Below are 221,695 nucleotides of genomic sequence, written 5' to 3'. Positions count from 1 at the left end.
CCTGCTCCAGGAGCCTGGCCCGGCCTCTCCGTGGGCCGGAATGGGCGGGCGGCCACAGTGTCGTCTAACTGCCCCGCACAGACTCGAATGACGCCCATCTGCTCCACCCCGTGTGGTAAGTGCCCTTCGTCTGCACGCTGTCCTAGGGCTGGGCTTGGGTGCTCCTGTGCCCCCCTCTAGCAGGTGCCCCCCGGGGAGGCCCTGGGCACCTTGGAGCTGGGAGCCTTGAGGGCCAGGGTCTTGCCCCAGGGTGTTGGACAGATGGTGCTGATGGCGAGGGCCACTCCCAGCCGGGAGGGGGTAAACTTAGCAACAAAGCCCGAGATGCCCGTCCCCGGGACATGCTCACACTTAACGTGTGTGCACCGTCACTGAGACACGAATGCACGACATTCACACTCACATTCACCACACTCCCGGGCATGTGGCAGCCCCAGGACCGTGTACTGTGGGTGTTTGGGAGCAGTGAGGGCGGAGGGCCTCTCAGGCCTTGGCAAGTTCAAGGCAGGGCTGAGCAGGCCTCCCGGGTGGAGTTGGACTCCCACACCCACATTCTCCTTCCCAGGGTGTGTTGGGGTGGTGGCTGCACCCTGAACCTCTGAGCTGCTCCCTGGGCCCACAACTGGCGGAATGATGGGTGTCCGTGGGACTGGGAACCACAGGAGCGATCGGCTATTTAAGACCCATGGCCAAGTCCACTGCTGATTGCTGGGCCTGGTCCGGGCCCTGGCCTCGCCCACCGGGACCCAGCCCGGACCTCCTGGGCTGGCTGGGTGTGGGAGCCACGGGGGATGGGAGGGAGTTGTCTGAGGTGCCAGCCCTGCTCCTCCCAGCACAGCCCCACACTGTCCTCTGGGTCTTGCTGCAACTGGCTTACGTGTGCCAGCCGTGGACCCCTGCCTGGGGGCCTGGAGAATTGGGGGGTTGAGGGACTCTCTTTTGCCTCCCACATGCCCAAACCCTCTGCGGAGTGCACTGTGGGGGACACTGGGCCCCTAGTGGTCCCACTCCCCGAGCAGGCCCCCGCCAGCACTGGGCACAGCCTCCAGGGAGTGAATGAGTGAGCCCAGCGGGGCTCGAGGGCACAGTGGGCCAGTGTGAGTGTCCCCTGCGGAGAGCAGGCTCTGACAGCACAGGGCAAAGAGGTGCCACAGGGTCTGGGGAACACCAGGAACAGGAGGGTCCTCTAGGCCCACCCTTGGTCCTGGGAGGGCAGAGCCACATCTTCCTAATGAGCCACAGGAGGGGCCCCTGGTAGCCCAGGACAGTGACCAAGATGACCTCCAGGGAGCACACCTGGGTGGTGTGCTTACCTGGGGAAGGGGAGCCAAGCAACCAGTAGGCAAGGGCCTAGAGGGGCGTGGCCAGGTGGCCAGGGCTCTAACACCCTCCTTCCTACCGTGAGTGCCCCTAGGACTGTGCTGAGCCCCCACCAGGGCTGGCCCTGCTGGCCCTGCTGTCCCTGGGCCTTGCGTGGCAGCCTGGCCTCGGGCCTCCCTGCTGCCTCCAGTTGTCATAGTGATGCCGGTCCAGGACAGTCCCCTGGACCAGAGATGCTGAGCTTGAGAAGTTTGTCACCAGCGGGATCAGATGGTGACAGTGGAGTCTGCAGGGTCTGGGGTTCGGAAGAGTTGAGGGTGTAGCGTGGGACGTTGGATGGGACGTTTTGGATGGGACGTTGCTGAGCACCCACTGTATACCAGGCCCTGTGCTGGGTGCCAGGAGCCCAGTGCTAGGCAAGGGCTGGCCTTGCTATCAGGCAGAAAGGGCGTGCATGGCAAATGGGGGGCATCCTGGGGAGACACCCTGGGGATGGGCAGAGGACACAAAGGACCTCTGGGACTCAGAGTCGGAGTGGACTGGCCGTTTAATCTAACATTGCCACCCACCCTTAAGCTGCAGAACCTTCTTCATGGATGCCCAGGGAGAACCCAGGGGAGGCTGGGAGGAGCTGCAGCCCCTGGGTCAGCCTCCCCTCCTGCAGCCCCCCGGGAGGAGATGGGCCCAGAGACAGGACCAGCCCAGCCGCCAACCCCTTGGTTTTGATGGACCTCCATAGAAACCCCAGGCTGTCGAGGGTGCGCTGGGTCCCTCAGAACAGAAGCCCTAACCCGAGGTGCCCCAGTTATGAGGTGGCACTGCCCCCTGCTGGTGATGCTGGAGCAGAGCCCACCCTGACCCCGTCCTGTCCCTGTCCCTTCCCATCTTCCAGTGTCTCCTGCAGCCCTACTGCAGGGGGTCCCGACGTTGGAATCACTGGGGCTTTAGGGGACCTGACACCCAGGCCATCCTCCAGGATGATTAAATCAGAAGGTCTGGGGGGCAGCCGGCACCGTGCTTCATGAAGATGCTGTGAGTGGGCCCTGCAGCCCTACTGTGTGCTCAGCCTGAGGCAGGTCCTGGCCTCTCTGGGCCTCAGTTTCTTCGTTCCCCCAGACCCACCCTGGTGTAGCCACGAGAAACACACCAGACAAATTCCAATTAAGGACATTCTATAAAACACTGGCCTGGCCAGTCCTCAAAACTGTCAAAAAAGCCACATCCTGAGACTGGCAGGAGGGGCGGAGACGCAGCTGGTCCCACACCCATGTGTGGTGGGTAAAAATTGGGGGGGATATCTTGGCTGCAGAAGTCCCCCTTGAGGATCGAGGGGTCCCAGCCACACACCAAGCCCCCAGCCCAGGGTTCCAGTGCCGGGAAGAGAAGTTCCCTTAACTCCTGGCTGTAAAAACCGGCGGGGACTGCAGCTCAGTGAGACAGCGGCCGCCGAGTCCCAGGTGCCCCTCTTGAAGGGCCGGCACACGGGCTTACCCGGACCCGCTCCCTCTAGCTCCAGCGCTGGGCAGCACCTTAAAAGGTGCCAGGGGTATATATGGAGGAACTAAATTGGCATCACGGGGAGGCCTGGAGGGGCAGCTTTCTCCCAGACAGAAGTGCTGGCACAAGCCATTGTTTCTGAGTCTTCCCCCAATAGAGCTGGCAGGCGGGCGCCACATCAACCTGGCTGTCCCTGTGCCCCCTTCCCCGTGATTCCCCGAGACCCGACCCCACCAACTTGCAGGCCCACCCAAGCTGTTTGCAGTGGCTTTTCCATACAAACGACCTGACTTGGCTCGTGCTGCAGACTTTCCTAAAATCTCTCAAGTAAGCAGCACCTGGCCTCGGCGTGCCCCGTGCCTCACACTAAGTGGCCCCAGGCTCCACACTAGCAACAGCTGGCCTTGGCGCGCAGCTTGGCCTCTCCTCTGGGCACCTCCAAGCCCAGCACAAGGAAAAAAACACGTCAAAAAATACGAAAAGTAAGCAACTGTCCCAGTCCAGAGGAGCCCGAAGAGACAAATAAGTGTCATATGGGTCCTGGATGCGGCCCGGGGACAGGAACAGGGCATCAGGTAAAAACCAAAGAAAATCCTAATGACGTGGATAACAACACACAGACACTGGTGCATTAGTTCATTATAACCTAAGATGCCAGCGCTGGGAGAACAGGGTGGGGCCTTTGGGGACTCGCGGGACTCTGGGCTGTTCTTGCAACTCTGGTAGATCTAAAATGATTCTAAAATGAAAACATTTACTTAGAAAATTAATGCAGCATCCATACATAAAAAATGTCACATACTGACGCCGAAGTGCGTGCTTATGGGAACCAACTGTTTACCGTGAGCTAGGGCAGCTTCTGTGAGCAAGGACTCGGCCTTTCCAAAGAGCGTCCACAGGGAGCCTTCAAAACCCCACGTTCAGGAGGCAGAGGGAAGGGAAGGGGGAGCGGGAGGGGAGGGAGAGGAGGCGATTGGCAGGACTGGGGTCTGGTGCTGGGGGGGGCTCATAGGGGTCCTGCTGGGCTGACCGGCTCTCCTCCATCTCTCCCTCCCTCTAAGGTTAGCATCACTAACTAGGTACCTGTTGCTTGTGCCCGAGCCTCAGTTTCCCCAGGCGTGAAAGCCGTTTGAGAATGGGAATGACCCCAATCACAGAACCACTCGTGGCAGGTTCGCGCTCCATAGCTCAGCCCCAAAGGCCCCCAAGGTCAGCCGTGCGCGAGCAGCCTGGACAGAAAAACAGGCGCGCAGGCGGCCAGGGCCAGGCTGTCAGCACCCCACTTTGGCACCAGAGGGCAGCATCGCCCCGCCGAGCGCATTCCGCCGCGGAGCCCGTGGCCCCTGCTGATTGGCTAAGCCCTGCCGTCTCCCTGGCAACCGCCTCCAGCCCTCCCTCCCGGCGCCCCGCCCGCCTCCAGAGCCCAGTGTGATGCGCGGGAGCCGCCCAGCGGCTGGTCCCCGGGCCTGGGCCGAGGACCCCGCGGGGCCGTGGCAGCAGCGGGGCCCCATTCCAGCCTCTGATTTCACCTTGGCTGAGGGGGTCCTTCCAACGCTTGTCTTTCCTGCTCAAAACACAGAGCGGAGAAGAGAGGAAGCCCAGGTGCCACCGCAGAGATGCCCCGGGACCTGCCTGGGCCCCGCAGAGCCCCTGCGTCCCCTCCCAGCTGGTCACCGCACACCCCGTGGTGGGGAGTGGGCAGGAGGGTGCACCTGCTGCCTCGGGGTGAGGGGGATGCAGAATGCAGGGGATGGGGTGCCTGGGGCATCCACCCAGGCTGGTCCTTGGGGGGGTCCCTTGGGCATACCTCTGTGGCCAGAACTTGTCAGGTGTGAAGAGATTGTGTATTTTGGCTACTTTGGACCCCAATGTGACACCCTTAGCTGTCCCCAGAACCTGCAGAAAGCCGTAGGAGGGCCCCTTCCCAGTTCAGAGTGAGACAGAAGAGAAGGGCAGTTGGGGACTTTCGGGGAGCCTGCACAGAGCGTCTCGCCCGCGTCTGGGACCAGGGCTGTGGTCCCAGCTGAGCGATGTGGGGCAGCTGGGGAGAGTGAGGGGCAGGTTGGGGGACAGCTTATAACACAGTCAGGGCCACCAAAGGTACAGGGAAGGACATCCCAGCAGGAACGGAGCGGGAGGGCTCGGGAGGAGAGGGGCGGGCGGTGAGATGGGGCCGCGAGGCAGGCTAAGTGAGCGTGTGAGCGTCCACACCGCAGCGTGTCCACACACCCGGCGGTCGGGTCGGGCTGCCTCCTCCCAGCCCCGCTCCAAATGCCTCTCAGCTTCCTTCATGAACATTCCCGCCTGCCCCTGGTCAAGAGCCTGCTGGGAACCTCTGTAGCTGCTCACTCACTGGAGCTCCCCGTCTTCTCCTTGGGGTCCCCTGAGACCCCAGCTCAGGGCCTGGTGCCCAGTGGGGCTGGTCACATGCATGTGGTTTGGATGTGGACCCCAGAGTAGGGAGCTGTGGTTCAGTAAGTGTCACCCATTGTCTATTTTGACAGGACAGTCATGCTGGGAAGAGTCAGAGGCGTGGGGCAAGGTGATGGTGTTGGGCCCCGAGCACCCATTCATTCATTCATTCATTCATTCATTCATTCATTCATTCATCAAACACTGCAGGGAAACCCACATGGGCCATGCCCTGTGCTGGCTCTGAGAGAGCAGAGTTGGCCCCATAGAAATATAATCTGGGTCGTATATGTGATTAAAGTTTTCCTGGTAGCCACATTAAGAGCCGTGTGAATTTTAATAATCTATTTTATTTAACCCAATATATCAAATTATTATTATTTCAACATTAAGCAATATAAAAATTATTAATATAAAATTGCTATTTTACACATTCATGTTTTGGGTACCAAGTCTTTGAGATTGGGTATATATTTTACACTTACAGCCTCTCTCTACTTGTGCATGCCAGGTTTCAAACTCTCAAAAGCCACATGTGGCATTCTGTACAGTGAAAGTCTAGAACATTCTTATGCGGCTGCCTGCAGGCTGATCTGTGCCAGGAGGAGGCTTGTTCAAGGTGCTTTGGGAGCACACAGGAGGAGCAGCCAAAGAGGAGGGGGCTGGAAGGCTTCTTAGAGGAAGTGGCACTTGAACTGGGCACTGAAGGATGAATAGGAGTTCTTTAGGTACAAGATAGGGAAAAGAAAATCTAATTTCAGTCTCGGAACCCCAGGTAGGGCTCATGAGGATCCAGGACAGTCTGAAGAAATCAAGGACCTTCAGTGACCTCCCCCAGGTGCTGAGGAACCGCTGGTTTAAATTCTCTTCTTCCTGCCCCGGGTCAGGGCTGATGTTTTCCATCTTCCAGTTACAAGCCCTCAGTCTCAACACTGAGCTACAACAGGCGGGCTATATATCCTGAGCTGTATCACCCAGACCCCTGGACAGTATTACCTGGTCCTACCACTGTTTTATAAGGCCATCATGCCCCACCTTCCAGAACTTTCTAATGTGTTACAGGGAGGAAGTGCAGGTGGGAGTCCTGAAACGTGTCTGTATGCAGGTACCGTCCCCTGGCTTCTGCTTGTGTAGTCTTCCTTGGGTCTAACTGAGCTCTCTCTTGCTGCTGCTGGGACGGCAGGCGAGGCTACTCAGAGGTCGCCTGCACTGAAGGCCATCCCCAGGGACCAGCCTGGAAAGCCGCTGTGTTCCTAAAAACCTTTAAGCATGAGCCTTCTGGAATGTTCCCACAAAGAAGCAAAGGTCAAATCCACATTAGGAGCAGCTGGAAAGGCCACCAGTGAGGGGGTGGCCAAGGCGGTGATGGCTGAGTGAGGCTCCTCCCACACTTGGGGTGCCAGGTGTCCCTTCTATAGAAAGAGGGCGCTGTTCTGTGGTTCTAGGTGGTGGGGCAGCAAGAAGGCCTCCCCCCAAACCTCCCTCCTCCATTGTCTGGAATCTGAGCATCAGGCCTTAACCAGCCCTCAAGCACCGCCCTACCCCCCCCATGACAGACGCTTGCTGCACATGGTCTCCTCCTATTCTTCGGGGGGGGGGGCATGGGAGGAGCTGAGCAGGGCCCAGCAGTGTGGCCACCGTGAAGGGCACTGGTGTCAAAGTTCAAAATCCACCTGGAGTTGAGGGGAGAAACCCCGTGGTGACTGGGAGGAAGCTGCGCCACAGCACCCTCCCTGGGCCCCGAATTTCAGAGTAGCCCAGGGTGTGGCCCCGCTGGCTCTCCCGCGGGAGAGGGGAGCCGCTGCAGCCTGAGACCACGGGGTTTGGATTCGAGCTCCTTCCGTGACCCCCATGCAGCCTCCATCCCATCACCTGTAAGGGGAGGGAAGGCAGAGCCATCCCTGCCCCGTGTTTTCTTCCCTCGCTCCCCGACCCGGGCTCATTCTGGCAACAGCCTCCTAACTGGGTCCCCAGCTGGTGGGAGTAAAGGGTTAACTCAGCAGACCGGGACGTCCACACCCGGCGCGCCCAGGAAAGGTCCGGCCCTGGCCCAGCTCCTGGGAGGGAACCTCTGGGCCCTGGGGATGCCCTGCTTGATACAGCGTCTTTGTCACCTGGCGCCTTGGGCCACGCCAGAGAGTCTCTGCTAATGACAGACTCACAGGGGGCCTTGGACCACACGATCAGCCCCACCTCCGAGGGCCAGAGACTCAGACCCACGTGGGCCGTCAGCGGGGTCTACGTGATGGATTCCCAGGGGGAACCTGGACACTGAAGCTTGGGTGGGTTCCCCTGGTTGGCAACACCCCACGCAAGTTGTCACACATGGTTCTGGAGAACTGTCACCCACACAAGTCCACTGGGACAGGAGAACCAGCGGCTCGAGCCTGGCCTCTCCTGGACCCTGCCCCATGCCTGTGCCCTGCGCCATTTCACCCCTGCCCTCTCACTGAGATAAACCATGACCGGAGGATGATGCCTCCCAAGCTCTGAGAGTCCCTCCAGCCAGTCACTGAACCCGAGGGTGGCCTTAGGGACCCTTGACCTGCAGTGCCAGTGTGACTGAAGTTGGGCGAGGGGGAAGGTGTCAGTCCCGTTCCTGTCACAGTGCACAGCAGACACCCTTCTTTCCAGGAGGCCCCTGCGGTACATTTCAGGCCCTTTTGACACTGCTGAGGCGTCTGGGGCCTTTGCCATCCCACGGCACCTGTCTGCCCCCCCCATTCTCCCGGGAGCCCTCTGGCACCTGCCCTCCCTGTTCCGCTCCGCGCCCGCTCCAGGCGAGCGGGTCTATGAGGCGCCCCCGATGCCCGCCTGGAGAGAGGCTGCTGAGTGGAAGCTCCATGTGGAGGCCCGGCTTCCCCACGGCCACATGTGTGATCAGTGGAGCTGGGAGTCGCATCCAGGTCCGTCCGAGCCCCAGGCCTGGTCAGATGCTCTGCGCTGGCCTTTCCCAGCCAGGGCCTCAGCTCTGCTCGCAGCTCGGGCCAGGGCCGCAGCGTCCAGGGAGATGGGCTGTGGCCTTGTGGCCGTGTCCTCCGGGTGTCCAGACCAGGGCATGGGGGTGGCCGAACACTTGGATCTGGTCGGAGCCCGCCGCCTCCCCGGTCTGCAGACGTGGCCGGCCACCCCCGCCCTGCCACGTTGCCTTCTCCACCCCAGCAGTCAGGAAGCTGCAAGCTCTCGCTCTCTTTTTGTGAATTTTTGGAGGGTTGTTGGTGAAGGAAACATCTGGCAGAGGTCCAAGGAACATAATAAAAAAAAGAGACAGGGAGAGAGGAGGAGGCAGGGGTGGGGGAGGTTTGGAAAAACCATCTGATTTCACTTTGCAAAGACAACTACAATTAGGCCTCTGAGGGTTTCGCAGTCACTTCAGATTCAAACCATGCTGGTGACGTCAGTGGGAAACTATGAAACTCGGGGTGGTTTTGTGGCACACACAACTCGAAATGGGTCCCAGGCCACTCCTGGCCCTGGGACCAGGACAGCTGAGGAGCTGTGGGGTCTTTTCCAGAAGGAGGCAAGCGGATGTGTGCAGAAGGGGGTCCCTCGCTGTGCACTTACTGGGCTGTCTGGTCTCAAACAGCAGGCCTGGCTCCGTGGCGGGAGGGGAGCGCCCCCTGGCTCCTCCTGAAAAGTTCAGCTTCTATCAGCCCCACAGTGCGCCCCAGGGCCAGGGAGTGGAGTGCTCCAGCTGTCCCCAGCCTGTTCCTCTCTGCATTCTCTGCCTTTGTCATGGCGGGGGTGGGGTCCCAGGTCTGGGAGGGTCCCCTGGGCCTGCTGGGGGTGGCTCAGCCCTCAGGGCTCCCTGCTTTCAGCATGCCCTAGCCCCAGCCCCAGCCCTCTCCTCAGTCTGCCCTGTAGATCGAGGCCAAGTATATGTCCCTCATGGTGTTCCTGGCTCCTGGCTCCTGTGGGAGTGAGGATGGCAGTCCATCTCTGTCCCTTTTGCTCTGAGACAATTCTGGTCCCTGGGTCAGGACCCTGCTCATCTGGTGCCTCCTGCCGGGGTCTCTGAAGGGTGTATCCCTGAGCCAGGGTCCTAGCACCTGTGGACCTCCTCTGACCCCTCCAGGGGCCACCAGGGCAGGAAGACCCTTGCCTGCCACTTGTAAATCTGTCACAGCCTGCCATCTCCAAGGATGTCACAGCTAGGGGTCTGCGTAGGTGGCCTAGCCTGGCGTCGTCTCCATGTTTCATCTTAGAAAGGAGTGAGTCCCAGAGGACAAGTGACTTGCAGTAGGGCCTGGGCCGTTGGGGTGCAGGACAGAGGGCTGGGGGCCTGCTAGGGGTCTTGGCGCCTGGAGGTGGGGCTCAGCCTGGAGTGGGCCCCCACTGTGATAGGTCCTGCGGGCAGGGCACAGCCTAGCCCAAGACGGAGGCTGTCTGCCTGGGAAGCGTCAGCGTCAGCAGCAGAGCCTTGAGTCATGGGCTGGGGCCTCCTGGCCTCTGGGGGGTCTGAAGACATTTTTTCCGTGCAAAGTAGCCTCTGGCTGCCTGCTTAGCAGGGAGCTCTTGCCCACTCCCGCCTGTGGGGGCCTTGGCCATGGCTGCCCTCTGGCTGGTTCTCTGAGCCTGACTCCGCGGCTGGGGAAGGGTGGGAGCATCAGGCAGAGGTCAGCTCTCGGCCCCCACCTGTCCTGGGAGCCTGTGCTTGGCCTGCTCCCCACTGAGATGGGACCAAGAATGTCCGGGGTCTGGCTCTAAGGGGACAAACCTGAGTCCTTCAAGGGGAAGTTGGGGTGGGGGACCCGAAGTCAGGGGTGGGGGTGGGGCCATCTCCTGGGGACTGTAGAGAGAGGAGGGATGAGAGTGGCAGGCCCCTGGGTGCTTGCTGATGCCGCAGACCTTAGGAGCAGCCGCCTTGCACCCCCTGGTGTGGCACCCCTGGGCCAGTTCTCTGCTGGGGACCCGGGCCAGAAATGGGTTGGTCAGAGGCCTCCCTGGAGCCCCTTGAATGCCTCATCCCTCACAGGAGATGAAAGGCAGGCACCCCAGGGGCCCCAGAACCTGCGCTGATACAGGGACTAGAGCTGAGGGGCAGTGGGTCTGTGTGATGATTGTGGCTCAATGTCACCTGGGAGAGTGGCGGTCTGTGGCTATAGCATCATGGGAGGGGCTCAGCGGGCAGGCCAGCCTCAGACAGCGGGTCTCCAGCCTGGACCGGGCCTCTTGGCTGGGTGCAGGTGAGGAAAGACCCAATATGGATGATCCCCAAGTGGTCTTAGCAACATGGCCCTGGGGCTTCTACAGGGGGAGCTCTGTGACCACCCCTGACCCTACCTCCTTCTCCAGGAAGCCTTCCTGAACCACCCCTGCCTGCCTAAGTTTGTTTCTCCTTTGAATTCTACTGGTTTCGGCATGTGGACCGCACAGTGTGACCTTCATGTCTTCTCTCTGGAGAGCCAGGGGGAGGGCCAGGCCCAAGGCTTGGCTCACGGAGGGCTTTCCATAAGTGCTGGTTGTACTGACTGATGTGGGAGCAGGGACCAGGCATGTGGCCCGGAGAGGGCGCCTGGCTTTACAGGTAGACGGGCCTGGGTGTGACTCCTAGCTCACCCACCTGCAGCCTACATGGCCTTGGGCAAGTTGCCCATCGCTCCGTGCCTCAGTTTCCCCTTCTGTGAAATGGGATCATAGCAGACAGGAAGGATTTAAAGAGGAGATGCGTGCAAGTGCCAGACCCAGCCCATAGAGGATGGATTTTCAGAAGTACAATTATCGGGTCAAGCAGCAGGCACCTCCACACCTTGAAGTCCACTGGGACCCTGATGGGCATTTCAGAGTCATGTCAGAAGAGACATGACTTATTTACCTGAAGTGGTAACAGTGACTTGGGGCCAAGGACGCTGCTCCTTCCAGAAGGCTCAGTCATCAAATCCCAGCTCAGCCAGGCCCCAGCCGTGGCCCTTCCCTAGGACGGCTCTGTGGCCCTGTCCTGGGGTCCATGCTCTCACATGCCTGGCTCCTCCCCCCAACAGGATCCTAGTGTCCGATGCAGGACAGGTTCAGGGGTGTTGGAGGTGAACTGGGCCCCAGGCTTCGCAGCGTGCCTTCAGCCAGGGCTGCAGGCGAATCGAGCCCTCCCTGCAGGGCCTGCGTGGGCGGTTTGGTAGTTTGGGGGTTGGTGCTACAATGTGGTGGTGCCCAGCTAGAGGGCTGTGCATTCCAGCCCTGGCTGTACGGCCCTGGGCACATCACTGAGCTCCCTGGGTTTCGGTTTCCTCACCTGTAAAATGGGGGTAAAAAAGAGCCCCCCCTCCTCTGGCAATTGGGAAGCTGCACAAAGGTGTCAGCGCAGCAGCTGGCTTGTTGCTACAACAGCAGCTTGGTCCAGGCCAGGCTCAGACTGTCTGTGCTCTTGGCCTCTGCCTTTGGATGCCCCACTGGGCCATGGGGCTGTAGGGAGGGCTGCAGAGGAGCAAGGGCGGGGGGCAGGGGCAGAGAGGGGCACTCATTCCCCAGCCGCGGGCTGTGGTCAGTGGCTGTGCTGGGAGGTCCATTGTCCCGATGCCCAGGTACCGAGCTGCTTGGCTGGGGGGGGGGGGGGGGGGGCACGTCTGTGCCTGGAGGGAGGGCGAGTGGCCAGCTGGGCACCCGAGGCCGCGTGGTGGGTGAGCGCAGGGCCCATCCAGGGTCTGGGGTTCCCTTTGCGCTTTCTGCCTCTTTATTACGGGCAAACTCCTGCTGCCTCCTCTCACGGAGACGAGCCAGACACCTACAGGGCTCCCCTGTTCCACTTTTCTGCCTGAAGACAAACGACGGTCCATCAATTTTGTTGGAGCAAAGGAAAAAATAAACCTCAGAACAGCTCAGCAGGAAAGCGGCCGCCAGCAGACCGCCCAGCCCGGCAGCTGTGGGTCCCGGGGAAACGCGCGGCGCTGGGGCCGCAGCAGGGCGGCCTCTGGTCCTCCTGGGCCATCTGGCCTCAGTGCCTGGGTGTGTTACCTCCGCCTGCCCCACGTTCCAGAACGTTCCATATTTGTGCAGGTCACTGGTCAGGAGTCGGGCCCAAACATCCCCATAGCAATAGCCTCCTTCCTGGTTAGTCAATGCTTCTTTTTATTAAAAATGAATACAAAAGTTTTAAAAGGACACGTGGGCACCCAAGGCCCATGTGGCGTCTGAGCTCCAGGGGGGAAGGTGCAGGTGCCCCCGAGCCTCCAGGCTCTCTGTGGAGGGCTCTGGGGAGCTTGTTCTGTTCTGCTCTGCCCTCCCCGAGCTTCTACCTGGAGCTCCCTGCCCTCTCTTCACCTGGCCCCCCTTCCTCGTCTTTCAGTGCCCTGCTGAGACCCAGAGATAGCTGGCTGGGTTGGGCCCCTCTGCACGCCTCTGTCCCCTGTGCCCCGCTGGGAGCTGCCCTTGGATTGTGTCCCCAGGCCTGGACAGCACAGGTGTCCAGTGGATGTCTCAGCGGATGCTGGGTCCACAGCTCAGGTGCATATCGGGCCGTGATGGAGGAGTTGGGGTGGGGGAGGGGAGCGGCTCTGGACACGTGAGTCGGCGGCCAGTGGGCCAGGTGAGGACAGGTGAGACTGGCATCCACAGCTGCGGCCTATGGGGAGTTAATGCCCTTGGTGGAGTCAGTCTGAGGTCTCGGCCCAGCCAACTTGGGGCCGAGGTGGCCAGTTATTTCCAGGCTGGCTGCCTGGCCCCCAGCGACCTCTGCAGGCAGTGCTCCCGTCTGCATTGGAAATGTGAGTCCTAGGATGGCCCGTGACCCTCTGCATCCCAGGGTAGAGGCAGGTAGGCAACATGGGGCCCGAGATATCGTGGGGCTCCCAGCTACGTCTTATGCTGGTGAGGACCTTACACCCACAGGCCAGCCTGTGGGGAGAGTACTAGTGCCTGGGACCCTGACAGCCACCTGGGAGCTTCCTGCGCATGAAGGGAGTCCAGGGGCCTCTTGGGGATAGAGCTGGAATGCCAGAGCCATGGCCTCGCTCCTGTCCCCTCTGCTTCCCCTGCTGCTCTGCTCTGCCCATGTGGCTGGCCTGACCATTGGCTCCGCTCCCACCCCTGACCTGTGTCCCTGACTTCAGGCCCAATGGGCCTGCTGGCCTTGGCTCACGTGCCCGCTCCAGGTCTGGACCTGGCGGGTGTGGTCACCTGATGCTGGCCATCCTGAGGCCAGATGCTGGCCCGGGCCCTGCAGGGGGCTGAGCTGGAGGCAGGAAGTGGAGTGGAGATCTGGGGTCCTTGGAGCCCTTGCTGGGTTTTGCTGCCCTCCGTGAATCAGGCTCTTGGCCAGGCGGTTCAGGCACAATGAAGCCCCAGCGTCTAGAACCATCCTGTCATTTACAGGTGGGGAAGGTGAGGCGTAGAGACCCCGGGCCGAAAGAGCCAGCACCTGAGGCCACCCGTTAGAGACAACACCGGCGACCTGCCCCAGCTCGGCCCCTTGCTCTGAGGTCCGGGCAAGCTACTTCGCTTCTCTGGGCCTCAGTTTCTCCCTGTTCACCATGAGGGTTTACATAGTTGACTTGAGCCCCTTCCTGGCTGGGGAGGTCTGCCTGGGGTATTTGGCAGAAACCAACTTGCGAGGAGGTGTGTTTTGGCCCTAAAAAGAGGTCATCTGAAGAGGGCAGGCTGGCCTCCCAGCCCAGTGTGTGCGGTGTGCCCAGCGGCTGGGAGGGCAATGTGGGCTGGGGCACTGATGAGCTGAGAGCTGGGAGCCAGGCTGGCCGGAGGGCGGGCGAGGGGCCTGGGCCAGACGCTGGCCCGGCTTGTTTCATGTCAGGATGACTCTGGCCGAGGAGGAGCCGCCGTGCTGCCAAAACAATGTTGAAAACATTTTGGAAAATGTGTAGCCGCTTCTTTTCCACAGGATTCGTGCCGAGTCCTCCCCACTCCTTGGGTGAGGGTGGGGCACCGGGCAAGGAGGGGGGGAAGGAGGGAGACCCACTCAGAGAAGGGAGAGACTGCGGACCTAGCCGGGCCCATCTTTGCCCGAGGCTTGGATTATTCCCTGCCCCTGTGCCTCCCCCCCCCCGCCCCCATCCCTGCTTTACTCCCTCCCCTTTTCCCTCCCCCTGCCCCCCACTCCATGTTCTCTCTGTTTTCTGCACCCCCGCACCCTCACTGCCCTGGGAACTGGGCATCAACCCACTTCACAGATGGCAGCCAAGGCCATGCGGGGCGTGGCTGATGGTGACCTCGTAGTGAGAGAGCTGGGAGCTGGACCGGCTCCGCCTTCAAACATTAGCAGGCATTACAAGAGGGCATCACCCAGGCTCGGCCTCCTGAGCTGGGACCTGTGGAACCGTGGCTGGCACGCCCGTGGGCCTTACCGTCCACCCCGCTCCTCAGCTCCTCAGCGGCTGCTCAGACCCCACTGCATGGCTGCCGGGTGAGCACGGGGCTGTGGGAGTCGCAAGCCCTGTGAGGGCTCCTCCTGGGAGCTCTCCCAGAAGCCGGGGCCTCCTGCTGCCTGGCTGACCCCCATGGATGGGGGCAACTGCCCGTGGCCCTGAAGTTGCTGACACTAGAGGGCAGAGGAGGCCTCCTAAGCAGAGGCCTGGCCATGAGCAGCCCAGGGGGTGAGGGGGTCTGGCTGGATTGGGGTAGGCTGGGCCTCAGGTTTGGAGGGGCTGTTCGGAGGCTCACGGCTGAGCCTAAGGCTCTTGGAGACAGAAGGGCCAGCCTGGCCCTACATCTTTGGAGCCCAGTTCCCCGGGCAGGTTGCGGGGTTCCTCCCTGGTTCCCAGCTGACCAAGCGAAGTCGCAGCCCCTGCCTCGCAGGATGTTTCTGAGGGTCCGTCTCTGCATAGACCCCTCATCCCCACCCCCCCCATGCCAGGCTCTGTCCTTCCGTGTCTGAGTGTCACATGATTTCTGGAGGGGTCCCCTCTCCAGCCAGGCCACAGAGCTGCCATGCTGTGTGGCTGAGGAACGTGGGGCCCTCTTAGACCCTCGGGTCCACCCTGCTGTCAGGTTGGGGAGGGGCCTTGGTTTCCCCAGGGCCACTGTCAGCTTTTCGCCAGGAAAAGGCCAGTGGTCTGAGTCGGGCCTCCCCTGGCCTTCCCCCTTTGAGAGAGCGAGCAGCTTCTGGTCATGGCTGGGCCAGGCTCACTGCAGGCTCTGGTCCTACATTAATGGAACACCTGCTGTATACGTGCCTGGTCCTGGGCTTCTAGTGGCCCAGGAGGGTGAGCCAAGGCCTGGGACCAGGCATCACGCTGTTCTCATGGGATGTGTGAGTGAACCCTGACCCAGGCAGGAGATAACCAGACCTTGTGCTTCAGGGGGAGCCCCAGGAGGAAGTGGTCCCACAGCCCAGGCTGAGCTCAGTCCTGTCTTCAGGTCCAGTTGCCTCTGGGTGGATGGGCCGAGTCCCTCCCTTTCTCCTGCTATGGCTGCCGCCGCTATGGGCCCCACGAGCCCCCCACGTCGCCCAGGTGTTTATCTCAAGGACACTGTGGATCCAGCCTGCCGCACTGTGATGCCCGGTTCTGTGCTGGTTAGGTCTGGACTTGAGCAATTTGTTCTCTGGGAACCCGCACGCCTGCCCTCACAGGTCCTGGAGCAGTCCCAGTGGGACCTGGGCTCCCTCAGCTGGACCGGCCCCTGGGGAAGGAAGAGTCCTGGCTGGGTGGTCTTGAGGCTTGCAGGGTGGGCGACAGTCATCTGGACGTAGGAGAGGCCCATACCTCAGCGGGAGCGAGGGAAGCTGCTCAGCTTTCCTTCCCTGTCTCTTCTTCCTCTCCCAACCGGGCACGTCACACCTGCCCCAGGAAGCCCGCCCTGATCCCCCCATGGTGAGCCTCTGCTCTCCCTGCTGTCCCGGGGAGGCTGAGGGGGGCTGGGATGGGGCCACCTTTGGGGAGAAGCTCCAAGTCCTCTGATGTGGGCTGACTTGCTTTTGTCGTGGGAAAATCAGGAGCTGGCTTGGCTCGCTTAGTGCAGAGCGAGCCCGCCTTTGCAGTTGGGGACCCAGCAGAGCTGGGATGGTAACTCCCCATGGGGTGGCTCCGTCCCTCCCTCCCTCCTTCCCTCCCTCCCTGCCTCCCTCCCTCCCACAGGGCCTCTTGGCCTCCCTGTGCTGCAGTCACAGTCGGGAGCACACTCCTGCCCAGGGGCCTTTGCACTTGCCACACCCTCTGGCTGGGGCACTTCCATCCTCGCTGTGGTGCCCACTCTGGGCAGGGCCTCCTCCGCTGGTCCATGGTCCGTCCAGGAGGCCCCCCTCTCCTGCTCTCACATCTCCTTCCTGGGTCTTCCTTCCTTAGCCCAGGAGGCATCCCCTGTGTGCTGGTTCACTGCTCACCCTCTTCACTGCACCCCACACCAGAGATACGGGTTTTGTTTTCAGCCTGTGTCCCGGTGGGTGCCTGGGGCAGGCTAGCGCACAGAGGTGACAGGGAGAGCCTGGCCCAGGGTGTGGGGGGGAGCAGGGGAGCCTGCTGCTGCTGTGGGAGAGCTCTGCGGGCCCCCCACCCTGACGGGCTCCTCAGGGCCTTTTCCCCTCCCTGGGAGGGAAGGAGATTCCGGAGGCGGCAGAGGGACAGGGAGGGCAGGACTGCGAGGGGCCCCCAGCGAGAAGGGAGCCCCTGGGGTGAGGCGGCAGTGGCTGCAGGCCCTGGGGACTGCCACGTGGACACTGCCCCAGGCTCGCCTTTCCCGGGCTTGTTCAGGAAATGAACTTTCCCTCCTCCTCTGGGCAGCTTCCCAGGAAGGCAGGCTGTGGGAGGGGAGGCGGGCCAAGGCCGGAGCTGCTCCTGAGTGCCCCCGCCTGTGGAGCTGGGGCTGAGTTCGGAGCCCTTGATGCCCTTTCTGCCCACCAGTCCCCAGCATAGGTTGCACCCCAATTCTGCCCACCCTAGAGCCCCAAAGCCCAGGGCATGTGTGGGTTTGCTGGGAGCCTGGGTTCGGGGATGCAGCCAGGGTCAGCTGCCCCTCCAGCCCCCACATATTGAGGGTGGCATCCCTGGAAACCTTGAGAGCCCCTGAAGCTTCTTCAACGTAGCCTGTGCTGAGAGCCGGCCAGGACTCCCCTGCGCCAGCACTGCCTGGCGGCGTCCCCTCCAGGCCTCAGTTTGCCCATCTGTGTGATGGGAAGTTGCACCTGATGGCTGCTGAGGTAGATGAGACGTGTGGGTTAAGACACAGGCTTTGGTGGTTACAGGCTCTGGTCCGGGTCCCAGCTTGGCCACGTCTCAGCTGCAGCCCTGAGCTTCAGTTCCCCTGCCTGGGAAATGGGCGCTTAGTAAATGTTCCGTCACGGGAGGACCGGCTGCGGCTGCTCCTGCCCACCCGGAGCCTGGTGTGCTGGCCGGGCCCTGGTGGGACAGAGCTTGGCGCCGGGCTGCAGGAATCTGTGGGCACCCAGTGGGGCCAGAACTCTGGCAGGAGGAGGCGCGGGGGGCACCACATCCCACCGCCTCCCGCCCCACTTCTCGGGAGTCAACCCGAGCGAGACAGGCTGTGCTCAGCAAGTCTAGGATGAGCTGTGGCCGGGAAGCCACCGGTCCTCTTGCGCCACGACTGACTCAGCCCGCGGGAGTCGAGGGCTGGGGTGTGTGCGGCGGGCTTCAGGGCCCGGACCGGGGCCAGCCTGGGTGCCCGCTGTTCTTGGCAAACTTGGCCTGCGCCCAGAAGCCAGGAGCCTGGGGCGCTGATGAAATCAGATTAGAGTTTGGGCTGCTTTCCGACTCTTGGAATTAGACACACGTTCTCATTGTCTCTCTCCCTCTTCCCTCCCCCTTCCCATCTCTCCCTCCCACCCTCCTTCTCCCCCCCCCCCCCCCCGGCACACTTGGACCCCCCCCACCCTTGTAAATGGGCTCTTGAGCACACTTTGGAATGGGGAAAAGTTTTAGGCCTTTGTGAAATTTTGTTTAGGAAATATAGAAACCAGGTGGACAAAATTAGCGGCCTTTAGGTTTTACAGCAGCTGTGACCTGGATTGAAAGTGCTTCAGGCGCAGTGTCTGGGAGTCTGTCGGGTGGCAGCACTGCTCTCTGCTCAGCAGCGGAGAAGTCAGGCGGCCCGAGGCTCCGCTCCCTGAGCTGACCGGTCAGCAGGGGAGCTGGGCGGCTCCTCGGCTCTGCCTCCTCAGGGCTCGGGTGGGGCAGCCGGGAGGGGCAGGGCTGCCTCCTGTGCCCGAGGCCGGGCCCCCTGAGGCCGTGGTGAACTTGCTGTCCCTCAAACCCAGCTGACACCCCTGCACCTGGCTGGGGTTCCCTCCCCCTCCTCCTTCAGCTGGTCATGTGGGGCCCCCAGACAGATGGCCGTGGGAAGGGGGCTGTGCCACAGCAGAGGGTGCCAGGGGGCTGGGCACGCGTAGCCTGGATTGCTCACTCGGATGGAGAGCACCACTGCCCAGGATTGGCCCAGGGCATATGGCCCTGCCATCGGAGGGTCTGTCCTGTGGTTCGCCCTCAGCCTGTGCCAGGGCCCCAGTGTGCTAGAGTGGCCTTTATGAGGACACAGGCTTCTCCCCGCAGGCAGCCCCCCTGCAGCCCGTGGTCCCCCCTTGTTTCTCCCAGTGGGCGCTACCAACCTGCCCCTCCCTAGGGCCGGCCTCTTCCTGGGTGATGCTGTGACTGGGCCCCTGGCTCCAGCCTCCTCGCACTTGAGTCCACATGTACCCCGTCTCTCCTGGCACCCGCTGCTGGTCTCTTCACTCCTTGGGCACTGTCCCCTCTGCGAAATCAGGCTATGCCGTGACTCAGCCTGGGTATAGGCCCAGCGCCCGGCGGGGAGCTGGTGGCAGCCCGTGCTGTCCCTCCCAGGGAGGTGGGAGGCTGGGTGGGCGCCGACTCCCAGCTCAAACCTCGGAGGATGGGGGTGAGTGTCTCCAGACAGGCCATCCCAGGTGTGAGGCCTCAGGTTCTCCTAACCTGGCCCCTGATCCTGGCCCAGCAGGCCTGCCTTGTGGGACGTCAGGCTGCCTGTGGGGTCAGCCACTGTAACCATCTAGGACCTTGGGCTTAGTCCCAGGAGCCTCCACCCCCACCTCCCTGCAGGCCTCCGGGCTTTCACACCCGGTTTGACTGTCCGCTCCTGGCCCTCAGGTCATCAGCAGGCTTCAAGGTGACCATCCAGTCCCTTGGTTCCCAAAGCCACCATTTGGTTCCTTCTGGCAGCACCCCTCCCAGTTCTGCCCGGCAAAGTTGAAACAACTGAACGGCCACTGAGGGTGCTTTTCTGTCTATGCTCAGAGGCCATTTCTTAATTTTAGCCCAGTCTGCCATTTAGAGAAGCTTAGCACTTTCAAATCATCAAGTTCTGTACCTTTTATTTACAGTTATTCTCCCAGTTTCCCTCTTTTCCTCTGCCTTTTGTTGTGCGCAACAGGAAGAAACAAAGCCCTTACCAGACTCGGAGGCCCCTCCAGCCAGCCAGCCAGCCAAACGCATCATCTGCAGGTCCTGCTCCCACGGAGCCGCCACTGCCAGGGCCAATTTCGCGGAACTCCCCGCTGCTCCACAAGGGTCCCCTTCCTCTGCGTCCCAGTAACCTTTCCCTCGCTTCCTTCCAAGTCCTCACTGACAGCAATCCTAACATTCAATTTCTGCTCACAGTCTGTTCGGAGCAATGCAGTCATTCTCTGCAAAACCCTCCCAGCCTCTGCCCACTGCCCAGTTCCAAAGCTCCCGCCTCCGTTCAAGGCGTTTCTATGACAGCCCCCACTTCCAGGCAGCAAACTCGACTGCTTAGCGCGAGGTGCGTGGCAAGGTGACCACACTCCTAGTCACCCAGAACAGCACACTTGTGATCCCACAGTTTCTGTGGGTTGGGAGTCTGGTCATGTCCAAGCTGGGTCCTCTGCTCGGCATCTCAAAGGCTGCCACCCAGGTGTTGTCCGAGTCTGGGTCTCATCTGTAGGCCCAACTGGGGAAGGAGCCCCTTCCCCACTTACATGGTTGTTGGGAATATTTGGCTACTTGTGGTTGTGACTGAAGACCTTCATTTCTCAGCCCACTGTCAGTTCACACGTTGAAGAGGGCAGAGCCTCTGTCAGCTGGGTCCCCCCACAGCCACTTGACCTGGAATATCAGGCCACAGCCCCCATCACCATCAAGAAGTGAACTTTTACTTTCTTAAAGGCCCTGAGATCTGGGCTTGTGTATGACAGCCGGGATCAGCAAACCAGGGCCTGGGAGCTGCGTCTGGTCCTCTGCCTGCATTGGTGTAGACCTGACCTAAGAAGGGTTTTACATTTCTCAAGGACTACATTTTATTCGGTAACATACATATGTGCATAATATCTTCACTGTTGCCTCTTGGCTCATACAGCTTAAAATATTTACTATCTGTCTCATTAAGAAAAAGTGTGTGGCATCTAGTGTGACCATCCCAGGTGGAACCCCTCAGAAGCAGTCCCTGAGACTCGGATTTGAGGGTGAGTGGTGTATTTGGGGGTGATCCCAGGAAGTACTGATCAAGAAGTGGGGAAATGAGGCAGGAAAAACAAGGGAGCTAATGCAGGGTACCACTGTGAGAAATTGGGGTGCTGGCCACTGAGGACCTCGGGTGACAGAGGCTTAGGAGGCCTAGGGCACAGGATGAGGGACAACCGGCTGATCGCAGACCCTGGCTCCTGGCCCACGCGCTCTCCTCCTCGCCGGGGCTCCCCTGCTCTGAGGGGCCCTCTGAGGTGTACTTGCATCTTCTGCACCAGAGATCAAATCGGGGGCTGGCCCAGTTCCTGGGCTCCCTCAAAGCAGGGATGCATGTCATCGCTTCAGGCATAAATTCACTGGCCTAAGACTTCATTAAACTCCACTCAGACCTGGGGCCTGAGCCTAACAAGTCCCAGATGCCCGGCAGCCTTTGGATGGGATTTTCCGTGTCAGGCCCGGTGATTTCAGCGCTGCAGCCAGGCGGGGTTGGCATGAGGTGTGTGAGCGTCACATCCCCACACAATTCCTTGGTGCTGGAGAGAGCTCCTCAGCTCGTGGGCTGTGGACTGGAGAGTTTATCCCAGGATAATAACCATGGGCCCATGAAATCATAGGATTCCTGGGGCTGGGTGGGACCTCAAGCCCTCTGCTCCATCTCCACGTGGGACAGAGAGAGTGGCCCAGGGAGGGCAGGCTGTGCTCAGTCTCAAAGCAGCTTTGGAGTGGAATTGAGACTTACTAGCAATGGGGTGCCCTGCCCGAGCCTCCCCCTCCCCAGGTCACAGTCTAGGGAAGGACCCATGGCAGCCCTATGCTTGGGTGGTCTGGGACAGTGCAGGGAGGGGCTGGGGCTGGGTGAGTGTTCTTGGAGGGACTGGGGGAACCAGTGTGGTGGCCCTATCCTGTCTCAGAGGACATGTCTTATAGACCCTGGCCAGGTTCTGTTGAGGGTCTTCCTCTCCCGGTGCCCACCTTGTCTCTGCCACCTTCTAGGACGTGCCCTCAGTGATCACCTCTCCGCCAATTCTACAGAGAGTGCTTCCTGCAGACAACTCACACATTAAAGCCAGGTCACACCAGGGACAGCAGGGCCCCAAATCTGACCACCAGGCAGCCCCACCTGAACCCCAGGCCTGGAACTAGCCGGGTGGATGGCCTCCTTGGGGCTGGGCAGGCAGAGCCGGTGTTCCTGCCCAGGCTGTTCTCCGGGCACTTCCCTGGAAACCCAGGCTCCCTGGCATCCTGCATGGAGAGAGAGCAGGGTTGCCCAGGGTGCTCAGTCTCAAAGCCTACACTTCTCTTACCTTCCAGTGCTGAGAACTTGTCACCTGGCTCTACCCAGCTGCAAGGGAGTCTGGGAAATGTCCTGGTGGGCAGTGGCTTCCCAGCAATGACTCTACACCTTGGAAAGGGAGTCAGATGCTCGCTGGTCAGCTGGCCACTTCGGCTGCAGGCTCAGTCCTTTGCATCTTGGCCGGCAGCCCTTCCTTGGGGGGATTTAACCATCTATGATCTCATCCATTTTGTGTGGATTTATGGCTAAACAATTATAATGTGGGGACATCTATAGTGTGCAGTCTGGACTTCTGTGTCTTATATTTCATTCTAGTGGCAGCTGAGGGGACAGTGGAAAACTTGGCCAAATGCTGGGTTGAACTCTTGGCTAGACTTTGTGGGTGAGCAAGCTCCCCGTCTCCCCCACCAGCCTGCCCCTCCTGCCTTTCCTTAGCACTGGGACCAGGGGAGTGGGAGGTGGCCCGTCTCTGGCTGAAGCTGGAGGAAGTGCTCTAAGGGGACAGATGCTGAGCGTCTCTGCCATTGCCCATGGGCTGTGGCCACCGCACACATTGCTAGTTGACCCCGGAGCTCAGAAGGAGCCTTGGCTTTTCTTAGCATAGTGACCTGGGTGAAAATTAAGGAAGACCAACCTAGTGAGAAAAGCAGAGGCTATTTGTTCAGGTGTCATTTCTGTCACTTGGGAAGAGACTCAGAGGCAGGCAGAGGAGTGGGAAAGTTTTATAGCAGAAAAAAGGTCTGGGTCTCTCTTCCACGTGAGTGGTCCTAAAAGAGCAGTCCTGGGGTCGGTTGGCCTGTGTTCAAATCCTGATTCCACCACCTGGGACCCTGGGCAAGTTTTTGACCCTTCAGAACCCCTGTTTGCAAAGCTGGGGTGACAGTGGTCCCTGCCCCGTTGGGTTGTTGGAGAATCCACAAGAGAACGGGTGAAAGTCACCTAGCCCTGGACCTGCCAGAGTGACGGCTCTATAAGGACACCCAAGGATCGTGACAGGAGGTGAGAGTGCTCTTGGTTACCGTGTCCCCTGGGTGCCACGCTGCCCGAGCCTGGCCGCTGCGCACCCGGAGGCTGGGGCTCTGCGTCTGCATCTCGCTCAGGAACTCACTGGAAGAACATTCAGAGAGCGTTTGTCTCCTTGGGCCTCTAACACGCTCTGATAAATAGTGGCTGCCTGTTGCCGGGTGCCTGTCGCTGGGAGTGGCTTTGCCCCCACGCCGGGTCCAGCCTGTCTTCCTTTCCTCATTTGCATGCTTGTCATCCTGGGTCTCTGTTCTTTCCACAGATGAAAAAGGAGATTCATTATAATCTGGGCCAAAACCAGAGTCCTCTGTGGCCAGAAATGTGGCCCCGGGATTGGGATCATCACAAGGGCCACCGTTGAGCCGGTGCCTGGTATACAGTAGGCACGTGACAAAGCCATTCATAAACATTGAGTGCCTAATACGTGCCTGGCACAGTGTAAATGCTTGTTAACTCTATGGAAGAATTTCCCCCTATTTTATAGATGAGGGAACTGGGGAGTTGTGATAAAGTGACCTGCTGTAGGTCACAGAGAGACAGAGTGGAGAGCCAGGACTTGAACCCACACCCAGCTCCAGGAACTCCCACTTTACTGCTCCAGCACCCTGACCTCCTCTGTGTCCCCTCTTGCCCCCAGCCCCTCCAAGTAAGTACAGGGCTAGTATTTGCCATATGATGGGCTGGACAGCATGTCATTGCTAACATGTGTGAAATTCTGTGCGAGCCCTCGGAGTCAGGGAAATGGGTGTCACGGAAGGTGCCAGAGAAGGTGAGGCTTGGGTGTTCTCAGAGCTTGGGCCTGTCTGAGATGCTCCGGGGGGTTCTGGCTCGTGAGGCTGACAGCCTGGAGGAGAAATGGACCCCAGCCAAAGTGCCAGGCGGTGAGAGGGAAGGGGCTGCCCCCAGTCCTCCGGCGAGGCCTGGGCCTCCAGCGAGCCCAGACAGGCCTCTGAGGATGTCAGCACGAGCCCGAAGAAGCAGCCCGCATGTTCCCGAGAAGCCGCTCATGCCCGGCCGGCATCTGCTGCGGATTAAGGCCCAGCGTTGCTGGTTTGCACGCTGTCCAAGCGGACGGTCGGGAGGAAGCGGGGCCAGCTGTGCGCAGTCCTCCGGGTGAGGCGTCCAGTCGGGGCTTGGAGAAGAATTCCTTGTGCTGCTGCAGCATTCCTGAGAGTCCAGAGTGACAGCAAAGCCTCACCGCTGGCCGCGGCCCGTGGGGAGCAAGGAGCCCACCAGGAGAGCAACCCTCCCACTCACCCATTCACTCATTCATTCATTCATATTCATTCATTCATTCATTCATTCATTCATTCATTCATTCATTCATTCATTCACCTATTACATAGCTATGAGTTCCTGCTCAGTACAATGGTGAGAAAGGAAAAAACCACCCAGATCCCGCCCCAAAGAAGCTGACCATGCAGAGGTGAGACATTAGGCCAAGTAACCGGAGACCCAAGTGTAATCACCATAGTGAGAGGTGCCAAGAGGGCGGGGCGGGGGAAACGTCCCGTTAGGAGACTGAGCCGCGTGGGGGACAGAGGCCTGCGCTCCTGCCGTGGTGTGATGTCCACTGGGCTTAACTACTCTGTGGTTTTGTCATTTACTGAATGGTGCTAACCCTCAGCTATTTTTTTATTGTTTGGTGATGCTTTAAAGATTTTGCAATAGACCCATTCAGCAGCAGGGGGCAGAGAAAAGGAAAGTCCTTAGTGAAAGTAAATTTCTATTTCCTTCTCTCAAGAGAGTCGATGATGAGCCTCTAACTTGTATAAAATGGTGTTGACACTGGCATCCAACATGGGTAGCAGTGACAGAGCCAAGGGCACGAGGACCAGGGGTAAGACCACAGGGCGGCACCAGCCCACGTGAAACATCTGACCTGTGGCCAGTGTGGCTGTGAATTCAGTTTGAGAGAAAGGAACCTTCAACAAGGACATTTTGTTTGTTTTGATGGTAATTAGAAGAAGACAAGTTTTAGCCCAGCCGGGTGTGGCTCAGCGGTTGCGCATCGACCGAGGATCCAGGAGATCAAGGTTTGATTCCCAGTCAGGGCACCGGAATGTGGGCTCCATCCCCAGCAGGGGGCGTGCAGGAGGCAGCTGATCAATGACTCTCATCATTGACATTTCTCTCTCTCCCTCTCCCTTCCTCTCTCTGAAATCAATAAAGACATTTTAAAAAAATCATGACATGATTTAAAAAAGAAAAAAGTTTTGGAGGATCACAGCAGTGTGATAAAAAAGACGATATTCCTGGCCAGTGTGGGCCAGTGGTTAGAGCACCGGCCCATGCACCCAAGGGTCTTGGATTGCAGGTGCAGGTTTAATCCCCAGTCCTAGTTGGGGTGAGTTCAGGGGGCAACCAGTCAATGTGTCTCTCCCACAGCGATGTTTCTCTCCACCCCCCTTGCACTCTCTCTAAAAAATCAATGGAAAAAATATCCCCATGTGAGGCTTAACAACAACAACAAAACCCCAAGGCCAATATTTTGACTAAATGACGAAACTATTAGTACTGGGAACTGGATGTAGTCCGCACAAAATTCCTAATTGCATTTATTTAATTTATTTATTTTTATCTTTTGTTATTTAAAAAAAATTTATCTTTATTATTTTAAGTATTACAGGTGTCCCATTTTTTTCCCCCCAATTACCCTCTCCACCTCGCTCCCACTCCCTCCCCAGGCCTTCACCCCGTCATTGTCTGTGTCCATGGGTTATGCATATATGCATATAACTTCTTTGGTTAATCTCTTCCCACCCTCCACCCCCTTCCCTCTTTCCTCTGAAATATGATCTTCTGTTGCCTGTGTCAATGTCTCTGGATCTATTTAGTTCATCAGATTCTTTTGTTCATTAGCTTCTTCTTAAAGAAGACCCTTCAACTTTTCCCATAGTGCTGGTCTGGTGGTGATGAACTCCTTTAGCTTTTCCTTGTCTGAGAAGCTCTTTATCTGACCTTCAATACTAAATGATAGCTTTGCTGGGTAATCTTGGTTGTAGTTTCATGTTTTTCATCACTTTGAATATTTCTTGCCACTCCCTTCTGGCCTGCAAGGTTTCTGTTGAGAAATCAGCTGATAGTTGTATGGGTGCTCCCTTGTATGTAATTAACTGCTTTTCTCTTGCTGCTTTTAAGATTCTCGCTTTGTCTTTAACCTTTGGCATTTTAATTATGATGTGTCTTGCTATGGGCCTCTTTGGGTTCCTCTTGTTTGGGACCCTCTGTGCTTCCTGAACTTGTAAGTCTATTTCTTTCCCCAGGTAGGAGAAGTTTTCTGTAATTATTTTTTTCAAATAGGTTTTCAATTTCTTGCTCTCTTTCTTCCCCTTCTGTCACCACAATAATACGAATGTTGGGCCTCTTAAGTTGTCCCAGAGGCTCCTTATGCTATCTTCATATTTCTGGATTCTTTTTTCTTTTTGCTCTTCTGGTTGGGTGTTTTTCTGTTTCTTCATGTTCCAAATTGCTGATTTGATTCTCAGCATCCTCTACTCTACTGTTGATTCCCTGTAAATTATTCTTCATTTCAGTTCCTGTAGCCTTCATTTCAAATTGGTACTTTATTATGTCATCGATTTTCTCAATTATTTTCGTCATACTCTTACTAAGATCCTTGAGCATCCTTATAACCATTATTCTGAACTCTGTATCTGTTAGCTTGCTTGGATCTGTTTCATTTAGTTCCTCTTCTAGAGATTTCTTCTGTTCTTTCCTTTGTGACATCTTTCTTTGCCTCCACATTTTGGCTGCTTCCAGGTGTTTGTTTCTGTGTATTAGGTAGAGCTGCTATGTCTCCTGGAATATGTAGAGTGGCTTTGTGTAGTAGGTGTCCTGTAGGGTCCAGTCGCTCAGCCTCCCCAGTCACCTGAGCTGCGCCTTCTAGGTGCTCCCCTGTGTGGGCTGTGTGCACTGTCCTGTTGTAGTTGAGCCTTGGTTGCTGTTGGCATCACTGGGAGAAACTGATCTCCTGGCCAATCAGCTGTGAGGACCAGCTGCAACTACAGCCAGAGAGCTGCTGTGCTGGAGACACCCTTATGGATCAGGATTTACTTCAGTGGAGCTTTGGTGTTCACCAAGTACGCCCCTTGAGTGTCACTCGTGGATGTGGTAGGGTTGTAATCCAGTGTGGTCGAGTCTGACCACCAGGTGCACTGTCTCTGGGGCCTCCTAGGAGGTGCAAAGTCAGCCTGTGCCAGTGCCTTGCCCAGGGCCACCCAGCATGAGCTACACAGCAAACCGTAGTTGGCTGCTCCTTGTGCTGGGCTTGGAGGAGCCCAGGATAGGCCAAGCTATGAGCCAGTGCAGCTGCCGCTAGTGCCAGGCCTGGGGCCACTTATCAAGCTGTATGGGGCCGCAGCTGCTTGTTTGAGAGATTTTAGGAAAGGCCTCTTGCACAGACAAGCCCCTGGAAATGGCCCGGATGAGCTGCAGGTGGGAGGGGCGGGGCCTCCGGGAATCACGGGGCGGGGCCAAAGGTGTGCGTCAGGTGCTGGCGACTCAAACATGGCGCCTGCCTGCCGGCTGTGCGGGGAGGACTTGCCAGAGGAGCCATGGCCTCCGCCAGCCCTTCTGCCTGGGAGGAAGCCGCCCTCCGCCTCTCGCCCGGATCTCAGGCAGGTTAGTTCCTCCCCGAGTGTCCTGGGTCCTTTCAGGCTGCTCCTGGCGCTGGGCGCAGAGGGAGCGTCTGAGTGAGTCCGTGCCGGGCCCTTTAGAGGAGCTGCTGGGGCTCCCGCAGCCACAGTCCCCGCTGGTTTCACAGCCGGGAGTTGTGGGGACGTCTCTTCCCAGCCCTGGAGCCCTGGGCTGGGGGCCTGCTGTGGGGCCGGGACCCCTCCCTCCTCCGGGAAACCTCCGCCGCCGAGATTCCCTCCTGGGTTTCAACTGCGGCACCGGGTATGGGCCCGCGGCCCGGTCTCTGGGATTCAGCCCCTATCCGCGTGCATCTCCGCCCTCCTCCCGCTCTCGGTACTCCTTCAGCTCCCTGGTTGTGGGGCTTCTGTTCAGCCGGATTTCAGGAGGCTCTGAGTGAGGGTGGTTCTACATTTTATCTGTACTTTTGATGTGGTTGCGGGAGGCCGTGGGCACCACGGTTACCTGCGCCCCCATCTTGTTTTCTCCTCCCCTAATTGCATTTAAATCAGCCGCACAGCAGCCTGCAGATAGATACGGGAGGTGTAGCTATCAAAAGGCACAAGTCTTTTCATTTACACACAGAGTAACAAGAGGGAGAGTGTGAGTTAAGTCGCAAACACTGAGTCAGATCTGGAAACACCTCCCCAGGGCTCCGACTACCTTCTACCCGAAGCCTGTTTGGAACCCGGAGGCCACTGAGTTGTCTGCCCCCCCAGTCCTCTTGTCTCAGCTGTGGGGAGGCCTCCTGGGTGGGGAGCGGGGGTGTGGGAAGGGACGTCTGAGATCGGGGGCTGGGCTCTGACTGGGGAGTGTGAGGTGTGGGGATCCTGTAGCCCTTGAAGGACTAGGGACTCTAAATGCCCTGGTCAGGCCTAAAGGTCACGTAGCCCACAGTTCCCATCAGATGGAAACGTCTGCCAGGTGCTGGGAGCAGAAGATTCCAGAGGCTGCCTCCAATAGGCAGGAAGGAGCACCACTGAGTGCGGGGTATGTGCATGCACATGTGTGTGCATGTGTGTGCATGTGTGTGTGTATGTGTGTAGCACTGGCTTACAGCCAGGCACTTGTACCAGGCTGGACTGCAGCTCTCAGGAGAGACAGCAATGTCTACACTCAGAAAACTCTGGATTCTGGTCCCAGTAACTTTGGGATTGTGGGTCTGTTACTTAAGTCCTGTGAATCTCAGTTTCCCCACCACAGGCTGTTGTATCAGGAGGGACCCTAAATGTTCTCCAGCTGTGCAGCCCCAACTAGGGAGGCCAACCTTCCCATGTGCCCAAGACTCTCCTGGCTTTAGCACCAAAGGGCTCATGTCCCTGGAAACTCTTCAGTGTCCCAGGCAGTGGAATGGCCATGCCCACGCTGGCCGCCCCCCTCCCCCCAGCCTTCAGCCTGAGACGGCCTTTCCCAGGGAGGTCAGCAGGCAGGAATGTCACTGTGAGTAACCCTCTCCTTCCATCCCCTCCCCAGTTTGCAATAACACAGGGAGATCCCCAAGGCTCTGTGAACAGCTGGGCCCCTTTCTGCTCGGCTCCCGATGAGTCAGCCCCGTAGGCCTCCCACGGACCACGCCAACAGGGCTGCAGATGCCACGTCCCCACCTCCCGCCCTCCATCAGGCAGGTCTGCACCTCCTGAGGGCCCTGGCCCTGAGATGGCCTCCACAGGTCTCCTGGCCCTGAGATTGCCTTCCCAGGTTGGGCCCGCCACCTGCAGCAGGAGCAGGAGCCTGGGCAAGCTGTGGGGTCTAAAAGGAGGAGAGAGCCCTGCTGGGCCCAGGCCCACAGCCATGCCTGCTGACCACAGTGCTCACCCATCCTCTCAGGGGTCTGGTGGGCCAGCCAGTGTCTGTTTCTATGCCAGTACCGTGCTGTTTTGATTACCACAGCTTTGGAATCTAGTTTGAAATCAGGAGAGTGACATCTTCAGCTTTGTTCTTTCTCAAGGTTGCTTTGGCTACTTGTGGTGTTTTGTGGTTCTGTATACATTTTAGGATTGTTTTTTCTAGTTCTGTGAAAAACACTATTGGAATTTTGATGGGGATGCATTGAATCTGTAGATTGCTTTGGGTAGTATGGGCATTTCAACAATATTAATTCTTCCTGTCCATGAGCATGGAATACCTTTCCATTTATTCATGTCTTCTTCAATTTCTTTCATTAATGTCAAGAAAAAGTATTTAAAGCTTGAAAATAAGGGGGGGAAAAATCCCCCTGTTCTTTCTAAGTCATACTGGGGCGTTGTTTAACAGGCTCAGGTGAGCTTGCCTAGAGAAGTGTCCCTGTGTTGGACCTTGCTGTTTAACACTGATGAAGGATTCAGACTTCGTGAAGTTATATTAACGTGGAGCTGAGTGTCTGGTAGAAAAGGCGATGCCTGTGGGACACGGCCTCATTTTGCCTCTAGCTCAGGGAGCCGTTTTCAGAATATCTTCCCTGGTCCTCCAACAGCTCCACGAACTGCCTTTACCCTGTTATTGGTGCCTGCGTTGTGAGCTCATAAACTGTTGATACATAGTCATTTAAATTGGTATGACGGCCATGCTGTTAACTTTTGAAAATTATACTCTGACCACCTCAGAGGCCAGGGAGCAAACCCTCAGCTGTTGGCAGTGCCAGGCCATGTGCTGGCATTCAGTCTGATGTCACCCCAGATGCCCGGACCAGCTGTCAGCTGTGGGTCCTGGGGCAGCCTACCCGGCCCCTCCGTGCCCTGGCTCCCCTTACACATGGGCCCCTCGTACCCCGAGTCTAAGCTTATGAGGACTAAGTGGGATCTAATTAAGCTCTGCAGTGACAATGATGATAATAACAGTCTGTTGTGGTCTCTGTAACTCTCCACTGCCAACAGGGAGGGCCCCACTTAAAACTAGGAGGCCAGACACCCCACCCCACCACCTGCTGGACCCTTACAAATGGGGGTCCTCAGAGCTGCTCCCTAGGTGCCACTGGCCCAGCTCGGGCTTACCTGCAGCTGCCTTTGGTTGTAGGTGGGATGGACCTCACACCTGCAGCCCACCCATTAGGTTGGATGGCTTTAGTGTACTTACAGGCATGTGCCACCATCACTACCATCCATTTCAAAACATTTCTCCTCCCAGAGACCCCCGCCCCAGCCCCTGCTCATCTGCTCCTGTCGCTATGGACTTGCGTCTCTGGACATTTCATGCGAAAGGGATCATCTGTCAATCGTATGGTTTGGAGGCTGCTGGGAGGCCATGAGTGGCACCACCAGGAGACGCAGTAGTGGCCCCCCCCGACAGGGGACTGCAGGCTCCCTCCCCGTGCTTGGGGACAGTCTGGTGGCCTTTATTTGCCTGGTTGGTGTTTCCTGAGCACCAATCATGCCTTTGCACCAGAGACCCCAGTGAACAGGTGCTTGGGGTGCCCACACTCATGCCTGAGCCCAGGGAGCCAGCAGTAGATGGCTGGTGCAGCTGAGTGGGGCAGGGACCACGATGGGGCAGCTGTCCTGTCCCCTTGGGCCCACGGGGTGGTGGGCTGCTCTCACGGTGCTTCCTGAGGCAGGTTCTAGTCCAGGTGCCTTCTGTTTCCACTCAGCTGCCTTCTAGGGCCTCAGTGATGTCACCATAGCTCTTGGCCTGGAGGGTGCTGGCGGCCAGCCACAATGCCAGCTCAACTGTGGGCTCCAGCCGGTGACAAGGAGCTGTGGGTGCTCAGGCCTGGTGGGGCTGCCACCTTCAATCCCAGAGCCAGGCCTGGTCCCCAGGTTCCTGGCCTTATCAGGAAAGGGGGGGGCAGGGCCAGCTGCAGTGTGGGGCCGGTGGGGCATGAATTTGAGGCCAAGAAGCTGCCCCGGAGGCAGTGGGCCTGGCTAGGGCCTGGCTGCTCTCCCTGCTGCTCTGTGGTTGCTCGAGGTGCTGCCAGCAGGCCAGGCTGGAGCCGAGGCCCAGGCCTGAGAGTGGGGCCTCATCTGGGCCAGGTGTGCAGCTGCCCAGGGGCTTTGGCAGGGCCGTACCGTGTCCTGCACAGGGGTGGCGAGGCCCACAAGGGACAGAACCCACAGTGAGGATGCAGAGGCCTTGGGGAGAGGAGCAGTTGTGTCAGCGTGGCCTTGGGTCGGGTCATGAGCTGATGATGATCACTCAGCTCTGCCTGGTGTCGGGGTCGGCCAGGAAAGCACGTTGTCACAGCCATTCTCTCAGCTTCATCAGCATTTTACAAGTGAGGAAACTGAGGCTCAGGGACACCAGAACCTTGGCTTGACTTACATCCAGCTGACCCCAGAGCCGCGCTCTTGGACTCTGCCTGCTCCCTGGTTAGTTTGGGACAAGGGCCCTGGACACACCGTGTGGACTTGGGGACAGACACCCTCTGCGCCACAGTCTTTCTCCTCAGACACACAGCCGAGGCTCCAGCGCCGGGCAGCAGCCTTACACTGTTCTCGCCCCTCAGACCCTGTGCCCCTTTTCTACCAAGTACCTTCAACCATCCTTTCGCTGTCCTACCGTGAAACTCGTGGGTGATGTCGCTACTCTCACGTGTAATTCCAGGTGCAATGGGTTGAATAGGGTCCCCCCGGAACCTCAGAGCGAGGCCTTATTTGGAAATAGGTCTTTGCAGCTGTAATTAGTTAAGGATCTCGAGATGGAATATTCCTGGATTAGGGTGGCCCTAACTCCAGTGACTGGTGTCCTTGTAAGAAGAGACACCAGTCACAAAGAGGGTTGTGTGAGGACAAAGGCAGAGAATGAAGCGATGCAGCCACGAGCCAAGGAATACTGGGGCCCGCAGGAGCAGGTCGAGGCGGGAAGAGCCCCGCCAGAGTGTCCAGAGGGTGCACGGCCCTGTGACACCTTCATCTTGGACTTCTGGCCTCCAGGACTGGGAGTGAACAATGGCTGTTGTTTGAAGCCACCCACTTGTCATCTGTCACAGCAGCCCCAGGGCCTGAACACAGCAATCCATCAGCTCATGGTGGGAGAAGCTGCTTTGCCACCTCCTCACTCACGTGCTGCTCCCCACGGGCCTCTGTCGTAGGTGATCTTAGCCCATTTTATAGAGCAGCAAACAGAGGCTCAGAAATGCTGGGTGACCTGCCCAGGGCACACAGCCCGGTAGAGGGGTGCTGGGTTCCAACCCAGGTCTGTCTGGCCCCCGGGCAATGCTCTCGGCCCTCCTGCCCTTGGATTTCAGCTGAGGTACAGGGTGGGCGATGCGGGTCCCTCCTGCTCTCCGAGTCTCTGTTTCCTCTTTACATTTGGGGGTACCTCCTGGTGCCTCCCACTGGCTTGCCCCTCAGCCCCTCCTGTCCTTGCACTTGGCTTCCCCAGGACTGGAGCCCTGTCTTCTTTCTGTGCTGGTGAGGTAACGGCTCCTGGCGCTAAGCAACCAAGACACAAACCTGAGCCTCCAGCCTGCTGCTGAGGGCTGGGCCATGTGGGCTTGCCTGGATGGCGGGTCTCCAGGCCCTCGGGACCTCAGGGCTGCCGGTGGCTCTGGGGAGGCTCCAGCTCCTTTCTGGGCCCCCAGTTGGCTGGTCCTTATATTCGTGTGACAGCCGCAGGGCTGATCCCTGACCTCTGGGGACCCTGTCTGAGCTGATCAGAGAGTTTGCCCAATTTCCTGAGCTCTGCTTGGTGCTGTCGGTGAGGGTCTAGCAGGGTCTGCTTTACTGGCCAGGCCCTGAAACTCCCCCACACCCACGGAATTCCGAATAACATTAGCCCTAAGCCGTAAAATAAGTAGGAGCATGTCTAATGGAATTTGGTTTTGCCCAAAATGCCCTTTTTCCCCCCTATTACTCACATTTTACCCAGTTATTTTCTGGTGACCAGGCGCATGCCTGCTCTGCTCTGGTGGCCACAGGGACTCGCCTCTTTCTGAGCTGAAGCCTGTACCCCTGCCCAGGCTGAGATGTCGTCCTTCACCCCTCTTGTTTCTGGATTTCCATTCTCCCTGCCCGTTTTTTTTATTATGAAAGTTTTCAAATACTCAACATTTCAAACAAAAATTCAAATAAAATAGAACCACAGTCGCCCATGGGGCCACCACCCAGACTTAAAAATGTGCTTAAGGCAGCTTCAGCGGTCCCCCCTTGTGGGTGGGTGGGGCACAGGCTGTGCCTCCCTGAAGGTGGCAGCCCCTTTCCATATGGCCACCCCTTCAGAGCCCGACCCTGCTCCCTGCCCTGCAGACCTGGGGACCTGGTAGAGACTCCCACAGGCTAGCACCCCCACGCCCTGGCCTGTCTGTAATGAGTCCTTTCACCAATGTCACCTCCCCAGCCCAACTGTGCCTTCTGTCTAGATCCTGACTGATAGCTGTGCCTATGTCCTGGCCCTGCTCCCCCTCCCCCTGCTCTCCTCCCCCTCCCCTCTCACTCCTCCCTCCCCCCTCCCTCCTTCCTCCCCCTCCCTCCCCCTCCCCTCCTCCCCCTCCTCCCTTTCCCTCCCCCCTCCTCCCTCTCCCCCCTTTCCCTTTCCCCTCTCCCTCCTCCCTCCCCCTCCCCTTCTCCCCCTCCCCCTCCCCCCTCCTCCCTCTCCCCCCTCTCCCTTTCCCCTCTCCGTCCTCCCTCCCCCTCCCCCTCCCCCTCCCTCCTCCCTCCTCCCTCTCCCCTCTCCCTCCTTCCTGGCCTAATAACTGCTGGAAAGAAAGTTGCAGACACCATGACATGTCCCCTCCAAACCTGCTGGCATTCTGTCCTAAGAAGGAGGACATTTCTCCACTTTATAGCACTTTTCTGACACTCTGGAAACCTGGCAGTTCCTCACATGATCTGTCATCCAGTCCATATTTCATTTCCTCAATTGTCCAAAAATGTGCCCGTGGCTTTTGGATTTGAGGCATAGGTTGAAATGCCTCACACCCTGTTTGGCCTAGAACCTGACTGATTTCACTGGAGAGCCCACCTGCCCCTTCATGTTTCCCCATCACGGTGACTTCTGGAGACCACGTGGGTCACCCAGAGCGTCCCAGCCTGGATTTCCGTGGTGTCGCTTTCTGTGTTCCCTGGTGCCAAAGTCTGGATTAAGTTCAAATGAAGGGTTTTGCTGATAGTCACCTTCTGTTTGACCAGGCGCTCCATACCGCATCCTGGCGCGGGCTCGCGGGGCTCCTTTAAAGCTGGCGGGGTCCTTCTACAAATGCCTGCCACGCCTGGCTGCCAGGCCAGGAGCAAGCTGGACGGCCGGGCCTGTGAGAATGTGGGCAAAGTGTGGACTGTCCCCTTGCACAAGCCAGACACGAGCTGCTCATGTCCCAGCTCACGTGTGAGGGGCCCCAGGGTTTAGAGAATGAAGCTCTCACTCCCGTCACCCATCCAATCAGGGCCCAAGCTGCCCCATCCCAGCTCTGCGGGCACAGCCAGCACCCTGAGTGTGGTTGGTGGCCCGTGAGCCAGGTGGTTGCAGAGGGATCCCGCCACCTTCCCCATCCCCCTAGTGGTGGAGGGGATGGACGCTGTCCTTCAGCCTAGAGAGGCCGGGCTGGGCCTGGGGGCAGGGGGCAGGGGGCAGGGGGCAGGGGGCAGGGGGCAGGGGGCAGGGGTTCCCGTTCTGTGTCGTGCTTCCCGCAGCCTCAAGGGCACTCCCGAGTGGACAGGCATGCGGCTGTAATGATCAGGTCACAGGTAAAATGAAGTTGGAGGGCCGAAAGGCCGGGAGCCATCTCCATCTCCAAGGCCCCTCCTGTTTCACTCCCCCCTCCCCCTCCAGCCTGGATCCAGACGGGCGACAGAGCAGGCAGAGCTGGGCCTCGCTTCTCTCCACAAAGCCGCAGAGAAGGGCGGCTGAGATGCGCCGACCAGAAGGCAACCCTGAGCTGCTCACCAGGACAAAATCATGTTCAAATCCCAGCCTTGACTCGCGGCCAGAGCGTCTCAGATGTTTCCACTCAGCGTCTGGCAAAGACACCGAGGGGGAACAACAGCAGAGAGGCGACTGTGACAACGAGACCGAGACCGGGAGTGGGGCTGTTGCCCCTTAGGCGGCCGCGTCCACTGGGGGGCGGGGGGTGGGGGTCTCCTCTCCGCAACCCCTGGCCCACGACAGCGGGCAGCCGGGCACCGGGCTGCAGCGAGCCCTCAGGCCTCCCCAGGATGCCGGCAGTGGCCTCTCCTCTTGGCGGCGGTCAGTTTGTATTACACAGAGCTCGTGTGCAGAGCCAAGGGGACAAAACTTTTGTGTGTAACCCAGGGAAACGGAAAGTGTATGGTCTGCGGGAGCTCCTGAGGAGCTGGCCCTGGTGAGGGCCAGGAGCACAGGAGCTGGAGCCGGTGGTGTCCATGGAAAGAGACCCCGAGTTGCCAAAATCCAGAAAGAGTTGCGCGGCCGGACCGAGGCTGCCCAGAAAACCTCCACTCATTCATCAATCGTGCGTCTTCAAGAGTGTCACAAGTTTGAAGGAGCCCAAACTTAGTCCTTTCAATCCAGGTATTTTCTTAATGGAAATCTTGCCTCACGCCACGCGGACCTGAGCCAGCTCACAGGAAACACAGAGAGCAAAACATTCAAGTGCGAATCCACCAAAACACCCAGGGCCATGTGTCCCGGAACCAGGCGGCGACGGTTGCTCAACATCGTGAATCAGCTGAGTGCCCCTGAACTGTACACTTTAGAGGGGCCAAAATGGTAACTGTTATGTGTGTTTTGCCACAATAAAAAAAAAGTTAAAACAAAACAAAAGTCAGGGCCAGGGAAACTCTGATTGGAAGGGGCAGACATGGAAGCTCCGCATCTGCCGGCCTCGCCGGCGGGTGAGCTGGCGCAGGGCTGCGTCCCGCCCCTCGGTGAGCAGCCGGAGGGGAAGGACGCCACGCTCGTCTGCATTCTGCGGGCATCACCCGCGTCTCCACTGTGTGTCGGCCCTGCGTGGGGGACACACGCTGGTGAGGAGACCAAAATGGTCCCTGCCCTTGGGGGATCTGTCCCACGGCCAGAGGATGCCACTTACACGGTCATCCCTGGCCGCAAGGATGGCCACGTGGGTTTCACGGGGAGGGGGGGGTGAGGGCTTTGTTTTTGGGGAGTGGACTTTCCAAGAAATTTCACACAGAGGGGTCTGGGAGCTATCGGACTGTCTATGGCCCAGAACCGGCCACCATGCTCTGTGGACGAGTCAAGAAACTCAACTGAGATCTTGATGACGACACAATGCACGAAAACGCGACGGCCTGAAAGAGGGCAAGGAGCCCGAAGGGGGAAATCAAGAGGCTGCAGGGGTTCCAGAAACTTCCTGGAGAAGAGAGAATGGAGGATGGTCTGTGTGTGCGGGGAGCTGTTGTGCAGATACAGAGGCCGAGGCGGAGGGATTGAGTCGCTGTGGTCGCCCAGGGGCCGGCTGCTGTCCAGTGTCAGGGTCTCCGTCCTTGCGTGTTCTTTGGTAAGGGTCCAGTGGGGAACTCCGTGGTGGATGCCAACCTGAGACCCCTCCCCACCCCACAACACTTAGAACTTCTGGATCAGTTGCAACAAATATCCCTTCAAATGCATGAATGAACACAGGAGAAAATGAAGAGAAGTCGGGCATTTCCGAGTGGGGGCAGGGGAAGCATGTAGCTGCACTGAGAACGTAGCTGAGCCTGCTCCGCGGCCCTCAGGCCTCCTTGGGATGGGCCAGACCCGCTGTGGGATTAGAGGCTGGGTGAGGCCTTGGCCGGCCGCGAGAGGAGAGTTGGGTCTCAGTCCTGTGGAGGATGCTGGGGCTCTGGAAGTTACACCCCAGTGACGGCGCGAGCCAGTGTCTTGAATGGTTTTGCCATGACCCACTGACGCTGTCCCAGTTAGTGGTTTTGAGTGCACTCACAGGACGGTGCGACCTTCACCGCTGTGTGATTTTAGAACATCTTCATCGCCCCGAAGGAAACCCCGTTCATGTCACTCCCCTCCCGCTCTTTCCTTGTCCTCAGTGACCACTGACGTACATTCCGAGGATCCACTGACGTGGTAGGAGGACTGATGCAGGTGGTCTGTGGGGTCTCCAGTCCTTTCGTCACGGGCTGCTCCGCGGGGGTGCATGGGTGTCCTCACAGCAGCCTGTGATGTAGAGCTGGTGGCCTGGTGGCCAGCTCCCTGGAGAGAGATCCCAGAGGGCAGGGCCGGCCGTACTGACCTCTCAGGGGCTGGCCACCACCGAGGAGATGGAGAAGATGGAAGAGGGGCCATCATCAAAAACATAACAGCTGAAAAGCATCTGAAAGTGACAAAGGACAGGCAGCTCAGTAAAGGCAGGCTAGGGAGTTAAAAGTGAGTCACTGAGACATGATGCAAATCAGTGCTGAGAGCAAAGGGAAGTCCTGTCCGCAGCCGGACAGGAGAGAGCGGCTCCCCATCAGAGAACAACTTTGCTGACGACAAACTGTCAAAGATCTCGGAAAGGATAGGACTCGGGATGAAGGAGAAGGAGAGGCCAGAGGACTGGTTGGCAAGGTGGCATGGAGCATGGCGGGTACTCATGTGTCTACTGAACACGTACTGAGGTGTGGGGCGGGGAGGAAGGTGCGCTCTCGGCACAGCCACCCAGGGGATTCAGCCTCACTCCGTTACCCCATCCGGCAGGCGTGGTGGGCTCCCGCCCAAGGGCATTACACACTCAGACACACAGATACACACACAGACAGACAGACACACACATAGTCACACAGACACAGACACACACACACATGGTCACACACACAGACACAGACAGACAGACATGAATACACAGACATACACAGATAGTCACACAGACAGACATACAGACAGACACACAGATATACACAGACACACACACACACAGATACAGACACACAGCCTGGAACATGGCAGGGCTCAGTAGGTATTTTTTGGAGAAGTGAATGATTTCACTATTTAAATGAGGTCCCAGGTCGTCTAGGTGCATCAGAGACTTTGAGCCCCGGGACTGGGCTGAGGACGGAAAGACTGGCTTCCCTCTTGGGGGTCCCCTACCTTAAAAGGAACCAAACTGACAGTCCCACGAAGAAGTGGACACTTGTTGGGCAGAAGAGCAGAAGGCCCTGCGATCGGAGAACAAGCTCGAGGCTCCACCCACCTTGCTCTTACCTGGGCAGGTGACTTCACCCCTCTAAGTTCCGGCCCCTCACCTGTAAAACGGGGACATTATTAACCTCGCTGTGATGACTATGTGGAAGATGATGGAAAGAGGGGTGTGCTTTGCCCGGCACATATTGGGGAGGCCCAGAGCAGCCTCTGAGATGACATCATAGCTCACAGCTGTACAATACGACATGCCAGTACCAAGTGCGGGCCTGAAAACGCTCCTGGTCATGGGCGGTGCGTGTCTGCTAAACACAACCTTCCTCTTGTCTTGGAGGCAGGGGCACGGATGCCAAGAACGCTGGTTCCAACCATCTGTCAGTCACGCCTCACCTGCCCACGCACGCGGGAGGGCCCAGCTCCCGTTGAAAGAGGCGAGCAGAGCAGGTTTGTTGGGGGAGTTGTGGGGTGCTGGTGGGGATGGAGGAGAAGGAGCTTCCTTCTCATGGGGGACCGGGGCAAGGACACCAGGGAAAGGGCTGACTGGGTCCCTGGGTGCGGGTGGTGAGCCCGCTGTAACACAGCACACAGCTGCTCCAGGAGTACTCGCTGAATAAATAAATACCAGAACACGAGTCCAGAGAAACTCTTGTTTATAAAACAGGAAAGACAGGAGAGATTGTTTATGAGTGTTGTTTATAGTACCAGGGCCTGGAAATAGCGTGGATGCCCCTCCGCAGGTGCCTGGGCAAATGGACTGTGGTGGACCCACGTGGCAGAATCTGAGAGCAGGGAAAGGGTGAGCAGCGGCCACGTGGCTCAGCAGGATGGAGGTCGAACAATCGGGAGAGAAGGGCCAGCGAAGAAGATGGACGACCAGTGCTCGTTCCATCAACACCGTTCCTGCTGCTGCTGAAGTGTCGCCACGACTCAGTGTTATCACAGCGCTCGTTTGTGCTTTCATGGTGCTGGAGGTCAGAAGTCCTAAATCTGTCCCACAGGAGGGAAGTCAGTGTGTCAGCCAGGCTGGTCCCCTCTGGAGGCTGGTCCCCTCTGGAGGCTGGTCCCTTCTGGAGGCTGGTACCTCTGGAGGCTGGTCCCCTCTGGAGGCTGGTCCCCTCTGGAGGCTGGTCCCCTCTGGAGGCTGGTCCCCTCTGGAGGCTGGTTCTCTCTGGAGGCTGGTCCCCTCTGGAGGCTGGTCCCTTCTGGAGGCTCGACCCCTCTGGAGGCTGGTCCCCTCTGGAGGCTCGACCCCTCTGGAGGCTGGTTCCCTCTGGGTGGCGTCACCTCCATGCTTTCCCCAGGTCTAGAGCCTCACACTCCTGGGCTCGGGCCCCTCCCTCCATCTTCAAGGCAGCAGCATCTTCTCTCCTCCGACCTCTGCTCCGTCCTCACGCCTTCTCTCTGGCTCTGACCCGCCTCTCTCTGTAAGGGCCCCTGTGATGGCATTGGGCCCACCCGCATCGTCCAGGGCCACCTCCCATCTCAGAACCCTTAACTCCATCCCATCTGCAAAGTCCCTGTGGCCTTGTAAAGTCATGTAGTCACAGGTTCTGGGGATTAGGACACGGTCTCTTTGGGGGGCTGTAACTCTCTACCACTCAGGTGGGTGATAAATGTGGCCTTCAGGAGACAGGTGGTCTCGGGGAGGGGATGGGATCCGGGAGGTGTGCAGCGGGGCATTCACCTGTCTGGGCTGTTTTGTTTATTACTATTATTTTGAGAACCTGGAGCACAGTGTCTGCGCCCAGCTACAACCCCTGGGCCCCTGCTTGAGTGTCTTCCTCCAGAGAGCTCAGCCCCATGGCCGCATCTCTGGGCCATGTAGATGCCTTGCCATCATGACTGGCCAGCTCCGACCCCTCGGTGGGCGGATCCTGGATATTTTTCCCGGAGTCCCCCGCGGCATTGCACCCACAGTCACCCTCTGCGGGAACGGGCTTCACACCCATTTTTTTGTTGAGGTGAGCATCTCATCATGTGAAATTAACTCTTTAAAGTGGACAATTCCGTGGCATTTGGCACATTCACAGTGTCATGCAAACAGGACGCCTGTCTAGTTCCAATACGTTTCCACCATCCCAAATAAAACCCATGCCCATGAGCCCCCACGCTCCCTTCCTCCCCTCCCCGAAGCCCCTGCAACCATGAACTCTCCGTCTGCCGGTTCGCTCGCGCTGGTCGTTTCACGCAGGCGGAATCGCACACTGCATGGCCTTTTGCGTCTGGCTGCTCACACTGAGCGTACTGTTCGGAGGTTCCTCGCATGGCCCCGAGTGCCAGAGCGCCGTTCCTTTTTCCCGGCCGAGTGCTATTCCACTGCGCGGATGGACTGCACTGCTCGGCCACCGTCGGCCGATGGGCACCAGGGCCAGTTCCACCCCTTGGCCGATGCGAATGGTGCTGCTGTGAATGTGGGTGAACCTGGGCTTGTTTGAATCCTGCCTTCACTTCTGTTGGGTGTACACCCGGGCGCGCAGGGGACACGCTCCTAACTGGTGGCCTTCCCTTCCCTGCGCCCCTCCCCCCGCATTCTCTCCATTCTCCAAACAAACTCGCTCTCTAATCCCTGTCTTAGGGTCTGTTTCTGGGAAAAGCAAAACTTCACAGAGGTTGAGATCTGCGAGGTCTGAGTCATCCCCGGACCTGAGCTGTTCCGTATGGCAGCCCCGTCCCATCTGGCCGCGTACACGTGTGTGAATTAAGATGGAGTTAGACTTCAAATGCAGGTCCTGGGGCGCATTTCCAGGGCCCCGTGGCCACCAAACCGCCCGGGGCAGACGTACAACAGCCATCATCACAGAACCTTCTACCGGACCCTGCTGCTGTCTGCTTTTTGGTGTGAGATCATTTTTACACTTAAAAAAACGCTCTATAGCGCAGCCTCCGCTCTCTCGTCGCTTCTTCTGTGCTAAGCACGTTCTTGTTTTAATAAATGTTCCCTCATAGTCAAAACAAACAAAAACAAGCAAAAAAAAAAAAAAGCCCTAAAATGCCTCAAAACCAACAACACAAGCAAGGAGTGGCTGGGGGGTGCCGTTGGCCCTGGTGTGGGCTGAGCTGACTCGGAGCCCCTGAACTTGGGACTCAGCCTCTCCGCTTGGCCCGGGGCCGGCCGAGCTGGGCGCGTCTGGAGACGTGGACGGGGCCGTCTGGGTGGGGTCGGTACACAAGCTGCTTTAACACCCTGCCTGTTGGATCGGGGACCTCGTCTGAGATCAGAGCTGGGAAGTCACTGGGCCATTGGTGAAGCTCCACAGATGTCCTTGGCTGGGGAGGGGCAGGCGGAGCAGAGCTGTGACCCTGGGGAGGGCACTGGTGCTGGCCAAGCCGCTGTCCCTTCCACAGAGGGCTCCGGCCCCAGGTGGCTTCTTAACACACTCCTGCCCACCAGCTGGGTGGACGGGCAGGCCCTGGAGGCCGGGGTCTCCCGTCCCTGGATCCCTGTCTGTCAGCAAAGCAGCGCCCCTGGCCTCCTGCGGGCCGGGCTCTCCTCTCTGTGCATTTCCTCCGTGTAACCCGCGCTCTGAAGAACCTGCCTTGTGCCTCCACCTCTTTAAACTGCAAACTTTAGCTCATTGAATACGTGATGCTCCCATGAGACAGGCGCTCTTATGAATCTCACTTCACAGGCAAGGACGCTGAGGCAAACACGGTGACAGGGCACCCGGCTCGTGGGGGGCCCTGGCTCAGAGTCCACGCGGTGCTGCTAGGCCGCATGATCGGCATCTTTTAATATTTTTAACCTGCTGGAGGCAGTGACCTGGCCCCGCGTGGACCACGTATGGACCATCTGTACGTCTGCTGGAGGCAGCACCCGAAGGTGAGAAAGGGCTGGTGGCCTCAGCTCTGCCGCCGCTGGGGCCCCGGCTGCACGTGCGGGGCTCACGCAGGCGGCCCTGGGCGGCAGCCGCCTTGCCTGGGATCCCAGCAGCCCCGGCGCATGACTTCACCCTGCCCACGCCCGGCCTCACACTGAGTATGACCCCTGCTCGTCTATCCTTTATTTGCTGTTTTACGGGAGCCTGGAGAAAACAGAGATTCCCAGCACTTGAGTGTCCATCCAAAAAGCACTTTTCTTGCACACCTTATGATTCTGCCCCCCTGGCCTCATGGACCGTGGTGGTCCTGGCCCTGGGGTGGACATTTTGGGGATGCTCGAAGTGCATTCCAGAGACATGACGTGACTTCCACCCCTCGGAAGGTCCTCACTGTCCTTTGTGGGGTGTGCACGTCCCCCGAGAAAGTGATCACGACTTTTTCATCCGCTTGCGCCTGTCCTCTGGAGCCAGAACTGCAGGCTGGTGATGGTCACACAAATCACGCGGTGACAAGTACCAACAAGGTGCCAGGTCCTGCAGGGGGGCCAGCACTGCGCTTGGCCCCCCGACCCAGCTCTCCCGGGACCCGTCACGTGGAAATTAAAACACCGTCTTCCAGGAAATTAATGAAAACCGCCTTTCAGAGGCAGCTGTTCCCGGGTGTGAACTTCGTTAAGAGACCAGCGTCCCAGGGCGAGCTGGAGGGACCCCCCCACCCGCCGCCCCTTGTAAATGAACTCCGGCACGTGCTGCTGGAGGCTCAGGCCTGCCCTCAGGTGCCGCGGCAGCCACGTGGTTAACTCTCAGGAGACGGATTCCCGAAGAGGCTGGCCTTTTACTAGCTTTGGGGCGTGAGGGCTGGCACGGCGCAGGGCTTGCTTGGGGGTCGGCAGGCACCCTTCTGACGTGTCCGCAGCCCCGACACCCAGCAGCCCCTCCTTCAGTCAGTAGCTAACCGCACGTTTTGGGCACCGCTTTCCCATCCGCAAGCTGATGTTAAGGCTAAACTTGGGCAGTTCCTTGTTCCTAGCTGCTGCTATTGCAACCGCCTGAGGAGCGGGCTAAGCATTTTATAAGCCTCACTTTATTCAGTGCTGGCAACAATCTGTGGAGCGGGCTCCGTTCTTACCTCCCGTTTATAGAAGGGGAAGCAAGGATCAGAGAGGGGAAGTAACCTCCCTAAGGTCACCCAGCTGGGAAGTGGGTGCCCGGGTGCACGCTGGTGACCATTGTGCTCCACGGGGTGGAGGGTTTTGAGAGCCCGGTGCCCACCCTGGGCCAGACGGGATTGAAACAAAAGCCGGTATGTGGCTCCTGCTTCCAACCCTGATGATGTCATCCCCGAGAAGGGGAGCCAATTCCTGCGGTTTATCACGCTCCAGATGAAGGAGGGGCCTTGCCAGCAGCCTGCCCTCTGGCTGCACAGCCAGCTCATCCTCTAGACGCCGGGCTGAGCTGAGGGGCAGAGGTATTTTCCATGTTGTGTTACAGTCATCTGTGTGGGAGCCTCACAGATGGAAATACAATATTTACCATTTGGAACGAAATTCCAACTGGAGCAAAAAGCACTTGAAGCAAAGGATGTGGGGGGGGGGGGGGCGAGGAGCTTTCAGGAGAAAACAGCTGCTACCCAGCTGTGGCCGTGGGAGAAGGGACCCGGGCCGGGGCTGCCGCGTCTTCCTCCGGCCGAGCTGGCTTCTTGGGCCTCACCCCGGGGGCACGGAGTGGGGGTGGGCGGGGGTGGAGGTGGTGTCCCGCCTTGGCCCAGGCCTCGCCCCTCGCCCTCGCTCATTGCTGCTGCCAGTGTGGGGCCTGCTGAAGCCTGGTCCTTGGTTGCCGTCCAAGCCCCTTCATGGGCGTTGCCCTGCTCCCTCCTCCCCTCCCAGCCCATGGCTGCCCTTTAATCTGCCTCTTGTCCCTCCGCGGCCCTGTCACCAGCTGTCCTCTCTCCCTCACATGCCCCGCCACTCCGTGGAGATGCCCAAGGAGCCCCTGGGGGCCTTAAGGTCCAGCTGAAAGAGCCCCTGTGAACCCTGATGCAGGCAACCCCTCATTGGGGAAAACTGAGGACTGAGTGGGAAGGGAGTTGCCAAAGTCACTTCTGGAGTGAATGGCGTGTCAGGCCCCACCGCAAGGCCCTCTGTTCCCATCCCACCACCCCTCACTGTCCTTGACTTTGTGTTTCTGAAGGGCGTCGATGTGGCTGCACGAGGGGGTCACCCCGAACCACACGTGACCCTAGACGATTATTTCCTCACCGGCGGGGCAGTGCCTTGGAATCTGCTCCCTGTCCCCCAGCTGGGCGGTGCACCCCACCTACCTGGAACGCACAGCCTGGCTGCCAGAGCTGGGCGCCGGGTCTCCCTCCTGGGAGGAGGTTCCCGACTTGGGAGCACGCCCTCGACTCCTGGGACTAGAGGGTCATGTGCAGTGGGATGGGTAGACCCGTTGTCTGGAGAGTGAGCCTGGGGCTCTCTGCCATTGAGCCAAGCCATTCCCTCAGGGCCCCTAAAGTGGTCTCCGGTGGCCTCGCCTGCCCACTCCTGAGGACCCTGGGGATGGTCTGGGGGTGGCCCCAGAGAATGGTCCTGGAACCTTCCTGGGTGGAAGGACCCAAGATGTGGGGATGTGTGAGGCATTTGTTAATGTCTTGTTCCCAGCTGGGCCGTGACCTCCTCAGGCCCTGCTCCCCACAGTACCTCCACACTGGCCTTCAGTGACTCAGAGACCCACCAGCTCGTCTGCAGGACAAACCCCCCATTGATTCTCTGATTCAACGAGAGGGAACAACCCCCCTGAATCTCTGCCAAGGGTGTGGGGCGCATTGGAAGAGCTCCAGAGCCGGAACCCGGAGGAGAGGGACTACTCCTGAAGTTATAACTTGCTCCAGATAACTTCCTGCGGATGGCCGAGTGCGACTGACGGCCCCAGGGTTCTGTTTGGGGAGCAGGGCTCCAGAGAAGGGTCACTCTTGGCTGTGGGCTGCGGGACAGATGTGCAGGGTCTATAAACCCCCAGGGCTCTGACTCAAGGCTCCTCTCAGGACCCTGGGACCTTCCCGTGGTCTTCAGAATGGTGATGATCTGCCTGGACACATCAGAGTCACCAGATCTGCCTGCTTGATGGTACTGCTCACCCGTGTCATGTCCACCCTACAATTTGCTGTTAGTCAGAGTGCTTAGGTAAGCAGAATTGGCCTCAGACTTTTTGGAAGGATGGTATAAATCATTCCAGTAAATAAACCACTCACCAGAACACTCCACGCCCACCGTAGTCGGACCATCGCTGGCTGCTGGGACACCCCTGCCAAGCGCCAGGTTCTGTGGCACTTCCTGCTGTGTGACCTTGGACAGTTACCAAGCCTCTCTGTGCCATCCTCATGTGTAGCATGAGGCTGATGAGGGTGCCTGCCTATCAGGGCCGCTGTTTGCCTTCCCAGAGCACCTAGAGCAGCGCCCGTGGTCAGTGCCCTGGGTGTTGGGCCAATATCTCCATCGTTCGTAGATTTTGCCTTCACAAGCAAGGGGCTCCAGGTATTGACCTGCCTGTATATGGGCCACTTCTCTAAACATATGCAGATGCACTGTGGAATTTTAAACGTCAATATTTATGACCAGATTGCCCTGTCAACAGGCACACCAAGTGACACCCTGCCATGGCACCAGGGTTGCCTCTTCCCTCCCCACGCCCATACCCTCGCCAACACCAGCTATTGAAAACTGTAAATTTTTGCCAACATAATAGGTTGAAAATAATACGAGTTGGGCTGCGAACCTTTTGATATAATTGTAGGCCATTTGTTTTGTTTTTCTGTGTGCATGGTCTGTGTGTGTCATTGCTTTGGACAAGTTCTTGGTTTACTAAGGAATTGAGCCTTGGTCTATCCTGTAGCAAGTATTTTTTTTTTGGCCAGGTTACCTTTGTATTTGAATATATATGTGATGTATTTGCATATATATGCATATCTGTATACACACATGCATGCATATAGTGTCTGAGCATCGATGTGTTACACAGCTATATGTGCCTGTACATATGTGTGTATATGTTATGCAGAAATTTCAAATTTTATGTATTAAAATCAGTATTTTCTGATACAACTTTGTTGGCACTTCTAGAATGGTCTCTCCTCCTCCAAGACTCTATTATAAACCCACATGTAGTTTTCCCTACTTTTTAAATTTCTCATGGTTAAACTCTCCTCCTGGAATGTGTTTCGGTGGAAGGGGGGAGGTAGGAATTCAGTTCTTCCTTCGGCTTCTTGCCTCGAGTGACTAGTCATTCGCCCCACCACAGCTACGGGACACCCCGTCCTCTCCCTCCGATGAATCACGTTAGAAGGTCCCGCATGTCTCCCTGGGGTAGTTTCTGGACCCGCTCGGCTCCATTGATGGGTCTCAATGTCCGGCGCCGGGCTCTGTGAAGTGTGGTGGCTTCGATGTCAGAGAGGGCTACCGAGGTGATGTCATCGCTGCGGCAGGCTTTTCTGGTCTGGTCCCATGAGTGAGTTATTTTATCTGAGTAGGGTTCAGCTGAGTTTACAGATGATTTTAGAGGAAATGAAGTCTTTCTATTTAATATGCTTCCTGTCCATGAGGAAGTTCCTCTCTTTCTTCCCGCTTGTCTGATTTTATGTAACTTAGTTTTCACGTTTTCTTCCCGTTGGTCCTGTGCGGTCCTTGTTGTCTACCTTGTGTTTTGGGAATTTATAGTCTTCTGTAAACAGGATCCATTGGTTCTTTGCGTGCCCTTTGCATGTCCTTTGTGTGTCCCTTGTGTGTCCTTGCAAGCGAGCGGCTGACGATTGCGCGCTGATTCTTCGAGTGGCCCGGGGCGGCAGGCCCAGCCCTCCCAGCGGCCCGGGCACCCCGACCCTGTGCAGGGTCCCCCGCCCTCTCTGAGAGGATGGCGCGTGGGTGGGGGTGTCCGTGCGCTTGGTGAAAGGAGAGTGTTGAAGGGGGGACACAGGGACTGCTTATCTTTGGCACCTAGCCCAGCCTCTCCCCCGCATCTTTGAAAGAAGCGCAGGAAATGGACCAAGTGAAAGGAAGCTCGCTCCTGTCGCGTGGTTCCCACTTGGAACAGCGGCAGGAGGCGCTTGTCACTGGCGCAGCCTTTAGAACCGGGTCCCTCCCCCCTCGCTGGAGGCCCAGAGCATGCCAGCGGCCTGAGTCACACACACATGGGTGGCGGACGGGGTGAGGGAGCACTCGGAGGCCATCCCGCCCCGGAGGGCCGCCCCCCGTTTCACCTTCAAAAACGAGCCGATGTTTTCCTTTCTTTCTGTGAAAGGCCTCGGCGTGAGTGGACGCCGATGGGAGTGAATGAGCATGAGGCACACGCGTGGAGGAGCCTCACGCGTGAAGGGGCTCACGCGTGTTGGACAAAAGAAAGGAGCCATACCAGGGTCACCTACTGTACGATTTCTGTTACTCCAGGTTGCATAGTAGAGGTCGCCTTGGGGACAGGTGAAGGGACAGCGATGGGAGCGGCTCCCAGGAGGTGGTCCCGCCACCTGGGCACATGCTGTGCCGTCGTTCATTGACTGACACATGGACTTGCGCAGTTTTCATAATGCGCGTCCCATTAAAAAAAAAGTTAAAAAAAATTCCAATGTGCATTTTACTTTGATTCATTTTCTGAGTTGCCGAGTCTAAAGGGGAAAACATCTGGATTTTCAGGTTGCAGGAAATTACAGGCTGCGTTCGGAACACCAAGGACAGGACCGCCGCATCCATCAAAGACGGAAACCGAGAATGAAAACGCTCCTCCAAAGCTCGGCCCCGGGGCGGGCGGGTCATCTCTTTCCCTTAAAATGTCCCAGGAGATTATTTTTAGCATCTGAAACTCATCTTTCCCCTCCTAAGTTTGAACTCTGTGTTGCAAGAGCTCGAGTGTGAGTGTGTGTGTGTGTGTGTGTGTGTCTTCCCCCAGAGAACCAGAGCCCAGCTGAAGTCACAAAGAAACGCTTGTGGCTTCACCCGGCAAGACGAGAATCTCTCCTCAGGCTTCAGTCGGGGTTGAAATTTCATTCTGACCAATGAGTGCCGGGCTGGTTTGGCCCGATGACAGCCCCAGACCCACGGCTGGCCCCGCCGAATGCCCCTTCTGTCTCAAGGAGGGCTTCAGGCGGCAGGACCCCAGGCCTTGATCTGCAGGGACGTCCTCCGGGCAGGGCCCCTGGCCAGGCAGGTTAGCAGCAGCCCATCCATCACCTCCCCCAGGGCGAGAAGGGATCTGGTGGACTGTGAGGAGTGCAGCGCTGCTCCTGGTGGGTTCTGCATTCTTTCCTAGTGAAGTATTGTGCATGGAAAACCAGAATATATGGTCAGCATTCTTCCTGTAAACAGAGCGATTGTACATTGTGGAAGAATTACTTAGCGATGACTGGAGGGAGGTCGCCATGGTTACCCTCCCCCCCAACCCATGTGGTCCCAGAGTGCTGCCTACGTGGAACTGGGCAGTCCGGCACCCACTTGACATGTGGCTGCAGAGGCACCTCTGTCTTGCTCCTCTGTTTCCACCCGGGACCTTGCTGTCACTTACGTGAGAGTGTGCCTCTGTGTTTTTAACCACAGGGTCCTTTTGTCCAATGAAGTCATATGTGGGAGCCCAGGATGGGAAATAGACTGAGATGGGGTGCCAGAGGCGATGCCTGGGGAGCAGGGCCCCCACCATTCGGCCTGTGTGCCTCCCTCCCCAGGGCAGCCTCCGAGGGCTCAGTGGACCCCCTTAGGGCTCCAGGAACACGGTTTAGAGAACTACCAAACTCTTCAGTGTCTCGCCCAGAGGACCTGCCTCTCACTCCCTCAAAGCTGCACGTCGGGAAATTTATCTGCACCTGGATCAGCCCGGGCAGCCTGACTTTACATACGAGAGTCGTTCCAGCAGCGGGGTTGCCTGATGTGAGTACATGGAATTATTTTGCACCGGTTTTCCGTACAATCTCAGATGTTTTCCTAGAGGAATAAACGTTGGCTCCGGACCCTACTGAAAATCCCAGGCAAGGTTTCCATATGCACTCGGAGGAGCACTCTGCCTTTTTCCACGGCTGCTTTACGTGCAGTTTAGCCTCCCACCGTCCCCTCAAAAGGGAGTCACTGAACAGTCAATCCCCAGCACTTTTTGGTACAACTAATTAAAAGCACACTCGCCGTACATCAAAGTAGGCCTTGCAGACAAGCCTCCTTCAGTCGGAGTTACCTGGGGCTCCGTGGGAGTGGGGACGACAGTGGCCCTGCCCCCAGGACAAGGCTCTGGATGTTCCCCTGCTCTATCTGCTGGAGGAGGGGTCCCGAGGACAACCAAAGGTGGCTGACTTGGCAAATGCAGGGGTGCTTGGAGGGGGCTTCAGAGCCTCTCTAGCCACCACTGCTCCCTCCCAGTGCGGGCACAGACCAGGGCACAGACGGCCCCCAGGTCCCCGAAGCTTGTCTCCTCTCCTTTATATCTCCTCTGGGCATTGGCACTGCTGGGTTGGGGTCAAGGTGGATTCTGTGGAAGCTTCGGAAATGGAGAATTATATGCAGATAGTTTGGGGGGAATGAGGAACATGGGGCCGGGCAGTGGGAGAGCTTGTGCTGGATGCAGTCATGACAGGGGCCGTAGCTCCAGGGGGCTCTGGAGCCCAGATGTCACCCCAGCCCTTGGCAATGTCCCTCGAGCAGGACAGTGACCCTGCTGGTGGATTATCTCCCTCTTGACCTCTTGGCCTCTTGGCTGGAGGAGCCTAAAGTTATATGGATAGGAAAGTGGGCTCCTAGGACCACAGGCTCCCCAGTTAATTGCTGGGACTGCTGGTGGCCGGGCCACCCCTTCCTCCCAGCCCTGGATGTAGACCATATCCTGGAGGAGGGCCCATCCTCACCCTCACAGGGTGTCACCTGCATGCCCGCACATCAGCTGCATCTTCAGAAGATGCTCCGAGGCTCCATCAGGCCACAGCTTCTGGGCTGTGTGGCTGTGACGGGGCCATGCGCTGATGTTTGCTAGAGCAGGGCGTGCTGGTCTGTCAGATGTCATGCTGGGGCCATGAACTCCAAAAGGGTGGGAATATTTACACTATGGAAATTGGCAAATGCTACAAGGTAGGGCTGTGCCCCCCAATCGCCCCAGATGGCTGTTAACCTTCCTGTGCTAAACAGTGTGTCACAATCATACATGTTCCCGTATCTCACCCTCCCTACAGTCCACAACACAGGCATAGTCTCTGCTTTACTGATGAACAGAGTCAGGTGCAGAGAGGTCAGGCACCTCTCAGAGTCCCATGTGTCAGCCGTGGTGGCTCAGGTGTGTCTGACTCTAGACCCCCTTTCTGACCCTCACTGCCCATCTGTGTGTATTGATGGTTCCCTCCTGTGCTGGCACCCAAGCCATTTCTGACCACGGATGTCAGTAGAAGCCACTCTCCCAGAAGTCCTTCCTCTGTTGGACAACTTTTTGCCTCTCGAAGGGTGGGCACTGGGCAGTGGAGAGCACCGGGACATCTTGGGCTCTTGCTGACTTTCCCGGCAGCCTGGGCCCCTGAAACGCCCATGTGTCACAGGCCAGCCTCTCAGGAAAGAGCCCTGGCCAGGGGATGCCACTCCATGCCAGCCTGGGGCTGGGTTGCGGGTGGAGAGGAGGGAATGGGTGCTGGTCCCTTGGAGGAGTTGGGTGGCTCCCCACAGTACCATTGCGACCAGAGCCTGGGGATGGTTTGTGGAAGAACGCCAGCCACCAGCCCCATGCTGGGCGGAAATAAATGGAAATACACAGTATACACACTTAGCTAGCCAGGGATCCAGCAGAAGCCACCACATCCTATGGCAGGGGAGCCGCCTGCTGCCTGGATGGGGCGGGCGGGGCCCCCTCCAGGCCGGGTTGCATCAGCCTGGGCCCCTGCCCCGGGAGCTGCCTTGCACCCAGTGAACGCCTGTGCGGCCCTCTGTCCTTAAACAGGGGGAGCCTGGTCTGCCAGCCACTCGCCACTCCGGCCCTGCTCTACAGCCTCGGATGGGACACACCCACTGCCATTTAGATCCAGAATGTGGACAAAAAAGAGACCTCGTACTAAACCCGACAAGCTCAGGGGAGGCCTGTGGGGGCCTTACAAACTCAGGGGCCCAAAGCAACCACCTAGGATGGTCTGAAATGCAAACTCCCTAACTAAAAGCCTTGGTGGCGGCAGTCATGCCCCAGGCTAGAATCTTCTAGACAAAGGTCAGTCTTTACCTCAGCTGAGTTAACAGCTTCGATCATAAGCTCCCTTAGGAATGTCAGGTCATTTCCCTTTTTCCAGACCCCTCACTGCACCAGAGCAGAGACCACGGGTCCCCTCAGTGCCACTGTTATCGTGTTAATTGTTAATGTTAACTACCCTGCACCCACCTGTGTAAAAGACGTAGGTGTCTATCATTTTCCTTTTCATCTAATCCCAGAGGCCCCCCCCTTTGCTTTCTCCCGCCTCCCTCATCTATCACCATCGGGTTCATGTAACCCCCTTACGTCTGCCCCTTTGATTCTGACGTATAAAGTAAGTGATGAAACTGCCATTCTCTGGAGCATTCTCTCAATCCGTTGAGATTTTGCTTCCCGGCAATTGTCATCCATTTGGCTCAAATAAACTCAAAAAATTCTTATAGGTTTAAGCGTTTCTTACGTCGACAGGAAGTCTCTTTTTGACACATGTTGCCTTTTCTGCTTTGTCTGAATCACCCCTCCACCCCCAGGAGGCTTGGCGCAGCCTGGGGACCCAGAATAACAGCTTCTATGAGTGTTTGGTTTCTGTTGTAACAAGGAGTTGAAGTGAGAGGGACACTAGCCCAGGTCAGAGCCAATAGCGTCTCTAACGTGGTGTCTTGGTTGACGGGACAATCAAGTCCGTCCTGCCCTTCATCTCGGGGACCCAGACTCCTTGTGGAGACGGACCCACAGGCCTGACGGCTCTCTCACGCCGTGCACCCCTGTCTGGATGTCTCCCTTGCCCCGTGGGCCCCTTCCCTCCCACCCAAGCTCCTTTCGGAGCCCCTCCCTCCCTACGAGTCCGCCTTCCTTCTGGGTGATTAAACAAATCGCTGTTAACAGTTGACTCACAGTCTAAAAATGTGCTCATGGCATAGCTGTGGCCACTGAGCCTGGTGCAGCGGAACCAGCCGCGGCCTCGCTCAGCCGGGCTCTCTGCAGAGCACTGCCCTGCCCTCCCCAGTGGCATGCAGATGCCAGCGCCCGGCCGCCCGCCCTGTTCCTCCCCGGGCTTCAGCCGAGGCTTTGGCTGAGACCCTGGTGGAGGGGGACAGAGGGAAGAAGCATCTGCAGAGGGATCAGTGTCCAGACGAGAAAGGAAATTGCCCTGAGATGATTGACAAGGCCAATAGCCAAGTTAGAGAGGGAACAGGGGCAGGGAGGGGTCACAACCCAGCAGGGCTCGAGGCCCCCAGCCCTGACCATGCAATGCCCTGCTCTGCTGATCTTGGATGCCGGTGGACAGGGCTTGAGGGGGCACCCAGAGCCTGGCCAGTGGGCATCCGGGGTCAGCCAGGCTGGGCAGGCATGGACAGGAACCCAAACATGTGGAGGTCCTTCAAGAGCAGGTGGGGAGGTCAAGGTGAAGTGACCAGGGCACTCTTGTATGTGACTGGCTTGTGACGACCTAGGCCAGTGCACGTTGCCACAGGTGGGTTAATTCACCCACTTGGGGTGCTCAGAGAAGACTGGCAGGCGGTGGGTCCTCAGGGAGATGCAGAGGGAGCTGAGGCCTGGCAGAGAGCCAGGTGCGGGAGGTGGGCAGGGGCCCCAGGTGGCTCAGGTGAGCAGATGCACTGTGGGCTGGAGGGGGTGGGGGGCTCAGGTGAGCAGACAGAGATGGGCAATGGTGGGAGGTGAACGTTAGAGGTCAAGGAGGCAAGATGAGGTGTGAGAACCAAGGGGTGGCCTAAGCGCAGCCCCGACGAGGCAGGGGGAGGGGAGGCTGGAGGATGGGCTGGGTCCCCCCTCCTTGGGCCTGAGAGATTTGAGTTGGAGCTTGCCTTGACTGTAACTAGCCCCTGGGGTTCAGTTCTCAGTGAAAAATGGGGCTGATCCCTCCTGCTCTGCTCCTTAGCCTACGGTGAGGGGTGAAAGGGACAGTCTGGGTCACAATAGTTCAGCAGTGTCCCATCTGCACAGGGCGGAAGCAGCTCCCAAGGGTGTGGGGTCTGTTTGGGGAGCCGTCCACACACGAGGAGCATCGCCCAGGTGAGTCCTAGAGGGAACAAGGCAAGGACCCTGCCCCATGGCAGCCAAACTCCAGAGGGGGCAAATGCCCCCGCAGAGCCGGGTGTCGCCTCGGCCAGGTACAGGTGAGCCTGGCCCTCACTGTGCAGACAGCACCTTCCTGCGCAGGGGGAGGCCGACCTCGCCCTGCCCTCCTCTCAGCTCCGTGGGGCCACCCCGGCAGCATACAAGGCGACATCCACTGGCCACCCGGGCCGGTCACAGGCTCCAGCAGGCAGCACAGATGCGTGACGTGCAACCTTTGTTTTCTGAGGACAAACGGAGGAATGCGTGCTCCGGGGCAGGATCAGAACATCGCCTGAGAAGCAGAGGGCAGCGGGGATGGGGCATCTGGAGAGCAGACGTGAGGGCTGAGCTCATCCCCACGCTGTCCAGCAGCTCCCCCCAGGCCTCGGAAGCTGGCCTGAGCCGGGCTGTGGAGCAGGGTGGGGTCCAAGTTTTCCAGAGAAGCCCAGGGGTCAGTGGTCCACAGGCGATGTGTTCAACCATGGGAGTGTGTCCAGTGGCTGACGGGCTTGTGTCCATCTCACTCATCGGATTGTGCTGTGGGGCCTGGGTCAGGTCGCTTGCTTTCTCTGGGCCACTGAGTCCCTGTTATGCATTTGTGTGTTCTCTCAAGTCCTCCCTACATGTACCCACTGGCCGTGCTCTTGGTCTTGTTTCGTGGCTGAGGAAACCGAGGCCCAGAGCCGTTAAAGCCACTGGCCCCAGTAGCGCATCTGGTAAGCGGCGGAGCCAGGGTTCTCACCCAGCCGGCCTGGCTCCTGTGTTTACCCTGCACTGTGCCAGCTGGGCCCCTGGCTGGGGAGCACAAGGGGACCTGGCTCGTGGGGAATTTTAGATACTTTTTGTTCTTTTTTGTTTGCTGAGAGATAAGTGGTGTTCATTTCCCCCCCATCTGGGTGGCCACGTTTGGCAGCAGCAACTGTTGAAAAGCCTGTACTTCCTTCATTGAACTGTCTTCACCTCATTGTCAAAAATCAGTTAAACGGCACTAAAAAACAATGAGTTACTTAAGTATAAATCCAACAAAATGTGCGCAGGACCTGTAGGTGGAAAAGTACAAAACGTTGGCGAAAGGACTCAAAGGTGATCTAATTATAGGGAGGAAAAAGACAAGCCACAAACCAAGGAAATGTTCACAAATCTTACATACGATAAAGGACTTGTATCTAGAGTGTGTTAAGAGCTCTTACAACTCAACAAATAGAAAACAACCCCATTAACGTGAGCAAAAGGTCTGAACAAACACTTCACCAAAGAAGATACGTGGCAAAGGAGGGAATGAAAAGGTGCTCACCAGCTCTAGTCAGTAGCGAAATGCAGACGGAGGCCTCGAGGCCCCACTGCTCACCTGTTAGGATGAAACTCTGACGTCACCAAGTGCTGGAGAGCTTGTGGAGCAGCAGGAGCCCCATTCGCTGCGGGTGGGAACACACAATGGTACAGCCACGTGGGGAGACAGTTTGACGGTTCCTTTTAAAGTAAACACAGACCTACCATTCGACCCAGAATCACACGCCTATGTAGTTACCTGAGTGAACTGAAAACTCTTGTCTACACAAAAGCTTGCGTGTGAATGTTTATAGTAGCACTTTTCAGAATCATCAGAAACTAGAAGCAGCCACAATGTCCTTCAGTAGGAGAATAAAGCTGTGGTATGCCTAGGCAATGGAATATTACTGAGCAAAGAAAAGGAGTGCGATGTTAACCCATTGTGACATTGTGGATGAGTCTTAAATGCATTTTGCTCAGGGGAAGAAGCCAGACCAGAAAGACTATATCCTGTAGGATCTCCACGTGTGTGACATCTTGGAAAAGGCAACGCTATAAAGATAGAAATCAGATCAGTGGTGGCCTGGGGTTGGGTGTGGGGGAAGCAGTAGATTGCAAAGGAGAGGGGACTCTTAAGGTGGTGGGTACATGACACTGTGTGTTTGTCAAAACCCATACAACATTACAGCCCAAGGAGTAAATCTCAATGTATGAAAATTTAAAAAGCCAACCAAAAGGTGAGGGGATCTTAGGGTGGAGCACAGACTGTGACCAAAGGCTCTAATTGTTTTACCTATGTGTGACATCTCATCGCTGGAGGGAATGGGGAAAACAGACATGGATCCACGTAACTGTAGGGAATGGTGTTTTTATTGGAAACAGTAAGACTGAAGATAAAAGGAACTGGATATAAGTTCTGGGTATAAGCGCTGTGCTAGTTGGTAAGGTCGTTCCTCGTGGGGGGATGGGTGCACAATGCTGAAGCTATGTGCGTCCAGAATGGACAGCTAAGTACACAGGGGTGAGTGGTGGAATCCAGACTTCTCACCGTCCGAGGGGAGGGAACAGACAAGCACGGGAAACCCTCTGGCCCTGGGTTAAAGCTGGAGACCTTCGCTTAACCTGGAAAGAGATGGGCAGATTCGGAACGATTATGTGTGTGACCATAGATTAGTTTACAAACATCTATTTCCTGGTTCTGTCAGCTGAGAATCTGGAAGCAATGACACCCCCAGAGCCATGAGCACACCCGGCACCCAGACCTTGGTCTCTAACATCATCTCCAGTGAAAGGAACCAGGCTCCTTGGAGAAATGGCTGGTTCTAAGTCTGGGACAGGAAATATATGTGCCGAGTTTAGAGCATCTTATAGAGCCAGAATGTAAGAGTGTGTTAAGAAAAACAAAACACAGATGAGGGCATGTCAAAGGGACCCAGGAACCAACCTGAAACATCTCCCAATGGCCAATGGCCAAAGCCAGAAATAAGTAAGGTAGCACTGGAGTGTAAACCAAGGTAAACAAGAGATACAAATGATGGACTGAGTGAATAAATGGGGAGAAGACACCAGTTTCCAGCGTAGGGTTCCAAGTGACTTATGTGGATACATACTTCTCTCTCCCAACCCCCCCTAGAGTGTGGGAGGCACTTAGTGACTTCCTTCCACGGAGCACAGAATGGAAAAGGAAAGGGTCACTCCACAGAGGAGAAACCTGGCAAACACGACCTCAGCCAGGTGACCGAGGTCAACACCAGTGGTGGTAAGTCATGGAGACAACATGGACCCTTGATACGATGTGATGAGAAGGGCCCCTTCCATCCACAGCCTTCCCCCCAAAACCCACCACCCCGGTCTAACCATGAGACACACCAGACAAATCTCGGCTCAGGGGAATTCTCTAAGATCCCAGACCAGCCGTCTTCAAAACGGCCAAGTTCATCAAACGCAAGGAAAGTCTGAGGAACTGTCGCGGCCCAGAGGAAGTTGAGGAGACGTGGCGACTGAATGTCAAGTGGCGTCCTGGGTGGGGTCCAGGAGCGGAGGAAGGACATTAGGGAAAAACTGTTGCACTCAGGACAAGGTGTGGCGTTTGCTCAGCAGCACCAGCGCCAGCCAATCAATCATGTCCCATTGCCACCCCCGAGTTCTGACCATGGAAGGTATTAGGAGTGGGGGACACTGGGGGCCGGGTCTACGGAAACCCTCTGCACTGTCTTTGCTACTTTTCCATAGAATCAAAACGATTCTAAAATTTAAAGTGCATTTTACAGAGCAGATGGGACTACTCTATTCACGTGGCTCTATTTCTGGGCTCTCCATCTCCTTCCGTAGTCCTCTGAGTGGGTCCTTTTGCAATCACATGGTCTGTAGCTGTGTCTAGTGTGTCCTGAAATTGGCAGTGTGAGTCCTTCAGGAGGGTGGGGACTGGGATGGTGTCTGGGTCCCGAGAGCACATGATGCTTGGAGAGCCACAGCCCTCGCTTGGGTTTGATCGCTAGTTCTGCCATCTGTGAGCTGTGTGATCTTGGGTAACTTACTTAACCTCTCTGTGCCCTGGTGATTTTGCCTGTCAAATGGGAAAATTGTTGTACCTCCCTTGAGGTGTTGCCTAAGGATTAAATGCGCTAGTGCTGTGATGTTTAGGACGGTGCCTGGCACACAGCAGGGATAACTGCTCCAGAATGCTCAGTGTCGTTTATTTTGCAATTGGCACGTGATAAAGGATGTTGAAGGAGGGAAGGAGTGCGTGGATGGCAGTGTCTGACACCTGTTTCATTGCAACCACTTACCAAAGGACGCAGCCACAGGGTGGAGAGCTCAGGGAGCATGCCAGCCAGGTGCAAGTGAACGGTGGCTTTCGTCCTGGCCCACATTTGTGGACAGTGTGGCCACGTTCACCCGAGGCAGCCCACGGGACTGTGGAAGGCAGGGGGCAGAGGTCAAAGGCTCGGGCGTCGAGATTCGATGCGCCCAGGGCGAACTCACAGCCATCCCCGAGCTCGGCAACCTTGTCATAAGAGAAAAACAGATGTTACTACCTTCCAGCACTGCCATGATCATTAAAAGTAATAGGAATAAAAATAGAACAGGTTGGGGGCGGAGCCCTGGAACCGCTGTGCTTCTAGAGGCAAGAGGGACCATTGCTTGGTGCTGTTTACTCAGACATCGCGCCCTTGGAAACTGGTTTTAAAATGCGGCAAACAGAAAACCACGAGGCGCGGTGTCACTATGTACCTAGCGATGGACAGAGATGGAAATGCCCGTCGGCCTCAGGTGTTGGCAAGAATGCAAAGCGTCGGGGACACTCGGCCTCTGCCAGTGCGAGCGGGGCTGGGGACACGGCTGGTGTCGTCCGGCCACACTGGAGACCCCCTGGCTGCGAGCAGGGATCCCGTTCGCAGAGGGAGAGCCCGGCTCGTGTGCCCCGGGAGGCCGGTCCCAGAGGGTCAGAGCGGCTCCGCCGGAGCGCAAGTGCCCGCCAAGGGCAAACGCGGGACAGCGTGCGGCGAACGAGACCCCGAGCCACACCTATACACATGTGAACGAATGAGCTCCGAAACAGCACAGATAAGCCCCAAAAGTAATCCTGAGGCGGGGGAGGGGGCCTAGACATAAAAGAATACTTACCGTATGATTCCACTGTGTAACATGAAAACGCAGACCAGACTGAACTATATTGTTAGGGCCGCATAATTAGACAGTAAAACTAAAGAGGAAAGAAGGAAGCAATTATCGTAAAAGTCAGGGTGGTGGTTATCGCCCGGGGTCAGCAGGGGGGCAGCTAGGGTGCTGTGTCACGCGTGGCCTGGGTGGTGGATACATGGGTGTCCTCCTCGTAATAATTTATATACTCTTTTGTATGTCATACTGAAGAATTAGAATAATTTACGCATTTCAGATAATGGGAGAGCTGAGGCAGTGTGAGTGCCCTTGAACACTGTCCTAGAAAATAGGGAAGGGAGGCCCTGGTGCTGCTACTTATTAGATACAAGGCCTCAGGCAAGACACCGGACCTCCCGGAATTTCAGTTTACCAATCCATGAAATGGGGACAAAAGCATGTACCTCAAAGGGCCATTGCCCAGCGCCTGGCACAGATTCGACCCTAACAGATGACACCCGTTACTATAGATGTCGACATCGTGACACATCTGGGGACGGCCACCATCAGTGCCTTCATTCCTGGCCGCTGATGCCACCTCCCTGTGGAGGGGTGCAGTTAACTTCCCCTCCCCTTGGACCTGGGTGTATCCCGTGCGTACCTGGAGCAATTACACAGGTGGAAGTGCTGTCTGGGAACTTCTGAGTCCCTGCTGGAGGCGAGGAGGGAGGGCTTCCCGGGACTCAGGTTGTCCCTGTGGCTGCGAAGCCAGGTCCCAGGGAAAAGGACACCTACTTCACGGGGTGCCCAGGTCCTCAGGTGCCTCTGGGAGCCTGGAGGAGGTGCAGTGAGGACCACATCAGGGCACGTCTGGCTAATGGGAGTCTGGAAGCTTCCGCCAAATGTGAAATCTGAGAGATGACGCCCTCAGTGGCTGTGAGACGGCTGAGTGTTTCCTGAGCCACGACTGTCGCCGGGGTGCGGCCTGCAGGGTTACGCCCTGGAAGAGCTCACCTGCGCTCCACAGCCAGGGGCTGAAGGGGGACCACCTCCAGGTCTGTGGGGAAAGGGGGGAGAGCCGCACCCCCAGCCGCCAGCCTCAGGGCCTGTCCAGGAGGGCAGAGGGGCCTGTGCTGCTTGCTCCCTGAACTCGCAGCGGGTGCCTCCTCCTTGGCCAGCCTGTGACTGGGGTCAGGGTGGACCCCAGCCCCGTGGCCTGAGCCAGCCCACCGCTCACCCGTGTAGCTGAGTCCCTCTCTGTGTGACTGAACGCTCCTCAGTGGGGACTAAATGACTGATCTGTGGGGAGAAAGGAAGGAGGACATGTCCCCGGCTCAGGGGTAGGACACTCAGTGTCCTGAATTGTCACATGCCCCCACTTAACCTGTGCATTCAATAGCATAAACCCTGTCCCGGGATCGGTGGGGGGGGGGACCCAGCCCAGTTCTACTTCACGTCTAGGAAGTGACTGAATGTGGGACAAGCACCAGAAACTTGGTGGCCTGGGAAGCCAGTTTCCAAAATGAGGTATTTTCTTATATTTGTGACACTGTTAGAACCCCAAGGGGGTCACCCCAGCTAATCTTAAGACCAAGGATCAGATTTAGCCTATTTGATTGAAATTTAAAGAAATAAACATAAACACACACTCTCCAAAATTCTTGTTTGTGAGTGCCGATCCCAAATATTGGATCTTTTGCTATTTTTCTTTTGTGGTACCTTAAGTAGAGGTCAAACTAGGAAATCAAAGCTGGCTCACCTCAGGCTGATACGTCACAGGTTTGCCCCGCGCTGCGCCGGGGGTGTGTGACCCGCCCAGGCCTGCACTTGGGCAAGTGCTCCACCGGAGTCGGGGGCGCCGGCCTCTGGGCCTGGAGCTCTGCTTACAGTGACCCCGACCACACCCCAGTCTCCCCGAACACCTGTCACAGCCTGTTGGAAGGTGTAACAGAGGGCTGTGTGCTTTTAAAGAGAAAAGGTTACTTTGGAAACATTGGCGTGTAGGAAATTCATCAAGTATTTTGGCAAAAGACAAAGCAAAAAACAATCTGAAGGATGTTATTAATTGAAGGAAAATACATGATTAAAGGGCAAAGAAGACTGAGGAACAAAAGCACCGCTCGGAGAAATGTCAGAGGAAGGACACTTTGAGTGACACACCCCCATGTTTCTGGGTTACATGGGGAGCGACAGACAGGGGACATGCTCACCGAGAGTGAAACATGCCAGTCCACATTCTCCGCAAAGAAAAGCCTTGTTGGAAGTGATAAACTGCATTTTCTAAAAGGAAGACAGGCCGGAAATTGGCCATTAATCACAGAGGAAACACAAACGAATGCCTGCGGCAACGTCGCAAGCTGCAGCCAACGGGGCCTCCGGGACCGACCCGGATGGCCAGCGTGTGATCCCGCACTCAGGGCCCTGCCCAGGTGTCCCCTCAGCGGCGTGTTTATGCAGCGGTTGTCATCTGCAGCGAGGAGAGACACTCGGAAGAGCAGGCTGCCATCGTTTGGTCCTCAGAGAGCGTCTGAGATCGGGAGATGGACCGGGAGACCCGTCAGTGAAAGCAGCCTGACCCTGGATTACCTATGACTCAGCGTCAGCAGCCGTCATGCCCTTAGAGCCACCCAGCCTGTGTGTCCCAGATGTGGGGTGACGTTTCCCCAGGTCCACGGTGAAATAAACCAGTCAAGGACGACAGGCCCCGGGTTTCATAAAACTCCATTTATTCTGTGTTTGGCAGGGCCCTTTAACCTGAGATTCCGCCCTCCCGACGGTCCTGAGATAGAAGTGGTATTAGATGGTTTCTAAAAGCTGGCAACCCTTAGGCTGCCTTCTGATTTTAAAAAGAATTTGCTGATTGCTAACACCCCCAAACCTGGCAGCCCCTGCGCTAACCCACTCCCCTCCCTGGTGCAAGGGGAGCACCGTGAGGCCGGGAGAAGGGGCAGGGACTCGGCTGAGGACAGGTGGACACTTCGGCAGGATGTGGGGCGTCTTGGCTCTTCCCTGACTCCTCCTTCCGACCTGGGGGTGAGATCCGGGAGGGTGCAGGGCGGCTCTCAGGTGACCGCACCTATCCCTTCGGGGCGACCAGCACTGTTAGCAGGTGCAGGGCCCCGGGAGGAGCCGGGCCGGTGGCAGGCCAGTGCCTGCCTCGGGGAGCCGGCTTCTTGGCTGCTCTCACTGCCGTGGCTGAGCCCTGTGGCCTCGCCCCGGCCTCTCCGACACCTAGGACGGTGCCAGCGCCCGGAGGGGGTGGCCTGTCTGCAGTTCGGAGAGGTCTGAGTAGCTTGGCCTGGCAGGTACGGTTTTCTGGCTTGGAGCGCATGCTGGACCCTGGGACGGTGTGCCAGGAATTGGGAATGGTCTCCTGGAGCTCCTTCAAGGGACAGGCCAGCTACACAGGGCAGGTCTGTCTCCTGCTTCTGTGCAAACGGTCAGGAGGGGTCTGAGAGTGTCAGTGTCCCGCAGACTTTCCGGAGGCTGTCTTGGTGGGACGTGAATCGCCCACGAGGAAACGGTTTGTTAAGAAAAGGCCCCAGGTTTTCAAAAACAGAATTCGTGCTGCCCAAACTAGCGAGTGTTTACAGTTTTGTTTTGTTTAAATTAAAAGAATAGAGCGCCCCCTCCAGGTGGCTCAGTTGGTTGGACCGTCGCCCCTTACACCAAAAAAGTTGTGGGTTCGATTCCCAGTCAGGGCGCATACCCAGGTTGCAGGTTCAATCCCCGGTTGGGGTGCACGTGGGAGGCACCGACTGATGTTTCTCTCACATCAATGTTTCTCTCTCTCTCTCTCGGTCTCTCTCTTCCTCTCTTTCTAAAATCAATAAACATATCCTCAGTGAGGATTAAAAAATAAATAGAATAGGATAGAGTGCCTAGGGGAGTAGAATGACACTAAAGCATCGGGGTTAAAAGCATTGGCTTTGGGATCAGAAATACATCCTCTATGTGACCTTGAGGGACTCACCTGAGAAATGGAGCAGCCGCACCCCAAGGCGGCTGTGAGCCCGCGTGGTGCTTGTGCCTGCGTGGCGCCCGTGAGTGGGAGCTGTCATCCCGGCACCGCTGTGGTCCTTCTTTTACACATGAGCTGGTGGCAGCTCCTAAGTCCCAGGCTCCTGAGCAGCCGTTCACCTGGGTTGGAGCCTGGGAGCAGGGTTGCCCATCAGGTAGACTCACTTTAGACATCCTGCCACTCGGGATCAACGTGGAAGGATCCTTGTGAGCCCATGTGAGGTCGTCGTGTTTGCTGTTTTCACAGCGTCTGGCTGGCGCTCTCACTTTGTGTCTCCCCAGGGGCTGTGAGGATGCCCCTCCCGAAGCCCGAGGCCCGCTCTCCGGGGCACCCCCTCAGCCCTCCAGCTCCTGCCCCGTCTCCCTCCCCCCGTAGGAGTTCCCCGTGGCTGCTGGAACGACAGCCAGAAACCCGGGGGCTCAAAACACACACATTTTCCTCCCCCAGTCCTGGTGGCTGGAAGTGCAATATCTCGATGGTCCAGGAGGACTGGTTCCTCTGGAGGCTCAAGAGAACTCACTTCCTGGCCCTTTCCAGCTTCTAGAGAGCCCTGCAGTCCTTGGCTCATGGTCCCTCCTCTGCCTTCAAAGCATGCCATTCCAACCTCTGCTCTGACCCCCTCCCTCCCCGTTACAAGGACTCTGTGGTGGCACTGGGCCCACCTGGGTCATCCAGGGTAAACCCCATCTCAAAATCCTTGACCATATCTGCAGGGTTCCTAAGACAACATTCGCAGGACAAGCACTCTTGGGCGTTGCCATCTCTGGGTCGCTGTTGGGAGGTCTGCCCAGCAGTCCCCTCCCTCACTCAAGCCCGCGGCCACACTGGTCTCGCGCGTGCAGACCCGTTTCCACGCTGGGCCTCCCCCCTTTCCCAGGTCTGGGCTGGGCTGGCCTCTCGGGCAGCGCGGGCAGACAGCATCTGTGTCCAGCTGGAGCACTGCCTGGTGCTACCCGGGGGACTCCACATTCTGCTTCTGGACTGTGGCCACTCTTGGCCCCAGAGGCTCCTTCCTGATCTCTAGGAAGAAAGTAATGGGGCCAGGCAGACGGGCGGTGGCTTTTACTAGTGTTCTGAGCAGGACCCTGGCCTGGCACAGTCATTTAGGCACCAGGGAACTGTCCCACCCGGTCACTGCTAAGGAGAAGGAGCTCTGAGGGGCCTGCGTGGAGATGCTGCCCTGGGGCTCTAGAAAGATGGCCCTGGGTCTAGGCTAGAGGAAGGTCTGAAGATGGTCATGCCTGGAGCTGGGGAGGCAGCAGGGCCAAGCAGCAGGGTGAGAGCCACTGCTGGAATCCACGACTGCCTGGACGTGAGGGGCAGGGGGGCTATGAATGGGCTGGATAGTGTGGACAGGGCGTGGCAGAGAGGAGGACAACCCTGGGCTCTGGCTTGGGCCATGGAGAGGACAGAGGGTCTGTCCACTGAGACAGAAACCACAGGGAAAAAACAACGTGGAAGAAGAGATTTAGGGCATGGGCAAGGTCAGAGAAGGGTGGACAGGTGGATGTCCAGGTGAGGAGCTCAGGCTGGGCCAGGAGGAGGTGCAGATGGGGCCCCTGCAGTCTGGGCATGACCCCAGGAGCTCACCCAGGCACAGCAGCGAAGACCACCCAAGACCAGGGCCTGAGGAATGTTCAAGGAGGAGACCCCAGGAGAGGAAGGAACCCTGGAGCCCAGTGGAGGTGACATCGAGGACCAGTGAGTGGCCAGCTGTGTTGACCACTCTGGAGGAGATCAAAGCGCCAGGCCAGAGAAGAGTCCATCTGCCTGTATTAATCACCTTCTTTATTTTCTGTATCTTATGATACCTTGACATCTTGGGGATCTTGCTGGCTGGGAAGAGACTGTCCTTCCCAAGATTGGGGCTAATTCCTAGAGACAGTAAACAACTTACTTTCAAACATGCGGTTTATGTACAGACCAACCTACCCAGTGCTCCAGCTCCAGCCACCTCCCTATCTAACTCTCACACAAACCAATACTACCCTCACCGAAATCCGCAGGAGCCAGGAACCGGACAACCGGAGACAGAGCTCACCAGAACTATTCGAGCTCACCAACGCTAAGCTTGCTGTGACTTGCCTCCCCTGCCTCGCCAGGTCCTCAGAAAACACAGTCAAGAGTCCCACCGGGTCCTCCCCTCCCTCCCCCTGCCTCCTGCCCCACCCTGGTACTTCCCCGTGTGGCTCTGCATGGTGTGGCCCCTTCTCTTGAGAACTGGAAGCAGTAAACTGCTTTAACGTCATTGATCTCCCCGTGTCGTCACTCCACCTGCTCTGTAAGTTAAATGCCAGATACAGTTATGAAACACGGCCCCTCCTGGGCGTCTGAGCACCTGCCCTCCCAGCTCAGTTCTCACGGATGCGCAGCCCGGGACTTCCCAGCCTAGTGAGCAGGCCGTGCTTGACCCACCCACGGATTCCGTCCTTGGCGAGAACACGCTGCTCCCTCCAACCTCCTGCGGCCCCTCTGGGGGCCTGCTGGGAGCCCAGACACTGACTGACTCTTTCCTGGGTTTATTCCCTTAGTCTTTTGGCCAAAAAATGCCCCAGGATAATGAAGAGCTCTATTTACAGTAGCAATATTCAGTCTGGTGCCTTCTGGAATGAATCAGCCACAGGAGGGTTTCTGAGCGTTTTCTCCTGTTGGTGAAACAGCGCAGCCGACGTGGGAGCGAGCTGCGACAGGGCCTGCAGGCGTCCCCGGCGCTCTCGACCCACTGTCTTAACCCGGAGGCCCCGAGAGGCCTGCCCGCCCGCCGGCTGAACAAGCTCGGTGCTTGTAGTGACCACAAAGGCGCCCGATGACCCCAAGATCGCAGAGTGCCAGCCCTTTAATTGTGTCCCTCCTCCTTCTGAACAATCCTGTTCTGAAACGAGTTATTTATGCCTGCTGCTGGCAGGCCCAGCGAGATGCCAGGATGGCGGCACCCTCCGCTGTGAGCTGTGGCTGACTCTGAACATACTTGGGTTTTTAGAACAAGACATAATTTTCTTCATTTCAGATGTTCGCTAATCCACACTGGCCCTCGGCCATGGGCTGTGTGTTTCCGAGGACTTAGTGGCCGGCCCTCCCTGCGCCCCCCCGGGGCCCCACCCTGGTGGGAGGGGCAGAGGCGCGGTGGGTCGTGAGGCCTGGTCTCCAGCCCAGTGGACAGGTGTGTAACGGGAGCTCCACATTTGCTGTGACTCACCGTGCAAACATCCCCCCAGCCTCGCTGTCCCCCTCCCGTCTGGCCACAAGGCCCCTTTGGGCTCTCAACCCCAGGCCACGCATGTGCAACTCAGGATGCGGGATCCTGGATGGGGCCGCCCCGCGTAGACAGGGCTGAGCCAGGCGCAGGGCCAGCTGGCCCGTCTGGTTCTGGAGGATCCTCCCGGACAGCCTGAAGTCCACCCACGGCCGCCTCTGTTGGGGCCCGGGGCTTCTCCTAAAAGAAGTGGCTCACTTGAGTCCCTTTACATCTGCACTCGGGCCAGGACAGCCTGGCTGCGGTGGACATCCATGTTCAAGTTGGCGGGGAAGTGGGCTCTCCCTGAGAACCACCTATGCTGGCATCTTGATGGCGGACTGTCAGCCTTCAGCATCGTGAGAAATAAATGTGTGCTGTTTAACTGGCCCAGGCCATGGTGTTTTGTTCCACAGCCCAGATGGTCATGGGTGGCCCCTGAGGGGCCCACTTATGGCCTCAACCTCAGTGACCGACTGAAAGCTGCACACTTGTGCTAAGATTGAAGGGGAAAGTCCTAGGCTAACAGAACCGGAGCCTTGCACAAGTCATTACTCACGTGCGCCTCTGTTTCCATATCTGTAAAATGGGACTAGATGGTCATCTGTGGTCTCTCTTGCTGCTGAAGCGCCATGGCTGAGACCTCGGAGTGGAGAGTGAGCCTCGGCTTGCTGCCAGAGAGGATTTCGCTGTCTGCCTCTTCCCGGATGTGCCTGCCACTCAGCCTCTCAGCTCGGGGTATCTCTGGGGACAGACCCTCCCTGACGTGTCCTGAGAGGACTCAGCCTGGCTTTCCCCCAGCGTGCGAGGGGAGAGGAATCCTGCATTTTATGTATTTGTGTCTGTGCAAAAGCTGGAATGATCCCCCCCCCCATCTTCAAATTTTCCTGCCTTAGAAACCTATTCAAACAAAACTGAGATCAAAAGGAATCTGCATTTTTCTGGTCTCCAATCCCGTCTCATTCCCTCCTCCCAGAGCTGCCTTCTTACAGCCAGTGAGCCCTGCCCCCCGCGTCTAAGTCCCCAGCGCTGGTGGTGGCCCTCACCACGGTGGGGCTCTGACAAACTGCTGGTTAGGAAAAGCCACGTTCAGGGTGGAAACTTGCCTTGGGCACGGCTCTGCCCTAACAACACGTGCTTCCTGCCTCTCCGTGCAGGATCGACCCACCGATGTGCTCGGTAGCCATGGGATCCAGGGCACGGCCGCTCTGAGTCACAGCCCTCGAGGGAGGTGACGACCCACCACTTGTCTCCCCCGGCGGAGCAGAGAACAGGGGTGCAGACAGGGGGACCTGGAAGGGGGAGGCTGCCCCGTGAGCACCCAGCCTAGCGGGTCCAGGCGAGGCTGCGAGGCTCATCAGCTCTGTCTCCTGCAGACTCTGCCAGCCTGTTAGCGGGGGTCCCTGGACGGGGGAGGCCGGCCGCCTCCGAAAGCCCTTCTTTCTCGAGCAAGGTCTCCGGGCTCCCAGGGATGCCCAGCTGGTGATTTCAGGGTCTGGGTCCTCTGTTCCAGGGAGACAGTGCATCCCAGACGGGGCTGCTTCTCTCCTATTCCCGTGAGAAAGAGGGGGGCAGTTCTTTCCTAAAACACCTAAACCCGAGGATTCTTCAGACTTACAAGCTGGCTGCTTGGGCTTCAAGTTACATCATACTGTTGTTGTCTGGCTTAGACAGGGAGGGGGAGGGAGGAGGGAGGGAGGGACGGGGCAGAGAGAGGCACATACGGAGGTAGAGATAGGGGCACAGAGAGAAGCAGAGAGCGAAACAGAGCTAGAGAGACACAGAGAGACACAGAAAGACAAAAACAGAAACAGGGATGGAGAGACACAGAGAGAGACAGAGAGGCAGGGACCACGAAGGTGACGCTCCAGCCGCCTTAGACAGCTTAGCTGAGACGCTCACCTCATTCCCTGGGATTTTTCCCTGGACACCAAAGTCCCCAACCTGAGTCCTATCATATTTTGAGCTTCATATAAAAGCAAATTGTTTTTTAAAGGTCCAAAGGAACCGGGGATTTAGGAACCCAGGCGATCCCATTTTCCCCAGGTTGTAACATCTTTCCTTTGTAAAGCAGTGTCCGTGGTGACCCCCGAGCCGAGTGAGGTCCCTGGTGCACATGGAGCAGAGGGAGGCGAGGAGACATTCGCTCAGGCAGCTGGGGAGTCAGCGGAAGGCCTGCCGCCCCGCCAGCCACCTGCCCTTCCCCCTGGACACGCTCAGGCACTGTCACTCCCGTGCCCTGTCTGGGGCTCCCACAGCGAGGAGAGACCCATCACTCGGCTTCTGGCTGTCCCAGCCTCCCACCAAAGTTATGCCGGGACGGACTCTGCAGGCAACCCTTGTGGCTGTCTCCCTGCTCCTCCCGCCACCCTGGGCAGCGGATAGCACTTCCGCCCCCTTGACGTGGAGGGTGGCCTGTGACTTGCTCTAGCAGGTAAAACACGGGTGGAAGAGACACGTCTCACTTCTGAGCAGAGGCATTGAGCGAGAGGGCCGGTCGTTTCCCTGCCGTGGAGAGAGTCACGCGCAGCGGCCTAGATGACTGAGTGCAGGTGTCAGGACGTACACGGCCTTGTTCTAGACCATGAAGACGTGGGGATGTTTGTTTCTCAGCATGACTGAGCCCATGCTAACAGATTCAGAAAGGAAGTCTTCCCTTCTTGCTCTAGAGGGGTGACATGTGCCTTACAAAGGCAAAGTGACTCCCCAAGGTCACCATCCAATTAGTGACGAAGTTGAGATGGTTGGACCCACACCTGGTTCTTGACCCAAAGCAGGACCCTGGGAGCTGGGGGGGGGGGGGGGGCAGTGTCTGGGCTGATTTTCTCTTTGTTTCTCGTGGGAAAATCAAGCCCCCTGCTCAGGTTTGGTTCTCATGGGAGGGAGAAAACATCTATCAACAAAGGAGCAGAAATCAAGTTGGTCTCAAGATTTCTCCTTCACAGGAAATGCCCAGGGGAGCCACATCCTAGTGACCTTGAAAGATAAAGGTTGTGGCCCTAAATTGCATACCCAGCCAGCCATTAACCTGGTGTGATGGGAACAGGAAGGCGCCCTCCTGCAGGTAGTTTGTGCTTTTAGAAAAATATTCCTGAGGGGTGCACTCCAGCTGCGCGGGACAGTGAGGGGCCGCGGTGCCCGGTCCAGTCCATGGCAGTCCTCGCGCATTTGGTTATAAAACTGAAAAGGGCATGTATGTCTTCATGAGTCCCGAAGGAGTGAACCTAATGGTGGAAATTTCTGGAGTAGATGAATGTCACGTGGCTTGTGCTGTGGGATACTCTGGGACCCGCTGGGGTGGGGGTGGGGGGGTCCTTTCCCCTGCTTGGGCCTCAGTTTCTCTATTTCTAGAAGGAAGAAGCAGCCTTCCATCTCTAGTGGGCTGTGCTGACCCACAGCTAGGTTCCTGGGCCCCTATTAGACTATTTGGTGAAAAGTCTCTCCCGTCCCCCTCCTAGTCTCCCTGCAACATTCCGAATGCTTTGTGTGGTCGGTCACTGCAGGAGTTTTGTGTGCTTGCTTAAGGAACAGTTTTGTTCTGGGAATTTCAGGGCAGCCCTGGAAATTGTCTGAGACTCCTCAGAGAATTGCCGAATTGTGGGCAGCAGCGGCCCTGCTTGTGGTTTGAGACGGTGAGCTGGGTGAGTCCACGTTTCTGGGAAAGCTGGCCTGTGACTAAGTCCTCTCAGTAGCCTGACGGCCCTGCCCCCACCCCCAGGTCAGATAGGCCCGGCTGGCTTCCAGAACAGCCCCCCGCGCCTACCACCACGTCCGGGTGGCCCCAGCCCGTCGGCTTTGATTCTGCCACGTTTTCCAAACCCGAAGCATGATTCACATCCCAGACCAACGTGCGGAATTTGTGAAAACTGAGAGCCGAGGGAGCCATCTGTGCTCCTGAGAGGTCCCCCAGCTCCCACCTTAGGGGGCAGCCTGAAAAGGACGCTGGGGTCAGGCACCACGTCCTTCCTGGACGGAGCCCGCCCGCCCGGGAGGAGCGATGCCCGAGTAACTCCGGCGTCTCAGCTGGCTCCCTGGACGCGCTCGCACTGATGCCCTTTGACAGGCTCTGTGGTTATCTGCGCTCACAGGACAGCTCACGGTCCCTGATATTGTCATTTGTGACAAAGACCGTGGATCATCGCTCCTTTCCGTCACTGCTGCTTTTCTTCTTAGGGAAAGGGAACTCCGGCCAGAGCGTAGATGAGACGGCGCCGCTTGTCCTAGCTGTGGACACCGCTGTGCCCCCCAGGGGGGACCCCTGAGGTTGCCTCGGTGTTCTAGCGGAGCCAGATAAGAGAAGAGGGACCCCTGCCTGGTCAAGGGCAGTTTGATTGCCCCGTGATGATGAAAACATCGTTTTTCCCTGAGCCTTTTATCTGGAGTGGCATCGCCCCTGCCCGGGAGCACGGCGATCGGAGATAAAGCCACAGAGGGGCAGCGGCTCCTTGGGCCTCAGGGTCGTTGGGGGCACAACAAGGCGGCCATTGTGCAGCCACAATGGCCAGCTTCTGCTCCGAACATGAAGGCCACGCAGAAGGGCCAGCCCCGTGGGAACTGAGCGTGGTTGGCCTTCTGCCGGGTGCGCGAGGGGCCTACCTCGGCAGAAGCGAATGGGCGCCCCGGGATAAAGCCTGTCTCCCCAAGAAGGGTTCCTTGAGACTGGACTCTGAGCCATGCCATTTTCATAAGCCTCATGGACAGTAGATGGGTATTTGAGCGAGTGAACACATGAGAGGGAGGGAGGGTAAGAGGGTTTTCAGTGGAAATGCAGTTCTCTTTCTCTCTCTTTTCCACGACTCCCTTGCCTGTTGACGTCCCTCCTGGTCTCACTCCAGGTCCTGGTGACCTTGGAAGGTTTCGTGTGATGCTGATTTCATCTGTGGGAATTCAGTGCATGCTGGGCTGTTTTTGGTGTAAGATAGAGCCTTAACTGACCATTTTTTCCAAATGAGTAAGCGATGACACAACCATTGGTTATTTGTTGAAGAATTCTTTCTACCTCCACTGATTTGAAAAGCTACTATTACAGAGCCTGTTTCTAGACCATTTATTCAGTTTTACTGATCTCTAGCTGTGACATGAGCTGGTGCCACACATTTAAAATTATTGAGGCTTTATATTATGTTTCAATGTATGGGTTCTCCAGAGAAACAGAACCAGTGGGACAGTTGGAGAGATGATAGATAGAGATAGATAGATAGACAGACAGACAGACAGACAGATAGATAGATATAGATAGATAGATAAATAGATGATAGATGATAGATAGATAGATAGATAGATAGATGATAGATAGATAGATAGATAGATAGATAGATAGATGATAGATAGATAAGTGAGAGGACATTTGTTTTAAGAATTATCTCCATGGTATGGAAATTGAGAACTTCCAGGGTCTGCCTTCAAGCTGGAGAACTAGGAAAGCTGGAGGTGTAATTCAATACAAGTCCAAGAGCCTGAGAATTGGGGGGAAATGGTGTAAATCCTAGTCCCAGTGTGAAGGCCTGAGCGCCAGGGCCTGATGTTTGAGGGTTGGCGGTGGTGGACATCCCAGCTCAAGCAGAGAGCAAGTTTGCCTTTCCTTTGCCTTGTGCTCTACTCAGGCCACCATGGATTGGATGATGCCTGCTTGCACTGGTGAGGGAAATCCTTACTCAGCCTGCCCACTCAAGTGCCAGTCTCTCCCGGAAACATCCCCATAGACACACCCAGCACTAATGTTCTAACAGCCACGTGAGCATCCCTCAGCCCAGTAAAGTGAACCCAGACCATTAACCATTACGATGTCGTGGCTCACTGTTATCCCTTTTCTCCAAATGCCTTGGCTACTATTCTCACCTGTTTATTTTTGCAGATTGATTTTTAGAATCACTTTGTATAAGGGCCCTCCTGATAAGAAAGAAAAGATTCTCTGGGGCAAAATAACTTGGTATGAATGGGATCCCAGGCACCAGAATGGGCCTTCACCACAGTGACCTCAGGTGACTGTCCGCTTCTGTGTTAGTGGCATCACAGGGGACAGAGGACAGCAAAGGCCACTGTCACCCCTACAAGGAGATTCTGAGTTCATGGCTGTGACTCCAAAGGACTCATGTCAGTGTATTCCACATATCCCCAACATGCCCTGGGGCAGCCAGGAAAACCGTTTATAAAGAATTTGGCACTGAGTGAAGAAAAATACTCTTCCTGAGAATTTGTAATTGCAAAGCAGCCCTCACATGGTTTGTGGCTCAAGTTCACAATACCTGGGTGGTCCAAAGAGCTTCAACCTGAAAATTGAGTTTAGAGTGATCATGGGTTGGCAACACTTTGAAGTACTTGACAGAAGTGAATGTAAACCCTCTCTGGAAAAACTTACCTTGAATTAGACCTCAAAGAATTCCCCCAAATAAACCTACTTCAAGGGGTTCCAGTTGAGAGTCAAAATCACATTACACTTGAGGAAATAGTGCCCCATGAATAGACCCAAATGAAAAACAAATAATAAAATGCAGTAACTGGAAGAATCAGACACATAGACTTCACATGTTGGAAGACTTAGACAAGAATATAAATATGTTTAATATGTTTAAAGAAATAAAAGAGATTAAAGTATAGGTAAGGAGCAGGAGAGTGAAAAAGAAATACCAAGTAAATTAGTGAAAGCCAAATATAAGCACTAAAATGAAAATCATTTTAACTAAAATAAAAACTCAGTGGATGGGTTTAACCACAGGTTAGACACAATTAAAGAGAGAATCAATAAACTGGGAGATAGAGCTGTAGAAATTACCCTGAATACAGCACAGAAAGAAAAAGGCAGAAAATATATTTTAAAAGATAAGGATTATGGGAATAGAGCAGGTTTAGCTCACATTTAAACAGAGGGAGAAGAGGCCATAGTTGATGAAATAATGGCCAAGAATTCCAAGACCTAATGAAAGACACCAATCTTCATGTTCATCAAGCCCATCAATTCCCAAGTAGGACAAATAAAAATCATTCTGAACCCAGAAGCATAAACGTGAAAATGCAGAACCCCAAAGAGTAAGAGAAAATCTGAAAAGTACCAAGGAGAAAAGACAAACCTTGTCAACATCAACAGTGAAAGCCAGAAGAGAGTGGGATCATTTATTTCTTGGCAAAAAAAACCTTAGAAATGAATCTAATAAAGTATGGGTGATACCTTTTGTGGAGAAAACTGTAAATTTTTAAAAGAGACTTTAAGGAAAATCTAAATAAATGGGAAAGAGTATCATATCAATTCTTCCCAAATTTATTTATTGACAATGTGACTCTAGTAAAACTGGCAAGCATGTGTGTATGTGCAACTTGAAATGCACTTCCAGCCAAGAGCCTTGTCCTCACTTCAGTCAATCACAGCCATTCTGGTCTCTTTTCTGATACAGGGGCAAGAAGGGCCATGAGGGGAATTCTGCTGGGAGTGAGGAGTGGTCCTGGGAAAGGTTTAGCTCTTAAAATAATCCTCAGAAAGCTCTCTTCCTCTCTGCCTTGGAACATTGATGTGTAACGTATGATGCCTGGGGCTGCCTGAGGCCTTGGAGGTGCCACCCAGCTGCTGAATCAACCCGTCCTGCAGCTACTTGACCTTAGCACACCCTTGTGTGTGCTCCTGAAGCCTTTTCCCTCCTTAGTCTTGGGGCTCCTAGGGCTCTGTGACTGCAGACAAAGGCTTCCAGTTGCTAAAAGCAGTGCTGCTTTTCACACAACCCTGGCAGGATGGTCATCCCCTCCTACCCTAAGTGTGGAGTCCCCAACCCCTTCCCCTGCCTTCTTCATGGCTTCTGCATGCCAGGCTCCCAGCAGTGGCCGGTTGGTTTCCTTTGGCCCAGAGAGCTCATCTGTAGTTCCCAGACGATAGGAATGGATCTCGGGAGACGCAGGAGAGAATAGGTCCCCCGTTCCCTATCCCCAAGGTCACTGTACATCCCAGATGGGGTGCCCTGGGAAAGATCTCTCTCCTTCACCCCCGCGTTGCTCAGGCCATTTCCTGCTGCACTTCCTGACTAGGAACCAGTGGTTTCCATGAGCCTCCTGCGGGCCGTCCCATGTGGGCTTCCCTGACTGGGACGCTGAGTGCTGCTCCGGACCCCTCCGCCCTCCACGCTTAGACCAGCTGCTCTGAAGCCGGATGGCTGGGGCCGGAACCCTCCTTGGCTCTGCTCAGCCTGCTCCTTGTTCTCCTGCCAGAGAAAGGATTTGATGTTTTCCATTTCCTCAAGTTCATCGGCATTCGTCTGTCCTAAGGCGCCGTCCCTTCCCTTCCTCGGGACTCTGGGACATGTCTAGCCTGCACAGGCCCCCGGTGACCGGGTGGGACAGGAGGTCACGTGATTCCCATGCAGTGACTGAGGCCCTCACCCATGTTGCTCATGGTGGCAGCCCAAGATACCTGTGGGGACCCCAGTTCCTATATATACACAGGGAGACAGTTTTGGGAGGTGGGTTCTGGGTCCTGCTGAGCTTCCTGAACAAGGATGTGCCATGGAAGAGGCAGGGGTCCTGGTGGGCAGGACGCACAGCCAAGGCTGGGTGCGAGACGGCCCCTCAGCCCTGCTCCTTGTTCTCCTGCCAGAGAAAGGATTTGATGTTTTCCATTTCCTCAAGTTCATCGGCATTCGTCTGTCCTAAGGCGCCGTCCCTTCCCTTCCTCGGGACTCTGGGACATGTCCAGCCTGCACAGGCCCCCAGTGACCGGGTGGGCCAGGAGCCCACCAGCACCCTGCTCTGTGCTGGGCACTCGCTGGCCCAGGGCTGAGCCGCACTCTCCAGCTGTGCTGTGGGGTCACTGCACCGAACTCCACAGACGACGTGGTGAGACGTCACAGTCAGCCGGGGCCAGAGGGAGACCTGCGGTTCACCGGGGCTCTCGGGGTGCCTGCAAGTCCCTCCTGCCTTCCCCACATGGGGGGCTCTGATGCCTATTTCCATGTCTCGCTCCTTGACTAGAAGGGTTCCTCATGGGTGAGGGCTGCATCAGGCCACCTGGAACGCCAGGTGGGTGACAGACCTGCAACTCCAGGAGCTGGATAAGGGGCTGTGGAGACCGCGCCGGGTCAGGAGGGGGAGGAGTGAGCCCCAGGCTGAGTGCCGGCTTCACGCAAATGTGGGAGTGATTGTAGTGACCTTTCCATTTATCGCCAAAGCAATCCGATTGGACAGGACGCGGCAACATTGGGCCCCCCAGCCTGCGTGGGGTCTGAGGGCAGCCCCCCTATCGCCTGTGGAGCAGCCTCCAGCCTGCACCTTGGTAGCCGTCTGGAAAGATAACCTATCAGTGTTGGGATTGCTGCCCAGACCTGGTCAGGGATCACCCATGACACTTGTGGGATTAGGAGAAGTGCTGCTTCATGAAGACCAGACGGGGTCTGGCTCTTCCTGTGGGAGACCGGAGGGGCCAGAGGAGGCTGGGCAGGGAGACGGGCCCGGGCCAGCTTGGCAGGTTTGGTGCTGGGCTCATCTTTGCTCACAGGCTCATGGAGGAGCCGTGTCCTGCGGGACACATGGCAGCTAGGATTTGAACCGGCGGCTGTCTGAAGCCAAGACCCATTCCTGCCCCCACCCTGTGCCCCCAGTGTCCTGTGAATAAGCCTTTCCAACGTGTAGGGCGAGATGAGAAGGATTGGCTGTGGGCTCTATTGGCTGGGTTGTAATTGAACCCCAGAACCATCTAGTTCTAAGGCCCTTTTTATGATTGAGGAAAAGAGGGCCCAGAGCAGCTGACCGACGTGCCCAAGCTCCCCAGCCGGCTGGTGGCTGAGCTGACACAGGACGCCCAGCCTGCGTTTGGCACCTCTCACCTGTCTCCCCATCACCGCCCTGGCCCCCGCCCTAGGTTTCTCTGGTGAGACACTCATCCAAGTGAGCGCTATTATGACTGCCCAGCTCTTCACGCCCACAGGGAGCTCCTGGTCAGGCCTGTGCCCTGTCTGTAGTTCGGAACAACCCAGAGGACACCTGCCCTGAGTGTTTTTCTTGGTCCCTTTGGTACAGGGGGCGGGGTGCGTTCCGTCCATCTCTGTGATGTTGGGGGGCGGAGAGGGGGAGGGCCTGTATCTGGCCCAACGCTGCAACACATGAGGATCTGTCAGGGCATCCCGGGTCCCTGTGACTGCCTGGGTTTTCACCCTGGGCCGCCTTGGCATCTTCCCTGAGGCTGCCCATCCACACGACCTCCTGGGCTCCTCCCTCACCCACAGCCGACGTGTCTTGCCCTCGGATGGCCACTGCCCTCCTGGGATCCTAATTGTGTCCCAGCCTCAGCAGCCCCGAGGGGAGTCCAGCAATTGCGGTTCTTGGCACTCCTCTGCTGTCCTCCAAGTGCCGGGTTGCAGATTTATGGACGGGCATGAAATTGCCATCTTGAGCAGGCCCAGGCCAAGCTATAGATAGGGCAGCCCGTCTGTGGAGGACGAATCCTTTCGGGGTGCGGGCGTCTCAGATCAGTGCTTGGCTTTGGGGTAGCGCAGCACAGTGCCGCAGGGGGGAATGGGCCTGCCTCCCCAGAAGCGTGGAGAGGCTGGGCTCTGATAAGCCCGGCGCTGGTGTCTTTCCTGACACCCCTGTCACATTTGATGACTTTTCTCACGAGTGGGATTAACCCGGGACACTGATTAATCCGGCTTTTTCCTGTTAATGTTTGTCCCTTCCCACTTGCCACCAGACACCCTCCCTTTTCAGGAAGAGAATGGTTTCTTCCTCTTCCAGTGTGTCCAGGACGGAAGCCAACGGGGCTGAGTGCCCCCCAGGAGCAGGGCCCGGGACCCGAGGTGGGGTGGGGCGTGTAGCATGGAGGGTCAAACATGTCGGGCAGTGGTCCCTGGGGTGCCACTATGGCTTCGCGGCTGGACGAACTCACTGTCACATCTGCAGGCGTCTGTGCTTGGCCTTGGGCTGGGTCAGCAAAGTCCGGCCCACGGGCCAGCGCTACCCGCCGCCTGCGCTTGCACAGCCCACGGGCTAACGGTGGTTTTCCACTTTAAAAAGGTTGGCAGAAAAGAAGACTCTTTCATGACACATAAAAGTGATACGAAATTCAAATGTCAAGGTCCATGAATAAAGTTTTGCTGGAGCTCGGCCACCCCCATCATTATTATCTGGGGCGGCTTCTACCCATAACCTCAGAGAGGAGTGGTTGGCAACAGAGGCCATGTGGCCTGCAGAGCCCAAAATAGGTGCCGTCTGACCCTTTACTGAAAACTTTCCTGACATCTCTTGGTCTTGGGTCTGAATCTCTGAGGACTGTGGCCCTATGAGCATCTGCTGAGTGTAATGGTCACTTTCCCAGAAGACCAGGTGCCCACACCTGTGCGCACAGCCAGGAGGCCAGCCAAGGACCCCCCCCCAATCATGCTTCTCAGCCCAGGGCCATGCGACAATGGCGAGTGTTTTTTGTTTGTTTTGCTGGAGAGGGTAGGCTACTGGCATGTATCAGTGGAGGCCAGAGATTCATCTTTCAGCGGCACAGGGCGGCCCCCAGCAGAGGATGATCTGGCCCCAGATGTCAGAGTGTGAGGCTGAGAACCCTGCTGGGAAGAGACGGGGTTCCAGCCTGAGTGAGTCATCAGGCCCCACCTGCATCAGTAGTTGGGGGGGGGGGTGAAGTGAGGGGGGGGTAGACCTGTCGGGAGTCCAGTCAGGAACACCTGGGTCCCAGTGTGATGAGCTGGCGCTCTGGCAGCCCTAAGCCTTTGGAGGCGCCTCTGAGGCACCTGTGTGCCACACCCTGTGCTGGACCCTGAGGGGCAGGGGAACAAAGGAAGCTGGCTTGTGCTTTGGCACACACCCCACTTTGTACAAGCTCCTAAAATGGAGCTTCTTGGGGTGCCTGCTGCTGAGCTGCAGACGGAGCCCTCAAAGGCGGGGCCTGTGCTGTCCCATTTGTGGCTGTCCTGCGGAGCCCAGACCCCGCCGGGCTGATGGGTTTAGCTCTCAGATGACTGAATGGGAACCGCAGCTCTCTGACATCATATGGGGTCAGCATATGGGCGGATGAAAGCAGCTGGCTTTGGACATGAGACCGCTGTGGGCTCCAGCGAGCTGGGGAAGGTTCCTTGGCGCTGGTCAGAGCTGTGGGAGGAAGGGCAGGGCTGCCCCAGGCTGGAGGGGCAAAAACAGGCGTTCAGAGCCCTCCTCCGGGCCACGCTGATGAATTTTCCAGAACTCCAGAGAATCCAGAGCAGGCTTTACAAGCTCTGAATGGACAGAAAGGAGACCAAGGCCTGGCTCGAGCCAAGCTCCATGATTCATTTTCAAGAAGCTAGTTCTTGGCTCCCTCGCCTGCTTTCTCTCCGTGTGAAAGTCATTTCCATTAGGACATCCTGGAGGGCTGAGGGTGTTTTTCAGTGGACGGACGGCGCTCACCCTGAGCTCTAGGATGACGGGCATGTGGCTGCTCCACTGGTCTCACAGGGAAGAGACTGGTTCTATCACTCCGGAGGCATCGAGTGCAGCAGACGGCAATGCGGGGTGGCTGAACCCCTCTTGCCAGGCAAATGGGAGCTGGAAATGGATGAGGCCTTTGGGCCAGCCCAGACTGCTGAGCTGGCGATGGACATGAGGGTGATCCCAAAGCAGAAGCCAGAGAAACGAGCAGTTCCCTCATTTGCTCCGGGGTCGTGGTCTCTGTGGCCTCCGTGACCTCATCTGTGGAGAGAGTCTGTTAGTTCAGTAAGTCGCTCATCAGAGCCACCCTGCAGCTTCTTAACTGTGCAAGTTCTAGGATCTGGGTTCTAGGATCTGGGCTCCTCCAAGCAGAATCCCCAGGGTGGAGGGCAGAGATTTGCATTTTAAACCCACATCCCAGCTGACAGTGGGCCTGTTGCGGTTCTGGACCAACACTGTCCAAGTCACTGAACTCTGTGCTTAGATGGAGACTGTCCGTGTCTGTGCTGTGCATGTGGCAGCCACTAGCTACCTGTGGCCACTGGACATGTGAAATGTGGCTAGTGCAACCAAGGAACTGATTTTAAATTGTATTTAATACATAGCTAGTGGCTGTGACATTGTACAGCACAGTCGCAGGCCTGCCAGGTGGCTAGGTCCATGGTCTCACCAGCGTAGGACAGGGGCCAGGTATAAATTTTCTAGCTGAGACCCAGATCTGGGCTGGGCACTCGAGAAGCTCCCACTGTGAGTGAGTTACTCCGTTTCATTCGCACCAGAACCCCAGAGGCAGGAGTTGAAGGTCAGAGGGGATAAGTAAATTGCTCAAGTTCCCGAGACCTGCCAGGATTTACATGTAGGAGTTTGTTGAAAAGTCTCTAAAACCACTCAAAGATTCCCATTGCAACAGAGGAAGAATATAGTGAGTTTATATTTGGGCATGCAAATTCTCTGAGAGAGATTCTTTCTGAGAACTAAAAAGGTAGAAAGAAATTCCCCAAACCCTATGAAAAAGAATGGAACCAAGAAATCATCTGGCCATCTGGTCGACCTCTGATAATATCTATGCACAAGGGGGCTGTCAACCTTGCAGAAGCTTCCACAACATTCCAGAAGCCTTATAGTAGCCACTACATGGTTTCAGAAAGGCCAGTACCATCTAGGCTTACCCTCTGGCATTTGCTCAAATGATGGTCAACTTAGCTCTGTGTTCCTGCATCACCCTGAACTAGCTTCTCCCGGTTCAGTGTCCACCTACCTCAACATCAGCATGATTGCATGCCCCTTAGCTACCAGCTGGCTCTGCAGTGCGGGCTGAGGTGTGAGATATGTCCAGTGATGTCCCAGCCTTGAAAACAGCCTCTGCAGAGGATGGAGCTGTCTTGGCGCCTCAGACATCCCCCCCACCCCCAGCAGCATTGCTCATGGCTGAGGTGACCAGGACTTTCCTGCCATTGACTCACTCAGCCTGGAGAGGACAGCAGACGGGTGCAGTCTTTCTGGAGCAGTAAGTCGCATCCCAAAGAGGAGAAAAGTAGGTCAGCCATGTGAATTAGGCAATGAGTTGACCTCACAGGCCCTCCTGCCTCTAAAGCTAACGCTTTCTCAAATAAACCCAGGGGCCTCAAGTTCACACCTACGTGGACATCTGAACATCAGCCTTCACCCTCCTTCTGACAAGGACCATGGTTTTCCCTGAACCCAGCTCAAGCCACAGGTGGTCTCAGCACAGGAGAGAGCTAGTTCAGCTGACCTAAGCAATGAGGGCTTCAGGGTGTAAAGACAGACTAGCATCTGATACATGGCCGTGGAGCTGGGAAGACTGGCCCAGATTCCAGCCTGGACGTTTCCCTCCCGTCTCCTAGCCTCAGGTTTCATTCATGAAGCAGAAGTGAGCATCTGGGTCCCAGGATGGCTGTGAGAATTAAAGACAGTTTTGTGTGTCAAGCACCCATGCAGCGCTTGGCAGACGGCAGGAGTGCCATGCATGGGATCCCAAGTTTGTGTTTCACCATCATCTCTGTATCTTGGAAGCAGCCTTTCCACATGGGCGGGGAGGGAACCAGTGGTTGGGGGCCTCAGGGCCCTCTTGGGCTTTGTGCGTAGCTCTGTGATCTGGGGCAAGACGTGGCTTCCTTGTGGGTTTTTTTTAAATTCTCACCTGAGGACATGCTTATTGATCTTTTTTTTAGAGAGAGAGAGAGTGCTGTGACAGAGAAACACTGATCGATTGCCTCCCATATGCTCCCCATCCGGGGATTGAACTCCCAACCCAGGCTTATGCCCTGACCAGGAATCAAACCAGCAACCTTTTGGTATACAGGATGACACTCCAATCAACTGAGTTACCCGACCAGGGCACCTTGTGTTTTTCTTCTTATTTTGATGAGTTTCTTGTGAAGTACAAAAAAAAAAAAAAAGATGTATTTGAAGTATTATATGAACTGTTAAGAGCAAACAAATAAAAAAAAAATACTCATATTCATTGGGTAATAACCACCCTTTTTCTGTGACATTAAAGATTGATCTTTAGGCAAATGCAATCACTGACCCCCACCCCAAAGACCATTTGTCAACCCATTTTTAAATCTACCATTAATTGTTTTGTTTAAAAAGTAAACAAACCCCTAGCATGCTTTGCATCCAGGATATCTGGATGCTGGTCTGAGCAGAAGCCAATAGTTTGCTCATAAACGCAGCCCCAGAGCTGCCACCAGGGTCAGGAGACAGTGCACAGCATGCTCCTGGTACCTCAGTTAGGGACTGTGATGAGGACACTGCCCTCCTGGGTGTTTGTTGAGAACTAAAGTGACAGAGTTGACACTTAGCCCACTTCCAGGAGCCCAACCAGCTCTGAAGTTTCGAACTGAATGTAAATAAGGGAGCTGGTGATCACCATGCATTGAGTTACTGATACTGGCCAGGCCTGTGCACAGAGCTGAGTGTGTCACACTTTCCCGGGGGACCATCTGGGTGATGAAGACAGAGGGCACAGGCACACCTAGTAGTTGGGCACGGGGGGAATTCATCCACAATGAAATGATCTCCTTGCTTCGAAAATGAGCTGAAGTTTGAGCCCTCAGACAAGAAGAACCCTGGGAAGGGTCCTGTGGCTCTAAGACACCAGTGGAATAAAACGAGAACTGTTTCCCAAGTATCTAGCCAGTGGATTTCTGCTCTCCTCTGGGCCCATGTGGAATCGCTCCTTTCCCACAAGGCAGTGCTTCCAATATCTGAAGATAGCTGTTTAGGAAAGACGGCTCCTGGGGAAAGCAGATGGCCTCCCCACAGGAAACCCAGGCTTTGAAAATGGATAAGGAGAAGATCCTTCTTCCCATCTTCTTCTTGGTGCTGAGGCGTTACTGAAGGGCTTCGGGTAAGGTGGCAGCCACCCCCAGCCCCTGGGAGGGGACCAAGGTCAGGTCCACTCAGGGTGAGCCAGTGGGGGTGCTGGTAGATGCTTAATGACTGGCTCATTAAGGGAAAAGGCCCAGATGGAAGCATTTGCCAATTTCTGTGGTGTAAATACTCCTACCATGGCTGATTTTGGGCCAACAACATGAGGTCGCTGAACAGAGTACATGGCCAGCTGTTTTGAGCCGGTAAGAGCCAGCTCCAGCCCTTCACTGGACCTCTCCTGGCAAGTGGACAAACTCAGGTGAAGCAGTTGGGTCAAGATTAGATCTTCCAGAGTCTGCAGAGATAAGAGAGAGGCAGTGGGTGGTCTGTTCCCTGGACAGTGGGTAAGGGGCTGCCACCAGCTCCGTGATTATTAAGTGTTGAAACCTCTGAGTGTCTGAGGTTTGTGTGATGGCCAGTTCAGGAATGAACATGCTGCTAAGTGTCTCCCAACCCAGGCCAGAGAGTGACTGACATCAGCAAACGTGAGCTGAGTGCCTTCTGCGCGCCCGGTTGTAAGGGCATGTATTATCTTACTGAGTCCTCACGACTCCCTGTGAGGCTGCCCATTTTACGGAGAAGGAAACTGAGGTACAGAGAGGCCACGTATCTTGGCCAAGGTGTGCAATCAGTTCAGAGGAGGTGTTCTGTTCTTGGTACCTCCCTCTGGCAGTCAGGGAAAGGAGTCAGCCTCTGTCCCTGGTGTCACTGCAGACAGAGGAGCATTGGAGGGGATGGTGACATCGGTGCCCACAGCTGAGGGCCAGTGAGTAGAGGGTGAGGTGCAGGGAGGGCCTGGTGGCCAGGAGAGAGACGGAATTAACCAGGATGCCTGCCCCCTCCTGTCTCCCTCCATCCCCCATCCAGAAACTTCGTCGCTGGGGTGGGAACCCAGGCTGCTGCTGTTGAGACCTGCAGGAGTGGAAAGTCTGCGTGCTGGGTTCTGCTGGTTCCCATTAAAACAAACCTCCTTGTTGATGAAAATAAAGAGAACCCAATTGACACCAGCATTTGCCGACGGCACGTTGCTTTTATTCCCCAGCAAGGAGCTGCATCCCTGGTTCCAAACTGGCACCAGCCCATGGGCTTCAAAGGGGAAATTCCTCGCCAGGTAAGGCTTTGGCCGGGTTCCTGGGGGCCACGGGGAGGTGCCCTCCGGGGAGCGGCCTGGAGATGCCCGAGCCCAGGGTCTCATTAGTGCCGCACATGTTCTGTTTCATTTTCTTTGGCATGGAGTCTCGATTTTCCTAGGCTGAGAGGTGGGACGTGAATGCCGAATGGACGGTCATGGCAAGCCCAGCTGCCAGGCCAGAGTTTGCTGAGCACAGGCATGTGGGTGAGCCTGAGATGCCGCCGGTGGGAGGTGGGCTCCTGGTGCCAGACGTCCTGCCTGCCGTGGGAATCCAGCTGGTCTGTCACACCTTTGAGCTCTGGGCCCGTGTGGGGACGTGGGAGCCTACCTTGCGTGGTACTTGTTACCTGCAGCTGCCTAACAAAGGACCATGAACAGATGACAGGCGGGGTGGCTTAGAGCCACAGGAATTTAATCCCTCTTAGTTCTAGAGGCCAGAAGTCCAAGACCAAGATGTCAATGGGACTGTGCTCCCTTCAGAGGCTCCAGGGGAGAGTCCCTCCTGCTTCTCCCAGCTCCTGGGGTGTCCCCAATGTTTCTTGGCCGTGTCTGTGTCACTCCAGTCTCTACCTCGGTCTTCCTATCGCCTTCCCTTCCATTTGTCTGCTTTTTAATCTCCCTCTGTCTTCTCTTCTAAGGACACTTGGGATGGGGTTTAGGGCCCAGCCGGCTAAACCAAGATGATTTCTTTATCTCCAGGTCCTTCACTGAAGCACATCTGCATGAACCCTTTGCCCAAATAAGTCATATTCGCAGGTTCTGGCGATGAGAGCCTGGGCTTGTTTTGAGAGCCATTGTCAGCCTCCCACAGCCAGACCTACCCGGGGTCCCCCAACATTAGGTCAGCACCTGCTCCTTCCCGGGGTTCCTGTCCTGTGTCTGCTGGAAGGAAGTGTGCCCCCTGGCGGGAGTGCAGGGGTGGGGGACAGACCGGCTTGGAGCCCTGCAGGGCTCCGCTGGGGCTCCAGGGCCCTGGCTGATCTTAAATGCTCTGAGCTTGAATTCTCACCCGCAAACTGGGGATGCTCTTTGTGTCCTGGCACGAGTGAGGAGTGAAGGTCGTACGTGTTGAGACAGCTGCCTCCTCCCCACGCCCTGTGGCACCCGGGCCACATGCATCCTCAGGCGCTCAGCTCAGGGTCTGTGCTCGAAGATTTTGAGGAACAAATGAATTCGATTTCTGGGTTGCACTCCAGTTTGGGAGGCTCATGTTAAACTCTGTCTTCCCTTTTATTTCCTCTTATGGAAGAAAATCTAATCTGGGACCTATTTCCATTAAAAATATTGGTTTAATACTAAAAATGAAAACAAATAAAACTGGGCCCTACTGGAAAAAATAACAACCCCAGACAGCGTTGGCACGCCTGGGCGGTGCACTGTCACACTCAGGGCTCCTCCAAGCTCCCTGTCCTCCTGCCAGCCTGAGCCCTGCCCAGGGGACCAGCTCTCAGGAGGCAGGCTGCCCAGCAGGTACCACTGACCAGTGCTCCCAACCATGGCTGGTTTGGACGTGGGGAGTACCAGGAGGCTGCAGGCTCAGAGGCCTGTTTATTGTGTTCAGGACAGACAGTGGTGGGTTGAATAGTGTCCCCCACCCCCCACCCCTGTGAATGTGACCTTATTTGGAAAAAGGGTCTTTGCAGATGTAATTAGGTTAAGGATCTTGAGATGAAGAGGTCATTCTGTATTACCCAGGTGGGCCTTAAATGCCATCAGAAGTGTCCTTATGAGAGAGCGGCAGAGGGAAATTAAATCACAGACACACTGAAGATGGAGACAGGGACTGGAGTGATGCGGCCACAAGCCAAGGCCACCTAGAGCCCCCAGGAACTGAGAGAGGCAGGAAGGACCCTCTCCTAGGGCCTCTGGAAGGAGTGAGGCCGTACGACACCTGATTTCAGACTTATGGCCTCCAGAACTTGGAGAGAATACGTTTCTGTTGTTTTAATTTTCTGTTTGTGGTCTGTTACTACAGCAGCCCCGAGACACTAAGGAGAAGTTGTAGGGACCACAGGACTGGGGTTTTCTAAGAATTAAGCATGGATGTTTCAAAGAGTGGACAGGTGTGTCCAAGCATTGGAGTGGCTGCCCCTGGGGGGGCTCGGGGAACACAACTATGGCCCTCAGCAGCCAACAATCCTGCAGGGACACAGGACAGTCCAGATCTGGGAGACGACTCAGCAACCCACTGCAGATGGGAGCAGGGACCTCTCACCTTTACAAGAAATTCTACCATTTACACACGGGTCACCTTCTGCCATGTCACCTGTCTGTGCACACAGACCTGAGAGAAGCGCGAAGCGCTGTAACCAGGAGAACACCCTGCTCAGATGTGGGCCTGGGGTCCCCCCAGTGCCTCCACTTCCTGGGTAACCTGTTAACCCCCTGAGGTTTGGAACCCTGATCATGAAGTTGAGGGGAGAAGATAGATGGAGGCTTTCCTGGGCACGTGCTCTGTGCCCGGAACAGCCCATGTGCATCTCACCCTCTCACACACCATTTTCCAGAAGAGAAGCTGGTGTCAGAAGGCCCTTTGCTCCAGGCTCCATGGACACTTTGTCTCCCAAAATAGAGGTCCCGTACCAGTCAGTGAGGAGGATCCAATGGGTCCCGATGTGGGGCGCCATCACAGCCACCCTGGAAATGCTGTTGAAGTCTGAGGGGCACTCCTCTAACCGCCGGGCAGTTCTTTCCACTATCCAGGTGGTTCTTTCCAAGTTAACAGCAAGGATTTTTCCAGCTGACATTTTCCTGGGCTGCAAACTCAGCCTTGTCTGTAAAACATTCTCCTGGGGGAAACCTGCCCAGCTCATCCTGGGCAGGAAGCTGTGTGTCCACACAACATTGTCTGAATCACCGCAGACTTGTTCTAAAGTCTGACTGGTGTCCACATGGGCTGCTCTGCCTGGAAATGCCATTACTTTGCAAAGTTTACTTGGCCCAACTGGAACACAGAGGCTCAGAAAAGCAGCCTCTGTGGGCTGACATGGGAGCAGAACCATGCTGCAGGAGCAGGGAGAGTGCAGGGCGCAGCGAGGGCTCCCAGGGCCCCTTTACCTCTCCTGGGGCTGGTCCTGGGTGCACTCGCTTCTTCCATGTCCCGGAACCCCCTGGGGCAACTCCTTGGCCATCGGGAGCACTGCCTCCTGGAGTCCAGGAACACTGTGCCATGATCAGAAGTGCAGCCCCCTGGTAGACTTGTGTCTGGTCTGAATGATGCCACCAGCAGACTGTTGAAGGGTCCTGCAAGGGGCTGGTGGTCCTAGTGTCTTGGCCTCCTGGATATGAGCTCTGGGAGGAAAACAGCTCCTTTGCTGGGTTCTGGGCTAGAGGGCTGTGGTGGGTGGGTGGGTGGAGGAAAAGCCTGCGTTTCATGGAGTTGTGGAGGTTTTGACATGGGTGGAGGGCTCCGTGGTCCCACCATTCAAGTAAACCCACAGAATTTCAGATGGACTCATGGGCCCTGGAGTTTAGGGTGATAACCTGGACCAGGGCACAAGGCTCTGACTTTCCGTTTGGTGCCAGTGCTTTCCTGCCCATCCCCATGAGCTGTGGGTCACTCACCAAATCTTGATTCAGCACAGGCCGTGGCCTGGTCTGGATGCCAAGTTCAGGCCGAGTGGCTGCCCTGCTGGAGGTGGAGGCAGATGGGAACATGGCTGACTGCACGGCTTTCAGAAGACGGGCTCCCACCCACAGCTGTCACAAAGACTGTGACCATTCCCCTGGGCCCCTGCAGGCCCAGGAGCACCCCCTTCCCAGAAATGGAAGGGCAAGTCTCTGTGGGCCAGGAGGGCGAGAGGTTCCACTGCAAGAGGTGCCCGTGTGCCTCCCTTCACACTGTGCCCACTCACACACCCAGTGTGGACAGTGTCACAGGCCAGGCGCTCAATGCCATATGCCCAAGGAGTGAGGTTATCGACAGGGCTGGACGAGCAGCCAGGGTGTCCCTCCCTCTGGACATGGTCCCACTGCACCCCCTCGGTGCCCAAATGCTCCTACTGTTTTGGAAAACTGGGTCCCAAACTCTTGGATTTCTCCAAAAGTCCCACGGACGGGGATCGCCAAGGTGCTATGGGCTGAATGGTCCCACTGAATCTCCATGTTGGAGCCCTAACGCCCAGGGCCTCAGAATGTGGCGGTATTAGAGACAGGCCCTTAAAGAGGTGATGAAGGTAAAATCACCATCTTTTTAGGGTGGACTCAGCCAATGTCCTGGCTTATTTATAAGAAGAGATTAGGAAAGGACCAAAGGCATGGGTGCTGTCTGCTTGCAGCCATGAGGAGCATGTCTTCTTCTCATTACCGAGAGGTCAGCTCTCTGGGGAACCCCTCTGGGGGACCCTGGGTGTGGCCTGACTTTCAGCTCCTGAAGGACCATCTATGCTAACACAGGTCAAAACTCAGGCACCATCCTGAGGTCCAGGTGTTGGGAGGGCTGGCGACCAGCACAAAGGCACAGGTGATGGTCAGAGGAGACCCACGCATCCTTGGGGAAAAGCTGGAGCCTCGAAAGTCTGCACTCTTTTCCGATAACCAGGCCACTGACCTGTGTCAGAGCCCCTAAGTCTCCAGGGGAGAAGCTGGCCTTCCCACCGGTGGGGGGCATCCCAGGGAACAGGAAGGCCATGCTGGGGGCTCCAGGAGTGTCAGATGGGATTTCTCTCTCATTAAGCACATAGGAGAGTGTAGAACCAGTAGCTCTAGCTTACACACACCTCACACCTCACACATGTACCTACACATGCATGCAACTCAAACATATGCATTTCCCCATCACATGTATGACTTATGCAAGTCGTAAAAAAATCAAGTAAAAAATATGAAAACCAGAAAGAACAAGTCTGCTTTACTTAATGTATCTCAAGCGTCCGTTCCCTCTGCGTGTGCAGCCCCTCTATTCCTGGGCAGCATTCGATACCTAAGGAGCAGAGAGGGCAGGTAGATTTGGAGCCGAACCTATCAGGTGGTGCCAGCAACCTACCACCCAGCTCAGAGGCAGCAGGTGGCCCCCAGCAAGCCTCCCCTCCAATGCCTCCCCTCCCCTCCTGTCCTGTTTCCAGAGTGATGGGAACTAAAGGGCATTTGAGGAATTTCACGCCCAGTCTGCAGATGTAACTGGAGACAGGGAGCTGGGGTCCCAGCCCCGTTTCAGCATCACTGGCTGGATTGTTTGTGCAAAGAGGAAGGGATGGCTTAGGTTTGAAAAGCTCTCGTACTTCACCTCCAAGCCCCGTTTTAAAAACCAGCTCTTCAGTTGTCCCAGAAGGGGTGTGATTGGGGCTTCAGCACTCTGTGCCAGGAGGCTCTCTGGGCCTGGGTAGCCTGATGGGAGGGGCTCCCACGTACAGCCAGGAGCCCAGCAGGCCTTGCTGGAGGGAGACCTCACCCGGGCCCAGAGAAGTGAAGGCAGAGAGGGAGCGCCCAGGAGCAGCCCCCTGGGATCAAAATCCCTCACTCCCTGGCCTGCTGTCAGCTCCAAAGGGGCACGCAGGGAGTCAGCTGAATGAGTGCAGAGTGCTGATGTGGGCCCAGTTTCTCTGGATTAGTAGCCCAGATGTGCAACATGCAAGCTCCTTTGGAGACCTCTTGGGAAGTGAGACCCTAATTTTACTCCGCAGTCCCATCAGCAGTTAGGGGAAAGGCGAGGGCGGGTCCTCTGTCTGGGCTACAGTGTTGGGCGCCCCGATCTGGCTGGATTGGGAGTTCAGTCTCCACCCAGGAGAGGAGCTCTGAACTCCTCCAAGTAAAAGAAAACTTAGGCGGGGTGAGCTGCAAGTTTTTTCTTTTTTAAAACCCGAAATGAGCAAACCGGGGTCCCCTCCGCACGAATTCCTGGAAGGCGGCTGGGTGCGGGCACCTGGGGCAGGGAGAGTGGAATCAGGGTGGGCCCGGGGCTCCCAGGCCGGCCCGCGCCCCTCTGCGCGCTCTCGCCGAGGGATCGGGGGCGCCGAGCCCGCCCCACGTCCGCTCCCGCCCGGGGCCAGCCCCTTCCTCGCCGAGACTCGCCCGCTGTCCCCACCCCCTCGCCCGCGGCGCCCAGTGGGAGGCGGGGGCCGGTCTGGCCGAGCCCAGCGCCGGGCTCTGATTTGCTGCGGGCTCCGGGGATCGACAGCCTCTTCGGGTGCCTTCCAGGAGAGAGGGAGGGAGGAACCCGGGAAAAAAGTGCTCGGCGCCCAAGGCGAGGTCCGCACTCCTAGTCCCCGCGGCTGGCTCAGGACCTCACTCGAGCGGAGCGCCCACGGAGAACGGGTCGCGCGGGGCGGCGGCGGCCAGGGGAGACGAGCGGGAGTCGGAGGAGTTGGAGGAGGCGAGGGCTAGCGAGCCGAACGGGGTCCGGCCGCCCCGCGGGCCAAGGTCGAGCCCTCCTGCCCTGGGGCCGGTGCGCCCGCAGACCCCTGCCGGAGAGCCACTGCCACAAAGAGAACGGGCCGGCGCCTGCTCCCCATGACTTCCTGAGGTCTTGACCGCCCCGCCGAGTCCGCCGCCCGGGCCGAGCCCCGCGCCTCCGAGCGTCCCCGCGCGCCCCGCCCCGCGCCCCGCCGGCATGGACGTCCACACCCGCTGGAAAGCGCGCAGCCCGCTCCGTCCGGGCGCCCAGCTGCTGTCCCCGCCGCCGCCGCTGTTGCTGCTGTTGCTGCTGCTGTGGGCGCCGCCTCCGAGCCGCGCAGGTAAGGGCGCCGGTGCGCCCGGGCGCGAGGGGCGCCGGCGGGGCTGCGGGACGCGGCGCGGGCCGGGCGCGGCTGTCACCGGGCGCCGGCCGCTGGCCTCTCCGCGCTCGCTCGGCGTTCCTCCCTTGGCTGTGGAATGCACTGGCCAAGGCTCCGAATGCCATTAGTTGGGGGCCCTGGAGAGGGAGACGCGCCAGCACAATGCCCCGCGCGCGCGCCAAGCGCGCAGGCCGGGTGGGGCTGTCCCGCGAACCTGGGGCCGGCTGCGTGTGGGATCAGCCAGAGGGTTGCCCTCGAGACCGTCAAACTTTTTTGTTCAGGAACTTTGCATTCTCTGTCTCACATCCCAGCTTTGGCCCGCACAGCCCTGCAGAACTTCCTCTCCTGAAAACCGGGAAGGGTCGCCCCCTAGAGTCGCAGTCTGTCAATTCTTGGGGTGGGGGACGCTGTGGGGAATCCCAGAAGCTTGAGCCCCCAGCCCTGCACTTGCCCCCAAGAGCACTCTCCCTCTGCCTCTGGACCCCGCTGGCTCTTTGCTTCGTCAGGTTTACTGGGCCTCTTGCAGCCCTGGCCACCTAAGTGTTCAGTGGCCCTGGGAGCCCTGGAGGGTGGTGGACCAGCCCTGCTCCTAATCCCACCCGAGCCCCCTGACTCCCTGGCAGGCAGGTTTTTCCTGGGTTTGCCCCCAGAGACGAGTCGGTGGAGCAAAGCCAGGAGATGGCCTTGGAGCTTGGACTCAGCGGTTTATATGATGTACAGCCGTAGGCTCCTTCCGCCAGAGGTCTGCCCTTAGAAGGAGCCCTCTCCCGTGGGAGCTGGCGCTGACCGAATGCCTGCAGGATTCGTGGCAGCTCCCACCCCGCGTCCTGATTGGACAGTGGCTTTCTAAGCATCATCGTTGCTGGTTACCTACAGGATGGGTCTTCACACGCCTTCGAACATTGGCCCCCAAGGCCCTAGAAGGTCACCCAAGTCCCCATTAACAGGTGGGGAGACAAGGCTCAGAGCTATGGGTAAAAGTGACAGGCAGAGGGATGGGGCAGTGGGCTCAGGCTGGCTGTCCCCTGAGAAGGTACCACCTCGCCACCTTCCCCTTCTCTGCTTTGTAATTTGAAGATATACGGGAAGAATCAGTTTCCATGTTTTACTTGCCAATGAAGATAGTCTTCTCCTTTTTCCTGGCGCAGTGAGTGCTTGTTGGGCCAAGGAGGGTGAGCAGGAGTCAGGATATCCAGCCCATTGGGGGCTGGGGAGGGGAGGGGAGCCTGCCTGGCACAGGGACCTGGGGTCTACCCCTGGGCTGCCACGATGGTGTCCGCAAGCCTGAGCTAGCTGGCTCTGTTTCTCCCTGGTCCAGTGAATGTGGGGGACAATAGCAGCCTCCAGGAAAGTGGTGTTCATCCGGGTGGGGATGTGGTCAGGGGACCCCATGGCACCCAGGGACTTAGCCCTGTCCCAGCTCCTCTGTTGGGCTTTGTCTCAGGAACTCAGGAGGGAACTGACCAGGGGAGTTGTCACCCCCAAAAAACTGGGGTTGGGCGCGTTGGCTGCGCAGTGTGCAGAGCATGCATTTGCCCGGGTTTGGGGTTGGCTGTTTGCTCCCCATCTCTGTCCCCTGCCCATCTCCCCTGCTTCCTCTTTGATTTCCCTTCCTAACCGAGGGGCAGCCGTGGAAGCCAAAGCCTGGAGGTGGACCCTGGCTGTGGAGCTGGACATTTTTGCTTTTGTCTAAAAGATGTTAGAAGCACGTGAAGAAGTCACCTCTCTGGCGGGGTCCACTGACCTCTCTCCACCACCCAGGGTGGGACCATTTGGAGCCATCCTGGGTATGTGGCCAGAGAGGGCGGCTGTCCACTTGAGACGCAGGGAGGCGGGAGGGGTCATCAGCCGGCGCCTTTCCTCCTCCCCGTTTTGGGGTGTGCCAGATGTTTTCTGGGTTTTCTCTGAACATGGCTCTTTTTCCTACCTTTTTCTTGGCCACGTGTGCGTAGGAATGAAAAGTAAGATTGCATTTGGGGCCGTTTAACATTGTAACGGGCAAAAGAGAGTATGTGAAATGAAACATGACCCCAATATTTGGAAATTGAGGTCATCTCCTCCACATGTCATTGGTTGGACCCAGTCACGTGATTGCTTTTTGCAATAATTTGTGGGAAGAATCGTCCAAGTTTGGTGGGACTTGACTGAGATCAAATGGTTAAATTTCCTCTGACTCAATCAAGTTGGCTGGGAAGACATCCTTTCCATCCCCCCCGCTTCTCCCCATAAAAGAACAGTCGGTGGGAGGAGCTGGGAGCCAAGTCCATTCCGAAGCCCTTTCCCGCATCTGCTCCAGATTTTGGTGGCTGGAGAGGTTGGAGCTGTGGTCACTGCCCAGCAGCTATGACCACCCAGCAGTGGCCCGGGGCAGGCGCTTCTTCCCCTGGCCGAGGTTCAGAGTCCCTTCTCTGATTCGCTTGCTTCAGGCCTGTTCCTGGGGTGCTGGCCAGAGCCTGTCCCGTTACCCCACCCTTCAGATATTTCTGGATTCTCACCACGGCCACGCCCTTAGCCAAGCACAGCTGATGCCTGCCTGCCCCGCCCCTGCCTTTTGGTTGTCTGGCCCTGTCTCCCATTGTCCCTGCCTCATCCCTGGGTCACAGACCTTTTTGGGTGGAGCAGAGGCTTGTGGGGAACAGACACCCATTGCTCTCAGCCCCACTTAATAACAGTGACAGTGATGGCGGGCAGACTAGCTTTGAGCCCTGGAGGGTCAAAGATAAGTCACTAGACCCCTGAGGCACTGGGTTCACCTAGAACAGGGCAGGTTCCTGCCTCTTCGGAGACCATTGCACATGGGAACAATTGTAAGGAATTTGCTGGCACTTGCCTGGCCGTGCTAAGCCCCGTGCCCACATCATCTCGTTGGACCCTCACACAGCCTTCAGTCAGGGAGGTGCTGACTGGTGCTTTGAGAGGCCCGGGAATGGGGGAGCAGGGGACCCAGATTCTGCTAACCTCTGGGCCCCGAGTGAGCTTCTCCCTTCTTCCTACCCTGCAAGGCCAGGCCTCAGTGCCTTTGACTTGTCAGGATTTTACCTTCTCTCTACATCCGTTTATCCCCTGGGAGCCCCTAGGAGAGGCCCAGTGAGTGCCCTGAGCTGCAGTCCAGGCCTAGGAGCCCAGCCCAAATATGGCCCTGGGGTGGGGAAGGGTTCTGTTTGGCCAGCAGAGGTTTTCAGTTCCTCCCTCCTTTCCTTTCCTTTCCTTTCCTTTCCTTTCCTTTCCTTTCCTTTCCTTTCCTTTCCTTTCCTTTCCTTTCCTTTCCTTTCCTTTCCTTTCCTTTCCTTTCCTTTCCTTTCCTTTCCTTTCCTTTCCTTCCTCTTTCCCTCCCTCCTTCCCTCCCTCCCTTCCTCCCTTCCTTCCATCTTTTTTATTGGAATGCCTTCCAGGGGCACCGGCTGCCTGCAGTCTCCACCACTCCTTGTCTTTAACCATGCCCTTCTCTCACCTGCATGGTCTGCTGGCTTCTGAAGCCTTTTGCCTTTGCACCCTGGCCTGGAGGGTTACTAAAGATACAGGTGAAGGTGGCAGGTCCTCGCTCCAGGAGCTTACAGTCAAACGGGAGGCACACATGTGGACATGGCTCATTTCACTTGTCGTTTTCATGCCCAGTGTCCCTTTAAAGCAGTCCAGGAGGGTTGGCTACATTGGGGAGATCTGGGGAAGCTTCCTGGAGGAGGTGACCCTAAACTTGGCCTTTCCCCGCCCCATCTTCCCTTTCCTTCAATCTCAGAAGTGCACCAAAGTGTCTCCTTAGCAGGTCCCCTCATCCACCTCTGGGTTTAGTCTGGCCCTCCCTCCTTCCTGGCAGGACATTCTGGGCTCTGCTGCAGGACTCTCCTGGGCCTGGCTGCTTCTCTCTGCTGGAAAGCCCCTCATTAACTTGGCTGACAGGCTGTCCCCAGCTCCACGCTTGTCCTAGGAGAGCTGGGCCAGCAGAAGTGGCTGCTGTAAGAAAGAGGGAGTCTCCAAGGGGGAAAGTGGGAGACCTGGGGGTTCCTTAACCCTTTCTCCACCCCTGCCTGTGAGGTTGGGTGTTCTGAAGACACTGACAGCCTTGGCTGGGAGTGTGGGGGCCCCTGTGCTGGGTGACAGGCAGTTGGGTGTGGGAGGGGACAACCCTTGGCAACCAGATGTCAAACCCCAGGGGCAGTGTGGGCAGTTGAGAAGTCAGTGCACACTGAGTTTCTCTTTCTCTGAGAGACACTGGGGGTTGGCTGGTCTGGGGCCAGTCACTGGGCCTCAGCCTTCCCCTCTGGAAAACGGGGAAAATCAGATAACTTGCTCTGAGGGTGGCTGTGAAGGCTGATTGAGGTGACACCTGGAAAGAGCGCTGCGGGGCGCCTGAGATGCAGTGAGCACCTGGCCTCTGTTTTTGGTGGCATTTTTGCAAAAAGGAGAGGCACGGTGTTGCTACAATCCACTTTCTGTGTAAGTGTTCAGGAGGAGCACCACGGGGGAGGTGTGTGCGTCCTTGGAGGCTCCAGTCAACAGAGAGACCCCGAGGGCTCTGCTGTCCGCAAGCCGACTGGGTCTGGCTGCTCCCTCACTGTCCTCGGCCCCTCATCTGCTTGGTGGGTCTGCTTCCTCTGGGGTGCTGGCCAGAGCCTGCCCCGTTACCCCACCCTTCAGATATTTCTTGTCTTGTAGAGGTCACACGAGGCAACATGTGTGGGAATGTTTCACAAGCCTATTTGAGGTCGCATGTGTGTGTGTGAGCACGTGCATGTGTGGATGTGTGGGTTCACGTGGACCCATGTGTCTGTGTGTGTTTGTGGGTATACACGCGTGAATGAGCGTGCCCATGCACATGCAGGCACGTGCACATGTATACACATGGTCTCCCGAGGTGCTCCTGCAGGCAGGGATGCTGTTTGGGGAGGTCCTGTCAAAACGACATTTCTCCCCTTACCATGTCCCACCCTGCCGTTTGGGCGAGGCAGGGAGGAAACGTGGCCATGGAGCCTGCTGGCCACCACGAGGCTGTGGGTCCCGCCGCAGGGCCAGCTGGGCCAGCTGGATCTGATAATTTGTCAAGTCTTTTTTTACTCACAGGAGGGCAATGTTATATTATGGCTTCTGCCTTCCCCTCTATTTATATTTCCATATAATCCGCTTTGCTGGTGTCAGCACTTTGCCAAATGTTAGTCTGAAGATTTCTGGACCAGCTGGAGGCCCTGAGATCCCGAAGGCGGGCCTGGCTTTGGCCCTTCTCATGGGCAGAGCTGCCTCCGCCATGGGATGCGGCATGAAGCCCAGGGCGTGGGGCAATGGTCAGGGGCAGGCGGCCAGGGTTCGGGTCCTGGCACCACTCCTACTTGCTGTGCAGTTAGCTTCCCATACCTCAGTTTCCCTAGCTGTAAGAAGGGGGTGATGATGGTAACTCCCGAAACATTCTGTGAGGGTTCAAATGTATAACATGTAGGAAGCACAGAGTAAGCCCTGTTATCACTGTTATGTCCTTCCTGGGCCCCGAGGCAGCAGAAGGCAGGGGGCCTGGGGACAGGCACTGAGCTCCTGGCTCTGGTCTCTGGCTGGCCGTGTGTCTCTCTTTTTCTAATGAACAGTCACACCAGTGCCTCCCACATGGGGTAAGCATGAGAAGAGATGACACAGACAGTGTCCCCCCATGAGTTTATCTCATCTCTCACTCTGACTTCTATGGTTCTGACCTCTGGCATGGGGGCACATCATTGGGCGATTGTGGGCGCACCACATTGCCCACGCTCCTCCCTGACCTCCTCAGGCCACCTCCACTTTACTAGGAGCAATTGGGGTCCAGACATAGGATGGACCTGCCCACATCCTACCTCCTGGACATGACCGGGGTGACGACTGATGCATTGGAGGGGTGCGTTCCAGGGTGGGCACAGGTGGAGCTCCAACGCTGTGTGAGCCAGGCCAGCCCCAGGCGGCTGGAGAGCAGTTTGTAAAATGAATGAATGAATGAATGAATGGATGTGTGCGGGTGCCTGGCGTGGGTAATGGAGTAACTTTGTGTTATACACGTCACATAGTCTAAGCTGTCATCTCATCAGCTTCGACTCACCCACTAGTTTTTCTGGCAGAATCCCAACCTAAGTAATAACCCCACACTCGGAGTAAATGTTGCCACTCTTTGGTGACTCAGACCTAAGAAATGGAACCGCAGTCTGACCCACTTTTCTCCATAGTTCATGATACAGAGCTTCATTGTACAGAAATCCAGCCTGCTTCCTGCGATGTCTTTGCGCAGGAAATGGGGGTTCCCCTATTTTTTCCTAGATCTGTGTTATTTTGAGGAAATTCACTTTTCTGTTCTTTCCTGCCAGCATCTTGGTCATAGGGATTCTAATAAAATCTTTTTGAAAAAATAAATGCCACAAAATGATATCAGAATGTGTGTATGTAGCAGTGTGGTTTAAATGTCAAGACTCTGGCCCTTGCATTGAAATAAATAGCAGTCTCACAATGAAAAAGAGCTTTAACCTCAGTGGAAAGTGGGAATGATTGTCTTCCCTTCTGCTGGCAGTAGGGTGGTGGGGGGTAATGAAGAGGGGCGCTGGGCCTAGGGTGGTGATCTGGGCTCCTAGGAGTTTCTCTCCTGTAGAGAGATCTAGACGCTGGCCCTTGTGTAGAGAACCTGCGAGTGACAGTAGCTCTGCTTGAAGCGTTTGTGGCCCTCCGACTCAAGTCAGGCCTGTGCTGGGCACAGGAAGCAGGTGCGCAGATGAGCAACAGGTGAGCTTTCCTGCTCTACAGGAGCTTCTGGCGCAGTGAGGGCGTCGGACCCCTGAACAGGCAGTTGCCCCCAGTGCAGTGCAAGGTGGGAGGTAGAGAGACATGTACCATCAAATAGGGCCAATCCGAGGAAGCCACCTGCGAGACCCTGGGCGCCAGACATTCACGGGGAGGCACCTGCCAGCTCCCAAAGGGCGCTGGCCGATCAGAGGAGGCACCTGCCGGCACCAGTGGGGGCTGGCCAATCAGAGGGAGGCAATCGACGGCAACGGTGGGTGCTCGCCAATCATAGGGAGGCAATCGACGGCAACGGTGGATGCTCGCCAATCGGAGGGAGGCAATCGACAGCAACGGTGGGTGCTCGCCAATCGGAGGGAGGCAATCGACGGCAACAGTGGGTGCTCGCCAATCAGAGGGAGGCAGCTGCCAGCACCATGGGGCTCTGGCCAATTGAAATGAGCCTGCTTTGCCAGGGCGTGTGGCTTCTAGGTGAGTTTGAAGGGAGGCATCCCTTGGCACTTTTCCCAGGGCACTTCCTCTGGCTCCTGTGGGTATTTAGCCAGATCGCTTCGGGGTGTTACATGTGGAGTGCTCATGATCCTCACTCCAACCGTGGACCAGGTGGGGTTGGTCCCATTCTACAGGTATGTAAGTGGAGGCTCTGCGAGCCCAGCTGGCAGGAAGGAATGACAGTGGCCCTCAGCCGCCCAGTGGAAAGCACACACCTGCCCCCGTTTTGTGTGGGTCGTTACTGTCGTGTGTACCGATGGAAGTTGCCATCTCAGAGCCAGGGGAGGGGGCTTCACAGCTTCAGCTTTTGGTTGCTGTGGGAGACCTGCACTTCAGAAAGAGATGCATGGCCCCTGCCAAGGGTGAGTGCAGCCTCGGAGCCCTTCGGTGCTCGCCTTTTCCGCTGTGGGTTCGTCTTGTAAACGTCAAAGGTTTCTTCTTTGGGGGGACAGAAGGGCACTTGGGGCCCTGGCCCACGTGGGTCAGTGGCGTGGGGAGAAGTGGCTGGCCCAGAGCCCTGAACAGGAGGCGCAGTGAGGCGGATGGGAGCAGGAAAGACGAGCTGCCTCACAGCCCTGTGCCCAGAGTTCAGTCTGATTTGGGTGCTGGAGCAACGTTTGCAAGGTACCCTTTGGGGAGATGTTCTCTCCCATCCTTATGTTCTCTCTGGGGGGTGAAGTTACCGTGATCTGTGTTTGCTGCTAGTTTTCTTTTGCTTCCCCGTTTTCTGTTTTCTTTGAGGAGAATCTGGGATGCCTAGGGCCCCCAGTTTCCTTTTCTGTGCTGTTTCTGGGTTTTCCTCCTGGGACAGGAGGTGAAAGACACATCCTCCGTGTCCAGCGTTCCTTGTAGACGCAGCTTTCTTGTTTCTGAGCAAAGAGTTGCCGTGTCCCGGTTGGTTTTATGCAAAGCAGGACACACGGACACTGCATCTTCTCACACCTTTAGGACATGTTAACCTCGAGGAGGTGGGGCCAAGAGCACTCCCTTGGAGAGAAATGCAGGAAACAGGATTCCTAAATGTGGTGACTTTCCAGGGAATTATTATTGTGATTTAGGTTCAGAGTTTACATAAAGGCCGTTTAGCACAGAAAGTAGCGTGTGGGCAATGGCCGTGTTTCAGCTGGACTCTGGGAACCGCTGGAGCAACCTGGGCGCTCTGAGTGCTGGGGCTGCATTCAGAAGGGGCGGGCGCGACGCGTGTGGGCGGTGCGGTGGGCGGTGCGGTGGTTGGTGCCGTGCGGTGCCTGCGGGTGGAGAGGTGGGCGGAGCGGTGGGCAGGCCCTGATGAGTGATGCCACTCCACGGGGAGGACCTGAGGACCAAAATCAGTGGAGGGCGTGTGTGAGGGAGGGCCCCTCAAGGACCATCCTTCCTCCCTCACCTGAAACAGGTTGAGTGCGGGGTTTCAGCCTAAATGATGGGAGGTGGGAGGGCACCTACAAGGGGATGAGTGCCCGGAGGGGAGAGAGGTGCTCCCTGTGGGGTGAGGTCTTTCTTCTCCTAAGGGAAGGCTGTTATTCTGCCAGGGGGACTGAGGGGTAGGGAAGGTGAGCTTCAAGAGGAGGCCTAGCGCAGCCAGGCCTCAATCCACCCCCCACCCCCCCTTTCCATTAGCCTGTCCTCACACGCCCTGCAGTGCCATGGGCCCCTCCGTGTGGACGGGCTCCCACCTCCCCTTCCTGGGGCAGGGCCTGGCCGATTACAAACAGCTGCCTGGCCTGGGAGCAGGGTTTACAGACACTGGGAAGGCCATTTTCCAAGGGTGGGAAGGCACATGTGGGGGTTCTTTTGCAGCCTAGAGAACTGGAAGAAGGGAGGGCAGGGGTCCACTTGACTGTCCTGCAGGCTCTCGGCTCTACCCACTGCTTTGCCATCAGGAGGAGGTCCGCTGAGGGATGGTCAGGCTCTGGACCTGGGGGTGAGGGGCAGCTGGGCTCCGTGCGGGCCCTGGGGTCCCCGGCACTCTCCAAGGCCTCTGCTGAGTCTAACAGCTGAAAAGTGAGTTAGAGTAGAAAGAACATATGACACACGAGGGAGACAGTTAGCTTGAAGGTAAAGAATAAGATTCTCTGGGACCCTCCCTCCCTCCCTCCCTCCCTCCCTCCCTCCCTCCCTCCCTCCTTCCTTCCTTCCTTCCTTCCTTCCTTCCTTCCTTCCCCCTTAGTGCTTTCATTTCACATATTGTTTTATCCTGATGACATCTTTCCAAGGTAAGAGATGTCATCTGCCCTTTTACAGGCCCACAGAAGCCCCACAGCTAGTACAGAGTTGGAGCATCAGAGTCACAGAAATTTGGTTTGTTTAACCTCTTGGGAACAGGTATGATGCTTAGAGTCTGAGTGAGGTGGGGTCTTCGCCTCCTCAGAAGCACAGTCACTTTTTCCCTTTTCTCTGGGGTCTTTATCCCAGCAGGGGGCTGAGAGAGAAGGAAGGTGGTGAGACCTGAGGACCACCACGGGTGACCTCCCTCCCTCATTTGTCTCCTTGGGCCCGGTCAGTGGTGCATGCTGGGGCCTGGTCTATTGAGAAAGCAGTGCTTTTGGGGCCTGTCATTGGGTACCCACTTTCCAAAGCCACCTGAGTCTTGGGCCCCCCGGTGTCATCCTCACACGTCTCAGATGACATCTGTGGGATTAGATTTTGAGCCCTGCATCCAGCTGCGAGCAGAGTATGTGTATAGGGTTGAGCTGCCTTGCTCTGAGTCATTTTTTCCATTTTAGTGGGAAGGAAAGAGTGATAGGAGAGGGATTATAGCCAGGTAGGTCTTGTCTGTTTAACATCAGTTGACATACGATGAAAGAGATGTGTGCGAATCGGTGCCAGCAAGCCAAATGTTGTAGCAGATAAGGTGGGGAGCGCGTTAGGGAGCCCCCCTCTGAGGGCAGGGTGGGGCTGAGCAATCCATCAGGTGATCCAAGAGTTAAGCTGGTTAAGAAGGAATCTGGACCCAGGCATGATCCACATCTTTAAACCATCAGCATTTCAGAAAAGAAAAACCCTGAGAGAAGCAGTGCCCCGAGGCCCGCTTTTGGAGCCTGCCCCTTTTCATATTAGCAAAATGCCTGTGATGAGTCTGAGAACCCAGGGAGAGCCCGAAGGCTTTCCAAGGACCAGGCTCAAAGGAGTTCTACTCTTGGTTTTCCCTTAACAAGGATCATGAGTCCTGGAGAACTGTCAGATCCCTCAGAAATTTTGCTACTCTGGTTGCCCCCACTGCATGGCCCAGATGGATTCTACTGGGAAAAGTTAGGGAATTTCAATTTTTTAAAAATCAAGGGAATAGGGCTTATCCTGCATATGTGGTCCTAGACATTTCTAGTTGTAGGTCACTTCAGTAGGCAGAATCCACAGCGAACAGTGGGATTCTGTTCACTGTAATGACATTGGCACGTCAAATTTCAAGACCAAGGTTTGGGAGTGCTTCACCCAGAGGCCAGGAGCCATATTGCACCCCAGCTCCCCTGGACACTATGAAAACCTGGGCATGGCCTCGGGCCTGGTGCTTCAGCACTGTCCTGGTATGACCTCAAAAAAGTCATCTTTCTCCCATGCCTCAGTTTCTTCATGTGTCAATTGGAGCTGAGATGTCTACCTCATAAGTTTGTGGTGAGAATTTAAGGAGGCACAGTTTAGACCTCCACAATAACGGGGTCTCTCTGGATTTCTGTTGTATCTCTCAGTGTCTGCAGCATAGGAGGGGCTCAATAAATAGCTGTGGGGTTGACCTGAAGGTGTTTTCTAAACTCCGAGGATATTGGCTGACCCCATTTGAGCTGGGTCTCCGAAGCAGGGTGGGCAGACGTGAGGAGGCCTGGGCCATCTTGGGGGTGGGTGGAGGGTACCTCACTGTCTGGCAGAGGTGGGTAGTCTGGGCTTGATGTCCCTAGAGAGGCTTGAGGAGACAGGAAACTGAGATTTTGCCCAGGGCCATTCTGGCATTTGGTCAGGGTGCTTGGTCCAGGGAACATGGCCAGCAGTGTTTGCTGGATTGGAGTCTGTGGGCTCAGGGCTCTGCTGGTTGTCCCACACTGACATTAATCTGGACTAGGCGATGAGCCACTAGTCTTCACTTAGCAATCTGAACCACCAGATCTCTCAAGGGACCCCAAGCAAATGACCAGATTGTGGCAGGATGTGTGTGTGTGACGTGTGTGCCTAAGCAGGTGTGAGCACCCACCTGATTTCTGGCGTCTCCAGTCCCCCAGGCACACAGCTGGCTGAGGCACTGAAGGCCCCCTGTGTTTTGGCTGCTTTAGACTCCTGACTTCCTACTGCCTCCAACAACCCCGTGAGGTCAGGGAGAGTTTGTCCAGGTGACTCAGCTAATAAGGAAAGCAGACCTGAGAATTGAACATGGGCCCCTGTGGCTCCCGGGTCACCCCTCTGCAGCACCCCTCTTCTTGCCAACACCCCCCCATCCCTTCATCTTCCAGATGCTTTTCCCGGTGTTCACCCTGCTTCTTAGCTCTAATATCTCCAGATGAATCTTTCCAGGCCCCTTTGCCTTAGGCTCCTTTAATCCAAGGATTAATTCTCTTACCCTGTAGATAACTTCCAGAAACTTTCAGCCCTGTTTTGGAATTCTTTAAATACCGTCAGCTCCACCCACCCTTCTTCAGACCCCGTCTTCACCCTGAGCCCTTACCTTGAACTGCTCTGATCTCCAGGACTCCCAGGGGGTGATGGATGGCTCCAGGTTGTCGCCTCCCACTCTCTCACCTGCACTCAACCAGCAGCCCCCTCCCTGGGATGGCTGCTCTTGCAGAGTCTGGGCTGACTCTTCTGTGTTTGCCTCTTGGTTTCCATGATCTAGCCTTCCCAGTGCTGAATTTAAGCCCCAACAAAAGCACTAGCTCTAGGCATGTGCCTTTTCCCATAAACTTTGATGCCTGGTCAATATCTTGGCCAAACAAAATAAAACAAAACAAAACAAAAAACCCCACCTTCTGAAATGGGGTAGTCTGGTCTCTTTCCAGTCACTTGTGAAAATATCTCCTGATCTGATTTCTCCGGTAGTAAAGCAGCCAGTGATAACTGTGCCCCGGAATGGGCCCTGACATCTGCTGTTCTGAGCAGCCACCCACCTCTGGGGTATGTCAGGCTTGACGCTGAGCACATTCTTCTCTGACGACTCCTCGCTTACTGTCCAGATCTTTCCTTTCCAGTGTGTCTTCCCGGCGCCCTGGGAGGCTCCGGGCCGGTGTTTCCAGGCGGGCCGTGCCAGCTGGGCAGGCTGAGCTCTCAGCATCCCCCTGACACCGGCCAGGTGCGCAGTGCTTCCTGCCCAGGGCCTGCCCAACCTCCCCGACAGGGACATTCCCAGGGCTGGTGTGGGACAGAGCCCTGCTGGAGGAGCTTCTGGGACTCTCACTTCATCGCGGCCCTTGGCCCTCTCTCCCCAGCCTTGTTCCCAGACTCGGCTGGAAGGGGAAGAGGGGCTGTGGGGCCTCAGTTTGGATGGAAGGCGGTACCCCTGTGAGCCCCTATAGCTGGGAAATGGAGTCCTGGCTCTGTTGTTAACCCTGTCCTCGCTGGGCCGCGGATCCAGCACCTAGGTCTGTAGCTCTGATCTCTGGAGTCATTGCAACGGGAGAAGCTCGCAAACTGAACCTCATACCTGTGTGCACACACCTGCTGCGGGCCCTGCGCCCTGGGAAGCTCCTGCTTGGAAATGCACTGGAAACACAGTTTCTGGGTTAAACCTGGCAGATGCCTTGGTGGGCAGCTACCACCTGGAAGGCACCGGGCACGGCTTTGCCAAGGGGGTGGTGGAAGAGACTGCCTTCCTGAAATGCATGTACTGGGCACCTACTGTCTGCTCTGCCGTGCCAGGCGGATCAGGAGCAACGCTGCTCAAGAGACTCTTGGCCTTTTCCCAGGGAGGGGGCGGCCCTGCCCAGCAAGGCTGACCCGAGGCCTTGGGAACCTGGGCTGCAGTGCTGGGGCCAGTGCTCAGCTGCCCCTGGCTTTCCCAGTCCAGGCCAGTCTCCCCTCCCTCTGCTGCCCTGTTCTCGTGACAGCTCCCCCCACCCCTTGGGAGGAAAAGCAGTGCAAGTTGAGTGCCCGCAACACGGGGGTCAGAGGTCAGATGGAGACCAGCGCTGATGGCATGGGCCGAGCTAGGGGCGGGCTGGCACCGGGTTTCAGCAGCTCAGAGGGCATGTTGGGGCCAGGCTGCCGGGCCCACATGGCCTCATGGTGGTTTGCCTGCAGTTGGGGTTGGGGGTGAGCTCATGCTGCCGGGGCATTGAGGGCACACGCTTCAGACACTCAGAGGATGGACACTGGGCGGGATCAGTGTGAAGGGCTCCCGGCAGCACCAGGCAGGGAAGACTGTCCCTTGGGAGGCCACGGCCACTCGTGGAGAGAGGGGTACCCCTCTCCTTGAGCATGTCCTCCCTCCTTCTCGTCCTTCCTTAATTATTTATATGCTTTTTAATGCAAAAGCATACATTTCATTGAAGTCATTTTGGAAATACAAAAAGTACACAGAAAATAAGAATCACCCATGATCCCCAAGCCCAGATTCAACTGGGTCTAAGGACAAAGGGTGAAGAATGGAAGGAAATGCATGCTGGTGGCGGGTCTGGAAACAGCGGCACAGTCCCACTCAGCCAGGGGCCTTGTCCCCCATGGGCCCTCCCGGAAGGCCAAGGCCTCGGAGGGGGCACAGTCCGATTGGACATTCGCGCTCTCAGGAAGGCGTCGTGCTCTTCCACGACCTCCATGAAGGGCTAATTCGCTTGAAGTGTCTCCTCCTATTGTTGGGCATCGGGCCATTTCCCAGTGTCTGATACTGTAAGTGGCTGTGCGTTGATGAGACATGGTGTCTCAGGATGTCCTGCTTCCACCTCACAGGCTAAGGCTGCCCCTCTTGGACTGCACTGGGGGGGGGGCTAGGTGAGCTGCAGACCCCCCCCTCCCATCCCCTCCCTCTCCCCGCTGTGTGGGGTTGATGGAGGAGGGAGGCCCATGGCTCGGCCTGCTGGGGATGAGGGAGGGAAGCTGGGGCTCCCAGCAGAGCTGGGACCTGGATGGGGCGGGAGCGTGTGTGTGAGAAGCAAGGAAAGCATTCCAGCTGCCAGGAAAATGTAAGATACACGCGTCTTGAGAACCGGGAGGTGGAGAGTCCACATTTCAGGATATTTGGTCATAGATTCAGAGAACTACTGATTTTCCAAATACCTTTGTTAACTTCTCTTGACTATAAAAGTAAAGCTCACTCATTTTAGCAAATTTGGGAAATATAAAGATGCCTTTTTTTTTTTTTCTTGTTTGGGCTGACTGGGTGGCTTATAAACTGCAGACATTTTCTCATTATGGGGGCTGGGGGAGGACCCTATTCCTGTATCACGGTCGGTTTTCATGTGGCCAGATTTCACCATGTGAATTTCTGGAGGACACGGACAGCCCGCAGCCCTTTCCTCACCGTTTCCCCCTTTCATGCCGAGCTCACGGGCAGAACCAGTGTTGTACCCTCCTTAGCCACAGACCCTTCCCGTGTCCTTCCAACCTTTGTAAACGTCCTCACACAAGCATCCCAGCATCCCCATGCTGGACTTACCCTTCCCCTGGGCTGGGTTGGAGGCCCAGTGGTGTCTGTTATAAATGACACTTGGCTGGCCGTCTTCCTGGTCAACCCTTTGTGCCTCTCTGATTGTCTCCTGAGGGTGGATTCCTAGATGGTGATTCATCAGGGCAGCAGGGTCAGAGCCCTTTCACTTCACAGCTGTCTTCCAGGCCACACTCCAGCCTAAATTTACCGCCTGCGCCCTGTTATCCTCAGGTACTGAACCCGGGGGACCCATGTGATAGGATGAGGCCCTCCACCCTCTGTAAGCCAGTCACTCCCCCCTCTCTGCTCCTGGGGGCTGTCCGGGAGCTGTTATTTAATGCTTGGGACTAGGCTTGGCCATCACTGGGCCCGTGGCTTATCCCAGGTCACGTGGGCCTTCAGGGTCACCCCACTTTCCTCATTTGGAGAATGGAACAACACTCTGCCCACGGGGTGGTTCTCAGAAGTTGGATTGTTAATAACAATTATAACACAGGCATTTGAGTTTTAGGTCAGAATTACAGAGAACAAAAGGGAATCTTCTAGAACCTAATAGACAATCAGTAGATGCTAACTGTCTCCCTCCCTGTCTTCAGCTATCTTTGTGTTTGCTGTGTCCCTGCTGTGGACAGTGACATCAGGTCCCGCTGACTGTGGGCCTTCTCTCCACCAAGGCAGTCGTCACCTGGTCGATGAGCTTGCTAGGGGCCTCCACCGTGAAGGTGGGGGTGGGGCTCACGTCTAGGGTGCTGCAGAGCCTCCCCGGGCTGGGGTGGAGCGAGGCGTGGAGGGACAGCTCTGCTCTCCCTTGGGCAGCAGCCTGCCCAGCGAGTCTGGGGCAGTGGGGTGGACTCTTGCCCGTGAATCTTGCAGCAGTAACGTGGGCTCTGCGGAGCTCCACGCACTCTTGTACAGAGGCGCTCTCGGGGGTGCTGAGGGAGGTTTCTGAGCCTGTGACTGTGAAACCTGAGGAGTCTGTCGCTCCCCCGCCTAGAGGGACACCTCAAAACTGGGCTTCATCAACCTACTGAGTGTGGGGTCCAGGCAGTTAGGCTGGGCGGGTGGTGCGGACTCCTGGGTGAGGCCGTGGAAAGCTGCGCTGAGTCCTGCCGCCGGCCTGTGGCGCCTCCTCAGGGGGTTGGTAGCATCGTCGCTCGTTTCATGTCCACGTAGCTGGTGTTGAGTCATAGTCCAGAGCATCTGAACGCTTGCATAGCTCGTCATCAAAACCGCCTTCTGGTCCTGGGGGAAGTGATGCAACCGGTTCCTCCAGAGGGCAGATGCCAGTGCAGAGTTCTACTTGAACCACAGCCGCACCCGCTGGACCAGTGGAGCCCCCCAGGGTCACCCCGCGGCCTGAGCTCTGAACGCAGTGCCATTTGGGGCTGTGGGAGGAACCGTGCGTTTGGTTCGTAAGGGATGCATTAGCCAGACGTTGATTTGTAACAGGAAATATTCCTGTAAACCTCATCTATCATGCTGTTTGCTTTGCTGCGTTTAATAGGTCTTTAACCACCTCCAGGGGCCAGTTTCCTTCTGTTTCTAAAGCTGTCTTTTCTAACGGGAACCTCAAGGCAAGCACCAGCCGATGCCAGTGCCAGGAGGACAGTGGGCCAGCACACACATCGGCCTTTTGTCCACATTTCAGCCCAGAAGGGGGCAAGGGTGACCTGGCCTCGGGCCTGCCGAGGGGCCCTTCGAGGACTCATGGCATGGGGTGGCCCACTTTAAATGCCAGACTCTGGGAAATGTGGCCGTTCCTGAGAAGTGCTGTGTGGTTCAGTTTTATGAAGGCCTGCTAGACACTTGCCCACTCCCAAAACAAAGACCAAAAGGTCTGTGACTTCTGGTCCTGGGGGAAGTGATGTAACCCCCTGAAGTTTTAGGTAGACGTGGAGAGGACAGCTACGTACCTATATAATGCTATCTCCTGCCGGACATTAATTGGCATTTGTTTTTCCATTAATTTGTTAAAAAAGCAATACTCATTCATCATCGAAGTGTTAAAAGCTCAAAAAAGTATAAAGGAGAAAATAAAAATCATAAATTCCTTTCTTGTTTAAGCCATGCTGCTACTGCCGATGGTGTCTATTACATGCTGATAATGCTACTGATGGTGTCTGTTAAGTGCAGCCAGATAAACTACTTGCTGAACATTTTGATGTATTTATTTTCTGGTATTTGTTTTATGTCTGCGTTTACAAAATTGGGATTGATGCCACTTTGTAATAGTTTTAAACTTATAATGAGGAGATCTCAGTAAACGAGGGGTAAAAGGGAATGTCCTCAACCTGATAAAGGGCATCTGTGTAAAGTCTACACCCTGAATGCTTCTCCCCAAGGTCAGGAGCATGGCAGGGATGTCTGCTGTCACCACGTCCGCTCAGCATTGCGTGGTGAGCCTCGCCAGCGCAACAAGGCTAGGAAAAGGAAATTAAAGGTGCGTAAGACGGGAAGGAAGAAATAAAACTCTTTATTTGCAGACCACATGATTATCTATGTTAAATATCCCGAAGAGCTTGCAAAAAAGCTTCTACAACTAATAAGAAGGTTTAGCATGGCCGCAGGAGTCAAAGTCAATACACGAAAGTCAGTTGTATTTCTAGGTAGTAGCAATGAGCAGTTGAAAATAGAAATGTAAAGAACCATTATAATAGCATCAAAAATATGAACTACCTAGAGAAATACTTCACAAAATACCTATGCACTGGAAATTATAAACTATCACTTAGAGATATTAAAGAAGATCTAAAACAATGGAGAGGTATACCATTCTGATGGCCAAGAAGACAGTGTTTAGATATCATTTTTTTTTTTTTTTCAAAATTGACCTACAGATTCAATGCAATGCTAATTAAAATCCCAGCAGGCTTTTAAAAAATTAAACATCGAAAAAATGATTCTGAAATTTATATGAAAATGCATAGGACCTAAAATAACCAAAATGATTTTGAAAAGAATATTGCAGGTCTCATGCAATATTAAGACTTACTCTAAAGCGGTAGTGATCAAGGCATTATGGTGTTGACATAGACATATAGACCAAAGGAACAAAGTAGATTTCAAAACTAGAGTCACATATATATGTTCATTTTTTACAATGGTGCTAAGGTAATTCATTGATGAAAGGATAGTCTTTTTCAATAAAGAAAATAAACTTAGATTCTTACTTCAAATTATATATAAAAGTTAAGATGGATCTGTTGACCCCAAGAAAGAAGATACCTACCAAGGAGGGCTCCTGGTGGATAACTGGGCTTAAGTTTAAAAACAGAGCCTAGCAGCCATTTCTAAATTGGCTGCAGGTTGAGTGGCTTCCCTGGGGCTGGAGGGTCCATTTCCAAGACGATTTTCCCCCCATGCTTGGCAAGTTCGTCCTGGATTTTGGCTGGAGCTCGGCTGGGTTTCTCTTCTATGGGACCCTCCCAGGGGCCACTTGGGCTTCCTTACAGCATGGTGTCTGGTCCCAAGAGACACAGGAAGTGGAACCTATTGGTTTCTTAGAGCTTAGATCTGTAAGCTAGCACGTATCTTTTCCATCAGGTTCTGTTGGTCCTGTGGGCACAGAGCCCACCTCGAATACAGGAAGGGGACATTGACACTGCCTCTTGATGGGCAGTTAAAGAATTTGAGGCCATTTTAAAACTACTGCCACACTTAAAATTTTGTTTTGGTGCTTTTTTGTTAATAACATTGTGCAAGTTTTTTGTGGCAACATAGTGGAACATAGAGGGACATAGAGAGTGATGGGCAGACATGCCCCTTCGACACCTGCCACGTCTCAGGCCCTTCCTGGCCACAACCCCTGCCCTGCCTGGGTGTTTTGTGCATGCATCACCTGGTGTGGTCTCAGGTCACATAGACATCGTTTGTTTATTTTAGCACAAGGGGACATGCTCTAGGAGTGCTTCTGTGCCTTGTTTCTCGTAAGGGTGTATCTTGGCCGTCTTTCCATGTCAGGCTGTCTGGCTCCCCCTTCCTGTCCAGCCTCTGCAGAGTATTTGACCAGCTCCCAACAGAGGGCTGTCTGCCTGTGTTCAGTTCTCTGCTGTTATAGACGACCCCGCCCCGCATGTCCTGCAGGGTTTGGGCCTAAAGGGGGGATTTGGGTCAATGCGTGTGCACATCCTAATGGGGTGTTCCAAACCTCCCCACAGAAGGTGTCTTCTCCCTGGAGCTTGTCTGCAGTCTATAGAAGACACATTCCCTTCCTCTGTTCCTTGGTCGGTTTCATTCACTGACTGGTTGTTTCCTTCCATCACTGTGCTGAGCGTCTGCTCTGGGTCCAGCGCTTCTCCCCAGGAGCCCCTCCTGCCAGTCCAGTGTGGGGGAGGGCATGGCATGAGCAGGCTGTGGTGGGTGCTGGGGTGACACGCAGGAAGTAGAGGCCCAGCACTATTTACAGTGGGATCTCTTGCTGTCCTCCAGGTTTAGGAAGTGAAGGGCTCTCTCCTTGGAGCCACTTTGACTTATCATAATTCTTGAGGATGGGAAGGAACCTGAGAAGCCAGAGCTGTTCATGCTCCTGATTTCATCTGCTGTCCGAGGCTTCCCAGGAGAAGCTGTTCCTGACGTTAGACCCCCCTAATAGCAGGGAAACTGAGGCCCCGTGGTTTTGGGGTATCCTGGTTCCTTTGAGCTTGTCAGTCTATTTAGCTCTGAGACCTGAAGACCCGCCAGCAGGTGCAGGAAGCCCCTCTGACTCAGGGGGACTGGCCAGCTGGGGATGCTCAGGCCACTGCAGACAGGCTTCGCCTGGATCCTGGAATGACACGGGGGTCAGTGCAGAAGTGGTGTGGCCCCTGTGCTCAGAGTGCAGCTGGGCTCAGTGGACCTGCTGAATGCATGAGGCCCCCAGCAGCTCAGGCCGGCCTGACTGACAGGGGCTGCCTGCCTATTTCAGCAAGCCCTTGGGGACTGTGATCTGAAGCTGGGGCCATGCCACAATTGTCTGGTGTTGCCCTACCACCTTAGCACGGCTTCCGGAGCACTGCCCTCTCTGCACAGGGCACTCTGCCAGTGTGACCCTAGCTGGCCTGATGGCATCCAGCCAACCCTCTGGGCCTCCGGGAAGCAGGCGGGCGGTGCAGAGCCTGCCACGCTCGCGGCCAACCCCAGCGTGGCAGAATCTGGCACCTGGGGCCATCCCCGCCCCTCTCCTCCAGAACAAGGAGATAAATTACCCCAGAGGAAGCCGAGATTAGTCACCTGATTCCCCACCGCTCGCTCGGGCTCTGCTCCTGGCCTGGCGCCCGCTGGCAGCGCCGTGTGCCCAGCGCCCGCCCTCTGCCCGTGCCGTCTCAGCGCCCGCGGGATTGATGTCTGTGGCCGCGTTCCGTTGTGTTCATGGCCCTTTGAGGAATGATGGGGAGAGGACATATACAGTCATTTGTGTTCATAAAGACAGACGGATGGCACCTGTGACCAACCAGAGGGAGACAGAGTGAGGAGCCAGGCACATCCCTGACTTCTCGGGGCTGGTTGGAAGGTCCCTCCTGTCCCTCGGTGTGACAGTTCTGTGTGGAGTCCCGGCACCCACAGCCATCCGGACAGCAGGAGCCCGGAATCTCTGTGTGGCTGAATGTCTCAGCTAAATGTCTTCAATGAGCCGACCATGGGAACAAGCACAGGGGCAGGATGACATGGCTGCGGGCCCGGGACTGTCCTGTGCTGCCCCTCTGGGCCTGGAATAGCCCTGCCCGGCCCCAGACCACCAGGCGGGGCTGCTCGCAGCTCCTGGCAGCCCTGCCTTCCTCTCTACTCCTGCAGGCCTCCTTCCCCGGGTGCTCTGTCCCTGCCACCATCCCTCATGGGAATCCTTGTGGGTGGTGTGACTTACTCTCAAGTAACAGTGTGGGTGTGTGGAGGGTTCTCTTCCCACCTGGAGGGGTTGCCAGGATGGACTGTAGGTGGCCTCAGGCTGGATGGTGGCACATACATGTGCCTGACCCTCATGAGGACACCTGACCAGCACCTGGCCACAACAAGGGGGTGATGTGAACTTGCCAGTTGTCCGACCCTCGGGGCCACCTGAATGAGAGGTGGAAGACAGGAGGTCATGGCCTGGGGGCTCAAGTCTCAACGCATGACAGCCCTGGTGTGGGCCAGAATCACGGGAAGGGGCAGGGCTTCTGCCGCTGCTCCAGGATGGCCACCACCTGCCCCACCGTCTCGGGCCCTCGGCCGTGTCATCCTGCCCCTGTGCTTGTTCCCATGGTCGGCTCATTGAAGACATTTAGCTGGAGCCTCCGAAGGGCTTGTTTGTTTCCGAACCTGCTGGGTGGACCTCCCGGACGGGGCCATGTGGAGGCTGGTGTGGGGCTGGAGGGCTGGGGGGGGGGGGCTCAGCCCCTTTGTCCTATAAGAGCTGTGGCTCTTTCTGCTTCCAAGAGGTGTAAGATGGGAACTAATGACAGCAGGGAGAGCGGGTGTGCTCCCACAGGTGTGTGCTTGGCGACGATCACTGTGGGTGTCTGCTGGTGCCAGGCCAGGCTGGGCCCCCGCCTGCCTGTGGTCTACAGCCCAGTAAAGCAGCTGGATGCTGCTGGGGTTCAGGGACCCCGTGTACTAAGTAGAAGGCAGTCGGGACCGTGTGGAGCAGAAGCCGAGGATGACTGTTCTGGCCGGACTCTGCACAGCTGGCTGTGTGAGGGTCACTCCCCTCTCTACACATCTCTTTCAGAGTAAAGGTGGTGGGCCTACGTGCTATTTATGACCCGCTAGGTCTAAAATTAGACAGTTCTGAGAATTTTGAAGATGGAATCCTTGGTGGTTATTTAGAGAGCTCTTAAATTTTCTCTTGACGATAATGATGTTGACTTTGGAACGTGCGAAACACTCCCCTCTGCTCCGCCCTGCAGTTGGCTCACAGTGTCGGTCCGTCTCGCTCACTTTCCTCTGTAGCCCACAGACAGTGGCAAGACCTGGCCCTGGGCTCGGGTCTGGAGAACTTGGCGCTGTCAATGTCAGGTCTCGGAGCTCCAGGGCGGGGAGGCCTGGGGATCCCAGCATGGCCACCGTGTCTGCGCAGGGGGGACCAGCATTGTCCTGGCTGGGTGCTGAGGTGTCCAGCTGCCTGCCTCACCTTACCCAGAAGCCCTGGTTGGAACCCGGGTCTTAAGTGTTCTGTGAAAGTCACAGAGGCTGTGGTTTTGCTTCAGTGGCGAAGGCAGGTGTGTGGACAGTGGCTCTGCAGGCGACCACAGGGTAGAGACTGACCCTGCCCAGATCCGCACAGTTCCCCAGAGACCCTGAGTCACTGGGGGGCCGTCGGTGGGAGGTTGAACCTGCCTTCTAAAGGGATTAAGGAGACGTTACGCCCCCACCTCACCCCTCCCAGTGGCGGGATCTGGTGCAAGCCTGTCATTTGAGAAGGACCCTGGGGCCCGGGTGATCTGGCGGGGAGACAGAACAGCCCTGTGAGAGCCCTCTTGATTGTAGGGCAGCAGGGGGCACTGCTTTGCTTAGGGGGCATTAGGGGAAGGTCCCCTCCTGTTGGGACTCCTGTCAGGAGTGACCTGGTGGGATCCAGAGGGATTTTCCCGGTTCCAAGGCCCAGAGGGCAGGTTCTGAGAAACCACTACCTCCTGACCCAGACCTCAGGGTGGAGGGAGCCACCCAGCATGCCGCCTGGCACCACAGGACAGGTGGCCTGGGCGGCAGAGGCATCTTTACTAACGGCAAGTATTTAAGCATAGTTTATTTAGAGGAGAGCAGAAAAAAGAGTGGAACTCAAGCAAAGGACCGAGGCAGGCCCTGGCCCGCCCTCGGGCAGGAGCTCGACTGTCTCAGGGCCTCTAACCCAGTTCCTCCCGGGCAGAGCGGCCCTGTTGCCTCCGTTCTCAGTGCCAAGGTGGGGTGGGGCTCTCATTTACCAGTCGAAGCACCACTCAGTCTTCATTCCCCACCCCCTGCCCCTGCCTGTCATGACCCAGTGCCAATCTATGGGCTCTGGGCACCCCTGATGCTTGAGCCCTCCCCACACAGAAGGCTCTGCCTGCTGTCACTTGTGTCCCTTCAACATGAGTTCCCCCTGGGACCTGGGGGGGTGAATAATTAAGCCCTGCAGGTGCAGTCTGTGAGTCCTTTGGCTTAGTAGCTTTGTTCTGAAGTCCCCCCCCCCCCCCAGGCTCCAGGGCTGGGGACAGGAGGCTCTGATGTCTGCACTTGCTGAGGGCCACCCCTCCCTGAGTGTTCCTGGGCTGGGGCTGGCAGGATACCGGTAGCACTGGCCACACTCGTCTGTAGCTCAAGGTGGTGACGCAGGCCTTCGTCCCGCTTCCCTCCTCTGTCCCCTCCTGAATGCAGGCTGTGCTCTGTGGCTTCACATGTGGGCAGAGGAGGTGCTGCCCTGGGTGGTGGGGGCTCCACTTGCAAAGGAAGGGGCTGCTGAGCCCGAGAGGGGCCCCGGCCACAGTCATGCTTTCTTGCTCTGAGCACTGAGGAGGGGCGTCCAGATGCCGGCTGATCCCCAGGAACCAATTTTCATTCCTCCTGACAGCAGCCACCCCCTTCCATCCGCTGCCCTAGGCGCCCATCCCCGAGCCAGCCCCCAGCAGCAGGCCAAGCTCCCGGGATGGGGGCGAGTGATGTCGCCCCACCACGTCACAGGCTGGCTGACGGCAGGGTCCATCCTCAGCAGGGCTGTGCGCCGCGTCCTCGGGGCTCACCGGTGTGGTCTGGGTCCTGCCATTACGGTTCCACACCCTGGGTCACATTAGCTTCCTGGTGGGCCCCCTGCAGTCACGCTGGGTGGCTGTGTCGGCGTCTTGTGGGCTGCGGCTGTGAAGTGAGGGGTGGCAGGCCCTGGGTGACACGGAGCCCCGTTCTTTTCCTTCCCTGGTCTTAGCTTGGGAGGAGCGTAGGCAGCTGACCTGCAGAGGTGATTGTGGGGATGGCCGTTGGTGAGGCGCAGAGGTCATTCTTGCGTGGTCAGTGATCGATCCGTCTGTGTGTCCGTCCATCCCACGCTTCTGTGTTTGAGCTCCTCCTATGTGTTAATCTCGAATTTCTTCTCAGGGTCTTCACGCTGCCTCTTTGGCACATGGTACCTAGACCTCAACTATGCGTTTCCAAATCATTTCTCCCGTCTGCCTCCGGCATCCGTTCCTTTTGGGCTCTGCAAGTGTCCACTGGTGCCCTGGGTGTTAAGGCAGAGTGCAGCTCATCTAGCTCTGGGCATCTGGGAATGGGACAAGGGGCCTTCCTTGGGCATGTTCTGGGATATGTAGTCTCCTCTAAGTGACACATAGGCTGTCCCAAAGCCAGTGGTGTTTCCCAGCGGGGCTCTCATCCTGATGGAGGAGCTGAGGCCCCTGGTTTCTCGAGACTGTCCTTGAAGGGGCGGGCTCCGCATCCAGGGCAGGACCGCCCAAAAGGGCCTGTGCTGCCAGCTTCCTCTCAGGCGCCTGCCGTGCCTTTTATAAAACATAAAAATACTCTTTCAGCTCTGGCTCAGGGAGCCCCTGGCCAGCAGGAGGGGTGGCATTGGGCCTCGAAAGGTCTGGTGGCCTTTTCAACTTGCTGTAGCCGCGGCCTATAAACAGGTCCCGGAAGCTCCTGGGAAACAGCTTTCCCACCAGCAATCGAGAAAACAGGTCCACAGGCTGCACGTCTGGGAAGAGCATCACGGGCTGGGATCTCTGATCCCTTCCCTGGCCACCGCCAGTCTTGGAACCCAGTCTCAGAGATGAGCCAGAGCTCGGCACGGTGTCATGGTGGCAGGTGAGCCAGTGGCTGGCACGGCCATCTCTTCCCACGGGCGCGTCCAGGCCTGGGGCTGTGCCGGGCACCTGTGCTGGCTCTGCCTCTGGGGTCAAGTGGACAAGCTTCTGGCGAGACTGTGGGGGCTGGTGGGAGGGGTTCCCAGTGCTGAGCACTTTGGAGGTGTCACCCATGTGCTAGGGACTGACCACACTTCCGTGGGAGCCGAGCACCACCCAGGAAGATCAAAGGGGCCACCGGGCCACCAGAGGCAGTAACTCCGTGGACATTCAAGTTTCTCTAAAGTGGGTCCCTGGCTCCACCCAGCACCCAGCTCCCAGCGACTCTGAGTTGGTTTTTGGTGCCTCTGCCCACCCCCACCCCCACCCTGGAGTGCTCCTGCGCAAGCCTGTGGCTAACCCCACGCCTCCCCTTTGTCGTTTCAGCTCAGCCAGCAGATCTCCTGAAGGTTCTAGATTTTCACAACTTGCCCGACGGAATAATGAAAACAACAGGGTTTTGCACGACGCGGCGATCTTCCAAAGGCCCGGATGTTGCGTACAGAGTCACGAAAGATGCCCAGCTCAGCGCGCCCACCAAGCAGCTGTACCCTGGTAAGAGACCTGCGGTGTGTGCCAGGTGGTGGGTACATCTCCCCCTCCAGCCTCCGGCCGGGAGCTGTCCCCGAAGCCTGGGTGCGGGAGAACTCGCTCGGTTCTCCAGGAGACCCCTGTAATGAGCCCGGTTTGACCTCATGGAGAAAACCCAGCCTGCAGCCATCACCATCTACCACCAAAGGCGGCTCGTGGGGCCTCGCCGCCCTGCCACCCCTCCAAGCAGGCGTATCCCCAGTGCAGACAGGCTGCCAGGAGCCCAAACGCATAAAGGGGATGAATGGTTCTGGGGGACAAGGTTAAGGGAATTCCTGGGGTCATGGGAAAGGAAACGCTTCCAGACAGAAGCTTAATTGGGGGCAGTGACACTGAGAGACACATGAATCACACATCACATGTCTCAGCAAGAGAGCGTGGGCTTTTAATGAGAATCAATTGCCGAGCGCCGGAGCTCTGCTTCTAATTACCTACCCAGAGCGGGAGCGACGTTAGCTGCTGAGATGTGGCATCCAAGTTGTCCCTGTCACCCAGCCATGGAGCGGTATGTGACACCCCTTCCCTACCACCCCAGAGTCAATTAAATGATCTGGGCTTATCTGGACTAGGGTAAATAGGCCAGTGATTGATAACCACTCCCCCAGCCTTAAATGAGCTCGTCTTTCTGATTCATATCAGAAAGGGACCAGGGGACCTTGGGCAGATAAAGCTGTGGTAGGAAGTGCTCTGTGATTATCAGAAGGCTGTGCACCATCTTCTCTGTGACTTGAATGTGACCCGGACACTGAACCCAGAGTCAGGCTCTCTTTTGACGAGTAAGGTTTCTCTGTTCACCCCATGTCCCCATTGGGTCCCTGAAGGACACACTATTTTGGGGGCTGCATTTTTGCCTCCTGGGACCCTTTCTCCCACATCTCTGTGCTTTACCCCAGGCGCTTTCTCTGCCTTTCTTTAAATCCGTCAGGCTTGCTCAGACCTTTTTAAGGACATCATTTCAGGTTGATGAGGTTGCTCAGAGGCGCTGAGTCCCTTCAAGATCTCTTAAAGAGCCCACCTTTGGGCACCTGAGTCCCCTTGGGTTCAGCTGTCCAGCCTTGAGACTGTCTGACTCATTATTACAGATAGAGGTCACTGTCAGGGCTCCCGGTTCACTCCCCACGAAGAACTTCGGGGTCTCGTTTTTCATACAACAAGAGAAGCTCTTCTTAACCTCCTGGGGCAAACACACCCTTTAGAACCACCCGCTGAAGGCTCACCTGCGTCTTTGGCCAGAATCGCCTGCTTCCTGCCCCGTGTGCCCAGATTAGAATTGCTGTCCTGGGGAGACAGGGCACTGACTGCCCAGGACCCTGATGACTGTGCTCAGGAACAGAGGCCCGCTGTGCCGTGCCTGCACGATGTTGTCACGTTGAAAGGCCATCCTGTGGCAATAAGGCATCTTATCTTGGAACGAACCTGTAGTCAGTTTGCTGACAGTCCCTTTAACCTGATCCCTGTCACTCAGTTTGGGGTCACAGGCATGACAAACTCACTGGAATTTGTGTCCTTAGATCCCCCTCCCACTTGCATTATATTGTGGCACAAAGTCGCCCTGGACCTCAGAATACAGGCTGACCGGTGGAGCTCTAGCAGAAATCTCCCTGGGACAGCGAGACAGGAATTTTTTAAGCCCACTTTCCCCCTAAGCTCTCAAATCAGCAGCTCAATTAGACTCAGAGTTTACAGGGCTCTCCCAGGGCTTCCCAGTCAGTCAGCTTATGAGGTAGAACGGCCCATAGGGAAGGCTCGCCGCCTCGCAGCCGTGTAGACTGGGGCCCGTTTCGTGACTGTTGACGTGGGAATTTCTGTGGCCCTTGTGCAGGTCCCAAAGTGTTGAGTCAGGGACTCTGTGGAAGGACATCCTTAGGGGTCAGCACAGCGTGACTCTGTGTGCCTGGGACCTGATTAAACCACTCAACTTCTCTGCTCCTTGGGGCCATGGAAGGACATGCCACTTGTCATCTTCGGCGTCTGTCTCCCGGAGAGTAGCTGTGGCTGGGTGCATTTGAGACGCCCAAGTCTCTGGGCAGCTGCAGAGAAGGGATGGTGTGGTCAGGTGGCCCCAGCAAGGCCAGGGGCACGGTGACCCCTCCTCTGTTCTCCTGTCGAGGATTGAGTCCGCCCTCTCTCTATTTTGTCCCCCCCCGCTAATTCTGGGGCGCCGAGACTCCTTTCCTGTTCAGGATCCGAGGCTGGGGTTGGACGTGACAATGTCCCCCTGCCCCTTCTGCTCTCACCCCAGACTTTCCCTTCACGGTGGGCCTGGGACTCCAGAATCAGCTTCCGTCCAGCAGAATGTAGGACAGTCCAATACTGTTGACTTAGCAGGATTCAGTTTAATAGCACGTGCATTTATTATACCCTTACTGTATACCTGAACTGCTCCTGTGCCCTTGGGCCTCAGCCGAAGTGAAGGGGAAATGACATGAGCAAGTGACGGGCCTCTTGCGGAGCCCCCCCCCCCCAAAACTGTGACTTTTCCCTGAGAAATAGCATCCGCAGCGTTGGACGGTAGCTCCATTCTCCCAGCCGGAGTGGTGATGAAGTATATCAGGATCCAGCTCAGTCACGACTAGAAGGGACCCTCTCCCAAGTGACAATAAACCCACTGCTGTTTTGCCAGGGGAGAGATTAAAGTTAAATATAATGATCCCTTTTAGGTTATCCAAGCTGAGAAAATTTGTTACCAGAGATTTAAAAATTGGGAGGAGCATGTGAATGAGCTGGGTGGGGTGGGGGCTCGCGGTCCTAGCAGTGTAGCAGGCGGGCGAAGCGAGCTCTCTCATTTCCCTCGGCTTCCATTCTTTACGACAGGACAATGACCGTAGTGGCTTGGCGTGGGCATGGGGGGAGAACAGAATGAGAGTCAGGGAGTCACTGGCTCAGATCATAGTCGTACAGTCCTCCTGGACGTGGACAGCGACCTCCGAGATGCTTCAGGTCAAACACACCCTGGGCCCCTCAGTGCCCTTTCATGTCCAGGGACCAGATGGAGCCCCAAGGTCCTGCTGCTCGCCTGGCAGCTGGAGTCTCCTCTGGGGACCTGCCCAGCAGCTCCCACCCTCTCTGTGGGTGGTGCAGCTAAGGCTGTGACCCCCGATTGCCCCTTGCACACCACATTTGCAGGGACAGTGTGCAGTGGGTGCTGTGTGGCAATAGTCACCTCAACAAAATTCTTCCCAACCGGAGATAGAGAGGCAGGCTGTTGGTTCTGCACTGAACCACCATCCCCTGCCACCTGGAGCTGTCCCCAGCACTGGGGTAGGGGGCCTTGAGCAGTCTCCTTGGGGGCAGGGCCGGGCCATGGCACTGAGCACAGCCAAAGGACCCCAGCGTCCAGTTCGTTAACATAGGTGCCTGACCTCCAGCTGGGGGGCCCTGGCCTTTCCCTGCTGGCACTTCAGCCAGGGGTTGGGGCCCATGGCATGGATTTTTCAGCCAGGCCTCTTTCTCAGCCTCAAGACCTCACACAGCACTCCGAGCTGGCCTTTAGGGAACAATTGGTTTCACTGTTGGAAGCGACGGTGTCCCCCACCCTCGCCCTCACCTCTCTCCACCCTGGTCCTATGCAGGGACCACATCAGGTTTTTTCTTCCATCCCCCCTCCCGGATGTCTTAGGACACCCTCGGCTTGGCGCTCCTCCCCAGCGTGGCACCCTGCAGGGCTCTGCTCTACTGACCAGAAGTGGCGGCCAGCTGTCCGGCCATGTGGCAGTCCTGCCAGCAGAGGGCACCCACAGACAGTGTTTTTGCTGGACTGGGGATCTGGGCCATCTGGTTGACCTTGTTACTGTCCTAAAGGAAAGGGTAATGGATCCTTTCCTTCTCCAGGCCCTACGCCAGATCCACAGCCCTCGCCAGCACTATTGGGCACGAGCGGCTGCAGTGCAGACTCTGTACCTTGCCCACTCAGTGTGGCCGTGTGACCCCTTAGTGGCCATCACTCCTGCTGACCGGTGCTGAGAAGCACCTTGGCCCAGGCTGGGCTGAGCATTTCTGGCTGCTGGACCACACAGAGATTAGCCCAGGCACTCCATGCGCTGTTTGCCCCCAGGCTCTTGGCAGACTGCAAATCACACAAGGCGGCAGGAGAATTGATGGGGCGCCTGGGACGAAAGGAACGGTGTGCGTGCATGTGTGTATGTGCATGTGTGTGGATGTGTGCAGAGAGGTCTGGAGCGTGTGGGGCAGGGCCCGCTGCGGTCTGGCTATTAATGACCTCAAATTGTTTCTGGCCTGTGTTGCAAAGAGCATTACCGCCCATCAACACAACAGGGTTCTTCCTTTGTTTCTTTGTGCTTTGTTTCTTTCTAATTTGGATTGAAGTCTTTTGATTTCCTTCTACTTTTTTCTCTGTTTTGCTTGTCAACCAGGAAATGGCAAAAACTGTAATTTTAGTTGATCCCCTGCCTGTGCCCCTCCCTCCTCCCCCCAGAGGGTGCTGAATAAGACACACTCCGCCAGGCACAGCTTTAGGCACCGCAGAAGGTTCAGAGATGCACCTGAAACAGCCCTGCCCGCAGGAAGCTCACGTTCTAGGAGGTTCTTATTAGGATTTATACACAGAGGTATTAAAATGTAGGGACTGAGAAGACGGCATGGAAGGCTCGCAGGTGGAAGGACCAATTCGCTTTGCATTTGGACTGAGCCTTAAAGGGGCCAGGCTTTGCCATGTGGGGATAGATAGGGCTGCAGGAACAGTTGGATCAAGGGGCAGATGTGCAGCCGATGGCTGTGCACCATCATATGCAGCAAGGTTGCCAGGTCCCTGAGCTGGTTTGTTTGTGGTGGCTGGGCACGGTTGGCGGCTTCCCGACTGCCTTCATATCTCTGTCCTCTGTTCCAGCATCTGCATTTCCCGAGGACTTCTCCATTCTAACCACTGTGAAAGCCAAGAAAGGCAGCCAGGCATTCCTGGTCTCCATCTACAACGAGCAGGGCATCCAGCAGATCGGCCTAGAGATGGGCCGCTCTCCGGTCTTCCTCTACGAGGACCACACGGGGAAACCGGGGCCAGAAGATTACCCTCTCTTCAGGGGCATCAACCTGTCAGATGGCAAGTAAGTGGGCACCACTCAAGCAACCCAGTCCTGCTGGAGGGTCTGGACAGGCCACCCAAAGCCCCTGGGCCAGGTAGGGGCCATTCTAGCAGGCTGTGCTTTATAGCAACAGGTGCTGAGACGCCCTCAGGTGCGCACCAGGTGAAGAGAGCACTGAGCTCGGAGTCCTGAGAGCTGGGTCTGGGTCTTTCTTCTCCCTGGGCCTCCATCTCCCTTTGGTACAGTGCATGGGAACACATCAAACGCCAGCCTCTCAGTTCAGGAGGGACACAGAAGATCATGTGGTTGTACCCCGCTTGTTCCACAAAGGATTTAAGGAATCCTGACGGTACAGACACATTAGATGTGGGAAGGAATGGCTAAAAAACAGGCAGACCTTTCCAGGATTCTGTTGGGCGCATACCTAAACCCTGGTAGTCTGACCGTCCCCTCTTCAGTGGCTAACACGTCTGAGGCCAGGTGCAAGGAAGACCTTCAGGATAAAACTCCTGTATTTCTCGCTGAGAGTTTCTTGTAGATCCCTGGGTTCCTTCATTCTGCATTGGGCTCAGCCTTCTCTAGCAGCCTGTCATTTGCTGTTGGGGTTCAGATGGCTCACATAGGGCTATACTCTCGTGCGCCCCTGCCCTTGACCCACTGGCCAGCCCATTCCAGGTTCCAGAGCCTGTGCTTGCGGCTTCCCCATGAGCTTGTGAGTTCAAACAGCTCACCTCGTCTGAGAGACAAGAAATCGGAGGCTTCCAAGGGTGGAGGGCATCTCACGATGGCTCATTGTGTGGCTGGGATCTGATTGTAGGGGCTCAGCTCCGAATGGCAGGAAGTAGGCTTTTTCCTTGTGTCCCCAGTAATTTGCAGCTGAGTCACCTGCACTGGTGTTCCGTAACACGAGCCGCCTTCACCCACCCCGCTGTCTTGTTTCTTTGCAGGTGGCACAGAATTGCGCTCAGCGTCCACAAGAAAAACGTCACTTTGATCCTGGACTGTAAAAAGAAGGCCACGAAATTCCTGGACCGCAGTGACCACCCCATGATCGACACCAATGGCATCATTGTGTTCGGCACCCGGATTCTGGATGAAGATGTTTTTGAGGTGAGTGGGACGGGCCGGCTGTCCCATGAACTACCTGGGACAGATGTTGGCAAGTGGTCACTGCTGGGATAGAGCCACTGTGGCTGCTGTCGGCAGTCCTGTCTCCTCCATCGGGGTCGGGCTGGCATTCTGATGTTGCCGTGGTTTCTATTGGTCTGAATGAAACCCCTGCTGCTGCCCCAAGGGGTGTTTGTGGCCTGTGAGAATGGAGAGGACATGTGAGGACAGTGGTGGCCACCCTGGTCCAAGGGGCCCAATATTCGTGTCTCCCATGGACCAGCTTGGGAAGGACTCCTGCCTTCTGACATCTGGGGGCCATCCTGGCAAGAGGAGCAGCCACCTTCTGGGTGGATTTGGTGGGCAGAGCTCAGAGAGCGAGCAGACTGGGACCCTGGGCATTGCACCAAGGTGGCACACTCCCTTGCGAGTGGGAGCTTCAGGAAGACCCGTGTGACCACAGTTCATAGATGTTCTAAGTCAGTAGTGCCCATGGTGCCCAGCCTGGAGCTCAGCTCCTCTGAGAAATGCCTCAGGAGCTGAACAGAGCGGGCCCTGGAAACCCTACTTCAGAAAACCCGCTGGGAGGCCTGCATTTCTCTCCTTCATAGACTGGGGTTCAGCATAAGAGAACTCCATCCACTGCCAGACCCCTGCAGGTGCCCAGTGTCCCCAGGTGCCTAGCAGTGCATTGGAGCCCCGGGTACCTGCAGAAGTTCAGATTCCAGCCCCGCCCCCTGGGGTGCTGCAGCAGAGCCCTGGAACCTGCATTCTGGAAGGCACTTTAGTGACCGATGTTCCCTCTGGCTCAGGCGGGGTGATGGCCAGGACCCCTCCACTGGCCTTCCGTCTTTTACATAACCAGCTGTGGAGGAAGATTTGGGGCAAACAAGGGTTTCACAGCTCAGGTATGTTTGGAAACACCAGGCAAAGTCTCTGAGGGACTCTGCTAGCTCTTAGATTCCATGCTGGGGTCCCCAGAGACAGAGGACTGGTCGAGCAGTGTTTCTTCCCGAAGTCCTCGAGAGCCAGCGTCAGCTTCCTGATGGGCTCACACGCTCGGCCGTGTTCGAGTGCCCATGTTCAAAGGCCCCGATCTGTGCCCAACCAGCCCCCACATCACCAGAGCTCATGCTGAGGTGAGGTCCCTGGGTCCATGTACTCACTGATCGGGTCCGCCAAGCTGGAAAGGCACTGACTGGATGGATCCCTTTCTGTTTTAATGGTGGTGACGTCTGTGCAGATTCCAGGGTATGCCAGTGGGGAGGGCTGCGAACCAAAGCGCCCGCCCCTTGACTTTGAGCATCCAGAAGTCTCGTGTTTCTCTAAGTCACAATGGTCTAAGGGCATAGCTGTGACACTGAAGTCCGGGCGGGGGGGGGTTGCCTCCTTGGTGCAGTCCCCAGGGCGCCAGTATGCTCTCTCCTGTCCTGGATGTGGGGCCTCAGGCTAGTCACTCTGACATTTCTGAGCCTCAGCTGGTCCGCCTGTGAAATGGGATCATGAGTGCCCTGCTTCGTAGATCTGTGGCCAGCATCGGTGAGGCTGGGTGCAGTCCGCACGGCGCACTGCCTTCCGCGGACGAAGGGCTTGACGGTGCTAACCGGCCGCCTGGATACTAACCCAGCGTCGCAGTGGGTGGAGGTTGGGGTGGGGCCCCGCGTGGGTAACCAAGGAAAGGTCCGAACAGCCCCTCTGCGTGGAGATGGTCGAAGGCTGGGGAGGTGGGTCTGAAGGTGTGTGAGGGTGGGTCTGTGGGTCCTGCCCACCTTGGCAGCCCTTGTGCAGAGCAGGTTTCCAGCACACCTGAGCCTGTGGGACACCGAGTGGGCCGGTGCCTGGATCCCACCAACAAAGCCAAATTTTGCAAGTTATGCAGACATAGCTTCTGAGCATGCTTCTGCCCAGAGGCTCGGGATGCCCTGCAGGGTGCCCGGGGCTGTCAGCCAGGCAGGAGGCGGCTTCGGGCTCTCTTGGTGAGCTTGGGGGTTGCACAGACTGGGATGGAGTTTTTGCTGGTGTAGACCTCTTGCTGGTGGGAAGATCCAAGATGACACTGGTGAGCCTTAGGACTCTCATTTGTAAAATGTGGGGATCAGTAATGATGCCTCGAGTGATACCAGGGAGTTTACCTGGGCTCACCTATGAAGTGCTCAGCTTGGGTACCTGCTCAGTGACCGGGAGCCAGGGCCACTCCTGCCACTGGCCATTTTTCTGTTGTGGAGTTCCGAGTCGGGAGGCGGGAAGGTGTGCTGAGGTCGGCAATGTGGCAGGTTTGAGTTAATTTATTGCGTGGTAGCTGTTCTATGCTGTGCGTCTTTGTAATTCCTAGTGCCTCGTGTGCTTGACTGTGCCTTTTATTGGAAAGAGTCAGGAAAAAGCTTTATCAATCTTAAAAAAATTAGTATCCTAAAACAAATACTACTTCCTTGAGCCAGAAAAGCCCTTTTCCCACGGGCACAAATACATGAAGAATCCACTACGATGGGCAGCGTCGCAGAGGCCAGGGCGGGTGGGACCCAGTACAGCTGTTCACCGGCCTGAGACTCAGTGTCCCCGTCTGTGAAACGGGGACGATCACAGTGCCTACCCCATATATTGTGTGGGGGGAAGCAAGTGTATGTGTGGACTGCAGCCAGCATTCTGGTCCCTACTGTTATTATTACAGAATGGAAACTATCGATAATTTTCTAAAAGAAGTGGCTCTCGAATTGAATGGCCCACTTTCCTTCTCTGCTCGCCTCTCACTCAGGCTAAAGGCAGGCAGGTTGTCGATGGAGACGCAGGGCAGGAATTTGTCCCCAGTTCTAGAGGGTCACTCTTTCCGGCAGTGACTTTGATCTGAGCGAGAGTGACAGCCAGGCCAGGAAGAGAGATGCTTGCTGAGCACAAATTGTTCACATTCCGAAGGACATGCTCTCCCAGCCCTGGACTTTCCTGGCTCTTCCGAGACCTGTTCACGTTGGAAAATGCAACCTGTCTCTTAGTGAACACCAGCGGGACGCCGGGATGCCTCCAGTGGCCACAGACCATGTTTTTTCTGCTTTTTTCCTTCACGGAGCAATAATAAAGTCGGGTGGGTCAACCTCATACTCCCAGCCACCCTTTTTCTCAGGGCAAGTGAGAGAATTTTTATTTCTTTTGAACTAAAAGTGCTTTAGTTCTTTACCTTCCAGCAGATTCCAAGTATGGACGTTTCCCATTTTAACCACTTGGCTTCTAGAGGAGTCTCTTTAAAAGGAAGGGCTGGCGGGTTGGAAACTGTTTCTCCAGCAGCCACATTCTTCCCCTGGAGGGACCACTCCCCTCATTAAGAGCCAATTTGTCCCGTGGCTCCTCGAGGGGGGAGTCTGAAGGATTCTGGGAACTTCGGCAGAGGGCCAGTCACCCTGAGTTTTGCATTCAGTGCAGTTCCAGATAGGAATTGCCCAACTCTAGAGTCTGTTGGAGGCCCTGGGGTTTTTCCTGGGGTGCGTGTGGCCCTACAGAGGCCCCCTTTGTCCAGAATGGAGCACCATTGAGGGAGAGAGCTGGGGATAGAGACCATCAAGACTGATAGAGCTGCCCTGTGGCAGGGCCCAGTTTTAGCTGGACAACACTGTGCCATGGGGCCTCCTGGGTGCAGGCACTGGCCTGGGTGTGTGGCCAAAACAGTGTTGGCAAACCCTGCTCACTCGGCCTCCCCAGACCTGGTGTGACCCTGGCTCTGACCAGACTACCCAGTGGTTTACCAAATGCCTGCGCCCCTTCTTCCAGGGCCTGGCTTTTCCACTGACACGTTCTTTCCAGGAGTTCAGCTGTGACCTCTGAGCCCTGACCCTCCAGCAAGCATCCTGTCACTGACTACTTGCTGAAGGCCTCCCGGGGCAGCTGGTGTTGGGACTGCACGGGGGGACACAGCATCAGAGAATGCGGGGCTCAGAAACCCGCAATCTAGTGGGTGCAGAGCCAATAGGCGTGCGGTTGGGAAGCGGGGGCATCGGAGCCGAGCAGAGGTGGCCAAGCACGCGTGGAGCACGTTGAACATCATTGTGAAGCCCAGACCTGGGTACGAATCCATGTCCCCCACATACCGTGACATTTGGGGGACTGTTAGCTGGAGGAAGTGTTCTTTGTGTGGACAGAGCATGCTCTGTTGGGCTGGAAACCTGCACCCACTGGCACTTGTTTCTCTCTGTCAGCCTCCCCGTGGCTGTGCCCATGTGACCCAGACTTCTCTGTCCAGATGAACTGAGACGGGTTCTAGTGTGTGCTTTCCTTCTGTCGGAGGCAGTGGGGGGGTAGCCCCTTGGGGCTAGGGGGGTGGTCGGGCAGCCCTGTGTGTGACTCTCTGCTCCGATGGGCAGCTGACCAGCCAATGACAATATGCAGAGAGTTTGGGGTGCATTTTTATCTTCTGTTCAGGTCCAGGAAAGGTTGGGCAGCTGGCAAGCGTAGCCTTGGACTACTGCCTGGTGCAGGTGGCTGGCAGCCTGTGGGCTTCGGGCCAGTGACCAGCTGGGCATCGGGGAGGGTGTGGGTTCTCGGCAGAGGCAGGCAGGAGCAGGGTGACACAGGGACATGGCATGGTCTCATGTTGATGTTTATGTCAAAGGACTTTCATCTGGACTCACACCTTGGGTGGTCCAGGGATTTCAGGGGTGGGTGTCCAGCTCTGAGGACATGCCCCTGTGCTGGCCTGGGTCCTGCTGGGTGCTCCTGGTCCATGTTGATTGAGCCCAGCAGCTGGGGTGGCCTGTCTCTACCTGGGGGTCCATAGACACCCACAGAGTTAGGCAGGCCCCACACCCTGTGGCTGTGGCAACTAGAGCAGCAGGGCCATGTGCCGGTCAGACAGGCTGCTGGGCTACTGCGAGCCCAGGCCTGTGGGGTGACATCATGCCTCTCACAGCAGACTTCCTGATCTGTCAGTCCCTTGGGAAGATCAGCACCCGGGGCTCCAGGAGGGCAGTGTCACTGTGTGGTGACCTGAAATGCTGCATTGGCTCCAGAGGGAAGTCACAGACTCGGGGACGGGCTGGGTCACGTCAAGAGGGGAGGAGGGTGGGTGGCTTACCTGGAGGAGCAGCTTGAAGCTTGTAGATGCTGATCCCAGGGCCTCACCTGTAGTGGGAGGAAGAGTGGTTGAGGGGAACCCACCCACCTGAGCCTGGGAGCTACGGTGTAGGCGGCTGGAGGGCCAGGGAGTCCTGCCATGTGGGGGAGCTTCTTTTGAATGGCCAGCCATCAAGGGGGCAGAGGGAGCTACAGGAGAGCCTTGGCTCCCACTTACCATGCGCGTGGCCTTGGGCAAGCCTGGGCTTCAGTTTCCTCGGGGCTGCTAGGCTTGTGGTGAGGACGACAGGGGATGCTGCCCAGCAGAGCCCTCCGCATGGGTCCGCAGTCAGCAAGCCTGAGCTTGGGTACTGTCCCAGGGCTCCTGGGTGTGGGCACGCAGGTCACCGTGAGTTCTCAGGCTCTCCTGACCACGCTGTCGAGGGAAGTGGTTATTATTAGAGTTCTAATGATAAGTAGTGATTACTATTGCTGTTATCGTTACCTCTACCCCGTAGATGGGGAGATTTAGAGAGGTCGGCAAGCTCAGCCGGGAGGGGAGGGGCTGAAATTCGGTCTCACCTGCAAAGTGCCTGCTCACAGTTGCAGTTGAGTGTGAGGGGTGTGGTGAGACCCCTCTGAGGGGGGACACACAGGGACACAGGGAAGGGCCCCTAAGGCTGGCTGTTTGCCTTCTTGTCCCAGGCCCTGGGATGTGAACCATCCTGGAAGCCCTTTGGTGGCCTTGGGAGAAAGTCTCGGAGACTGGTGGGGGGCACCCTTGAGAGTGTGTCCTGGGGCTGGAGGGGGCCCAGCTGGGAGTCGTGCAGAACATGCGCTGGCGGTCTCTGCTGGTCTTGCTCTGAGTCTCGATCTGAGAACATGGAAAATGCGTCTCAGATTCATGTTCCTGCCCATGCCGTCCTGGAAGCTCTTAGTCCTGGGAAGGCCAGGTGCCTGCAGCCTCCACGCCCCGAGAAGCCATGTTCTGGAACTGAGGAAATGGAATTCAGTCAAGATAAATGTGAGCTTCTGCGCCTGGTTCAGAACAGTCCGTTGCGCAGGAGCAGGCTGAGACGAGGTGCAGCATTTGCTACGGAAAGGACGCGGGGCTTTCAGGTGTCAAGCCCATTAGCGACATGGGTGTGATGCGGCATTGCAGTAGCGTGTTCAGAACAGATGGCAGATGACCGAGGGTCTGGACCATGTCCCGCCGAGGCTGACTTACAGACCTGCAGTCTGAGCCTCAGATGGGGACGGCAGGGTGGAGAGGAGCCGGTGCCCGAGGCTGGATGGATGACAGGGGGACAGGAGGAGGCGGCAGCAGAGTGGGCACAATGAATGGAATGTTCATGGATATGAACATGTAGCACCCACCTCCTCCACCAAGGCCTAACTCTGAAGCCGTCTCTTCCAGGCTGCCTTCCTAGACTTCCCTTGGCAGGTAGTCGCTTGGTCACTTGGGCTGCTTCCTGAGGAAGCACTAAGAGGTTGAGGCTTGAGGTCAGGAACACTGATTTATTCTTTGTTTCCATGGGCTCATCATAGAGGTGCTACAAATGCTGGTTGTGGCGGCGGTGGTGGTGGTGGTGGTGATAATGGTACTGGTGGTGATGGTGGTGATGATAGTGGTGATGGTGGTGATGATGGTGGTGGTGGTGGCGATGGTGGTGATGGTGGTGATGATGGTGGTGATGGTGGTGGTGATGGTGGTGATGGTGGTGGTGATGATGGTGATGATGGTGGTGATGATGGTGGTGATGGTGGTGATGGTGGTGGTGATGGTGGTGGTGATGGTGGTGGTGATGGTGGTGGTGATGATGGTGATGATGGTGGTGATGGTGGTGGTGATGGTGGTGGTGATGGTGGTGGTGGTGGTGGTGGTGGTGATGATGGTGATGATGGTGGTGATGGTGGTGGTGGTGATGGTGGTGATGGTGGTGATGATAGTGATGGAAGTTGCCGTTTATCTCGGCCTCACTATGTCCAAGGCCTACTGAGCTTTCTGCGCGGACCTTCTCTCGGTCCTCAGGAGACTTCTGTGGGGAGATCTCATTACCTTCTTTTACAAATGAACAAGTGCCGGGCTGGATAGATTAGGTGATGCGCTTAAGGCCCACAGCTGGCAAGGGAAGCATCTAGTGCCATCACTTGTGGTCAGTGCCTTGACTCTCTGTATGGTTATGCCAGGGTCCCTGTTCCTTCTTCTGTGGAGCTTGTCGCAGAGTGTGTCCCTGTGCTCTGTGGTCAACCCAGTCCCCACAGCTTGCTGCTGTGAGAGTCCAGAGGGAGAAGGGTGGGGCCGCTGCAGTCTTGTGCTGCCCAGGCAACAAGCGTGTTCCCCTGAGACCGTGGCTGATGGTCATCTACATGTCCAGGGCTGCACAGCTGGCAGGGAAGGGGTGAGACCCATGCTCTTTATAAAGTTAAGTGGGCTTTTGAGGAGGGGATCCTCTCTGCCCGGCCCTGACGCTGGCTCTACTGCCCTGTCTCTCGGTCTGGGGATGAAGTGTCCCCTCTCAGTTCACTAAGCTGACCCTTTAGTCACTGCAGCCAGTTTCAGGGTCCAGTGGGGCTGGGACTTGACCACCCTCCTCCCCATCCCTGCACCCTTGGCTCCCCCATGGAGACTCTCACGTGGCATTTTGCGGCCTGCACCAGTGTAGGTGTGAGTAACTGGGACCCCAGACACCCTGGAGCAGCAGCTGGCTGGTGGTGCAGGTGAAAATTGGATGGAGACTGAAGCTGCTATGTAGTGGGGGAGTCACAGACAAGGACCAGCGAGGGACCCAGGGGGCAGCAGGAATTGGTTTCTGACCACACGGAGATATTTCTTTAACACTCACGCAAATAGTGTTAAACTCACTCTCACACTCCATGGGTTCTCCAAAAATCATGGAAAAAATTACCTTGACCTCCCCTGGCTGGAGCCTCTGCTGTTCCATTGTGTGACTCATGGGTGAAAACATCACAGCCAGATTGTAAATGTGATTAGCTTGGGCCACAAGAGCTTGACCAGGGGAATCGGGTGGCCTTTTATGTGTGAAGTCATCTCCAAGAATGTCAGGAACTGGCCCATGGAAAAGGGGGAGCCCAGCGTCCCCTGGCCACTGTGCACCAGCAACATCCGTCGGAATCCGCCAAGCTCCCCGGGAGGAAGCTTTGCCGGTGGGTGTTGATGGTCTGGGTCTGCGCACCCCTAGAGCAGTGCACGTGGGTGCCGTTCCCTGGGCAGTGCAGTCCTGGCTCGCTCCCCCAGCAGCCCCACCCAGGTGGCTCCCCCACATCATGCAGACCATGAAACCATGGCTCAAGGCCTTTGGGGAACGCTTCTAAGTTTCACTTGGTTGGGATGGAAACCCAGGTGTGCTGGCCGCCAGAGCCCCAGCGCTCCCCACCTCCTTCCTCCCTCTGTCCCTGGGTCCCGAGCTGTGCCCCAGGTGTGGCCACACTAAATAGGACTTTGTAGATTTGTGGCCAGAGCCCGCTGGTGGCAGAAAGCTTGGTGCTTTCCTCTTGGTTTTGGTCCCTGGACAGCAGGCTTGGCAACTTCCAACAGGAAGTGTTTGTCTTCTCAAATTATCTGTGTGTTTCCCTTTATGAGTATGAAGTGCTCCAGCTAAAATTAGGCTATAAAATCATAGGAAAAGCCAACGGCACGACCCCTGCAGGGCCTGCTGGGATGGACAGGCCGTGGTGTGGGGCTGGCTTCCCCCAGGGACTCGGTTTCGTTTCGAGGAGGAATGCAGAATTAAATGCACAGAAGAGGGGAAACAGGAGAGACGGCATAGACATGCTAGGACAGCTGCCCTGCTTTGGGCACACTGGATGGCTTTTGTCCCCATAGTCCCCAAGGTTGCAAAGCTCTCCAACGAAAGCTCTGTAATTTCCTCCGCTTACAGCAGAAGCGCGGGCTGGATAAAATCTCATTATCAGAAAAGGCAGAACTGATTCCCTCAGCAAAATGCTTCTGGCTCAGCGAGGACCAAGGACAACGTGCGTCCTGCTGTGTCCCAGCAGCTGATGGCCTCTCGGGCTGCCCGGTGACTGCAGCAGGAAGATGGACTGCTGATAGCTGCCCCGGGCATCCAGGCTGAGCAGCAGAGCGGAGTGGCCATAATGATGCAGGGCACAGTGGCAGAAGCTTCTAGGGGCTCAGCAGAGCCTACTGACCTGGCAGGGAAAGAAATAGGCATGTAAAAGAAGAAAACTGGTCATCGCCAGAGCGAGGGAGGGTGTGAGAGCAGCTGGCACCACAGGGCAAGGTGCTTGGGGCCACTGGGCCTGGGGTTGGCATTAGAGCTAAACTGAGCGATTAGTCGGCGTGGCCTGGGGATCCGAGGTGGGATCAGGTGCAGCCTGTGTTCCTGAGGCTGGATGGCCTGGTGCCTGCCCCACTCCCACCCCCACCAGGGCTGCCGAGATGAAGTGATGGTGTCATTTATGGAAACTGGGAGCCCAAGGTTGTCGGATGTGCAAGACATAGTACTTGAACTTCACAGGGACCAGGCAGCTCTGGGGTGGGAACTGTGGGGACCGCAGGTGGTCACTCGGGAGCCTCAACACTGCCCTTTTGAGAGGGTCCCCTCAATGCACCTCAGTTTGTGCATCTGTGAAATGGGATGAGAGGCTGCGAGGACACGTGGGCTTGTCTGTGTGGCACAAAGAAAGGTATGAGGAGTTGGGTCATGCAGACATGATGTGGGCAGGGACGTGAGACACTGAGGCTGCATGGGGCTATGCGCCTGAGAAAGCCATCACCTCGGGGCTACAAGTGATCGGTTTGTGCCAGCACTCCTAGGACTGGTGGGCTGTTGCTATGGGCAGGGACCCAGTCCCAGGCCCCCTAGTGTCACCCCAGTACCCTCTAAGGTCAGCATCCAGGGCTGGCCAGAGGCAGTAACGCTCCTTCACTTTGTCCTGCAGGTGCTCAAGGACAGGGGCTCCCTTTCTGTTTCCATTCATATGTGGGTCACCCAAAGCAGAAAGTGATGCAGCAGTCCTCTGCATTGCATGTGCACACATGCACACACGTACACACATGCACACAAATGCACACACAATTACGCACGTGTACACACATATACGTGCACACACACATAAACATGCACACACACTAGTGCACACGCACACACGTACACACAGACACACATGCCCACATGCACATGCACACACACTCACACAAACACAAACTAAACAACCTCAGATCCTGCAAATAGGCAGTGGGTTGTGAGTTTGGGGGTTGTAAGAGGCTGCCTCTGGAGATCGGGCAACAGGCCCTTCCAACATCGAGGCCAGGCTACTGACGGGTTTCTGGGGGGTCAGAGCCCCCTACCTGAGAGATCACCTGGAGCAGAGAAATCCTGGGGTGCCCTCAGTGTCTCCAGAAGGGTCAGGGCCCTGCCCACCAGCAACTCTGACCTGCAGCCAGCCTCACAGAGCCATTGTCCAGATGCTGCAGGCCAGGGGCCTCACTATATGTGGTCCTTGTAGCCACAGGTTAACATCTCTACCTGGCCTGGGCTCCAGCCTTCTGTCCCATCCCCCAAAACACTGACACACCCAAGTCCAGGACTGTCTGTGCCCTCTGGGCTTTGTTTCCAGGCCCCCAGCATTTCCCACCAGGAGAGGGCGCTCATTGATGAATCTCGGAGTCTGCAGTTTGGAGCTTGGGTTCACATCACATCCTGAAAATGCTTTCGGAACAGTCATGAAGTTGTGACCATTCGTTTTACATTGAAGGGCAACATGAACCAGGTTAGGGCCAGCCAAAGGGGGTGCTGCCTCCACGTCACGGGGTGGTGGCTGCTGGGAGACCTGGGTTGAGAAGGACCCTGAGGTACATCTGTAGGGGACGCACAAGTATTCTGCATCTTCAACCTAAGAGTAAGCTCCAAGTCCAGGGAGCTCGAACAGTTAGAGTGCTGGGTTTGTAGCGTCGCTTGGGGCAGGGTGTTTTTCTCTGCCTGGTCCCCATGATCGTGGAGGAGGGCGGGGTGGGGACTGAGGCTCCCAGAGGTGGCGTCCTGCCTGGGGTCGCCCAGCTGGGGGACCACTGGGATGGACAGTTTAGCACGTGCCCCTTTGCTTCAGACAGAAATTCGTTGGCTCTGATTTGACATTTCAGAAAGAACAGAAGGAACTGCTGAGGTCTCCCTGGGGCCTGAAGAAGGGCATTTCCCAGGGGGCTGCCTGTGGCTTAAAACGTAAGGTGAAGGTTATGCTTGGGTGAAGACTGTAAGGGCCCGGTCTGTCCTGACCAGAGTGTCATGGATCCTGAACACCGGTGCCTCGGTTTCCCCTTCTCCACAGTGGGGGTGAGGAGTGGCTAGGTCCCTGCCCTCTGAGAGATGCGCTCACAAAACAAACAGGCATGTTTTTTGGTGTGAAAATCCACTCTATTTGTTGGGAAAGTGATTTTCAACAAGTACCGCCGTTTTCAGAGGAGGGCGGGTGCAGGAAATGAAGGGGCTTCATGCTTGCAGGGTCGCTGTGGCCAGCCCTCGCCTGACAACATGTCCAGTCTGCTGCAGTTTGGGGCATGGGTGGCGGGGAAGGTGGGAACCAGGTGGCCGAGGGCTGGGTCAGCACGAGTCCTGAGCCTGGGGTGAGTCCAAGGGGAGCACGTCCTGCCTGTGCCCGTCCACAGGTGTTCATGCCCTGGGCCCAGCCTGCTTGTCGCCGGGTGCTGGGCTGGCGCCCTGGGCTATGGGGACACTGAGATGTGCGGGACACGTCCAGGTCCTTCACCAGGCAGCTGCTCTGTCGAGGGGCACACCAAGTGCTGGCGGTCACGGCTGCCTGCCGCCCCCGACGGCCCCGGGCCTCCTCTGCCTTCTGCTAACTGCATGTGGAGAACATATATTCAGATGTCAAGCTGCCAGTTGAGAGGAGAAAATATTTTATTTGAATTGGATGAAATTTGAACGAGAAGTCATGCTGCTTAATAAAAACGTGTGGTTTTGATTCACTGCTCTTGTCGTATGTTCCCTTCTGCTGGAGAGTTAAACCGCGAGCCAGGAGCCTCCGACAGACATCCATCCGGAGGGGGAGAGGAGCATGAGAGGAGGGAAGGGGTGGAGGGGGTGGAGGGGGAGCTTGCGGAGCGGGCCTGTGGGTCAGGCGTGCCGGGGAGACGTGCTGAGCTGCGATGCCCGTGTGCTGTGTGGGCCCCAGGCCGGGCAGCAGCCGGCAGCCTGGTCTGCAACCCCTCGGTCCCCGCGAGGGGGAGACCAGTGGCAGGATGGCAGAAGGCTACGGGGGCTGCGGTCAGTGCCGCTGGCAGAAGGAGGGGCCGTCTGTGCGTGGCCAGAGGCAGAGCCCCGCGCGGGCTGACCTCAGGAGGAGGAAGTCTCGTCTAGGGAGCCATCTGCATGGACACGGGTCTGCGTGCAGAGCTCTGAGTTCCTGCCTCATCATTCGGGGGCTTCAAACCCAAGTTGGGGGGCATGTATTTGGAGCCATGCCTCAGCGATCAGGTGTTAATGGGCCTGTTCTGGACTCTAGGACTGTCACCCGGTTCGGCCATTGAGTCACCCCCACTTCACTGCATCTCTGGGCCAGGTTTCCCACAGAGCCTTTGGGAAATCGGGAGGGTGACAGATCCCCTCTCCAGAGCTGTGCACACCACTGGCACTTTGCTTCACACACCCCGGGAGCCATCCAGGGACCCACGCTTAGTGACCTTGGGTGGCAGGCCCCATCTGGCCCCTTCCTGTGTCTGCCTCTGCCTTCCTGACACAGGAAAGGGCTCACATACCTTCGCCAAATGAAAGGGAGGGAGGGCACAGCTTCTTGCTTGGGCCTGTGGTTCTGACATGTGCAGATGGCACCACTCCTCTGGGTCAAGCTCATGGCATTGTACTCCTGGCTCTGCCCTTCCGGAGTGGAGCATGCCTTTTGCTGGACCACAGCAGAGCAGGGGCACAGGAACAGGAGCTCCCTAGCTAGAAAGGGGTGGTGAGGCTTGAGGGGGCATCAGTGAAAGCCTCTTGAATACACAGTCTGGGTATGCACCTGCTCTTGTCCATGGGGCACAATGGAAGTCCAACATGTTAGGGAGAGTGGGCGCTGCCAGGCAGTGTGGTTCTGGGCCATGACTGCATCCCTTGTGTGTGATGTGGTGGCTAGCGTTTGGTAGATGCTCAGTAATTGGTACAGGATGGATGTATGGATGGATGGTGGATGTATGGATGGATGTATGGACAGATGGATGTATGGTGGATGTATGGATGGATGGATGGATGGTGGGTGGGTGGTGAGTAGATGATGGATGGATTGTGGATGAGTGGATGGGTGATGGATGGGTGAGTGGATGGACAGATGGCGGATGGTGGATGGCTGGATGCGTAGGTTGTTAGGTGGGTGGATGGAAGATGGATGGTGGATGGGTGGTGGATGGATGGATGATGGATGGATGAGTGGATGGACAGATGGCGGATGGTGGATGGCTGGGTGAGTAGGTTGTTAGGTGGATGGATGGATGGAAGATGGATGATGGATGGGTGATGCATGGATGGATGGGGGGCATGGTAGTTAGGGGAATGAACAGATAATGGAGGGCGTGGTGGGCAAAACAGCCTGGCTTGCGTGGTTTTTGGAGGCAGCAGTTCCAGAGAGGAAGGCTGGCTGAAGACAGGCTTCTCTCAGGCGTCGGGCTGATCTCCTGGGCGCGCACCTGGGTGTCTGCGTTCTGCGTGCTCAAAGGCTTTTGCTCTTTTCCAGGGTGATATCCAGCAGCTGCTCTTCGTCTCGGACCACCGGGCGGCTTATGATTACTGTGAGCACTACAGTCCTGACTGTGACACTGCCGTCCCCGACACGCCCCAGTCCCAGGACCCCAACCCAGATGAATACGTGAGTCAGCACTGGCTGGGTTCATGGTGGGGGCCGTGGGGCCAGGCAGGTGGGGTGGGGGACACAGCAGCCACAGCACCTCCATTGTGAATGAACCCACCGGGCAAGATTGTGGACCGAGTCACGAAGGACATTTGTCACCCCTCCAGTTTCAAACAAGTTTGTGGATGACCATGGCAAGGTACCTTTTGTACTCTGGCTGATGGCCTGGGCAGGGTGTCTGTGAGCAGAGATGCCCCAGGTGCCCTCATGGGCTGAGTCTACCAGGCACTGAGGGCCGTTCATTGTAGAACGATGGGTCCTCTGACTCCCACCGTGGCAGCGGCTGAGAAGCGTGTCCTAAGCTTCGTTCCCCTCACTGTGACCCGCTGTGGTCTGGGGTCGGTCTTTCACCTCCCCCTGCCCTCACATTCCAGCAGCATCTTATTTTTTTTTTGTAATTCCCCCTTCCACTGAGAATTCTGTCCCACCTCTGCTCAGATTTCTCTCCCATCTCTTTTAAGTAGCATCCAGTCCTGTTCATCTCTCTCTTGTCCTCCTTTCTTTCACGACCTGTCACAGACAAGAGGGGTGGCCCTCAGAAGCTGGGGATACCCTGTGCAGGCATGTCTTACTTGCCCGAGACGGCGAGGACGGTGCTCCCAGCTGAGTTCCTGTGGCCGAGGCCTCCTGGCCGGCCCCTCCTAGTTCCTGACATGCAGATGTCCTGAGGACGAGGGTTCCCTTCTGTCGCTGAGGAGCCCCTCCCTCCTGAGTGACAGCAGAGCCCAGAGTTTGGCTGGTTGACTGGTCCTCAGGTTCTAAATGGTCAGAATGATTGGGCCTCTTAGGACTCAACTTTCTTTGAAGGGGACCTGGGCGCCCTCCTCCCCCGTTTCCTCCCTGGACTTCTCATGGGGCTGGCTCAGCTTCCCAGGTTGCTGGAGGAGTTCGTGGCTGGAGGTGGGCTCGGCCTTCTAGTGTCCAGGCCTCCCCCTGAGATGTCCAGCGTGTGGAGAAGGGAGCAGGCTGGCCTCCGGATGGGGCCCTCCTTCCTCACATGCCCGATCTGCTTCCAGTACCCAGAAGGAGAGGGGGAAGGCGAGACTTATTACTACGAGTACCCCTACTACGAGGACACGGACGACCCAAGCAAGGAGCCTGCCTCCACCAAGAAGCCTGTGGAAGCTGCTAAAGAGACCACGGAGATTGCCGAGGTCTGGGTGGTCGGGCAGCTGCTGCCAGAGTCTGGGGGGCGGGGGCAGAGGGGGGACGGGAGGAAGCTATGGAGAGTGTGAATGTGGGGTCACCTAGGAGGCTGTGGTTGGAGGCTGGCAGGGAAACCAATGACTGTATGTGATTCGTCCTTACGGGACATGTTTGGAGAGGGCTGTCCATGGTGACGTGTGACATCAGGGACATAGAGGTGAAAGGGCAGTCCCCACCCCAAAGGGTGCTGGGAGACTGGCTTATACTGTTCTATCTGGAATGTCCTCTTACTTTGAAGAAGTTTCTGAGATACACTTGACCCTTTTCAAGGGCATGAGTCGGGTTGCAGTCCATCCACAGCACCCTCCTAGACTGGGCTTCCTCCTCCCCGGGACCGAGGTGGCCCTTGTGCCCAGAGTCCAGGGGGATCTTGGCTGAGGCCCATGCTTTGTGGCAGAGGAAACCCAAGACCTGGGCCCATTATACCGGCCTTTCCCCAACCCTGCCTCTCTCTTCCACCTTTCAGGAGCTGCCCCTGCCCCCCACGGTGGCCCCTGAGGTGCCTGACACCAGCCAGGGGGCTGGGAAAGAGGAGGACCCTGGCATAGGGGACTATGACTACGTGCCCAGCGAGGACTACTACACGCCACCCCCTTACGAGGATCTCAGCTATGTCGAGGGCATCGAGGACCCTGACCAGCCCCCTGACCACGGCACAGGGGCTGAGGTTCCCACCAGCACGGTCGGCACCTCCAACACCTCTAACGTAATTGCTTTTCTTCCCAGTGGCTGGGTCAGGGAGAAAGGCCAGGCAAAGGTTGAGACCCCCGGGTTCTCCTCCTTTCTCTGCCTCTCTCTTGGGTGTCCTGGGGGGGCCCTGCTCCCCGGGGATGCTGAGCATGTTTGGAATCACCAGCCCACTGAGCGGCTCTCAGTGTTGTCATTTGCTTATCTGCAAAGTGAGTAGAGTGAGCCCTGTCCCCAGGTGTCCAGGTTGAGGTGGAGATAGATGAGGACCTGTGCTTACAGACCGTGTCCCTGTCTGTGGCCTGGGATGGGTCAGGCTGGACAGGTGCACGAGCCAGGGATCTGTACAAGGCGAGAGGCGGGTACTTCTGGGCAGGACACAGGCTTTCCTGTCAGGCCAACCGGGCCTGAAACCTCCCCCAGTGACTATGGAAAGTGACATCCCCTCTCGGGATCTCATGTTCGCATTTACAACATGGCACCAATGTGCCCGCCTCTTGGGGTTGTTGCCAAGCTTGTAGATTAGGGAGGAATCCAGCACAACCCATGGTACATGGGAAAGCTTAAAAACAGCCAATTTCTTGATGGTCAAAGAGTGGACACACTGGGTCTGATGGGTCCCAACCCCTTTGTTGGCAGGCGTGGGATTAGGCACATGTTATTTCAAGACCCTGAGGCCCGTAGTGGAGCCCTGAGGCCACCGAATTCCCCAGGCACAGCCCTAGCCCCGGGGTCTTGAAAGGGGGTGTGGGGTGACAGGTTCCCTGCAGGGAGAGTGAGAAGATACGTCAAGAGACCACCAGGAACTCTCCCAACAAGTTAGACTCCAGGCTCCCGGGAGGCCACTGTCCCTGAGCCCCGTGGGCCAGGGCCCTGGACCTGAGCAGGGTGGGACATCTCTGCGCAGTTACCTGGCATCCCCCGTCCTCTGCATGACCCTGCTGCCCCTCTTGCTCTCAGCCGGCATCTCCCGGGGAAGGGAAGGATGACCTGGAGGGCGAGTTCACCGAGGAAACCATCAAGAGCCTGGAGGAGAACTACTACGACCCCTACTACGACCCCACGGTCTCCCCGTCCGAGATCGGGCCGGGCATGCCAGCGAACCAGGACACCATCTTCGAAGGGGTGAGGGGCTCCTTCCTGGGGGGCCCTCGGGGTGGCCGGCCGGAGCAGCCCTGCCTTGTGAGCAGAATCACGGAGTCCCTGTCCCCTCCCCCTTCCCTTTCTTCTCACTCCCTCCGTCTGTGTTTTTCACCCCCAGATCGACGGGCCACGGGGCGAGAAAGGTCAAAAGGGAGAGCCCGCCATCATCGAACCAGTAAGGGCGGTTTCTTAGCCTCTCAGAAACGGGCGGGGGCGGAGGGTGGGCCACGGCTAGGGGGGCCTGGCCGGACCCAGGGGCCTCCTGCGCCCCTCCACTGGGAGGAGCCCCGTGACCTCAGGGCCTCCACACATGGCTATTGCTGGGACTCTGGCGGCAATGCTCCCGACGCTGGCAGAGGGCCCAGGTGGCCGCGCAGGTGTCGAGCGTGGGGACTGCCCGGCACACCCCGCGCCCGTGCGCCTGTGCGTTTGGCTGTGTGACAGTTGGTCCAAAGACAGTGGGAAGTCGTGAGAGGGAGGCAGAGCCCCCCGGAGGGTCGCAGAGGACCGGGGGCCTGGGCTGGGCTGGCTGCAGATCTGGGGGGCAGCGGCGGGGGGAGGGGAGGTCCACCACGGGCTCTGGCCCACCACAGGCTCCGCTCGCATGGCGTGTGGCGCACCCGGTGCGGTCAGGTTGCGGAAACTGCTTGTGAAACCGCCAGGGGAGTTTCATAAATGGGCAGTGCACTGAAATCCCAGCTGCATAAAACCCAGCTGTGCCAGGCAGCGGGATCATGGGTAGGTCTGACTCATGGGGTGGTGGGTGTTGGTGGGGTTCTGCTCAGCACTGGGGTGTCCTCTGACCTCAGGGGGCTGTGCCTGGGTGCCGGACCAGGGTGCACCCTGTGGCATGAGGGCTGCCCCATCAGGGCTCTAACCTCCCCCACCCCCACCATCCCCATCCCCGTGGCTAGGTGCCTCGTGGCCAGCTGGGCAGGCGGGTTCCCTGCGCTGTGGGGGTGGGCCTGATGGGGTGGGCCGGGGAGAGTGGGAGGGCTGGTGGCCGAGGTCCACCCCACCACGTCCTCCAAGTACCGAGGGGAGGAGGCCCATGTCCTGCAGTGAGGCCTGTCACGAGGCTGGGGCTGGGCTGTGACTTCTGCTGCCAGGACCCGGTTCCTGATGGCTGAGCTCAGAGTAGACATTGGGGCTCCCAGGGCCCGTCTGACCATGGGCTCCCAGGATGGAGAATCTGGGGGCCTCCATCCTGCTGGAGACTGTGAAGGTTCTTTCAGAACCATGACTCACAGCATGTGGCTTACTTTATGTCCCCAGAGAGACCTGGAGCCCCGTGGCCAGGACAGACAAGATGTGTCCCATCTTGAGCTGAAACTCCCAGCAGACAGAGGCTCAGCAGAGCCCTCCCACTTGGGCCATTCCCAGGCCGAGGAGGCATCTGGGGATGCGAAGGCCGTCCTGTGTTGCTCTGCTCTCCCCTCCAGGCCTTTCTGGGCATGGTGACTGCTGCTCCCACTGGGCATTGGGGTGCTGCACACACATCTTTTTCTCGAGCTGGAACGTCTCCTTTCTGGAGCTTTCTGTGGGTCCAAGGAAGAAAAGGCTTGTCTGAGGGTAGAGGATGGGGGTCAGAGGAAGAATGCAGAGGGGCCCCAGGGGGGCCGCCAACGCCAGGTGGCCCTTGCTCAGCGACACAGAAAGTCCTGACACCAACTGTAGGCTACCCACGGGGGAAGGAGCAATGCAGCCCAGCCTGGGGGCCACCTAGAAGAATGGGGTGCTGGGAACCCCCTACTGTGGTTCCTCTGTGGTCTGAGCTGTGCTTATCTTACTGGGGTGTAAGGCCTCACAGTGAGTTTCCCCAGATGGTCTTGGGCCCCAGGTAGATTTGGGGTGCCTTATGTGGTATCCCCAATGCTTTAGTGAAAGGAGCATCTTGCCAGGGAAGAAAGTGGGAGCCCAGGTAGGTGCCCAGACTGTGGAGTCCAGGTTTGGTGGCCTCGCTCTGGGGGGCTAGGCTGGCACCTCTGTATGGATAAGCTTCCTGTTTGCTCATGTCCCCAGACTGGGCAGGCCCTGTAAGGAGAGCCCTTTGTCCCAGTCTGGGCAGGGGTGGGGTGTCAGCTCCCTGCCCCACTGGTGAGGGCAGGCCAGAGGGGAGGGCTGAGAAGACAGGGCTGTCCAACCCGGAAAGCGTGTCTGCAGAAAGCCCATTTCGTCCTCACTGGGGACACGAGCCATCTGGATGCGGTTAGGGAAGGCTTCCCTCCCCTTCTGGCCTGAGTTCTCTCCCGCCCAGCACCCCCCGCCCATTCAGAGCATCCACAGGGCTTGGGGCCCGAGTCCCTGGAGGGATCATGTAAACAGTTGGAGTTTCTCAACCTGGAGCATCGCCAGATGTCCTCAAAGTCTTAGCTGCCATAAACAGATGGCCGAGTCCTGGGAGAGGCTGACGTGGTCTTGCCACCAACCTTGCAGGCGTCCCGACCCCGTGGAGGTGGGGGTAGCTGTTTCCTCTCCCCCCACCTGCCCCAGCGACCTCCCTCTGGGGAGACGTGACTCACTGTTGATGGAGCTCTTGGAACCCGCTCCTTCTCTCCGTTGTCTCAGGGACCCAGCCGGCTACTTCCCACTTAGATCGGCACCTTCTGTAATTTGTCAGCAGCATCAGAGGCTCCTTCAAAGGGCAGGAATGCGCTCAGCCAGGAGCACTCGGCCCAGAGCATGCTGGGTAGTCAGCGCTGGGCTCCTGGCCGCTCTGGGACTTCAGGCACCAGGAAGCCCCCGACCAGTGGTTTATATCCCCTAGTGAGTGTCCCTCAGAGGCACACGGGGCACCGCCTCTGCCTTCCACTGTGGTTAAAAACACTGGTTTTTTGTATGTGCTATTTAGCACATGGATGGCCTCCACTAAGAGTCCTGAGTGTGTCACACTGAGACTTTTCTTAGGGTTACTCTCCATCCTGGTGGGGTGTGGACGGGGCCAGCATGCTATAGCAAGGCCCCCCTCTCTGTTGTCATCGAGCACTGGTCAGTGGTGGCCCTGGGAGTGCTTTCCTGTGATGGCTTTGCCTGGGAGGGGTCAGGCACCCTCTGCTGGGCTCATTCATCCCTTGGTTTCCAGCTTCCCTTCCGTGAGATCCCTTCCCTGTGGCACCCCAGTGCCCTGAGAACAGCAGCTGGCATGTTTGGGAAGACAGCTGCAGTCCCCAGGCCCTGCAACGGCCAGTGTTTTCTCTCTTAATCCCAGCTCAGTTTCTGAGCCTTTGCAGCTGCCTTCGTCTGAGAAGGAAATAGGAACGCTGGGTTTACAGAGCTTTTGCACGAGCTCTCTGTGTACACCTCGAGTACAAATATTTCTCCGAGTGCACATCTGTGTAAACACAGTGTCCATCCTCACAGCGACTGGGGCATCCTGGTGGGGAGGGGGTGGGGGTTGGAGGGGCTCTGCAGCCCCCTGGCCGGGAGCCCCCACTGGGCTGGAACCTGGGCTGATCCCTGCACCCCTACTAGGCATAACCTCTTCCTCCCAGGAAGTAATTCCAGGTTTCACAAGGGGACTGGCCACTTTCGAAGACATCCAGGGCACAGTGACATTGTGCAGCCCTATAGAGAAGCAACTGTTTTTCCTGTGGTCGGGGCCAGGGGCCAGTGGGGCTGCCCTAGGGCCAGCATGTGCAGCCCTTGCATGCTGTCTCAGCAGCCACCGTGCCCACCGTGGTCCCAGGAACCCCAGATACCACCCCTGCTGTGTCCTCAGCCTGCAGATCCCTGAGGGGCAAGAGCTTTTCCCTCCCTGCAAACTTGTCCTGGGCTTGTCGTTGCTCCTGGAAATGCTCAGAGGATGGTCATCGTGGCCCCCACCATAGCCCCCATTACAGAGGCTGCAGACCCCTGACAGGACAATGGGCACTGACCCAGAGACCCACCACCAGGGTCAGCAGGGGGCCCCGGAGGGCTGGGGTCCCGGGTCTCAGACGTGTCTCCGTCTCTTCTAGGGCATGCTCTTGGAGGGGCCACCAGGCCCTGAAGGCCCCGCAGTGAGTGCCACCTTTTATTTTCCATGACATATGGGAGGTGCTCAGGGGTGGGTGATCAGGGACACCCCTTAAAACTCCTGGATGGAAGGAAGGGGTGCTTGCTTCATTTTGCAGACATCCCAGGGCCCAGCCAGGCGGGGACAAGGTCTAGCTTGTGGCTGCATCTTTGAACTCTGTTCTGATTTTATTTTTAATTCTAGGGTCTCCCAGGACCTCCAGGAACGATGGGTCCCACAGGCCAAGTGGGTGACCCTGGAGAAAGGGTAAGGGCTGACTCGGCTCCCTGGGATCCCACGCTCTGCAGGCTCGTCACTCTGTCCGTGTGTCTCCTGTTCTGTGACTGGTGTTGTCCTCACATGAGCAGAGGACAGCCGCACAGTGACTTCCTTCTCCATATTGCCCTTGGCCCCATCACATCTCACACCACCCCCTTCGTGCATCCAGTCTCTTCAGGGATTTAGGGAGGTCGACTATGGCCTTGCCCTGAGCTGGGGACAGGAGACACCGTAAGAGTAAGACCCAGCTGGGGCTCTCGTCCCATGAAGACTGCCAGTGGTGGTCAGCTCACAGCAAGGGCCCTGCAGCCTTGCATCCGTGTGACAGTCACAACAGCAGCTGCTGTGGCCAGAGAGCTCAGTGCTGTGTGTGCGTAACCCAGAATCTGCATGGACCCTTCCTCATCCGAGAACTCCACTGGCCTCGATTCCTCCCCCCACCCCCTTCCTTGTTGGAAATCAAGGGAGAGCTTGCTCTGGAACAGATGGGCCGATCCCAGGGTCACCCTGGTCAGAGGGATGCACCTTGGGATCACCCTGGCCAGAGGACACACCTCAGGGTCCCTGCAGGAGAAATGAGGGCGTCGCAATTTCATTCTGACACCTAGTGGGGCCCTGGGGTACTGCAGCCTCGTGGGTACCTGTCCAGCTTGGCTTTTTTCTTTCTTTCGTTTTGTTTTTCCTGCCGGGCTAATGAATATCGAGCTTGTGCACTCGGGTGAAGAGCTAATAGCTGGCTAAGCTAGGAGCCTGTGTGTCCTGATGGGCGTTCACCCCCAGGGCCTGGCACGCGGCCCAGAGCAGAGCACGCACCTGCCGGGCTGGGGTGGACGGTGGCTGGGCCTGGTGTGTGGGAAGGAGCCTGGGGTCTGCCTCCGAGGCTGCCTGGCAGGGAGGCCCGCGGGTGTTGGCTGTCAGGGGCTCGGGCTTTGGAGCGGTGCTCAGGGCGATGTGGCCAGGCGCCTGCAGATGAAGCAGCTGAGCGCTGGATTAGCAGTGGACAGGGAGGAGGTTGTCCTTGTTCCCTGTGGCTGGGTGACCTCAAAGTCTAGCTCCTGTGGGGCCTTGAGCAGGATTCTCTGCCACTTTGTCTCTATGTCCAGTGGCTCTGGGGGCCCAGGATAGGCGGGTCTTTCTTTGTGGCCTGGCCTCAGCTGGCCTGTAGGACGCTCCCACCCCCACCCCCCATATGCTTGGCTCGCCAGCATTCTGCTCCCCACTGCTCTTCCCCATCTCATGGCTTCTGCAGTGGGGGCTGCAGTCTCTACCCAGCTCACTCCAAAGGTCTGTGAGAGACGGGGCGACGGCTGAGTCTTCCCACAAAGCTGTCATCAGGTGGACCCATGGGTGACCGAGTCCACATGTCAAGGGGAGGGGCCCACGTGGCATAGCAGACATTATTGTCTCTCTTAGATATAGGATAGGATGCTACGCGTATAGGATGTGCCCGGATGTTGACTAAACTCTCTCAACCTCAGTGTTGCTCCAAGTGTCTGTCCACCCATCCATCTGTCCACCCAGCACAGATATTCACTGCGTTTCCACAGTGCCGGGCACTGGCCTAGCACTGAAGAGGAAAATGCTCATGACCGGAGGGACCTCCAGCCCCCTTGGTTCTTGCCTTTTGACTGTACCTGGCTCAGACCAGTGCATGGCCCTGCTGGTCCCTCAGGCACTGCGGCCCGACCTGGCTGCTCCGTTTGTGTGGATCGCTCTCTGTGTGCTCCAGAGAGCTCGGGGCATCTTGGCAGAGCTGCACACACCTATACACACATACATGCATACACACACGTGCACACACACATCCCCGGAAGACACGGACCCCCAGTTCTAAACTGGGGAGCTTGATTTGGAATCGATCCAGAGGCAGAAGCTCAGCCGTGAGTGGCTGTCAGTGTTGATTTCCAGGAGGAAACCTGCGCAGCAGAATGTGGTTCGGGTTTTTTGTTTTTTTTCAAACAAGTTTTTTATCTTCTGAGGAATTTTCCCCGAGATGGCAGGCAAGGGCCATTTGGGCCCATTAGCAATAAAAACAAGTACAGTCCTTTGACCCAGCAGCCGCCTCCATGGACCTGCTTAGGAAGGATGCCCGAATATTCAGCGCAGCAGGATGTGTGGGACTGAGCCCTGGAACGACCCAAACGTGCATCCGCAGAGGGTGGATTAGATACGAGACGAGTCGTCGCCCGTGGGAAACTTGACTGCCACGAGAGGGCGAGGCTAAGCTCGGGAGTGGGCCCAGGCGGCAAAGAGAAAGAGCCACCTGCAGAACAGTGTGTAGGTGCCGGTGTCCCAAAGGGGGACACCGCCTCCCAGGCCACGTTCGTGCCGCGTCTGGCGCTTCCAGCTTCCCCTTCGCAGGGACACAGCTTGATCTCTGATTACCGCCGGGGAATGGAGCGGGACTTGCCCTTTGTATAAGTCTGTGTTACGCAGCATTTCGCAAGGACAGGGGTTGCTTCTGCAGTCATCAGCTCTCGGAGGGAAGACAAGCCCGTGTCAGCTCGGCCCAGGCGGACAGTGCTGGGAGAGCCACCCGGTTCTTGGTCTTCTCGGCTGGGACTTGGGAGCGGATCCCGTTTCCTGGCTGGGGACATCGCAGTCCGATGGAGTGAGCGCACGCTGTCCTCGGTGCAGAGGACTGGGACCCACACCCTTGAGTTCTGCCGGGGTGTGGCAATGGGACCTCCTTCGTCAGCGCATGGAGTCAAGCTTCCATCCAGATGCAGAACGAACTTCATCAGCCTCAAGCTTGTTGGGTGTCGGCCTGTATGAGAGAAAAAGCTGAGTGATAAATGTTTTCTGAAAAGAAACTGTCTTATAGGAAAGTTTTATATTCATACAGTCCTGAGCTAGCCGGAATTACCCGGAGAATCTGTCAAGGGATGTCCGTCTGGGACCTGCTTTGGAGGCCAGCTCAGCCCAGCGTGTGGCAGTCAGAGCGCCGGCTGTGTCCTCCGCTCGCTGTGTCTGTCCGAGCAGGCGCTCCCCGTGTGTCTGAGGAGGACACTGAGCAGCCACACGCAGGCAGCGGGCCCGGACGGGGGCCCCTCGTGACAGTGCCGAGGCATCGGGTCTCTGAGCAGCCAGGGCAGGCTCCTCAGGGCTGCCTGCCCGTTTGGTAGGGACACCTGGAAGGGGTGTCCTGGAGGGGCGGATGCTCTGACGCTCCATCCCTGCCCCTTCCTGGAGTGGCACCCCTGGCCCCGGATTGCAGCCCCCACCTTCCTTCTCTCTGGATCTGCCCGGACCTCCCTCCTCCCTCCTCCCTCTCTTCCAGGAGCCTTTCCTTATCCTGATCCCATAACGATGATCCCTCTCTGGGCTTGGGTTCTGGAACATTCCAGGCCATGGGGTCTTGCACTGCTCCGTGCCTGTCCCGTGTATTTCTGGCTGGGCCGTGGCTCCCAACCCCCTCCTCCCGCCCCAGCCTAGCTCTGTCCAGGCCCTCTGACCAGGCCCTCTCGGCTCCTCTGTCCACAGGGTCCCCCTGGCCGCCCAGGTCTTCCTGGGGCTGATGGGCTGCCCGGCCCCCCTGGAACCATGCTCATGCTGCCCGTGAGTATCCCTACTTGTGGGAGTGGGCGGCCGATGGGGAGTGGGGCCCTGGGCTCTGTTTCCAAGGGGGACAATCTCCTGGTCAGACTCTCTGGGCCAACTGTGTCACAGAGGTAGGCTTCTCTGGGGGTGTCCCACCTTTGCAGAGGAGTGGACCCCAGTGGTCGAGGTCTACACCTCCCTGCCAGCGCCCAGGGCTGGCCCACCTAAGAAGGAGCGGTGTTAGGTCCCTGAAGGAAAGCTGTGCCATCTGCCTGTTGTCAAACACCTACTGTTATCACTCAGACCCCCTTGTGGGCCTGCTAGCCAGCTGGCCCCTCCTTGAGCCTAATTGTCCGTGACCTTGTGCATGAAGGTCATGGGGCTATTTCCTTCCTGGGGAGCCTGGGATAAAGAGTATGTGGTTGGTCTGGACATCAGTATTCTGACTGTCTCTGTCTGTCTGTCTGATGCCTGGGGTCTGGGCACAGCTCAGGGTCACCTGGCTTGGAGCCAGGACCACCCTTGCTAGGCCTCCTCAGTGCAGGTGTTCTCATGGGCCCTTGGCTTTTCCTCGCAGTAACTGGAGGCCATGGGGTCTCTGCCAGGAAGGGCTTCCTGGACATGGGGAGGGTCTCTAGGAGAGCCCAGGGCTGATATTGGCAGGTGTGCCTGGGGCAGCCTTGTGCTGGCATAGTAGGGCAGCTTGCAACCCACCCAGACCAGACCCTCCAAGGCTCCACTGTCACTCAAGAGGCTGATGGACACCACCTCAGCCCTGGGGGTCTAGCATGGGCACCCACATCGGAGCACCCTTGGTGAACCCCGTTTTACACCCACAGTTCCGGTTTGGAGGGGGTGGCGATGCTGGCTCCAAAGGCCCCATGGTCTCAGCCCAGGAGTCCCAAGCTCAAGCCATTCTGCAGCAGGCCCGGGTGAGTGGTGTCGGGGTCCTGGGGGGTGAAGGTACAGGGGGCGAGGCAGAGCCCAGCCATTCTGCCCCAGGCCCAGGCGAGTGGTACCTGCGATGGGCTGGGCCAAGCTACACACATCTGGGAGAACCCCCATGGGCCCCCAAGCCCTTAGTTCAGCCTGGGGGTCCCACAGAGCCTTTGTCTCTGCTCTGCACGTTAGCTGGTAGTGAATGGAGTTTGTAATTGCTGAGACCCAGCGTCGCTTGCTTGTGATGAATGAGACGCCACCTGTGGGCTGGGCTGGGTAATTCAGCCGAGCGCCTGCAAGGGGTGTCACAGGAAGCCACTAAATCAGCCCTTGCTTGGCAGTATCTGTGTGGCTCCTAACCAGTGGAATGGCACTAATGATTGGGACGTGGGGTAATTGCAGGACAGCTAGAGTATTGAGTTGTCGCCATGGGATAAATTGCCGGCACGATGCCATACAGTGTGTGACAGAGCCCACTACCAGGATTCATTGCCTGGGCCTGCCTGCTGGCCTTTTAGTCTGTGTGTATTTTAATAGAAGCTAGGTGGGTGATGGGCTTATGAGATTTTTGTAACGCAGAAATTCTTCCAAAATGAAATGGCATCTTGTAGGCACGCGCGGGGAGCGGGACAGGTGCTTTAGGAACGCGGGTTGACTGCTGTGGCAGGTGCAGCCACCCTGTGGATGGGCTGGTGGGACAGCGTCTCGCAGGTGGGCAAGGGCGTCCCCCGCAGGTGTCTGGTGGATTCAGCTCCTAGGGCAGCTGCTCCTGGAACTGATTTAGTTAACCCTCAGAAGGGCTCCCAGCCACTGGGGGGCGCTAGATGCACCTCTTGGAATAAAATGTCTCTCAGCTCAAACCTGCGCGTAAAACGCACTCCCCACCCCAGTCCGGCCAGGGAGGCTGCATTGCAAGCTCACTCTGAGGGGCGAAGGGCTGGGGAGCCAGAAAGGTTAGCACGAGGCTCTGAGCACCCCCAGTGGATGGAGTGCCCTTCCCCAAAGGGGGAAGTGGCACCCACCTGGGTTCTCCCCCCACCTTCTCTGTTCCCATCGTGGTTGGTGCTGGGAGCCCCACAAGAGCAGAGGTGGGGGCCTGGACTGCATCCCACCTCCTCCCAGCGACCACTGTCCCTGGCCGCGCCTCACCTGTCAGGACCAGTGCACCAGCCATCTCAGCCTGTCCTACTTTCTCTTGCAGTTGGCGTTGAGGGGGCCGGCGGGCCCGATGGGTCTGACGGGGAGACCCGGCCCCATGGTAAGTCACCAGCAGGGGGAGTTGGGAGTTGGAGAGGAGAGGACACGTCTTAAATTGTCATCAACACTAATTCTATCACTGGCTCCTGCGGTGGGGAGTGGCCCCTGGCAGGTGGGGCCTGTGTTGGGCTGGGGGCTGGGAAGCCTCCACAGTCACAATGGCTGCAGCTTTGCCTCGTGAACCAGGGGCTCTGAGCCTCTTCCTTTCGGGGCACCACTGCGGGGGCCGACCATGCTCCCAGCCCCCCCTGCCCGGCCCTGCTGTACAGCTGAGTGCACTGTGTGCCGGGCACAGGCCCTGCAGGTGGGATCCCCAGGGACTGCCAGTGGCCCTTGCAGTTTGCAAGGAGATGGAGGATTTAAACATTCAGTGTCCCCACCACCGTTCCCGAGGAGGGGGGACGTGGCTGCTGGTCCCAGGCCTGTAGTCAGTGCCCTCCTCACTGGTGCGGCTCAGGGCTGTCCTCCTATAGCCTCTTGCCTTGCAATGGACCCAGAGGATGTCCACACATTGTCCTGAGCCATGGACTGTGACACCATGGTCAAGTTCATCTTGGAGAGGGAGATGAACATCACCGTGAGCTTTGTGGCACTCATGGCCTCCACTGTCCAGAATTTCGCTTGAAATTAGGAAGAGATCCAAAAAATGAACCCTTTTCCCCGCCCCTCGGGTTCTGGCCGAGGCGGGCAGGGGCCGAGTCTGCTGGCCCTCAGAGGGAGCCTGCCCATGGGCAACCCCCAGTCGTTTCTGCACCCGCACCCCGGCCACCTGCAGCCTTTACCTGCTGAGCATTCTGTGACCAGACGTGTCTCCCTAGGGCCCTCCCGGGAGCGGAGGTTTGAAGGGCGAGCCTGGCGACATGGGTCCTCAGGTACGTAGGCACCTCGCCTTTGCTCTCCCATGCGTGGGAGGTCATGACTCTGGGAGGGGGTGCCCCAAATGCTGCATGTCTTCGAGGAAGTCTGGGAATTGTCGCTTAGCGCAAAGCTGGCGCAGAACAGAAATAGCAGGTATCTGCAGTGGGAGCCAGCTGGCGCTTTTCTGTGTCCTGTCCCGAGGGTGCCCTTGAGTTGGCAGCTGGGAAGACGAGCCAAGGCCGGGTTGATGGGCATGAGACGGGACTTTGCTTTTGTCTCTGAGACACATGGACAGGCACTGATGCTTTGCCCTCTGATTTTGGACAGGGCCCCCGAGGTGTTCAGGGCCCACCGGGCCCCACTGGAAAGCCTGGAAGAAGGGTGAGTGTTTTCTGACCCAGTGACCGCCTGGGCACCAACGGGGCGGGAGTCTACAGCAGGTTTGCCCCCAGTGCCCACCATGCAGATTGTGGCGGGTTGCTGCCTCCTGTCCAAAGCACGTCTGTCTTCCAGGCCGGGTCCCCTTCCTCAGGGTGGTGAGCTGAGCCTGCTGGCACTGTCTCCCTGGACTCACCTGCCCCTGCCTCCCCCGCCTCTGTCCTGAGCACGTTAATTTAGTTTAACAAACATGTTTAATTAAAGCAATTCCCCAGGCCCTTTGGGAGCGAGCGTCGAGAACACAGTTCAGTGATCAGTGGGCTGTGTTTCATCCTGGTTTCTGCAGAAATGGCCCAGCTTTGGGGGGAGTTGCCGTGTCACAGCTCACCTGTCGTCTTAGCCACTGGACTCTGGTTGGGATGTGACTAAATGGACGGAACTAGGTTGTTTCCATAGACCATGGCTACTGCGAGAGGGTCTGCATGTGTAAATTAGAATAAGTTCATGAACTTCATCCAGACAAGCAAAGGGAATCCCAGTTAACCCACGACATGCTCTAACACTGCATCTTTCCAACCAGCAGATGTTTACAGTGCATGAAAAAAATGTGTCTCATGTCGTGTTTGTTTAGTATGAACCTCTTCAAGGAGTGCTGTGATGTGAGCCACCAGTCCCTGTTCTGGTCCCAGGGTGCACAGGAAGAGAGGGATTCCTGGGTTGTTAGGGGCTCTCCCGTCCCGGGAGCTCATTGTGGTTAGTGAGTGGGGGTGACCAAGGAGGTCACGGTCAAGCACCGCGTCCTCACGCTGCCCCATGGGGCCGCAGGTCCTCCAAGCACCAGGCCAGGGCTGGACTAGACGATTCTGAAAGTGCCACGAAGGCCGGAATTTGGTGATTCTTGGTAGGTAATTACGTGGTTTATTTTGGATCCGATTCTACAAAGTGTTTTGGTTCATTAAATTTTTCTGTGTATCTCTAAGCACTTATTACCAGGTTTCACTAGAAATAGCTTCTCGGCCCAGGGAAAAACTGAAAAGAGAACAGATATGAGGGGTGGTTCACAATGAGACGAGCTGCAGAGTTAGATGGCACCAGGGCCGTGGATACGCCTGCATTTGAACGAGTGCCCTTTGTCCCAAAGGTCCACTGAAGAAGAAAAGACAGTGGGTGAGGGGCTGGGGTCGGTGGCCCGCGCGTCTCCCTGGTTTCTTTGGGGCAGCCTGCAGGGAGCCCGTCACTGTGAGTGGCGGGGGCATCTGGGCATTCTGCCGACACTGGCATCATGGGAACTCTTCTGACCAGTTTCCCTTGGTTTCTGAAAGCAGGATTCTGAGGAGAGGCTCCCCATTGTGCCCCCTTTCCTGGCGTCACATCTGCACTTCACCCGGAGCTGTGTGGCTCAGGCCCGTTTTCTGAGATGACTTTTCGTTCCTGGCAGCTCCTGGGGACCTTTAACTGGGGGGAGCACAGAGCAAGCACCTCCTGTGGCCCTGGTGCCGCCCTTACTGTCTTGGCTGTGCTCTGAGACCAAATGTGGCCGCTCCCTAGACCTCCTGTCTGTCTGTCACAAGTCACCGGGCGATGGCCTCATTTGCTCAGGGGCACACGGGTCGTGGAGAAGAGAGACGCCCTTTACACTCTGCTGGCTGCCATTCCTCCTTAGCCAGTGGACATCTGGCTGAGTCTCTGTCCCCGTCTGGGTGGCCTTGAGTTTGGCGGGTCTCCCCCGAGGTGCTTGTGGGAAGTTCCTAGTGGACACTGGTAGGTCTGGGCCCTGCCTGGCAGCCCCATGGCCAGTCAGGTGGGGCCTGTGGACTTGTCCTTGGCTGTGTCCAAGCTGGAAATCATGCGCTGTGGGAGTGGCCATGGATGGAGTCTCTTGCTTACAGCCTAGAACCTGCCTTTGGGTAGCCGTGTGGCCTCAGTGACACAAGCCACCCCTCTGGGCCTCACTGTCCTCCTTAGCCAGTTGGACTAACCCCGGGTGCTTGCATTCTCTCGCCCTGTAACGATTACCCAGACGTTAATTTGAATTCCAAATGGCGGGAAGGAAGCGTGCTGTGGGTTGATGACAAGGCCACCCTCTGAGTCATGAGCCAGCTGACATGGCTCCTTAGTCTTCCAGCGAGGTCTCGCCTGCCACTTCATCCCGTCATCTCCAAACACAGAGGGGCACGTGGCGTTACCCCTGCTGGCAGTTCAGGGTGGCGAGGCCCAGAAAAACCAGAGCTCCCCGTGAGGCGTCCAGCGGCCCGGCCTCTGGGTTCTGGCCACATGACTCTGTGCTGACCCGTTGCCCTCCTGTGTTCCAGGGGCGGGCTGGCAGTGACGGAGCAAGAGGGATGCCTGGGCAGACTGGCCCCAAGGTAGGCTGCCACTCACCACCCCTTGGTGTCCTTGATGGTGACCATCGTGTTGATGACGTGGCTGACACACTGGTTATAATGACAGATAGGATTATGGTGACAAGTAGCAATGCTTACACGCATCTGGGGTGGGACCTTGGGGGTGAGGGAGGCTCTGTTTGGGTCACTCTGGCATGTCGGCATGGAGCCGGGGATTGGCGAGTGAATTTCACCAGCGCATGTGACAGTTGCAGTTAGTTTGGGTGGCAAATCTGCTCCTTTCAAGTGGGTTGTGAGCATGAGGGGGTGACTCTGGGACAAGAGGGGAGAAGAGGTGGGGATATGGGCCCGAGGCAGGGATATGGACCCGAGGCAGTGGAATGTGGGGTGATGTGGGGCCCTGGGGCCCTGGGGCCCAAGGTGCATAGATGCTGCCTGAACCATGGCCCAGGGCAGGGTGTGGACGCTGAGCAGCCCCCTGTCCTCCTCGCAGGGTGACCGCGGCTTCGACGGCCTGGCTGGACTGCCCGGAGAGAAGGGCCACAGGGTGAGTGCCACCTGAGTGAGAGCGCCTGGCCTGAGGTCCTGACGGCCTTCGTGCGGCAGAAGGTTTCTCGGGAGGCCCTTCCCCACGGCCTCAGATCGCTTGGGTGCAGCTGGGTCCCCTCGATTCCAAAGTGGCCACTCACGGAACCCCCTGGGGGTGGAGGTGGGAGCGAGCGCAGCGGGACAGCTGGATGGAAAGTCGGCCCCGAGGGAGCCGATCCTTCTCTGCAGCTGTGATGGAGCAGCCAGCGGGGCCCAGTCGCCGAGGACGTGAGGGGGCAAGGGGCAGCTCTTCTGGAAACCCGCTTTCTGTTGAATGGAGCTTTCTGCAGCTTTGGGAAGACATGGCTGCCGTTTGGGGAGGTGGGGCTGGCCCAGTGGCCGCGCTGCTGCAGAGGGCGGGGGCACGGCACCTGGCGCTCCGGCCTGGCACTGCTTCCATTTGAGTGGGCGCCTCGTGCCGGCTCTGTGCAGCTCGTTGGGAGTTTTCTCTCCTCAGACATAGATTATGCCTCTTTTATATTTAGGCACATTCTGGCCAGGCAGGCACATGTGTGCACAGACATGCATGGGTACACACACGTGTGCGCGCACATGCACATGCATGCACAAACGTGTGCACTCACACACTGTGCACACATGTGCACGCTTTTCACTGAGGTTTATCTGTCACGTTCGGTAACACACTGAAAAATGGTTGTTGCGACTCAGCCAAAGCTGCTGCGCCACGTCCTCCAGCAGCCACGTGGAAGCCAAGGGAGGCAGCTGCTGAGGCAGGGCCAGTCCATCTGACTGACCGCCGAGCATGTATTGAGCACCAGCTGCGTGCGAGGCCCGACACCCCGGGGGTGTGAGGTGGACGGGCGCCAACCCTCACGGCGCCCACAGTCTGGGGCGTGGCCCTCCTTGGGGGGCAGTGCGGGGCTGGGGAGAGGTTGGTGGGGTGCAGCTCAGACCCCACCTCAGTGTCTCAGGGGCCTGTATACTTGTGTCCCCACGGGGCGCGCGGTCTAGCACAGCTACCCCCAGGACACCCGTTCCCCAGGTGAGCACAGATAAGCCAGTACACGTGATCCCCCAGTGGATCTCCTGGGACTCCAGGAGAGGCTGCCGTGAGTGTGGGATTTTCAGTCTCAGAATTAGTGAAAGAACATGTTGGGGACCCACGACAGACATGCAGGACCTGGGACAGGCGTGTGTGTGGGACCTTCTCCGGGTGGCTAACCCTGGCTCTGGTTGGCTTCCTAGGGTGACCCTGGTCCCTCTGGCCCGCCCGGACCGCCAGGAGACGATGGAGAAAGGGTACGTATCCGACGTGTCTCGGCCACACCTGGCTGCCCAGCTCCTTGGAATTCGGCAGGGAAACTGTGTGTGGAACACTGGCGGCAGTGGCATTGGCGGGTGGAGAGTGGGCGAGGCAGACGGGACTGTGAGGGGACTGTCCGCCCAGAACTCTGGGATAAAAGCAGATCACAGATGTTTAAACACTATCCTTCCTGCTGATCTGTGGCGTCCAGCTGTGGCTTGCACCGTCACAGGTCTCAGAGAGTGTGTCCCACTCCAGGGACAGGTGTCCCAGGTGACGCTGGGAGGAGAGTCAGCGGAGGCGACAAGGGTGGGGAGAGTCTAGAAGGGACTGTGTAGCCGTAAGGTGGGACTGGGAGCCTGGGCCGGAGGTGGGCTGCTCAGACGGGCGCTGCCCCCGTGCCCCCGTGTGCCAGGTGCATCTTCCTGGGGCTGCTGGTCATGTATTGTCCTTAGACTGAAGCACAAGGGTCCTGGGGCAGAGAAGGGCACAGCAGTAGACTTTAATCCCCACCCTCCACACACCCCACTCAGGCAATTCTGTCGGGTTGTTGAGGCATTTGGAGGAAAAGGTCTGGAATCCCAGGTAGACGGGAAAGAGCAGACTGGGGATTGGAAGGCCAGGCCTGGCAGTGTCCCTGTCCTCACCAGCTCTCAGGTTGGCATTGTCAAGGCACCACCTGTCTGGGCCTCCACACAGTCCACTGTGGGATGAGGGAGGAGAGAGGGCTCCTCTGGATGTCTGCGCCGCCTGATCAGAGGGCGTGTGCGTGTGTGCGTGTGCCTGGACTGGGTGTGTTTTGTGTGCATGCACGTGTGTGGGCATGACATGTGTGTGTGTGTGCACGCGTGCGTGGTGAAGGGAGGAGGGGGTGCAGTGTTAGGTGGAGAGGCCGAGTGTTGACAAGCAGCTCCCGATCCTGAACCAGTCCAGCCAGGGCAGCATCTTCTTTTAGAGCCAGAAGGAAGGTTGCATCTTGGTTTGCTGTCCAGTGTGTTTAGGACCCCAGCAGAGACAGCCGGCTCGCTCAGGGTTGGGCCAGGGGACCTGGTGACTCCTCAGATTCCTCCCCACCCAGTTCTGTCATTCACGTTCTGACCTATCATCTGTCTGCCTGTCGGCCTATCTGTGTGTCTGTCATCTACCTCTGTCCAGTTTCTATCGCTCACTCTATCATTCATTTCTATCGTTAATCCTTTGGTCACGAGGTTTCCTGCCCATGTCCCCTCACTGGAGCTGTGGGCTGTGAGCTCCTGAGCAGTGCCCCGGAGCCCAGACCTCACCCTTTCACCTGCAGCTTCCCGGGAGTGAGGACATCCGGGCTTTCCCGGAGCTGTGGGGACTTGAACTCTGGCTGACCATGCTGCAGCAACCCCAGGCCACAGGCCTTTTGCACGGCCGAGGGAGACGTCGTCCCCCTGGTGTCCAGGCTTAGAGCCTGTCCCTAAAATCCTGCCTCTTTTCTCCCCTGCAGGGTGACGATGGAGAAGTTGGGCCCAGAGGGCTGCCCGGGGAGCCTGTAAGTCCGCTGACCTGGTGGGATTGAGTCTCCTCGCCACAGGGATCGACTGCGTGAGGGGCTCCCTCTGGGTTGAATCAGGGATCAACTCAGAGCAGCGACAGCGGGGGGCTCAGCCGTGACACAGAAACAGATCTGGGGGCTTCCCTGGGAAGGAAAAGAGGAGCACATGGGAGGTTGGTGGGGCAACTCTAAGGAGTCAATCCGAGCCTTCTGGGGAAGTCCAGGTCCCTGAGGGTCGTGGCAGGCGTCCAAGCTACAGTCATGGTGGGTCTCCATCGTGGTAGATGTCCTAGGTCCACCATGGAGGGAGTCCAGGGTGATCATGGTGGGTCTCCAGGGTCCATATGGTGAGTGTCTAGGGGCAGTGGCAGGACCTGAACTAACCAGAGTTTGCCACCCTTCCTAATGGCTGCACTTTCTAAAAAGGAACCCTCTGTAGGATGCGCCTGCCTGGGCGTCAGGAAGCTCTGTTCCCAAAGCAGATTTCTCTTTGGGGCCAAAGCCAATTTCCTGAGCAACAAAAGGACATTAATTGCTTTTCACTCACTGTTACTTTTCGAACGTCTCATTTCTTTTATCGACATCAGTGAGGCCGTGTGCATCTGGTGATGCTAATTGAGGAGAAATATTGTGAACGCTGCGCAGAGGAAAGCCTGGGGTCGGCATTTGCTCGTTCACTGGGACTAAATTATACCCTGGGCGTCTGATTAGCCACGAAGGAGAACTCATCAGCACCGCTCTCTCTTTAACACACGTCTAAGCCATACCTTCTAGGTCATTAACTCCTAAAAAACATTTCTATGACTAGGTATTAAAATAACGAAGGCAACATTTAGGCGGCGATGAACGTGGGCAGGATTTCTCATCTACTGCATCTGAAAAGGTTCTGTCAAAATTGAGGACACTTGAAATCACTGCCTCGGTGAAGGCTCCATAATTCCCTGGTGGGTGGGCGGGCATGAGTGACTCAGGTGTGGGTTCCTTCCTGCTGTGTCACCACTCAAATCTTCAGAACCGTCCTAAGGACTGTTCCCACACACGTGCCCCTCACTGCCAAGTGAGGGAGGGACTGAGCTCTAGGCCACAGTGGCCACCCCAGAAAAGATCTGAGCTCAGGCTTCATGGCATTGAGTTGCGATGTTTCTGCCGGAGACCTAGTTTCTCCTACCTCTGTCCTGCTTGAACCCGTGGGCTCTGCTGTCAGAAATGCGCAGAGGGATTGTAGAGGGATTGCAGAGAGAGCTGGAAACAAGAATTGAACCTCAGCGCCCTGGGCAGGTGTAGCTCTGGCATACGTGGAGAGCTTTGGGGCTCACCTGCCCTGGGGAGTGTGGAAGGGCACCCCTCCATTTGAAAGACTTCCCTTTCTGTAAGCGTGCCCCATGATCTCCCATCTGAGTCCTCCATCAATTCCAGGGACCCCAGGTGGAGGGGTGAGATCAGGTGGAGAGATGGAGCAAGGGCAGGTGGGGCTGTTGGCTGTGCTCCCTGGGCAGCGTGGAGACCTGCAGTAGGGCTCGTGGGGCCCAGGATTTGCAGGGCTGGAGGGGGCAGGGCAGGGGCAGGGAGGAAGACAGACTCCTGGCCGAGTCTGAGTCTTCCTTTTTTCTTTCAGGGCCCACGCGGTCTACTGGGGCCTAAGGGTCCCCCTGGCCCTCCCGGACCTCCTGTAAGTCCTGTCACCTGTTTGCATGTGTATTCCCATCACTGCCCTAGAGACCCCCGCCACCCACTTTGTGTCCCACTCAGCCATTCAGGCAGCTAGCTTACCATGCTCACCGCCGGGCACGCTTGCCCAGTGACGGTGCCAGGGCTCTGATGCTTGTGGGCAAAAGGAACTTGGCAGCAGGTGTGTGGATTTGCAGGTGGAGGCACAGAGCCAGCTGGCTTGACAACTCTCCCCTTCATGCACACAGCCTGTGCTGTTATAAACAATGACCTGGACACCACATTGCCTCCCTGCTTGAAAGCACTTCCAGCAGCTCCTGGAAAGTTCTGGAAGGAGGTAGAAGCCCATGGTCCCCAGGGGCTCCGTCCTGATAGGCAGCTTCCCCAGAGCTGGGCCTGGCCCATCCACCCTTCTCAGCCCCCTGCCCTGCTTCTTGAGAACTCTGCCCCCGCCCCCCCCCCCTCCTGACAGTGTGGGGCCTGGCAGCTCCATTACCCTTGGACGATCAAGGCTTTAGGATTTATCCAGGGTCAAGCCCTTGCCCTTCCCCAAAGTCATGCCATCTTCTGACACATTGTGGGCAGGGGGCCAAGCCGTGTTGAGCAGATTTTCCTTCTGGGCATTGATTCTTCAGCATTCAGTCTCCGTTTTTAATCTAATCCAGGGTGTGACAGGGATGGATGGTCAACCGGGCCCGAAAGGAAATGTGGTAAGTCTCTGGGGTCCCCGAGACCCACTCATAGTGATCCCCCGCCAGGGTGCTCCTAGCCAGGCCTAGGTGATCTATCATCTTCAAAATCAGATGGGGTGTGAGGCAGAGGCCCAGCCCCCCAGCCCCACGCCACAGGTGGAGCAGGCCCTGTGGGAGAGCTCACCCCGAGACTGGGCCACATCAGCCCAGTGCAGGAGGGGGGGATGTCCTTCCTCACTGGGCCAGGAGCTGTGATGAGCCTGTCCAAGGCCTGCCTTAGGCCTCACACCTATTCTCAGGGCACTGGCGGATTGTAGCGTGGTGGGATGGTTTGGGAATTTTCTGCCGAATGGAATATCTCCTCGCCAGTTCCTTTCACCTTCTTTCCTGGCAGCTGTCTGGGGTGCATTTGTAGAAACAAATGAGTGCTCAGGGCCAAGGTCTAGAGCCTTGCAGGTGCTAGTCTGGTTCCATGCTCTGCTGCTGGGTCGCCCACCTTTTCCCATTGGGCAGCCTTCCCTGGTGCTTGTGTGGGGCATGAGAGCAGATGAAAGGACAGAGGCCAGGATGGGGGACCCAGGCCCCCAAAGAAAGAGGCACAGTCTCCCCTGCCCACCCTCCAGAGCCCCATTCAGTGCCTTTGCTTTCGTTTCTTGTAGGGTCCCCAGGGAGAACCCGGCCCCCCAGGACAACAGGGTAATCCAGGTGCCCAGGTAAGTGAGTCGGGGGCGGGTTTCTGGGCAGCGTGCAGTGGGAAGTGCAGGTCTTCAGTGTGGTGCCCTGAGCCTGAGCAGCCACTGAGTGCTACCCCGTGCTGCTGGTCCGGCCCAAAGGGACCTGCAGCCCAAAGGTGGCCTAGAACCTGGGTTGGTGCCTGATGAGAGAGTCGGGAAAAGGTGGATGATGGCAGGGAAAGGTTCTGAGCCAACCAGTTCCTGACCATTCCATCCTACTCTTCCCTTCCTAGGGTCTTCCAGGCCCCCAGGGTGCCATCGGTCCTCCGGGAGAGAAGGTAGGTGTGCTGAACTGGGCATAGGGCACCACCGCCTGCCTGCAGGGTGCAGTCCAGGCCTGGGAGGAGCGCTGGGCATCGCCAGCTTGGGATGCGAGCCTTTGTCTTACCCAGAGCAGAGGAAGCTCAGATTGCTAAGCACTGAGCACACAGGCCCAGAGAAAGGCCCTGGGTCTTTATTATTCTTTAATTTATAAATTCATTGCCTCATTCATTCCTTCATTCATTCCCTCATTCATTCATTCTCTAGCCTTTATAGGGTTGCCAGATTTAGGAAGAAGAGTACATATGGGACTCCCCATTAAATTTGAACTGTTTATGCTTGTCTAAAACCCAAATTTAACTGGGAATCTTGTTTTGTTGTTTGCTTTGCTTTTGCTAAATTTGGCAACTTCCCAAATATATCCTTGGCGCCTGAGTCCCAGGTGCTGGGGAGAGAACCGGGAACACCTTGGTGGGAGGAGCAGAGGGGCCTATAAGGGGTGACTCTCAGTGCAGCGTGACCCCTGGGGGCTTGTTCAAACAGCTTGCTGGGCCTGGGGCCTGCCTTCACCTGGCCGGAGCGCTGGTTCCAGTTATTAAACCTGAAGGCCCTGGAAACAGCAAAGGCTGACCCACCCTCACTGGTGCTCCGTGTGCTGGAAGCTTCCAAGCCAGAGTGGGCGGGGCACCTCTGAGCATCTTTTGGCTTGAGCAGAAGTGTTGAAAAGTCCCTTTGGGAGGTGTGGAGCAGATGGGTTGCCTAGGGAGACCCTGGGCATCTGCTCATGGAGTCTGGTTTGTTCTAGGGCCCCCTGGGTAAACCAGGCCTCCCAGGAATGCCCGGTGCTGACGGACCCCCGGTGAGTACCCCTCCCTACCTCACCCCTTCACACCCCCCGGTACCTGCCCCAGGGACGGGGGCTGGGGCCCAGGCTCCCAGGATGGCGATGTGTGTCGCGCTCGTTCGCTGTCTTCGCCCCCTTTGGCGAAGACCCATTTGGGACCTCCAGCTGCATCTCTCGGGGACAGCTGGGTTTTGGACACACTTTCCAGAACGCGTTTCCACGAAAGGGTGGTGGTTGCACAAATAGGGACGTTGGTTATGTATTAGGGTTCGCTGCATGGCTGCCGGAACCCGGCCTTACACCTTTCATCCTGAGGAGGGCTGGGCTGGGCTCCAGGCGATGGCATGTGTCCCCGGTGTTTGAAGGGAAGGGCGGCGGGCGCGGAGTGTATTTTTAGGGCTCACACACCGAGAACGGGGGTGATTAGCAAGTGCATTTGCAATGTGCGAGCACACAGCTGTGGAGCCAAATTGGGTGCCGCCTAGAAATAGGGAGTTAGTGACAGATCCAATCCGTGTGAAGGGAGAAGGTGGGAGGTGACGGCATCCGAGCCCGAGTGTGGGTAACGGTTTATCTGCACCCGACACCCTCTTTTTTAGAGTATTAAGTTGGTGATGCATAGAGAGCCCATTTGAGAAAACAAGATTAGTCAAGTTAATTATTTTAGACACGGAGTACTTTGTTGTTTTAATAACACCATTAAAAGCCGAGCAGGGACGTTTACATCGATAATTCACGGGTGACCGGAGCATTCGCCAGTCGGTTTTCGTCTGCCCGGCTGCGCATCGCTGGGTTCAGGGGTCGCCTGTCGCAGGTTGTCCCGTCTGGATCTGGACCGAAGGTTCCGACCACATCCATCCCCGCGGGAGCTGCCGGGGGGGCTCCCGGCTCCTGGGCTTCTGGGAGTTTAGATATAAAGTGACAACTATTTTGCAATATGTCATTTACGTCCTTTCATTTACATTCACGCTTAACTGCATTTTCTAATTATAAAGTAGCACATTTTGTCAGGGAAAATTAGGGAAATAAATGAAATGACAACAAAGGGAAAACCACCCCCGATCCCGTCCCCGTGTTACACCGCCGGGGGGGGAGGCGGGGGAGGCACCTGGTGCCAGCCGCCGGCCGGGCTTTCTGCTCACTTACCCGGTGGGTAGTTCACGTCGGTGCAGCGCTTCCTGCCACGTGTCAGGCCAGCGGCCTGCCGGGGGCCCTGCAAGAAGGAGACGTGCCTGGGAGTGGACCCGGCCTCCCGAACCCCACTTCCCTCCCCTTACTCCCTTGGAACCCCCTCCCCACATGGACGCCCGCGATGCACTGGGATCCCTGAGGAGTCACGAGTCCTATCAGAGTCTGTGGGGAAACGGGGCCTTTGAGACACCCCCGGCCCAGGAGCCAGTCGGCTGCCTCTCGTGGACTCCGTGTCTCTTCCCAAACCAACGTGTAATCTTTATTTATTTATTAAAATTTTTTTTTAAATCTTTTATTTTTCAATTGCAGTTGACATTCCGTTCTATTTTGCATCAGTTTCAGGTGCACAGCATAGTGGTTAGAGAGTCATATGCCTTACAAAGCGCTCCCCTCGATTTTTCCAGCACCCACCTGACGCCATGCACAGTCACGACAATGTGGTTGACTGTGTGGCCCCTGTGCTGCACTTACGTTCCTCTGACTGTTTGGTAACCGCGAGTCTGCGCCTCTCCATCCTTCACCTTCTCACCCAGCTTCCCAAGCCCTCTCCCTCTGGCAGCCGTCAGCCTGTCCTCTGCGTCTGAGCCTGTTTCTGTTCCGTTCGCTTATGTTGTTCTTTAGATTCCACGTGAGTGAGAGCATATAGTGCTTGTCTTTCTCTGATTTCTTCCACCGAGCGTAACGCCCTCTAGGTCCATCCACCACGGTTTAAACTTTCAAATGTGGGTGCGCTGGCCCGTGCAAGGGCCCTGTGCTGGCTCAGCCCCGGCGATGCTTGAAGCAAAAGGTAAAGCGGGACCACAGCGCGGTGGCCGCAAGCACAGCCGTGTCACACGGACTTGGAGGAAAAGAAGTTTAAAATGCCCCCCTTGACAGAGCAGCACATTGCTGATCGGCCTTAGAGAGAGGGCTTTGTTTCTTTTCCCCCCGTGTTGGTTTGGTTTTGGCTTTGGCTTAAGAAATAAAGGAATGGCCCTGACTGGTGGGCTCAGTGGTTAGAGCATCGGCCTCTGCACTGAAAAGGTCGTGGGTTCAGTTTCCAGTCAAGGGCTCATACCTGGGTTGCAAGTTTGATCCCCAACCCCACTCAGGGCGCAGGCAGGAGGCAACCAGTCGCTGTGTCTCTCTCACATCAATGTTTTTTTCTCTCTCTCTCCTTCTCTCCCTCTTTCTTCCACTCTTTCTAAAAATCAATGGGAAAAAAATTGTCAGGTGAGAATTAAGGGAAGGAAGGAAGGAAGGAAGGAAGGAAGGAAGGAAGGAAGGAAGGAAGGAAGGAAGGAAGGAAGGAAGGAAGGAAGGAAGGAAGGAAGGAAGGAAGGAAGGAAGGAAGATTAAAAATCCTTGAAGAAGTCGAAGGCGTTTCAGAGCAGACGCGATGCCCTGGAACGTGCTATTCAGTCCTCTGGCCACCCCACGTTAGGGACACAGGTAAACAAGCTATGTCTCAGAGGAATATTACAGAGCCATTAAAAACTGGATTCCAGCAATTCTCAGGACAGGAGACAAGTCCACCGTGTAATATTAAATGAACGCTGTGTCCCGCGATGCCAATTTTGCAGGCACGTGTGCAGAGAAAGGAGATTAGAGGGGCCCGTCGCGCAGTGAGCCTCGTTGCTGTGACGGGGGCGCTCGTGAAGGATTTTAATTTTCTCTTGCATTTGCCTAATCGTGTACAATGAGCGTATATCACTTTTTTAATCAGAAAAGTATCTAATACAAATAATTTCAGCTTTATTCGTTTTCTGTTATGACAGTAAGGCTCGTTACAGGATATTGGGAAAACGGGAACCAGTAGAAAGGGGAAAACAGCCTGGCCCTTCATTGCGGAAAAGTCAACCCCCTCGTTCTGGTGTATTTCCTTCAGGCCTTTTCCTGTTCAAACATTTTTAATTGTGAGCTTTGCTCTCCCCCCACCCCCCACCATAGTTGCTCTCATTCTGTAAATACATCTTTAAATGTATGTAAGGAAATCGGGCCTCCATTCCAGTGACAGTAATAATTCTATCGTAGTGGGCATTTGCTGGTCACTCGCGATGTGCGGGGCGCAATCCTGAGGTTTATCACCATGTTCTCCTCTCTTCGGCGGGTCGATTATTGTCTCCACTCTAGGGGCGAGGACATTGCCACGTGAAGGGATCCTCTTGCATCCCGAGTGACCCGGACGTGGAGTCTGTGTTGCTAGGACCCTGTACGTGTTGCTAGGACCCTGGGGCTTGACCACTGACAGACACCCCCTCCACCTCAGTTCCTGATCAGGAAAATGTTTGTGTTTTGAAATGGAAACTGTAATAAAGGACCCCAAAATCCACGTGGGAGAGAGGGGGCAGGATTCCGTCCCCTCCCAGCCACCCCCAAACAGGACACCTTCCCCCGGGCACCGTTTGGGTCCAGCCGCCACTAGGAGGTGCTGGTACCATGAGTCTTGTTTCTGGTGGGCAGGATGGCAGGGCCGTGTGTCCCCTCTGGGCCGGAGAAGCAGGTATGGTCCTACCGGTGCCTGATTTCCCTCACAGGTCGGCGCCAACAGGCTCCTCCAGGGCATCCCTGCCCCACCCCACCCCCCATACACAGGAAATTGGCACCCTCCACTTACTTTGCCACCACGATAGGCTATTTGCAATGGCATCAAGTCCAACTGCACGACTAATACAAATTAGAAAGAACACACACAGTTGATTCAAAGACATAAGATTTGGTCTGCGTAACGCCAATGTGTCCTAGAAACAGAGTCCTGGGCTTTTAGAACGTTGAGCTGAAAGAACACCCAGTCCATCCTTTCCTTTTACACATGAGGACCTGGAGGTCCATAGAGGGCAAGTGACTTGCACAAGGTCATGGTGATCAGGAGTAGAGTCAGGCGGCCAGGCCCTGTCCCCCAGTGTTCTCCCCACACCACACGGTCTCTTTCTGCGGCTACCCTTGGGATGTGACTGTATTTCCAGACATTTATCTTTCTGCTTTTGTCATCAGTGTTTGGCTTGTTAAACCTAGTGACCAGCCTGGGTTGGGGAGTCAGAGGCGGCCGCATTCCTGAGAACACACTTGGTCAGGGCTGCCTCTCTGTCTGTGTCACCCGAGGCGGAGGGTGAGGCACCTGCATGAAGACCTAGGAAGGTGCTGAGACCCCTGCTCAAATGACAGGATATAGCTCTCTGTCCGGCACCAGCCCTGCCTGTCTTCACTGCCCCCCCCAACAGTGGACGCTCTGGTCTGCAGACAACAGCCTGATCGCTAGCCAGGGTGCCTGGGGTGCTATTCCTACTTCATTCCTCCTTGTTTGGCCACAGATTCATCTTGCTGGGTGACACTGAGCAAATTGTCGCTCTCCCCCCCACCCACAGTTGAGGGCAGGCTAGATGCCAGCAGAGTCCGGTGACTCTGCAGCACAGCCATGCCTGGAGCCCAGCTGTGGGTTTGGAAGCAGGGTCCCCTCCCTGGTCGACCCCAGCCATTGCTGGGGCCTGGCGTTGCTCCCACTTTGCAGAAGTAGCAAACGTCAGTGGCTGAGAGACTAGCTTGGAACACGACGCTGGGAGTGACCGCGCCTTGCTCAGTGGCTGTCATCCTGACTTCAGCTCCCCCCATTTGTGTTTGTGGGAAGGGAAGGAGACTGGCGGGACCCCGGCTCTTACTCTCACATAGTAGGACCGCTGTAGGAGAGGCGAGCGTCCGGTGGGCACTGACTAATACAGGTTTCTCTTTCCCAACAGGGGCACCCTGGCAAAGAAGGCCCTCCAGGAGAGAAGGGAACCCAGGTGGGTACAGCCGCATTGGCCCCTCCAGCGTCTCCTGCAGGACAGGCCTGGGGGCTGTAGGCCGGCTCTGCCCTGGGACACTCAGAAGGGATATGCGGAGGCAGCTGTGCCCTTTCCCTGCCTGCTATGCCGTGGGGACACTCCCCCGAGGAGCCCGTCCTCATGTCCTAACCGGGTCTCTGGGCTCTGCCCCACCCTCAGTTTCTGCACAAGGGGGTGTGGGTGCAGCCTGACCTTGACCAGGCAGAAACTGGGCGACCATACAGGTTCCAGGCCAAGGCTCCTCCTGACGCATCAACATTGTGTGTTTGGGGCCTAAGATGTCGGGGGGAAAGCCGTTGGATTTTCGCGGCGTCCTGAGCACCCAGGAACCTGCCCACTGCACTGTTTGTGGCGAAAGTCCACGTCTGCCTCCTTTCCTACTCCCGGCCTCCCCAGGCCCCCACCTGCTCCAGGGAGCTGTGGACAGTCATCAGTAAGCCCTTTGGCTGTTAAAGGACATCCCTTCCTTGGGCAACCACCTCTGTCCCTTTCTTTCAGCCAGAAGTTCTTCATTTTGCTCCAAGGTCCCTTGGCTGGGAGAGCATTTCTTTAATGTCACCTCAGCCCTTCCAAATCTCACCACTTCCCCGAACCTGGCCAAGGTGTTCCCACTCCCGAAGAGACACGACTGGTGCTCCTGCCTTTACCGTGGGACTGGGTGCGAGGGCTGTGGAAATTGGCCTTGTGTCCACTTCGGCGGGCCTCTTCCTGGGGTCTGCCCTGGGATGTCCGCCCCGCTCACGGCGAGATGTGGATTTGCTGGTGGAAGGGATGCTTGCCCGGGGTGGACTGGGCATAACCGGACCCCGCCCCCTGAGATGGAGCTAATGGTCTTTCCTGTTCGGTTTCAGGGTCCACCTGGCCCCCAGGGCCCAATCGGCTATCCTGGCCCTCGAGGAGTCAAGGTGAGGTTCTTGCCGCCGCAGGTCCTCCTGGAGGCCGGGGTTGGGACCGTGGGCACGGGGTGTCGGGTTTTCAGGAATTCCTCCTTGGTTTAACTTCTTGCTGCCCAAGCTGGAGCTGGTCCTCCCAGTCTGCGTGGGACATTGGGGCCCACCCAGTCCGTGGGCCTGAGCAGGGCAGGGAGAGAGCAGCTGGAGCCAGGAAGGGCAGATTCGGAGCCGGGGACAATCCCCAGTGTGTTTATGACAACACGGATGGCAGGATGGTGCCTCACGTGGCTTCTATTGTCACCATTTGTCAAGCTTCCCACTGCCCTCTCAAGTCCCTTGTAGACGGTGACTTTAGCCAAAGCCCAGAGCCCTGCATTCTTTCCAGGGGAGCATTTCGTCTAGGCCCTTCACACAATCAGAGTGAGAGAGTCTGGCCCCCCAGTCACATCTGGGCAGGCCACGGGTGGGGAGATGAGTCCGTGAGAGATGTCCATTTACTCACGGTTGTGTTTCTGCTGCTGCAAGGCTCCTGCAAATCTTGTTACTTGGGCACAACGCTCCAGAGCAATTTTCTGAACACAGATCCTGTGGGTCCAAAGGCACTAACTGTGTTTGCTTTGAGCTGTGGAGTGTAATCTTCAGTTAGGCCGCTCTCGGGATGCGCCGGGCACGTGCGGCCCGAGAGGCAGGTGCGTGGGAAAGTGCGCAGGGAAGGCTCCTCCTCCCAGGACGGGCGTGTTGCCTGGTCTCTAAGCTCTGGGTGACTCAGCAGCTTTGAGAAAGCCGGTGGGGAATCTTTCCTTCAAAATGACTCAACTTGATGTGAAGGAAAATATATAAAGATGTCTGTTTTAAAAATGGTCTAGCGTGAGGGATTTGCACACCCCTCTGTTCCTGTGCTCCTGCTGCGAAGTTCAGGCGCTTTGTATTTTTGTTGTGTTTGGCTGCCCTTTGGGGCAGAGGGTAGAGGACCCCAGACTTCAGTTTTCAGTGACTTGCCCCAAATGACCCTAAAATCGATGCCACCATCAGGACCCAAGCCAGGACTTGCTTATTCTAAGTCAGTGCCCATCCTGGACCCCTAGTGGTCCGACTTCATTTTCCCAGGAACCGGGACGGTTCGAGCTCACGAGCCGCTGCAGAGACTCCCCAGCAGGAGCCTCAGGTGGCCAGGCTTCTCTCTGCAGCGGGCTTCGCCACACACCTAGAGAGTGCTGCAAGGGGGATGGTTTAGCAGGAATGCTGATTATATGAGCTCCGTGCATGTGTATTTTACAAATTCTTGTTGCAGAGCAGCCGCCTCTGCCAGGTCCCCTACATGGCTAATTGCAAAAAGCTGCTTCTGCCAACTGAGAGGTGTTTGCTTTATGTATATGAAGAATGCTCTTATCTATCTGATTAAAATTCATTCGCGACATGAGCAATCCGATTAGACTTAGAAGCGGGGAGTGGAGTGGAAGGAAAGGGAGGATTGGATGCCGTTTTCATTGGAGAAATAGGTTCTCTTCCTCCAGTGCATTTGACATGCCGTGAGCAGCTGGCCTGGAAGGGAGGTGACACAGGCAGCTGGCATGGTGGCCGAGCAGCTGGCCTGGAAGGGAGGTGACACAGGCGGCTGGTGTGGTAGCCAAGCTTTAGCCAAAAGACACCCACAGCTTTTGGTTAGGGAGGGCTAGCTGTCCCCCAGGGAGCCCTGCCTTCTTCCTGAGAAAGGGGTCCCCTCCTGCCCTGTGACGTCACTGACCTTAAACATCCTCCCCCTGCCCTCTGTCTTGTCCCTGTCCGTCTTAGGGCTTGAGTATCTGCAGAGTCAAAGCCACTCCCCACTGAGCCCACAGTTGCTGGGTGGGCTGGCGGGAGACCCCAAGTGCGCATTCACTCAAGACCCCGGGCAGAGCCCTGTCCCTCCTGGGCTCTCACACCCACTCACTGGTGCTGGCTCCTTTGTTCTCCTTGCCCTAGCGCTGGCCACTGGGGCCATCATGGATGTGCCGGTCCAGGGGTACTCAACCTGGGGGACACCTGTAGATACTTTCGCGGGCTACTGTCATCAATAGGTAGAGGCCACGCTGCTCAATACCCAGCAGTGCTCAGGGTGGTCCCACTACAGGAATGATCTGGCCCCAGATGTCTGCAGTGCGGGGGCCAAGAAACCCAGACTAATCGGTCCCATTGCCCTGGCCTCCGACTTGGGTCATAAAATGGCAGAACTTTAGCTCTGGCAAGGTCCTAGCGATTCTCTGTCCTTCCTTCTTGTTTTCAGAAGGGCATGGGCAGGGAAGCCGACCTGACAAGAAGGAAGGGAGCTGGTGCCGGACCCCCTGTGGCATCAGGGTTTCAGGGTAGCTGTGTCTCTTCTCTGTCCCAAGCTTCTCAATGCCAGGGTTGAACGTGCCCAGGGCACATGGTGGTCACAGTGACTCCAAGTGGAGGCCAGGCCCAGCTCAGTGTCTGTCTCTGTCTGTGTCCATCCCTCAGTTTCTCCAGTTTTTCTCAGCCCCTCCCCTCCGGAAAAAGGCTCAGAACTGCACAGTCTGCTCCAAGTTCTTGTCGCAGGAGGGCAGCTGGCAGCCCGAGGGTCCCAGGAGGTGGCCCTGCCATCCTGGCTACAGCCTTAGCTAAAACAGAATCAGGAGGCCAGGCCTCTCTCTGGGCCCCGTGTCCCATGGGCAGGAGGCCTGAGAAAGCCTCTGGCAGGTGGTGGTCAGTGTCTGCCCCACTGGGGGGGTCAGAGGGGGAGGCTGCTTAACTGCACTCCAGGGGCTGAGTCGCCTGGGTCCAGGTGAGGTGCTGGCACTGTGAGTCACAGGAAGGTCACATGGGATGGAGACTGTGGTTGAGGTGGCTGAGCTCAGCTGGCCTCGGTATTTGGGGCTTAGACTCATATCTTGCAAGGGCTCAGGTTTGTGAATGCGCATTTTCCCCCTGTTTGTGTAGGGGGCAGATGGCATCCGTGGTCTGAAGGGCACGAAGGGCGAGAAGGTGAGTGTCCCTTCCTTCCCCCAGCGGCGGCCCTGGCCAGCCTGCAGCTGGACTCCTTTGGTGTCATCTCTCCAATACCAGCTGACATTTGTGAATCCCCGAATGTGTGCAGCACCCTTATAAAGTGCAGGCCTGTGTCCCCGGGAACCTCGGGCCACCTGCCCATCCTCGGCCCAGCCCTGCAGGCAGGACTGAGCTCCCCCAAGCCCTCTCAGCCGACGCCCATTCCTTTCGGAGAGTAGGTGGCAGGCACGAGCTGTCCTTTTCTCTTGGGGATGTTTTCCATCCAGCCCCTGCCTCAAATGCCCACCACCACTGTTCCTGGCCCTGCAGCAGACAGGATACTCACTCTGAGAAACGGGGCCCACGGGTCAGGCATGGAGCTGCTTGGCGGCCAGTGGGGCCGAGCCCTCTGCAGGGCTGAGCCAGCCGGAGCCAGAGCGCTTCATGTCTGTGAATGCAAAGCGTTAACGGCCACATGTCACAGGGCCACATTCGAGGGGCCGGGCCCTCGAATCCTCCCCCCCAGCATGTCCAGCTCTGTGGCCGGGCCCAGAGCCTCTGGGTTGGGGGACGTGTGTTGCGTGTGGTGTGAGAGAGCCGTCAGGGAGGTGGATTCCCCCACCTAGACCAAGGCCCTCTCTCGTCCTGTCCAGGGGGAAGACGGCTTCCCGGGGTTTAAAGGAGACATGGGCATCAAGGGCGACCGGGTGAGTATTCTGGGCAGGAGGGGGCTGGGCGCCAGGCCCTGCGGGAAAGTCTGCAGGAGGAGCTGGACAGTTTGGGGCCACAGGGCAGCTTCTCAGAACAGAGGTGACAGGTGACCTCTGTGGAGATTCCTGGTCCGTAGGCAGGGACAGCTGGGAGCCCAGAGGCCTGGCTCTCTCTGTCTCCTCCTCAGCTTCCAGTTCTCACCTGGTATTAATCCCCTGGGGACCCCTGGGATCAGCTTGTGGTCACCTGCCTCTCTGCCCTGTGTCTTGACCTTGCAGGTGGTCAGTGGGGACCAGTGTTCTGGGTTGTAGGGTAGTTCATTTGACTCCAGCGAGGGGCCTGCGGGAGAGGAAGTGGGCTGCAGAAACGACCCCATCCAACCAGGGAGTGCAGCAGCCCGCCCGGGGCCACAGGCCAGTCGCCCGCAGGGCAGCCGCCTGACAAGGGTCTGGGGGCCCCTGCCTGGCCCTCGAAGCATCATGGCCCCAAACATCTCTTTAGTTGTGTTTTAGGGCCCCACGCAGTCCCTGTGTTCTGTGACCTCGTGCGGGGCTCAGAAGAACTGGCAGCATCTAGTTGTTTCTAGTGAATAACCCGTCTCAGGCTCAGAGGACGCCAGTGGGTGCTGGAGGGTGGGGTGCCCCGCAGACAGCCACTGGCTGGGTCTCCACATGACAGAGGACAGGGTGATGTTCCAAGTGACCCGGAGGAGGTTTTGGTGCCTCGGCCAGCTGCCTGCTGCCTGCAGTGTGAGCGCTTTGAAGTTTCCCTTTCAACTCAGGAGTGAGGCAGGAGGGAAGCGGGGCCTCGCCATCCAGGTGGCACAGCGGTGGCAGCAGCTGCGCACACACCTGGCCTGTGGGTGGCCGTGATGACCCCCCATGTACACAGAGCGGGCCTGCAGGCATCCTCTCCAACACACCAGGGCCAGAGAGCCGTGCACCTGGCCCTGGGTCCCGAACCTGAAAGGCAGAGAACATCTGTGTCTCCCTCGCAGGAGGGGAGACAAGGGAGGAATTCATTTCACAATCATGCCCCAGTTGTGAAGCTGCTGAGGACAGTTGTTCTAGAACTTTCTCTGTGATGACAGGACCCTGAATCCATCTAAGGAGCCTCCCTCGGTTTGGCTGGTGAAAGTCCCTTTCACCCCCATCTCTCTGTGACAATTCAACACTCGTATTTGGGGTCCGTATGAGGAGGGTTACATTTCCAAAAGCCTGCCGCTCCGTGAGCTGACCTCCTGTTGGGACAGATGGGGACAGGACCCAGGAGCTGGGACACTTCCTCAGCCAGGGACAAGTGTCATCAGGCTGATTCTCTCGGCCCTGGGCATCTCCTGGGTGCTCAGTAAACACAGGACAGGTTTTGTTGAACAAGGAAAGGAAAGGGAGGCTTTTTAGGGGCAGGGCATTCTTGACCCACAGACAGATCAGAGCTTAATCTTTCTCATCCGGTCGATGCACAGCTGTTCACAGCTGGTCCTGGAAGTAGGTGACCCGAGAAGGAGTCGTCAGCAGGCACCGAGGTCGGGGTGGGCACTCGGGCTGGGCCAGGGCTCTGCTGTGGACTGTGCAGGCCCAAGGCCGTCTTCCTTGTCTGGGCCCCGGACCCCCATTTGTAACTTGGGGCAGTTGGATGAGGCCCCTTTGTCTCTTGGAGACACCCTGCGGGTCTCCGGTGTGGCAGTTAATGCCCAGGGAACTGCCCGGCCTGGGGGCCACGGTCCATTGTGACACCGCCTGGGGTTTCAGGAAGAGAAAGCGGCCCCCCTCCATGGGCTATTCTGCTGGGAGTGGGAGTGTGTGGCCTGGAGCAGTAGCCACCCGCTCTGCAGAGGGAGGGCCTCAGCTGAGCCCTGTACTTGCTGCGTGAGGCTCTGGCCTGTCACCCACTAGAGGAGGCTTCATGTCTTGAGGGAGCCCGTGGGCCGAGCCAACCAAGTGGCTCCTACAGGAGGCCTGGGATCCAGCCCCTCACTCCCTGAGGTGTGGTGGGAGTCATGGGGTGGGGGTTGGATACTGCAGGGTCTCCCTCACCTTCTCTTTTGTGACTTGCAGGGGGAGATCGGCCCACCTGGTCCCAGAGGGGAAGATGGCCCCGAAGGCCCCAAGGGTCGTGGAGGTCCGAATGGCGACCCTGGTCCTCTGGGACCCTCCGGGGAGAAGGTATGTGGCACAGGATGCTCGACCGCTTCCTGGCGACAGACAGACCTTTCCTGATGGCCTCGGGAGTCCAGGCTGGTGATGGGTCAGGCTGAGGCGCCGTACGTGGGGCGCTGTGGTTCCTGTCCCATTTGCTTCACCCTCAGGCTCTTGTGCACCCTTCCCCGCAGGGAATTTGTTGACAGTCAGCCCCGTTCCTGCCCTGAGCTTGGTCCTTCTGAGCACTTTGCCAGTCCCCTGGAAGGGCTCCTGTCTGAGCCACAACCCCACATCGTCTTTCCCTGCACATACCCAGTTCTGACACCTGCCCTTCCTCCTGTCCCTCTCCCCCCCTCAGCCGGGCACAGGAATGGGCCCCGGAGCGGCCCACACGTCCTGCCCCGTCTTGCCCTAGGGCTAGAACTGTTTTGCCAAAGGGTGGAGCAGGATCTCACGGGTAGACAATTCTTTGATTGGGGCCTTTGCCTCCAGCCACTTTTGCTTCAGCGAGGGCTTAATCCCTCCTCACAGAGTCTTTGCTTTTCAATCAGGGCGGGGCGGGAGGTATGGGGAGACCCTCCTGGGGCAGCCAGGGGCCCCCTGACCACAGTGCACTTCGGATCCAGAATCACCACGCCGGCCACGTAACGCTCCGCCTTTTTCTCCGCAGGGAAAACTCGGAGTCCCGGGGTTACCGGGTTACCCAGGAAGACAAGGGCCAAAGGTAACTTATGACGGGACGCTCCCCCGGCCCCCTCCCCGCCCTGTGCAGTGTCACCCGTTTGCTGTCTCAGGTGGCTTCTGTGACAAAACAGAACATCGTGTTCCCTATGCCTCTCCGTTCCGCCCTGAGCACGGCCTGTTGCATTAGTGTGGCCACATCGGAAGGAGGTGCTGGGGCAATTAGTTGAGTCTTTTAGAGAAGGTGACAAACAGGCCGGGCCGGGGCCCCACCTCTGCCCCGGGTTTCTCCACACCCAGGACTCCTGCTTGCAGCCGGGCCTGACTCCCGGGGGGTTTGAAGGCTATTTGCGTGGAACTGGGTGTAAAGAGACGGAAGGAACCTCGCTCACGCGAAGCCACATTCTGCTTCAGTGGAACAGCTCCTTAGGCTTCAGAAATCCTTTAAAACGTTCTTTTCTTTGTAAATCTCACCTGTTCTTATTCATGATTCTTCCTTAAAAAATAACTAGCTGCCTGCGCCAGGGACACAGTTAACCTCAAAGGAGAGTCGTGTCTCGGGTTCGCACCTGCGATCCTGCCTCCTCGGGCGTCACTGGCGCTCAATCCTATTAACAGAGCGACGGCCGAGGCCTCGGGGTGTTTCTGTTCTGGCCAAGGAAATACCCACCTCAGTCCTGTGGAAGCTCATGTCCACGCTCGGGGTGCAAGCCACCCCACTGTGCAGCGGGCAGTTAGCTGAGAAGCAGGATTTGTTTAGTGTCTGACAGTGGGACATTGGCACGCTGTGACGTGGCTGCCGCCACTGTGGCGCTCACTGTGTACCAGATGAGGGGCTGATGGGCACGTTTTCTCTAGGGAGGACAGGAGGGGAGAGGAGAGAAGAGGAGAGGAGAGGAGAGGAGAGGAGAGGAGAGGAGAGGAGAGGAGAGGAGAGGAGAGGAGAGGAGAGGAGAGGAGAGGAGAGGAGAGATGTTTGGGAGAGATGGGTTATATGGCTCACGTCCAGGCAGCCTTTTGGAGGGTGAGGGTGGACCTTGGAAGTTGCTGGGGCAGTTTTGAATGCCCTTGGGCAGTGACAAGACGCAGCCGGCTCTCAAGCATGGTGACCCGGCCCCTGCCCTCCCGGGTTTCCTCGGGATGTCTCCTGTCTGATGTCAGGTGGGCATATGGGTGGGTTGGCCAAGCTCAGCCCCTGTGAGAAGGACAAAGCTTGGAAATTGGCACATGTACAGGTCAGGGTTTTAAGCCGTTTAGAGACCTCTGAAAACAGGAAGCACCTCCCGTGGGCCGGTGAGATGCCATAGACAGTGTCACCTAGCAGGTGCTTAGCTATCTGCTAAGTCGAAGTCCTTAGTTTCACCTCTGTCCACATGCAACGTGCAGAGCTCTGGAATTAAATAGCTGTTAGATGCTGCAGGCGGTGCATGAATTTGCATTCATTTCTGACTTCACAGCTGCAGGGCTTTATTTAGAGGTGTTCCGGCAGATAACAAAACATGGCAACAGGTGCAGTAGGCGAAGTGTCCTAAGTGTGAGATTCATACGTCATTTCCAGTTAATCTTAGTTGTATACATTCCTTTTTCTTCCAAAACACCAGCGTTTTGAAGACAAGGCGATGTGAGAGGAGGGTGTGGAGAGAGGGAGAAAGAGGAAACATAGTTAAGACTCAGTTTTGGCTTTTAGATTTAGAATTTTTGAGATGCTTAGGAAATATTTATGAAGTGGATAGTGGGTGGGTGGATGGCTGGGTGGGTGGATGGATGGATGGATAAGTGGATAGATGGATGGTGGGTGGATTGGTAGATGGTGGGTGGGTGGGTGGATGATGTATGGGTGGTGGGTGGATGGGTGGGTGCTGAGTGGACAGATGGATGGTGGGTGGGTGGATGGTAGGTGGATGAATGGTGGGTGGATGGATGGATAGATGGATGGATGGAGGGTGGATGCACGAGTGGTGGATGGATGATGGATGAATGGATGGAAGATGGTTTGGTGGGTGATGAATGGATGATGGATGGATGGTGGGTGGGATGGTGGGTGGATGGATGGATGGTGGGTGGGATGGATGGATGGATGGTGGGTGGGATGGTGGGTGGATGGATGGATGGATGGTGGGTGGGATGGTGGATGGATGGATGGATGGATGGATGGTGGGTGGGATGGTGGGTGGATGGATGGATGGATGGTGGGTGGGATGGTGGATGGATGGATGATGGATGGATGGATAGATGGTGGTTGGGTGGGTGGTTTGTGTTGGAGGCTGTGAACTAGAACACGCTCTTCCCTGACTGGCTCACACAGTAGAGCTCGTCCTCTGGCCCAGCCCTCATGCTTCTTCCTTAATTTCCTCTCTTTCAGGGCTCTATTGGATTTCCTGGCTTTCCCGGCGCCAACGGAGAGAAGGGTGGCAGGGTAAGGACAGCCTGGCCCCGGTTGGGTGGCTTGTTCTGCTACCCTGAGATTTAGCGGATTTATTCTCTAGGAAACTTAGCAAGTGGCCTTGGGCACAGAGCTCCTTCTCGGGCTGCATGGTCAGAAACCAGGACAAAATTCTGGAAAATGACTCGAGGAGTGGTGGGGAGACGGGGACCTGTTCAGTCCGTTACTTCCACGTGCCTTGGGGAAGCTGCACTGACAGTGTTTACGTCGTTGCTTCAGAAAAACCAAAACGCGGTGCTTCTATTTTCTGTTGTTTGGAAAATGTAAAACTACCACAAAGGGGCCTCGGTTCCATCAGGAGAGACGCAGACGCCCCCTGGATGCAGGATTTATGTATTAAATTGCGAGTGTGCTGGTCCGCAGAGCCTGTTGAAAATTTAATGGCTAATATTCTTAACTATAGCAAGAGTAAATTATGTATGAAGGCGTTGACGCTCTTCTCTTTTCTTGCAATAATGAGTCCCCACCCCTGGTGAGAGAGAGATGAAGGGGGAGGTTGGAGGGGGGCCGGGAGGTGCAGATGCTTCGAGGAAAGGAACCAGGTAACGGCGGTCAGCATCCATTAGACCGCGCGGAGAAAATTGAATTTCCGCAGCCTGTGCGGGAAACAAAGCTCTGTGTGCTGGAGGCGCAGCGCTCCCCCTCCCCTGAAAGCCTCCAGTTAAAACAAAGATGAGAAGGGGTCCTTCCTGGCTCCTGATATTGAGCTGTCGCTTCATAAACCGGAGAGGCCCCCACCCAGGTGGTTGCAGGCTAGTGACCGACCCATCTCCTTTTCTGATTCCAGGGCACACCTGGGAAGCCGGGACCACGGGGGCAACGTGGCCCAACGGTAACCACCCTTTGGGATGAGGGCCATTCCAGAAACGGGAGCCCGTGTGGGGAGCGGCCGGTGGACGGGAAGGCGGTCCGAGGAGGCTGGACGGTTTGAGCTGACCTTTCTTCTCTCCCATCTGTCCAGGGCCCACGGGGCGAGCGAGGCCCCCGGGGCGTCACCGGGAAGCCTGGCCCCAAGGTATGTTTCCCGTTGCCTGTCTCCTGTGGTGGCAGCACAGACCCACTCCCAATGTGGCTACCAGGAGCGCCTGAGGGTCTTCAGGGCCTTCTTCATGTGAAATAAAAGAAAAAGTAGTTTTCTTGGGGGTATTTAGGAAGGAGCTGGTCACCTCCAACAGCCTTTGGACGAGTTAGATCAGATTGAATTGGGGGCTGTGGCAAAGCAGGGCTGGGATGGGCCGGCCTTGTGTTGGGGCCCTGGGGCCCTACGAGGTCAGGCCCAGCTGGGCTCTGGACAAGTGCCCCCCCACCCCCAGTTCTGGTGAGGAGGCCTCAGTTCTTTTCTTGAAAGAGGGTTTGAAAGCTGCAGAGAGATCTTTGCTAGAAATCTAAAGAAAGTTCTTTCTGCCGTGGGCGAGAGCCTGAGCCGCATTCGCCCTGTCAAGGGGCGTGGACACCAACTCCTGCAGTTGTCAGTGTGGAAGTGACCTCAGCCAAGCGGGCCCCTCTGTCCTGTCCTGGATGTCGTCCCAAAGCACATTTCTGCCAAGGTGATGGGTCTCCCATTTGGCTGAGGTCCAGACCCGGTCTCCCCTCCACTACGAGACATATCCACCTGGAAGCTCTGGGTGCATTGCGTGGTCCCCGAGCATGCTCACATCACAGAACACCTGTCATCACATGCTAGGTGTGCCCTGCAATAGGTATCTGTGTCCTGTCTTCTTGGTTGGAGCACAGGCTTTGTCCCACAACAGGAGACTGTCCCCCTGGGAATGTCACAGCCCTGTTGACAGCAGCTCATTGTCAGTTGTGTGTATAGAGAGAGGACAGGTGACCTTGGGGAGCCGTGGACCAGTGCCTAAAGTTCTCTGCTCTGTACCGATAATGGGGGACCGAGAGCAGGGCACAGGGGTGGTATGTGGCCAGCTGTCTCCCATCAGAAATAGTAATAGTAATAATAATAATAATAATATCAATAAGCTTTTCTTGCTTTCTCCCTCCCTCTAGGGCAACTCTGGAGGTGATGGCCCGGCCGGCCCTCCAGGGGAACGGGTAAGCACCCGCTGCCTCTCCTGCGGGGTGGGCTGGGGAGAGGGACCCTACTGACAGGGAGGGTCTTCCCAAAGTCTAGAGGGGGAGGGGGAGCCTGTGCCGGAGTCAGGTCGGTTCTTGGCCACCCGTCCACTTGGCCCTGACCCTGAGAAGGGGGTTGGCTGGGACCTTGGGAACCTAGGCCCTCAGCCCTGTGCTGCCCCAGGGCCCTTGCCCTGTGGCCCAGCCTCCCGGCCCCCAGCCCATGGCCTCGACCTTCTCTTCAGCTCTGGGGAGGGAGGAGGCTGGAGTCAGTGGGGCGGATCTGGGGAGAGTGAGGAACGGCCTGGGCGCAGGGAACTCGGGAAGACTCGGTGGGAGCTGCTGGCCCCACACGCTGGCAAGAGGCCGTCTGTCCTCAAACTGGCCATTCTCTGTCACCAGGGACCCAATGGACCCCAAGGACCCACGGGGTTTCCTGGACCCAAGGGCCCCCCTGTAAGTAACGGGTTTTCCTGATTTGGCAGCTGTGGCGTCGGGATTTTCTAGAGATGCTTGTCTTTCCTTAGGGGCCCCGCACAGCCTCCCCACGGCGGGTGGTGGGTCAGTGGGAGGGGAGCGAGCCCCGGGCTGGGGTGCTTTGGGGCAGTCTATAGCTGCATCTGTCACCTGATCATCCTGCACTGGGGGCAGCCACTTCGGGAAGCACGGACCCCTCTCTCCTTTGAATTGTCGAATTTTCTCGTTGGTTCTGTGTTAGGGCCCTAGGGCCGCTGTTACAAGTACCACAAACCCAGTCACTTGAAACACAGAAAGGTCCTCTCCCACAGTCCAGAGGCCATAAGTCCAAAATCCAGGTGTGGGCAGGGCTGGTTCCTTCTGAGGCTTGGGGGGGGGGGGGGGGCGGGGGAGACACTCTGTCCCACGCCCCTGTCCCAGCTCTTGGTGCTGCTGGCAATCCTTGGCTTACAGACACGCCACCTTGATCTCTGCCTTTGCCTTCACATGGCCCCTCCTGTCACTCTGTGTCGTCAAATCTCTGTCTTTTTATAAGGACACCAGTCATTGGATAGGGCCCACCTTGACCCAGGATGACCTCATCTTGACTTGATGACATAAGCAAAGACCCTATTCCCAATGAGGTCCCAGTGATTAGGACTGCAAGTACCCTTTTGGGGCGGGCCCAGTTCCATTCACAGTAGGTACAATATATTTTGTCTAATACCACCCCCAGAAGGAAAAAACGTCTAATGAGGGAAATCTTTGCCTAACAGTTGCCCTAGAGGGCAGTGCTTAGGAAGGAGCTGACTTCTGGCCCAGATAGGCCTGGGGCCCCCCGTGATGCCAGCACCTCCCTCTGGCTGGACCTTAGGGAGCTGAGCTCTCTGCCTCAGTTTCTCTCCCTGGGAGATAAGGGTAACAGCAGCATGACTCTCAGGTGGTTGTGAGGGTTCAAGGAGATGATGCAGATGCCAAGCTCCTACGTGGAACTTTGTCTCCACGACCTGTGGTGATTACCTTAGAAACGAAATGGCGATGTTGTTGCATGCGTCTCAGAACTGAATGAAACTTCCTTCCTTTGCTTCTTGCCCAGGGCCCTCCAGGCAAGGATGGGCTCCCAGGACATCCTGGACAGCGAGGCGAGACCGTGAGTATTGGTGGTGCTGGGTGTCGGCTTGGGAGAGGGTGGTCAGCCTCTGGAAGACCCCCAAGATCCATCTTACAGCTTGGGGTGAGGCCTGTCTGGGGATAGTCTGTGCAGGCCAGCAACACGTGACATCTCTGTACAGAAGGCAGGTGCCAGCTTCAAAGGTCACATGTAAAACTATCACGACACAAACAAAATGCCACCAACACACTGAGTTCCTGTGCGGCCAGCCTTTCTCCCTCGGGAATAACTTTGAGTGCAGCTCCTTGAACGACACGCTTTCTCGCTGGAAGCTGTGGAAGGCCCTCCATTCCAGACTCTGTTACTTGGTTATTTCACACTGAAACCCCAGGAGAAGGGGCGTGGGCCTGGCACCAACCCTGGCTGCACCCAGCCAGGTCCTTCTGGCTGTGGCGTCGACAATGGGTGGGGTCTGGAGGGCTCCTTCACCCGCCTCTGTTATAGTGAAGACAGGTGGCCCGTCGGGCTGGACTGTGGGCACCAGCCATGCTCCTGATCAGCGTCTTGGCCGTCAAGACTGACCGCCGACCTTGCCCTTGCCTTTAGCAGTGCCCATTGCGGGCTTGGTCATCTGGATGTAAAGGACACTAACATTTCTAGTTGTAAGAAAAACGTAATTTCCTGCCCCAGGAGCCATTTGGGATTTGGTCCAGCTTCACTATGTGTCCATCGTAGACGTGTCTCAGCAATGGGTGTGGGCACACCTGTGACCTTGAGGCTCTAGGCTCAGACCTTTCAGGACTCACAGGGCCTGACGGGCTCCTTGTCGCCGCCCTGGTGGTGGCTGATGGAAAGGCTCTCGTCTCTGCAGCCACTTTCTCTGGATCAAAACTCCCTGAAGGGCTCCCAGCACAAGCAGCCCCTCCTGGAGGGAGGTTTGATGCCGTGTTTAATACATTCCTTGGTGCCAGCTTAAAAAAATCCCGTCTCTCTAGTTCGCTGTGATGGAACCTCATTTAATTATACCTTCCCTGTTCTCTGCCGTGCGACGCGTGGTGGCTGATAAATGGAGATTACTTTGCTCTTTTGTTTATAGAGAAAAATGCAAACATTTCGCGTGAGCTGTGCATATTTTTCTCGAATGCCATTCGGAGGAGACAGACGGGAGGTTTTGCATAAGCGTGTGCTTTTCTCCCTCTGACTCGTTCCTGAAAGAGGCTGGCAGAATCACTTGTCTTTGCTGGGAGAGTCATCGGGGGCTTTCTGGCTGCCTCTCCCCGCTGGCTGCCCGCAGACGCAGGGCCACCCAGCTCCAGACCCACCTGGGACGGACATCTCCTCCACGGGGAGTCCAGACACACTGCCCAGGAAAGCTTCCTGGGTGCCGGCTCTGTTCTGCCTTTAAAAGTGGAAGCGGCCTAGGCCGTTCCTGCTCCTGAATTTGAGCCCAGGGATGAGTCCCGCCTGCAGCCACGAAAGCGTGGAGATCAGGAGCAGCCAGTGGCACTAACACGGCTGGCTGCGCCACCCTCGAGAACAAATGCAAAAACGGAGCGAGAGAAACGGGCCTCTCGAGCCAAGTCTGGGACATGTGGGAATGGGGACGGGGCTGGGGACAAGCCCTCCCGGGACCCGTGCAGGGGGGTGGTATGGTCCGCTGCGGCCGTCTCAGCGTGTGACTCTCTCTTCACAGGGTTTCCAAGGCAAGACTGGCCCCCCGGGTCCCCCAGGTGTGGTCGGCCCTCAGGTGAGATACAGCGTCCCCGGGTTCCACTGGTTGTCCTGTGTCACCTGCGCACACACATGCGTGAGGGTCACGGCTTAGGTGTCAGTTCCCCAGGATTCTGAAGGTGTGGATCCTGCTAATAGACATGCTAAAGTCTGGTGGTGCTTGTTTACATTCAGACATGTGCCCCGAGCAGGCAACCAGATGGCGGGAACAGAGGGAATGGTCCGGTGAACTGTCACTGTGAACCAGGCAGGTGGAATGAAGGCACTGCCAAGGCCTGCGGGCAGTTGGGGCCAGGCTGGGCTGGGCTCAGAGTTTGGCTTCCATCCCATAGGCAGGGCCAGCTGTGCCCATGTCCTTGCTGTTGGTGTCCTCGGCAGCCTGATTCTGACCCTGGGTCCTGAGAGGAGGGGCTTGCAGCCAGGACTAATGGCTCAGAGCAAAAGGCAGGGCCAGTCACCCCGTTTCCTGGGACGTTCACCCCTAATGGAGCGAGAAGTCAGATCCTGATCTGCCGCAGCCGTGGGCTGCGGGAACCGTGGTCACGCGCCTCTCCCATGGCAGACTCGGTCGCCCTGGTCGTCTCGTTGCCCTGTGATGCCTGGGAAACACGGGGCCACAGCGTGGCACCAGGCAGCAGGCCACTGAACACATCCTCCCAGTTGGCTTTGGTCTTTTCCTTCCTGGATATTTACCTGAAGGGGAAGACTTGCAAAGCCACGCGAGGGTGTGGGCGTGCCGTGGGCCCTTTGCTCTGTGGCCACCGCTGTCCTTAGATTTAGGAACATAAGGTTCCTCCCTTGTGCATCCCCTGACATTTGTGGCTGACGCTGACCTTCCCCACAGGGTCCCACAGGAGAAACTGGTCCGATGGGCGAGCGTGGCCACCCTGGCCCCCCTGGGCCCCCCGGTGAACAGGGGCTCCCGGGACTTGCTGGGAAAGAAGGGACAAAGGTGAGTTACTCAGACCTTCTATGCCAGGCTGGACTTTTCCTAAGGGATCCTTTTGGTACTTAGTCTGTCTTCCGCTGCTCTTCTCTGATCAATGTAATTTCTCAGACAAAGGCTTCTCGCGCCAGCCCACTGCCCAGACCAGGAGCTTAGCTCCACTTCTGCTTGATTGGAAAGAAGGCTGGCTGACCTCCTGCAGCCGTGGACATAAAGGGTCTGGGAATCAAACCGTCCTCGGCTTTCTGCCCTGAGGCTGTGTCTTGTCCCCGGCTCTTCCCCAGCTGTCATACCTGCTCCCAGAAACACAAAAAATGCTCTGACACTTCATATGTCTGTGTTTGCTACAAAGTGACCCTTTAAAAAATTCCCCACAGTTAGAGACAAAAGAACATACAGTAAAAATAGAGGAGGGATGCATTTCTATCACAGCTCCCGGCATGGGCTCTGCGTCCCCTCTCTGTCCCTCGGGAAGCCTCTGCCCCAGCCTGGGTGCCCGGGTTGGTGGTCATAATGCCTGTGTATTACCATAAAAATGAGTTGTCCTTCTCTTTTCAGTTTTTTGATAAGAGACACAGGAAATATAAGCTCTCCCACCTTTTATATGGCCACACGCAAGGGAGCAAACTTAAAAACAAGATAGAGCCAGTAAATACTGAAAAAATCACGCATACATATGTGTATGTATATGTATGTATATGTACTTGAATACACATGTATTTGAAAAATAGGGGTGTGTGTGCATAAAACATGTAAATAGGTGTTATATACAAGTAGATACAGATGCAGGTATAGATCCCCTCACAAGGAGACCTCTCTGAGTTTGGAAAGGAGGCCACAGACATGCTGGTCCAGAGACCCCTGTGCTCCCATGTTGGACCCCAGAGAAAATTCTGGTAGAGAGCAGAGCTTTAATGTACCTCCCAGCAGACGTTGGCTCAAGTGGTACATCTTTTCAGAAATGCGGTTTGGGGCTTGAAACAAGAGTCTTCAGTGATGTGTGCATTTAGGGCAATGCTCCCAACCTTTTGGCTGTGGATTCCTCTTTCAAGGACCCCAAATCCATGGGAAGGCAGACACGGGTGGAGCAGCTGCCTGACCCTCAGCCCAGTTCAGCCCATATGGTCCCAAAGGCCGTTAGGAGAGTCACGGGTAGAGTCTGTCCCCAGAACCACACACAGCAGCCTGACAACAGGCCTCCCAGGCGCAAGCTTGGGCCATGCTCCAGGGCATGGAGCTGCCAACCATCGAGTCAAGTCAGGACTCAGATTCCTTTAAAGCCAAGCACCCAGGAAGGCCCATGCCTGCCCCAGCTCACATAGAACCTGGTCGAGGGCATTGCTCACCTACCTATGGCTCTGATTTCAGGGGGACCCAGGCCCCGCCGGCCTCCCTGGGAAAGACGGCCCTCCAGGATTACGCGGCTTCCCTGGGGACCGAGGGCTCCCTGGTCCAGTGGTGAGTAAGGGGCCAGGCAGGGGGTGGAGTCAGACACTGCCCAACCCTGGGCACCTCTCCCCGCAATGCCCTTGACTACGATCTTGTTGCTTTGCAGGGAGCACTTGGACTGAAAGGCAGTGAGGGCCCCCCTGGCCCACCAGGCCCCGCGGTGAGTGGTGCTGGCCCCCCACAAGCCTTTAACCACCCTCTTACTGAGAACCTACCCTGCAAGGGAGACAGGGGCCCCACTGTGGGTCCTTGGAATGCCGTGGTGGAGGAGTGGACTTGGGAGGGATATGGGCAGCGTATCCTGAGCTGGCAGCCGGGATGGCAAAGCAGCAGTGGGCTACTGGGCAGTTTGGAGGGAGGGCTGAGTGGCCCCATTGCGCCTGTGAGGGGCGAAGAGCAGCTGACATGCTCAGTGAGGTCTGGGCTGGGAGCAGCCAGGAAGGGAGCAGGCACAGAGTTCCGTGGCCTCTAAGCATGACTCGGGGTTGGGCTCCCCACATGCCCAAGGCTGCCAGAGACAGAGGTGAACCCGCACAGGTGGGAGGTCCAGCCCCAGAGCTGTGGGTCAAGGTATGCTTGCCTGCTATCTATTAAACTAAATGTTCCCTCCAATTTTAAGATTCCAGCTGGGAGAGGACCCAGACCCTTTGCTGTGGTCTCAGGGGACTGGGGCCACGTGAGGCTACGCCCGCCCTCAATAGGCACACCCCCAGAACCCCGTTCTTGGCTGATGCTTTATAGAAACTTAACATCTGCTTCAATTCCCCCGCCTCCAAATGGGGCCCATCTGACAGCCCCATTTAGCTGCACGGATGTGGGGCCTCAGGAGCTTTCACCTAACCGAGTTATGGACCATTTGAGAGAGATGATGACTGGGAAGTCAGGTGGAAAGGAAAATGTCACCTTTCTTTCCAATAAAGGCAACAGTGGCCTCTCCATGCTGACCCTCTAAATTTAGGCCCAGTGCCCACCTGTCAGCAGTGCTCCAGGGGCAACACCCCCCATAAGACTTGGAGGAACAGGGTAGAATGAGCGCTGTGTCGGCAGGCAGGCCCCAAGCGTGGGGGAGGGCAGAGGGGCTGCTCCAGGAAGAGCTCGTTCCAGGCAAGCTCTTAAAGAGAAGTGTTCTCGATCACTCGGGGTGGGAGAAGCGCACATGTGCTTGGAATTACGAGAGAGGAGGGCATTACGGGCGGAAGCTGGAAACATGGAGCCTCAAATGCTGGATGAAATAGTTTGTGCTTGCAAAGGGCCCTAGAGAGCTACGGTGGGCTCTAGAGTGAGAGAGTGGGTGGTAGTATGAGTGGGCGGTGCTTTAGGAAATCACATCTGTGCAGTTTGAGAGCCTTGAAATGAACCTATTTCTTGCCCCACCCCAGGGATCTCCGGGGGAGAGAGGTCCGGCCGGTGCTGCTGGGCCCATCGGAATTCCAGGGAGACCTGGGCCCCAGGGACCTCCGGGGCCGGCTGGGGAGAAAGGAGCGCCTGTAAGTACTACATAGAGGTGCCGGGGCCTCCCAAGCCCAGCCCAGCCTCCACCCTGCCCCTCACTATGGGTATTTCCCTGGGGTTTGCAGGATAGGGGAGGAGGTCAAGTTTGAGGTCATCCTCCAGATAAGTGTGTATGTTTCAGGTGTCCACTGAGGTCCGGGGGTGGGTCCCCAAAGTTGGCCAGGTTCTTTCATGGAGTCTTCTGAGGGGTGCTGGAGGGGTGCTTGGGAGCATCCCAGGCAAGGATCAAGCTATCATAGCTGCACATCCGTGCCCCAGCATGTGCAGACGCAGGGAGGGGCTAAGGACAGTGTGTCCAAATGTGGCCTCAGCCTTCCTTTGGGTCCAGGCTCTGGGTGCCACATGTGGATGGGCCACAGTCGCCTGCTGTGTGCACGGCCCCTCCCTGCTGTCTTTATGTGAGAAAGGTGGACCTTTGGACAGGCTCCTCCTTGGTTGGACTGGGGGCAGGTATGTAGTAAAGGGGCAGGAGATGTGTAATGAGAAGATAGGGTTTTTTCTGGGTCTCAGTGAACCACAAGAGTGTAGAGGCTTTGCGAGACCTCAAGGGGAGGGTCTTGATCTTGGTTTCCATGAAGGAGATTGAGGCCCCTTCTTGTGTAGACACCTCCTGGGCAGCCCACTGCCAGCCCCTCTCTCCTCTACCCCGCTCCCCCAATGACCCACAAATGCCCTCTCTTCCTTGACCTGCGGCTCACCCCCGTGTTTGGTTCTGCCACGCAATTTTGCAAACTGCCACCTGCCCCATGTTCAGTCAGCTGTGGGGACAAATTTCAGCTCAGACTTCCCTCTCAGACTCAGAATGTCAGAAGGCGCTGAGCTCTGGGGGAACGGGCACAGGTCCGCGTAGCTGGCCTCCGACTGAGCGAGGACCCGCGTGTTGGTTGATTTGGTTAGAAAGGTGGAGGTTTCTTTGCACATTTTGCTCTGAGTGGCTCATGGGCAGAGAGAGGGCCCTGGTCGCCTCCCTGGGCAAGAACTCCCCCTGAAACCGTGGTGGGGACACCTGGGCCGTCGAGGATCCGTTCAGCATCTTGTTGTCGTTTCTGGTGAGGCATGGAGACGTTGGTCCCTGGCGGGCCTGCAGAGCCCATAGAGGTCACACAAATGCCATTGGAAATGGTTTGGTTCATTGTTTGAAGAGTAAATATTTGAGCGGAAACCTCTCGAGAACGGCGCTATCCACTGAAAGCTTGTCATTCCCAGAACAGCACCAGAGAGGAGGAAAGGTCGAGAAAAGGTCAGGTGTCTCCCAGGGCGGCCAGCCGAGCAGGGGTGGGGGCGGGGGCCCCCAGCAGGGCGGGCCCCGTGTCTCGGGCTCAGTGGGGGGAGAGTCGGCCGGTGGGCACTGAGCAGGAGGAGCAGGCGGGAAAGTCTCATGCGGGGAGGGCTGTGTCGCAGGGGCTGGTGGCCTTCAGACCCGACACTGAACGCGCACGACCTCTTCCATGTCCCTGCCCCCCTGTTCTGTGCATCCATCCGCGCCCAGCTCAGGGGTGAACATTCCAGCCGCTCAGCAGGACACGGTGACAGTAGAACTTAGGATCCTTACCCAGGGCACTGACCGGGAGAGAGTCAGGGTGATGAGGAAAGGAAGGCAGGGTGTGTGTGTGAATCGTAAGTGTGCATGAGTGTATGGCACACCCATGTGTGTGATGAGTGTGTGTGTGTTTGGCAGGGTGGATGTTTGCAAAGAATTGAGGGTAATGAAGTTGGCAGGGGCTGGAACTCTGCCCTCCTGGTCTCCAGGCTTAGATGGTGCCATACAGGGATCTGCTTGGCCAGGTTTGAATCCTGGCTCTACTGCTCACCACCTGTGCCTCAGTTTCCCCTCTGTAAAAGCAGCCCTTCCTAGGATGGGCATGGACGAAACGCACTGATGCACAGGAGTGTGTGGTGCAGGGCGGGTCTCAGAGTGTCTGGCTGAAGTCCACTAGGACAGTGGACACGGTCACTGCCCAAGAACTGCCAGCATCCTGCCCATGGGCCCCTCTCTGGGGGATGAGCTGGGTGAGTTGCATTTGACCGTGGATTTTCTCTCCTCTTTAGGGTGAGAAAGGTCCACAAGGCCCCGCTGGCCGAGATGGTCTCCAGGGTCCTGTGGGGCTCCCCGGTCCGGCTGGCCCCGTGGGCCCCCCTGGAGAAGATGGAGATAAGGTAAGGACAACTGAGACGCTGTCCTGCCCTCGAGCGATGCCCTGAGCTGGCCAGTGCTGGAGGTTGGAGCCAGGCAATCGCCTTAAACAAGGGATGCGAACCATGAGGGCTCCGGGGCAGAGCCACCCTGTGCCCACCCTGCGAGCTCGTTTTGGCGGATGGTTTCGGAATCACGCATAAATGCTGATAAATGAGATCCGTTTTATTTATGAGACACCATATAATATTATAATTTATTAATGAGCTCACGGGAACTTGGAAACGGCTTCCCTCTCATGTTCTGTTCATGTGTTAGCGGCAGAGCGAGGGAGAAGCTCCTGCTCCCGCGTCCTTTCGGATTCTAAACCCGATTCATTGAGCTTTCACTCAGCGTCTATTTTAAGTGTCTTCACTAGAATTATCAGGGCTCTCTCTCATTAGGGCTGCGCTTTGTAATTCCGATGCTATTACTGTGGCAGCTGGTGTATGATACTTCACTTAATGAAGACATTGGATTCAGCTGTTCAGTTTAACTTTCCATTTACCGTAACCCTCCGGTGGCATTTCCGACGTCGTCACCTGGCTGTAGACGATGCCGTGCTTCCAAGGGTGAAGCCAGCCCCCCCACAGGAACACGGGGAGACTGGGCTAGCTTCTCTGCAGGCGTAGTAATCGAGGTGTCGGTCGTGGTCAGACAGCCTGACAAGCAGAGTAAATATTATCATTGGGATTTTACCACGTTTTCAAATCCTTTCAAGTTCTGTAGAACATCAGATCGGGACCTCGGCCCTTCGAGCTCTTGTATTAAAAAGGAAATCAAATTAACATGGAAACGTTTCCTCCTAGGAGACCTGTAGAGAGGAGATTACCCTTAATCACCACGAAAAAACGAATTATGGGGCACAGATAAGGTCCGAATGGTTTGAGGGCTGACAGATCTTCCATATCTTCCCACAGGGAGAGATCGGGGAGCCGGGGCAGAAGGGGAGCAAGGGGGACAAAGGAGAACAGGTAAGGACCACGCAGGCACTCGAGCAGGGCCACCGACGGCTGGGCGGCCATGGCACAGGGCCATGTGCTTGGCGTGACGGGTAGTCTGCCAACATTAGTAACTGTGATTAATGTAACCTTTAATATTTGAGAACAGATAGGACAGCTGATGGCGTTCATTCCTGTTAAGACCTCCTGCGTGTGTGTGTGCCTGTGTGTGACACGCCGCGTGCATGGGAACACACAACCGTGTGTGTGCACGTCCATCCATCCGGGAGTGGGTCACAGGCAGCCCTCGCAGGCTCTGGGGGATAAAGGAAATCAAGCACTTTCGCCCTTAAGGTTTCCAGGTCTGCAGATGGGGTCACCCCTCCGATGCCGGGGTGCGGAGCACCACCCAGAGGCGCACCGTGGCCAAACACCTCTGCATTTCCCCCTTTTTCTGTTTTTAATCTGCTGGAAATTCTGGCATATCCTTGCACAAAGCCTGTCCCCTGGCTGTCAGCTCCTTCCTGTGGTCACAGAAAGCGTCCTGTCTGCTGTGCAATGGGACGCACACAGGGACAGGAAGTCGCAGTGTCAGGCCCGGACATTGGAGCCAGGCCCCAGCTCAGCCACAGATGAGCTGCATGGTCTCTGGCCTCGTTTGTAAAATGGCCCTGGTGGCCCAGGTCATGGGTGTGTGGTAGGAGCTAAGATGGTGCACGGTGGCCTCTAGCAGGACTTTGGTGGTAGCCACCCTTTACCACTGGTGGGAACGTGCTCAGGGTTGCCCCAGTTCCAGAGCTGTAGGGTGGCCACATGTGGGGACTGAACTGACGACTCAGATGCCCGGCCCCTGCTCAGCCCAGCCCCTCTCCCTGGACCTCAGCCATGATTCGAAAAGCAACTGTGTCTGTCTTATCCCCACAGGGTCCCCCTGGGCCTACGGGTCCTCAAGGTCCCATCGGACAGCCAGGCCCCTCCGTGAGTATCTGTGGTTAAGACATTCAGACAGTCCCAACCCCCTTGGGCTGGTGGGCACCAGGAACCCGTCCTCACCCCCGGCTCCATTATGTCCCTGCAGGGAGCTGATGGAGAGCCAGGGCCTCGGGGCCAGCAGGGCCTTTTTGGGCAGAAAGGTGATGAAGGCCCAAGAGGTTTTCCTGGGCCTCCTGGACCCGTGGGACTGCAGGTAACTAGAGTTTGTACGGTGGCTTCCCACATCAGGTGGTGCCTGCATCTTTGCTGTGCCCTTCCCTCCCCTTCCCTGCCCTCTCCTCCCATCCTCTCCCCTCTCCTCCCCTCCCTTCCTTTTCTTTCCCTCCTCTCTGTCTTTTTGAAAATGGGGAAACTAAGGCTGGGCTGCAGGGGCCTCCTGGGCTCCCCCATAAACTGGAATTGCTGCAAATTCCCACAATCCCAGATGTGCCCATGTTGACTTTAACCGGTGACATTGATTTCCATGGTCATAGTAGAATCACTGGAAACTACTGATGAATTGTAAGAAAAGAAAACCACAATGACCTCTAAACATACACCTGGGAATGCCAGCTGCACACACTGGGCACATTTCATGTGCATATGTGTTCACACACACACATGCGCACAGGTCATTTTATTTGACTTCTGCAGAATTGAACCCTGCTGTGTGTATGGGAGGTTTGGGCCCAGCTTTCCCACTTCATTGTACATCACGCTTTGTGTTGAATGTCGTTAAATGTTCTTTGAACATGTCATGTACATGCATCTTTGGAATCATGATTTTTAGTCACTGCAGAGTGTCCCAGCATATGGTAATGACATAATGAATTCAAGCACTCCGCTGTCAGCTCATAGGTTTCTGTTTTATGGGAATTGCGATGAGCACCTTTGTCCATCCATCTTCGTGCATTTCCCCCATTATCTCCTCAGCCGATGCTGAGACCTGGCGTCTCAGGATGTCCTTGTATTAAGTGGCGCACTTAGAAGAGCCTTCCCGAGGCTCCTGCGCCACTGCAGCGGGGTGCTGGGGGCCAAGGGGATGTGTGTGCTGGGTGGGGCCGTGCGGCCCTGCTCAGCTCCCACCACTGCTGTTCTCAGGGTCTGCCGGGACCTCCGGGAGAGAAGGGTGAGACGGGAGACGTGGGCCAGATGGTAAGTACGGCCGGGACCTGGCCATGGCAGCCGCTTTCTATTTTGGTGACGTTTGCATTTCTCTCTGTTCAATGGCTCTCCTTCTCCTAGGGCCCCCCTGGTCCCCCCGGCCCCCGAGGACCCTCTGGAGCACCAGGCGCTGACGGGCCACAAGGTCCCCCCGGTGGAATAGGCAATCCTGGTGCAGTGGGAGAGAAGGTGACTCATGCCCCTTAACTTTTATCGTTCTGATGTGCACACGTGTGAGAAGAACCCTGGGTGTGAGTGTCCATGCGCGCGTCCCTGGGTGTGCATCCCGCTGGGTCCATGGAGATGTACAGGCACCCCGCTGCGCTGTTCCTGCCCGACGCATTTTGAAGGTTAGGAGATCCAGAGAGTGGAACTGGGGGCTGTGGCCTCCTGCTAGGACAGCTGTGTGCAGAATTTGCAAACGATATGCCACGAGCAGCGGCCCGGCTGCCTTCTGCAGGATCCAGCCTGAGAGGGAGAAGCATCTGTCCTTTGAAGCTGGTCAGGCCGCCTTCCCGTGGCCCTGGGTCCTCACGCCGGCCCCGGGGGTGGCGATGAGCCCAGCAGGCCCGTGTGTGCGCACACGCGTGTGCACGCCTCTACGCACACTGTGCAGCGGCGTCACGGTGCTCAAGCCTGGCTCCATTGCGGCGCGCATGAGCTCGCACTACTTTTAAAACCTCAATCCTGGCTCCTCAGGCTAAACGGGAAGAGTGGTGCATCCACCCATTTGCATTCCCTGGACACCATTCCCAGAACTTTCTTTTAGACAGCAGCCATTAAGATGAGAGAAGTCTTCCATTTTCTACGACCACAAACCAGTGACCAGCTGCCTCTGTCAGACGCGTCTTTCTCTCAGTGCCCCCACCCCATAGGGTCCATGTCCGTGACCACTGGGTTGTTCATATGCCTCTCCCCACTCCCAGGAGCCGTCAGGACAGTGATCGCTTTCCCAACCCCCACCCACCCACCCCAGGCAGTCCCCTTGCCCTGGTGCCCCACATCAGGGAGCATTTGAAATGCTTGATATTGGAGCCACTGCTCTCATCACCACCATGACCACCGCTTTTCCTCCTTAGGGTGAACCTGGCGAAGCTGGTGAGCCTGGCCTTCCTGGAGAAGGGGGCCCCCCGGTGAGTGAGTGGGCTCTGGGGGCTGGGAGCCACCATGCCCAGGGGCTGGGTGGGAAGCTCCCACTTTACCTTAGTGTTCCCATCCATGAAATGGGAGCATATGTCCTCTTGTGCTTACCTCACGGGATACTGCAAAAAAGGGAATGCGTGAGCACATGTGTGCATCCAAGTGTGCATCCATGTGCATGTTTGTGTGTGTGTGCTGGCTTGTGTGTGTGTGTGTTTGCATGCTTGCATGTGTATGTGTGTGTGCAGACAGACGTTAGCAATGAATACCCACACCCAATGGCTGCAAGCTGCCGTCTGTGGTGTTCTGGGCCCTTCCACAGGCTGCTGTAAATGTGGAATATTCAGACCCCTGCAGGGCAGATGTGAATTCTTTCAGGCCTGCCTGTGGGGGTGTTCAGGGCCCAGGAGGCAGCTGATGAACAAAGATCTCCTGGGTGTCTAGCTGCTCCCTCCACCTGTGAACCACAGAGAGGGTGGCCTCTCGGGGTTGGCACTGCCCACTGTCTAGTCCAGGGGTCAGTCCTTCCCACCTAGAGGCAGTCTCGGCCTCAGAGGACCCCAGAAAGCCAGTGGGATCCTTAGGCCACCTGCTGGTGACAGCGGGGCCAGGTTCTCATGGGGAGTACTGGCAGCTTCTGAGACCCACCGGCCCAGCACCTCGCCTGACAACCTGAGAGAGGACTGCAGCCCTTCCGTGTGATGTCACCGAGAGGCGCATGGCAGGCCAGCGCCTCATTCTGGGAAACCACGTGGTCAGCACTGGGCACATGAACACTGGCCCTTTCCTGCAGGGACCCAAAGGAGAAAGGGGGGAGAAGGGCGAGGCAGGCCCTTCTGGTGCTGCTGGACCCCCTGGACCCAAAGGCCCTCCTGGAGACGACGGTCCCAAAGGCAGCCCCGTGAGTAGCTCTGAGATCCCCGGGGCCCCCGAAGCTGGGGTGGGGGCTCTGCGGGTCGATGTCCTGATTCTTCCAAGTGCACTAAAGCTCCTCGGCCATCACGTGTCCTGGGGAAAATTTCTAGTTAGAAGTTTTCACCCAGATACTGATCCCAAGCAGTGGAGGTGAGTGGGGCAGGGAGATGGCCTTCGGGGGTCCCGCACGTGGACAGGTGGCGTGCTAGGATGGGCCCCTTGCCCACACCCCCGTCCTGTGGCCTGCCCTGGCTCGGCGTCAAGAGGGGCTTCTGAGCTGCACATTCTAGAAGCCCAGGGTCCAGGCTGGAGCTCGGGAATGGAAAGTATGGCCTCCAGAGGGTGAGAGGACCGGTCCTGCGTGCCCCTTCCAGGCTTGTTGTGTGACTCAAATGAGATGATGCTCGAACAGGCCTCCTAGGTGGTGAAGGGCACTGTGGTCTCATAATTCTCAGAATGTTCTCGGGGTGGTTGGCAGGGAGACGGCCTTCACCCAGGGACAGCTGGGCAGTGTGTGCTCCAGGCCAGGTGCTGATGGCCTGGCCATGCCTTTCTCTGTTTCAGGGCCCCGTCGGTTTTCCCGGAGATCCTGGTCCCCCTGGAGAGCCCGGCCCCGCGGTAGGTGTTTGAAGCTGCAGAGCCCCTCAGTTCGCCACGGTGCTGACCTGCCTTTGCCAGCCCTATTTTTTTTCTGGTGGTGTTTTCTTCATGATCTCTCCTTGGGGCACAGTGCCTTCCCAAGTGGCATCCACACTGTGCCTATTGGATGGAGAAACGTCTCCCTACTTTTGAATGTGCTGTGTCCCGGCCCTACTGTTAGGGTTGGGTTTTGGGGATGGGACTGAGGGGTCAGTGCATGGACTCGGGTGCTGTCCAGGAGACTGAAGGGTCTTGCGTTCATCCCCACAGGGTCAAGATGGTCCCCCTGGTGACAAAGGGGACGATGGTGAACCCGGGCAAACGGTGAGTCTGCCATGACCTCAGTGTGTTCTTGGGATTTGCAACTTGCTTTGTTCATTTCTGAGAAAAACCCAAACCCAGTTACCTTGTAGTGTTGATTCTTAACTATAACTGGGCCATGGGCTCCCTCTGGGGGTCTGTTGAAAGCATGGACCCTCTTCTCAGAAGGAAAATGCACACTCAGCCTTGCCAGTGGTTTTGCCCACAGGGAGCTGGTGACCCGCCCCAGAGCCGCCCATGAGCCTCAGGAGTAGCTTATTTCTGCTTAACCAGGTCGATTGTCTCAGACAAATCACATCGGGCCCTTGGGTCGGGCCCTACACCTTACTTGAGGTTTTGAAACATTTCTTCAAGACGAGTCTCTCGGATGGAGCAGACGCCAGTGAGCCTCTGCATGGGAGCCCCTGGGGACAACCCTGAGTCCTCACAGCTCACCCCCCCACCCACATGGCAAATGCTGCTGGGATTTTCAACCCGAGAGCATAGGCCGATGTCACTGATTTTTGGGGAGCAATATGCAAAGGCAGCTTAGGGACACCAGCCCTGAGGACAGGTCCCCACTGCTAAGTCCTAGCCTGGGATCTAGGACAGCACCTGTCCTCCCTGGGTCTCCACATCCGCTTCTGCTGCAGGCAATGCTCTCAGGTGGTGGTGTGGATTGAGCTCGTCACTGAGAGTCATGGGTGATGGCCTATGGGGTGGGACAGGGCTCTTCCAAACACAGCAGTGAATCAGGATTCGGGTCAGGCCTCCGCATGCTCCGCGCCCGGCATTGCAATGTTCGCTGAGGTCGAAGCAGAGAACCCCAGGACGCCTGCACTCAGGCCTGGGCGCGCCGGCTCCTGAGACCAAGGAGTCAGGGTCAGGGCTGCCGAGGACGGACTTGATGGAAACTCAGTGTGTTCTCCTAGCCTCAGCCCGGCTCAGCCCTGCCACACCTCCGTCCAGCAGACCCCCATTCCTCAATTCTGTTTTTTCTCTGACTCCAGGGATCCCCAGGCCCCACTGGTGAGCCAGGTCCATCCGGACCTCCAGGAAAAAGGGTAAATAATTCTGCAAACCCTTCCTCTCTTGCCAGCTTTCTGCATGAAGCCTTCCCCCCCCTTGCCTTGGGCCCTGGCCCTTGAAGCACTGACGAGGAAAATGCTTCCGTGTGGAGTGTATCTGCCACTCGGCTTCCCACCATGTCATCAAATCTCAGACCTGCCGGGTCGATGTGCCTGCTCCTTTTAGGAGGAGCCAAGTGCTGACACCGTCATAATGGCCATCCTGGGAGAAAAACACCCACGAAGCTGAAAAATGCCTTTTTCCCAGGCCTCTGAGAAGCAGAACAAGCTGCGAGGCATTTCTTTGCACGTTGAGTAACTGGCCTTTTGCTGGTGTTGCAAAAACTGAGCTGCTGGGTGTGAGACCAAGAAAAGATGCCACCCCCCTCCCCCCCAGTGCTCACAGCAGCCAGAGAGCCTCCCCACATTGACCCTGAGGTCTGTTCCAGGGGCCTGGAGTCATTTTGGCTCCATCTAAAGGCCTGCCTCGCCCGGTCCCAGGGCCTGGGAGCTACCTTCACGCCCCTCCATTCCCCTCCACGCCCCTCCACGCCCCTCCACGCCCAGGCCTGTCTCCCTGCAGACCCTCAGCTCACTCTGCTTCTGTAGCCAACTCATCACGTGTGTTTCTCTTTCCTGTTCCAGGGTCCCCCGGGGCCCGCAGGCCCTGAAGGCAGACAGGGAGAGAAAGGAGCCAAGGTAAGAGCTTCTCTGCACGGCCGTGACTTTGTAGAGCCGATGGCAACTTGGATGGGATGCGGTGAACTGTGTGACCATAGGAAAGTCACAGGGGCACGGAGGAACTGCAAGGCCTTGGGAGGTCTGGCTCTGTCTGCAAACCTGGGCCAGACGATCAGCCTTCTCCAAAGCTGAGAAAACTCAGTGGTGGCTCTGGCCACTGGGGTCCAGGATCCTGGCACCAGAGTCTGTCCCACTAGCCCAGGGAAGGGGAGCAGGTGCTGTTGTCAGGAAGACCGGGGTGCTGTGTGACCTCAGGCGTGGTGTCGACCTGGGCACACCTCAGCTTCCTCACCTGGGAGGCAAGGCTACGACAGTGTCCGCCGAGGGGCTGAGAAGGTGGCAGTGAGCACACTCATGGCTGTTCTCCCAGGACCCCGGTGGAAGCTGTCTGGCCCTGAGCCTGCTCAGGAAGTGGTGACCGTGTCCACCACAAGCTCAGGGCCACTGTAACTGCTGTGGTGGCCGCAGACGCCATAGTTGGCGTGATCCCTGGGGAATGGGGAGCCCAGCTGGCTGAGAGAATTAGCGAGATGGAGGATTGGCCAGGCAGCTCCCACAGAAATGTGGAAAATTGGGGCACCCCTAGGATATCTGGGGGGGGTTCAGGGTTCTTGCCAAGGCTTGTTGGAGTTTCTGAGCAGCGTCCTGGCCCAGGGTGACCAGAGTCTCTGCACTTGGGTCCCACTCTATTCGCCTTGCCGCCCTGCAGGGGGAAGCTGGCTTAGAAGGCCCTCCTGGGAAGACTGGCCCCATTGGCCCTCAGGGGGCCCCTGGGAAACCTGGGCCTGATGGCCTGCGAGGGATCCCCGGCCCGGTGGTGAGTGAACCAGGGAGGCCTGGGAGAGGATGGCATGGGCACAGGGACAGGCATGGTGGGGCTCACACGAAGGGCCTGCTGTGTTTCAGGGTGAACAAGGACTCCCAGGATCCCCAGGCCCCGATGGCCCCCCCGGCCCCATGGTGAGTGCTGCCCCAAGGAACCCCCAGCAGTGGTGGAGGACGGGACTGGGAGAGAACCTGACCCTAACCCTCCTCCTGCAGGGTCCCCCAGGACTCCCCGGCCTCAAAGGAGATTCTGGCCCCAAAGGGGAAAAGGTAAGGCAGCACTGATGCCGCTGCGGTTGTGATCCCGGGCCCTTCACACACACACGGTGATTTCAAACTCAGTGAGACTGAGCCGTCGCCCACATTTGCCGAGTGCCCACTGCAGGCTGGGCCGGGCACCCGAGGGCAGAGACGCAGAGAAAACAAACCTGTGCCGGTCAGAGTCTCAGTCCCTCCCTCAGCTGGGACCCATGAGGCCCACACGGCGCAGAGGTCCCAGCTGCAGGGCGTCCGGGATCCAAGAAGCAGACACTCGCTCTGATGTGGGTCTCGGATCCTTCCTACGGGAAGTGTGCGGGGATTGCAGGGACAGAGCCTCTCGTTTTCTCTCATTGGGGGTGATTTTCCTGCGCGAATATTGATTATTTATAAATGTAAAGCTCACTTAAAAGCCTGATAACTGTATAGAAAGAAGGAAGCGTGGGGTCTCTCTCTTTCTATGTTAACGTCCACCCCCCCCCCTAATATAACGAAAACTGGAGGAATCCTTCCAGAACTTTCTACAGGCTCATGTAAACAATCTCATGTGAACATATACATAGGGTTTTTCTTTAAAAAAATATGAATATAATGATAGTCTTTGTGATAGTCTCTAACTCCCTCTCCACGTGGCCCGTGAAGCCTGTCTCGCACACGTTTACCACGGAAAAGTTGGAAAACGCATCTCAGTGACAAGATGGGGATGAACAGTGTCACCCGGGAACTCCTTATCCCTGGTCTGGGTGTGGGACTTCGTTTCTTAGGATTTTTCCATATCCGATCTGCTGTTGTGTCCCCGACCTGCCCGCCGGGCTTCTTTCTGTTCCAGGAGACGTTGGTTGGTGACTCGGTGGCACCCGGTGATGTGGCGTGCTGCCCCGTCTCGCTGCCCCACGTGGCTGGACGTGAGGCTCTGCCAGGGCCACCGCCCTTCACGCCTTTGTTTCCAACAGGGTCATCCAGGCCTGATCGGACTCATCGGCCCTCCGGGGGAACAGGGTGAAAAGGGCGACCGCGGTCTCCCGGGCCCTCAGGGCTCCTCCGGCCCTAAGGGAGAACAGGTGTGTGACGTGCCCCTCCCAGCGAAGCTCCTCGAGGGGAGCAGAAGCATCTTAGAACCCTGGCTCTCTGTGCACAAAGGCAAGGTGTTAGAGCCAGGGTGGAAGGGCAGCCTAACGTCCCCCGGTCCAGACAGGGACAGCTTGCCAGGTGCACAGGGAGCTGGGACAAAACCATAGCCTGGCCTGGGCCCTGACCGTGGCAGGCGCTCCCTGCTTATGGCCGCAGTGGCCACAGAGGTGCAGACACCTCACACCATCTCTGTTCAGGAGCCTCTGACCCAGCTCATTGGCCAGAAGGTCGTTGGCAATTCTAAGGGGTGTTTGCCAGAGACCTGGGGCGGGCTCCCACCCTGGCCCCAAGTGTGCACACCTGGCCCTGCCCTGCCCTGGGAGCCTCTGTAGCTGATTGGAGTTTGCAGCCCCTGCGAAGCACAGTGAAGGAGCCATAGCCCGAGAGTTCCACCCGGCCTGGCACCTATGAGCTACGCGCAGCTCTGCCGGGAGGGCAGGGCACAGGAGGACCCGTGGCCCCCAGGGGTGATGTGAGCCCTGGAGGCAGACCTGCCATCTTTGCCCTTCCCCACCTGAGGGCCACAGGCCTCATCCCAGCCTGTCAATCACCGCATCCCAGGCCAGGCATGATGGGGGCATACATGTGCCCTGGAGCTGTGCCCACATCTGACCTAGGAGGGGACAGACTGGAAGGGGTGGAGCCCATGGGGCAGAGAACAAAGTAGAACCATCTTTGGGCTGCATAAGGTTGTGGGGTGGCGTCCTTGGGAAGCCGTGCCTCATCCACCGCTGTTCCCCCCTTGCTGTTGACCATTTCCCCACTGCCCAGTGTCCCCAGGCCATGATTGTGCTCTCAGACAAGAGCCACAGCAATCGTGAGACTTAGAAAGATGTCCAGGGTGCCTGCTGCCAAAGGGAAGCTCCCTTCTGTGCCCTCACCCCAGACTGGTCCTGGCGGCATTGCTGATGGGAGGTGCTGCCCAGAGAGTCTCTGGGATTCTCACAGTGACCCATGCCCTCATCCCCCCACTCCCTATCTCCCATCCCTGTCCCGCATCCCCTTCCCTGCTCCGTGGACATAAAGAGAGAAGGCACCAGCCTCCGGGGAGGCATCTGATCTCGTCTCCCTTCACCCTGGCTTAGCTTCACCCCAGGGGGGGACCCTGAGGATGGGGCTCCAGGTGAAGTGAGCGTCAGGGCCCTGTGACCACCAGCTGGCCTGGCCGGTGTGGAGGGTGGGGCTGGTCAGAGGCTGCAAGCTCCAAGTGTGGGAAAGGCCATTGAGAGGCTGGACAGGACAGATGGAATAGACTGGGCACTCCCTGCCCCGTCCCCTGGGGTCTATGTTAGCGAGGAGACCCGCCCCGTGACGGAAAACAGCGAGAGGGGACCCAGCCAGGACGCGGGATTGGTTGCTTCTGTATCTCAAACTAGAGCAACAGAAGGTATGTCTCACTGCGAAGTCACCTCCCTGTGGCCGTCGATGCTGGAGAGGTCCTTCCCGCCGGCCTGGGCAGCCGTGCGTGGGGATGGCCAGCCTCCTGGTGGGCATTCAGGCCCCCCAGGCCCTGACTTAGAGTCGGAGGGCAGCCGTGAGGGGAGACACGGACTTGGGTTGAGATGTGGCTGTGTGGACAGAACACGAATTTCTTCCATCGCCCCTTGTCCCCTGGTAACTGCATTTTCTGCTCCTTTGCAGGGTATCACTGGTCCTTCCGGCCCGATCGGCCCCCCGGGCCCTCCTGGCTTGCCGGTGTGTATCTGGGAGGGGTGCGTGGTCCCCCGGTTGGTGCTGGGAGAGCAGGGAAGGGGTGGTCCGGCCGTGGGCCTCTGTGCGGCTGGAGAATTACAGGGCTGTGTGAGACCCCAGGATTGGGGCCCCTGGAGTGGATTCACTCCACAGGGGGGTTCTGAGTGATAGAAGCAAGGAAGTAGGGTCTCTGGCAGGGGGACCTCTATCTCTGGGCAGCTCTGGGAACGTAGACTTTCCCCTGCAGGCATCTGGGGGAAGTGAGCCTCCTCCTCAGTCCAAGCAGGGCCAGCCTGGCCCGGACCTGAGGGGCTGGGGCACCACACCCAGCCAGGGCCTCCCATGTTGCCACAATACTCAGTCCTATAAAGTCATCCCCCGCGGCCTGGAGCCTTCACCTGCCTAACCCAGCCAGCCTCCATGCCCACCTGGGCCAGGGCCTGGGTCCACGTGGCCAAGGTGTCCCCCGCTGATCCGAAACCGGCCCCAGCTGCCAGCTGCCTGCAGGGGCGGAAGGCTCTGTGTCAGGGCCTGAGACCAGCACACACTCTTCCCCCTCTGACTCTGGCTTTCCTGCTGGAGAGGTTGGGGGGCCGACCTGGGGCAGACAGGACCCTCCCTGCCTCCGTGTGGGTGAGCCGCACCCCAGCCCCTTCCCCATCTCCCAGTTAAGCAAACGCAAGTGTAGACTCCTGGGAAGGGGGACACGGGCACCAGGAGGGGTGAAGGCCTGGCCAAGGGGGACTGTGGGTTTAAGGTGAGTGCCTGGAGGTGAAGGGGCCTCGGGCTCGCTCATGCTCTTTCCCTACTCTCTGCAGGGCCCTCCTGGTCCAAAAGGTGCTAAGGGCTCCTCGGTAAGTGATGCGCACCCCTGAATGGGCCCTACCGCCTCGGAGGAAGGGGGTGTGCCCCCTGGACGAGACCCACCCTGGACACCCCCTCTCCTTGACTCTCAGTGGTTGGTCAATCAAGCTCCTGTTGAGCTGTCCTGAGCTCATCTCCAGCCCAAGCTGTCTCCGACCCAGCGGTTGGGCTGTTGCTCTCTGCCTTACAGAAAAGACCTTGTCCCCCTAAGTTCCCAGCTTGGGGGTTACAGGGGGAGAGGGGAGCTGTCACCCTACCTGGCACGATAGACTTGTCCTTCCGTCTTCTCCACACAGGCTGCTGAGGACCCCAAGGGGGATTTAGGTCACAGCAGGCCTCGGTGGTCACAGTTGGTTCTCTTTTCTTTTTCCCTAGGGTCCAACTGGCCCGAAGGGTGAGGCAGGCCACCCAGGACCCCCCGGCCCACCGGTGAGCAGCCTAGAGACTTGGAGGTGGGGGTGGGGTTCTCCTAACGCTGAGAGCATCGCAGGAAGATCTGTGTGTGCGGTTCACTTTCCGAACTTTAGGGGACCCATGGCAGTGGAAGGGTGGGACCTGTCCCTGGGATGGAGCTGAGGGAAAAGTCACCCAGGCTACCTCCCCTGGGAAGTCTGGCTAGCCAGAGAGACAGAGAGAGGGAGAGATAGAGGGAGGAGGAGAGAGACAGGCAGACAGGGAGAGAGGGAGAAAGCGTGTACATGTATATGCACATATATCTGTGTGTGTACCTGAGTGTGTGCGTGTGTGCACGTGTGGGGTGGGCCACACTAGACAAGGCCCTAAGGTTCAGGATGCAGCCCCACAAGCCGGTGGTATCATGGGATGCCCCCCTTTGGCAGTGCAGCTGTGACTCCTGTCCCTGTCCTTGGCTGGGGCCTCCTGACACAGCCCCAGGAAGACAAGGCTTCTCGCCTTGCCAGCATTAATGCAGCCCCACTGTGTGCAGCCCGCGTCGGGCAGCAGAGGCAAGAGGTCCGGTGCTTTGAGCCTAGCTGAGGACGGACATGGGAACACCAGGCCAGGCTGTGCGCGCTGAGGGCTGGCTGTGCAGACAGACAGGCGGGTGGGGCCGGCTGGGGCAGGAGCTGGGCCTTAGGGGCGCCTGGACTCAGGTCAGAGGAGGTGCTAGGTGCCCACAAGGCCTGGCAGTAGGGATGGGTGTGGAATGTTCCTGAGGCAGGGAAGAGAGAAGAAAAGAGTGTGCAGCCATGGACAGGAGTGTGCAGCCCATCCACCCTGTCCCACCCACCGCTGCCCCTCTCCCACACCCAGGGCCCCCCGGGCGAGGTCATCCAGCCCCTGCCGATCCAGGCGTCCAGGACGCGGCGGAACATCGACGCCAGCCAGATGCTGGACGACGGGGATGGCGAGAACTACATGGACTATGCGGACGGCATGGAGGAGATCTTCGGCTCGCTCAACTCCCTGAAGCTAGAGATCGAGCAGATGAAGCGGCCCCTGGGCACACAGGACAACCCTGCCCGCACCTGCAAGGACCTGCAGCTCTGCCACCCTGACTTCCCCGATGGTAGGGGCGGCGGCGAGCAGGGCCCCGTGGGGCAAACTAGGGGCCAGGACGGGGCACGGCTACCACTGGAACCACCCAGGGCGCAGTCCTCACGCCTCCCACCCCCCACAATGCAGGTGAATACTGGGTCGACCCGAACCAAGGCTGCTCCAGGGACTCTTTCAAAGTTTACTGCAACTTCACGGCCGGAGGGGCCACGTGCGTCTTCCCAGACAAGAAGTCCGAGGGGGTAAGTGCCTGCCCCATGGTCGCTTCCTTCCCACAGCCGCCAGGTCCAGGGCCTAGCCCTTTCACAGATGCAGCTTTAGGAATGAAAACTGGAAAGCGGCCAGTTTCAAATTAAGGTCCTTGTCCAGAAGTATCCCTGAAGGTCCTTCAGGAGGGTTTTTAGCAATGGGCCGGGGTTAGTACAGCCCCAGGTAACAGAAGTAGATGGACTCAAGCTCCCGTTTCCCCCGCCATCCACGGGTTGGTCAACTCCCTCCTAAAGTGACTCCCTGGTTTTGACCTCAGACCAGCCTGAAAGCCACGGGAGGGCTTGGGGGCAACAGTGACCCAGATGCATCTTTGAGAAGCTGGTGTTTCCCCTGAATTCTCGGCGTCCGTTCCTTTTGCAGCGTTTGCTGCTGGCTCTCCTGAATGCAGTCAGAACTTTGGTAAAGAATTTTCATTAGGGAGGCTCAGCTCCATTGAGATTTTGTGAGGGTCACTTTAACACTTATGTCTGGTCTTCCAGAAGCCTCACATCAGTGGTGGGAGTTGATGTGTGTGTGGACAGTGTGAGCGGGTGTGTATGTGTATGTTTGTGTGTGCAGACAGGCATGTGGATGGTGTGTGTGCAGACAGGTGTGTGGATGGGTGTGTGTGTGTGTGTGTACATGGGGTACATGGCAGGCGTGTGTTGCTTTTTGCCATGCGTGAGTCGGAGGCTGGGCCCGCTCTGGCCTAGGACAGGTGAGGAGGACAGGGCCTCCAATGGGGAAGGTCACGGAGACGTTGGCCTCAGTGCTCTGTGCATTGGCCTGAACAGACGTCCCTCCATATGTCCCTCCTCGACAGCTAGCTGTCCTGTGACCAGGGTGGTCGGGTCCTCGAGGCCATGTTTGCCGCGAGGGTTCAGGCTCGGGCCAGCAGAGTCAGCAGCTGCAGGCACAGCTCCCCAGTGGGCTCAGCACCTACATGTACTGTCTCTGGAGAGAGCAGCTCCGTCCTCTGGGCACAGCCCCATCCCTAAATCTTGCTGTAGCCCAGGGGAGCTCCAGCACCCCCAGGCTGGAAAGCCCAGCTCCCAGGAACAGGGGTCCACACTGACAGGGACGATTTAAGGACCTCTTTTTCATGTGCACACTCCCCCAACCCAGAATTTGAAACCCTTGGGAACCTGCACTCCCAGCAACAGACCCCCTGAGGGTCAAGAGAAGACTCAGAACTCAGCACCTTCCATCGGGCAGAGGCCCAGGAGGAGAGTCAGGGGGAAACGACACTGTTTCTCTTCCTTTTTGTCACTGTCTGTCCTCTGGCCTCGCTGCCGGACAGCTGGCAGTACACCCTCCCGGGGCCCTAGCTGGTGGTGCAGCTGGGCGGACAGTGGGCTGGGTGCTGAGCGACCCCCTGCCCATCCTCTTCCTCTGCACGTGTGCTGACCAGCCAGGCATCCATGGCTGGGATCCTCGGGCTCAGGCCACGCCACTGCCTCGTGCAGGCAGAGACCCTCTGCCCCGTCATCGGGACCACAGGGCAGGGGCTCAGGCAGAAGCTGGGGTGAGGCAAGCGCCTGCCCACATCTCTCATCCTGTCCCTGAGGAGGCCACACTCTGAGCGTGTCACCACAGCCGCAGATTTGGAAGCCAAAGCAAGAGGGATAGAGGTCCTGAGGGGCCGGAGGCAGCCTGGACACCCTTGTCCCCCAGCTCCTGCCCGAGGCCAGCTCAGAGGAGAGCTGGGGAATGGGGACAAGAATCTTGACCTGGGGCCCAAGCAGAGGCCCTGTAGGTCCTGGGGACAGGCTGTCCAGTCTCTGTCCCAAGGCACGTGGATCCACGAGCAGCTGCGGCTCTGTACCTCTGCTCTGGAGCTGGCCACACAAGGGTGTCACTCATTCATTCATTCATTCATTCATTCATTCATTCATTCACTGACTCCCCATCCATTGATTCCACAGCATTCCTGCCGCCTCAGCCCCTGGCAAGAGCAAACTCCAAATGGGGGCCCCTCCCTCCCATTCGGGGGACAGAGGCTGTCCCTCCTGAGGACGCCTCTGCTTCGTGCTGATTTCTCAGGGACCCACGGGAGGAGCTCAGGACAATGCTAGTGCTGCAGGGGACCCCCCCACCTGGGTCACTCCTCCAAGAGAGGACACCCTACCACACACACCACATACACCACACACACGCACATCACACACACACAGCACCCACACACACCTGGTCCAGCTGTTTCACCAACACCCATGGGCACTGGCAGGGTCTCCTGCCCACCCTGGCCCCAGGTGGAGGCCGTACAGACGGAGCCACCCTCCTCAGCGCCAGGGCTCGTCTTTCCCTGAGCCCATCAGCAAATGTTGGCTCCTATTATTATCATGGTCAGCCCGGCCTGTGACAGTCCGTTCACTGGTTCACTCGTTCACTTATTCGGTCCACAGGCACTTTTGAGCAGTTACTAAGGGCCAGGCCGTGTCTTCGATGCTGGATAAACTGATAAGATGAAGCAGGTGCTGGCACCTGGGAAGCACCAGGGCTCCTCTGTCCTTGTCACGGTCAGCGGTGCCTCAGCTCTGGGGGCAGTCAGAGGCACCCAAAGGAGCCCTTCCTGGCCAGTCGCCGCCGCCACCTCGAGCGAGGGCAGGACGGGGCGGCCCGCGGGGCAGAAGGTGTGTTTGCAGGACGAGGCGTGTCTCGTGGAGGCAGGAGAAGTAACCCTGTCCTTCTCTGTTTCTCTCCCTCTGCCCCCGCCCTGCTCCACGTTTAGGCCAGAATCACTTCTTGGCCCAAAGAAAACCCGGGTTCCTGGTTCAGTGAATTCAAGCGCGGTAAACTGGTAAGGCGGCTCCGCCCCCCTGCAGCTGTCCTTTAAAGCCGCCCGTTTCCTATCTTACAGAGTAAAATGGCCCGCTGGCCCAAAGAGCAGCCTTCCACCTGGTATAGTCAGTACAAGCGCGGGTCCCTGGTAAGTGCCACCGGCGCTGCCTGCTTGCCGCACGGCCTGGCTCGCGGCTCTGCATGGGACTCACGGCCGCCGCGGCGGCCCCTGCTCTCGCCACCCCCGACCGCTCCGCGGCGCCTGACAGCGGACGCATCATGCTCACCCCGCCGCCCCCACGACGGCCCCTTTCAGCCTGGGAGTAGGCGAATGGTTTTCCACTCCGTTGAGGGCACGGGTTCAGGACGCCCAGAGCCACAGCTGCCGGGGACTGAGACCGAACAGCGGGAGCAGAGGGCTTCCTCCTGCTCAGTCCCAGCGGCCGGTCCCAGGTCACTGAACCACTGGGGTTCTCTCCAGGACCCAGCCCGCGGGCCCCTCCCCGGCCTGAGGGCCGTTCTGATTGTGCCCAACTGTCCCTGAAGTCTCAGTTGCATCCCCAAATGCTACATCAGTGTCTGTTTCAACTTCTGGGAGCCGGTCTTAAATAACCCCTCCCAGAAATGAAAATACTTGGCGTCCCTTGGAAAAACAGAGTGAGACGCTTTTCTAGCTGGTGGAGAGACTGGGCCTGATTGGTTTGTTCAGGCGAGGCCGGTGGCTGTGATGCACAGAGGAGCCTCTTTCCTGGGCTCCTCGGGAACTTCGGGGGGCAGAGGTCTGTGCCCTCTTCCTAGCAAGTTAAACGACCCAGCTTCCAAAATGTGGTCTGTTCCGAGTGTCGTGACAGCCCACTCTGCTTCCTGTGGTCACCTCCTTGGGTCTAGCCGTCCCACCCCTAAGTGGCCCTTGAAGAAGGTCCTTTCTCCCTCAGAAGCCAGCGCTTGGGCTCTATGGCCTCACACCTGACCATGTGCCATAGGTCCCCGCCCCCCAGCTTCTCAGGGTGGGCACAGAGGCCATGGTCCCCCGACGGGTTCACAAAGCAGTGGCCTCCAGGTGGCTTATGCCCTGTTGCACATCTGAAGACCCTTCGTTCCTAAACCTCAAGGCACCTCCTGGCTACTTATTAATATCTCACGCCCTGATCGTCTTTATTTCCAAGTCACCTCAAGTCTTTGCAGGCGCCGAAGGCTCGTGCTCACCTGGCCACGTTTGTGGAGACTTCCTTTCTGGCCTCCTCTCTGTCCTGCTCTCTCCCCTCCTCCACCTCTCATGCTGTCCTCAGAAAGAGCTCTGGCACACAGAGGACCTGAAGGGGACGCCCACACAGGGCAGGACCCAGTACCCAAGCTGGGTGGGCAGAGGGTCAGGGTGACGGGTGCAGGAGTCAGCAGGGAGCCACCCAGGGCCAGGGGAGGCAGTGGGGTCCTTTCTGCAGCCGCGTGGCCCAGCCTTCTCCAGACATTAAGGAACCTTTGTTTGGGCCACCAGCCCCTCCACCTTCTGTCCTGTTTCACAAACAGTTGACCAAGGATGGAGGTGAAGGGACAGTCCAGGGGAAATGTCAGCTTCTCTTTTGTATTTCCCACTCATTATTTCTGCCCCTCTGTGACATCGCGAGTGGACAGGACAGAGATGCTGCTCCCTCCTTGAAGGAATAGGGGTTTTATCTGGGCCGGGCGGCCCCAGGCGAGCCACGTGACGATGACAGTGCAGAGGCCTTGCCCACAGAGGGCAGGGTGTCACGGTGGGGTCTGGGTTCCAGCACGGGGCTCTGCTCAGCACTGGGAGCTTCAGGTCCTCTGTGTCCAGTCGGCTGCTGCCTTCCCTCCCCTGCATGCGTCCTTTCTCGAGTCAGTCACGTTTCCTCCCAGAGGAGCACCTGATGGCCCCGACGGCGGTTGGTATTCATCCCTCTTCCCTAAGGTCCTCCCGTATGGTGCCCAGTTACCACATGAACAGCTGGCGGGGGCCGGTGGCTCTGGGCTCCCCTGCCCTGTGGGAAGGAGCTGATCCAGGCCTGGCCCCACCCCCGTCAGCCCTCCAGTTACATGCACAAAATAAGCAGACAGGGTCCATTGAAATTCTTTGGTGTTCCGCACAGCTCTTTCGGGGTGGGCCAGGCCGGTCTCAGACCCTGACGTTTGTCTGTTCCCACAGAGGGGACAGGAGGAGAGACGTGCTGTCTTGGGGTTAGGAAGCAGCTGCCTCCCCTGGCAGTGTCCAGGGTTCAGAAAGCTGGCGTTTGCAAGGGGCTCGTGTCTCGGGATGCCATGCACGAGCAGGAGAGCCCAGTTTTTGGATGTCTAGTGATGCTGGAGAAGTCACTTGAGAACAAGCACACCTTCTTCCCCAGGCTGCCTGGCTCAGGCTGGGCAAGGCTGACCATCCCGGCTGCGCGAAGTCCTGTCTGTGCTCCCCGGATTCTGTGCCTGGGCAGGGGCAGGGATAGTTGTGCTGGGTGCCATCCCAGGGCCCTCCTGTGGCTCCAAGAGGGTGCTGGTCACCCCAGCCTTCTGATTCTTTGCCATATGGCCCGTGACCCTCCCTCGGGCCAGCCTTCCTGCCTGCTGGCCTGAGTTACTCCCCCGGGCATTGCCCTCTCTACCTCCCATTCTCATGGCCTCTTGGCCCAGCATCGTACGTCACTGACCCTCAGCACACAGTTTTCACCCAGCACACAGTTTTAACATAATCTAATGGGCACTTTTGCCAGCCTCAGGGCACAATGAAAGGGATGGTCTTGCCCTCAGAAGGCTCACAGTCCAGAAAGAGCTGCCTTCTAGGTACCAGGTACCTAGGACACATGCTCCTGGGGTCCAGTGCTGGTACAGAGGGGACTTACACTCTGATAGACCAGATGAGGGGTAAGTGTACCTAACCCAGAGAGGCTTCCTGGAAGAGGAGGCACATGCATTGAGCCCTGAAGGATGAATAAGGTTCAGCCAGGCACAGAGGAGTGGGTGAGTTATTTAGGTTCCTGAAAGAAGTGAGGCATGGCTCACTCTATTCCAGGGAGCCCACGAAAGCCAATGCAAGCTGGCCTTTGGTGCTGGGCATGTGGCCATTTCCAGGTGGTGCCCCTGGTGTGGTTCATGCTGCAGAGAAAAAAGCTGGTGGATCAGGCTTGCGAAGCCTCGGCTTTATCCTGGGGCTTTGTCAGTGCAGTGTGTCCCCTCACTGCTGAGCACCTTTCTGCCTGTCCCCCCACAGCTCTCCTACGTGGACGCTGAAGGCAACCCCGTGGGTGTGGTCCAGATGACCTTCCTGCGTCTGTTGAGTGCCTCCGCCAACCAGAACATCACCTACAATTGCTACCAGTCCGTCGCCTGGCAGGACGCCACCACGGGCAGCTACGACAAGGCTATGCGCTTCCTGGGCTCCAACGACGAGGAGATGTCTTATGACAACAGCCCCTACATCCACGCCCTGGTGGATGGCTGCGCTGTGAGTGTCGCTGTGGGCTCTGCCTCTGTGTGGTGGGATCCATTCACACCTGAGCATTCATTCATTCATTCAACACAAATTTACTGGGCACATACCATGTGCCAGGCCCGGAGCTGCACACTGGGTGCCCTGGGGCCCCAGACGAGAGGCAGCCCTCAGGTCTGCACATCCAGGTGTGCGCTGTGTTCACATCCTATTGAAACCCTTAGACATGTTCTTCCTGGGGCCTTTCAGAGGCTGGAGGTGGGGGCACCAAGAAGCACTGTCTCTGTGGGTCTTACTGTCACATCCCGACCTCAGGTTCCTGTTCTCTTCACCACCAGTTCTTCAGAGACCGTGCCCATAGCCCCACCCAGGCCAGATCCCATGGGGGACCAGCCAGTGTGGCTCCACCCCTGGCAGGGCCAGAGCCAGCCCTGCGCCCGTGGAGGCCCTTCTCTGTAGGCTCCAGGCTGGTCACCTCCTGGTTAGGAAGCTCTCCCCGCCCACGTGAGCCCAGCTGCAGACAGGCCCTTCCGCAGATTCCGGGTGCAGTAAACCAGCTGTGACCCACCTGGTTCCTCGGGTTCTGGACGTCCCATCAGCTGTCCCCCAGCCCACTCTGAACAGAGCAGCAGGCATCTGGCAGACCTGGACCCAGTGTGTGCCAGGCCGGGGGCATCCCAGTACCAAACTGCGTCCTTGTGCTGGATCAGCCAGGGCTCCCAGCCCTGGGTCGGTCCCCGCCGCAGGTGCAGGCACAGGCGCGCCCTCCCGTCAAGGCTTCGTGGGATTTGGGTTTTTCCTTTACGTCTGCTGAGGAGTCTGCGCTGTGCAGGCCGGGCCAGAGTCCTGGGACGGGGCTGCGAGCAGGCTGGGTGAGGTGGAGGCCAGAGCGCGGTGCTGACCCAGAGGGCTGGGTGGCGGGGTAGGTGCCGAGAGCAGACCTGGCGGACCCACGCCCAGGTATTGCCTGGTGCCCTGACTCGCCCTGGGACAGGCTGTGCTCTTAGCCCTGGGAAGCACCCACAAAAGGGTCTAGTTATAACCTCCCCGGGGGCTGCGTTGGGGATGAAACGGCAAGAGCGAGGCCAGGGCCCCCTGAGCAGGCTTCGTGGAGTGCCCGGCCTCTGCTCCCTGCTCCCCTGCTCCTGGGTCTGTGTGGGTCCCCGCTTCAGGTCTGATGGCGGAATGTGAGGGACTTGTCCCCGTTTAAGGTCAGAGGGACCCAGTTCCTGTTCCTGACACGCACCCCTGGCTGCTCCCAGAAGGCCGTGAGGCAGAAGTAAAATTATCCTCACGCCTCTGCCTCCCACGGGTGAGGGTAATAATAGCACCTGCTTCCCAGGGGTGTCCCAGGAATACATCCAGTCGCCAAAAAGGAGCTGAGAACGGCGCTCGGCTCGGGAAGAGCCCGGTAGAACCCCCGCTCCTGGGACTATTTTTAGGCAGCACAGCCCACTAGCAGAAGGCGGCGATGTGAGGAGACATGAGGAGCCCCATAAGGGAGAGGCAGGACCTGGGGACCGAGCCTGGGGTCTGGCTTTGAGCTTCCTGGCCTCCAGGGCAGAAAGGGAAACCCCCTGGTTGACCCAGTCCGTGCCATCTGGGAAAGAGAGCAGAGTCCGTCTTTGAAAAAGAGAAATGATCGCTCCAAACAGAGTAATGTGCTGGTGGGGAAAGCTGGCTCCGCAGGCTGGCTGGAGGGGGACTCGGGGGGCGGGCTGGGCTGGGCAGAACAGGGAGGGGGTACCGTGACTGCGCCTGCAGCAGCCAGTGCTCCGCTCGCCCCACCCAGCCCCCAGAACTTCAGCCACAATGTGGAGAGTCACCCCCACCCACCCATATAATGACACAGAAGGCCAGGCCTGCTGGATTCACGCTGTAATCAGCGCCCGTGAAATTGGGATTCCCGCCAGGCCTCTGCAGCTGACTGACAGGCTGCCCAGCGCCAGCCTGGGAAGAGGCTCAGTCACCTAAGTCGCTGTTTGTGAGCCCTGCGCACCCTCAGGGGCCACTGTTGGCCTCTGATGGTTATTCATGCCTCAGGAGTAACGGGGTAACAGAGCAGCGTGCGCGTGGCCTACTTAAGTCCACCCCCTTGGAACGCTCTGGACATTGGACCAGTGGGGCCCCATAAATCCAGGAGAAATCACCCCACCAGTTCAGCAAACTCCCCCACCCCCTGGGTGAGGAAGAGAGGCGGATGGGGAGAAGTTGGGCACGGCCCTGCGGGTCCGCTCGCTGGCGTGGGGGGGGTGACGGGCGGTCAGGGCCATGTTAGCCTCACGCTGAGTGTCCTCAACAAGCAGAGGTGAGTGCGGGTGGCTTTCTGGACCAGGCAGTCCTGCGCCTTCTCTCCCCATATTCTGTGACACACGGCCCAGCGGGTGAGGGACAACGTCTCTCCCGGGACAGCTCTGTCACCGCTCTGAGGCTCACCCTCCTAATCGGTCGGGTGGCATTTGAGTCCTACCCCCAGGTCAAGTTGAGGGTGAAACGAGAGGCTCAGAAGCATCCGATACCTGGTCTGTGCCAGGGCAGGAACTGACTGCCCAGCAGGCCACTCCTCCCATGCAGCCCTCGGCCCCGGGCCTCCCTTTACCCAGTCCTCCTCTGGGCCCAGCCTCCCTCCTCTTCTTGCCCTTCTGAGTCCCCTTTCTTCTGAGTGCGACCAGCCTGCCGACACCAAGGGCAGGGCTGGCAAGCAGCTGTTGCTGTCTTGGGGTACTTCGTTTTTGAACAAGGAGGCCCTGGTTTGGGGGAGCCCGCAGTCTGGCGGGGCCGCCTTGGGCAAAGCCTATAGTGCTACAGGGGTGTCCCGCCAGGCAGGGGGATGAGGTGGGCCCAGTGGCTGCAGACCCTGCCCCAGCTCTGCTCCCGGCTGTGGGGGGAACTGAATGGGACACGGCAGGTGAGGCCTGCTCTGGGCGGGCGCGTTGCCACCAGACGGGGTGTGGCGGGGGTGGGACAAGCCCGAGAGGCCCTGCCCAGCCCCAGTCTGATGCACCTGCCTCTCCTGTCCCCCCTAGACCAGGAAAGGCTACCAGAAGACGGTGCTGGAGATCGACACGCCCAAGGTCGAGCAAGTGCCCATAGTGGACATCATGTTCAATGACTTCGGGGAAGCGGCACAGAAATTCGGATTTGAAGTGGGGCCGGCTTGCTTCCTGGGCTAGGAGCCACGAGCCCGGCCCCCGCGACCAACCTCGTGACCTCAGCACGCCGCCCGTGGGTGTCCTGGACAGTGAAGGACCCTCGTCCCGCCCCCGACCTCGTCTGCGCCTCGGCACTCTGCCGGGCCGCACCCCAAACCAGAGAGAGCAAAGGGAAAGAGCCGTGTCCCCACCTCGGAGCCGAATCACATGACCTAAATGTCCCACAGCATCTGGGCCCCAAACCCGCTTTCTCCAGCCCGGTTCTGTCTACACCGCACTCCACGGGGAAGGGAGCGGGCCACACTTCTTGCCACCGAACTCGCCGACCGTGCTCGTGGAGAGTTCCCGGGGCTGGGAGTGGGAGGAGCTGCGGTATTTGGAGATGAGTTCTTAAAATTCAACTTGAAGATATGTATTCCCCCTGACCTTCAAAAAACGTTCCAAGGCAGCCGCGTAAAGGTCACCCCTCTCCCTCCCCCACCCCGAGACTCAGATCCCAGAACACGGTCCCTTCACAGGCCAGATGTCACTCTTCATGTGCCTTCCAGTGGATTCCAGGTGCTTCTGTTTTCGTGAGTGTTGAGTAAATATTTGTTTTGTATTGTATTTTCCTAAGTGTTCGGTGTCCCTGACTTTCAATCACGCAGGCAAACCCAGCTCAGTCCCACTGGGAGAAGGGGCCGAGGGCGGGTGTCCACCCTGTATGCAATCTGTCCAGGGGAGACCCAGGAGGCCCCACCCCTACCCTTCACAAGAAGGAGCCATACTTTGGAAATTTGCCCAGAGCATCAAGAATTCAACCGCCGTTGAGAAAGCAGGTGCAGTGCCCCTTCTCTGACAGTTTTTTTATTAGCTCTGGGTTGTTTTCTTAATGGAGAAGAAAGCAAGAGTTTTATCTTCTGCCTTCTCTACGGGCACTTAGATTAAAAGGCAGGCGGAGCGAGCCAACGGCCTCCCCGCCGCTGGTCTCCCCGCAGAGTGGGAGAGGGGCCGAGGCGGGAGGCCGCGTTTTCCGCAGATGAAGGTTAAGTGAAAATTGGTGCTTATTTTACACTCTCTTTGTGGTGCTATCTGTTTTGAGATCCTGAAGGCGACCCTGGCTTGGTCGTGCCTCACTCTCCCACCTTCCTCCACACTCCGGGTTTCTGCCAAGGACGTTAAGACGAATGCCCGTCCCCTTCCCTCCCGCTGGGCACTGGGCTCACACCCCAGGTGGAAGCGCGGCCGCTCCGAGGCCCGTGACCGGTGTTCGGTTGTGCTTCTGTGGTTTGCAGACACTCACACACAAGGCACGAGGCTTCCACATCGCCTACGGTGTCACGATAGCAGATCGTATTCGGTTCCGAGAGTTTGTGGTGCTAACTTCTGTGTTTGTCCCAAAAGCGGCGTCGAAGCCGCTCAGGGGTCCCCAGGCTGCCTTGGGCGCGGCCTCCGCAGACAAAGACACGTGCAATGAACTTTGCGAGTCTCTGCCCGGCTGCCAGAGGGGCCCCGTCCCACACACGCGATTTGGATTTCCACCCGCGACCCCCGGCGGCTCGGGAGCGCGTCCCCTCCCACGGAGGCACAGGGCTCCGTTCCGCGGGCGAGGACCCGAGGCTGGCGGGGATCGGCGTCCCTTTACTGTGAAAAGCTGCCCTCCTGCAGCTCCCTTTCCTTCCACGACGGGAGAAGCAAGCTGGGCCCCAGGGCCCCGCGCGGCCCCCTCGGGAGGAGCCGTGATGTGTTCGCAGCTCTGGTGCTGTCTTCCACCCACCCCGCCCCGTCCAGCCGTGGTTCCCGTTTAGGAAGCCACCGCACGGCCACCCAGGAGAGACAGACCGCCACCCACGAGGATCTCCGAATGCCCGTGGAAATCCAGTCCTGCTCTTGCCAAAGAAAAGTCTGGCTTCGAGAGACTTTTGAACCCAGCAGGCGCCAACGACTGCCACGTTCACCCCTTCGAAAGAAAAGCCGTACCCCAGGCTGCCTCGCGTACCCTGTGGGTTTCTCTAGGTCATGTGATTCCCGCTTGATTTCTCATTCCTACCCCCTTTCATTCTGTCGTTTTCTTCCTCTGTCGGTCCGCCCTTCCAAACTGGTGTAATTTGTACTGAAGTCAAGAAGTGTCCCATTCTCCCCAGACCACTTAGCTACGGTATATTGCAATAAAATTACTTCTATATTTGCAGAAATTCTTTTGGCGGAGTTTTATTTTTTTCCTCCTAATCTATATCATTGGGCACATGCTGACGAAAAGAAAAATCGGAAAACAGAAAACCTCTGGTAACAACTCGAGGACGTTAGGCCCTACTTAGACTATAATGTCAAGTGACACATTGTACATTTCCTAAAAGTCCAATAGACGTGTTCACAAGTCTTAACTGTAATGCCCAGGAAAGGGCATTTTAAACTATTTTAAACCTGTGTAAGAGAAGAATAATTGTAACAGTTTTCAATAAACCCAGTTTACTGTTTCCACCGTAAACACATGTGATTGGCTTTCTTCTTAAGTGTGGCCAGAGCCGTCCCTGCACCTAACTTGCGTGTGAATCTAGTCACAGGACAGTGGAAACTCCAATGCTGGGAATGGTCCCCGAAAGAGGAGAGCGGGCATTGCCCAGGCCAGCTGCCCACGGAGCTCTTCCCCCAAAGAAGTGGCAGCGGGCCTGCCTGGGATCGAGCTGTTCCCCGGGTGTCGTTAGGATGGGGTCAGGTGCAAGCGCGAGGCTTCCTGGGGAGTTTCCACAATCCTCGGGCGTGCAGACCCGGACAGTGCACGTGCCTCACCCTCACCTGGGAGCTGGACTCGGGCCCTGCTCTCCAGGCCCCAGGGTCACGTCCCCAGAGATTTATCAGCTTCCCACACCTGAGTCGGGTCTTCTGGAAAAGTGAGTTGAGATAATGCCTGGCCTTTGCTTCCAGTCTTGAGATAGATGAGAGGGTGCCCCAGCCCGGGTCCCAGCTGCCCAAGTGAGTAGAGAGGAGGGCATTCTACTTATAATGAGGTGGGCACATCTGAAGAGGCTGGACTCATGGCCAGCACTCCAGAAAACCACCCAAAGGTGGCCAAGTCAGAGCCAATGCCCGTGAATCCATCCACAGGCTGAGGGGTGGTGTGCTCAGAGCAGGCTGGAGTGTGCAGGAGGAGGGTGCCAGCTAGCCTGGGTCAGTGTGCAGGAGGAGGGTGCCAGCTAGCCTGGGCCAGTGTGCAGGAGGAGGGTGCCAGCTAGCCTGGGTCAGTGTGCAGGAGGAGGGTGCCAGCTAGCCTGGGCCAGTGTGCAGGAGGAGGGTGCCAGCTAGCCTGGGTCAGTGTGCAGGAGGAGGGTGCCAGCTAGCCTGGGACAGAGAAGAATCTGGAGATGTGCGGAGATGGCTTTGGAATTCCCCCTGCATGCCTCTGTGGTATCTGTCTGTCTGTCTGTCTGTTGGCCAAAGACTCTTTGGGATGCCTGTCAATAGGAGGGCTCCTTTGCTCTTGCAGCCTCAGTCCCAGAGCTGACCCTCCCTGCTTATACCTCCGCGAGAAATGAAGAGGAGGGCAGGAGCTTGTCCATGGCGTGGCGGGAAGAGCCTCATTTTCCGTAGCGGGAGCCACGGCAGGCAGGGTCGGGGGCTTGTGGCACACACCGTCACTCCACTGTGACCCAGCTCCCCCCTTGGCCCACGCAAAGGCCACGGGGATATGAACGTGGAAGACACGCAATCCCTGCCCCAGGTGTCTGCCGTGCAGGTGGGGGTCAACGTCAGGTGGAAATAGGGCCCTACGTTGTCCACTGCTCCTTCCTAAGTTGCTCTGCCTGTGACAGATTCGTGGGGAAGGGTGGGGCCCCTGCAAATGCACATCAGCAGGAGGCTTCACGGAGGGAGGAGTGGGCTCAGCCCAGGATGATGGATTGGATCTGACTCCGTGACCCACTCGTCGCCCTGGGCTGGGCTGGGTCAGTTTTTCCCAGGGGCTTCCGGGGCCTCGAGGCATTAACACTGAGCTGGGTGGCAACTGGCAAACGCCCCAGCCCACGCTCAGCCCTGGGACACCAGCTGCCTTGCCGCCTCCCTGATCTGCTGCCTCCAGCTCTGCGTGGGAAACACACACGTCACACCACGTGCTCCCCAGGCCCGGCGATCCTCCGGAGGCGGGGCTCTGACTCAGCCCCTGGAGCTGCCCACCGCCCTCCTGATGGGCACAGGAGCCATACAAGTGAGTGTTGGCCGTGGCCATCCATTCTGCATGCTCTTCAGAGGCTGGCGACATTTTCGGCAGGAGTCCAGGTCGGCCCAGGTTTGGTCCTGCTGACAGCGGGCTGGGGTAGAGTGGGCTGCCCGTCGGGGCTCCGAATCCCCCTCGGCGTGGCGCAGGGGGTGCGGCTCCGGGGCTGTGTGCAGTGGGCTTCTGGGCCCCGTGATGAGAAAGCATCGAGGGTGAGGAAGGTGCTTCCACCTCACACCCCAAGAATGCCATTGGCCAGGGCCTGGAAGCCACTTGAGCCTGCATCTGAGTCACCTGGCCTCTGAGTCAGTAGGTCTGGGTGTCCCAGGGAACTTTAATTCTAGAAAGTTCCCAGGTGTCCTGCTCCGCTTGGAACATGCAGGATTGTGGGCCCCCCCAGGCTTTGACCTCAGCCAGGCCTGGCCAGAGAATCGGCAGGTATCTGCTGCAGACTGGATTTCACAGCTGCTCAAAACACACCCCGCTTTCCCGATGCCCAAACTCCACTGTAAACAAATGAGTTCCATTCATAGAAACCTTGAAATCTCTTTAAAATGAAAATCTTTCAAAGATTTGAGAGGTGTTTTTCTTTATTTCTTTTATCAGCAATCCTTTGGTGCAAATCAACTTGACAACTTTTTTTAGAATAGAATTCAGTACAAACAAGAGAGCGAGTGAAGAACCCGCCAGATGGTGCAGTGAAGCGTGCGGGCCGAGTTCACCTCTCCCAGCACCTGTCAGAGGAGGAGACCCCGGGGGACGTGACCATGGACAGATGATACCAGGGCCTCCGTGGGGGTTTGTGGCACCCTAGCTGGCATCAAATTCCCTCTGGGATTTCAAGACATAAGGAAAATCTTTAAAAATGAACTGAACTGATTGTAAATATTAGAAATAAACGAATAAAACATTCTTTGGATGGGCCATACCAAAAATGTTGCGTGACTAGGAAAGCATGCTGTCCAGGCCTCCGAGCTGAGCAGATGGGAATGTCTGATTCCTGTGCCGGCCCGTTAGAGATGACATCGTGGACCGGACCAGGAGCTTGAGCTTCTAATAGCATCACCGTGGGCGCGGAGGCCTGTGCTGGGAGTCAGAGCGAGGGGGCAGGACGGCAGGCTGGTGTGAACACCCGTGGGGAGCCAGGCTCTAATCCTGACCCACCACGCCCAGGCTATGTGGCCCGGGCAGCCTCTCTCCTTCTCTGGGCCTCAGTGTCCCCATCCATAACCAGCAATGCCCTCGGAGGCATGTGAGCGGAGCTGTGCCTGATCCTTGTGACACGGCCTTCTTTCTCCTCTGTGGTGTTCCGTCCCTAAGTTTTGTTTCTTTTCATGCACAAAGACGCTCACTCGGTGTGTCACCATCTTTTTAAATTAATTCAAATGTAATTTGTTCAATTTATTAAAACGTTCACTTCAAAGGTCCAGTGATTCCTTCCCTAAGCTTTTAAGTTTCACTTGTAAATCTTATTCTGTATGTAACAGGCACATTTTAATAACCTCCTTCAAGGGGCCTGTGAATAATTCTTGTTCCACTCACTGACTTAGTTAATCTAACAGCTTTAAGCATTTTAATTGCGTCTGCAAAACGAATAGATGGGAATTTGTGTTCTGGCATTTCAGTTGCCTACCTTCAACGGAACCTTCTGAGTACAAGTGAATTTCTAGAAATCGGATGGTATAAATACACAAAGAACTTAGGGGTCTCTTCCCTGTTCCAAAACTATCATCACAGCAAGATTTGCACTTGTTCCATTACTTGTTCCACGACTCAAGTGCACGCTTTCCATTGGATTATCAGGCCGTCGCTCTAATAGGCCAAATGTTCTTAAATATTGCCAATACTCAAAATGCCAAATTTGATACCAAACCCAGGTTCGGCCGCCTGCTGCTTGGAACACCAGTACCCGAGAGACAGGTGCTGGTGCAAGGAAAGAGTCTTTATCCAAGAGCTGGCAGCTTGAGAAAATGGGGGACTCTAGCCCCAAAGACCATCTTAACAATTGGACACAGACAGGGGTTTTGTAAGGACGGAGATGGAAGGAAAAAAACCGAAAAAAGGAATGGAAAGGAGGGGTTGAGAGTTCTCTGCTGCGGGGACTGCGAGCCGACAGTCTGCTCGGATAACTGGCTGAAGGTCAGCAAATCTCCTGGAGCCGGAGCTGGGATGTCTGAAGGTCTTGTTAAGACGCTTACCTCCTGCACACTCCGGAGTCTCTGCTCCTTTTGAATTAATTTCCTAGGATTCTTAAGAAAATAGGCTGTTTATCTGCAGTCCCATATTAGGTAACAGCTCATCATTTACAGAAACAATGTTTAAAGGATGGGGGATGGGTTACAAATTGACATAGCTTCATTTACGCTAAAATAGGGATCCTGGGAATGTCAGTCTCCCAACCTGTCTACACTCAGCGGGAAGCACAGGCGATGAGATACAGGTCCACGCACAGGCAGATGGACCGTCGCAAACCTCCTCAGCCCGAGGCCTGCGTCCCCTCCTCCCCCGCGAACAGGATGTCAGTCCTGAGCTCCTCGGCACCTGCAGGGTTCCTGGTTTGCCCTGAGCAGGTCCGGAGTGCACAGGAGTTAAGCGTATGAACAAACTTCCTTGTTTCCTCCTGTTAATCTTATTTTGTAACCCACCTCACAGTTTTGTAACCCGGTTACTGTAAATACCAGTTGGTGACCTGTAGATAAGCAACACCTTTGTGTAAGATTCCAGGAACTGGCCTCAAAGGAAGGTGTCCCGGCCCCAGCCCCAGGTGTCCCGGCCCCAGCCCCAGGTGTCCCGGCCCAGCCCAGGTGTCCCAGCCCCAGCAGGTGTGCCCACTCTCAGCCACCAAAGCCAGACGGGCGAGCAAACCCCACCAGCCCTCGGCCAGTGTCAACAGTCCGCTGACTTGCAGCTTCCTCCCCCCACCTCTGGTTCGCTTTCCCGCCCCCTCCTTGCAGAAGCCCCTGCCCCCGGCCAGTTGCTAAGACGGGCTTTGGGACAGAGGGAGTTCCCATCTTCTCAGCTGCCGGCTCTTGAGTGAAATGTCTTTTTTTACACCAGCACCTGCTTCTGGAGTATTGGCGCGCAAAGCGCCAGGCAGCCAAACCTGGTTCAGTGTCAGTATGACAGGGGTCTCTGCTAAGTGTTTGGGGGGGGGGGGACAGTGAAACTTACTTTTCCTCTCTCCGGCGTCAGGGTCTGTGAGCAGCTGTCACATTCTCAAGCCCACTGACCCCAGGGACACTGAAATGTAACCCATGGAACCTCGGTCCTGCAGTGGTTTTGTCTGACTTGGGGTCAGGATTCCAATGTCACACCTGGATGGGTACTGGGGTTAGAGCCACAGACCTGCCACCTCCGTCTCTAACTGGACTCCATCCCAGGTGAGAGCTTCCAGATTTAGCAATTCTCTCCGGGGTGTGGGTTCAGGTTGCCTGGCTGCTGTCAAATGGCCCCCCGGGGACAATTTAATGCCACCTCCCCACTCCGCTATTCAGGCTGAAGCTGCCACAGTCTGGTTCACAGTCTGGCCTCTTTGCAGTACTGGCTGGACTGGCATTTGTCAATGTCCCAGATTGCCAGCCCTTTTGCCACACTTCTGGCCTGGCTGCAGTCAGAAGCCACCCCCTGCAGACATTCTGCTCTCCCTCCCCCCACCTGAGACACCCAGGAAGTTTTTAAATCTCTGTTGCTTTGAAGCCCATTGTATGCAAATGAGTCCCTCCCCCGCAACCCTGCCGTCCTGGGATGACCTTCAGAGGTGGTCAATCCGGACAGAGGCGGGTAATGAGAGGGGCCCCTGGGCTTTCAGTAAAGACACAAACAGGCAGGCAGAGCCTTCCCCATGCAGGGCGTTGGAGAGGCTCCTGGGTGGGGTGGGGGACAGTGTTCCAGCTGAGGGGGAGCTGGGCCCACTCCAGAGGAAGCACATTCAGTGAGCTGGGGGGTGTGGGAGAGACTGTCCTCCGAGGAGACTCTACCTTTAGTTGACACCACAAGCTTGGGGGAGGAAGCGGTCTGGCCTCTTCGCGGCGGGAAATAGAGCCAAAGGTTGGGCTCAGGGCAGCCAATAAAAGGGGTGACCTCCTTGGCAGCCAGGGCCCGAGATGCAGCTGAGCAGAGCAGCCGTTGCCATGGGGCCCATGGCCCTGGCCATCGCCTTCCTGTGCACTGCAGCCGCGACTACAGACAACTGTCCAGGTGAGTCAGGGGCCGGTGAGCGGGGCCTGACCACGAGGCTGAGAGCTGACGGCCGGCCTCTGCTCTCTCACCGCGTCCTCCAGGCCAGGCCCCTGCTGAGTCCTTCGAGAACATTATTCTTGAGACCAGCTGAGATCATGTTGCAGGGAGACTTGCCTCGGGGTCCTCCGAGGAGGGGCAGCTTCAGGGTCCCACCACACAGAGGAGACAGAGGCGTGGAGAGCGCCTCCCCCACCCACCCCATCAGGTTTAGTGCATTATCGCCGGCACTGGGAGATGGTCCAAGAGCTCACACCCAGCACTGTGAGACTTTTCAGCCTGGGGCCTTCAGCCTCTGGGGACAGGTGGACCCCACTCTGTCCTAGAGGTGGCAGAGCAAGGGTAACATGGTCCCCATGGGCTCCGACCTCCTTCCCTTGCCCAATAGCTTTCACCTGTGGTCCTGACCCTCCCTCTGGGAGCTTCAGGATCAGGGCTTCTCCACCCCACTGGGGAGGGTGCTGGGATCTGGGACCAGGCTGCCTCCAGGGGTCCCAGGGGTCCTGCGGTGACTAGCCTGGCTAATGTGGGACTGGGTGAAAGAATTTCCATTGTGTTCCTGTGGAGAAAGGCCTGGGATGAATCAGGAAGGAAGTATACACGGGGCCCCTCGCTGACATCGCAGGTGAGTTAATTTCTCCCCTAAACGTGTTATTTTATTTTTTTTAACAGAAATTTTTTAGATTTATTGATTTGAGAGACAGAGAAGAAGGGAGAGAGACAGAGACAGAGACAGAGACAGAGACAGAGACAGAGACAGAGACAGAGAGAGGAACAGCGCTTTGCTGCTCCACATATTGACGCAGCATCGGCCGATTCTTGTTTGGGCCCTGATGGGATCCAGCCCGCAACCTTGGCATATGGGGACGACTCTCTAACCAACTGAGCGACCCGGCCAGGGCCTGTCTTATTTTCTAACTGTCTAAAATTACCAAGAATTTCTTTTTTAATGACCAAAAATTTAGTAAATTTGAAAGTGAAGCCTACATTGGTTCTGCCCAGGGAGGACCAGAGGGGGACAGACCAGCATACCACCTGACGCCAGCAGGGTCCCCGTGAGGGCACTGTGCGTTTCCGAGTCCCCTACGTTTTCTCTATGGGGCCATTTTCGTTTTGTGATGAACACTCTTGAACTCTGAGAAGCAGTCGGATCTCTGGCTCCAGTTCTGCCAGAGCTGCTCTGTGTCCTTGGATTGCAGGGACCTACACCACCCCTTCCAAGGTCACATGCCCAAGAAATAGAGGTGACAATGCTACACTGACCCAAGTTCCCCAATGTTCCTATAAATATTTATTGTTATTACTTATTGAAAGTACGCGCTGTTGATGAAGCTCTTTCTAAATGTCATGAATGACACTAAGATTTTTAAATTTGCTTCATGTAGTCTAATCCTCCCCAAAGCCTTATTTCTATTCTCATTTTGCAGCCCAGGGACAGAAGCCCAGAGGGGTGAATGACTTGCCTGAGGACACACAGCCTGAGGAGCTGGGCTCCCTTGGGTGGGGTGGACTCTCCAAGGTCAGGGCTCCACCCTGCATCACCTCCCTGCCTGCCCAGCACACCTGTGGGCAAGACAGGCCAAGTCCTCAGCAGAGGGGCACAACCTCACCTCCTGGCTGACCCTCCAGCTGAGGCAGGTGGCACTTGCCACAGCCATCTGCCCAGGCCCGAGGTCACCATGGTGGCAGGTCTCCTTGATGGGGCAGCGTGTCACCAGCTCTGCAGGGCCCTCAGGCCCAGGTCAAGCACACTGACAGGCACTTTGCGCTTCTCTGCAGAGGTGAAGGTGCTGGGTCTGGAGGGCACAGACAAGCTCACCATTCTCCGAGGCTGCCCGGGGCTGCCCGGGGCCCCAGGGCCCAAGGGAGAGGCCGGCGACCGTGGAGGGAAAGGTGGGTGCTCCGCATGAGGGTGGAATCACTGAGCTCTCGTCTTTGCCATATTAGACCCCAAGTTGGGCAGTGTCCCCACTGGGTTTCAGGTGGGGACTTGGGTCTTGGTCCACCAGGGCTCTGAAGCTCCCTTAGGAGGGAGCCAGTCTCCTAGTCACTTACTGAGCAGCCAGTGCATGTGTTTTGGCCCCCAACATGGTTCTTAGTGTTGGCTCAAGGCGAACTGCTACAGGGGAACTCAGTGGCACTAATTCCATGTCCCTCCATCCCTCCTTAGTCTCACCTCAGCTCTGGGGCTGAGTGTCTCCAGGTGCCAACTCGCAGTGGGTGCTGCAGCAATAGCAATTAGGAAACGCCCCCAGGTTCTCCTGGCGAGGGCAGAGCTGGGGCTCGGGCCCCAGTTCTCTGGGAAGTGCTCCTGGTCTCCAGTCCTGGCCTCTGACTGGACAGTGGAGCCCTGTGAGGGCTGAGGGCTGGGTCCTCTCCCTCTGGTTCCTGAAGATCCGACCCGGGGGCACTACGGGTCCCAGGTCCTGTAGTTTTGCTCAATGATGTGTTTGGAATTTGCAGGAGAACCCGGCCCCTCCGGAGTCCCTGGGATTACAGGACCCCCTGGGCTCAAAGGTAACATCACCGTGGAGAGGGGCGAACCCTGAGCAGGACCCCGCCCTGGCAGTAGAGAGAGAGGAGGAGGCACTTTTGGGGTGTCACATGTGTCATTTCTAAGGAGCCAAACCCTGCGCCAAACACGATGATTGGCTCAACCAGGGCCTGGGTCTGTGTCCAGAGCCACTGAGTGAGCCCAGGGCGGGATTCCGACTCCAGCCCAGCACCGACCCCTGGCATTGAAATAAGAGCAGGGGCCCTCTGCCAGGCTGGTGTGGCTCCGCTGCTAAGCATCATCCTGGGATCCAGGAGATCGTGGTTCGATTCCTGGTCAGGGCACATGCCCCGGTTGCGGGCTCGATCCCCAGTCAGGGGCGTGCAGGAGGCAGCCGATCAATGACTCTCACCATTGATGTTTCTCTCTCTCCCTCTCCCTTCCTCTCTCTGAAATCAATAAAGATATATTTTTTTAAAAAAAGAACAGGGGCTCTCTCTGCCCCAACACCTGTTCCCTCGCCCGGACCTCACTTCAGCTGCAGGAGGGGTTGGGGACAGGCCCAGTCCTTCTCTGGCTGATGGGCGTCCTGCCATGAGCTGTCATCTCCCCTCCGGGGCTGTGCTGACCCTTCTCTCTCTCCAGGAGACCCAGGGGAGAAGGGTGCTCGCGGAGAAAAAGGTGAGGCCATCCCGAGGTCCCCAGGGGGTGACTTGGCAGACCCTGAACAGATGGGGGTTCCCAGCATGTGGAGCATGGGCCCTGGGGCGGGAGACCAAGCCCTTCCCTCTGTGGGGAAGGGGGATCTGGGAGGCCAGAATGGGGGGCCACACTCCTCTCCAAGCCTGTCCCAGCCCATCTCTCCTGTCCCGGCCTCAGACCCCTGAGCAAGGGAAGGTCCTGTCCTCCCCTGGTTTTCTGCCTGGGGCTGTAGTAAGTTCAGGGTAGTGTTTAAAAATGCAAAGTTGGCTAGAAGCTATGAGCAACAAGCTGTGGTCACAGGCGATGAATAAATATAAAATATATACATTGAACTATACATAAACATATATTATAAATGGGCATATGACTATTTATTCATATGTTACATGTGCTTATATATAACTGATAAAATGTGAAATATTTTCTCAAACGTTTCCTTGAAAAAATGTTTAGAAAGTCAGAGAAACATGCACCAGGAAGTACAAACCCCTTGGTGACTCCTCTTTTAACCGTCCAAAGACTCTGGGTTCAACCACACATATTCAAATGTGTAGAATCCTCACTTGCTCACCCCAAAGAGCATCCCGCTTTATCCCCATGTTCACCGACAAAGGCTGTTCTGGAGCTGGGGGCCCTGCCCAGGAGGCCCCCCTCTTTGGCAGGAGGTAGCTGAGGCTCAGAGACTCTGCCTCCCCAGCAGCAGGAGACAGGCTGGTATCCCTAGGAAGCCAGGGCAGGGCTGGCTTTTCTGGGGGGCTGTAACCATCCTCATGCTGGAAAGATCTAGAAAATGCCTCAATTTCCTGCTTGGTGTTAAGGGGACAAGGGCTTGGACATCCCACCTTTCACATGTGTTTGCCTGTCTGTCCCCACCTTCAGGAGAGCCTTGGGAACCTGAGGGATGTGCTACAGGTGGGTGATGAACCCCGAATCCATTGCCCTGGTTTGGTCCGTGGACCCCAGCCAGCCCAGACCTGCAGGGAACACTGGCCTGGAGTCCAGCCCCTGCAGCCCCCTATAGCCCAGCCCTCTGTCGCCCCTTCCTCTCCATTGGCCAATTACATAGGACCGCAGTCAGCCTGGACTTATGTCCTGCCTTAAGGACCAGAATGACCTTCCTAGTCTCATGCCCTGAAAATACTGGAGTACCTCAAAGGCCCAGTGCTCAGGGACCAAGGTGGGGGCGCCCTGGGGGGTGGGGATGGCCAGGCAGATTGGGCTTGGCCATCACAGCTGGGTGACCCTGGGTGGGGGTGGGAGGGCCTCTG

The 221,695-nt window shown here is 57.1% G+C and overlaps 2 protein-coding genes across 4 annotated transcripts in view; both read left to right on the top strand.

Moving 5' to 3' along the window:
• Positions 1-89,128: 89,128 nt before the first annotated feature.
• Positions 89,129-211,273, top strand: COL5A1 (collagen type V alpha 1 chain). Of its 2 annotated transcripts, none has more exons than XM_087822965.1 (66): positions 89,129-89,272; positions 114,251-114,418; positions 119,301-119,514; positions 120,441-120,603; positions 134,359-134,490; positions 135,549-135,686; positions 136,205-136,444; positions 137,386-137,550; positions 137,687-137,743; positions 141,525-141,566; positions 141,767-141,829; positions 145,325-145,399; positions 146,221-146,313; positions 147,522-147,578; positions 148,396-148,449; positions 148,763-148,816; positions 151,126-151,179; positions 151,652-151,705; positions 152,953-153,006; positions 154,485-154,529; positions 156,148-156,201; positions 156,866-156,910; positions 157,552-157,605; positions 157,860-157,904; positions 158,693-158,746; positions 163,636-163,680; positions 164,574-164,627; positions 167,553-167,597; positions 168,254-168,307; positions 170,369-170,476; positions 171,123-171,176; positions 173,496-173,549; positions 174,364-174,408; positions 174,538-174,591; positions 175,581-175,625; positions 176,049-176,102; positions 177,199-177,252; positions 178,907-178,960; positions 179,789-179,896; positions 181,259-181,348; positions 181,446-181,499; positions 182,719-182,826; positions 184,901-185,008; positions 185,945-185,998; positions 186,890-186,943; positions 187,044-187,151; positions 188,039-188,092; positions 188,183-188,290; positions 189,181-189,234; positions 190,035-190,142; positions 190,721-190,774; positions 191,066-191,119; positions 192,106-192,159; positions 192,808-192,861; positions 193,613-193,720; positions 193,810-193,863; positions 193,945-193,998; positions 194,940-195,047; positions 196,759-196,812; positions 197,628-197,663; positions 198,049-198,102; positions 198,946-199,201; positions 199,318-199,430; positions 202,298-202,366; positions 205,436-205,669; positions 208,681-211,273. In XM_087822965.1, the coding sequence occupies exons 1-66, from the start codon at positions 89,149-89,151 to the stop codon at positions 208,825-208,827; spliced, it is 5,529 nt and encodes a 1,842-aa protein (XP_087679091.1). In that variant the 5' UTR covers positions 89,129-89,148; the 3' UTR covers positions 208,828-211,273. The 2 variants fall into 2 exon arrangements, with proteins under 2 accessions (XP_087679091.1, XP_087679090.1); XM_087822964.1 differs by lacking the exon at positions 202,298-202,366 and adding an exon at positions 202,169-202,237 and having other exon boundaries at positions 89,130-89,272.
• A 5,825-nt stretch (positions 211,274-217,098) lies between these two features.
• FCN2 (ficolin 2) overlaps positions 217,099-221,695 on the top strand; it is a 6,550-nt gene continuing 1,953 nt past the window's right edge. Inside the window, exons 1-5 of one of the 2 annotated variants that reach the window (XM_087823246.1) lie at positions 217,099-217,192; positions 219,011-219,124; positions 219,695-219,748; positions 220,371-220,406; positions 221,307-221,339. In XM_087823246.1, the coding sequence (XP_087679372.1) occupies positions 217,099-217,192; positions 219,011-219,124; positions 219,695-219,748; positions 220,371-220,406; positions 221,307-221,339 (331 nt within the window). Of the gene's footprint in view, positions 217,193-219,010; positions 219,125-219,694; positions 219,749-220,370; positions 220,434-221,306; positions 221,340-221,695 lie in introns of both variants that reach the window. The other variant, XM_087823245.1, reaches the window with a different exon arrangement.

Source organism: Miniopterus natalensis, chromosome 12 (genome assembly GCF_054644295.1).
Source record: "Miniopterus natalensis isolate mMinNat1 chromosome 12, mMinNat1.hap1, whole genome shotgun sequence".
Taxonomy (NCBI): Eukaryota; Metazoa; Chordata; class Mammalia; order Chiroptera; family Miniopteridae; genus Miniopterus; species Miniopterus natalensis.
The sequence above is the reverse complement of the archived record's forward strand: the minus strand, read 5'-3'. Positions and strand labels throughout refer to the sequence as shown.

Coding starts and splice junctions, on each gene's coding strand:
- COL5A1 (XM_087822965.1), top strand. CDS start 89,149: ATGGACGTCCACACCCGCTGGAAAGCGCGCAGCCCGCTCCGTCCGGGC. Junction 187,152..188,038: donor CTGGACCCGTGGGACTGCAG/GTAACTAGAGTT, acceptor TGCTGTTCTCAG/GGTCTGCCGGGACCTCCGGG. Junction 191,120..192,105: donor ATGGTGAACCCGGGCAAACG/GTGAGTCTGCCA, acceptor CTCTGACTCCAG/GGATCCCCAGGCCCCACTGG.